The sequence below is a fragment of the Tinamus guttatus genome, unplaced genomic scaffold (assembly GCF_059628265.1).
Source record: "Tinamus guttatus ecotype Peru unplaced genomic scaffold, ASM5962826v1 Tinamus_guttatus_pri_ptg000368l, whole genome shotgun sequence".
Classification (NCBI taxonomy): domain Eukaryota; kingdom Metazoa; phylum Chordata; class Aves; order Tinamiformes; family Tinamidae; genus Tinamus; species Tinamus guttatus.
In genome coordinates this window covers 292135-580492 of record NW_028288902.1, presented here as the reverse complement: position 1 = coordinate 580492, position 288358 = coordinate 292135, and the positions used below count along the sequence as shown (strand labels likewise).

The window sequence follows — 288358 nt, the reverse complement described above, 5'->3', positions numbered from 1 at the left end:
TGCAAAACAACTTCAGGTTGCTGGACACAGCTCTTATTAATTTTTCCGTTAAAAGATGGCAGATAGTCATTAAGAACATTTTTACTAGCTTTTCTCACCGACTAACAGAAGGTGATTTAAAAATTGCTTTTGCACATCTAGGAGCAAGCCCAATATTGCCAAATTTTATCAACTGAAACTCAACTCATCTAAATCTATAAAGAATATGGGATTGGGAAGGTCAGGTTTCTGCAGCACTACAGTAGGCATTAGTGATTCACAAAGTGGTGGACAAAAAAGAAGGTAAGAACCTAAAGATAAAGCTTCTTGAAACTCAATAACCTAAAACCCTTTCCACTTACCCACTAAGTGCAGTGCTCCCCTGCAGTGCTGAAGCTCTGGACTCTACAGGCACCAACCCAGGGCAAGCCAATGAGCAGGTAGCTCCTCCAGGAAAGTTGGTCTCCTGTGGCTGCTCCTGCCTACCTCACCTCTAATGCTTACCAGTGTGGAACTTCTCAAATTGCACAGACACATGAAGCAGCAGCAAAATAGCCCTACAAAAACAAGAACAAAAGGAAAAGAAGGAACACATAACCAAGGGAAGGCAAACTAGTTGCTGCCTTGTTTTTTTTTTTTTTTTTTTTTTTTCCTCCATAAAACCACAGTCTGAGCAAGAAGCAAATTTTGAGATTTGGAGTCAAAAGGATAAGGAGCTGAATTTTGTGTTAAATCATTTAAACATGAGCACATTGGGAATTAATATCTAGATCATGACCCCAGAGTTGTAATACAATGTAACACATACAGCTATATCTATCCGTATCTAGTTCATTAGAAAGTGTGCGCCAAACTTAAGTTTAATAGGTACTTGGAGAGGTAACTTTTTTCTTTTTATTCCTCTTTTATAGGACAATGTTTGAAAATGATTTTCAGTAGAACTCAAATGTGTATGCAAGCAACAGGAGAAGATTCAGTTGAAACTAGTTTCCCAGCAAAGACTTTTGAAAGGAATCGTGTGCTCAAGGACACCACATTCCTTATATTACTTAGATAAAATGTCAGGATGCTTGTAATGCAATCTGGTGCTATTCAACTGAGTATAGACTGTGACTTCTGCAGATTGTGAGGGGAGAACACAAGCAAAGCTGGCATTAACACAAAGAAAGTGAGAAGTCCACTGAAGGGATAAAAATAAAGGAAAGTTGAGAGGAGGCAGGGAGACACAGGAGATAGATTAGGATTGTTTTGAAGACTTTTTTTTTTTAAGACTTGTTTCTTAGTCCTATGAACATAAAGGTGAAATTATCAAACAAAACCCTTACAATAATAAAATCTATAGATTTATGCTCCTAAAGACACTGAGGTGAAAGGAATCTAGTAAATAAGCAAGGAAAGGGCTAAAAAGTCAGGATCATGTCCTGAGAGAGTGGCAGAAAAAGAACAGGAGCAAATTAGAGACCAATATTAGGGCCACTTGCTTGTCTGAAAGGCTCTGGGAAAGCAGCAGGTTTGCTGCAAGGGAGGTTGGCTGGGATTGCAAGCTTCTCATGAAGATGAGAGCTCAAAGGCATTTTTCAGCAAAACAAGATAACTTGCACAGAGTGAAGGGTGGTTCATGGCAGCTATTGACAGCTGGGAACTTAAATTTGCAAGTTGTTTCCTGGAAGGTCCTGACTGATAAGGAGAGAACTTAACTCCAAAGTCTTTTAAGGGAACTAGTAGATAAAGCTGCAGCAGAGAGGACCATGCTAGGTTTATACTGAACAGCTGACTGTGTTGATGAGGGAATGCAAGTAAATGTAGCCAGAAACAGCATGAGAGCATCATGCTCTGCCTTCCTTCCCAATGCTTGCCAAATTCTATTCAGAACTGGACAACACAAGAAAGAATATAAAATTTTAATAACTGTTGCATGTAGAAATTTCCATTTTCTTTCTTGTTGTTTACAACTGTTTTCTGTTAACAACTCTCCTCAGTTTGCTTTATAGAAAATGAATATCCTGATCAATGTTCTAAGAACTAAGGAGGAACATGTACAATTAGAAAGCACTGTGATTTTTATTAGCAAAAGACAATACATGTACTTTCTGATAGGTATAGAATTTATAACTGAACATTTTAATATCTTGAAGATAGAAAAATAATTAAATGCATAAAGTGGAAAAATAACAGAAGACCTATGTAGTACTTCCGAAATTAATGGGCAATGAGAAAGTGAAAAGAGTGGAAATTCCCACAGCATGTCAGCAAGTGGACACAGAGTTACATCATATGACAAATAAATAAAAAAAATCTTATTTTGACTGACAGTAGGTTCATTATTCAACATATCAAGGAATTCAAGCAATTTAAAGAAAAGAAAAAGCTATTGTACAGTGAAAGCTGCCAAATGAAATGAAACTGGAAACATATATAGATACAGAGAAGATAAAATATTTTTCTTGCCAACTTCAGTACAAAAAAAAAAGCAAAAACAAAAAAAAACTCTTCTATGGTTTCTGAGCTTAATTTTATTTTATCTGATCCCTTCCCTCAGGTTACTCAAAGGATTAATTTCAATAAAGTTTTTAAAGTTATGAGAATTAAATAATACTGCAGAATCTCTTAAGAATAAGCATAAACCCAAATAGCCAGTATTTTCTAAAGTTCTTGTTTGGGCTATGCAAGTCTTGTAAACCATGCCAGATACTAACTTACAAGCATAGAAAGCAAATCATCGAACCAGGAAATACTTGTGAAAATCCAGGGGCTTAGGACTTAGGTTGTATAGTTTTGAGCAATATATTTTGTAGTCTTCCAACTATAAGTCTCCTTACCTTCTATTAGGATGTCTCTAGTGCAAGATCCAAGAAGATAGTCTTGTACAAGGATATCCTCATGACAGAGCTGATGTGGTTGGTTTTGCTGTTTTACAGACACAGTTTAAATTATGTCATGAAATAAACAACAAAGGCAGACTGTAATTACAGGTCTACCAAAACTTTTCTTTGTTTTATGGTGATGAATTACTGTGTGAGGTAAATTATTCCTATCATCTTTTCAGATGAGAGAAGGAAGCCTTGTTATACCTACCAAGAAAAGTAGACAGGGAATGGAGGGAACTTGCTCATGGCCTAAGAGAAGGTAGGACTGAAACTTGCCACCCCTACTACCTCTTGCCTTGAGTTTGAATCACACTCTCCAGCAGAGAACCTAGAAGCTAGAAAATAACTCTTCACCATGAGAGTCAATCCTGACGGACTTCAAAAATATTCAGTTCAGAGTTAGATTCAGTTTGTAAAAGATGCAGAACCTCTTATTTAAATACTTTATTCAATTATATTTTTTATGCAGTGCTTTCTTTGTCATCATCAAATATGTTTTTAAAACTGTACTGTCCCATCCTATGTAGAGATTCATAAGATAAATTCCTGTTCAAACAATAAACTTAGTTCTGATCTTGCAGTCCTTTCTTAGCCTATATTTAAATACAGCCTATATTTAAATACCCCCTGATATCAGAAGTAGATTTTATAGCTGTATGGCTATTTTAAAGTGGAAGAATTATGAAGGCCATAAACAAAAATATTGAAACCAAAGATAATTACATTCACTGTGTTAATAAGTTTTAATTTGGAAGGAAGACAATAATATCTCAAATTACAAGCTATATAGCATAATCAAAAAAGAAATGCATCAAATTTTAAATGATTAGTAAAATTTCCAGCTAAATACCTCTATTAGCTATAAGCAGAGAGGATTACTTACATCATTGCAATAAGTTCTATAGTCTATCATTCCCCAATGATATATAGACCTAATCAAGTGAGAGTTTTGTAAGTCTGATTGCACAAACTGATTGATTCTGTGGGAGTTTTTTAGATTTGTCAGTTGCATGGACAAACATGACTGAGCCTGGAATGCCTGTACTGAGAGGGGAAGCACCACAACCCTTCTGGTTTGTGCAGCAACCATTTTAGCAACACAAAGCAAAATTTTCTTCAAGTGAGCAAGACCTTATTAACACTCAAGATAGCTTCTGTAACCAAAACAAAAGTCCAGAGCCTAATAGTCAGCCCTTGGCCTTGAAAGTGAATGATGCATTCAAGTATAGCAACAGTTATCAGAAAAAGAGAAGATGAAGGGATCCTACTCTAACCTCAAAGTCATATCTTCTATTTAAGGTTTTCCCATAGGAGTAAAGATCCTTTCTCATGGATGCATAACCCATTAGTTTTCTATGAAAATGAAATGAGAAGGACATGCTGCCACCACAATCCTCTTTTAGGAACCTGACCTTCCTGTTATAAACCTTTCTTCTAGACGACTAAATCCTTACTATATGCAAACATCTATAATTCCCATTGTTTTCTTACAACAACAAAAAAAAAGTGCATAACAGCTCATCTTGAAATTGTAGCTATGTGTCCTAGTCATTCAGTAAATGCCTGAGATGGACCTCTTGTGATTTTCAGAGGCACCTATTTCTTTCAAAGAACTACTGAAACCACAGGTACTTGATTTGTGTAGGACGAGGGCATCTCTCCTCTCTGAGAGCGAGGTGATTAAAATGAAGGCAGAATAATACCTACATCAGGGACATGAGTTGCCAAACTTTTTTTTTTTTTTTTTTTTTTCAATTGCTCTCAAGTTAGAGAGGCTACAGATTTCAAAACCCTCCCTGGTTGCCTTTGGAGTGTGAGTAAATAAACTGCCCCATGAGTTGTTTAAGAATTACTAGAAAACTTTTCCTAAAATACTGAAGAGTGAGCACAGAGGTTTGTCTTGAAACATTTCTCACAAGAGTAACCCCAGTTAAAAGCAATGAGACCATTCACTTGAGCAAGCACAAAGATCAACCAGTGCTGAATTGGATAGAAGAGCAAATAAAATGTTGTATTTTAGACAAGTGTTCTCTTCAGTATGTTTTCTTTAGCAGGGAAGCATTGTTCCCCTTGACCTAAGAGGTATGTGAAAATAAATCAATGTTTCATCAAATGCTTTTTATTTGACAATAAGCTTTTTGTTTGCATGCTTTTTTGTTAGGCTTGCAAAGCTCACTCCACCGTTTTGGTCCAGATGCAGCTTTTGTCAATTTAAACTGTTCTTAACATCTATTCCCTTTGCTAGGGTTTGATGTTGAAATGGAATTTGCAGAGAAACCTGAAAAAGAGCAAACCATTTTGGCAGCTTATTGATAACTGTAATGAGAAGACTGCTGTCAGAAGCTGGGCTTCTTGTGATCCTTAATATGTAATGCATGTTCTAAAGGATGACTCTCAGCATAAATAATGCATATTTTAATAGACAAAAAGTAGTCCCACTTGTTTTCAATATGGGGAGTTTTGAGAATATTGTAGGATAGATTTCCTTAAAGCAGACTTGGTAGCAGTAGATAGGCAGTTTTATTTTTTGATTTTGCCGGAGTTCTCTCTCCTTTGGGGAAAAAACATGCACAGACAAAGACTTATTACAGCAGACATTATCATTTCTAAATCTAATAGAAACGATTTGCTCAGACACAAAATTCAGAGAAAAAAAATGTTTCATTCTCAAAAGCACTGACATTCAGTTGATAGGGATTTCAATAAACAAACAAATATTGCTTTTTGATAACCCTCTTTCTATACAGTAGTATTTCACTGCAAAGGCAGAGTTCTTTACAAGATCACTGCTATGAATGAAAAAAGAGGACAATCAGGTTAAGGCTTTGAAGCTAAGCTTGAGTTTAATGTCAAGATAAAAGCTGTTGAGTTTTTTATTTATTTACAGTTCCAGGTCCTCATTCAGTGCATTCATATTAACATGGATCTGCTGCAGAAGTAAAATCGTCCCTTTCAAATCTTGGCATAACCCTAGACTACATAGTTCCTGGAATCTAAGTATCAAAGAAAGTAGTACAATTAATTCTACTGAAATCTTGGGGGGAGAAAGGAGTTCTTTTTGTTTTCTCTTCTCCACCTCCTGAACCCACCCACCCCCCCCCCACTCCATGAAGCAGTTCTGTATCCCAAACAGAACAAATTTGTCTAAATTTTCAGCTGTTTAAAAAGCTCTAAAACATTAAAACCACGTCTTATCAAGTCTCCATCCTATTGCTTTAATTTATAAATGTCTTCAGATACATGGGGACTCATCCAAATTGTCTAAATGAGTCACATTATGATCAAATACCTATTGATTTTATACCAGTGAATTCTTGGAAGTCTGATATATCTTCCTTTTCCATAAAGCTTTCCTTACAATCTTTATCTTCTAGTCTAATTCTGTTTATTCATAGGCAGTGTCATACAATCCTTTATGAGCAAAAATGCACTGGTATACTTTGCAGGTAATTACAGATAATTCTCAGAACATAACGGGCCTTGTCATTTATTTCAGCTAATGGGCTGCTGGAAGACTTTCCCACCAGGACTTCTCAAATTCCATTTCAAGCATTGCTTTGAAGCTCTTTTTAAAGTATAGTACCAAGGATCCCAACAGGATCAAGACCTCATGGTTATAGTTAAACACAGATAAGCCACTGCTAGAGTATAATATTGCAAAAAACGCAACAGGTAAATAAATATAAAAAACAGTTGAATGAGGCAAAAATAAAAGTAAATACACAGCATGACATATATCTTGCAATCACTGATAACTTGCTCCTATTGCTACTACAATAATATTTTGAAATATATATATATAATACATACATATATGATAGTTTTAGTAGGGACAAAATTCTGTTTTGGCCCAATTATGTAAAAGAATAAAAATTGTAACTGAATTATCTATTTTAATAAATACTCCTATATTTGCTCTATTTTACATGTTCTAGAAGCAATAAACACAAACTTGTCAATGCTGAAAACTACTATAGTACACACTACTCAAGTGGAGGGTTAAAATGGGACTAATGCTATGTATTAATCATATTATGTCAATGATTGGTAACATATGGTATTATAATTATACCAAATATGTTTATAAAAGATGTGAACAGGTGCTAATGGTTGTGTTCCAAATCTTGACAGGCTTTAACAAAATGCTTCCTTTTTTTCCAAATTTTGTCCCACAGACATGAGAAATAAAAAGACTAGGGCAAAGAAAGTTTTCAAGTAACTTGAATTTCTTCACAAAACTTTTTTGAAATTTGTTGTTTCAAAGCTAATTTGATATTTGATACAGAGAGTAGTCAGGGTTCCAACATATTCATAAAATACCAAAGGTCTTTCCAAACAGCATTGTCCTTTCCTATTATCAAGTGAAGATAGAATACATTTACTAATATTGCTAGCATAACTTATATTATTATTAATCTCATACTAGAAACTAGAGCCCCTGCTAAAGGTGACAACCACAGTAGACCTATAATATGCTGACTTAAATAAAAATCCATCTATCTCCAGAGAAATTAAAATTTCTTTAACAGTGTAGATACTCAAAATATCTATTAAATTAAAATGGGCATAGTTTCCAGTAAAATTCATAGAGATTTAGTGCAGAAGAGCATATGGACAATTACTAGACAACAGGCGCTTTGTATATTGAGTGTGCTCTCATTTCTGTTTAACCTAGAAGAGTCAGTAACAGATATTTACAGCTCAATTACAAATAATTTTTGGTAGTAGGTAACAAAACTTGTAATTCTTCCTAAGAAGCATCTCTCTACACCATTTCAGGCTGTTAGGTAATTGTAAGCCTATCTGGTTAGGTATAATAACAAAGACAATGGAATGGCCTGTCTTTGATTCCTTTCAAGTATGACTTTAAGGACATGGCTGTAGAGTTTAAATCATTTCCATGATTTAATTCTGCAGTCCTTGTGCTGCCATTACCTCTTAAAGGTTCTGCGTGAGTCTCCTTTACTCAAGGTTGTGGCTCACATTAAGAAAAAAAGAATTCAGTCCTTCTTGTAATTAACAGGACATTTAAATTCATAATTTACATAGGTCAAAATTAGAATTTTCTAAGAATGTTGCTCTTTTTAAGGGGCTTAGGATAGTTAACAGCAACTGTTTCCATCAGTGAAAACCTCCCCAGTGTGGCACTGAAATAGATCAACATTAGGTTAGTGCAAGGCGTTGTAAGGTAGTGCTGGAAGGGTTTCTCGGGTATAATGACGCCAAGATGTGGAAATCTATTTTGTATGATTTAGTTGATATAAGTCATTATTTCCATTAGTATCTAGTCATGTTTGTAGTATGGAGAAAATCTGAAGCTCAGTTCAAATATAGCCTGAAGTAAAACAGACAGAAAATACCCTATAAGTACTACCAGGACCACCGGCTGAGAAAGTTTGTTTGTCAATTCATGACATATTTTCTCTGTTATAACATTCTGGCTACAGTGCTGTCACATTTCTTTTTAAATCTGGATAGTAGCACTGTTTCCTACAAATTGTTCATCTCAGGATTAAGATCTTGCAAAATAGTCAATACAGTCTTAAAATTGTTCATCTACCTCTTAATTACTCAGCTAATAATGAACTCACAACACCAGGAACACAGAAACTATATTCCAAAACAGCAAATTGAGACAGCAAATACAATATGGACCACTCCCCATGGTGTGAAACTATAATTGACTGACAGCATGCTTGTATGGCATTTCTTTTATTATAATAAGAAAACCTTCATCACTTTCTCTGAAAGTATCTTCACTTCAAGTTAGTCTAAACTTTTCCTATTATTTTTTCCTGGCTGTCCACATTCACAAGATGTGACCTAAATTTAATGGTGCTTTATACTGCAATTGCAAATGTAGCCTTCAAACTTAATTTTAACCTCAGTAATCTGGCTAAAAGCCAGGAGGTATGAGTCTGGAAGGTGCTTCTGTTATCTTGATCCAAAACACATTTCTAAACATCAAGACAATAGCCCGTCTGTCAAGACAGTAAAAAGAACAGATTTTAATTTAATTCCACCTACATTCCACGTGTAAGAACTTAGATCAAATCATTGATGATGGATTCTGTTTGGTCCCAGAAGCAGGGGAAGTGCTAGTGCCAGATGAAGTGGCTATTTTACACAACTAAGATAGCAGCAGTAGCGAAAGAGCTGTGAGAAAAGTTACTGGCCCGTGTACCTTTGGGGTAGCACCTATTCTGGGGCGACCTAGCAGAGTCCAGTATCAACAATTTGATCTAAGTTGTGCCCTTCCTTTGTTGTCTAAAACCTAGAAATATTTCATACAATAACACTGAAAAGTAGCATGATGCATACAAAAGCATTTGAATTCTTCCGAGGAATGAGAAAGGCTTCTTGAGCCTCCAGCCAAAGTGTCAAATTTTAAATTTGAGATTGGTTTTATCCAAACCTGGTGAAATAAAAAATAGTTTTAACATTCTGTAACATAAAAGATTTCAAATACTTCACTAAGTGCAAAATGCTTTACTATGACAAATGCATTCTTAAACTAAAAGAGAATTCAAGCACCACAAATAATGTGAAAGCATTGCATCATCACTGACATGCACTCATTTCTTCTTAATTTGGAAAAATATCCTTTTTTTTCTGACTGCAAATCAAGAAGAGGGGAAGCAACCTATTACCTACCAACCAGAAGTTACAAGGAAAGTTAAAAAAAATAGAATGTAGAGAGAAAAAAATAGCTTTTCTCTATAAAATTTGCAATATTTAATTTCTCCTTTTAGCCAGACTATTTAAGTATTAATGTTAAACTAAAGAACAATAAGAGTAGTAAAATTCAGTAGTAAAAGCTTATTTATTTAACATTTATTTAACATATTTTTCATCCGAACAAATTCATGAGTAGAAGTAGCAAGACATTCTACACTTCCCACAAAGATTTATTTCTTAAGAACAGAATGGATTATAGAATTATACACAAAGCAGTTCTTTATTACATAAAGATTATTTAAATAATTACTTGAAGATTACTTCAATTAGTTAAAAATATCTATACTATTAAAAAAAATCTATGCCCTAAAAATGTAGAAGGAAATGTGTAAGAAAAAATGTTATCTAAAAGCATGGGACATGCATGGGACATGACCAAACACATTACTAGTTTTCCTCTCAACATCATTAGATAATCTTAACAGAAGACAATATTTTAATGAGGAAAATACTAAGAGTATAAAAAAAGGGAAAAAGGAAAACAGAAGAGATGAAATTGCAGAAGGAGGAGCAGATGATAACCAGGACTTCCTTGCTTGAGATAGCATAGTGGAGCTGTGAGTATGTTTAAGCAACTAGGCAATTATATTCTCTGGATAGTCCCAAATCAAATACTGTTAGTTAACATTATTTTTAGCACAAGTGAAAAATTAAATCCAAGGCATAAGCAGATTCATATCCACCCTAGAAGCCTGCAGAACTAGTCCTGGTTCAGATCTGAATTTTATGCAAGAGAGATAAAAGCCTCTTCTCTGACATTTTTTTTTCACACAAACTGCCTTTAGTTTTTTAAGCCTCTTCTTTCATACACAAGTACTCTTTGTCTCTCCCTCTCTTTTTTTTTCTCTCTTTCTCTTTCTCTTTTTACATGTTCTTAGCATATTTCACCTCTGAGAATGGTGCATTAGGAACTGTCAGAAAGGCCAAGTCACAAAGCTTTCTCATATTCTTGATTGGCTCGGCCTAACACATATGATCTGGAGGTTCACCCCGCCTCTTCAGAAGCCATTTTTAGAGATGATTTCTCAGACAGGCAAGACTGCATTTAAACTGATCCTTCTGGTCAATTAGAAAAGAAATGGCTCTGGCAAGCCAGCTGCCTACCACACATTACTTTCTGTAATTCCTTTGAGACCTGTCTTATTTTATTTTTCATTTGGCTCATGATGAGAATTTCACATTTTTACAGAGACAACCATTTTTTCTCCACTGATATCCAAGCTTCCTCATGCCAACAACTTATTTTTGTATCATATTATCCTGGTAAATCCTGTATATATGTCCCTCCATATGTCTCCAAAAAGAAGCTATTATTGCCATTTAATGTCTTGCATGAGATCCTGCTTCTGTAAGAGGAAAAGGTATCTTTTCTCTTGCTGCCTAAAACCTATTCTATGCTACAGAAGTTCTGCTCTACACAACAAAAGATTACAGCTGATTAAAGGTCTCTCAGACCTTAACAGGCAATACTGATATTAAAAAACATGCACATAATGCATTATCAGTCTATTATTCCCTCCTTACCCTTCCCTGCCTCCCCAACAGCTGGCAGCAAATTGTCCTAATGTTAAGAATTAGCACTTTGCAACAAATAATTGTCTCTTGCTTTCACTGGAGAAATTCTCCTTATTAGTTCAGTTCAATTATATCATCGGGATAGGAGGTTTGACTAAGGGGAAAGAGAAGCAGAGTACAATAACTTAGCAGTAAATACAAGAAACTTATTTGCCAGTTAGTTTCATTTGTTTGCCCCTTTCAGTCCTTTGGGAATGGCCAAATATATCCCATGCTTCCTTGCTTTCATATTGTGACCATTTTCACCTGCTTTTCCTTACATAAAAATAATTTTCAGATTGAGCTGGTGGAAGTCAAAGGCTGACTGCAAACGTAGAAAATTAGACTTGTGCAAATCAAAGATTTTCATCTGTATGAACATAAAAAATTTACAAATGTACAGCTCACAATCCAGGTAAGAATCAGGCTGATGGGAATCTTTCCAAAAGTTTCAATCAAGGGTGAGCCAATTCAAGAGGTTGGCACATCTGCAGAATACAGAATGAACGAACTCTAACAACATATCTAGCTTCTTCCTTCTCCTTTCACTTGCATTTCTCTCCTTTTGACACTTTGCAATATTGATGAAACTTTTAAAAGCAAGTACACCCCTCAGGATAGGAAGTACCTTATCTTCAATTCAAAAGTTGCAGCTTCACTGGGATATTCAGGCAACAGCAATTACACAGCAACATCCTCAAGTTATATCCTTCCAGAGTCAGACTTTCACTCACAACCCTTTGCACTTTTAAAGGACTATTCTCTGGAGAGTCTTGTCACAAACGGTTAATCCTCATAGACCTTGCAAGTATGTAATTACCTCATTTTACAGATGTGTAAATTGAAGGACATGCCTTGTCTGACATCAAATAATGCAACTTAATCAGATATTGAACACCACAGAGCTGGTTTTCATAACCTTTCCCAGCCGTTAGTTTGTTTCCTCCCACAAGTAGTCATACTTACCCAATTTGCTTCTTGTATTGCAAATTGTCCAGGTCTTCAAACAACTGGTGTATCCAGCTAAGGCGTTTTACTAGGATGGCTGACCCAAGATATATTTCTTTATGATTTACAGTTATTTTTAAGCTTCTAAAAAGTCAAGGATTTCTGAGTTTCTTTGTTTTCAAAGAGAAAAAGCATATTACTGTCTTGTGTGTATGTCTTTCTTCTATATCCCTTTTATATATTCATTTGCTTAAACAAGTATTTAGGTACTTTGAATGTTTTTCTTTCTAAGAATCTGTGGTATTTTATAGCATTATCTCTCTACTATAATTCTTTTTTCTTCCTGTGTTTTTCTACTCACTGCCAATCTAGCTATTTTCAGCAAAAGCTTTTAATTCAGAAATGCTGATATTTCAAAACAGATTTCTGCATAGGAAAGGACATGTTTGATTAGATTAACCTGGAAGTAGTTCAGGAATAATGTTTTAATTCAAACAAAATATCTTGTTTTCCTAAGTTACTGGGTATACATTGGACTAAAAAGAAGATTTTTTTTTTCTGGATAATTCAAATCTCATTTCAAAATATAAGTAAATGATCTTTACAGACATTGACATTCAATTTTTGGATGGTCAAATAGAAGAAGCCTTAATACAAATAAAATTATTTAGTACTTTTTTGTGGTTTTAAAATTGTAAACATTTGTATCAGTACAACTTTAAAAAATCAGAAAGTTCTGTTCAGAAAATTTTGAGCTAAAGCATTTTGTCTTCTCCAATTATTTACTCTTTTTTATTATTATTATTTGATACAATTATCTGAATTCTGCATTGATGCCTGAAGCATCTTTCAGACATCTAGAACCATCATCCAGACACAAAACACTCAGTTCTAGTAAGAGTGAAATATTATTTATAATTGGTCAAAGCTTGAATGAATGTTCCATGTTATAGAGATTCTTTTCTCAGTTCTCTTTCACACAGATAATTCTGAAGGTTTAAAATGCTTTTGGATGATAAAGAACTTTTTACTTCAACTTCTCTTACTGGATAGTCTATACCAGTTTGTTGTTTATCTTCTTTGGCATCACCCATGAGTGTATATAGAATTATCTGAGGCAACACAGGAGCACCCAGCTTCATGTCCTGCAAAGAGATCACAGCTTAAGTCTTAAGATATTTTTGTCATATGCTTAGTGTATTTTCAGTGAAAAGGTTAATTTAAACTATGGTTACAGTCTCATATGCTCCCTGCAACACTTACCATGGTTCAGTTTTGCAGTCTCTGGCAATTAGCAGCTGGGAATTCGGACTCAAAGTTCAAGATGGACTATCCAATTTATAAGCTACTGAGAGATCTGTTCTCCATGAAATTTCTCCATTCCTTATGCAGCTCTTTACAGACGTGGCATGTGGACAACTCTGTGACAGGAAGTTCCACATGCAAAAAAATTTTTTTTATTTAGTTTAAACCAGATAGCTCATGATTTAAGTATGTTTCCCCCCTCATTCTTTTCTGTCAATATTGCTAATTCATTTTCTGTATACCATTTATGATTTCCATCATATTTGCTTTCACCATTTTTTTTTAGTTCTGGTCTGTGTGGTCTTTCTTTGGATAAGAGCCATGCTCTCTAACTTTTCTGTTTCTGCTCTATCAAAATTCAAAATGATGTGACCAGCACAGCACACAGTATTCCACATCTGGATGCATCACTGTGTTGGACAGTCATTTGCATAACTACTCTCTCCATTTAATTCCTAATGCTTTTTCTAGCACTCCAGCAGATTTTGGGAGGCACACATAAGTCTTGTCCACACATTTTCAAAGAATCTTCAAGAGTTCTGCTAAAGCTGGCTTAAACAGTAGGAGACACACAGCCTTACCAGTTCATTGCTGACATATTTAGTTCCTTTTAGCTTTCTAGAAGTATGTCATCCACTCTTAGTGATTTCTTACCAATTATTGTATTGATTTTTTTTCTGAAATCTCTTATAGGAGCTTAATTTGAAATAGTTCTTGATATGCATTCTCTGTAAAGAATGGCTTTAGTGCAGCAGTCTCTTAATTTATAGATATCAGCTTCCCATTATTTTTTTATTTAAAATCATTAAAATTGGTTTTTTTAATTACCTTTTATGACTTTTTCAGAGGCAACTCAAAGTATTTCTTGATTCAGATGAATATGATTTTATTTTCAACTTACCAAAGTTTAAGCTCTTTTAAATTATTTTTCATTTGAACAAGGCTTCCAACCCTAAAAAGGAAAAACATTTTTGCTTCTAATGGCTTCTTTTGCTCTGCCATTAAATGCAGTCAATGCTGTTGTTTCTGTGAAGTCTATTGTTTAGTTTATATTTAAAATATGCCTATAAAATGGAATATTTAAGCAAGTGTTATGCTGCCTAAAAAGATTTTACCCTTTTAGCTTTCTCTTTAATTTGAAATTATATTATATTTTCATGTAAATTGTGTAAATATTTTCATGTATTTCTCCTTTTTCATATTAAATTCGCAGCCTTAGAAATCTGCTTTTCCCTTCCTACAAGGATGTCAAATTGGAGATGTTACAACCAGGATTCCCCAAAAGCTGTTTGAAGTGATTCTAGAAACAGGTCCTGTGCACGACAAACACATAAATCAAGGCTCATGTCCCTTCTTGCCCGCTAACTGAACCTTTTTTTTTTCCCAAGGAGTAAACATTCAAGGATCTAAAATGTAGACTCGGTATCATACAGTTTTGTTACAGTGGGTATCAGAATAATCAAAATCTCACAATACAATTAATTTTCTGCCTTAAGCACCCTCTAAATCTCCCTTAGTATGTCATGGTTACTGTCACTGTCAAACAGCAGGGCAGCTAATACCCTACTCTTATTGCTTTGGCATGGCATTTCAATCCACTGAAATTGCATGTTATATTTTGAAAAAGTCTTATTTTTCACTTTCTATATGCCATAATTACTTTAGATGCTCCATATGTGTTATTGGAACACATTATCATCTTGCATTTAGGCTCCACGAACATATAGAGCTGTCTGGCCCAAATAAATGCACTATAAGCTTCTGCAGCAGAGCATTTTACCCTCACAAGGATTTGGACAAGCTCTGTAAGCCTTTTATTTATATATATATATATATACACATATATACACACATATATATATATTTCTTTTTTGCCTGACCACTCTGAAAATATCTGTAATCACATGGCCTTAGATTTTTGTACTCATCAAAAACTATCAGTTTACCTTGTTTACTCCCTTTCTTTAACTCTCAATAAATGTGACTGGAAAAGCCAGGATGTAACTGGACTTACAGAGCAACAGCACACTAGATAAAGTAGTAGGTCAAGATCTAGGAAAGAAATTAAAATTGAAAAAGAATATATGTGAGGCATGCTTAAATTCAAACAAGGATTGAAGGGTTGTCTTCTTGTTTCTGTATAGCATCTTTATCACTGCCTATGTTGATATAAATGGACTGTAACAGTGTGAGGAGCTGATCTTATCAATGCATCAGGCATAGTCAAAGTCCTAAATAGGATCTTTATGAAAGTAGTTTCTATTTTGCTAATTTTCTAGGTACTGTCAAGTATTAGGTATTGGATGAGTATTTGGTTATTGCTTCTATAGCAATTCTAGAAGGACAGCTGCAAAGAAGCAACTATATAAGGATGTACTATTCACCACTTTGGTCTTAGAAGACAAAAATCCCCCAAATCCTAAATCTACTTTTTTTTTTTTCTTTTTTCCACCTAGCCCCACCACTGTGTCCAGACATTTTTTTTCCCTTTTGCTAAAAAGTTAGCATGAATATCTCAATGCTTAGAGTAGCTCCTACACTTAAGAAAAATAATCCCAGACACCATGATTCCAAACAAATAGAAGACTTTGGACAATAATCATAAATGGATCCCAATCCTGAGACACATTATCAGTTCCTCAGTGGATATATATATATTTTTATATGAACAAAAATGCAGAATTATATAAAATATGTTCCACAAAAAGGTCAGGTTCAACATATGCCTTACATGTGTATACAATATTCAAAATAATTAGTATATAAACACCATTATTTCTTTAAGTAGCTCTTTCAACTTCTGCTTTCATATTATGTAAATGTTCAGTCAATTCTCAAGAATTTGCAACTCCTTGAAAAAATAGTTGTTAAAACTAAGAAAAAATATATACTCTGCATGAGTCCGGCAAAGAGAAAGTAATTTAGAAAATGATGCATTGTGCAGTCCTTCTTTCTATTGCAGTTTCTGGTTGAACTTTAAAATGTAACAAAAAAAAATATGTATTCCAAGTTTCTTCTTTCTATTTGACATTAAAAAAGATTATTACCTTTTCAAATTGATTTGCTTTTAATCAGAAAAAGACCTTTCCACACAAAGGTTACAATAAGACTCATATTAGTCAAGCATGCACATGTTTCATACCCAGTTCTTATTCTGCCAAAGACATAAAAAGATTTTTAAAAAAGATCCTCACAAGCAACCTTTGACAGTCTTTCTTTTCAGATTTTTTTCAAACAGCAAAAGAATGAAAAATGGAAATCAGAATTTATTGGCATAATCTTATTGAAATGGTGGCAAGTAAATATAAATAACTGAATATTTTTAATAAAGATACTAGCCAAATAAAAGAAAATCAAGGTATCTGCAAAACACACTCTGAGTGGATTCTTAAATAACCACAAAGTATGGCCACATCTGCTGTAAGCTTTATTGTAAGGGGTCTCTAAATCCATGCAACATAAGTCTCCACAATGAGGAATGTACCTAGTAGAGGACAATCTTGCCTATCTCTTATGAGTTATCATTTTGCAAGACAATTTGCAACACACTTGCTTGCCAAGACTTCTTTCAACCCCTAACTGCTGAATTGCAAACAGTTAGCAGAGTTCACATCTTCAATTCACATTTACGATCACCCCAGTTCCCATGCAGGATTTTTGAATATTTTAACAAGACAAATAAATTTACTATTTCACATCCAGTCTATGGTGAACAGAGTTAGCTCATAGCACTTCTCATGAGCTACAATAAAATATGTGGCAAGATCTCAGGCACATTTCTCATTTCCCTGCCTAATTTTACCTGAAAATCTTTTTATATAAAAATGTGCTAATCACAATGCCTCTTTCTAATCATTGCTCTTTTTATGAAGTAATTGCATTTCTGTGGTGAAAAAATGTATTATTCTGTATAACCTGTAGGACTAGGATTACATTGTTAACAACATAAAAATGTTTGTGAATCAATGGAAGATTTATATCCTTGTAGCAGTATGATAGAGACACTATTTTCTGAAGTGGGGAATCTGTCAAGACAAAATTAATTATGTAAGATTTGTTTGTTTAGGTGCTTGAGCATTTGAAGTGGATTAACCTTTCTGTCAGCTTCAGAGTTTAAAGTGGTATTATTCAGCTTCATGAGCCCAGTTGATTGAATAGTGAAAAGTTAAATATCCTGAATAATTCCAATACTCTGGCTAATTAGCAAATGCTCCTTATTGGGATAGGAGATGACTGCTGTGCTTTAAGCATTGCTATTAATTATAATGTTAACTGAATATTTGTAATCACTTCAAAATTAACCTTTGTATCCTCAGGAGATTTTTCTTTGTAAGAGTCACTCAGAACCTTAGAGAGAAAGTAATTAGTCAATGAGTGATAAGTGCAGAAGGAACACAAATTAGTTTTTTGTTTACCGCTTCATGGCTGAACCATATAATTTGTATTGTAATTAAAATTTGTTGTATATTATAAAAAGTGTATCAGTAAGGGATAATAATAGTCTTTTAGAGCAATGTGGAGACATGTGGTGATGGTTTTATTAGTGCTCTTGTCTGTTCCCTGTCCCAGAAGGTGAGAGACAGCCTGCAGGCAGACCTTTGTCACATAAAGGACTTTACTGCTTCTCTAGGCTCAGTCTAAGTTTTCAACTCACACATCATGAAGCACAGAGAGAAACAGGTAAGACGAAATAGCTGAGTGTCAGCATGGCAGCATTCTTCATCCAACTCCACTTGCAAAAAAAAAAAAAAAAGTAAATTTAACATCAACTTCCTTTCTCTTAATGAACAGGGCATTAATTAACAATGGAAGTCATCCCCTTCAAAAACACCCAAAGGCACCTCATTAATCTAACCATAAAGTCATTTAAAGTCAGTTAAAAAATATATGAAATTCTTACCATGTGTTACTCAGTAAGTATATTTATTATGCTTTTATTACCCAAAAAGCATTTTAATGAAGGTTTAAGAGATTATGATCTCACTATATTAAAAACAAAAGAAATAAATTTGTACTATAAAGACTTAAGACCCCAGCAAAAAGTTGCAATTTCCTGCCAGCCAGCCTGACCCATGATGTATGCAACAAGAGGTAACCCTGCTTGAAAAAAGGGTGTACATTGAAAAATTTCTATAAGCACATTGTCCAAAACTAAATGTAGGATTGCTATCTTTGCAGAGCTTGGGTCCAAGCATAGCAGCAGAGCCAAGGCAGGATGGGCTTCAAAGACAGCCGCCACGGGGCATCACTTTGAGTCTGACACTTTTCACATTGCACACTTCCAAAAGCTTTTACTTCCTCAGCTTTTATTTCCTTGCCTATATTTTCTGAATAAAAAAATCAATATTTTATTTTAAAATAAAGTATTTTAAAATACAAATCAGTGTGTGGCGTTCATTATTTTTAGGCATGGTCAAAAACTGAATTTTTAGAATTGGTCAGTCCTCCCAATTTAATCACAGAATCATAGAATCATAGAATGCTTAATGTTGAAAGGGACCTCTAGTCCAAGCCCCCTGCACACACAGGGTCACCTAGAAATCAGTCACAACTAAAACCATAAATCTTTACTTATGAAACTTTAATGTTTCTTGTAAAGAAAAGTTACAAAACACAATCAGACTTCTTAGATAAGTTCCCTTAACAGTAATTGAAAAGCAATAGGCTTTTGCAGGGGACAATTTGTTTCCCTCTTTATTAGATTCTTTCCCAGAGAAGTGAGATAATTTATTTTCCACCTATATGTCTTTCCTGTCTGTTAAGGGATCTTAGATAATTAACAGGTTAGATGGCCGAATTTTAGCTTTTGATCCTTGCCAATTATTTAAATATTATGAAACATTTTGACATTTTCCTTCTTCCTGAAGGAGAAAGCTTAAAGAATTTTTTTGTTTGTCATGTCTTTGAAATCTACCCGACCTCATAAAATATTTGATTTCCGAAGTTTTAGAATATCTGGTACGTGGAAAATTTTAACATCTTTTGCTCAGCATGGGAATAGGTATCATGTTGATTTTATTCTCAATTTAGTGGATTATTGTTCCCTTGCAAGTACTTCCTTAAAATAACTCTTTCTGTAGTCTTCATTGTGCTTCCATCCAGCTGGAGCAACTTATGTGTATTCTCTTCTAGTCAAAGAAGCTTTCACAATATTTTGATTATTCTTTCTTCCTCCACATATTTGATGTTTCTAATTTAGCTACTTAAACCAGAAATGAAACTAATTAGTTGGTAGAATCAACTGATGTAATGTACAGCAATTTATGATTCTGTTTTAAAGATATCTTTTGATATATCTCCTGAACCTTAATTGGGCCACTGGAGAGGTTAATTAAAACTTTGTAGATTAATTACGCACAATTTCTGTAATTTAGTAATGCCTGGTTAGTTTCATTCTATCAGTTGCAGTAATATGTCTGTAATGTTTCTTTTTAAAAAGTATTCAAGAACTTAAGCAGATATGAAAAATATGATCTTTACTCTAAAGAGTATAGGATAAATAACTTGTCTCAGTTTAGATTTCAACATGGTAAGTGTTGTTTCCTCTGTCTTTTTTTTTTTTTTCTATACACAGTACGTATAAACTTTCTGAATAGTTTTCAAGCTCATGGTGGTCATAGAAACTACTTTAAGGAAAAAAGCTCATTGCCAGACCATCTAAGTAAGAGAAACTGATAGGTATTTCTAACCTCCTATCTGGAACAAGCTTTGGGAAGCTGGAAAAAAATGCCTCCTGTGTTCTGTCTTTGGCAGGAGAGATCTGTAGAGAGATTTCCATAAATGATGAAACTCTTTCTTAAAACTTTATGAAACACGAAAATTGTACCCAGTATTGAATACAGTCTTATCAGTGCAATTCACAAATGTATTAATTTTCCTATACTTTTTTTCTCTACTGGAAATATCCTACCTAATATTATCATACTTAGAATCACATTTATTTGTTCATGGGTACGTTCTATTGGTGGTTCAACAGCATTTGTACTGATTGTTAAGATCCAGATATTCTTTTGTGCCATTCTGCAATCCTGTTCATACTGTAGTTAATCTATGAGCCCTAGACACAACAAAAGCTTGAGGCACCCAAGGTTTTTCAGAATACCACACAACGAGCCAGAAATTGCTAGGCTAGGATCTCTAGTTAACCTTAGGCAGAGATAAAAAGATCAAAATGAGATCCAAAGTGGTCAGTAAAATAAACAATAATCTAGGTAAGAACTGCTAAGAACAGAGTGATTTTTTTAAATCCAGCAACCCTCACACAGTCACTGGGATGTGACTGCATTCAGCTCCGATATAGACTTGGAATCTCCTCTTAGAGCTGATGCCTCTTAAAAAGCGGTTAAGAAGCAGTCAGGCTGTCTCTCCTGAAGCACAGCTCTGTGAATTTAGTATAATGTGCTTCCCCCTCCCAGAGTAACAAAGTGTTTGCAACATGCAGGTAGGAACTGGGAGTCCCAGGCACATTTCCCTGTTCCAGATGAACAGACTCCGGCACCCAGTGATCCTCTCTCAGCAGAACAGTCTTGCCACAGCATCAGGTGTTAACTAGTCTCCTTCAGCTTTGCAGTTCCTCCTACCTGTATGGCTTCTATATTTTATATAAAAAACAGAAAAGTATTCCACTGTTCATGGTGAGTGTTAGGATATGTGAGATGAACGTGTTTCAGTGAAGGAACTACTGGATATTTACTTCCTAGTTCCTGATTTTTCACAAAGTATACAAAAAGTTTCTCAGTATTACCAAAACTAAGATCCCTAGGGAATGCTAAGATATTAAAATGAAATAATTATATAGTTTTGGCACTTCTATGGTTAGGTATGAAGATTACAGCCATTTGAAGGTTAGATTAGTGTGTATGCATTGCATTCCACTTGACTCCCACGAGTGCTTAAACCCTTGTGGAAAGATCAGACCCTCAGAGACCACTTTTTACTTTTTGAGATATTTCTTTATTTCTGTTTAGAATTTCTCTTATGTCAACAGTGAGCCAAAATATATTATTATCAGGCAATTTCAGAGCACTGTGTTAGAGCAATTGTGACAATATTGATCAAGCCTGATCTCAAGACCAATCCTTGAAATACTACGCTGGTGTCTTCTCTCCTGTCTGTGATTTCGCCTTTCATAATAGCCTGTGCTGCATTTTCTTCTGCACTACATAATATTATACTCTCTATTCTAAGTTAACTAGCAATTTCTAGTGAGGACTCAGTTCAAACATTTCAGTGACATGCAGAAGAATTAGATTTACCCACCCCCTCATTATGCAGAACACTATTTTAATGAAAGAAAGATGTCTTATTATTCAGACATGAGCTGCCTTTTATGAAGTATGCTGAATTTTAGCATACTTTTTGTTTGTTTCTTTGTTTTTTAACTTCCATGTCTTTGAATTTCTTTCCTCAAAGAGTGTCCATAACAGAAGTGTGTTCCCTGAACACACTTAGGAGACAAGAAAAATACCCTTACGAATGCAAGGTTTTCATTTCATTATATCTAATCCTGCAGATTTCAGTCCTTGATGAAATAAATCTTGTTAGCATGTACATATTTCTGACATAAGTATCCAGGATTAGTCCAATATTATTACCCGACCTCTTAAGGAGAGCTGTTATTGTAGTACTCTATTAACTAAAGCATCACACATTCAGTTTTTCATAGGGTAAGCCATCAGCCCTTTGGAGCTGTATAATACCATACAGCTGCCCATAACTTTGTCATGGGAGCCCATTAGCGACAACTGGCTTTTTGTTTTTCTTTTCAAGAAGTAGACATAGTATAATTTAACACTGCATTGAGCCACAGGTCTACAAGCCAAATATTTCTCTGGAACCATCAAAAACAACACCCCAGGCTCCTCTATACTCATAGTAAGGAAAAGTTTTGCTAAGTCCATTGTAAGGTCAAAATTGTTATTTTCCATAAGCCAATATAAGTATAGTCTTTAAGAAATTGTTTGGATTAATTTCTGGATTCTTTAGTGCTACTGCTTCAAACAGATATTAGTGACATAACAGAACAAAGAAAAAAAAAGATTTTGAGTTTTTGTGTAATCATCAATGATACAGAAAATGTATAAGAAATTAGAAGAAAAAATGTAATTATCAAAGGAGTGAGACTTTCTGGTTGTAGGAACAAGAAAAACAATTGTAACATTTTTTAAGAAAGACCTTAATAAGATTCTGAGCAGCCTGGGGACCGTCACAAGCATAAGTGATTTTTCTCCCAGCGCAGTTCTTCCGACTGTCCATGAGAAGACGGCCTCACAGGGAAGGCAGCGATTTCCAGATCCTGCCACCCTAACAGATGTTACCGCTTCACTGTAACTACAGTAACTCTTGCCGTGGAGCACAGCCTCACCAGATCTTCAGAAATCTTGGCCAAATTTTTCCTTTTTTTTGTCCTGTCTTTACAGTGAGTTGCAGCAGGAGGGTAATCCAACAGTGATTTATGTTCAGTGTGCAACACAGGCAACTGCAAACCTCATATAAACTTATTAGTTATTTAAAGAGTTAAAAGTTAAAAATTATAAAGTTATTTAAAGTTTTAACATTCAACCGTCTTTCATAGGGATTAGGGAGGGGAGTAGAGTTTGGTTTCCTTTTAGTCAGGTCCTAAAATACAATGGAGTTCAGGCATTCATGCACCTGGGGGAATTAGTGGACTATTCCTAAGCTAAGAGAGACAAGCACTGGATAACCTGTGCTCAGCATAATAGGGGACAAATAACAAAACGTTATAGGGTCCCTTAAAATATAACAGCTTTTTTTTTCCACTACCACCAATGTTTTCCAATTAAGTATTCTCAATTTGTTAGTATTATCTTTGATTGAATATTGTCTTATCTTGAACAAGCCATTCCTGTTCTTATAGTATTATTCTATTGTGCCATATATGTGGGTACAGAAACGTAGTGAAAATCTATTAGCTGGTGAGTCCCTTACTACCTAAAAAGCATCCGAGCCACCACTGAGAGCAGGGCTCAGCTGAAAGAGCACAAGAGCAGCAGCACTTCTGAGCTGCTACAGTTTGCTACTCAGCACACTGCGAAACTGCACTCAGAGGATGTTGTTTATTCAGCAGAAAAAAACACAGGGAGGAAGAAAGGGTTAAACCCCAAACCCATGGTCTGGGGGCTTGCCTGCAGTTCACCACAGCTCTTTCAAACCTCACTGTTATGGGATCTAATATTCACATTGGGATAACTGTATCTTTGTCTGTTCCTTTTCCTTCTGTCGTTGCCTCAAACAGCCATATTGATATCATTCCCTGAATTCAGGCTGAATAACAGTAAGCAGGCAAAATGAGTCAAACCAAATATACATATTGCACCTATCACTATTGCCTTGACCTTTGATTTGACTCAATTCAGAAAAAAAATAGTTAAAACTTGCATTTCAGCTCTATTAATATGTTTCATTGAGAAATGTTTTGAATCAATTGCAATTTTGAGCACAGAAAAGGTCAAAAATAAAAAAAGGAGAGAGAGAAAAGTTAATCCTGAAAATAGGATGTGCAATGTTTTAGTATACTTTTTAAGGAAAGTAATTTTAAGAAATAGAAGAGGGGAAAAAAGGAGAAAGAAAAGAGGCTGCAATTGTGCTGCAAATAATGTTTTTGAAGCCACCATAAAAATGTATTATGAGATAAAGTATATACAAATGGGCTTTTAGAAGATAGTCTTCATGACCGCATGATCCTGTTTTGATTTGTTAGTATTTATTAGCTGAAAGATCTTTGCACTTCTTTCAAAAAATGCACTGGCATAAGTATGTGAAACCTCCTGGGTATTAAAAATCAATATGAAAGAAAAGAAAGAGTGGTAAATTCTCATTTAAAAACTGTGTGCTTGACCAGTGGAGAAACCTAACAAAGCCTCTCAGCAAAACAAGATCTCTTCAATATCTGCTGTTCTGAGCATGTCTTTTCCTGATTTTAGAAGATTTCAACATAGTATTTGACCTTTGATATTCAGTATAACCTTGTCTTCTTGGAAGTGCAGATTTTGCTGATATAATTAGATAATGCTGAAGAAACCAAATCTACACAGGATAGTCATGTATTTATAGCTTTCTAAAGCACAGAAGGAACTAAGGAGATATTTCTTGGAGGTATCTTTTCATACACTCTGACATGCAAAACATGGCTTGACCATTCAAAAATCCCATGGCTAGTAACACAGGTTTTGCCTCTTTGAAGTTAGGTCAGTTTACAGAATTGCTTATTCATTGTCTTCAAAATATCTGACAGTATGCCCCTCTATTTTGATTCTTGATTTTTTCTGTCTATGCTTATGTGTGGCAGTTCTGCTCACATATTGTATTTTTTAAGTATTTTTAATCCATTTAGGATATTCATTGTCAAGACATGTTCATCTGTATGCCTTATTAGTCTTAGCATGAAGCCCCAGTCACACAAATGCATCAACTATCATAATCATATCATATTTACCAATCATAATTGGTAAAAATACCAATTATAGGATAAAGCAGGAGTTATTGTCTATGCATAGCAGGCATATCAGGACAGTCTGGACATACAAAGCCAATTATTCTATTTTTTTTTTCTTACCATCAGTTCCAGGACCAAAATCTGAACCTTTAAATCACATAGGTATTTCAATTAGTGGATTTTGAATTCATTCAAATTAGGCAACATTTTCAAGCCACAGAGCCCAACAGATGGTCTTCAAATAACAGAAAAAGTAAAAGCACATATCTTAGAGATATGAGAGACAGCTATATAAAAATTACATGGACATAACATGGGTGAGGAAAAAAGGGAAGAAAAGGAGAAGTATGGTTTGCTAGAAAGCTGTTTTCAGGAGAATCAAAGCTATTTAGTAATTTGAATTGTGTCTCTAATGGTTTTGACTAAAAGCAAGTGACAAAATATGAATGGGGATGAAAAAGTTTAAAAACATACTTTGTTGATATTTCTTAGGCAAAATATCTTCATTTTAGCAAGAAATTGCTTAAAGAAAAAGTAAAGAAAAAGATTTTATGCTTTTTAAAAAAGGGAACAAATCAAAAAAGCTTAACAAAAGCTTAATCGTGAATTAAACAAAGTATCTATAGAAAGAAAACGAAAAATTTTCCACTGCATTGTTGATGATGTCTAGATAATTTTAAGTAAAAAATATTTCTAACTAACTCAAATGTACGTAATATTGTTGCTCAATAAAATAAAACAGTTGGAAAGCATGGTTTTAATAAAACTAAATGTCTGAAAATAGGTTTTGAAGGAAGTCCAATCTGTATGGTGTGCCAGACAGTGTAATCTAGAGCTTCCACCTATTAATATTTTATTATCTATCAATATAATGGTCATGATTGTTTTTGAACAGTTTCAGGCATTAGCTTTCTCAATGTTACAGGTTCTTTAACAATCTGTAGAGTATATGACAATTTGACCAAGTAACATGTTTTTGTTAAAAAATCATTAAAAACCCCACAGTATCAAAAGAGCAATGATTTTAGACTGTGCAATTTTAATTACATGGTTCATAGTACTGAAGATTCAAAAAACTGCAAGTGTAGCTTTGGTTCAAGATGATTATAAACCCCAGAGGTATAGTTCACAAGTATTCTGTAAATTCTATGAATTCTGTAAATCAATTAAGCCCACTTATATATATATATTTTTATAGAAACTACCTCTGAACGAGTATAGACACTAACATATGTAAACGGACTTTTAGTTCAAGGATGTCCTTGCAGGATCATTATACAATTTGTAAACAAAACTGGAATATTTTTAACTTAAAAAATCAATCTACTAATTTCATCAGTTATAGAGAGACAACTGAGGTTACCCTAAAGAGCAGCACAATGTTGTAATACAGCAGAACAAGCTATAATCAGTTTTGGATTTTCCTTCTTTTGATTCAGGGTTTATTCAAGAGATTGAATAGTACCCACTGAAGGAATACCTATTTTTCTATGGCAAGAAATCAAAAGCATTATTGCTAACTATATCATGCTGTTAGGAATCTCCTGTAGAACTTGCAGAAGATACAGAAGAATACAGAAGAATAAAATTCAGTTATTCAGATTGCCTTTATTTAAATGACTTTTAAAAATAGTTATTATTGACTCAGTTAACAAGCCCAGTTTCAGAGGTGCTTTGGTCAGCTATGTACCTGTGCAGTAGAGAATTTTTAAGAAGCCATAAGGGGATCAAAGGAATTATTCAGATCAATTGTGTAAATGTTTAATGTACATAATATTGACTTGGGACATGTCACCTCCCCGGTGTCTTGTGGCCCATATGGTATTGCATTTGTGAAATCATTTCATTGTAGAAATCAGCAAACAGCTGCTACACATGAATACCTTTCAGCAAAATTGAGTGCGCTGAATAAAATATTTACAAAACATACAGTTTTGTAATTTGAGACAGCACAGTTGAAATTATAAAGAAAAATACCTGTAACTATGTGATATAAATTATGTGCTGGAAAAATAATACAGAAACCTATTAATTTTTTTGGTAAAAAAAGTAGGAAGTCAATGTTGCAAAATATTTTTCTATTCCATCCAAATTAAACTGTATTCTTTTATATTTGATCTTATCCATGTGTCAATTGTCCACTGGAGATTCTTTTCCTCCTCATCATCCTTTATGCTCTTGATTTTCTTTATTTATGAATCCCACATATTTTATCCTTAGCATCAGAGCTAAGAATAAGTACTGGCATAGGTACTATCTTTTAGTACTATGCAGCATGTTTTGCTCTCTAAAAACTGTAAGCAAAATGCAGTAGATACCTCACATGAGGACCAAAGTACATGGTGTGATTTTACACTTAAGAGTCTTTGTGGAATAGCACTGTTTTTCAGAAGGAATGTACTTTGTGTTTCTTCCACTTTACAGTCCATTACCCTGTTATGAAAATACATATTTTCCTCTGAGATGAAAGAAGAAATGAAATACACAAAACAAAGGAGGGAAAATAGTAGCTTGATTTGCTAAAGTGCAGTTCTAAAAAGTGCTGATTTTAGAGGACCAGACAAAATACCCTGTTCTGTAACATAGCTAAGCATGGCCAATTTTGAAATCAAATCATTGGAATTTTGAATCTGAAGTTCCCAGTACTTTTCAGAGATCCATGATTCCAGTGTTGACCAGTACTGTGAGCCCCAGTGAACACTGGTATGGATTGCCCTTGAAAATACAACAAGTGTATCTCTACAAATATTCAGAATGCCAAGCCTTTTGAGGGAAAGAAAACTTAACCTAAGACTCCCGTGACTTACATAAACCTAAATGAAGGTCCTGATTATTCTTCAATGAGTTACAATCCTCTACTCTGCCAGCCTTCTGTCAGCCTAAGAAAATGAATAGTAATTTTTTTACTCAGAAATGATGGAACAGTAGTTCTTTTTGCGGCCTTCAAAGCCTTCATTTGGTGAAAGCTCAGTGGTCTCAGTGTCCATGTCTTCACTGATCATTTCCTATGACAGTTGCCCATAACAAGAAAGAACAAATTGGCTTGCACAACCCAGAAATAATGACTGATATTCGTTGATAGAGATTCTGCTCTAACATCAGTCTCTGCCTATAACCCTGAAGAGAATGAGCTTAATATATGACTTTTAACTACCATTCTAATGAAAAAATATGCAACTAGAATTATCTATTAAATAGTAGATAAATCTTATGGTTCCTTTCATATTTAGATTTCAGTGTACTCACTAAACACATTATCATTACTTCCAGCATTATAAAGTAAACATTAATTGAAGTCAAATGACAAATATTAATCGTTCTCAAGTCCCGTATTATACAGATCTTACTTACCTAGTAAGCATTGAGGCTCTTCACTGCAAGGAAATATAGATAAGAGATAGGCTAGTGAGAGAAAAAAAAAAGAAAAGAAAAGTGGAAGATGAAGGCAAAACATGTGATTGAACTTGATATAAAAGAAAATTGGAAGCCAATGAAGGGCTGGAAACAAGGAAAGATATGGTCAGTGGTATATCTGAAAAATATAAAAAGGAAAGTAACTGGGGTATTAGAGCAAAGGATAGCTGTGAATAAAAATGATTTCTGTAAACTCACCTATGGAAATTAGGGTACTGAGACAGATACAAATTTGGCTTCCAAGTCCTGCAACTTGACTAGAAGTGGAAGCCAATGTTGGCATTTTTTTTTTCAGGGTGAAAAATATACACATGACAAAGGACATTGAAAGAAATTTGATTCAAATGTGGGACCTGAGACCTCCAGACCAACCTTAGTTAGGAAACGCTATGAAAAATTAAGGATCAGAAGTAAAATTTGTTGTGCGTTGTCACCCTATCCCTCTAGAATTGGGTCAGAAAATCGTTTAATAATAAAGAGAAGCTATTCTTAGTACGGCTTTGTAGAAGAGGAAAATATACCAGTTAGGATAATCTCTATAAATGGAAGCATATAGTGGAAATGCTGATTCAGGGTTCAATGTAAATAAAATAAAATAAAATGCAATACTATTATGTTTCCCAATGAGGAAATTAGGAATTAATTCCTAACTTCTATATTGTTTATTTAAAGAAAAAGATTTTTTTTTCTTTTGCAATAGCAGAAGGTCACTAACTGTGAATGGAAGCCTTCTTCATTGGAATTTCAGTGGATTAATTTTCCAACATTTAAACTGAAAAAATATTTTTATTGACCAAACAAAATAACTTATTTTATGGGAACTCAAGTCTTTAAGAACTCTACTTTTTAAAAGGCTCTTTCTGTATTTCATCAGAACTATATCTGAACAGCTCCAAGGGCAGTATTTGTGCTTCCCAGCCCACAGCAGTCAGAAGGAAGAACTGCTGATAAAGCTCAGGAAACACCTTTTCCCACCATGCCTGGTCCCTAAGGAAGGTGAATGAGAAAATGAGCTCATGGTCTTTCTTCCTAGAACTTCATGACAAGAGTAATGCCAAAGAACTCTGAGATAGCCAGTCAGTGGGGGCTGAAGGATGGGAATCAGATTGGCGGGAGGTTAAAAGAGGGTCCTGTAGAAGATAAATAATTTTGTCAAAATCAGCTTTTTGAGGCACTATTGTAGCCTTCTATACCAAACCACACAGACTTCCTCCTCCTCCTTCAGGCCCTACCACCTTCTTTTCCCAATACCATGTCCAGCCATCACCCCTCAACTAACCTGGAATCACTGACTGACCCTGTCCTTTTCACTCTGCTTATGAGCCACTGGGCAGACAAAAGCAGCAAAGACCTTCCCAAAAGCTGTCAGACGTCACATTCTCATGAAAAAATATCTGAGTGCTCTTTGTTTTATGCTCACCTTCCAGTCAGGGGAGAAACTGTGATATTTATCATCAAAAAATGTGGAAGCAGAAGGCAATGGTAGCCAAACTTGTTCCTGCTGTTTACATTAGCTGAAAGCACTCAGCACTTCACAGGATCAATAAGTACATGTACTACCTAACTAATCAGTTTTACCTACCAAAAAGCAGTTTTTGACCAGAAGAGAAAGCTATCTAAAAGGCCTGAATTCACTAGGCACTAGAGCTAATGCTCATGTACCACCTAACCTGCCTTTTCTCAGACACATTAGAGGGTGATATAAGTTTTCAGCTCATATCTACTTCTCATATGTGTGGAGACATCTATTGTGTGCTCTGACATCTCCAGTCTGTAAGTATCAATTTATGGGTATAGACTATCATTATCCATGGCTACAAGAAAGCTGAAAGGTTTTGTAAGAGGAATGGAAGAAATAATTTCACCAAGTATAGTCTGCAAATTAGGGGCTCAGGTACAATTCTGATAAAATCAACATTTCCTTCATTGTCGCTCCCTATTTTTTTAAATGATTGTATTGATATGTTCGGTTTATTTCAGTGCTAGTGCAAAAAAGAACACAACATATCTTGCACAAAATTGTCACTGAGTACAATAGGGCTTGGCATGAATAAAATCTGCTGAATACCATGCATAAATGAGGAGGCCAGTAAATGTGAGAAACAAACAGAAACCTACAAGAAAAGAAAATGGCTAAAATACAGGAAGATAGGATGTGAAGTATAAAGATGGGAAAAGGATTAAGACAGAAAATTAAAGCAAAAACAGACATCTCAAGTAAAGGTCATGAGAAAGAGAGAAAGAATAAATGAGTGTGAACAGAAACAACTACTTTAACAAATAAAAATCTGAAAAGGGCAGTGGAATTTCAACTTTTACTTTGCAAGACTGTTGTATGTTGCGTTAAGTATGCCATATATAAATGTAACCTCTTAATGAGACTTATACATTATCAAGTTTTTAAAATATTTTTAAAGCCTTTTTAAAGCTTTAAAGCTCTCTCTATACAAACATTAAAGAGCTGTCCATGCAAGCAATAGCAATTCCAGGTTCCAGGTAGGACTTTTAAATGCTATTTACTCAGATACAAATCTGATATTTTCTGATACAAGTCTGATTTTTGTCTGATACAAATTGGATATAAATATGGTATTTTCTGCCTAGGTATATCCTAATTTCTTAGGAAGGAAGAAGAAGAATGTTTCATAATAACCTCCAACAACCAATTATAAGGAGACTAGTTTGGGGATTATCATCTGACAAAAGAAGATCTTCACTTTTCAATTTTGTATGAGATAGTAAATCTGTTGCTTGAAAAGCTAAACAACAGCAGTAGTGAAAATGGTCATTCTTCGTGTTAAATATCACTATTATTTCCTATGCTATCCTTTTATTCTGAATTTTATACATGAATATCTGCATTAATTTCTACAGAGTCTGCAACCCTACATCAGTTAAAACATGAAATTGTCAATTCGGTTATAAATAAGGATGTGATGACTTAAACCTCAGAGCTCTGTATAGGTGTCTATGTACAACATGAGATTACTGGTTTAGATTAGACAGCTAGCTAAAGTTAGACACAAGAAGATTGCAACCTCAAATCCTCCTGTCACTGTCAAAAGATGACCCTGTAGATCCTGTTCATCAGTTAGTATGGTTAGCACAAATAACACCACGGAGAGGTCAGTACCAGTGCAATGTGTAATGACTATGATGTTGAAGCAAAGGAGTAGGAATAGCAGTTTGTGCTTTAGATATTTGTGACTTTTACAAATGTCAGGAAGATTTAACTTACTGTTGGTAACGTGCTTGAAAAGACTTATTTCCTGCAAACCATTTTTATTTCACATATACTAGAAAGAAGAGTGCTCTCTTAAAAGCTTAAAGCTCTCAAACAAGAAATTTTATTTTAAAATTTCAACTTTATATTTTGTACTATCCGTAAGAAATATTACAAAATTATACAAATGAAGAAAAAGAGGATTTCAGATTATATTACTTTTTTCAAGTAAAATTCTATTTTAAGTGAAAGCATTTAAAACAGGCATTTTTTAATTTTTATATCTAATTTGTGTTAAAAATTAGCAGAAATTTAAAATAAATATGTTTTCAGTTGGAAATATATATAATAATATAAAAGTTTTCAACTTTTATCATAAACCTTCACAAGTATTTAGCAAAAGTCCATTAATGACTAAGATTTTGCTTTAAAAAACACCTGCACTTCGAAATCTTCAAAATGAAACCTACCAAGAAAAGGCAAAGCAAATGCCCTTCATTCAATTTAGTAGTGAGTTCCTTCCCATTACATATTTGGATCTGAAATATTTATTCCAGCAAGAATCCCTATGAATGCTGTCACAAAATAAAATGGGTAATTTGAAGTGGCATCACAGTTTTTCATTTTACAGAGGATTCCTTATACCAAAGGAATATAATTAATTGTAAAGCTCTTTGGATCAACTCTACAATGCATTACAAACTATCTCCACATCAACAAGCTTTCAGGAGAAGCATATTTCTGCTCTGTTTCTGCTCTGCAATGCAAATCAAGGAACAGAAAAGGGGGCAATTGTGTCAAACTCCTGAACTGAATTACAACATTATTTTTTAAACCCATTGTATATCAGAAAATATTCAGGAATAATCACATTTACTGGGCTTGATTCTCCAGTATTCTATTCCCAGTGTATGAAGGAGGGTGTTTTGGATGCTGCTTTTAAAAACAAAAGTCACTTGTAAAATGCAAGGCAGCAGGATCTCTTGTCACTGTGAATGTAAACTCTTATGTTCAAATTCAACCAAGAAATGGTTGTGATTGATAAACTGAAATGGCATGTGGTAACAATTGCTTTCTGAGGACCCAAAAGCACCAACATACAAATGTTGCAGCATACCAACATTTATAGTCCAACAGCAAGTATAATGTCTAAAAGTTTTTGAGGGGGGAAAATAAGGTTTTGCTTAGAACACCTCAAGCTTTAATTCAGTGAATGAAAAAAAGATCCTGGAAAAAAAAAATACATATATACATATATATATATAACTTATAATATAAGCTAGTGTAGGAAGACAAGGTTCAAGCTGCCATACAAATAGCTTCCAAAGACTAGTTTTGAACACTGCTTGGGGGGTTCAGTGTCCAGAGATCCATACAGCTAGACTTTCCACAGAGAAAGAATTGATTAGACGTTTGGTAACTCACAACTGTGCTTATGACAATATTTTCTTTGCAGTAAAGTATTAAAAAAAACTGACTATTTTCCAATCAGATTAACTAAGGAGGCACCCAAAAGCACAACAATTAACAGTCCTTTAACTGAAGAGCTTGATATGAGGTCTTCTCCGATCTCGGGGATTTTATAATTTTAAGCTTTTCTTTCACAAAGAGTAGGAGTTCTGTAACTTCCACAGTACGAACATACAGCTTTTTCATCAGATACGTAGGTTCTCAGCTCCAGAGGTATTTTTGACCATCCCTGGCTCTGAGGCATTTGCCATGAATTTGAGGCAACTTGAAGAGTGTTTGGGAATTCAGTAGAATTTTATTCCCTAAGATATTAATGTATCCTCTCCAGTGTTTTTCTGCACTGGACCAAAAGACTGGAATAAATCATTTTTCAAAGTCTAATTTTCCTGCAACATGAACATTCTGAGTTTGAAACTCTTCACACCATTTCAATGGTAATTGTCAGCCAGTGGCATAGGTCTCAGCATCATTCATCATAGTAGCAGCTCTATATGCACTTACCTACATCACACACATTTAAAAAGAGTAATGAATACTTAAATTATCTGATATCTTCAAAACATTCTTCACAGAGAATGTGCGAGGACAGAATAAGCACAGTTAGAAAGGAGCATGAGGAAAATTAAGATTTACCTGTTTTCTATAAAAAATAAAATTTACAGGAAAAGAGGGAAATAGCAGCCGATAAGAAAATTAAGTTTGAGAAGAAATAATATCATAGCTGTTATTTTAATCTCAGCAAGGAATAGATGAGAATGTATTAAATAGGAGTGATGTGTTTCAATTAATCTCAACCTATTTCCTATAAACAAAAAAAAAACAACCAAAGTTTGTCAGAAATCAAGGGTTCCCTAGATGAATCCATTTATTAAAATAATATTTCATATAACTAAGTTCTGCCTCATGGACTGATTTATCAACATTACATTTTGAGTATCTCAATTTCCACAGAGAAGGCTTAATTGGATATATCAGTCATTTGGTACATTCTTCTTCCCCGTCTGGATTATTCTGGTTTTTCAGCTGACAGGTTTATGGTGAATGTGAATAAATTCAGAGAAGAGTTAAAATCAAAGTCAATGGTGAGAATGAATGAGGAGAGAAGGTAATATGCTGTACAGAGAAAGAAGGGGAGATACACATACATTGATAATAATGATGCCAAATGTAGCCTTATTGCTGGCACAGGCTTCCCCTTTCCTCTGCCTCCTAAAGGACCTGTAGATGTTCTAAGGGCAGCTGCACAAACAGAGTTCACTTCTAGCCCCTGTCCCCAGTCCTAGCTAAGCAGTCTGACTGTCAACAACTATAGACCATTAATTTTATTCAACACTAGCCTCTTGGACTGACTTTTTCAGATAGTCAATCTAGTGGTAATTATGACAAGGTAGACCACTCATCAGACAGCACACAGAAGCATCATTCTGGAGCTAGAAACATAATCAGATAGGATCCAGGTATTTGCTAATTTTCTAACTATTTAATTGCTTAAGTACACGTCGGGGAAAATATCTGAATTCCAGGCTTAACTGTGTACTTAACAAACTAAAGCAAAGGCTGATTTGCTCCACACAGTCTTTCATCCTTTCCCTGTGGCCAGGCAAACAACTTGTCGTTTCTGACACTTGGAGAGTTGCGTTTCTTCTGTTCTCCTAGCAGGTCTCTGCCTAGCAAAGAGGCTCCTCTCATGGGGCAAGAGGAAATAATGTTCATTTCCAGCATTCTTTGTAAATACTTTTTATTCATCCTGTTGGTTTTATAGCACTCTGGTGGAATGGAAATGACTAGTTAATTAAGCTTCTGGGGACTGCAGGCATATACATCTTCCTAAACATTCATTTGTCTGGCAGCATGGAAAATGCCAGCATCCCAATTAATATTTAGTCTGTAATTGGGGTTTTGAGGTAAAGTTATAAGAATGATGTAAGACAGCTATGTCCAATAATCAAGTTGTGCCAAGCTAAGTATGTGCTTGTTGCTCCAAGACTCATATATCTGAACTTTGATATTCAGGTACCTTATGTGCAGACTTCCTAAGGGAAATAGAATATTGGACTTGTGTGACAGTTTGAAAAGAGAATTCAGCCAATGTTTTGCATGAAGCATAAACAAATCACCAGTAATGATGGTCACAATGAAATAAATCATAATTATGTTAGACACTACTAATGAGGGCCCTGGGGATTAGAAGCTGCTATGGTAAACCTAAATCGCGTTTTAAATCTGAGCTTAGCTGTTGAGTGTCATCATCAAGCTTGTCATACAGGTGAATTCCTGATTCTGCTGTTGACTGTGGACCAGAATTTCACCTAAAATATAAAATTTCTAAATTTTTTATTTAGGTTGACATTGATCCTATTTCTTCGGAACAGCTCTCATGGAAAGTGGAAAACTTCCCTGATAACTTAAAAGCTCAGTTGATTCATTCAAGTTTTCCTGTTTTATGAAGCACTCTAGAGGCTTTGATCCCATTCCAATCAATCCTGGCTTTCCAGGAAGATAGGAAGACTGCAACAAATAATCTTAAAACCTCAGCATAGCCCCATGTAAGGTACTTACGCCAAGCACACACAGCCACCAAAAAACATCTAAGCCTATGATTAACATTTTGTTTAAAATAAAAGCAACTAGCTTCCTACATGAATTTTGAAGTGTGATCAACCACAGGATAAACAGGAAGCTACTCTACAGTTAATTACTTTGTATTTTATAATAAGTTAAGAGAAATGGAAACATTTAATGATCCCCCATAGTATCTGACTGCATGAACCCACCCTCCTTGTGCAAAATTAAAGTGAGGGCACAGAATTAGAGTTCTCTACTTGCTTGGATATCAATTTTCAAGTCATAGAGTCTCAACAGAGTCATTCCGTCATTTTTAACACTGACGGTGAAGCAGAAGTTTTCTTGGCCACAGTCACTGTGGTCAAAGATATTTTTCTTTCCCCACTAATCCACTGCATTCCCTTTCATCAAACAGCTCTCCCAAACCTGCTGTGATTTGGAACTCAGCTTCATCCTGCCAAGGGACTGAAGAGTCCAGTCTTCTACTTAAAAGCTGCTGAAGGTCTTTAATAGGCTCTGAAGTGACCTTAAGTATAGGGCTTTCCATAAAGCCTATTGACAACCACTGTTTTCCAATTTGTAGCAGATTGAGAAGAAAATGCTATTCATTCTGAAGAAAACGTGTACTTATCTTCACATGAGTAAAATCAAGTACACAAAAACCATAGTCCTCTTTTATTCAAGTTTGTTTGCAAGTGTACTGATTTAGCATACTGTGTTTGTATGATTTAGTAAAAAGCATATGGAACTATATAAAAACATGATGGGCTATATAAAATGCCTGAAAAGTCCCTGTTCAGTTTCAGATATGTGAAAATATTCTTAAGCTCTTTAGTCTCTTGCAAGGCTATTTAAACAACTAACAACTTTTTGAACTTCTTCATGAAAGAGAACACAAAAAAGCACTTTTTATCACTGATTAATTGATGAATTGTTTTGGGGAATCCTAGATAAAAACTTACGGATTTGAACTGCTCAAGTATATATTTTGAGAACTGGTCTGTACAGCCAAGGTTTGGGACAAATTCTTAGAGGAAAGCCGAGAAATCAAGCACGCTAAGCAACCCATGGCTATTTAGAGCATTTCAAAGATGACAATCTATCTGCTTTATTTCATAAACAGGATCTTTGTGTGCATACAAAGCAGTGTGTGAACACAAGCTCATGGTTTACCCAGTGTGTCAAAAAAGCAACCTCTTGATTGCCCTCCATGTACAAGACATAGGATGTATCACTACACAATCAGTGAATGTGATGTTAAATGTAACACAGCCCCAGAAATACGGATTAATCAAATTCTTTACCAGCAGACCTATTTCAGCTAATTCAGAGGCTTCTTTCCAAAGAAATAACAAGGATTATCTAGATGGCTACTATTTGTCAACATCACAGACAAACAGGATCAGTGTATAACATTTATCAGGCTGAACAAAATATGGAGTTAATGAGAAAAAGAGTTTTGTCTGGAAAGGACTGATTTAAAAAAACTATCAGGACTCCTTTTAGTGTTCTAATATATATAGTGCCAATTACATACACTGCACAGCATAAACACACACACATACAGCAACTTAAAGCTTGAGGATACCTCTTCTGTTGGGGGGATCCTCTAAGTATTAAGGATTGGGAAGCTTAACAACTGGTTTTGTTCAGGGAGAGACAGCCCGAAGTCTATTCAGCCTATGAGAGCCAATGAAATTGGACACTAAAACAGTCCTAAGGTTGCTTTAAAAATATCACCATTCACACAGGGAGCTTCAGAGAGCTAAGGACCTGTGATCTCCTTAACAGAGATCTAAAAAATATGTTTTTACTCATAATTTTACTACTTACTCTGTCATCAGATGAGTTGAAATCGTGTCAAGGAAACTGAGTATCTGGAATATTGAGTATATTCTTTTTTTTTTCTTTTTTTGGCTGTTGTGCGGTTGTGTTCATTGTCTTTCTCCTTCTCTTTTGCTTCCTATCTTTCCCCCTCCCTTCCACTCCCTCTCTCTCTCTCCTTCATTCTCCATTCCCACTTCTCTCTCATATTACAGCTGAAAGAAGCTGCATAAAAGCATTCAATTGTCAGCTTGGCTTAATGTCTCTTTTTCAACCTTTAAGCCAGCTCATCAGAGCCCATATTATGAACTTTATTTCCACCACAGCACTTAATACATGCACCCACACTACCTCTTTTAATGCCTTGTTTGAAATGGCATCTTGCTAAAGGGTACTTTTTAGACTGCAGATGCTCTCTTCATCTCACCCTTTTCCATATTGCACTGCTACCTGTTCCCATAAGTGACTGCTTAAACCAATTTTGATTAGCAATACCTGATTACCACTGCACCCAGGTAATCATAATTGAAGAATGTTATAATTTGTCAAAAAACTAAGCACATAATACAAGACAAAATGTCAAAGATCTGTCTTTGCCTTTTGTCCACAGTTATTATTTTATAGGTCAACAGGGGTGTCTAAGGTGGAAGCAATGTTTATATGCATTCTAATAGAGTGAGAAATCTATTTGGAAACTTGCCACTATTTCACTGTAAAGTAAGGCCTATCTAACAGACCTTTTTCAGCATTTCTCAGACATTTGAATTTCTTGTTAAATTGCTATATACATTTAATTTTCTCAATTGAAACTCCAGTATAATAACATATAGCATAGAGCAGAACATATAACAACAGAGAAAGTAATAACACTGTGCTGGTACAGTTCCACTGCAATGCTCAGAGAGGTATTGACAGATGAGATAGACTCTTCTTCTCTTAAATGGTCAGACTTCAGAGAGCTGTGATCAGACTGACTACAACATATTAGTCATCTTTGGGAAGGGAGGGGAGGGAGAGAGAGCTGGGAAACCTTGATTGCATCTACATCCTTCTGATGTAGATGGCATATCTGAAATAAAAGGAATTGGTTTTGTTAAATATTTCAGTCTGAAAAAAAGTCTGAGTAAAGAAAATTCAAATGCAAAAGTGCTCAGATTGTGTAGGCAAGGTAGTATCTGCATAGTACCAGAGTTCATAATAATATTCATTCATGACAGAAAAAAATCAGAATATTGGAATTTAGTATCAGTCCTGGAAGCACCACATCATTAAAGGTCTATGGAGGCTTAACTCCAGCTAGTTTTTTTGATACTTCTTTCTTCTCTGTCTAAAAAAACTAATAAATAGACCTATTGTCATCTTTTCATGGGCAACATGCTAATAGAGCTGAATAATCAAACAGTACTTCTTCTTAAGACCAAGACCAGTTCTGTTCCTGTGATTCTTCAGGTGCAATTGCAGAAGATACAATTTACTGCATGTCACATGTCAAACGCATTTTTTCCTAATGTGTTAATAGCTACTTCATAGACAATGTTTTCTTACAATAAGAGGCTACATTTCAGTTGGATGGGTCCTGGGAATTATTTAACATCTACTTATTCTCAGTGCAACTCTAGCCTAGCAGAGTGCATTTCTGAGGAAGATTTGGAGACACAGTCTGATTCTTGTTCCTAACACATAGAGCAGCAAACCAAATGCTCACCAGGTCTTTATGCACAAAGAGCTACTAACCTAAAGGGACAACCCAGTGATGTGTGCAGGAACAAAATATTCTGAGAACATTTCACAATTTAATAACCCACTGGAGTATAGCTATCTGAAGTCATTTATGTCCTCCAGCATGATGTTAGTAATGCATTGTTAAGTCCAGGTGCTGGTTGAAGTTAGCACAATTTTCTTATTAAAGAAAACACTGGAGTTTGAACAAAGAATGCATGATATCCTGGATCAGAACATGCAGGGAGAAAAGACAGTATTTTAAATTTAAACTCCCCTTTCAGTATTGAAGATTCCAAAATCTGTTATAAATCACATGACTGCATCACCACATAAAAATCAGTACCTTACTTTTAATAATTCTGATTTATTTCCTGAGAGCTTGGGGAAATCTTATCCCTGAACCAGGATCCTACTCTGTTACAAACCGTGAAAGAGAGAACAGCAAGACAGTTACTACACTTGCATCAATCTTGCATCAATAAGCGATAAAAATGAATATAGGCAAACATGAATGGCACAGGAAAAAAAAAAGACAACATTTGCCAGAACAATAGGGAACAATCTCAGTGTAGTGTCCTAAATTGTTATATTTTTAAAGGTGTTGCTAGGGATTTGGGGCAAGAGCATTTTCAGGGTCAGTGGCCAATCTGAAAAAGGTCAAGAAGGGAAACTGAGAGGAAAAATATATACATAATCTTACAAAACAGAATGTTAGAAGAGTTTAAGAGTGAAAGGCAGAAGGGAAATGGGGAGTCAGATACAGTAAATGATGGGTGTTTTGTTGTCTTGTTTTTTAACATGAAAGAGCTTTAAAAAAATCTATTTGCATGGTGAGTGAAAAAAAAGAAACAGAGGAGGGAAACAGAGAGGAAGGGAGGGAGGGAAGGAAAGAAGGGAGGGAGGGAGGGAGGGAGGAAGGAAGGAAGGAAGGAAGGAAGGAAGGAAGGAAGGAAGGAAGGAAGGAAGGAAGGAAGGAAGGAAGGAAGGAAGGAAGGAAGGAAGGAAGGAAGGAAGGAAGGAAGGAAGGAAGGAAGGAAGGAAGGAAGGAAGGAAGGAAGGAAGGAAGGAAGGAAGGAAGGAAGGAAGGAAGGAAGGAAGGAAGGAAGGAAGGAAGGAAGGAAGGAGGGAAGGAAGGAAGGAAGGAGGGAAGGAAGGAAGGAAGGAGGGAAGGAAGGAAGGAAGGAAGGAAGGAAGGAAGGAAGGAAGGAAGGAAGGAAGGAAGGAAGGAAGGAAGGAAGGAAGGAAGGAAGGAAGGAAGGAAGGAAGGAAGGAAGGAAGGAAGGAAGGAAGGAAGGAAGGAAGGAAGGAAGGAAGGAAGGAAGGGAGACCTTGTTTTGTCTGCTTTGATATCCCAGAAAGAGCAGAAGCAACCCTGCTGGTAGGCATGCCATGATTCTGATAAAAACAATGAGAATTGATTTCAATCAGAAACAAAGTTAGTGCTGAACACTTTGGAAAGCCTTAGTTCCAGAATTTAATTCATATAGGAAAAGATCATTAAATTAGGAACAGGTTCAAATAGTGTCGCTGAATCCTCTCTGGAGGAGCTTCAGCTAAGGATTTCTGAGGAGCTGATGGCTGAGCACATTGCTTGGCGTTCAGTAGAAGTCAGTCCTGGAATTCAGCAGGTTATGGTTGGTCACCAGAACCCCACAAAATAGTTTCCTTTTTGTTTTACTTAGAGCTTCCTAATGAGGAAACCCTAGGACTTCTATTTTTTTTTATTCATAAGCGTAAAAAGCTATAATAGTAGGTCTTGTGAATGTAAATAGACACGGTAAACCTTTCCTCCTTTTGCTTTAATCAAAGATAAATTTTGGTGAGGTATATGGACCCCAGATCTAAAATCAGACTCCGCCTTCTAGCATGAGTAAAAATAAAAATGTATGCACTCACCATAAACTAATTCTATTGACTCTGTGCAGTGCATAATATTCAACTTTCTTTTGTCACATTCATGAAAAGTAATTGCATTTTCATGTACTGGCAGAATCCTTTTCACCACATTTGAGTTCCATTTATTCTGCCTATACACCATAGATTTCTGAAAAATAGTACACTCATAGAGCACTTCATCAAGTGAGGATATAGGCCCTTATGCAGCTGAACAGACTTGCCTATACAGCGTTATACAATTCAGCCAATGTTATCTCATCCCACTGCTTCAGCTCTCTCATCTATTTTATCCACTACCTAAAATTATCATCATGGGCAGGGAGGCGGGGGAAAGCAGAGTTTACACATGGCAGTTTTTCAAACAAGACAGTACAGGTTTGGGGAGTACTGTTCATCATTATCTTCTAGGCACTTTAACTGATGTAAGCACTAATGGAATCAGGAGTCTAAATAACAGCTTTTGAATTGGCCTAGAAAGTCTTAATGGGCAATCTCCTTCCTACAATAAATAACAGAGAGGGTAAAGGTTAAGAAACACTAGAAAAAATACACATAGAGCAAAGAAGGAAAGGAAACATCCACTCCTGTAAAGGAGGCTTAAATGTGGCTTTATAAATGCAAAATGCAAAAAATGCACAAAAAAAGCAAACAAAAAAAAACACAGATAAAGTGATGAAATCAAATATATATGAGCACATAGTGCATGAAAAACATTCTTCAAGAGCATGCAAGCTCTTGATAGAAGATATGAACCTGAATCATCAGTGTGCTCATTCAGCTGAAGTGTAGCTCTTCCCCCTGCTCCTTGATTTCATTACACCTTCTCTCATTTCTGGACACCTCTTGCCAACACAGAGCCAGCACACTCCGATGGGGTGTGCTCTGAATGGGATTTATTATGTTGAGGAGAAAGTGCAATGGGAACAGCGCTAAGCGGAACAGTGGATGGTGATATAGACACCATTGCAATTCAGTCCATGTCTAATTAAGTCTGAAGGACTGTGCAGAGAACTAGACCGTGTCATTTTATAGAAACTGGTTGATACTTGTATTGATTTCTAAGGCTCTGACTCAGCACTTCAGCAGTTGCTAGAGTTTTAGCTCAAACAATGTACTCCAGCATATGTACCGTTACAGTAGAGCCTTTTTTCCTTACACTTATATCCTGTACATAATTAATTGTACTGAACTTCCACATAAATTTACATTTTGTTGATGTGCCTGAAAAAACTGATGCTATTATGCACAGTTCTGGTAAAGGAAAATATTAGTTTAGTAATAGTTCTCGATTGCAGATGTATTCACTGTATAGCTGGACTAAATTTTTAAAGAGTATAGCCTCCCACCGATCTCGTTAATCTAACAGAGTTTGATTATAGAGCAGGTGAGGTGGTACAAGATCTGACCAAATTAATCACAACTGTCTTTCATAGTCTCTTGCTTTAATTTCAAGTATAGACAGCAGTTCCTCAATTCTCCTTATCTCTTTAATGTCAGATATATTTGTAGGGTAGTTTATTTGATTTTGAGAAGCCAGATATACTTAAGTATTTCTGTTATGAGCGTAACCTAATATCAAAGGAGAATGTTGTGCAGGATCAGTTTGTAAGGAAGATGAAGACATAAGGAAATGAACAGTAAATGCACTGTGCTACACAATTCGTTCCTTTAGTATAATGCAAAGTATCGCAGATCTGCTCTAATGACTGAATACATTACAGTATATTACAATGTTCACATGCATGCTCCCAGTTTACGGCAAAAGCAATGTAATTCAACTAAGCCTTCTTTCAGTGCAGACTCTTGCGTTGACTGTAGTTTGCAATATATGCTGACACTCACTGCTACTAAGTTCAGTAGACTAGTCAGTAGACTAGTCAGTAGATTAGTTTGTACTGTTACCCCTAATAGAAAATAACGAAACACATGGCACCGGGAAGTACCATCTTTGGAGTAACCAGGAAAGAAATTCTGTCTGTGAAAGCCACATATTTTCTCCTACCACCTACTGTGACCACACTAATACAAATAACTTCCTTAGAAGGCAGTGTTCTTTGGGGATTCAGTAATGCAGATTTTATGGGAGTATATTTAGGATTACTCTATTCCATATTTGAAACCGCTTGCAGGATGCTATACAAATCAATAGAAGTATTTAAATATGACTCATCAACAAGAATATAGATCAGTCATAATAGTCATTTTCAGTACTTGAGGTTAGGGATAAAATTCAGTTTGAAAAATCAGATTTCTAATAAAATCACTGGCTGCAATTCTTCAATAAGGATTTATGTCACCCTTGATATTAACCATTTTCATGAAATGATCACAGCAGAGAGGAATAAGGAAGAAGGAATGTAAAAGAAAGGAAGAGAACAAAATAGAAGAAGATAGTTTGAACCATGATATATAGAGAACCAGAGCCTCATCTGACAAAAATCAGTGGAAATTGCCAGTGATTTTACCCTGTCCTAAACCAGAGAAATCAAACCCTTTCAGGTTCTATTGCCTAGTGGCCTTAAGAGGCTGAAAGCTCCTAAACATCAGTTCTTCAGATGGAGTTCAGAAGGATTTCGAAATAGCAGCAGAAATTGTCTAGGGCTGAAAAAGCAAGACTCGAAAAATTCCAAATCAGCACTTGTAAATTCAAATGGTATCTATTCCGCTTTTAAAACCTCAAAACCACTAAAAGACAGAAGAACCTAAAGCAACATCTTTCATGTAGATGTTTATTTTTAAGCATACCAGAGAGGGCTCCAGGGGAGAAAGCTTAATCAGCACTTTTAGGATTAAGTGCTAAGTGTTAGCCAGTAAGGGAATTGGCTTGGATTCTTCCTCTTCCTCCTTTCGATATCATATGATTGAGATTGATCAGGGAAAAATACAAGAGAATGCCTTGTATTCACATGTGGTTCGAAGTTCAGTATGCACAAGAGGATCTCATTCCTATTAAAACGAAAATAACAAAATATACCCACATATGCACGGCTTTTATGAGCAGTCTTTATCCCCCAGTATTTGCAGATTTTAATACTAAGAAAAAATGGTGCAAGCAGGATGCAAAAAAAAAACATCTCTGCAGCTGTTCACCTCCTTTATATGGCCAGTCACTGAAGAGCTATCAAGGAAATTAATTATGAAACAATAGTCTTTCTGGATGTCAGCTAAAAATATGTACTAATGTTAGAGAACAGTACTAATAGTTTGTTACCGATATGCCTCCATGAGGGAGCACACCTCTTGGAAGGACCTTACTGGGAATCTCATGAAGACGCACGCATGAAGAACCAGCACGCATTCTGGTATACAATTCCCAAGTGACAGCAATTGAATCATACAGTTTCTCCCAGTCAAGCACAATTTTTAAAAATATTTTTTAAAATAATTTAAAAACACATTTGTTTTTCATTTTAGTTCTCCTTTTCATGCCTGTTCCAGAACCTCAGTGAACTTTTGGTTAAATATCTTGCCATTTTCAGCCCCAAAGTTAAACTCCTTTGAACCTGGTAGAGAAAATTTTGTACACAAGTGCAATGGAAGGGAGAAGAACCATTTAACTCCCTTGATGATTTTATGCTTTTAATAGCTATATTCCTTTCAAGTCTTCTTCTTGCTTTGCTAAGGAATGGAAAAAAAAAAGGAGGAAAAAACACTCTCACCTTCTCACATATCTCTCCTCTGTTTCCTTGTCATCCTAGCTGTCCTTCCCTGAAACACTTCCATCTTATAGACACTGATCAGATCCCCTCTCAACCTTCTCTTCTCCAGGCTGAACAGGCCCAGCTCCCTCAGCCTCTCCTCATAGGGCAGATGTTCCAGGCCCCTGATCATCCTTGTGGCCCTGCGCTGGACTCTCTCCAGCAGCTCCACATCCCTCTTGTCCAGTGGAGCCCAGAACTGGACATAGTACTCCAGATGTGGCCTCACCAGGGCTGAGTAAGTGTGTAGCACCTGAGTAGCAGTATCACCTCCCTCGACCTGCTGGAGATGCTCTTCTTAATGCACCCCCAGGATCCCATTGGCCTTCTTGGCCACGAGGGCACACTGCTGCCTCATGGTCAACTTGTCGTCCACCATGACGCCCAGGTCCTTCTCTGCAGAGCTGCTCTCCAGAAGAGAAGATGCTAAGAGGGGTGAATACATTACGTAGAACAGAAAATACATTACAGTGGAAAGATTCCTCAGTACAACATATTTATTAATCCAAGAACAAGTATGCTTTGGTGACTGAATTGATTTGATCATCATGTAATTTCACAAGCTACCAATCACCTAGCTATAGACAGAATAAACTCCCTCTCTAAATTAATATAAAATTAGGCATTTTATTATGATTGTCTTACCTAGTTCAGAAAAGAACAATTTGTGACAACCGAAAGAAGGAAACAAGGTCCTAAAATACTTCAAAGCTGTGGCAAACTCAAAAAACACAAAGTAGCAGACTGCATTTCTACCACTGTTTTCTTCATATTCTCATATCTGTATCCATGCCACATGTTAGCATGCAATAAAAAGAATTTGTACACCTTCACCACACTCCTGCTATCAAGGATGTACATTTGATATGCAAAGACACTCTCAATAGCATCTATTTTTTCCTCTTCTACAACTTTGCAGAAATAATTTTTCCTTCTCTTTTGCATGCCTATTTAACATATAAACAAGGCTATAGTATTTTTCTTTTTTTTTTAAATTCTGTCATGTCAAAATATGATTAATATAAACTAAATTGCAAAACAAAACATTGCACTTAAGAACTTATCAAACATCTATGACAACTTTGAAAAACACTGTTGCATAGACATGAGCACGTGATTTAATCCACTAAATCAGCAGTCTGAGCAGTCTGCAGAATAGACTCCTGCTTCAGTCCAGTCTAAGCGTGAGCAGTCCATGATTTAATTGTTTTTGACAGAGCCCTGAAATACAAGTTTTGACACTTCAGATATTACATCACATGGAAAAAGAACATAATCTTCTTTGACTATTAATTTAAAGATATACTTCAATTAAAATTCATTTGTAAAGAATTTTTACTGCACTTAGATTATTCATTTTAGGTTATGAAAACTGAAATATTAAAAACTTTTTGTTTCTACATTTTGGTACACCAGTGCTTTGCAGAATAAGAACTGCTGGGACATTTCCAGTTTGTAATCTCTGTAAATTGTGTTAGGCTTGTCTTTGGTTTTAAATTTTCATCCCTTGAAAGAGGAATCTTTTAATAGAAAATAAACCACTTCTACTGACTAAAAATTGTGTACTATTCATAAGTTCTCATATCTTTTGCCTTTTTTTCCCCTATGTTACTAAAACATTACCAAAATAAGCCTGAATCTTTACAGATGAATCAGAAGCTCAGTAGTTCAGTAGTTTCAACTTTTGGAAATTGGAATGACAGAGATTAATTTTGAATATCACTGATTTTTATAGTAAAAGACTACATAAGATGGCAATATGCCTTTAAGAATGAAGAGTATGCCAAAGCATATTATGTAATTTGATAGGCTTTTCTAAATCAATGTCTAAGCATAATAAATTGCAAGTTAATTTTAATATCATTCTGTAGTTCCAAGCTTTTAGCAAAATATTAAGTTTAGGTAATATTCTACATGCCTGCAATTGTAATTGCATATAAACAGATGTTAGTAGTTTTTCTGAGAAAAGGAAATTACTTACAGATGGTTGGAGAGTAAAATGTAGCTATGTAATATTAAAATGGTAATTTGAAAAATCATAACATCAAAAATATTGATCTTCAAAATCTGACTGAAGAGATGAAAGGTCATGCTTTTGGATTCTCTCTTCCACAAGTAAAATTCATACTACCAGCCTCTTCATTCCACCAGCATGGAAACCTACCTAGAAAAAAGTAGGATAGACATAGCTGTTAAAAGAAAAAAAAGTCAAACACATAAAAAAAACCCTCTATAATTTTTTTTGGAGATTTTCTACCAAGCTGTTCCAAAATTGGATGAACTCAGCTCTCAGTATTCTTTTATATAAAGAATTTTTAAATAAACCTTTGTACTGAGAAGCTGTAAGTATTCCTCCTACTCAATGAAGAGTTACCTGCCATATCAGAAATGAGCAGGACAGCTGACAACTTAATACTATTTTTGTTAGCATTAAGGAACATGGTAGTAACCTTGGCCATTCTGAGTACTTAGTTTCACCATTAGAGAAACTGGTCTAAAGAAAAGTATTTCAAAGTGGTGCTTAGAAACAAGAAAAGGGAAACTGAATGAATACGTAATGAATACACAATGCATTGCACATCTAATCAGCACAACACAAATGAAACTTAATTTGAAACTTCTCATTTCATAATCACGAATAAAATGTGTGAAAAAAATAATGTCAGGAATTAACTATAATACATTTCCCAGACCACTCTGGAGTCAATACTGAATCCACTGTTCAGAAAGGAAGAAGAAGAAAAGAAGATTGTTTCTTAATGCTTAATACTCTCTACAAGAGAAAGGGAAGAGGAAGACCAGACAAAACTAATTATATTTCTCATACTCAAGTGATTCTCAAAAGTCCAAAGCCACCAGGCATAGGTATTATATCACTTAGACAAGCCTTGCAACTCTGCTGCTTCCTACTGGTTGTGATAATTTCTTTGAGTATGTTAATTCTCAAACTCATCAGTCATTTGTGTATAAAACTTACTTGTCGCAAAAATAAACAAAAATGCTTCTTCATGCTTTTGTAAGGCAATTGTTACTCTTTTTTTCAGTAAGATGCATTTTCAGCTTTCCAGCACAAATTCTCATCTCTCATTAGCGAACTTCACATCAACCACTTCAGTGTTACTAACATCTTTTCACCAGTGTTACCACCGTAACACTCTTGCTACTTGAGCTCTGTGAATAGTCATAAAGACAGAATAAAAGAGAGGCTCAAGTGAATCTTCAAAGTGTTAATAATAATAGTTTAAAAAATAAAAGATCTTATTTCAAAACACTGCTCCATCAAGGAAATTTATTTGTGTTTTGGAAGTCCTAGCTAAATTTAGTGCACCGTGGGAAGGGCTTGTACTGTTACGGGTTTATGCTGATATGACAAGTGCCAACAGGATTACAGAAGTGAAATTTTTCCTTATTTAGAAAATCTATTATTATGAGAGAGCCTCTAATTCTCTACCGTGCCCTTGGATAGTGGAGACAGTCCAAGCTGGAGGCTTTGCAGGATATTTATTGTTTATAACAAGAATGGCGAGATATATTTTATATCATGTCTAAGTTTAGTCATCTTGGAATTTGAAAAGGAATTACATTAGCTGGTGATCACTCTTCTTGCAAGTCCAGTGAGGAAAATCTGCACTTGTACTAGTAGTATATTGTAGATGGTCTTCTATATAATTTTTGTGAAAAATAAAATTAACCATTATGCAGTATGTAACTCTTTTGAAGAATTTGCTAAGTATCACTCAAGATTATGTACCCATCTATCATCAGGATAAAGTGCTATTCATTCCCCCTCTTTACAGAATATGATGAAATTAGTAGTGTTTTCTTGAGTACAGGAAATTGTAACTTTGCACTACCTTTTCAAAATGCCATACTAGCTTTGCAGAATAGTCTGAGATAGACTGGATCATCATCATCAACATTATCCTCTTAGAAGAGCTTACAGAAATAGTGCTCAGTTACTGCACATTTATGTGGTGAGACATCAGTAAGCACTAGCCAATATTTGTTCAATATCCAACAATTCTCTACTGTCCTAACTACAGATTTCTTGGATATAAAAGGCAGTACTTTTACCTCCTTACTTTTTATATAAATATCTTTCATACATTCATGTCCATTGATTCGATTTCTGTTAAAGTTTTCTTGAAAAGAATTCTTTCCAGGTTTTAGTTTTTTGAGAGGATAAAAAATAAAATAAAATAAATACTTAAAAATCTACTTCCACACAAACTTTTTTTTTTTTTGGTCTATTGTGGTTGTCCTTGATACAGTCACCTTTGTGAACCACTTTCAAATGTGTGCCTTTGCATGCCTGAAAAGCAACCCTTTCAGAGCCCTAGCAAAAAAGCAAGCAACTATCCTCCCTGCTAGCACACAATTTATAACCTAAGACAGTGTCAACATCAACAATAAAAGGTACAAGAGTAGTACAGAAGAAAAGAGGGAACAGTGAGCTACTAGCAAGGAAGATGGTGTAGGGTGAATTTCAACAAGGACAGGTCTTAATTAAAAAGAGATTTGAAGAGAGAGAGAGAGAGAGAGAAAGTGCCTTGTAATAAGATAATTAGTGGCACTGGATTACATCAGTACAAAAGTAGGACAGGCGATTAGCAATTAAGAAATGTGTTTCCTTGATGGTGTCACTCAAACAGCACAGAGTAGTAAACATTTCTAAACACAATAAAATGCCAGGTATCATCTCAAACCATAGCTTTTTCCTGTCTTGTCAGTATAGTTTTGAAACCCTGTAGTACCCTTTTTTTTTTCTCTAAGTGGTTTGAAAGTGAAAAGGATGATTTCAAAACCGAATAACAGATATTCCCTAAAAATGCGACAAAGGCAGGAGGTAGAAAGAGGCAGCATGGATAAACAGGATGGAGGATAAAGAGAAGCTGTCAGATTTTCAGTTTGGACATGCATCATATGCAGTGCACAGTAGGCTCAGATAATAACTGTAGGTATGATCAGGAAGGAGTTAAAACAAAGAAAAGCATGTAGAAAACAGGTGAGTTATATTATGCATAAAAGGCTTTCTGTCTTTCATCTTAGAAAAGCTCAGGCAGCTCCTGCATGTCTGCTCACTTGAGACTTAGCTACCATTTGTCAAGAAAATGAAAATATAATTCACAACCAACTAAGCATACCCTGTGTATCCTCTGACTCCCTTTCGATAGTCAGAGTCCTGGAAATTAAAACAAAATATCCTCTTGACTAATCTCCTGTCTAATCCAATCCGCTTGTCTTGTCAGTGGTAGTGGGAATATTCACTATGGACTGCACAATTCATTCACCATCCCTGGCTCTGGAAGAATGCTACATTTTTCCTCCCCTGCGTCTGTGGTTTGTCTCTTCCCTGATACAGGGATTTTGGCCCAGTGGGTGACCTTTAGCATGGGAGCTCTGAGTGCCTTTAGGTGCACGACGACTAAAACACAGCATTTTGCCAAGTCCTTTCAGAAGCTGCTGCACCAGCCCTTCCAGCGCTACATTCTGCAGCAGCTCTGGAAGGGCTGCTACAACCATCATGCTTATCTGAGGAAGGAAATTACGAAAGAAGCACTTAAAACTTCCTGCTTTTCAGGCAAATCATATATTAGTCTTAAGCTGGTCAAGGTATTCGCCAAATGCAATAGTTAAATCAAAAATTTCAGTTGTTTCTGTCCCCGGTTACGTTATTGCCATCCTCGTCTTCTTCCTGCTTACTCTTTATTACTTTCCAAGCTGTTCTCCCAGCACAGCTCCCTATACAGAAAATCCTCAACTAAAGTGGAAAGTGTGGAACTAAAGTGACTGTAACTACTATCACACAGATACCACAAATTCTGTCTAAGCAAAAAGCTCTATGGAGCTGGAACATATACAGCTAGTTATGCATCTACACGGACCCTGCCAGCAAGGATCCTCTCCTGAAGGAGATCAGCTATATCTTTTGGACCTAAGGAGTAGGTGGAATAAACACTCTCAGTATCAGCCCTATACCCCCAGCCAAGCATCTGCAATGCATGCACATGCAGAGTGTGAATTAGTATTTTGTAGTGGCTGGTATTACATCACTTAGGTGAGTACTCAAATGCTGGTACCTTGCAGCTGTTGGGGCTGAAGTAGGACCAGAAATGATACAACAAGTATATCTACATGTGCAATAATGAGCTAGTATGGAAAAGAAAACATTGACAGTTCAGTTGCTGATGGGATGGTTCCATGGGAAATGGGGATAACCACGGATTATAAAAATCAGGGCATTTATTTAGTGCCGTGTACTGTCCAGCAGAGATTTTGTATCTTCAGTTGTTTCTGTTGTCACATAGACCTCCTAGGATAAAAGGCATTTTAAAAAAGAAAGGTAGCTAAAACTCTTGTTCCAGAAGACTTTAAGCCCCAAAAGTTAGAGACTTGTTAGAAACTGCTGATGTTATGTCACACATATGGAGAAGACATATATCCTTTGGAAACAGAGGTAGGGCACTGTGAAAGTATGCTACCAAGTTATTAATCATTTTTAAAATTTAGGCTAGGGTCTTTAATTTAGTCTTTTGGGAGCAGTCAAAGATTACAGAAGAAGCAAAACATGGATAACAAAAAATTCATTTTAATCTGAAAACAGCATGAGGGTTTTATCTTAATACAATTTCCATTTTCTGTTGCTATTCACAAGGGGGATCTGCTTTAGTGTTTAGCATATTTGATACCAATGGCACTGATGCTTCCAGGAGCTGAGTCAACTAACACTGTGAACTGCCACAGCAGCATTTTGCTGGAATGAGGAAAGCATCTGGGACTCGCATATCTGATGGGCTTTACTTATGGCAACAGTAAGACTTTACTATGCATTAATGTTTCAATATTCAGTCTATTAAGCTATTGAAAGATAACAGCAGAGAGAAAATGTTTGTTCTGATGTTCAGGACAATCTTTAAGACACATTCTCTTCCTCCCTCTCTTTTGCTTTTCTCTTGAGCTCGTATTTAGGTTCTGCCAGGAAAAGAAATATATATATCTAAAATGTGTTTACAGTTATTATTTGTATCAGAGAGGAAGCAGCAGCTTGCAGCTGCAAAGACTGTCTGGGAACATGAAAATCATTTAAAACAAATGTGATGTTATGTTTCTGTTAAGATTTCCTTCCACTGTAATAACTAAGAATTTCCACTGTAATAACTAAGAGGTAGGCTCTTGCTCGCAACAACAGTGGAAACAGAATTAGAATTGAGAACACCTATAAAGCTCTGGGAATAGAGATGCTGGAAAATTTTAAAGCAGAAAAACTTTAATAAAAAATATTAGGTTCACCAAGCCCGAAGTGTTTTTATCTAAATGTTTTGGCATCAAGTAATTTTCAATACACTAAAAATAATGTTCAAAGGCAACATCATCCAGGTTTCTCATATGTGTGCTACAAAGCCAAGTCATCTGGGAGTGGTGGATTTCTGACTCTGTAGTCTGCCAGCTTCCAAATTTTAGGTTGGTGAGGACATGACCTGTCCAATACAACCCAGCTAAAAGGCTCTAGTACCTACACTCTGTTCCGGCACAAACAGAACAAACACTTTTCAAAATATGCGGAGATCCCCATAAGCTCCTCAGACCACAAAGACTCCCTGTTAAATAGCATAACCCTGGCCTTGATACTCAGAAGATCACAAATTCCCCACATAAAGGAAAGGACTTCCAAAGTTTTATATAGAGTTTGAAAATATTTCCTTTTGCTCCAATCCAGCATGAATCCAAAACAGAGACAGACTGAAAAAAAAAGAAATTCCCTTTGAAAAATAAATATTGCCTTCTGGCCAACACTCTAGGAAAACAGACCCACGATGCATGGTGAATTTAACTAAAATTCCCATGTGAGATCTCAAGAAGCAGTGAGGGAAAATTCGCAGGGAAACTTCTACCTCTGTCTTTATTTGTCCAATTTCTGTTGACTACAGTGGGAAATGGCAATATGTCCATTTCTCTGCACTATATCATATAGATCAAAGCAACGAACACCGTTGCAGTTCCAAACAAGCATAACTTAAAATCAGTAGAGCACTCACCACACTACCTATCAGGCCATGGACCTCCCTAGAATACCTGCCCTATTACCAATTAAGGGTACCCAATCCTTCACCTCAGAACCATTCTCTGCTTTGAAGACTGCACTCTCTGTAATGTCTCCCTACTGCATATTTGTACTGAATGCAATACATACCCCACTTTTTTACAGTGGCAGCAGGAAGACTTGCCACTTATGCCATTTGGTTTTCGATAGGCAAACATAAAGAGTACAATTCAATTGCCTAAATATAGACATCCAGTGGCATTTAAGATGCCCCAGCTGCGAATGCAGAGGGCAGGTTTCCTCTTTAGATCCAACATCGTATCTGACAGACCTCTGTCGTATTTACCATAACACTAAGACATCTCTAATTGAAACACATCCAAATGTTGAGATGACTTCAGATTAAAACATAAATGTTTACATATAAGATGGATGTCTAAAGTTCCACTATAATCAATACTGACAGTGGAACAATTCAGCTCACCATAAAGTTCATATTCATCATCTGTCTTTTCCCTAGGCTCTGCCTGACTACATTGACTGGGTCTCCCTTTACCATAATAGAAATTTAGACCTTCCTGACCTATAGACATATACATTTAAATGTTTTAATTTCTAATCTTAATTCTACCCAAGTAGTTACTCTATTCCCTATGCTTAAAAGCAATTTGGTTCATCATTCTGCCGTTTGGAGGTGTCTTTCCTTGCAGGCACAATTTTTTCCTGCATCTTCCACTGTTAGGAACCTACATAATTTTTGCCTAAAATTAACCAGAAGCTGGTATGTTCCCCAATCCAATTAGAAGCAAATTGACTGCACGTCTTTTGTTTACCAGAGCTGTACTTAAAACAGGGTAGGCTACAGGAGATGAAGGGACTCTGCATGAAACACAGATGAAAGGATTAAGAGCCCCAGCAATACCGCACCCCAGAAGCATGAACTCAAGCAACTCACTTTAAGGTGAATCAGGCAAAAGGATTCGGTCTATCCCAGAAGATATAACAATATCATGGTGACAGAGAGTCATGTGGAGTGTCTACTAGTTCTGGAGCAGCTGGATTTATATGGCACATTAAACAAGCAGAGTCCATGCAAATATCCCCCTGCCAGTCATCGGTCATGTGATATGTACACAGCCTCTGAGAAAGGAGAGAAAAATTATTTTATCGTTTTGTATATATAGAAGATATCTGTTGGCCTATAAAAGAAATCTGCCCCTAAAACATTTCCTTACAAACATGCCTAGACTGTTCACAGCACAGGCATGTGCCCTAAACAGGCTAATGAATGTCAAGTTGAGAGCAAAGCATTGTCTGACGTGAGCAAAAAAACAGAATCTGAGCCACAAAGGCAGGAGCAGAACAGGAAAAGAGAGAGAGAGAAAGGTAAAAATCAAGATAAAACAAATGAATATACTTTACTTGCTTCTGTTGCAGTTTCTAATGCACCTGTACAGCTATTCTCAGCTTTTGGAAACACTGAAATAAATCCTCACACAAGAAACAGCTGAGAATAATAAATCCACATTTAAATGGGATATATGAGTGACTCTGCTAATGAAAACTAGTGCTAAATAAAAAAAAAAAAAAAGACTTTCTGGTATGCACTACTTGACATGAAAAATCCATCTTCTGAAGTCTGCATATGAATCCCCAAAGGAGTACAAAATAAACAAGCAAAACCCTCATGTAAAAAGTCTATAAATAACTCCTCAGGCAGTCTCTGGACAAGGTAACATCACACTTGGGCATGTGCTTTATGATCAGATCAAAAAAAAAAGTTACCCAGAAGTATAATCTATGACTGTTTTATCTCTTCTTTCTCTGCAGTTCCTTTAACACAAAGTGATAACATATGCAGTTGGTTAGGTGATATAGTATTCTTTCATGGGTAAGAGTGCCTTAGTGCAGCAAAAAATCCTTGACTGGAATCGCCCTTTGAAAAAGTGGTACTTTTTCCTGATCTTTGCCACTTTTAAAAGATGACATTTTTACCACTCTGGAGAGATCATCTTCAATTTTGTCCGTGATACAGAGAATGAGCAGCTAAAGAGTAGGAATTGTGCCATTTTCAGCCTTAAAATCTTGTGTTGCAATATATCACTCTGCTGTTTATGTCAACAAATATAGTTTAGTTTCTTCAAACTCATAGGGATGAAATAAGAGGTTCCATCTGGGTGAGCTACCTCTTGACCATGCCTGTAACCATGGTGAGCTGATATCCAGTTTCTGCTCGATTTTCTTCGACAGCCACCTGTGGAATTCATTATGGTGATAAACCATGATCCAATCATGACAGCTTTAGGGTTTACTGATTATCTTTTTGTCTCTTTGAGCTTTCAGTCTACTAGATTTGCAAAGCTGTCACAGAGTTACCTAGCCTTATTCTACACTTCCCAGAATTTTGCTGATATAGATATAATTTAAAGGCTGCTGCAGCATATATTGGCATAGAATCAGTGGTCCCCAACCTGGGATCATGGAAATTGCCCATAAACTAGTTCACAAACTATCTTAGACAATGACATTTGAAAATACATCACCTTAATATTGGAAGCTGCAAGTGTAGGGTTGCTAAGGGGAAAGGAAAATAAATTGATTGACTTATCCACTGACCAACAAATATTCTGTAATTCACTAAAGCTTTTTTTTTTTTTTTTTCAGAAGAGTAAGCTGGAAGAATCATGTTTGCCTATAATACTGGGCCTCTCTGGGCAGTTTCCATCATAGTCACTCAGTCATAAGTCTGCTAATTATGTCAGCATAAGCACCGACATAAAGTGCTGACAAAGCTACAAGGTGGCTACAACCACACTATTCATTAAGGTTCAGTCCCAGGCTCCTCTTGAAATGGACCCAGCCCCAAGGCCAGTAGGTTTCATTCAGCTGCCATCAGGCAGCCTGAATGCCCCATCAGACGTGTGGCAGCTCCCAGTTCCATGGCAAGGAAGAGCATCCATGTGCCTGTCCAACACTGCCACTGCGGGGCAGATGGGGCCAGCACAGTCCTCTGAGGACTTTGTCCCCTGTCAGGGCTGTGCTCACAGCAGACATGCTCACAGCACATTGGGGGACTCAGGTTTTCATTCTCAGAAGACAAGCAGGAATAGCCCCTCACAGATCTCTAGACCGATGCTGTCAGCATATGATTTGCTATTTTGCCTCGAGGCCAAATTGAGGATGCTCTAAACAGGAGTGTAAATGCAGGCAATCAATCCAGAGAGACCTGACCAAGCGTGAAAGTGATTTGCTAGTAATGTAGCCTGAATACAGAGTCCTGCACTGCATGGCTTCCCCAAGGGTTACTGTAGCCGAGAAAAGCGTGGCTGGAATAAGAGGGGCTTTTTAAAGAAGCCACAGGAGATTCATGAGGGTCAAATAACCATATTGCTAACTAGATACAAGACTTAGCTACTACTGCTCTGTCAAGGATCAGATTACTTCTGAAACAGAACAGAAGATTCTTTTATAAAAGAAAGTTGAGATTATTTTTTCCCTTCGTTGCATATGAGATCCTGCTGTTGTGGCCATTATTGACACACCAAAGGCCATCTGTGCCTTGTCCTGAGAATTGCCTGAGTTCATAAAGCTACTGCATGCATGCTCTAAGAAATAAATAAAACTACTTTAATTTTTTAGCTCTTAAATAAGTTTTTGAGTCTTTTGAGTCATCAACAGCTAGAGATTGCTGCCCCAGTGCTCCTAACTATCCAGATCACCTCTTCTCAGCTCCTTTTCCATTACTGCCTCTCATCACTACCAGCTCTTCTCCCTAAAAAGCACAATTCAGCAACCCCAGACTATGCATCCAGGTAATATTTTCTCAGCCCATGCAAAATAATATTCTTTTAAATCTTGAAGTTGCCACAGGAGTTGATATCTGGGCTGAAAATATGTTACACTTGGTCAGTGTAGACTAGTGACAGCCTGAGAATGAAAGTCATATTTTATAGTGCCGAGCCCAGTCAGGACTGTTCACTCTCATGGTTTTGTCTGCTCTTTACCAAGGGCATATGAACCGTATGAAAATATCTGCTTTCTAGATCAGTATTCTCATGCAGATTGATTTTAACAGAGCTCAAACAACTGAAAGGAATCGATTGCAGTTTTCAGAACTAGAACTGTGCTGTGTTATTGAAAAGAGTGAAGGCAAAGAGCGTGAGAAGGTGGAGTGGTTTCAGACCTACTGCTGGGGCTCAGGGGACCCCACCACAATTCTGTAGCCACTTCCCATTTCACTAACAGCCTTACATGGGCTAAAGAAGTGACATTTTCAATATTACTACAGCCTGCTACCTGTGGGCATTAGGGACAAAAGGGGAAAATGCCTATATCTATTTTCTCTCATCTCATTCTCTTTATTGTATTACTTTATCATCTGAAAATTTTGCACCTGTACCTCTGATTCCAATACTGGAATAGGAGTATTTATTTTACAGTCAACTGTGATGCTGTCTTTTTAAGCTACCTTACATCAGGGGAACACTAACAGTTAAACTGGCACCACTTTTCCATGGCTTTTAACATTACGGCAGACATCTAGTCTATTATATTTGCTTATTGAAGCACACATTTCTCCTCTCATACTCCCTTAATGTTCCAGTTCAGTTATAGCATCTGTGATCAACTGGGAAAGTTCTAGAAGTATAAATTAAATGACTAAAGACCTTTGCAAATCTTAGTATGATCACCCTATACACAGATGAATGTGAAGTAGTTAAAACTCACTCTAAAAAATCCTGTACAAAGAACAGTAGGAAACAGTATGAACAACATTTTTCTCTTCCTTTTTTAAATAAATAGTTTGACTATATAGAGAGAGGATTTATATTTTTTCCATACAGTTTGAAATGACCGAACATAGGATTTGATGAAAGAATCACATCCTAGGTTTTTGTTTAACCCAATGCACAGAAACGGGCAAATTATAAAGTTTTCATCTGCAGATAATAGTAAAATTTTTCAAAATCTGAGGTATTGCTCCAGTTCCCTGCTAAAAGTAAATGTGGGTTTACTCTATTGTAGTACCCAATACTTCGGGGTAAACTCTGCCTAAAAATGCAGTACTGAATATCTTTAACCTCTTAGATTTTCTAATTACATCACATTTCTAGAATTCTATGAAGTACACATGACCTCAAATATATTTGAAGCAAATGAAGCTCTTCAAGTTTACAGCAGCTGAGGACGTGGTTCATTACACTGGACACTTTCTGTTGCAGAATCCACTGTAACTGCTTCTATGGAAAGAAACACTCAACAGAAATTAATTTGAAATCCTCTCACCTCATTCTATTTATTGTATTGCTTTATCATCTGAAATTTGAACTAAGCTACCACACACTGTGTGGTGTGATCCTTTATGAAAAAGCCTTGTGACGGATGTTCCCAAGCAAACTGCTAAACCTTAGGACAGCAATTTGAATGAGAAGTTAAACTGTGGATATTTTAAAACTGCTGACAAACACTTTCAAGCTGAAATGCTTATTAGCATATCTGAATCAGTTCAAAAGGCATATCTTATGAGCTGACTGAAGGGGAAGCTTTAAGAGAACAGTCAGGCATGTAGTCAGACAAGTAATACTTGATGGTTCCTTAAAATGACCTAATTTATTTTAAATGACTATCAGATTGTGTCTTTAGTCCCACTTCAGCATTTATGAAAATCTGCTATTAATCCTTACCTACTATTCCAAACAGAAGTGTAATTGACATTTTTCACATATGTGGGTAATCCCTGCTTTTCATACTCTATTAAATGATACTAATTCTTGCAGAAGCTGCTGCTGTGGCTGCTTTTTGAAAATAGACAATGCTTCTGTTAAGACATCTAAATAGAGACACACTTTTTGAAAATTAAAGCCGCCATAACATTACACACTAATCCTCACAAGATCATAAGTAAAGAGACATGACTTTAAAATTTATGGCATGCTCCTACCACAGAATGGTGATTTCCTGCTTATTTTGAATGCTCAGTTACCAGACAGCTATCCTTAGGTTGGTCTTAGGTGCTAATAGGCAGGCCACTTCAAAGATCTAATGAGTCATCAGCCTCAGACAGCAGATATTGATATCCCTAGTGGCACCAATTAACTTCCCATAGTCTATATAAAACCGTTCATCAGAGGTAACGTACCAATATGAGTGGAAATGCTCATGAACAAGCAGCAGAGACAATCCTCTCTTAACATTTCATTCCATCGATCTTCCAGAACTTTTCTCCTCACAGACAAAGTTTTGCAAGGCGTTTCAACAACAAGCTTTATTGCCAGCATCAATGTGACATTTGATTAAATCAGTCTTTCTGGGCTTATCTTTAAAAGTACTGGATTTTTCTGTGTTAAGAACTTAATCCCTTTGTTTCTTATGTGATTAAATCTGTAGCTTCAACTAACATTCTCTGTTCTCTGTATCATTTTTTTCCCCAAGGCCTTCCCGCAGCTGGTAAGTGCTTATGCCTTTTCATAAACTGAATCAACTCAAGACACTGTGGCTGATATTTGATCTTATATTGTGTTTTTAAATCCCATGAATTCATTGTAGTTCTCAAAACACTATAAAACTTGAGGTTTGCTAGAGACATAGAGGGATATCTGCACCACCTAGTGCAGCCGCTAGTCTCCATAGGCTTCATGTACACTCTCATACAAACTAGGCTTTTCCGAAGAGGACCGATAAGTTAGGCTCCAGCTTTGGATATCACGTGGAAAAAGCTTTATTTTTCTCCACACACTACAAGAGGTGCCTAAGGTAGACAGGCCAGCTATTTCATCTGGCTAAAGACAGATGCACAAACCTAGATGTCATTATTTAATGACTTAAATCCATTTGCAGATAAACAACAACAACATCAACAAAAAGCAGTCAGTTTAGGACCCTTGATTGATGGAATAATCTGCTGGAAATGGGCAACATCAGAAATCCCAGCATGGGCGAGGTCAATTCAGAGAACAACTTTGCCACCTCGATGCATTTTTGAGTAACTTTTGTTACATCTAATTCCCACATCTAGAACTGAAAACTGTTTCCATCAGATCTTTCTCTCTAGGTTCACAACATACACCTGGCAGCTACAGAGCCGAGTCCTCTCATCTATCAGAACATAGGCCCAACAGAGAATTTAGGCTAGATGTTTTTCTATTTACCCAGCACATATAATTAGTGCATTGCAATTTCCTTGGAAAAGAGGCCTGCAAGGGGCAAGCTGTACAGGGGAGAGGAAACATCCCAGAGCAGTGGTTTATTACTATAAGAAGAACGGCAGTCCTGCAAACTGACATCATCAAAACACTCAGGAGAGCACTGTCAGAAAGGGGAACGAAAAAAAAACCCTTCACCGTAGAGAGGCTAAACTAACCTCTAAGTATCCTTCTTGACCTAATAAGTAAGAGAAAACTGGCAATTAGGAAATAAGCATATCTGTGAATGAAGAGCAGGAACAGGAATACAAGGAAATGGAAAGGCAGTTAAACTAGCAAATCCTTCAGATATACACAGTTAGCACATGAACCCCATATACGACTAGCAGATGTAAGAAGATACATGCAGAAATGTGGAAGTGCTGTGTGTGCTGAAACAACTAATCTGGAACCAATATTCAAAAAATAAAATGTGATTCAAGTAAGTCCTTCAAGTAAACTTCACTTCAGCTCTAGAAAACGAACCCAACAATCTAATCTAATCATAATTACAATTGAGCTATTCATTGAACTTTAAGAAAGAAATACTCTGGCTTGTTTATAAACTTATTATGTTGGGCAAAATTTAAACGTTAATGGAAACAAGCATGTAGAGGAAATTCTGATATTTGTAAAAGTTTTGGTATTTCTTCTGGCTATCTGGTGACATTCATTCAGTCTAGCCTGGAAATAAGCAAAATTTTGTGGGAAAACCATCTGAAGAAACCACAAGTGGAAAGGTAATAATAAATATCAATGGACTTAGCTCAGAGGATTTTCAAAGTCCATAAGTGTTATATTTGTACTCTTTTAATATTCAGTTGATCATCAGAGTTAGAGATGGAAAAGATCTAAGAGATTCATCTCAACATCTCATCATTAACGATCAGGAAGCGATTAAATGGACAATAATTAAATAGCAGATTATAATAAATCAAGAAGTGTAATAAATGACCCTTTATAGCAAAGGCAAAGAAATACAATATTAAATTTCCTTAAATTCAGCTGTATGAGTGCAAGTAAAGGAAGAAAGTCAAGTTGTTTTTCAAAACATGAGCAAAGAAACCAAAACACCAATATATCTATTGGGACAGAAAACTAGTAAAATAGAATTACAGAACATTATATTACACAAAAGGACAATGTGACTTTGTCCATCATACGCAGGCACATCTTGACTTATAGCAAAGAAGCAATAATCCATGGCCGATAGAATATAGACTAATGTATTCACTTTTAAGAAGCATAGCCCAACAGACATAGGAAAACTGAGAGGAGTTTGGTCAAAAGCATGAAAGCGATCTGAAGGTGCGGAGAGAATAATTTAAGAAGAAAGACTTAGCGCATCCATAGACTGATTAAGAGAAAATGCCTGAAGTAAGTTACAGGGGCAAAGGAATAATATTAAGGTCAAATTAAGCAGAATATGAGATTGGGCTGTAAATTTTTAGAAGAAATGAGATTTATCAGTTTGCATTTTGCTGGAAGCCCTTTTTAAAAGTGTATCAAACAAATTATTGGAAACCATCTTAATTTTGCCCAGAAAAAGATGTTGTTTGCTTGTTAGCTCATATTTAAATCTATTCCAATCAAGCAATTTCCCCAACCTCTTCAATGACAAACCAAGGAAAAGGCAGGCAGGCAGAAAACCCTCTGGAAAAGAAGGGGAAGAAAATGAATGTCTAATAAAGGTTTGCAAATACGTGTAACTCCCTTTGAGCTTAGTAGGCCTCTGTTACCTAGTGCTTAAGTACCTCTGAAAATCTAAGGGACCTATACGCATCTTTAACCACTTATATGTGCCTTCATGTATCTTTTACAACAAAAAGCGGCATCGGTCTTCCTTGTGAATAAATTTTCACCTCTTCAGTTTCTTGCTCCCATCTTGCTCTCTCACTCATTCCCATCTTGGTGCAGAGATGTGTGCTGGAGACTGGTCAGAAAGGTGATCCCACACTCATCATGGCGATCCAAGACTGCTTGCAAAAAATATTTTTTTTATTTTTTTTAATTATCCATAGGAACATGCTATGTTATGAAACATGTATTTGTTACATGGCTTTCTATTCTCATATCATCTCTGAAGTGATATATTGTGTAATAAAACTTGCTGTTCTTTTGTCATAAGCAAGACTTTACGGAAAGAAGCTACAGCTTTGGTACAATAAAACTATAAAATATGAATTTTATTATGAGTCCCTAGGGAATTATTATTATTGTCTAATTATTACATAGATATTTCAAGGTAAATTAAAAAGTTTCACATTTAAATACTAACAACATTACATTATGTTGAAAACTTTTCAATAAAGTTAAGACATTTATACCAAATACATTTCATGATTGAATCCCTCAGAGTTTTCACTGCAGGTTAAGATTATAATAGAGTTAGCAGGAGTTTTTTATACTTCTGTAACAATTAAATACTCATATTCTAAATGAAATAAGGAAGCATTCAAAGAAAATACACATGTGGAATTACCAAAGGGAAATTATACTTTTTAAAGATACATATATTTTGAAGCTTCCTTTCTCCTGCACTACTAATCATGCCAACCAAGAAGGTGGATAAAGCTGGCAGATTTTACCTTATAGGCACAACAAAACGACAGCAGGCTACCAAGGTTTATCTGACTCATTAAGCCATGCTAATTCACTTTGAATCATGGTTGACTGCTGTCTAAATCGGACAAGGTCTCTGATGCAAGCTAATCATCTCTTGTGTTCCTGCCAAGGGACAATGTAATATTTTTTTAATATGATGAGGAAAAGGGGATAAAAAAGGGGGGATAAAGGGGATAAATAATTTTTGCAAGATATGGTTCCTGTTTGAATACCTCATTCCCTTCATTTAAAAGGGAATGGAGTTGGAGGACCCATGAGAACAGTCCTGTTTCTCAGGTTTCGTATGCCAAACCATTGGCATGCAAAACACAAGCCGAGGCCTGTGCTGCACTATTTTACTTAAATGCAGTAATTGACTTGATAGGTGCAGGGACCAGTGAAGAATCCAGTAATTCTATATGGACCATTTGCAAGACTGACTAAAGCACATTAGTTTCTGAATCAACGCCCTACAAGATGATGTGTTAGACAGATTTCTCCTGGCTCCCTTTACCTTGTAACATCTTTACAACTAGGTTGACTGGAATTACTTTATCTCAAATTCATGTATTTCTTTTTCCCAAAATACATCAGAAGTCAGGAAGTTACTATCCAGTGCCATATATTCACTTTGAGTATCAGCCTCCTATTTACACAATGCCCAGTTCAGGGCTGCCCTCCACCATATATGCTCTGCCAAGTTGCTACAAAACTCTAATGAGCTAAAGATAGACCATACCATTGACTTTAGCATACAATGACCTTTATACAGCTAGAAAACTGTGATCCCCTTATAAAAAAGTCTCCCTCCACAAAATAGGATAGTTTTTTGCATGATGTTGGACTTAGAAATATCGGGGTAAGAATTCCTCCTCCTTCAGCACAAGACCCTCTTGCTAAATGAGAGATTTTATATTTGAAAAGTTTCTGACCTTCATGCTTGCAAAAAAAACCAGCAAACACAGAGATGAACTGCCCCATTTTTTCCAGTTCTGAAATCTGAAGAGCACAATTTAAAATGTCAGCATTGTTAGCTACTTCACTGCACAAAGTTCTATAGATTCAAGGATATTAAAGCCAACAGGCACTAAGAGGTTACTGTAATCTGACCTGCATAATATATGTCACAGAATTCCACCCAGCCTTTCCTGCATCAAATCAATAACTTCAGGCAAGCTAGTGCCTGTATCTTTAGAAAATGTTGTATCTTGATCTGAAAATTTTACATGATGAACAATTCACCACATTCCAAAATAAGATATTCCAGCAGTAATTAGAAATGAGTGACACTATCTCCATGAATGTCTGCCTTCATCTACTAATTACTAGCTAATTTTCTGCTCAGTTTAAAAGAATTCTACCATAAAGATCTTCACAACCCAGAAAGTTACCAGTTTTGCCAGCATGCATTAGAGTTCAGTGGAAATATCCCCAAGTTAATATCCCCACATTCAGCAAAACTATTCGTTTCCACTTCTCAGTAAGGCTTTTAAATGAAGATCTAAGGTTTATAAATTCATATCCATGTGAACACAGCATAAAGGCTAGAAGCCTTCCCCTGCCTTGTGTGTATTTCCAGAGCTTTCGGATCCGTGAAGTCACCTTGCAGCTACAGACTTCCAGTGACGAATGCCTGTGTTCTTCCTTACCGCATCAATATCCTCTGTTCTTCATAAGTTAGCTGCAATACTGAGAGATAAAGAGGTTCCATAATCCTGGAAATATTGTTATAACCTTGGCATTGATCTTTCTCCCTGTCATGAGCAGCTGCCATAAGAATAAAAGTTTTGCTGTCTGTCCCTGTCCCAAACACAAAGTGTCTATCAGATACAGGGATCTCCTCTGCTGGCTACCATGATCAAAATTCTCCTCTTGCACAGTTCTGACACCTTGCTATTTGGAGTCAGTTCCAATCTGAACTCTTCCTCTGAATAGCTTTCTTGCACACTCAGGAATCAAGATTCCCAAAGTCAAGCCTCTCTCTAATTAGAGGATTACAGAGTGGGAGGTTTCAAAGCAGAAGCTAGGTATGCCAGAATGCTCAGTTTTGTAATGCTGCATTAATTCATTATTCTACTTTCTGGTTTTAGATAAAAAGAAAAATCAAAGCAGCAAGTATCTTTCTGCAATCTCATTCTAGCGATGACCCAATACTCACGTACTGGAAGCAACTGTTCCTGAAAATGAGAAATGATGTACTATATTCATAGCAAGAACAACTAGGGGTTTCATTTTTTTGTTTTGTTTCATTTTGTTTTGTTTTTCCATCTTCATTTTCTATGATCACTTTTGCATTCTGGTATGTTTCTGCTTCCACTGCTTTAAAATCTTCTGCAGGGCTTTTTGTCAAGAAAACTTCGTTTTTCCCAAGGTTTGAATTCCTTCAATGAGACTTGCTCTATTTCTAACTAACTGCTGTTCCCTTTCATATCTCTCCTCCCTACCGTGTTTCTCACCTGACTGACTGTCACTGTATTTCCTATACATGCAGCCTAATAAAGGAAAATGAAACTTAAAACTATTCGCCCCTCTGAGAATGATCTGCTATAATTACAGACAGCATTCAACCCATGCACACATACATTGGCTTGCTCTTCCTGTTCCAAAATCCTCCTTGCAAAGAGATTTGTTCCACTTTACTTCTATAGAATTCGTTGCTTGCTACTGAAGAGGTGTTCCTCTCCTCTTCTGCTTCCATCCTTGACACACATTAAGAAAGTGAAGAAGAAACCAGTGTAATTCCAAATATCCTTGTTATGCTGGAATATATTTACAAAGCTGAAGTAAATTATATTATGCCAACACCAAAAGCTTGTCATTCATAGTTTAACTCCAATACAGTTTAAATATTCAGTTACCTCAGAAGGGTATGGCTACAGATAAAGCCCAAACCAACTAAAGGGAAAATTAACTCAAGCAAAATCAGATTCCATAAATATTAGGTTGGCCTTTTTTTCATCAAATCCTTCGCTATAGCGACCAAATTTTATTGGTCAATGTGGCAGAACTCTATTTCAGCCAAAGCTTTGAAATGTGTTTCCTCCACCTTATTCCTAGAGGAAGCACTGGTAATCCCCACACCAAATCTGAATTTCAGAAGTGCATTTTATTGCAACTTAGGTTAGAATAACCAATATTTTAAATGGCAAAACTCCAATCTGTTGAGTGAAAAAAAATACCTAGTTTGAACTACTGCATAGAACAGCTTTGTTATCAGTCCTGCAACTTATAGTGGATTTCTACAATATGATAAGTCTCTGATCCATGGAGAAAAAGAACTACTCTTTCCACCACCTTTGACCTTTGGCTGTGTTTTTGTCCGTGTCTCTTAGCAATGTTCCAGCCTCACTCCCACTGAAGGAACCCTACACAGTATGCCAATCTCTGCCTAAACTTCTTCTAAACCTTCTCTTCTCCTGAAGAACACCTTCTCATCTCCTAAACTTCAGCCTTTAAAGGCTCTTTTTCAGCACTAAGATGCAGTAAATGTTGAATAAACAAGTTAAAACATAGGTTTTCAAGAACCAGGTAAACATTATTCCCTGTTAAAAGACTTAGGGAGGTACATCTGTTCTCAATTTGGAAGAAATGTATCTGAGGTTCTTCTACCAACACTCAAGGAGACTTGACTGCCAGCTATCTCAGGCCTCGGTAATACTAGAGCATAAAAATTGCTGGACTGGATCAGCCTTGCTTTCTATAGTAGGTAGATAATGGCTGGATTATATCAGCAAGAGTAGAGATAGTGCTCTCCAAGCATAGCCTCCCAGCTCCAGCAGCAAGTACATAGGGATTGCATTAGTTGGACATTGCATCTATGCTATTTTAATAGCATAATCCCATTTAATAGCTAACAAGGGAGCCTCCTTCCACAAATTGTCTAACCTGTCTTTGGCAGTTTTACTTCTGGCTTTCATGACATTTGTTTATACTGAGTGCAATAATTATTACAAAATATTTAAAAGAAGAGTCTGTCTTCACCAGACCAGTTTTTTGCCCCCTAGTTGTATGATGAGAAAGAGTTAAGCAATCAGTGCCTATATTGATTTTCAAATTACTCATGCTTCTATAATCCTCCACTATATCCCTCTTCGATGCTGGAATCCTTCTCCTTTTTTCTTTCTTTTTCTTTTCTTTTTTTTTTTTTCTCCTTGTTATTTAAAAGTCTTTTTTTCATGTTTCTCATTCTGTTTTTCTCCTATTTATCATTTCTCCTAGGACCGGTGTTCCATGTTTGAGTCCCCACCGCCCAACCTGCTATAAGACAGTGTCATGAAAATGTCTTCTATTTGATTCCCTTTTTCTATTTTATTTTTAATTCATTTCTATATAATCTGTGAAACTCTATTAGATATTTAATTTTTATGAAGCTCACCCCTTAATGTTTTTGGAGAACTTTCTGATGCAATTCTAAGATAATTGTTATGACAGTGATACTTTACATATTTATGTATCACAGTGTTGCACCACGATTGCACAAAATATTATTCTATATCTACTATGGTATTTTGCTTTCTGCAATTGCAATTGCAAAATACCAAAGTAATAAATATGTTCTTTTATATAATTCCTAAGAAGTAGGTCCTGATATTAATGATTAATTTACTATGTGGCCCTTGTGCTTAGAAAAGGTAAAACATTTGTTTTCATAAATAAAATGCTTACTTCAAATGTTATTATTTTCGGAGTCTATGGCTGCTTAAATTAGCCAACTTTGTTATATTTCTCATGACACTATTCCTATGATTCACTTCGTTTTAATTTAACTAATTATGGGTTAGCCAAGAAACTAAACTTTTTGTTACTTCAGAACAGCCATCTGTTATTGATGAATGAGATAATGAGGAATTTCAGTCACATGAGCTTTTAATGGCACATATAAAATTTCAGGAAACTGGGAGAAACACACCATGCTGCAGTACTAAGATTTGTTCTTTCTTTTTTCCACTCTTTGCAACTTTAAAACAGTAAAATACCATGATAATTATTTAAATAGCATGTTGACAACTAATAAGGTAACAACAATACCAGTAAGTAAGTATTTATATCTTACTTATATTTATACCTGTAAGTATTTTTCTCCACGTGTGCTGGAATTATGAAACAAAGCATTATGAGGTAAATTGAGGCCAGTCAGAAACTTTCCTTCATGAACTTGTTTCATTCATGAACTAAATTATACCGTCAATAGCAATGAAAACACCGTGAAGGATGCGGTCGGCACAAGGATTTTACAAGCACAGATAGAGTTCCTGTCCTCAAAGATTTTTCAGGTTTGGCAAAACACATTAGTTCAGAGAGTGGAAGCAGTAGAAAGCAATACAAGCAGGGTGACAGTTTTGTAGATTTGCACACATTCCATGTTGTCTGCCTTAGTTTTTTGGTGTGTTAAGAATGTATCAATTCTCACGCTTTAGGCGACGAGTCCACACTGAAGCCCTCTAACCACACACTGAAACTCCACATTTGGTAGCAAGGCACAATGATCTTTTATCAACCAACTGTACCTTGAGCAGAGGATCACTGAGCAGGAGGGAAGTTGCAGCGCTGAGATGCATCTTGGAAGCCTGTCCTAGAAGGCTTTGTAATCCAAGAAGATGCATTAGGATTCCACTAAAAAACACATTAGTGTTCTGCAGCTTTTTGTGCTTGAGAAATGACCAGCACAGGCTAGTGCCTGTAGAATTTGATAAGCAGGATTTTCCTCAGGGGAGTTGAGAAGAAAGATGAGGAAAAAAATAAAAAAAATAGGAGAAAATGAACATCGACACAGCAGATGACCCCAAGCAATTCCACCTCAACCTGGAGAGCCAAAGATAACATTTCACAGATTTCATCATCTTGCATCATTATAAATACGGTCACTTTTTTTGGAATCAATATAAAATACTACCTAATTTTAAAAATCAAGATGTGCAAGCACAAATTATTTGTCCAGATGGCAGAGATTTTTCTATAGTGCTGCTTTAATATAAAAACTATAGTGAAAAAAGTAGATTACTCTGAAAGAAAATGACTAGAAGATGCATAATAACACAGTAATCCTTAAATAAAGTTTTCAGATTTTCATTAAACTTTATGTGAAAACTGGAATTCAGGTTTACGTAACATATATTTATCAGGTCATTACGAATGTACCTGAAAAATCAGCAATCTGGAAAAGATGACATTAAGATCATCTCTAAAACTTTTGTTTTCCTTCTAGAAAAATATCTCATTTGTAATCTGCTTCCCTGACATCAATATTTGCACAAGTGTATGGCTATAAAATTGTAGTAACAATGATATTTGTTTTGTTCTTGTGAAACTCACAGAAAAAAAATAAGAAAGAAAATATCTAGTAATGTATCATCAAAGAAAAATACTTGCAGTTACCACATTAGTGTTTTCTAACTATCTTCTCTATTCTGGGAACACAGGAACATTAATATATAAGGTACATAATTTTATTCTCTTATAACTTAGGCAAGTTACTCTGCACTGTTAGAATGGTACAGGAGAGTGACAGTACAATATCTTTCTTATTATGCTTTTGAAGATGGGAATGTATAATATTGGACTGTTCACTTACCTACACAGACTGACAAAGCTTAAGCTTCATTCAAACAAGAACGTTCTCTTGTAGGTAGATGCAGCAAAAAGCGTAAATGTGGCTGACGTGGATTAAAGTGGCAAAAGACTACTGCTTGATTTTGTAATTAAGTGATAAAATAAAATTTTGGCAGGCTCAGAGGAACTCCTTCAAAGAAATCATAGGCATATACTGAACAATCACTACGTTGCTTTCCTTTGGAGAACTGCTTTAATAGTTTATTAATATGTCAGTTATCCAAAGGCAACAGACTGCTCCAGAACGGCAGCAGAGGGAACTCAGGTTTACAGCTTCTGAGAGAGGATGTAGTACATGGAATTTTCCTGGAACACATGAAAAGGCATTTTCAAACAAGTTCAATTTTTTAAAAAATGTTAGCCAAAACAGAGTTTAAGAATGTATGCTTATGATCTTGCTATATTGTGGGAAAATATCTTTACTTTCTTGCTGTGCAGAAAGAATTTCTATATGGCTGCACTCCCATATGTTGCTCTTATCCGGGAGGATGTGGTAGACCCGTGATTGAGAAACTGCACTTGCAGCAAGTATTTGCTCTGGTTTACCCCATGTTCACTATATAATTACAACAACTGTGGTGAGTACTGCTGCTCAAGCTCGAGGTCTTCCAAATTTGGCCCCCTTTCTTCATAGATAGCCACATCTTCCACAACAGAGCTCTAGAAAAACAGGTTCCCACTTTTAAATATATTTCTGTTCTTCATCCTGGCTCCAAAGCATATTTGTAACACATTTTGCTTCCTCTGTTTTATAAAATTGAGGAGGAAAGAGGAATGAAACAGAATTTCCATTACATTAACAATAATGTAATTACATTAGGTATGTAGGGTGAATTTTATACAGTAACCTAACTTATGGCCTAACAAGAGATGCCAGCAATCCCTAGCGAAGAAAACAGAATTTACAATAAATACTAATTAAATAATAGTCTGTGTTTGTTTTACCATAAATTTATACGGAGAAGAATGGGACATCTCAGAGCTCAGGGCTACAGCTATGCCTAGAAATTGGCTATAACCGTATCATGTTCCCAGGAAACATATCTTCACTTTCCTCAATTCAAATGTGGGACTCCAAAATCCATTCCTTGCCCACAACTAATTCTTATTTTTCCCAATTAGCACAACATGAACATTCACCCTTCCCCCCAGTCAGGCGGATCATGTCATGACTGCTGCTGTGCCAGCACCAATGATGCTGCTTGTCTCACTGATGAAGAACAGAGCCCAAGAACCATTTGGTGTACAGGAGAAAGTGTTATTTCACCCAAGAGTACAAAGGAGCAGGATTGAGTAGCATACAACCACATTCTCCCAACTGTGAAGTGCTCCCAAGTATTGGGCCCATGGTCAGACAACATGCATGTTTTGGGCCAAAGACATTCTCATTTATGTAATGTGCTAGTTCAGCTCCCTGATTTCCTTATTCTGACATGGGCCTCCTCTGACACAGCCAGGGTTTTAAATGTGTGAACGTCTGCAGAACAGGAGTTAAATGTTCATCTTACCACTCAGCTACCTCCCATGTTGCAGTAAAATTAGTCAAGTTGAATAACTGATAAAATATTTTTTTTCAGATCAGAAAAAAAAGTTAAATGCTTTACTGAAATGGGAATTAGATTTTCTGCAAAAATTTACATTTCCAAGTTCCAATTTGTGATACTATCGCCAAACTAAATATTCCATTATTCATCCAAGAGATAATATATACAAAAATAATCAAGTTATTAAATAACTATAAATATATCAATTGCATCAAATATCTCAGAGTATCAGGAACTCACAGTTCTTCAGAGACCTTGAGTACTGACACATTTTAGACGAAAGAGGAAATTCCTGGAACTTTCAGAGGAATAGAACTTGAAGATTTGTTTCTTAGTTTAGATTATACAAATTTTGATGTCCTGTAAATGACTGCCATGCAGAAATTAGATCAATGGAGCCAGAAAAGTTTTAAGTAAGAAAACTAAATTAAAATGAGAAATCTGGATTCTGAGTATAAAATCAGTCATGCTTAAAAAAAGACTTATTCAACTTTGAATCGTTTCAGAGCATGGTCACTAGGAAGATCAGGGAAAAGGAAATTGTTTAGCCTAGCCTGATGGAGATTATAATAATTTGTATTACTAGAACAGAGGGGATAACAAATGAGTATGAAGTGGTAATGAATAAATTCAGGTTGGAAAATGTGTATTTTGAAAAGGAATCTATCGCAAAGTAGTGTAACACAAAAATGTAGAGTTAATTGAATCTATCATATAGTAGACTGCAGTGGCAGGAACTGCTGAATTAACTGGCCCATGTCCAAACAATATTTCCTTTTTTTATTCTTCCTAAAGGTTATATAGACCTGCACTCAAAAGCAAAATTATAGCAAGAGGAGATTATTTTCAATAATCTTACTCCTAAATCTGCAAATCTTCATCAACTAGATGATCTCTAGAGGTCTCTTCCAACTTTAAGCATACTGTGATTCTGTGATTCTGTGATTCTGTGCTTGGAAGGAAGTACTGAGTCTTAATTCATCTTTAATGAAGTGATTTAAATCAGGGCTCTCAAGGAAGCTCTGGAAACAGTCTCTAATGCAGTAGTTAAGAAACTCAATTGCAAAAACTAAATAACTTGCACATCTAGGCTTCATGGCCTGAGAACTGTAACATTTTCTCCTGAGCACTGCGTGGCAATGTGGGCCTCAACTGTCCAGGGGATGTTTCTACTCTAGCAGGAGCTTACAACTTGCTTAATTCTTAACAGATTTGAATTAACATCAGAAGCTTTTTGGATAAGGAAAGACAGAAACCTTCTACCACCAATTTCTTCTACTAGTGACCACTTCGGAGCTTCCAAGCAAGAGGATGCCGAGGCTGGCCTTTTGGACAATCTCGTATGGCAATCTGTCCATTCCAGTGGACAACTTCCTCAAATTGTCATAGGGGAGGTTCAGGAAAAACATTCCGGATAGAAAGAGTGGTGAAGCATTGGAACAGGCTGCCCAGGGAAGTGGTGGAGTTACCATGCCTGGCAGTGTTCAAGAAACATGTAGATGAGGTAGTCAGGACATGTTTTAGAAGGCATGGTGGTGATGTATTTCTGGTTGGACTTCATGTTCTTGAAGGTCTTTTCCAAACGTAACAATTCTATGATTCGAAGAATTGAAGGAACTGTCATTATCATTGGCTCAGCCAAGCAGGAACTTTTCAGGTTTTGGAGGCCAAAGATAGGGCAGATGAGTAGAAAGGGAAATTCTTGTTGATTGGGTGGCTGGACAGAAAGACAGAGGAGTCTATTTACAATAATCAGTATCGTGTTTTTTTCCCTCCTCCCCTTATCTACATCAGATTCAGTTTCACTTGGTGCAAAACCCATCTGTACTGAAAGCAAAAGGCTAATTCTTGTTAGCCTTTTTCATTCTTTTTCTTTAAAGAGCAGAGAAACTTCAATTTCAGCATGTAGCTACCTTTACTTTTCAGTCTGTTGGAGCCTGAGCTAAGCCTCTCTTACACTGCAAGTCGAGACATACTGTCAGAAGATGGAAAAGATGGGGTTTTAAGTACAAAGAGCAATTCTTCCCTCAGGGAAAGGCAAAAGATGCAATTTAATAGACCTAATTACTATGTGAAAATAACTTGATTACACAGGTAGCACTTTTAAGTCTTATACATTCTGATTTTTAATATGTTCGCAAGACTAGGAATGAATTCAAAATAGTTATTTGCCAAGTGATGTTATATAATTCCAGAGCTGTCACTTAGAAGATTTTTCTTAAATAAAAGAGAATTTTTCCCTCACAGCCTCTCTCTGTGATCTGATACAATCCTGAGATTGAGATAAATTCTTTGTACAAGAGAAGCAGCCATGGGGAGTCATATAAAAATCATAGGAGAAGATAATTGAGTTAAGCCTAATTTAGTTTTTGCTTGAAAACTCCTATGTCTGTGCTTGTTTTATGATGCCTCTGCTATATAAATGTATGGCATGTTACTATAAACATGACAGCCGTTCAAAAAACACTTGTTTATGGCTGACTGCTTTAGTGGCTTAGTCAAAGTCAAGTGGATTATTTTTCCAATATGTTCCCCGCTATTGAGCCTTTTGTCCCAGCCTGACAAGAACCAAGAGTGTCCCAGAAGACAGCATTCGAAACTGTAGCCTGGGGAAGCTACTAAAGTTGCTGTGCTGGCTTTTATGAGCCATATTCACTAGCTCACAGCGTTGGCAAAGAACTTGATTTTTGATCTTGGCTGCAATTCTGCGACAAATATTTCCAATCTAAAATATTAATTTTGACTACTTAAAATGATTCCCCTAGCAGTAAAAAGACAAATTCAGCTGGACATGTATGAAGCTTCATTGACTTCTGCTCTAAATGTTCTTCAAAGAGGAGGTAGGAAGATCAAAAGAAGTCCAAAAACCTCAGAAGTGCCATCTTTTCTTGATTAAAATTTATATGGTGAGTTTAAGGGGAGACAGACTGCATCCCACTGCATGCTGTTTTGATTATGGAATGCTGGTGCTTCTATTTGCAGAGATGCCCTGGAGAAAAACCAGTTGCTTACACAGGGTATCACTTGTGGTCTCTGCTCCAGGCTTCTAGGGATTATAGATGAAGATAGTGGTAACAAATAGGTTTGACAGATGCTTTTTAATTAGCTAGCTCCCTTGCATATACAACTATCATGAAGCTTGCTAAGATATCACAGACCCATGTGCAGCTTGACCTATTACCACAGTTTAGCAGCTTCTTTGTTTCACAGAATCATAATGGTTGGAAAAGACCTTCAAGATCATTGAGTCCAACCACAAACCCTTCAACAACATCCCTGTGAAACCATGTGCCTAAGTGCCTGTGAAAAGCTGGTAGCAAAACTTCTGAAATCAGTCCAGCTAACAGGCTCAAAGAATTGATTCAGCATCTAGGCAGGGAGAAACCATCAGAAATCAGTCTCCACGAGAGACTTCTGCTAGCCAGTCCCCCTTCCCAAGATTTAGGGACTGCTTTCTTATCTTGTCCCTTTCCAGCTGTGTAATGTTTTCACGTTTTAGTGTTTCCCTCTCAGTTTGATGCCGCTCACTGTTACAATGAGTTAGTGCTTCTTATTAACTCTGTCTTGATTGCTATGAGTTTTGCATAACCCATCACAGGATACAATTTATTGCTGTAAGAATTATGGTGGAAATATATGAAGTAGTAAACCGAAGAGTAGCCATCTTATTCCAGAATGATTTTCATGGCCAAAAGGAAGATGAAAAGTGGTAACAAAATCCATAACAAAGAGGATTTAGGAATATTTACTAAATATTTTAGGAATGCATTTTGCAGTTGCCAGAAACTGCAGTGTGTATAACAATTTGCAGTTCTATTCTCCACAGGAAAAAAAAAAAAAAAAGAGAGAGAATAAAATAGAAAATATCCTTAAAATTTGCCCATGACATGACATGAAGCTTCTGTCAAATCTGGACTCAACACATGCAGTCCACTAAAAACAGTTTTTGTGATCTTATTATTGGGGAGTTTCTATATCCGTGCATATGGCTGCTATTGGCTTTTAACCTCCGACTTCTTAATTACTACCTTCTACTTGCATCATTCACTAACTCGCTATTAAGACTGTTAACACATTTTAAGACATTAATGGATCTTTATTACCAACTATATTTCAAAATCACTTTTCATACAAACGCACTATTGCTAAGTGTAAGTCATCCCATTGATTCTACTCCTGACTGAATACAGTATTTTGAAATAGCTAACAACTCACTCACGTAGCATTATGGGTACGTTTGCTACCTTTCTGTGCTCTGATTATAGACATATCAGCTCATTAAACACTAGTGTAAGAACACTAGCTGAGCCCTTCCTTTTAGCAAACTACCAGTGTGAAACTAGAGGCTAAGCCTTTCTCTTTTAATGAATCAGTAGCACTGCTTTCATAATCAGAGGAGGCCAAAGAGATGGAAGGAGAGCACACAGTGTTTCAAACGACATCTATAGCTACAGAGGTGGTGTTTTTTAATGTCTGATTTCAAGCTTTTTTTTTTTTATGTCCTTATGTGCCCTTTCCTGGTTGCCTCTTTTATTCAAGATGTTGATATTAGTTCTTATAAGGGTTGCTTGTACAAATGCTGCATTGAACAGAATTCATGCAATCATTTAGAAGTTGTACAGTGCTATAGATATAATGGCAAGATAATATATCTAGCAAATATGCATATAGTAGATAATATAATGTATAAATATGTACAATTACATATCTTACAAGTCAGAATCTAACAACCATTAGAGATCAGAGAGATGTTTACTTCTACAAAGATGATGGCATTTTCTGTGGTTGCCTTAATGAATAAAATCAGACTTTTTTTTTGTTCCTAGTCCAACTGCATGCTGACTGTAAATTATTTCACAGCTCTAATGTGTTTCCTCTCTTGAAACTTTAAAAGCATAAAAATGCTTCATATCTTCACCCAGAATTTAGCCAGCATCCTCTGTAAGGTCCTTTACACCTATTGTAAGAAAAACAATCGCTCCAGCTATGAAAATGAAAGTCCTTCCTCTCCAGGTTTATTAGTTACCAGAAAGAAAAACAGACGCAGAATGAAACATAGAGGTGAAGTCCTGCTTTTCAGAGATTTGCTGGTGGGACTCAGCTGTAGTTCCACTAAAACACCCAAACCACCAAGTCAGCTAGCACAGAGTTTGCTCAGCAAAAGTGCAAAGCAGCCTCACAGAGATTTGTGTCCTAACTCACCCTCCCCAGGGCACTCAGGACTGCCCACAAGTCTATGTTCTTCCTTGTACCACTGGCTCATGGTTTATCTTTTTTTTTCCACCATTCAAACCCGATTATCTTACTGATATATTGAGGTAGAACTGCTAGATCTTGCTACAACTCAATAACCCTGTGTTGACTGTACAATGTCTGTATAACCATTTATATGGCACCATTCAAATACGCAAGAAACATTTCAACAGAAATATGTCATCATAGCAAAATAGATGCAGTAGCAGTATAATAGTGTCCATCTGAATTTTGGCTGATTTTCATGGCCAAAGGCAAGATGAGAAGCAATAACTAATTCTACAGTAGAAGAGGATTTCAGGTTTCTCATCTTTTCTTTGCTGAATATTTAGATAAAATGCATTTTACAGCTGCCAGAAAAATTACAGCACATACCACAATTTGCAGTTCCATTACCCAAGATAAATTAATACAGTATGACAAAGTGATTCAACAGACTTACTCTGTTGTTATTACCTGTTTCAGAACTCCCAAATAAAATCAGTCAGCCGCAATGCAGGTTGTGTCTCCCAGAGCCGCATTAGTTTTCTTAAATGCAAATGGCTGTTAGAAAGAGAAAGGTTATGTTAACGCCTATAAATATAACACCACATAATTAAGTGGTCTGAAAAAGAGGTAGATTTTAGCATCATGTCTGTGGTAGCACTGTGGTAATACTACTACTTAATAAGACACATATCCTCCAGGGCTATTGAATTTCTTTAAAAATGAGAGTCCAAGAAGCAGCATTATTTGCATTTTAACCTGATGAAGCTGAAGTGTACATATGCTCTTAGTCCAAACTTAAATGGTGAATCAGATAGAAGACAGCATAGAAATGTTGGAACAGATGAATTTCACAGCACTTACTGTATACCAACCTTCCTCTTGGAGATAGAAAGTGGCCAGCAAATAAGATTTTGCAAAAGGCCTCAGTCTTGGTGTTGACCTCAAGACTCAACAGGGCTTGTCGTGGTATGAGGTGACTTTCTCTTGCTACAATATCAGTTCTCTAGCAGTGAGATAAATATTGTTTATATTTGTTTCAGGTAAGCTTTGCTTTATAGTAACAACAAGCAAATATTCCATATGGAGTGAACAGTCTAGGACTTGGGCAAAAAAAAGGTGTGGCTGGGTGTAATGGGTACAAGTTGAAACACAGGAAGTTCCACCTCCATGTGAGGAAGAACTTCTGTACTGTGGGGGTGACAGAGCACTGGAACAGGCTGCCCAGAGAGGTTGTGGAGTCTCTTTCTCTGGAGATCTTCAAAACCCGCCTGGATGCCACCCTGTGCCACATGCTCTAGGTGTCCCTGCTGGAGCAGGGGGGTTGGACTAGATGACCTCTAGAGGCCCTTCCAACCTTAACCATTCTGGGGTTCTGGGATTCTGTAATATTGGAAATCCAGACTACAAGTACCAATTACCATGGTCAGTCATTAGCCACTATATCAGAGCTGCCTTGTGAGTCAGATGACACCAGTTTAGTTTAGTTTAGTTTAGTAGCGGGAGGAGGGAATCAGTGGAAACCGAGAGCATATAAACAAGCCATGTGAATAGAATGTATAAAAACAGCTCCAAGCAAATGCAAGACTGAGCTGGAAGAAACCGACAACAACACCCACACTCTTCGTAACACAGATCTCAGGAGTCTGACAACTTATTATGGTGCCCCCTTCCCTGTTCTTCTTCAGCGTGACTTAAGTATCAACCTGGTATCCAGAGAGACAATGAAAAGGTGTGAACAACATCAAACTACAGGGAGAGATACTAACAAGTATAATTAATGAGGATTTTCTGCATTAGTTTGGACTACTAGACTGTTAAAACATTAACTAGGCTAATAATAAGTTCTTAGCCCTGCATAGATGATATATTACCTTTTGCCCATAAAAGAACTTTGAGCAATGAGATAGAAAAACTGTATCAGATTCTAGGTAGGTGGACAGCTATGTGCTACGTGGTCATCTCTTAATGTAGGAATTTCAATTCCATTCCCAGAGTTAAGCAGGATATGTTCTGTGTCAGTTTATGCACTCCCTGACAGATCTAATAACCTTCTTTAATACACAGACTCAGGAATTCTTACTCTGATTTCAGAGGAAATTAAACTTCTTTCAATATAGAGTAATTGTGAAAAATTTGAATGCAAAATTCATTTTATAGCACGAGGTATTGTTAAAAAAATACATTTTCAGAAGTGGCAGCTGAACTCCTGGTCAGTTCATTTCAAAGATAATAGTCTGTGAACTGTAAATAACACTTTTCCAGAAAAGGTCTTTCATGTCTCATAATAATGGTTCTACCAGTTTTAATCTTAAGATATATGGTATTGTTGCTTTCTGTCCACTCTGGGATGGTTGTGTTTCAGTGAGAAGTGAAATTATGTTCTCTTTAATACAACTACAAAAAAAAATCATGTATATTGAATGCCACTTTTATTATTGGTCACTTTGCAGACCATTCTTCATAATGCAGAGTTAGAACTTTTCATCTGACTACGGTATTGCAGTATATCCTTTTTCTCTCTTATGCTCAGTATCACATTATCTACGAGGGTAGATTAGTCCTGTTCAGTAGTATGAAGGCCCAGCAGGAAAATCACCCCAGGTTTTACAAAGCCTCCTACAACTGGAACTTTCATTTCTATAGAACTTCATAATTTCTCAGAAAGAAAGAGTGATAGCAGGAGAATGCTGACACTGACAAAAACAGACTTAAACTCAGGATTCAGTTGATAAGGTCTTGGGCAAGAGAATACTTAGGGAAAATATGATTGGGAAAGAAAGCAGTGAAAAATCAAACAAAGTGCAGTAGGACTATCACCAGTTCAGAAGGTGTTCCCTGAGTACTTCAGAAACAAAAGAGATTGTCCAAAAACTAGAAATGGGGACAAATTTCTTAGGGTGATTAAAAGAGAAGTACGGGAGCCCACATAAGCAAAACAAGGAATGGATAGAAGCAAAAGTGTATAATCTGGCAATGGGTTAAAAAAAATCCTGCATAGATACATTAGAGGGCATGGAAAGGCAAAGCAAAATGTCTTGAGCTTTATGAAGAAGGTGAGCTATTAACAGATGACATAGTAAAAGCAGAAGTGTCTCAAGCTTTTTTGTTTCAGTTTCCACAAAAAGGTTAATAGTGATCAGATACTTCACAAGATTGCTGTTAACAACAAAGGGATGTGAGCATAGGCCAGACTAGAAAAAGAATACAGCAGAGAATATTTAGGTATTCAGGAAAGTTATATATATTCAAGTCACAAGGCCTGAGGAAATTTGTCTTAGAGTAAAGCAATCTTTGAATCATTAGTGATTATCTTCTAGACTTCATGGAGAATAGATGAAATCTGAAAGGGATGGAGAAGGATAAATATTGATTTTGCCTTTAAGAAAAGTAAAAATAAACACCTGGGGAATTGGAGATCAGTAAACATAACTTTGTTATGCAGAGTGATGTTGAAGCAAATGATTAAATAATCAATTTGTAAGCACCTAAGAACAATAGAGCAACATTAGGCATCCACAATCCATTTCTTGAGACAAAACCATGTCAGTGACTAACTTATGTGCCTTTTTTTGGCTCTCTCTCTCTCAGTGAAGGAGAGGAAGCATTAGTGGAGCTGCATTTGGAACTAGAGAATATTTTTGACATAGTCACTCTCTCAGGAGAAAAAGTAGGGCAAAATGGTTTGCCATGACATCACACCGGGAGCTGAAAGAAGTATTCGGAATGAAAACTGTCTAGCATTTTTGTTTTGCCTGGACACAGATATGCAAGAATGATTTTTAAGGCAGATATCAATCAGTTGCCTCACATCAGGCAATGGGGAATCATATTAGGTGAGAACTGCCTAATTCTGTCCCGAGTTCAATTCTAGTCCGTGTTCTCTGAACTGAGGAAAAGAAAGGCTGCTTGCAACATTTGTGTATAATTGAGCCAAGAGATGTTGCAAGCACTTTGGAGTGCAGGTTTAAAATCCAAAATAATCATGATAAATTGGTGAAATGGACTGAGATCAATATGGTGAAATTCAATAAAGACATCTGTGAAGTACTACAGGAAACTCAAATGTGCAAATACAACACAGGGAATAAGTGAATAGGCATCTATAATGCAAGAATGGATTTGGGGGATATAAAGAAGCCCAGACCGAATACAAGTCAATAGTGTGCTGCTGCTGCAAAGAAGCTAAATATAATTTGGGGGTATATTACCATGAGTGTGACATGTAAGAAGCAGGGCCATCTGCCTTCTCTCCAGTCCTGCCCAGGTTTAAGTAGCACACTTTCAGGGAATGCAGATAAGCCAGAGAAAGTGCAGAAAACGGTAATGACAGTGAAATGGTTTAAAAAATGTAAAATGTAAGGGGAGACCGAACAGAGTATATTTAGACTAGAAAAGTCAGAAGGGAAGACAAGATCATAATCCATCATTGTCTCTCCAGGGTCAGTCTTGTTTTCAGGGCTAAGATGACTCCTGCTTACGCCTCTTCCCCTCCTCATTTGGGGAAAGAGAGAGGAAAAAAGTTTCTAGACAGACTTATTCCTTATTGGCAAAAAATGGCTGGGAGAATTAAAACTGAAACATCCCATTTATTTTTACAAGTCTGTTGTCCCATCTTTAGAGTACTCCTGCTAAATTGCGATTTTTTCCCCAACCCTTCTTAATGACCCTATGCTTCCAGCATATAAATTAATCTGTTTTTGAAACAGTGCAGCTAGACATCACCATCTAGATTTAGTTCAGTGCATGATTTATTAACTGGGACATTTATGAGCATAAGTTGGTCTGTCATTTTTAGGACCAGATATTTAATAATATGCATAATCCTTATGAGATTTATTAATGATATGCAAGATAAAGATAAAAATACAGCCTGTTATCTGCAAGCCACTCTAAATCAGCTCCAAAATCATATCAATTGGAATGGTTCCCATAGTGCCATAAAAAATTGAGCATTTTCACAGAAGAAACTGAGCTCATTAGTGACATGAGTACATTAAAGCTCCTTGCAAGACTTGAGGTACATGGTAACCCCCTCACTTCTTACTGACTTGCTCAGTGAGTTAATACTTCAGCTGGACAGACATCTACCTGTGTTTATACTGTTAGATATAGCTGCAGAAATCATATCACTGCTGTCCTCTATGCCTTGACCTAGACTTGTACTGCAGTCTTTCTATGGTATAGGGAAAATGTCAAAAGGAGTTGTGAAATCAAACATCGCTTTGATGCTTAGGTAAAAATCAGATATATGTGGATTATTTGCAAATCAGACCGCAGCCACTAGAATGAGCAACCTGCAGAACTGACTATTTAGTCAGTGTTTCTCTTTCAAGACTATAGGGCAAGAGTGTTTATTTTCCCTTTAGTTTTGGTTTTCTGTTTCTGGAGAGAGCCTCTCCAGACTTCCCAGTACATATTCCTTGTAAACTTCTTCTTACGTTATGACACGTAGCTAGTGACCAAAAGCTGTAAATAAGAACTGCAGAGTAGTTTTGGAAGTGAAATTTATTTTTCTTGTATTTTTGTTTTCCTTTTTTGGTCTGCTGTCTGATACTATAGCATAGAGTCCTCATTATCTGTGAATGGATCAAATACAGGCAGACAAATAGAAAGCACCAAGCAATAAAGTGAGTGCTTCTAATTGAACACAGGGTAAAGCAGACAGAGATTATAAATCACATTTCTTTCCAGTTCAAGGATTCTCCTACTTACAATTAGCAATGCAGTTGCTAGATTTTATGAGAATTTGAACCATATGGTAATTCTGAAAGAATAAGAAAGCCCTTAAAACAATGCACTATTATCAGCTCACAACCGAAAAGTGAAAGAGAGAGAAGAAGAATCAATGACCAGGAATCATGTTCAGGAACAGGAAGGAGACAAGGGGATTAGATAGTAAAAGAAAACATGTTCAAGACTGTAAAGGAAAGAAAGGAAAGCTGTAGAAAAAGTGAGGCTATCTCTGAACAGACGGTACAATTCTTAAATAAAAGGCAGAAGAAAACAGGATAGGGATTTATGGCCTCTGGTCTTCAAATAGCAAAAGCACCTCTCCCACAGAGAACACACATGGATTGAGTAGATACTTGCTCTCCACTTCTCTGTGAGGAAGCTGTCAGATTACAAATGCAACAGGACACAGTGCTGCAGGCACTTTTTTTTTTTTTAAAGTAGATTGCTAAAATACACACTGGGCAGTATAACAAGACTAGTCTTTTGGAGTGTTACTTACTCATCACAGTTACTTAACCCCAAATTTGATTGAGATTTACAGAGTAACATAGATTTGACTGTGATATTTCTATAGCATGGGAGGTTCCCTATAGCTCATACCACAAAAAGCTTGGAAGATGTTTGCCAAATTTATGCATATCTCATGTCATGGCCCTTTACAACATTTTGCATGTAATGGAAGAAAAGTTTGCACAAGAGGAAGGCAAACAAAAGGAAAGAGTAATAGAAATGGACATCTGGAGCTGTAGGAGAGGGAAAAGATGTCAAGTCCATTTCGTCAGAAACCTTTTCTCTACACTAAGCTTTCCTGCATAAAAATACAGAAATATCAATGTTCTCTAATTAGACTTCCTATGAAAATAACAGTGAAAGTTTTCTTTTAAAATCTGTACAGTCTCCAAACCCTTGAAGGTTTTCAAAATCAGTTTGGACGAAACCCTGAGCAACTTGGTCTGACCTCAGACTTGACCTTGCTTTGAACAGGAGATTGCACTAGAGACATCCTGAGGTTTCTCCCAGCCTGAATTATCCTATGATCCTGTGATGCGAAAAAACTTTACATCAGAATCATCATTTGTACATCTGAAAGCCACTAAAGCAGCAGGCAGGTTCTCAGAAGTTTGCAAATATGTCATAGAAGTGAACACAATTATGTCCGTGGATATGTCTGCAGGGCAAAGGGGTTTAGGATGCTTTTCAGAACTCTTGAATTCAAACCAGAAAAGTATATTGAGCTTGGATCCAAACTATTTTATGGTGAGATATCATTTGTGTGATACTTGTCACTGTATCAATGTCATCAAATTATGATTCTGGCTCACAAGAGAAGGGTGGGCTTTGGAGAGGACAAGCTATCCAAAGGAGATGTCACCTTCTCTATCCTGCATGGATGAGGCCTTGTGCAACAAATCTTGGACCACAGCTCCTATCTTGTCAATTACTCTATATGAGCAGGCTGTTGTATTTGTTTTTCTAGGTTATCGTAATAGTGTTCATCTTTGCATTATTTTTTTTCCATTTCATTGTGACCTTCTGAGATAGTGGATTCTTCTGTCAGTTAAGCCTACTTTCCACCATGTGAACAGCATCAAGAATATAATGGTGAGTATTATGCCTGTGACAAGTGCTTCCTCACTGACAAAACAACTGTGGAGGTTGAATTGTCTCCTGCCATACTGCTCAATTAATGAATAGGAAGGCAAAGTGATGATGTGATCATGAAACAGTGCAAAAAGTCAGCTGAGAAAGATGTACCTCAGACGTAACTGGAGATGCTCCTCAGGAACTGTTTCACCAGCAGTGGGAGGCACAAATAAAATGCTGTAAGTAATTTCCTCAGTGCACCTGAGTAAATATCACATGTGGATAAAACTTTTCTCCTGGTGTCTCTGTTCAATTTCATTAGTTCATACCATGCTGCTTTGGAGTAGTTCGTATTTTTATTGCAATTTCTTTCAGTGCTACCTTAAAATTTCCTCCAAATGTGAAAGGGAATGTGAGAGATCGTAAAACAATGAAGGAATTGGGAGCACTAGGCAAAATTACTGACAAAATGATGTGCTTTTTTTGAATATTACAGCATTATGAGTATTGACAGGAAAACAAGAAAACTTACTGTGTACAAGATTCCAATTTCCATTCAGGCAAGAAATTGTTGCCCTTTAAAATCAACCATTCATAGCACTAGATCATGCTGAACATGCAGAAGCTGGTGGGATGCTCAAATGTCATGCATTCGCTGTGAGAACAAGACATTTTTGAAGAGAAACTACATGAAAAATAGGAGGAGTTTGTGGTGTGAAAGGTTTACACCTCTTAAAGCTGTTTAGGGAACAAGGCTGTTCTTTTCATTTAAATTACAGCTTTGGCAATTAAAAGCTATAAAGAATTTGACAATATATTGGGGTAAACAATGGTGAAAGAAGTATAATGCCTTCTGTGGAAAGACATATAGGTTGTATACAGACTTTGTTTTCTACTCCTTGCCAGCTCATGACAATGGTATAGAATTTTTTTACAGTGGAATATTTTATGGTTGTCTGCAAATATGTGACTCCTTCCAAAAAGTATATTGTAACATATGACATATAGAAGAGTTTTAGAAAGACACATACAGGGTAGGGAGATAAAAATGTTTCAAATTGCACATATGGAATACTAAATACAGATGGATGTTGATCACAAATCTGCCTTCTACACTGTTTTCCAGACTTTATATATAAACTTCCTAGAGTCTCTTGTATGTACATTTTCAGTTTCCTGGAGACTATTTTTTTTCTCTAGCTAATCTAAAAATTATGTTAAATGTGAGTGTATCAAATAATGGCATGTGTTTTGTTTGTTGTTCAGCTATGATAATTATTAATATCTTTAGCTAGTATTTTCCATTAACATAGATTAGATTACATCAGTTAGTTAACTTCATCTTGTGGGTTGTGGAGATTAAACATTGCTGGCACAAATGAACCTTAATTGGAATCGCTTTGAACCTCATGCTTTCATGGAGGAAAACAGGGTAAATTGTAGTGCTGATAAAAGAATAATCCTCCTTTATTTGCTGAGCATTTAAGAAATTCAGTTTTTTTTTTCTCAATAATTAACAGGAAATCTGCCGTAATGCTTTTGGTTAAACAGATGATTAATGATAGTTCTGAAATCTAAAAGGCTTTATCAATCCACTGAAGAGCTAAGTGACACTTAGTGCGAGCAAACAGTTCACAGGATATGCTTCTGTCCTACAGTAAAGTCTATGTGAAGACTTAAGTCTTCATGCTTGTGATGTATAAAACAGACAGCAAAAGATGTTAACAATGGTGGTTTTGACATATGAACCCTCATTCAAAAGAAATAAGTGAAACAGTGAACAGATTTGCAAGATCTGACCAAAAAAAAAAAGTCACTATGAGCTGGAAATCAGCTTCTGATACAGAACCAGACGTGAGGTGGCAGTTAACTTTTTAGTAATTCTTAGCCCAATAGTAGACTTTTCTTCAGCCCAGGGAAGGTTTGCTAGAACATTTGGCACACTTCAGATTATATCCCTCAATATCCCTCTTCTCCTACTCGCAATACTTTGTCCACAAATTGCCACAGCCTCACTTACCCACACCTAAATCTGCTTGCTGATTATCAACTCTAACACATGCTTTGAGGACTTTCCCATGCTTCCTCGCAGTGTGCAAAGCATTATATAAAGAATAGGGGGCTACAAAGATGATTAAGGGACTGAAGCATCTCTCTTGGATAGGAATAGAAGATAGAGGAATGTCTGTGAGATCTGGGCCTGTTCCACCTAGAGAGAAAAAGACTGAGAGGGGATCTTATCTGTGTATACAAATATATTAAGGGAGAATGTAAAAGGTCAGACTATTTTCAGTAGTGGCCAGAGATAGCACAAGAATAAATGGCCACAAACTGAAGCACCGGAAGTTCTGTGGTGTTTGAGGAAAAACTTCTCGACTGTGAGGCTGATGGAGCACTGGAACAGGCTGCCCAGAGAGATTGTGGAGTCTACTTCTCTGGAGAGAATATTCTAAACTCGCCTGGACACAATCATGTGCAGCATGCTCTAGATGACCCTGCTTTTGCTGTGTATTGGATTAGATGATCTCCAGAAATCCCTTCCAACCTCAAGAGAGGCTGGACAAGCTTCCAGGCGTCCAAGAAGCATCTCTACCATTAAGTATAGGAATCTTTTCTGTTGGGTTGGCTGCACACTACGGAAGTGTACTCCACAGAAATATGACATCTCCTGAAGAGCACCCTCTTTAGGCCAGCGATCCAAAGTGAATCAGGGTAAGGGAACTTCAGCACTAGGGCATGTTTTCATCTATGGTGTGCATATAGGCATATAGAACAATCATTGATTGCAATTTTTTAACACAAATTCTCAAAGCCTGCTGTATTGATACATTTTAACATTTTTAGGTAACTGTGTGTTTATTTTATTTCAGTTCCTAGGATGAGAAGACTGCTAATCTGCACTTGCTATATTGTGCCTGATAAATTTTATGGATCTGATTGGGTAAGGTTTTATTTCTTTCTCAAAGAATATCAATTTAAATAAAGGCTTTTGTGCTTTCAGGGAAGAGTTTAATTGGCTTGTGTAGATCGCTTGCTGATTTTTGATAATTTAATAAAACCCTTTGGCGTTACCATGCCTTCCTCTTTCCTAGCAATTAAGCAGAAAACAAAAGCTTAATATAAAAGTAGAATTTTATTAAACGCAAATACACATGCAGTAAAAACTCCAGAACACTGTAGTCCAATCTGCTAATTGCTAGCAAGATGTAAAGATGCTTTTTTAGATGCTGGTCGTTGTCTCCAGGCACATGGAGGACAAGAAGGTGCTCAAGAGTAGTCAGCATGGATTCACCAAGGGGAAATCTTGCTTGACTAACCTGATAGCCTTCTATGATGGAATGACCAGCTGGATAGACGAGGGGAGAGCGGTGGATGTCGTCTATCTCGACTTCACCAAGGCTTTTGACACTGTCCCTCAGAACATCCTCCTGGGCAAGCTCCAGAAGTGTGGGATAGATGAGTGGACAGTGAGGTGGATTAGGAACTGGCTGGATGGCAGGGCCCAGAGAGTGGTGATCAGCGGTGCAGAGTCTAGTTGGAGGCCTGTCGCTAGTGGGGTCCCCCAGGGGTCAGTCCTTGGTCCAGTCCTGTTCAATTTATTCATCAGTGACCTGGATGAAGGCACAGAGTGCTCCCTCAGCAAGTTTGCTGATGATATGAAACTGGGAGGAGTAGCCGATACCCCAGAGGGCTGCACTGCCATCCAGAGGGACCTGGACAGACTGGACAACTGGGCGGTGAAAAGTCTCATGCAATTCAACAAGGCCAAGTGCAAGGTTCTGCACCTGGGAAGGAACAACCCTAGACACCAGTACAGGCTGGAGACTGACCTTCTGGAGAGCAGCTCTGCGGAGAAAGACCTGGGTGTCATGGTGGATGATAAGTTGACCATGAGGCAGCAGTGTGCTCTTGTGGCCAAGAAGGCCAATGGGATCCTGGGGTGCATTAAGAAGAGCGTCTCCAGCAGGTCGAGGGAGGTGATCCTGCCCCTCTACTCAGCCCTAGTGAGCCTCATCTGGAGTATTGTGTCCAGTTCTGGGCTCCACAGTACAAGAGGGATGTGGAGCTGCTGGAGAGAGTCCAGCGCAGGGCTACAAGGATGATCAGGGGCCTGGAACATCTGCCCTATGAGGAGAGGCTGAGAGAGCTGGGCCTGTTCAGCCTGGAGAAGAGAAGGCTGAGAGGGGATCTAATCAGTGTCTGTAAGTACCTCAAGGGAGGCAGTGAGGAGGATGGTGCTGACCTCTTTTCACTGGTGGCCACCGACAGAACTAGAGGAAACGGCCACAAGCTGAAGCATCAAAAGTTCCACAGGAACTAAAGGAAAAATTTCTTAACAGTGAGGGTGACAGAGCACTGGAACAGGCTGCCCAGAGAGGTTGTGGAGTCTCCTTCTCTGGAGATCTTCAAAACCCGCTTGGACGCAGTCCTGTGCCACGTGCTTGTCTGTGCCACGTGCTTTAGGTGACCCTGTATATGCAGGGGGGTTGGACTAGATCATCTCTAGAGGTCCCTTCCAACCTTAAGCATTCTATGATTCTATTCTATGATTTAGATTATCAAACATGTTTAATCTAAAAAGAGAGGCCAGGGGGTGGGGGGTGGAGAAGAAAGAAAATCCAAAGTGCAAATTAAAACTATACAGTCTGTAAATAACATTTTAAAATTCTCTAAATGTAAAAGGATTTCTGTTTTCTTCTCTGTACCTACCACTTCCTTTCTTGCACTGGGTGAAGCCATATCAAAGCTCAGTACGCAGGGAGTATTTTTGTCCCATTCCTCCTGTAGTTGCTTAGGCTATGCCTGCCCTAAAAAGTGTGAATGTGACCAGTGAAGCACTTCTCTGGATTCTTGCTTGTACTCCAGCTGATGGATTACTCACCCTGCACAGCAGCTTCCCTGATTCTCTTTGCTCATATTTTGAAACTCTGAAGAATCTAGAGCCAGAGAAAAATCCCCTCCATCTATGTAAGCTGGCATTTTGTGATATGGTATGGATAGACTGTCTGTAACAAAGTCTTGGGCAGAGGTGGAAATTAACAGCATTTTATAGCATCTTTCAGCTGCAGCTGTCTATATAGGTACATTTAGTCAGCTACAATGCAAAGACACCCTCCAGCTTGAGTTGGCTTGGTTGCCTCCCTAGTGAAGCAATGCAGAGGTGCTGGCACAGGTATGGTAGTAACCATGTGTTGGTTGAACCTGACTACTAGCTTTGTTTCCAGAAGCCAGAGCAAAGGCTGGTTTACATGGACAGGCTTGACTTTGCTCTGGCACAAGGAAGCAACTTTTTTGTACTATCTCTGTGAAGATTTCAAACATCTCGACTATTTACCTGGACTTCTTGACACTATGTGTGACCCGTATGATCTCAAAGTGTCTGGAAAGGAAAAGAAGAATCCTGTCTTTTTCTTTTAAAGGAATGAAGTATTCTTCCCACATTGTCAAACTGCACATACTACAATGAAGAGATAAGACATCTCCGCAAGGGAATTGCGGAAATGTGTGAAACTTATGGAATGTTTAGAGGAAGGAAAAAAGGCAGGGAAAAGGAGACACTAAGGTAGAAGTGGAAAAAAAGTTCTGCTGGTGCATAAGCTGACTGCTGATCACTATGCTTGTGCTGATCACTAACTGCCTGTCCTCTCTTCTTATTTCTGAGTGAGTTTGCCCTCTGTTCTGTGTGGGTGTGGATGATTCACTGGCAAACTTCAATCAAACTGGGTTACTCAGTGAGTAGGAGGAGACCTGCATCAGGAATAACCTCAGGTCCGGCTGGGTAAGGGGCCCAGTATCCAAACATAACTGACAGTCTTAGTCCACCTTAGTATTCAAGGGAGCTGCAGATGTGGCAGTGCTCGACAATCGGAAATTGGGAGGACCAAGGTGTATATGCCCCACTAATAACTTAAGATCCTGGATTGGTCAAAGAAAAACATTGGACTATCTGTGTCGTTCATGTTTATATGCATATTTGTGTAGATGCTGGCAAAGGCGTTGGTCTCTTGCCTGTAGAGCATGTGTATTTACATCTTCAGAATACATCTTCAGTAGCAAGGCTACTGGCTGCTCCTGGACCTGGAAATGGGAATGGCAACAGCGTTATCTAGGAGAGAGGAGAAACCTTAAAGCCTTCACACACCTTGGTCTTAAAGCTTTCTGCAACATTACTGGAAGCTCAGCTTTGAAATGCAAGTTCTTCTGAGCTTTCGGTAACATTACGGGAAGCTCAGCTTTGAAATGCAAGTTCTTCTGGAGGCCAGCTTTGCATGCATACACAATGTGGCATCATGACAAGGATAAACCTGGCATCCCTGCAGATACTTAAATATGAATGTGAGTCACCATGAGAATAATTCACGATCTGCAGGCAGCCTACCTTGCAGGGCGACAAATATTTCTTACAGATGACAAAGAAAGGCATCTCTCCCTGTAGTTATTAGCTGATAGTAAAGATCTTCAATAGAAGTCCTTCCAGCTCTGCCGAAAGTGTCAGGTCTCCTTCCCTTGCCCCATGGTAAAAAAAGCAGTACAGTCTAGTGTAGTTAAAACTCCAAAGTATAAGGAGCTGATATAAGGATTATTGAAAAGAATCCTTTCTCTATTACAAAACAGAAGACAGATGTGAGCACATCACAGAGAGATCCCAAGGTTGATTTTCAAAAAGCAGGGTTGCACAGTGCCATATTACTGATGAGAGTAGAATATAGCATGGCACAGCTCTCAGGACATGGTCTCAGTCACAAACTCCATCACACCTATTGCTGCTCAGATCTCTGAAAAGAAAATCAACTCATTCTGCTGAGTATGAGATTACTTCTCACACTCATGTTAGTTCATTCAAAGCCATCTCAGGCATCTTTGTGCACAGTCTGCTGTGTACATGCCCCAGAGTATGCACAGATCAGCACACTCTGCAATATTAAACTCATTAGCTTGTGCTCTTTAAGTACTCTTAGGCATTTGCACAGCATTTTTTTGTTGTAAGTGTGAATGAAACATTGAAATTCGAGGCCTACAAGCACCAATATTTCAAACAAACTCATTTGTGCACTTAGCGCTTGATCCACAGCCCACTAGAGACAACGGGAAGACTGCCATTAACTTCACATCAGGCTCATAAAAAATGAGGCAGATAACTCCCATTAATGTTAATGAGAGTCATGTATATAAATCACCTAACCACTGATGGAGAAAGGAACCTTTCTCAGTTTTGCTTTATACATAGCTTTTGCAGTCTGTGATGTTCACACACCTCTTGTAGTACTGTAAAGACAAAAGATTTTTCAACCACCACGTCTTTCTATTGATCTTTCCTGCTGTCAACCCAATTCAAGCGTCATGTAGACAGAAAAATATATTTAATCAGACAGTCATGAAATAATTATGTTTTAACATGGTAATAAGCAAACTCAAAAGTATAGTGAAAGCATTCCTTAGAAGGCAAATGATTACCTACTGAGAAAGCACACTAACAGTTCTTTTCAATTCTTTTTTTAAAATGAACAATTTTCTTAAAATTGCATTTTACCTAATAAAAAGAATTATTTCCATTTTTTCACCTCTTTCCCTATAAAAAGATAGATTCGATTTTTTGCTTCCATCTATGATTGCTTCATGTAGCCTCAACATCAAACAAAATCCCCTGCCCTACCATTAAGACATACATCTGCAGAATTATAAGGCTGTATACAATTAGTCCTATTTGCTTTAGCTTCACTGTAGATGTGTCCTGGGTAGGCTAGGCAAGATTAAACAACATGGATAGTCTAACATGTCTATGCTTAAGGAATTTCTGTGGCTTAGAACATTTTTCACATTCATTATTTGTACCAAAAAAAGACGCTTCATAGGTTCAGTGTTGTCTAACTCTGCCTTTCCCTTTGTATAGGTAAAAATATGTAAACATTTTAAAGCAAATAGAAATTATTTTTTTTAAAGTAGGCAAAAATACAGTGTGGCATTAACTCTCTATTACATTAACTTTCTATCACTAATATTTAATTTTAAGAGGAATTTTAATAACATTCCAGAGGCTACATTTTCCTGTATATTTCAGTAATGATGGATGGTATAGACACAGGGCAGGAAAAATGAGCTATCATTAGTGATTTGTCACCACCAGGAGATATTGAGATTCCAGGAAGCATTGCAAATGGATTTTTAGTTTTCATGACTAGGCTGCAGCTGCTTTGCTCCACCAGGTTTAGTCTTTCTTTGGCTGCTTATCCTTAACTCCTTAATGTGACACATTAATTATAGCCCCTCGTATGCTCATTCTTTCAGGTCCCCCTCTCTGGAAATGTTGCCACTCATACAGCAAAGTGCAAGCTTTCCATCATTCTAATAGTTAAATAATGGCAAGACTGTGCAATTGAAACAGCATGAAAGGTCACCTTGACAATTCTCTGACTGGTAAAAAGTAGCTAAAGGCATCACAGCTCTTTATGGTGAATGAGCTGACTGAGTTTATGACTATGCAGGATATTTTAATATTCCTCAAGTTTGGCACAAAAGAAGGAAAGGCATTCTGGAATTGCTGCAGTTGATCAAATATACCAAAAGTAAAGACAAGGTTTACAAAGCATGTTTTTGACCATATTGAACAACAGCATGCTGTCTGGAGTTTGAGCCAATGACAAAGCTTTGGGAATGACTGGTCCGGGTAGTAAGTATAAAATTTAAAACTGAACAGAAGTCCATAAGGAGCCTAAGGCACTAGTGAGGTTCTAAGAAATCTCTATTGTCAGGATTTAAGTAGCAGAGAAAAATAATAGAAACTTGCACAGGATTTTTTTTTTCGGAAAATTTGGAAAATCTGTGTTCCAAATACCTTATTGCCTTTTCTATGTGTTTTACGGTAGAAGTAAGGGCAGGACAGGATTTCACATGTTCTCCTGGAGGTGGGGCCAAAGGCCATATAATTAATTCTGCATCTCAGCACAGTAATATTGTGTCCAGAGAAACTGAAGAGATTCTTTTTTTTTTTTTTTTTTTTTTTTTTTTTGCTGTTATCTGAGTTCATGCATTTTCATATATGCTTTCATCCGGGTGTTCAATGAACTGCAGCTGAGTTTTTTGAATTACATAGCTTATACAGTATATAATTTATATGCTTAAGGACACAGTCACCTAGAGGAGAGCTTCACTAATGATACTAGGGCTATCCCAAACACAAACTGCATTTTATTTCCTTTTATGTTTCCTTTCAAAATTGCTAAATACCTTTGATCAGCTTAACATTAGATGCTTTAAGAAAATGCAAGATAAGGTGCAAGCTATATGGACGAGGACAATAAGCACTTTAACCATCATTAACTCAAGTCTAGTTAAATCATTTCTTGGGTTCCTGGTCTCATGATTTATCCATATATCCTTCCAAAGACATAAAAATGAGGAACTAACCAAATCAGCAGGAACATTAAGTAAAGTCCTGAATTTCAGAAATCATTGCATACATCAGTACTTACGGACCTATCTTTCAAGTAGCTATTAATCTTTTATATTAATATAGATATTGACCACACAAATAATCATAATAATCACAAAGAATCCATATAATCAAATGTGAATCAAAGCATATTATGAATGAGGGAACACAATCTTATGCACTTGAGCTGTAATTTCCTTCACTGAGCAAGGTTTAGCTGCTTTTCTGAGAATAAGTAAATCACACTACATCTTCAAGAGCATTTTACTGCTTTATCTGTTACCCTGGTATTGATGGAATGGAAAACAACCACATGCTAATGAAAGGTTTACAACCCAAACAACATTTTCCTGCAGTGACTAAAAAGTCACCAGCTGATGACATGACTTTAACAGATGCAACCAGCAGCTGACAGACTAATACATACATAGCACAAATGAATAAAGTGCAATAGGATGAACAAATAAGAAGTTAGAAAATGTGTCTTTTAAGTGCATTGTTTGTACTAGTGCAAAGTAGCAGTGTTAAACTTTCATTTAATAGTAACTATTATTTACACTGCAACTGTCAGAAACAAAGCCTACATAAAAACTAGGCATCAGTATAAGATGAGAACATGTATAGTAATGCATGTATTGCTTCCTGATGAAGCTTGAAAGAGCAATTGTTCTGGTCTGAAAGGTGTAGAGCAAAGGGTGCTGCTTGCCAGCAGCAAACAGTGCAATCCTAATCTAGGAGAAGACTAAGTATAAAAACACAGTCCAATTTCAATACTAATGGAGGGTGATCAGTTCTGAATCTTTGGACCCTCTCTCCCAATAAAATGTTGGCTGTAGACAGGGATATTTGGCGTAACATACACACTCCTTTTGGAAAGGCAATGATCCTGGGGCTCAGAGACAAACATGCTGAAGAAGCATTCAGTATTTTTAATGCCCCACTGTGAGACATGCCCACTTCCTCTCCACTGCTCTCTGTGTGCTCACAGTATTAATTTCCACAAATTCACTTCCATGAGCCAAGAAGTCTCTTGATAATATTTTGCTTTAGGATTTGGACAACAGTAGAATCTGCAGAAGGGTTTCTACAGGTGATGGACCATCCTCCACCAATCAGAGGGGTAAATTCCTGGTGTTCCTATATATGAGTCTATCTACCTCCCATCCATCTACTGGATAATTTTTGCCACTGCCAACAATCAGCTTTTGTATCTTTTATGGCATCCTATTTGCACCCCCCTAAAACCAGTTGTATGTTCAGAATTGAGACAAGAATAAGAACAGGAAAAGTTTAACATAAAACAGGAGAGAATTGTAAGTATAATTTTAAAAATTTCAGAGCCTAGAGTATATACTATTTTGAATCCATGTTGGATTATCTTCTTTTTCTTTTGCAGACCTATAAGAAAGGGTAAACAATTATTTATTAATAATCTATAGTCACAGAAATACTTTGAGCTGTGCACTAGATGTCAATCCCAATCCATCATTCTGCTGAGCTGAATGAAAGGAATTTTATAACTTTTTGTGAAACAACAAGCCATAAGGCAGTCCAAATGGTCATTGATTTGACACTAAACTTATAAACACATAGTCAAAGGCCTGATCCTGTCAACAGATCTGCAGGGATGGAGCTCTGACTTCTAGACATGCTTATTAGTGAAAAGACATAGCTACGTTTTAACTATTTAGACAAATAATGCAGGAAAGACAAATTGTCCTCAAATTAGAAGTAAAATTCCCAATAATATTCCTAAGGTTAGGATTTTATCTATCGTCTTTCAATATCTTTCCCCATAGCAAAGCACAGGCCCATAAATGTTGATTTTCTTAGGAAATTCTTAGGAAGTGGGACAAAATTATTTGAACTTTCTCCACCAAGTTTGCCTGTGTACAGAGGTCTTTTATAATATAAATTTAAATACACAATCTTTTTTACAATGTTTTCCATCATCTCTCCTCTCCATATGTTCTCCCACTAGGAATTTAATGAGTTCTGCGTATGAGGGATGACAAGGGGATATGTCTGAGAAATAATTTGAGCAATTATGGCATATGGAGGCATTGTTTTTGAGTCGCTTTTGCCACGAACATTATGCAGAGCATCTGGGACCAAATTCTGTCTACCTGCCCATGGACATTAGCAAAATCATCATCTTCCATTTGTAAATTCTGCTGAGATAATCTGCTATACAGAGAAGACCATTCCATCAGCTTTATGATCACGGAGCATATTGAAATACAGACCATTTATAGTCAGGAAAAAATGCTTATATTCACACAGAATAGTGTGAATTGGAAAGCATTTTAAGAACTAATGATAGAGACGCATCATCTCTCCATCTCCTCAAGATGTACCACACAGAGTCTGTGTTCAGTTCCAGGCCACTATTTACAGAAGAAACTTATGTTTTCCTGTTACTACGGAAGTTTGGTAAAAACTGACTGGATCCCAGCTCAAGAGAAAATGATCAAAAAAAAAGAAATGGAACATGAAAGGTAAAGAGTGTAAAATTCTAAATCAGTAATATGAAGGGTTGGTTATATTTTTTACATACAAATATTGGCAAGGCATCCAGAATTAATCCTAAAGAGAGGAACAGGGGGAGAAAATCTATTATATGAAGACATAGTGGCTAAAACAACTGTTGTGTATGGGAATTCTCGTCGTAAGTTCTAAACACCAGGACATAAGACTGAGTAATATCATTTCATTTCATTTTTTGTCATGTTTCCTTTAGGAGTGAGGAGAAAAAGATCGAAAGATGCAAGTGATACATTGATATTAGAGTGCAACTTCACTTCCTTAACTTATTCATTAAACATGCCTCAGTAAAACAAGTGACATCAGTGTTTTTAAATTTGTTTTTCCCAACTGCTTTCCCAGTTGCAACAGCATAGGTAGAGTATAAGTCACAGACTACAGAGACTTTGGGGTGTCTCAGTGCTGAAGGGAAAAAAATGGCAAATGGTATTGCTTGTACATTGGACTTAAATAGAATTTTATAGTTATGGCTATAAACATAATTTACTTTTATAGTTAGGACTACATATAGGAAATAATATTTCTATTGCACAAACTATTTCCCAAAGTTTGTTTATCAGGCAATAAACTGGCTTTCAGCTATTTTCAAATCCCTCAGTCATGGCTAATATTGATCTGATAGGGATATTTAATCAAGAAAATCTATTATCAAGGAATAACTGGATTTCATTTCTCTCTACATTACCACATATGTATGGTAGTAAGGAGGAACTGTAAATAAAAGGAAGGTTCTTTCGCCATTAATCCAAATAGTGACAGACACTTGTGCTTTAGTGATCTTACTCCTTCAGGACTTTCCTTGAAAAATCACCAGAGCACTTTGCTGTTTCTGCCACATGGCTTTGAAGGAAATCCTAGAGATATGAGACAGACCTTTCCACCAATATCCCTAGAGAAAAGATCTTAGGACCTGCTGTCATCGCCACACAGATCCCGGTCTTAGATTTCTGTGCTGTATCCTAGCAGTCCTACCTTTTTCATAACCACATAAAAAAACTCAGGTAAACACAGAAGATGCATAGCAAACAGCCAAGGAGGATTTTTTTTTCTAAAACATTTGGCATGATAAAGCATTTGGCAGGATAAAGTTTTGTACATCTTATACACACATTATCAAGGATGCAATTTGAGAATATTTTCAAAGACTATAAAAGAAAAAAACAGAAAACTTCTTATCCTAGGATAAGAACTGCCTTGCAAAGACTAATAGAGAGCTTAAGCAATGTCTATTGCAACATTTAATATCACTGAAATCATGAGAAACCATTTAATGCAATCAGATTGTTCAGTTGTGACATGTTTGATGCAGAGTTTTCTTGGCAAGAAGAAACTAGAGATTAAGGCAAGCCATCTTTTACAAATAAAAACTGGGCTCCTTTTCCTTGCTAGAATCCTGGTTAACAACAAATGTGTCAAAACTCCAGGCAGAAAGGAAGGGGCAATAAATTAAGAGAAAAAATTAATGAAGTCTTAAAGCAAAGAGAACTGCAGACTGAGACCTTGTTATCGCCTGTAATTCAGAGCTTCTGAAGATTAGTGATTTCAAAAGGTAATGTGATTTCCCTCTGATCATAATGCCTGGCCATCTTTGTAATCAGATGAAGCAGGGTGCATCAGCAGATATGAGAATGAGCATATAAGGAATGAAGAAGCAGTTGAAGCAGTATTCATCTCCACACGGCTACAACATAAATGTCCATAACTGACCTAGTCATCTGTACTCCACTTTCAAAAACAGTAGCAAAAAGGGCACTATGGAGAGAGCTGAACTATGGTTTCCATCTATATCCCTTATAGAAATTTAGCAAATTAAACTGAAATGTCATCATTTCAGGAATGTCCACAGCATTCAGTAAAAAGATCTAAATCAGTTATTTTCAGGACTCCTCTTCTGTGAAGCACAGCAACATTTTCATTCAACCTCATCTAAGAACACAATGAACGTCCACCAAATTTTCCAAGGCAATGCTAGAAGAGTTGTGCTAAACATCATTTCCCCCCCCCTTTTTTTTTTGGAAAAAGAAACTCTCAAAACACCCAAAGATATAACCAGTTCTACTAAAGAAATGAAAAATTATTATAACCTTTGTGATTCTTGTTCGTTGAAGAAAAATCCTTTTTTTCTACTTAACATAGGTAAGTAGAATAAAAATTTTCAAAGCACACACCCATGCAGGGGACTCTCTTTTATATCACAATTTTATTCACTTGTTATGAATATTCACAACATTAATCTACTGCTGATAATCTATTCGGTATATTTGAAAATCCATTTATTTTCACTTATTGATATGCATGTGTTACACTTGTGTATAATACAGTTTTCTTAGTGATGATTTAAGAACAAAGAAGAAAGAAAAACAAAAAAAAATGAGAAGCATGATGCAAATTTTTGACCACCGAAGGGCCATATTCAGATTTTACAAAATAGCACATTTATACGTCGCACTACCCCAAAGAAAGAACCTCTTTAAGATGCTGCCATCTCTCCCACCTGTTAGCATAAATCCGTACGATATTGTTCCATCTTAAAATACTGAGATACCTTGCAGCTGCTACTAACAGTTTATCTTAATGAAATTTTAATCAGAAAAGAATATCTTTGCCAACATCTTTGATTATTCCTCAGCAGAATGATAAAATATACATCTCAATTTTATTTCCAACAATCATTTATTTTAAACTCTCCTGTGCAAGAATACAGCAGAGGCAATGAAATGGTTTTGGAACAGCAGGGAACACTGACTGACAGAGCACTCCAGGGTGTTCATCCTTCATGGAGCTTAATTTATAACTACCCAGCCATGTCAATGGCTTGTAATGATAAAAGGGTTTCCCTCTTTCACTGAGAGTCTGGTATCCATACAGGACATTTAAATGTTTACCCCAATATAGTTTTTGACTGTCCTCAAGTATGTGTGGTTTTCATTTCAATGCACCAAAGCAAACAGTCAGAACTCTCTCACCCTCTCCAGTCAGCATGCTTATGCAGTGTCACTAAAAGGAATTGCCAGCTCTCTGTTGTATCAATATTACAGATGGTACAATATACATTAAATGGACTATAAAATTATACATTCTGTAATAACTTAGAAAAAAGCTCATAGATGCTTAAGGCCTTTAAATATTGAGGATTTTTTCATGGAACAGCACATCACGAAGTTCAAAAAATTGCTACTGAAATAGAAAACAGAAAGTAAATGTTGTCATGAGATAATGATTTTGGCAAGGATCAGAAGATCTGAATTGAATGACTGTAAGTGCTTTTCTTTTATAGCAAACAAAGTGAGCATCTACATAAGCATCCAACAATACTTGAGTTCAAGCAAGAGTTTTTATTTTTAATAAAAAAAATCTGAATGAGTACCATCCAATTTCAGAATTGCAAAACTTATATACATCCCTGCCTACCTTTTTAAAAAGAGATAAAATAGTGTCATTGACTGCTTACCATGAATTTCAAAGAATTAAAGGTCAGGAGAATAAAGTACATAGCAGGAACACCCTCTCCTTCAAACTAAATGCAAATGTATATCTTAAAGGTATAAATGCCTTATAATGAAAGTGGTAATTGAGTTTTGACCACTACTTTTTAAACTGCCAAAAAGCTGCAGCAGTCAGTTAGCCTTAGGGAAACATGTCAACCTGACTATACATTCTAACATGAATGATGTATTCAGATAACTATTACTCGTCAACAATAATTATTAACAATGGATATATATTTCCATTCCTATAACAAAAGTATCTTCAAGATGTTGAAATATGTACCTTTCAGAGCTCCAAGATTAGAATACAAATAAAAATGTCTAGAACTGTGCCATGCCAGAGGACAATTTCTGTAACGGAAAGTTAATTAATGTGCAGTCCACCAGCATTCTAAATGCTGGAACAGGGTTCATTTTAGAGAGAAGGAACCAGTACATTTTGGAGGCTGGCGTCATGAAGATGAAAAGCCATCAGTCTGGAATGGAGAATCTGAGAGACTGCTGCTTTTTTGCACCTCTTCCAATTACAGCTGCAAATTCCTCCGCAAGTGCAATTTTACAAGTGTACACATTTCAATCAGTTGAAATCTTTGTGACACAGTTCTAAGTAGTGTTTTTGATCTTGAGGCTGTTGCTGATCACATGCCAGGTTCACACTGAAACAATTGATTCTGAAGGATACACCCCAGCAGTATAAAATTTCACTTCAAAGATTTCATGGAGAAATGAAATTCCTGGGCGATGTGTTTAATGTTACCAGCCTCAAGGTGGACTTGATTTGTCTTTAGCTATCGGGTTACCTGTAAAGAAAAAGAAAAGCCAAAAATCAAAACTTTACATAGAGGACCTGTTTTTGAAGTACTGGAAATTGAGATTGAAATCTAAGAGCTCTGTCCAGCAAAGCTCTTTCCTGTGTTTTTAAATAAAATAAGAATACCTAGCGGTATTAAATGGGGTTGCTCCCCGGCTTAGATGATTGTGTGTTGAAGTGCTTTGTTGGAATCAGATCTGACAAGAAAAAACTGAAATATGACCATGCTTAAAAAATTCATGAGAAAACTCTAAAGGTCACAGGTTACCAGTCAATAAAAGCTAAAAATACTGGATTCAAGAAAGCAGTTTGTATTATGTTCATTTTTCAGTGTTGAAACATCTGTATCTTAAAAACTATGCTTTTAAAATGTTAGCAATTGAGTTTTAATATTGACTGTAACTAGAGATGTATTCTTCTTTTCTTTGCATGCTGCTTTAAAATGCAATGTCCTGTTAAGGGCTAAATACATTTCAGCAAGCAATAATCACTTAGTGAGGAAACAGGACAAAAAGCATGCATACATAAACAGGAGGTAGATACATCCCGCTATTCGCCAGGGATAAAATAACTGTCAAGAAGTTAATCTGGAGTGGTTTCACCCAGGCTAACATGAAACATGAGTGGAACAGAAGGACCACAGAGAAAGAGCGAGAGACAAAGTATTTCACAGTAATTGGACCTTTCCTGTGTCTGATTTGGATTTTAAACATGAAAAGAAAAAAAAAAAAAGGAAAGAAAAACTGTCATATCAAAGAAATATAACTTTAAGGAATATTTCTGCTGTGTCAGTGCATACAATTAATGATCATGTAACATTTTAACATCAAATTGTATCAGGGGACACCATCCCAGCTCTTGAGGAACAACCCATTGGATCGGTCACAATAACACTTTCTGGCATCAAGGGGCATATGTGTTTCATTTTGATTGAAAAGAGAAGGGTCATGCTCCTTAATGATCAAACATTCTTTTGCCCTCAGCAAAACTATTTGCATACAGCTCTTGTCAGCTCTGCAGAACAGGAACACTGAGTGGAATATTAAAAGGTCTGTTCTAGGAGTTCATTACAGTTTGCCTTCTCCAGCAAGTAGTTTCTAGGAATTGTACTTAAGAAGGCAATAATAAAATTGTGCTTTGTGATTTTTATGATACATGGGTTTATTTATCACACTGCTCTTATTTTATTTTGTTCTTGCCTCATGTGGCCCCTTCTGTACTGTAAGAATGCCTGAAAAAATAATGAAGAATTAATTTAAAAGTCAGGCAACATATTTCTATGCCAGGCACCAAAGCTCAGAAGGCTGACACAGCACCTTATTGTTATTTATTCTTTGTGTTATTATAACATGCTGGAATTCTGCTCATGGACCCAGGTGCTACTGCACTGCATATTGTAAAACACCCATCTCCTGATCCTATCCACAGATGTACTTTTATTAGCTCCACTTGATATATACATATAAAACTGCGGTAAATCAATGGATGCAAAGCACACTGATGAAATTATGTGGGACTCCCAAAGAGGCCATGAGGCCTGTGCAGGGTCAAAGCATCTTACATTTCTGCACCACAGAGCAGAGTAGAACCAAAGCAGAATCAGAAGAAGGCTTCTCAGAGGCACAATTAACAAGCACAGCCTCAGTAACTCACACGAAGCACCTGCTCTGCCTACAGACACACTGAGCAAACACTGGCTTTTGAAAAGACAGTCATATAAAACAAGGGCAATGTATAAGGGAGTGTTTTAGCCCTCAGAGTTCACAACACAGATATTCTTTAAGCTAGGGCTGAGCAGAGCTAAATCAAGCTGCTTGGCACAGCAGGCCAGCGCACCCTGGGAGAAGGGAAACATCCTTGAAGCATCATTTTCTAACCTGCTGGTCACCATTTAGAGTTGCAAAAATGTCAGAAAATATTTATGAGTGACAGATTTTCCAGCAAAATTCAAGTGAGACGGTCTGTGATAATATTCAGTTTACCAATATGACACTGCAACTTCTCACATGCATTAAATGAAGCCCAAGGTAGCATGTAAGGTGGTTTTATACTGTTAAACCTCCAATCAAAATCTTTTGAAGATAGAAATGCAACATGAAGGTCTATTTATTATTTTTATAATGTCCAGTTCACCCACCGCAATGTTTTGGCTACAGTGATAAACTGGAGCCAGCATTTTCACACATACATGAGCACTCAGTTACACGGCTGCTTGCAAGTGCAAATGTGTTCTTCTCAGTCAGTGAAGTCGCAAAGAAACTCAGTGAAATCACGATCTGCAGGCCTAAACTGCCCCAGTCTAACTCTACAATTGCATGGCGAAAACATCTATTTACAAGCAAAATGCACTGCTACATGGAATAAACAGGTGATATGAAGGAAAACAGTTTCAGTGAGCTATTCAAATCCTTGCTGTGTAGTGGGTGTTCTATCATACACACAGCTCATCATGATTATACAGACTGTGTAGGAAAGTAACCTGCACATGCCTAGTAGATTACATGACTGGAGTTTTTAACTAGTTTCCCTTGCCTGAAGTTATATTATTCCCCCTGCTGTCTTTTTCTTTCGTTTTAACTCACAGGTCACATGCACTGACTCTGAGGAGTTCGCACAGTGGTCCACATTTGCCTCTATGTAAAAAGGTAATCCTTGTTAAGCAAGCACACACCAGCCATTAGCATTAATGGAAGTTATATATCCACACACATTAAGGACAGAATGGACCCTCAGCTGAAAAGGTAATTTCATAAAGAAGCAGTGAAATTTTAGCTAATATCTAGTGAAGCTATTTTCAGAAATACTTAATTCTGGCTATATTAAAGCTGTGCATTTTGAGCAGCTCGGAAGCAAAGTATTATGCCAATGGTCTTAACAGGAGACCACCGCTAATTGATAGCAGTGTGTTCTGATCTTTAAAATCCTAAGAGAACAGTAACGCTGAATAGGAGCAAATCAAATCTAATCAAATTTTCAGTTAATAATTAACATGTATGAAAAGTAACTTTTCTGCTGCTGAATGCAAATGAAAAAAAAAAAAGGACATAACACCTTAAGCATTTTTGGTATTTATTTGAATTAATTTGTTCGTACTTGGAGCATAATTACTTTATGCTAATATATTTTTTCACATGGTTGTTATATCATAAATACAATGCATTAGACTCTCCTCACTTTCTTCTACCAAATGTGCAATTAAAGCATAATTACTCTGTAGTTTGAGATTTTTAATTTAAATTGGTGAGTGGCTGCTGTAAATTGACCATAATTGTACAGTAATTTGTTTTATTTTAAAACAATACATAATTAAATACAACTGTAGTTTTCCACATTTTTTTTTCTCATTAAACAGGTTTAGCTTTTGGGTAGAACACATTTGCCAGGGTAAAACAGAGTGAACCAGAGATGAGGGGTCAATTAGAAAAGCTAGAAGTTCAAGATTTTTCTGGACTGCCCACCCTTCAAGTGGTGCTGACAAAGGGTGAAAAACGTCCTCACTTGTAAAACCACCCCCAGCCAAGGCACACTGCAAACAAAACCCAGCCAGATACTTTTCCTGAAACTTCTTTCCACATAAGCAGAGGAAGGGGGCAAAATCAAGTCTATAAGGAATGTCTGCATGAATCTTCTCTAAACAGTAATGCACCTTTTCTTGTTGTCACGTACCCAAGCATCAGAGTTGCAGTGTATAATACATATCTTCTATTTCTTCAGAATGACAAATATACCACTATATATTTGCTAACTACAAACTAGTTTATATTTGCAAATGAGGTATCTAATTACCTTAATTACTATTTAATGATGTTAGAAGAAAACAGATAACAACATACAATACATTGAAATCAGTGTGCATTGGAATATTTTGTGATGCAACTTTTACATTACTAATTTTTTGGCTGGCAGGTTTACAGATTTTTTTTCCATGTTTATGACAGACCATACACAATATCCGTATTAAACCACATTCTTTAGTTTGTAAAGTCCAGTACTTGAAAGTTAGGAACTTGCCAATTAAACAGGGGATCTTGTACAGTAAGCAACAGAACTTAGTGGAGGGAGTAGTGGGGAGAAGGCCACTATAGTACCAGTGGGATCATGTATTAATGCAAAGGCAGGTTGCAGGAATTTTTTAACAAATGTTTCTTCCCCCTGTATTTGAGATATGGTGGACCTTCTGTTCCAGGCATTCACCAAATATAAATAAATACAAGAAGAACTTAATGCTGGTCTTTTCTGTTAAATTAGAACTGTTCTGTCAAGCCTACAGGGTTGTGTGCATGATCAAAGCCTGAGTATTAACTAAGAAATTCTCACAATACTCAAGAACCTTCAAATCTATATTTTAATTATTTTTTTCTGGAGATAAACAGGAGAGAAAGGATTTTAAAATAATTCAAAAATTCACTGAAATTCCTGAAACAAACAAAAAAAAGGCTGTTACATGCATAGCTTTCTTCTGCCATTCAAAATGCCTTGATGCCTATCAAAAATAATAATGATGTGAGGATTTCTTGAAAAATAAGATTGATGCTACAGATCTTTTTAACGGATAACCTCAGAGAAGCTAAATACAAGGAATGCTGTAAGATTCCCTTACATAAATGCTTTATGAAAAAGATATATTATGAAAACTCTTAGCTGTGGGATGCTTTTGTCCTCCAAGATACATAGCCAGAGATCTTGAATCAACACAACCCTGTTTGTACATATTTGTACACAGCACCTTCAATTTTCTATCTGTATTTTTATAGTCTCATACCATGCATCAACAGAGCACCACCAAGTTATTAAAAACCAGGTAAGCAAAGTATTTCTTTAGCAAACCTCTCCTAATAGGGAAGGAAACAGCCACTGAAGAGGACTATACCAGTCATACATTGTTTTGGTGCTGAAAGCCTACTGTAAGCATCACAACACAGAACTAGCATGGCCCACATAATCAGAAAAAAACATCTGTCAGTGGTTTATACCTCTCATGCCTTCTGCAAATGAAGGTCTAGACTGCAAATGAATATTCTGAACAGATGGAAGAGCACTATTTTTTTGGAATTTCAAAATCTGTACAGTGTACTTGCCAGACACTATCATCATATGTGATTTATGAATGCAAGTGACAGTTTGTATTGCCACTTGTACATGTTTATGCACCAAAACAGATCAACTTATAAGCTTGGAAGGTATTTGCTCATAAAATATGACTACTTCATACTTCTCTAATACTATCCACCTGTGATTCTCAAAAGTGCTTAGCAAATGTTAGCAAAGGCAGGCTCACAACATCCTCAAAACTTGAGAATTTGTTTTCTAAAGAAGTGGAGATGCTGTAATAAAGAACTTTTAAGGACATTTTTGTAATAGGATTCATATGTACTTTATAGTAGCAGGTGTGTATTTGGGTGCTTGTGGTTGATAATTAAGTTTCTGAATGCACAGAAATCCTTGCAGAGTTCTGGGAAAGATTAGAAGCATTCAAACATATTTCAAGGGTAAGCATGATGCAACACCTACACTAGAGAACAGACTGCTGTTTCAGTATCACAGACTGCTATTTGACTTTGGCTAGTGATAGAAGGCAAAATGGAGTGAGTGATTTGTGAGTAGTTTTGAAAAGGATATTAATGATAATTATACAGAGTTGCTTACCTTCAGTGACAGGTATGTACTGCTGGACAAGTTTTTCAAAAGTCTTTAAATATTTCATTCCTGACTCTAAATCTTTGGCCTTACCTAACTTCTGAAATAAAAAAGGCTCAAGAGCTATATTTACAAAGTGTTAGTTTAAAAAGTTTCCCAAGCTGACAGCAGAGAAATATAGAATTCTAGATCCTCGAGTCTGTCCTTTAGTTGTTATTTCTAGCTCATTTTATTAATTAAATGAAACATTTCCCAATACAGTCCAATGATTCAGAAGTTTCTGGTGCCTTCAATAAAATCAGACTCTAAAGCTTCTAATTCTTCAATACTTTTATCACACTCTGATTTACCAGAATTATATTTGTGTTAATTCTTGTGCTTATGAATTTCCAATAAGGAAGAAATAAACATATTGAAAACTCAGTTCACGCAATGCTATTTGAGGTATAACTCCGTATGTCAAGTTTACCCATCATTCTTAATGTTGCCAGTAGGAGATTTTTCATGTTAAAGAATGCAGGCCACTGTTAAAAAGCATAAGTAAAAAACAAAAGGGTATGGAAACTTTCAACATGTAAATTTAGCTTTCCATTTGCTCTGTTTCTGTCAAGCATCTGCGAAATGGTCTTAAATATGGGATTAGAAAAATAGAAAGAAAAATATATTGACAGCATGGCATAACATTCTCTATGTTAAACATGGTCTTAAGATAAACAGCATCGACGATATACCTTTTTTCCAACTGTTTCCTGAGTTCTGAGAAATCTATTATAGGATGCTGAGCTATCAGCTATGACTACAAACATCACCTAAGCAGATATACCAAGACATACTTCCTTCTTAAGGTCATTTCTTCTCTGCAGAGCACCTGATTGCTTTCCTACAATAGAGGGTATATTTAAGGTCAAGAATTGGGTCTGTCTTTTAAAGGAGAGTGAGTGATTAGTGACCTTTAAAGGCTTCCAGAAACATCTGATTGACATATGGAGGCTGCTTAGCTCTGCCCAAATAAGCCACGATTCATGGACATCTGTAGCAAACTAAGTAACTACAATGAAGAGTTAAGTACAACAATTCCTGTTAATACTGTGGAAACCTGTATTTGTACACACCTGCAGCTCTGTGAGTAATAAACCAGGGCTGGAACACATTTTCTGGAGTGGTTTGACTCTTTGTTCCTCAACGAACGTCTGGCCCTTCCTTAGAATCCGACCAAGACTAGGATTCATCACAACTAGTGCTCCAACGTGGAGCCAGAATATTTTGTATGTGTGGAAAAATCAAAAATTGTCATCAGGCACAGCAGAAACCTCCTTTTTCTACTTCTCCATTCGGACTTGAAGAGTTTTACACGTTTGCCTAAGAAACAAACATATGTCAAGTACTACACTGTTACGGAATTAGTTACAGAAAACAAAATGGGGATTGATGGAATTTTCTTTTACTTACAAGGAAAAATACAGAACAATAGGAAAAACATATTTTAGAATCAGAGTAACTTCTCTATCCAAAAGATCATGGTTTCAAAGAAAAAAATATCAATAACAGTAAACTCAAGGGAAAAAATTAAACGTATTCAACTTTAACAAACTCATTGATTTGTCACCAGAAAGTCATTGACCTGTCACCAATAACAAATATGATAGAGAATACTCATTTTGTCAAAGAATATCAGCAATTTTTAATTATGATAAAACATTCTTAGAAAAGCCCTTTGAAAATAAGTCCATCGATAGACCTGTGGTACAGAAAAAAAGATATAAAGTCAGAATTTGACACATTTCAAAAGGCAATACTGAACTTAGGCCACTCATTCCTTATTAAGACATATGATATGGTATCTGGTGTTGCTGATAATGATCCTTTTCAAAAGGGGTACACAGCATATTAAAAGCTTGCCTATTTTCTTTTAAATAATGCCTGCAAAAGATTATTTTTTTTTACTTTTCTTTAGACTTTTTAATTCAGATGTCACACTGTAGACCATTAGAAGCATCTATTACAAGATTAATCCCTGGCTCATAAATTCAAGAAATTGTGTTTAAAAAGTCTCTGCACATGTAAATACTATAAAACAAATAAATATAGATTTATATTCATATTTCCTTAAACTCATTTATAAAGTGAACTTAATTGACATAACTCACTGGAACAATTATCACAGTCTATCTTGATGAAGACATATGAATGATGTCAAGCATAAATCTAATTCATTAAGCTTTCCAATGTACCTCATTATTATTCTTTTCCAAAGGGCAATGTCACTAGAATGCACATTGTTCAGGACAATGCCTAGACTGTCTCAGTGCTTCCATGCCTTAGCAGAGAAATAGTTTATGGTAGAATTGTTTTAATATCAAAAAAATTTAACATTTTCAGACAAGAAAATTTTAATCAAAAAAAAAGATGTTACCATAAACCTTATTTTACTTTCTGTAACAGATAATAACTGTAGAAATTCAGACAAGAATATCCTCTTGTAGTGTTTATGGTGACCACAACTCCATACTGGGACTGCAGCAACACGCCATAAAAGACTGCAAGACAATTAATTAAATAACTGTAACTTCCTTCACAGCACTTCTTCCACCTAGGCACTTCAAATGGAAGATAAAAGCAGCCTCTTTCCTTTTAACAGATGAAGAAATGAAAACCTTATAAAGAAGTCTGTACTACCATTTCAACTGTGAGAAAGTAAAAGGAGAGTAGATATGGGAGCACAGTCCTTACCTTAAGTCCTTAAGCTAAAAAAGCTTAATCCTACCTCACTTATCTAAAGAAAAGCCTATAGTTATTCTCATTGTAAAGGGAAAGTTCTAACAAGCAATTTCCTATTTCTGAATATTCTAAAAACAAGCAAAACAATGAAACAAAAACCTAACCTTGTTTTAAAATTAGGTTAAGTCTCTAAATTGTCTAATAATTACAACGTATTTTCACCTTTTAATGTATTTTTTACATAGACAAGGATAAGACTGAGCTTCCAATTATTCCCAGTAAAGAATAATTACATTTTAGATCTACTTTCTTCATATGTTTGTAGTGTGGTATTTTTCTGGAGATTTTGAACAGTGATAAACCATTTGAAAGAGACTGAAATACAAACATAAGTTATTTCCTTACCTGTAATTTTATCATCTTCTCTATGAAGGTACCTGCTGCCTTGTTAGTGCAGTACTGATGTGTTTTCTGCCTTTGTCCCAAGCTTCAGAGATTCCTCTGATGATTTTTCCCCATTTGCTTACCAACTCCTATTGCTGGCATTTTGAGGTAGTGCACTCACACTTGGTTCCAGGAATACTGTCACAGCTGAGGGAATATAAGAGAACTAAAAAACAAGTTAGAAAACAGCAGAGCAATATCCAGGCAGGAAAAAAATGTTTAAAAACAGTGAATCAGTCATCAACTTGAAATGTTTCAATCTCTTTCCGCTCTTTTGATCGATTTAACATCTCCAAATGAAGAAAAGTTTTCCTCATGCTTGGAAAAATCCTAGGCAAAGAAGTGGGAGCTGATGGAGTGCTGGATACTCACTTAAAAACACAAAATTAGTTTAAGATGTCTCATTTTAATTTTCTCCAGTATGAATACCCATTCATGACTCTAATACACAGAGGAAACAGATGAAAGGTGGCAGATTTGAAAGATTACAGAAAAAAAAATCCCTGTCAGCCCGACTCAAGTTTTAATAGAAGCAAGAAAAGTTAAGATAGAAGAACTTTTCACCTAACAGTTGATTGAGATAAGCAATTAGGAGGATTCCTCATTGCCTAAGGAAAAAATGCATAAAGTCTGACTCACTATAAAATAGTCAAGATTATGCTTGTTCATTCCCAACTAATAGTTCTTGTCATCTCAGTCACAGAAAAAGAAGGAAAGAGAAAAACTGATACTGTTTGCTTAAAAAGCAAAGCAGAAAATAAATCAGACGGCAAATCCAACATCTGTGTTTGAAGTTGTAACAGACATGAAATTTCACTGTCATTCTTTTGTGTTTTTGTGAAATACAGTCATTACTTCCTGCAGCATTCTTGGAAATAGTTGTCGTGACATACCGCTATTTGCTTAACTCCTGAAAATGACAGTGTGGTGCTGTTTCCTGGTGTCTGTCCTGAACTGTTTCCAACCATGATAAACTGATGCAAGACATCATCATCAGTGTTGAACTAAGTATAAATGTCTTCTTGCTTGAGTATTAGAGATTTTCATATGGAATTTAGAACTTCCTATCACTCTTATTCACTGGGAATAATCTTGATACTATTTTGGATTTGGCAGTATACAGAAAAGACATATATTTTCTGAAAGAAAAATAGAAATTCTAGAAAGTGTATTGATTTGGTATTTAATTTGTGTCTTTTAAAGAATTTTGTCATTCCTCCTCATATCTGCTTCTTCTTGTTGTCCTCTGACCAATATGCAACCCAAAACAAAGTATGACCAAATCAGAGTAGCTAATCATAAGTAAACTCCGTGTTTCAAAATACGGGTAAATGAAGGAAAGGCTAAAGGGCTCTGAAGGCCTTTAAATTTCAGGGCTGTAAGTATCAATGACGTTGTCATTTAAGGTGAAGAGAGAAAAAAAAGAACTCTTGGATGGGAATCTCTTGAACGATTCTCCAAAAGCAAACAGTCTTTGAAAATGGTCTGTTTCAAATATGACAAGTTGCAGTCCTCTGTTCCTTTACTGTACTTTGAAAATGTTGAACAAAAACTATTGATTACTGAAATTAGAATTATGCCTTGAAAATGATAAATTTGCTCTGCTCTCCTTTTCCAAGGTCACTCCAAAAAGATATTCAGTGATACATATGGCTAAAATTGTAACAGCACAAAAAAGCTTCAATTCAGGATATTTCAGGAACAAGCTGTTGTTGTTTTGGCTGGCAGCAGTAAGATATATTATGGCATTCTAAAACTGGAAGAAGCAGAGATGTTTTGGACCTCAAAAATTGCAGCTTCATTACAATACTTGAATCTGCTATTCATACTGAGCTTGTAGATACAGGTTGGTTAGACACAGTCCATTGTCCCTTTGAGATCACATGCAGCAGGTCCTATCATTCAAGCTTCAGGTCACATCATACAGAGAAATCACAGTGATATTCTGTAGTTTTAACTAGAATCTCCACGCTAAAGCTATATGAGATTCCTCATTGTAGACACAGAAGGGCCTACAATGGGACTGTCACATCATGGAAGATGTCACCTTTAGATGTTAATCAGCTGAAGAAAGTTCACAATCCATTTTTTAGAACATATAAAGTCTTTTGGAATCTACTTTTTCTATCTACAGCAGCAGTGTTTTTCCCTAAGACAAACTTGGTCTTCACCAAGGTGTAAACTACAACTTATGGAAGAATGAGGAAGAATGAACAATTTTAGAAGTTTTATGCAAATGGATTTCATCTTGGTCTTTAATGCATAGTTTGTGATACACGTGGAAAATGGATACTTATGGAAAGAGGCTACTGTTTAGGTAGGTCCCAGATAATGTGAGATTCCACAATGCCTAAGACTCTGAGATGAAATGCATCGTTTGTGTCTTGCAGAAGTGATCCAAAAAAGGCCTCAGAGTGCACAAAGGAAGAAGTACTAGTTCTAGAGTAATTCTAGCATTATTTGGGCATACAAATGTATGTCATCTTCCAATATGGTATATGAGGTAGTAGAAGTTCACTAGGGTTTTCTAGGCAAACTAAAAAGGACTGCTGGATAGTCAAAGAACTGTCCTATTACAGCAAGAGACTGGTAGAAAAGGGAGCTTCAAGTAAGAGTAGAAATCTCTTTGATTTCAGTGTTGGGTCTTTTTCACTTAGTGGGGAAATGGAGGAGCCTTCAGAACTCATTTTTGTTTTCCATCACAGAAGCAGAAAATATTCTCCAGAAATTAGGATAGTACCTCAAACATGCCAGAAAAGGGAAAACTCAAAAATAAATAAATAAAAAGGAAAATCACAAGTGGAATCTTTTGGGACAAAGGCAGAAAACCTCTTCGCTGGACTGAAGGAGTGGACGAGTCTCATGTGGAAGAAAGTCATGCTTGATTAGTTAATTAATGATAGGCTGAACCTGAAATCCAAATATCAAATATTACAGTTTTTTTTTTCTTTTAATTTTGGAGTAATCCCATCAGTTTTCAGGTTGTACAGACGCTAACATAATGCTTTACAATGGATGCACTCTTACCTTAAGAAAAACTATCCAGTCATAAAAATATATCAACATTTCATTTCTCATGATTTTTACGTTGTGTCTTCTCACACAGAAAAATAAGGTGGGACCCTTCTGAATAGATAGAGACAGGAGCTACTGTAATCATAAGGGATGAAACTAGGGATGAAAATGAGTCAGGACAAACTTCTAGGCAAAAGCTTCAAATTAAAAAAAAAAAACCTATTCCTATATTTATAAATAATTTTGTTTCAAGTAATGTATTAACAAGCCCCTTGTTTCCAAAGGAAATATACCCCTTGACATTGCCCTTATCCCACTCTCTCTTGATGTTCTTTCATTCTTTAAATAATTGTCCATAGGACTCTGAAAGTCAGAAAGGAATGCAAAAGTTGATATTGAAAATTTCTTGGGTGTTAAATGTTTATCTTGACCTTCCTATAAAATTTTACTGCACTTTGCATTGTGTGATTTTGCCTATAACATTTCACAGTTAAAAGTCAACATGCCCCAAATTTTCAATATTCAGACTTTTATGGGCTTATTTAAAAAGCTTCTAGAACACACGAGATTTCTTTTTTTTTTTTTTCCAGAATTCAAAGGATTTGGAATGACACTCTTGTTCCACTTTATGATCAGGTCAAAAATGACTAAAACCAATCCATATTCATGCTATAGAAATGATGAATACGAAATGAAAGAACAAAGATCAGGCTGGAAAACAGGTCCAGCTAGACAGTAAATCAAGATAATAATTTCTAACTAATATAAGAAGCTAACTTGACCCCAGGAAATTTCATCCTATTTCCATTCCCAACTTCCCAGCTACGTTGTCCTCTGAAATGAGTATATATTTTTATGAAAATCTGCACATACTGTGAAAATGTGTAAGTACTGTTTACACATGTATAATATTGCAATTTTGATGACAAATTAGATACAGTGGGTCTCTGAGGTATCAATGAGAAACATGTTGAGACAGCTGCAAATTTCTTCTAGTGACAGATTAACCATAGGTTTGAGAAAGAGATTGCAAGACAACAAAGAGACTATCATACAGCGCAATCTGTCTTTTCCATGGCTAATATTTTGCTCAGTCTGTACAGTCTGTACTTCCTTGTATTGTGATCATGTTCTTTTTATGAATCACAAAGATGCTGCAGACATACACTAGATATGCTTGACAGTGTACACATATGTATATTGTTGCTAAAAATCTTCACCAGAAATCAAGGTACAAGGTGAAGAATCTACAGACAGAGGCGCTGAAGTAGTTTTACAGTGAAGCAGCTCACTCTACAGTTCCCTAAGTGGCTACAGTACAGCCCCTCAAAGAATAGCAGGAGAAGCTATTTCTGTAATGATTTACTACTGACACCTGGCAGGTCAGCGTTTTGCACTGAGAGTGTTAGGTTTCAGAATAGTCAAAGCAAAAGGCAATTCACGTGACGGAGGTAGGTAGCTTTACACTGAAAAAACACCCTGTGAGAAATGCATTTCTATATTAACACGGACTGTCCACAACTACCTATGAGAAGGTACTTGTGGTCCATCAGAAACATTTTAGAAAGTACTATATATAATACTTAAATTATGAATTTTTAATTATTCTAATCATACATCATCACTACTGTTGTTTCTTAAAAGTCTGGAGGAAGGAAGAGAAATAAAGAAGTGGGAGAAGAGGATACCAAAACATCAATATTTCTTTTCAGTTGTGGCAGACCGAACGTCAATACATTTTCACTTTTTCCTTCTCTGCTGGTTAAAGTGGCCCTACATCTGCTGCTGATGCAAAGGAGCAGAGAACAACACGTAACATTGTTGATATTAACATTAGGCTTACTTTCAAGACCAGTTTCCTTTTCTTTTCATATTTTATCCCCCTTCATCGTGATGTCTTATTCAAGTGGTGATTGTGACAGACACGTAGCAGTCGGTTCATCATTCATGCTGATGCTGGGAATCTAAGTAATTACCATCTTGCCTTTAGCCCTCTTTGGCCTCCTTAGCAAAGTGTTGCTATAAGATGTCTAATGGAAGCACCTGCATTCTTTTGTGCTGAAGGTGTTATGAACATATTTTATACTCTGAAGCATAAATGAAAGCATTGCCTCTGCTAACAGCAGATGTAATTAATTTAGAAACAATCCAGCATCTACTAATGAGAAAGAGGAAGAAAGGATAAAACTACAAGCAGTAGCAACAGCAGCAGGACTGCATTGATTCAGAGTAGTGGAATTCATGTGCTGAGCACATTTGGCTTCACACAGAGCCAGCTGGTGTGTATAGATGGTATACCTTATCCTTTTCCAATAATGTTATTCAGTTGTTTCCTTCTTTAAGCTCTGGATGCCATAATTCAAAATTAGATTAAACAGAATATTACAAATATCTGACTTCAGGCGCTCTTCAATATTGTTTTGGAATGTAGATAAACACACTGAGTATGGATTTCTCTCCATCCTGGCAATATTCCTGTTATTTTTCACACTATTAGTCTACCTCTGGTATTGATTTGGAAAGCAGATTTGGATTTGGAATGTAGATAAACATACTCAATATGGATTTATTTCTGGCCCTGTAATATTTCTCTTTTATATCTCACTGTTCCTGAAATATTTATTTTGTATTTTTTTACAGTACTCTATTTCTAATATTGGTTTGGAATATAGTTACATAGTAATATATTAAATATTGATTTCTTTCTCTACGGGAGTGTCTTTTCACCATACATTAAAAAATAATAGCCAGTTTTCAGAATGACAATTCCAGTTCTTTCTGTCCCTCATAAAAGTGTAGATGCTCAGCACTTTCAGAAGTTGGACATTCATTTCCAAAATTTTATAACCTGTATAAAAATACTATTAGTACTTGCTAATTAGAGAATATTTTGTTCACTTGCACCATTTTGAAATTGTCCAAGATTAATAATCTGTTCCAAATATGCAACACTTCTATTTCATCATTATTATTATTATACCAACAAGTCCAATTCTAAAAGGCATGCACTGATTTACAGTTTCTGCTGAAAGTTAGATTGTTGGGCATGTTGCTTATCACATGATTAACATAGTTTGCTGTTATATATCTTCAGAACATGAACACTATTGAAACTTCTCTTATATTGCATTTGTTAATAGTCTAAGTTAAAAATTTCCCAAACTGACAAAGAATGAGGGGTCTTTTTTAAGTCCCTGTTAAAGAGTACCACTATCTTCCCTTTCCATATTAAGCATCTAGATGTTAGATGCTAAGATAGTCATTGCAGATTTCCTTTTGTGTTCTGGGGAGAAATAAGCACCTCCTTTGGGCCTCTGGAAGTGAACAATTAATTGTCCTCTGGAAGTGAACAATTCCCTCCAAAACTACAAAGACAGCCTAGAGCATCGTCTCAGTCATCTTCCTCTAGAGAATACAAACTCAGGCAGTCAGATGAATTCCAATTTTTAACCAGACATTAGTACTGATTAGTTAGTCCTGGTGCAAGCCATTCTACCTAAGTCAAACTAAAAGCTTAAAAACAAGATACTATTTCACATGAAAAATATCATCTTACATCTTGATGTAATATCAAGTCACCTTCTCTGAACAGACCTCAGCCCGTGTCTAACCTCTGCAGCCCATGAGCACTTTCAATTCATCCTTGGCCTGGCTGAACACTATTTCCATTATATTGCAGCTCCAAGATCTCAAGATAAGACTCAGCACACATCATTTCCCATATTTCCGTGCACTCATGACAAGAAATCCAGGTCTACAAGCAGCCAAAGGACCATGGCATGCTCCAAACTGTTTGCAGGGTAGATGTCTGGAGAACCAGCATCCCAGGAGCTGCTACACTATGCGCCTACACAAGCTATATGTAACTCCTGGCACTCTTACTTAAAGCACGCCTGTACTATAAAGATAATGGGCAATGAACTTATACAAGTAAAGCCTGAGCTCTGTGAGTTTGCTTTTGAAACTCTGCTCTCCAGAGATCTCTATTCCTAAAGTGCTCCTCTACTAAATATGTTCAATTCTTCTAAATTTGCCAAGACATAACAGAAGATACCCAAACAGTCTCCCCTTTGAAAATTATAAATGTGCAGTCATTTTGCATCTCTTCTTATTTTTCTCCTTAACTATGAAGGAAAAAAAAAAAAAATGCATAATTTGCAATCAGATACACTTTTTATAAGCATTGAAGGTCACGGGTTTTGGAAATCTGTAAATACAATAGTTTTTAATTCAGTCTTCATGAATTTATGAGCATTTATCTCAAAGCCTTTAGTTTTGGCAAAGTCTTAATGAAATACACAAAAATTTGCAACAATATAAACCATGACATCTCTAAGGATATTAAAGAAAGATCCTTCATTTACCAGTCTGCATTTTCATTACTTGTATATTTTTCCCTAATTTTTTAAAAAGAATTGACACAGAAGGTATTACACAAAACAAGATCTGTTACACACACTACTATAATCGAAGGAAGAAAGATTACATTAAACTGTATAATATATATTCTTCTCACCAAAAGCTAAGCAATAGAGCTAACAGCCATTGGCACAATCATACCATATCATTATGTCTCAGCTTAGCTATTTCCCCAGCCATGCTATGCTTATTTGTATTTTGATGGAGTAGTTTCATATCAATACTCTTTGCCCCTTCTTGAAACATCTTTTTGAATGCAACAGTTGGTATTCCAGCATACTGTTTTTGATAAGAAAATAATCTTGTCTCTGTCTTTTCTATCACATTTTACAGTTTTAATTTATATATACATATTTGTATGTGAATCTATTGAAAAACAGATTATGGATGTCAATTGCATTCATAATATTAACCATATTTGGGTGTCTCTAAATAGGGTAAAAATCGTCTTGTTTTTAAAATACATTTTCCTTGTTTTACAAAAAGGAAAGGAAACACCGTCAAGAGAAAATTTTGAATGAAAGCAACTGTATTGGAAGTTGTAGGGGAAAAAATCAAAAGTAAACAATTCTTTTCCCCTCCTTTTTTGCATCTTTTTTTAAATTATGTAAAGGGGGTAACACAACAACAACAAAAAAGTCTTTATTAAAGCATTGAGACTAGACATACAGAAAAAAATCAATCACTTCCATTCACAAGAGTGTCTCAGTCTAGAAGGGAATGCCAAAGCCTTCCTAGTAAATCTTAACTCTATATTTAACCATTTCATAATACTACTAAAGTGTTTCTGAACATCCTCTTTTGTATTAGTGTAATACTTAAGAAAGCAAATATAAATTTTTATAGGAAGTCAAAAAATACTACTTATCTAAAATGTCATTCCTACTCTCCTATCCCTCCTGCAATATACATAGATGTAAAATAACCAGTTCAAAGTCAATACCTGAGTTTATTCAGGTAAACTGAATTTTCCTCCACCTTTCCATTATTAATTCTTAATGTCAGACCTGTCCCACTATAAACTATATGCAGGCAAATCAGGAAATGTGGTTCCACTGTAAAATCTTTCCAAAATACCTGTGTTTCCATTCCTTGGGTAAATAATTTCAATCTCACTGCACTGTGCAACATCCACACTCTTTCTAATTCATTATTCATGCCTAACCTTATTATATCCCAACTTCTGAACAAAATGCAAAATCCCAAGTGGATCACGTTTTAAAAAATCAATTAGTTTCCTCTCATTACTCACGTGTCCTTTTTCCTTAGTGACTGATATCATAAGTATCAAGAAGTTGGTATCATCAGTCTCTATAGCAGTGTGATTAAATATGCTAAAATACTTCCTTCCTATTGCTGGTTTTCTCTCTAGTATAATATGAACAGTCTGAGATATAGAAATGGAGAGGCTACTTTTAAATTTGCTATCCTGTACAACAGGAGTTAGTTAGGTTACTTTTGCTACATGTGAAGAAGGTAAACTTACAGAAAATATTTAGAGGAGAATATAGATCTAATATTTTTTAGGCCTTCCAGGAAAACTTTCACAAGCATTTTCCATGATATACTGAAGTCACCCAAACTGTTCAGTTCACTTTGTTCCTTTATACTTTTACATTATCCATGATAATCACATGCAGGTTATTTAATTTGACAATCAGAAACTTATTATTCATGATTTCTTAATACTGACTCTCTGTACAGTTCTTTATCATTTGTCTCAAAAGGGTGTTTGAAACTAGAGAGCTTTAGAATTCTTCCTTTTATTTCTAACCTTTGGTGAACAGAAAAGGAGATACAAAAACAATGTAGTCATTACACACTAGGGAAAAATACTCGCTTTTTGTAAACAAGCTACTCTCTTAACACAAAGAAACACTCGTCTTCCTAGTAGCAATGTATATTTTTCTGAGTATCAGAAGGATTTCTATTAAATCCTCAGCCTCCTGCATCTGGAATGACAGATCTTCATTCTCTTAACTACCTAATCCTAGTGACTGACACCCACTGCCAGTCAGAAATTTGAACTTAAGTTTAGGGTTTCCTCAAACAGGCTCTGAAGAGGTGTGGGAAATGAGGGAAGAAGAGGACAACAGGTACAAGCTGAACAAAATGGAGGAATAAATCGAGAAAAATTCAGGAGATGGAGTATTCTTCTTCTAATGTGAGTATGGTGACCACTGTGCAAGCAGTGCACATGATGTAAAACAGAGCAAAGGACTGGCTTTTCCACAGCATCTCTTCCAAAGCGCCATGAAATCAACCCTGAGGGGCTACCATGGGTAGTCATAACAGAAGGCTGAAACCCATAAAGAATGAGTGCTGCAGCAGAGGCACAAGTCCATGAGGAGGAGACCTCTGAGTTTCTGCCTGTTCCTAAAGACAGAATTTCCTCATCTCAACCAATGGAGAAACGCCTTTCTTTCAGCAAAGGTATTGACGATAAAGCCTCTTTAAGGAGACTCTTACTGAGATCTCTCCTTTTGTGATCTATTTTGCTGCACAGACCCTGATTATTAGTACTGTTTTTTAAGTATTCACATTAAATATAAAATGGACTGTGTGTTTTAAAGCACTATGTGTAAATGCATCAGAAACCAGGACAAATGTGTGTAGCACTATAAATATATCTCTATGTATCCCACCCCTGAGATCACAGGATCTAAACAAGAGAATTTGCACTTAAGTAGAAGATAGGAATTTATCAGGAAGAAATAGAAAAGACAATTAAAAGAAAGGAAGAAAAAGACTCAATAACATTTCCAAACACTCACTCACAGTTCCTTTTCTTTCTGCTCCAACACTACTAAATTTTATCTAACATATTTTACATGCATATAATGCAATCTGCATTGGCATGTTCAAAGTTAGGTGTGGGCAGCATTCATTGAGGTTAGCTTCACAAGAAACAGATTCAAGAGAAGATTCAGGAGTGGAATGGTCCATCAAACACTGAAGAAGTACTCTTCCTTGAAAGAATAGCAAAATGTTTTAAACACTCATACATAAAGAAGGAACAGACATGCAGAGCTCTGTGTGAAACAGAAGAAGTATAATTCAATCTGTACACAGTACAGTGCACTACAGTCAGGGTGTACCACACATTTAGGTTCTACACAACAATTTCATTCAAATGACATAAATGTGCAAACACATCTACACAGAGTAAATACCACACTGGCCAGTTATGGTCTGATACCACAAGCAATTATTAAAAATCCACAAACAAAACTGTCATTGTGTACACCTGGTGATGTGCAGGGGTGAAAGGGTTCATGCTTGCACATATGCATGTGTTTGTTTAGGGCAAATTTTTAATCTGCTCTATATAGAGTAAGAACTATATTGACCCTGAAAAGGTTCCAAAGCTTTAGTTTTAGGATGTCTGAACAATTAACGAGTGGCATTAGCTGAGGAATTTGTTATTCTTTTGTTTCTGGTAGCCACTAGAAAGCTGAGATAAAAATAAGTTTACTTTGTTTTCAGACACTGTATTTGGTGAATGTTAGATGTAATCCTGCTAATCTAATTTTGAACCAATATTACAAAAAGTGTCAAATGGACAAAAGGAACATACTGAAACTCAATCAAAATGTTATAGTAATTCCCAGTTATACAAACAGAAAGAACCAGATCATTTAGTAATGACACATTAAGTGCTTACTTACCATGTTCAGCAGTTTCAGTGTAGAAACATTATAATTCCATGTTGCTGACAAAAATTCATTTGTCTTCTCTCCTGTAAGTGAACGTCTTCTGCATTTGGAATATTACACAGAGCCTAGGAGGGCTTATAGGCTTTGTGCAAGTGGTTACAGAGTGAAATATATACTAAAATGTAATACATGTGATTATTATTGGTAGCTGAAAAAGGGGTCAACTCTACTGTCTCTGTTGCTCACCTGAGAATGTCTGGCGCACTGCTTACCATGACCAAACAATTGCAAAGAAAGACAAGAAAAATTTTGCTAGACCAAAAAGTCCAATCTCAGTATGACACTTTTCCCTCATTCTTTATTCTTCTCAGCTGTTGTCTTCTGAGTGCACAGAGTTTCCTGCACACTTTTTGTACCTGTTGGTAACACGTCAGGTTGGTATCATACCTACCCTAGTTGTTTTCACTTTATTCCCAGAGGAACAGCTCCATCCCTTCCGATCTGGAAGAACTTTACATTCTTCCCCTTCAAGACATGGTTGCATGTGGCACCACCATTTCTGCTCCACTATTGAAGCTATAAGAGAAAACAAACACATCTGCTTGTTCTTGAAATGGATACTTCAGTATGTCATTATGTTGCATCATCTGTTTTAGTTTCCAGGAGAATCTTAGAAATATATTGACTGACAGCTATGCTGTGATTTGCAGCCAGTGTAGAATCTGCATAACAAAATAAGTCTCAGTGGTGCTGTTTGCCTGCAAGTCAATCTCTTTACTATTTTTCCCTTTTTAGCTGTACTTCTGGAATTAATGTCATAGCATTTCTTTACAGTCCTCATTTTTTCTTGTGCCAACAGATCTAAAAGTTTTAAGCAAAGATTCTTCTTTTCAGTTGTATGTTTTGCAGTGTAGTATAGGCTGATTAATTTTTTTCCTCAAAGTTGACATATTTACAGCTTTTTTGATGGTGAACAACATACCAACAGTAAACATTATGTAAAGGGTGAATCAGTCCTGCTCCTCTTTCAGAAAAAGACATATAAAAAATGAGCCAGTATTTTCCCAAATAAAACCCAAGAACCTATGCCATGTTTGTAAGGAAAACATTAATATCTTAGTGTGAATAGAAAGTTCTCTAAACAGTGCTGGTATAAAAAGACCATAAATAAGCCAGCATTATGTTATCTGTTATATATTTGTTTGTTTCTTTCTCTGTGTTAAAAATAAAGTGTAAGTCTACAGTATATGAAAATTATGTAGATTTTGCATAAAAACTTTTAATTCACTTTAATTAAGTGAATTTGATACAACACTGAGGGCACTCTGTAAGTTAGATCAAATTTAGCTTCTCAAGAGGTCTCCTTCACTGGCATCTAATAAATTTACTTAGCTTTTCTACAGAGTAATATCAAATAATTATTTTTCCTTTCTTCCTCATATTCACCTTGGGCATGCCCTTCAAAATGAGCCTTCCTACTCGTATTTTAAGTATTGCTAATAGCAATGGAGTGGTTCTCCTTAATGATAATCCCCTCCCCTCCACCACCTTAGGAAGATACAGCAAAAGGAAGCAATAGAAGGAGTCGCACCATCAACACAAGAAGGAGCTGCTCGAGTGGTACCTGCTACCTGCCCAGGGAAGCAGGAGCACTTCACCGTCTGCGACCTTTCTTCTATCTTGTTCTTATTACAACATCTGTGGAGCGCCACCACTTCACAGGTCCCAGTTTTAACATGGTGAGCTGTGCAAATAAGAAGATGCATAATTGGATCACATTGCTAGGCAGCATCATACTGTTTGTGACATTTTTAATTTGAGATATGTTAAACATATCTATAAGGCAATCTGCTATGCGTGAAAGTAATATTACAATGGTACTAACACTAAAACGTAAAGCTGACCTCTATGTTTAGTTTGTTTGTTTATTGAGGCAGAAACCTTGAAATAAAAGTGTTATAAACTTTAAACACACTCCTGTGTTTTCAGAATCTTGGTCTCAAAACTTTTTGTCCAGGACAGATGCAGATTTTGATATCCTACAATATCTGTCCATCCATCCTGGGATGGACAGATTGGAAAAGATCCAGTGACAGTCCTCAAATGAAAAGCAGAAAAAAATATTACTAAGGAATCACATTTAAACCTGGCACTGTAAATAAAGTCTGGGAACATGGGGAATGTACTTTTCAAACACAAGGGGCAACAGGACAATTTGCATTATCCATTATCCAATATCCAAGATAAGGCAAGAAGAGTATCCAATATCCGAGATAAGGTAAGAGGAGAAAAAAAATGCAAACTACCCTTATATTCAGCAGTTAGTTAACAACAGTTCTGCAATTTAGAAAAAAATCATTTTGAAAGAACTTTCAGTGGTCACTAAATACATACATAAATAAAGAAAAATAAATCAAAAAAAAAAAAAAAACAGTCCAGATATCTCTGGGGACAGTTCATTTCCTGTCTATTTGGAGGAGGAGAAAAAGAAATATCAGCTTTTAGCTGACATTGACATACAAACTAGTAAAGGAAGAAATCTGAATTATGGGAAGCAAAAGACTTTTTAAGATGATATCTAAGTCCTTTTCTTCCTTCAGCTGCATAATATTTTGAAATCTTTTTGCAAAGCCTGTGTATTACATGTTTCTGCTACTTATATAACCCTAGAGGCAAAGCATACATGAGAGCTTCCTCAGGGAGGAGGCACTACTGAAGGGCTTACAAGGACCCAACACTGATCATTTCACCCACACAGATCTAACTGCACCCTGTCACCTCTCGAAAGGGCCAGCATGAAAAATAATATTTGAGGTAGGATGTGTCTAGGGACAAAGGCCACAGGCATCGGTACAGTCACTTAGATGAAAATCATGATCTCAGTCCTCATCCAAAAACAGAAACTACTAAAATTTTCATTCAAGCACTTATGCAATTTTCACGAGAACAAAGTCTGCGATCTCTGTAATCACTTGCTGCAGCGCACTATGCCAGGTTAGATTATGCTCTTCGGTATCATGTCATTCTACAGCTGGAATGATATAATGCAAAGCAACTACTTAAACCACAACATGTCGCATTGTGATACACTGAAATGTGATACATAAATCAGAAACCTAAAAGAAAAAAATCTCCTTCTGCATATTTTTTTTAATGATTAAGCTTTTTAATTCAATAGGTGAAGAGGAAAGCATTATCTGTATGAACTTTGCAGTATCTGGTATCTTCATACCTTTGAGAGAGGCTAGATAAACATTTTTACAGCTAAGAGTGTTTTCTGCTATAAAAATTATTTTTATTTATATTTCAAACAGTTACACAGGTGGATCTTCCAAGGGAACAATTTTAATAATTGCATTCATTTTTCTCAATATAACTTTTAGAATTTTTTAAATTACCTTTATTAGTTAATATGGTAAAAAATGATTCTACATTATAATTCTGTATAACATATACTAGAAGAAACAGATTCTGCTTTTGTAAATTTGCATTAATCCTTATTTTGATAGGCAGATATGCATTTTATACCCACATATGCTGGCACAAATTCACCAATTTGCTATTTATGAGGTATATAACAAAACAGACATAGAATCTACAGAAAAGGAAGTAACTCTAGTGAGTGGTAGGGTGTGATCTTGTTCTCAGTTTTTCTCTATATTAATTTTCAGTCCTTATTTGTATTCTGTTCTGTTCCCCTGATTCTGAAATTTTGTCTCCTTGGGTCTCTTATTAAACAGCTTTACACAACTCCACTAAGTCTCCAGAAATGCCATAATATACCTGCTAAGAGAAAATAAAGTACTAATTATGTGCTCCTTTAGCCATCTGGAATGGAAGTTGGTTAAAAGAGTTGCTGTAAAATGCTGTAAGGGAAAAGTTCATACTGAAACAAAACTTCTGAAAGTCTCGCTTCATGCTAATTAGGGAGAGAAAATCAAGCATTTTAAGACTTCTATGGGAAAGCAGTCTAATTAAATGAAATGGTCACTTACACTCACATACAGTAGGGCATAGCATTTCTAAGGGTGAAGACATAAAAATGGAATGGAACTAAAAAAAGGCATGGGATAGATAGTATTTTAGGGAATCTTTAATAAACGTACTTTGAAGTTTTCTAGATATAATAATAAAATAACCTGGAAAAGTATACTAAGATATTTCAAATATTGAAAATCTAGCCCAGCTCTCGTCTAGTTTCAATTCACCATTTGGAGTATGCTAAGAATATTCCTAGAGAACAAATGTAGGGATTTCAGCTCCCTAGCTATCAAATAATTAAGTTCCAGTGCAGTAAATACAATATCTGTCACACTTACGTGAAATGAAAGCCTCTATACATTAGATAAAATATTTTCCACAATCTAATACAAATTAACTTCGTTAAACCACTAAACCATTCCTTCATGAGATTCACATTCGGGGTTTGCTTCTTATTCTCCTATCACAGACTTCAAAGTATGCTGCTTGTTACGCAGAAAATATTTGAGGAATTGAATGTCATTCTGGAATCCTGAAAAAATTCATTATTCAAAACCACTGCAAACACTCAATCCTGCAATCACTACTAATGCACATAATACTTCCAGAAATCAATGTGAAAAAATACTGAAGAGACGCAGAGAGGTATTATACTATAAGTGTTTTAATATAGATATGTACAGACTGCGCAGTTTATCCAATAGTTACTTATACCAATTCCAGAAGATATAGCTCTGTAATACTATAATGACTTGGAAAACAGAAATAATAATATTTTTCCTGTTAATAGTATAGCCTATAATTAACCTGTCACTGTTATAATATTTTTCAGGTACTGAAATGGTCAGTGGCTCTCACAGAAATCAGTATGATATTGATATATTGAAGATGTGTTTGCAACTATACACAAATACACAAATCTAATATTAAATCAAGGAAATGTAGTCTTCTGAATTCCATTGTTCATAAGATTTGATAACCTTTTTTTAGCAGCCGCTTACAAAACTATAGCAGCAGTCATAACACTATATTCATAGTCTAACTATATTCATAGTTCTGATACCTATCTGCTAGGCCACTTGAATCTATTCTTGGCTGAAAGTTGAGTAGGTCACACACTAACATATACACTGACCATTAACATCAAGGAAAAGATTGTGTTGCCTTGGACTACAGGAAATTGTCATAGCTTCTACCTGTCCTTGGGCCCAGGGCTCCTCACCATCGTAGTAGCCACTGTACAAACACAGAATGAGAAAAAAAATCTCCAAAATGAAGCTCTTTATTTATATGCCCTGTGAAGATGCAGGTACAGTAGTTGGTGATACCGCCAAATCAGTAGGAGCTACTCAAAAAGGAGAATGCCTGGCTATTTTCTCACACTTTTTCATCCCTTGCTTGCATTGACACTGCCCTTGGATGGTCCCTATGGTAAGCCAGGGATTTAGACTGGCAAAAGGACATCCACATTTTCTTGTATGATTAATTCTCGGAAGAGTAAGCTCCTACAACAGTCTGGATGCAGTGACTGCAGAGTAGTCTCTGCTGGAGAGCAGCAGCAGGAGCTTGCAGCCTTGAGCACACAGACAGGGAGCTCCATCACCTCCTTCTGTGGAAACCAGCTTCTAGAACATCTTAAAAGTGCTGCAGGTCTGCAGTCTTGCCTGCAATTTATTTGCTTCATTTTATTACATTCCAGGTTCTTACTCTGTGATCAGATAATATGTGATGAGGTTATTTCAAGTGTGCAAAGCTTTGCTTGCATGTGTCTGCATGGTTTTCTTAAGCTCTTCACAAAATTAGAGACCTGGTTGAAACAAGAAGCAACAGATCAGCAGCAAGGAGATGAGTGAAAATGTCTTTTAGCAATGAATTTCAATCCAAATTACATTTCATATCATGTACACTTGGGCATCTTTGCCATCTTGGGTATAATCAGTAAGATGTCCCATACGAAATATTATAGTGATCTAGTCTTTCAAATATTCACATAAGTACTCTTTATTCATGTAAACCTTAACCACATTAACCACATGAGTAATTACTTTAAGGCTATAACGGAAATATGCAATTTTTTAGTAACCATCTGCAAGGGAAAGCACATAATATTTCAGCAGATTATCAACCTGCTTCATCCTTTTGGCGGAGTGATTAGACAATATTCTGTACCATGGATTTTAAACAAGTGTGTGGGGGTGGGGGCAGGGAGAAATAAATAAAATCAGTGGTTTGAGTGTACCATTTCCCAAATTTGGCCACTGTACTACTGTTAAACGGTCTGGAAAAAAAGTGAGCTTTTCTGCGCAGGCTATTTGCTTTGTTCATGCAGATTGACATGGAAAACAACTGTACAATATCCCTCTATACTTCAGCAATTTCAATATGTCACATCAGTCTTAGTGTCACTGCAGATAGGAAGCATACAAATTAACTTGCAAAATCTCAGTCTCTCTCACACATACAGTATTGCATTTTTTCAATAGTTTAATAAGTATTAGCTGCCACATCTAAGCAATCAAAATCTTATGAAACTACAGCTAAGCCAAGATTTAAAAGCTTTCCCTTTAAAGGCCAGATAAAGACATACAAAAAGAAATATATTGACTAGCTCCTTCACTCGATTAATTTCAATTTCCTTCTTTTATATATCCACCCTACAGCAAGTAAGGAAGAAACAGAATTTAATTTAATCAAACTCTACAACCGCCAGTGTTGATATGGCTGCAGTTGTGATAATCTAAGAATATAAGAAATATGAAGTTTTTGTTAGTTTTGTCAATTTTTTTGCTAGACCATCCATTACTGCAAGTGGAAAAAAGCAGAAAAGCTTTTGGGCATACAGGCTGCAGGTCAGATGCATGAACAGAAAACATAGGACGCCTTCAATTTTGCTTCACAGGACAGACAGAGAACTGGCACCATAGAAGTCAGAAAAAGCAGAGGTGTCTCCTCATGCTAGTCATAATCTCATTGCCTCTGGCATGCAATGAGCCACTGAATCCCCAAAAAACATCGGTATGAACTTTACTTCTTGGCATGAAGTTTGCATTGGTATGAACTTCACTGAAGATAACCTTTAAATAGCTGATACAAAACCCCTTGAATCCCATGACTTTGAGTTGATCAACAGTTTTACTTTATCAATCACAGTTGCATCTGGATTTGCATCTTAGATATGTATTCTGATGACTGTATATATTGCATCTGTTACAGTGATGGATTGAATGATGACATATATTCCAGCTATCTGACTGAAAAATATGATTAAATATGATTAGTAAATCATGTTTTAAGCTGTCATTAGAACTGTCATTTTAATGAGTGGCCCTTTTCTAAGCAACCAGTACTGAAGAAATGTAAATATATGTAGATTCCAGTCAAATCTGGTTACATTAAAACAAAAACTTAGCATCCTGGGAAGGGACAAGAAATAATTGTTTCCACTTTTTTTTGTCTTAACAATATATCTGAAAATTTTAAAGCATATTTAAAGGATTTTTTTTTCAAAACAAAACAGAATATTTAAATTAATCTGGGGAAAAAAAAACACACACACACCTTTTGCCTTTTTTTCCTGTTTGGCTAGTGAACTGAAAAATCAATTACAGCCACAGCAGTAATTTCTGTGTCCTCAATGGTGACAATGAGGCATGTTATGGCTGTGGTACACCTCAGGAAGGGCACTCATGCTGCTTTATTTTCCAGATGACATGTGGAGAATCTCTGTAGAATCAGCAGGAAAAAAAATGATAATCTTGTCTTGTCTTACTCCATGCTAATACTACATTTCACATGACTACTTAAGTATTTGCTTGGTTATTTATTCCACTCATGTCATGTGCATTCAAAACATTTACATAATTCAAACCTAGAGTAATGTTCAAGTCAAATATCAAATTTTCCTTTTGAAAGGAAAATTTTGTCCATAGACAAAAGCTGTTCTTTAAGTCTCTTGATCATTACTTTTCCACATGCCTAAAACTGAGCGTGTAACAAGTACCCTCTCCTTAGCATGGCAATGTTATAGAAGGAAAGATATCCATTCTTCCACTGAAAGGCAGGAATATCTGCTCTAAATTGGGGTTAGCTTTGGCCAGGCCCATACTGAGTGGGCCTCAGGTAAAGGCCTAGCAATAGGCAGCAATTAGCCTCTGAACATGGTGGAAATCCACCAAGATGAGACATCCCACAAAACTCTCTCCCCAGAACACCTTGTAAATTGGGTATTGGACCCTATTTGCATCCCTGTTGCCCACAAGGCTATAGGACCTATGGAATGTAGGCAGAGTAGCACTTGGAGATTGTGTAAAATGTATTCTTGGTAGTTTAAGGGAGTTGTGGGAATGTGCAAGATTCTTTATGGGATGTTTACTGGAAGCATAAAGCGTTGGGAAAGGGAGGACAGCTTAGGGAGCAAAAAGTGTCAGAAAATAAAAGTGAAAAGATAAAAGGGACTGGTCAAATGTAAACTGGGACTGCTCAGTACACCTGCCTGGCTAAGCCCTGTGCTTGATCACTGGAAGATATATTCTCATTAGATCCTATTTCTAGCTGATTTTTGTGTGTGTGTGTTTACTCTCTATTCTGAGAGGGTTTGCATGAATACAAAGCTGGACTAGTTAGCGTAAACTAACAGATCTGATTGCCAGCATCTGGAGAGGAACCACAAACCTAAGGCTGAATGATTCAATGAATACAGCTGGGAGGCTGCACATCTGGGACCAGCTGCCAGTTAAGGTGAGAATTTAAGACCAGCTACTGGAGTGATATACACTGCACATATGTACATATATATGCATCTCTCTCCACTAGCAAACTTTAGCCCTGGAGAGAAGGCACTGGATTGTGCCATAGTGCTGCTTCCCACGTCTGTGTGATCACTGGGAATGTTAATGCTAAGAAAGGCTCTGTGTGCTGTCTGCAATGACCTGTGTGAACTGCCGCTTGGGTACTAGGTCAATGAGTGTCTGTGTCTATGTGTTTGTTCATTTATACATGTTTATAAAGCACAAGTGCTCAGCATCACTGTTGGCAGGACCTGGGGATAGGGAACCACAGCTGCCTCACATCTACTCAGTTACTGGATTCTGCAGCATCTAGCAGCATTAGAAACCTTCTGGAAAGTAGAAAAAAGCAAGGAAGAGAGACATTTGGCAAAATAACCTTCAGCCTTTGCTCCTAAGAAATGTACACAGACTGTCAGGAAAATCCTCTCCTATTAGGAGGGTTACCTGCTAGATCAGCAGATCAATACATGAAGAGAGGGAACACACTGAAGCACAGCAGCAGATCAGGCAGGTGAGCTACACTGCTTTATCAGAAAGCTTTTCCCATGCCATAGACTGTGCAGACCTTATTTTTGCTTGATTTGGAGAGTGCAGTGATGTGGACAATTCCCTCGGGCTTTGACATCTTATTCATTTCATTCACATTACCATACCTTGCATAGCTGCTAGACCTATTAAAAGTTGCTTGGTCACCTTGAGCAGTTAAAAAGTCAAAACAGACAGAAGGCACACGATAGTCTGCCTATACCTGTGGAGAATGAGTTCCATTAATTTTATTTAAAAGTACAGCATTGCTATTCAGTTCTCCTCTCTTCTATTGGGACTTGTATCCTAGGAGAAGTTCTCAGGTGAATTGTTAAATAACAGAGCTGATTGCTTGGATAGGTTATTTTTGTACTGCCACCTGTAGGTAATACATGCACAAAAGATCCTGCTAAATGCAGCCTCTACCAGCCTTCTTGGATTCAGTGTGGTGTTTTCTCTCCTGAGAGACCCATTCTAAAATTACAAGAGTAATTCTTGATAAGTATTTATCCTGCAGATGTTACCCTAGCTCCTCTCCTAGGGCTGCCTCTACCATGCAATTAACCCACTTAGTCCCGTCAGATGGAGAATGGTAGCCAGAGTTCAAATGACAACACTTTGGTGACAGCATCTCTGGTAGCCTTTAAAAACAGAGCTAATGAATGGCTTGCCACAGTCACATTGCCAAGCATACTTTTCTGCACAGTGCCAAAGAAAAACCTCATCCATCAGTTTGTCTGCCAGCCACCAGTTATAGCCATCTGTGTGGGAAGTCTTTCTCCCTTTCGGAAAAAAATCAAGGAAAACTACAATGTAAGCATTCCCCTTGAGAAAGCTCACTAATGACCCAGTGTGATCAAGTCTTAGATATCCCCATGGCACCATGTGTGCACTGAAATGGACTGAAGGATTGAGTTATCTCCACTGAATGAGAAAAAACCTTACCGAGTAGCACAAGAAGCTGGCGTGGCCCCAGCTGGGCACACAACCTTTACAAACATAAAGTCACAGATGGAGTACTTCATGTAGGATCTCTTGGACCTGGAGAGCTTGGAGCCATCTGACTATCCTCATGGCCTTGCTGAGGCTAATTTTATTCAATCAGTCTTTTGGCAGGAGTAAGCCAGTTACACAGAAAAGCTTATCTCCTCTCTAACTAAAATCAGAGTCTTGTAGTCTACAAATGACAAATTTGTGGTGAAGTTTTAACTAAAGGTATATGAGCTCAAAAGAGAATTAATTTTCAGGTAGTCTGAAGTGCAAGTTCCTCTTTCTCAAATGATCCCCTCTTGGCCAGCAAAGTTTCCCTTCCTGGGTCACACTTCCAATTTTGAAAGCTGCCAGTTGCCCGCTTAGACAACCACAAAAGAGCCAGAGGTGAGATTTAGGAGGAAGAAAGGCAGCAGTCACCTGGGACCCTGCAGATTGTATGTCCACCCAGAGACCAACAGCACAGAAAAGGCACTTGCACATTTCCCCAGCCCTCTCACTGTGCTCCATGCTCCCGTATGGGCCAGAAATGACCCACTGTGTTTTTTGGAGGCTTCCTTTGTTTTTTTCTGAGCTGCTGTAGACTGACAACACATATCAGGCAAGCCCATGCAGAAGTGGCTTCAATACTCGGGGTAAGTCACAACTTATAAACACTACATGAATTCAAAAGCCCCAATATCTCCAAGGTTGTTATCAAACATGTTAAGGAAACGATACGGTAAAATGTGCAGGCATTTTGCAAATTAACAGTCTGAGGTTTGAGATTGCTAATTATATGATTTTACAGAGCAAAAAAGACCAATCCAGCTCTCAGGCACTCAAAAGAACATTTGGCACAAAGACTTTTTATTCTCTCTTATTCTCTCTACGGGCCTTCTGCCAAATATTTCAACTCAGCAAGAAGCAGTAGCACATGTCTCTGAGCAGTCTTCAGCATGAGACAGACTACTAAAAAATCCACATTTTTTCCCTCTGTTCCAGTGCTTCAGAAGCTTGTAGTTTACACAGTTTACAGGGAATATGTTTCCTCTGTTTCCTTACATGATTCTCATAATCAATCTCCTTTTCCTTCCAGGTGACCCAAATTGTTTCAGGGCACATTTTACTAGATGACAAATTAACATGATTTCAGCTATGCACCAGAAATTAAAAAAAAAAAAAAAACTTTTCTCCACCCTCAAGTAACTGGCACATAGTCTTCACCTAAAGTAAGAAAAGAAAAGATCTTTAGATCTTAAGAAAAAATGCTGTGTATGGTAGTCTATATAAAATACCTTTTGTATAATAAGGTGGCGAGCTAAATGCAACAGTCCTTTTGATCAGCTTCCAGGCTTCTCATGCTTATCAGAAAGAAGCCCAAGCACCTCAGTAGATTAAGGGAGTCTAGCAAGCAACTAGGGAAGGGCAACTGTGGTTTTCCCAAGGAAAGACACAATAGGGACCCTGCGCTTTTTTTTTTTTTTTTTCATTTCAACACACAACTAGTTGCTTACTTGTTATCTTTTTTTCCACAATTAAGGAATTAAACTCCTCAGCATTTGAAGTTTAATTCATATTTAAGGAGCTGAGTTACCAGGAATTTGAGTACCATTTTAATCCCCTTTCCTTTTATAAAAGATGTTTTTGTTACCTGCCTACCTCTAAGATTCTCCAAGGTTGGAAGATCAATAGTCCCTCAAATTTATTTTGCACCTCTTTAGTAAATTCCAGAAAAAAAAAAAAAGAAGAATAAAAAGAAAGTAGCATCTTTCAAAGTCATCAGCACAAAGACTTTTTTTTCTAAGGATGCACCTGAACATCATCTGTTTAAGCAGGCGACATCTGTATTGAAGAACAATTAAGCTCATTAAATGTAGAATACAATCTGTGTCAGAGGCACTTTGGGACTTTAGTGATGACCTTATACAATCCACTCAGTGAGGTCAAGCTGGACATCTGAAAATCCTACTAACTTCATGATTCCTATTCTGTAGAATTCTTCAAAGCATAAAATTCACAATACAGACTCACAGAACATGTCTTTTATACAGAAAAGCAGAAATATTCTTTTTTTGTTGCTGTTGTTGCTTGCTTTCTTGCTTGTTTTGCATAGGCAGAGCTTTAGTCAATGCACAATTTTTTTTTTCTTTTAGAGTTTGTTTTGGCTTTGTTTTGCTTTGCCTTACCTATTTTCATAGCTAAGTAGAATGATATATCTGAACTAATTTAAAGCTTCTTTAATGCATTTTCCAGTACATCACATACCTTTTTGCAGCTTTCTAATGCATTTCCACTTAGTCTGTCAATTAAACCAAAATATCAAATATCTGCCTCGAAATAGTCCTCCCATGAACTGCAAGTGCATATATGCATACCTGCCTTGATAAAAACTATATTAACACTTTCTTTTTCTTGTCCTTTCCCACCCCTAATCTCTAGGACTTCCCCACAGCTCTTCAGACTTTCCCAAATGTGTTAAGAGAAACTTTGTAGGACATCCCAGTGCACAGTTCACCATCTGAAAGAAAGATCTTAATTTTAAGTTTCAGCTTCTTTCTGTCAAGCCTCAGGCAAGCTCTTTGAAGTGCAGAGTCAGGGGAGGAACTTAACTCAGGCCTTAAAAAAAAAAACTGCTAACAAGGCATATGTCTAGTCCTGTGAAATCCCCTCTTTTAGAATGAGCTCCCCTGCCACCACCTTCCCTCTACATTATTGATTCCATATAAATAGCAAGTCTCTAAGCCATAGGCATGATGAATCAATAAGTATCTGTAGACAGAGTCTATGAACTGGATGGCCTGGGAAGAAACTGGCTATTCTTCAAGAAGGAGAAAAAGCAAGCACTTTTCAACAGGCAAAATAAAAGTCGAGAAACTGTCAGGAGAACCATTCAGGGATGTGCAATGAAGAGTATTTTTGCTCAAGGATCTGTAGTATATAGTATTTTCAGATATCTCTGCTTGCTCAACTAGTATATTTTAGGGATTGGTGTATTTTAAGGCTCCTAGCAGACTCCTTGGCGCTTGTTTCTGAAGGAAACCTGGTTAATAAAAGCTGTTGATAGAAAAAAGTAAGTAACACTCTCATTGCTATTCAAAGTCAGAAACTGCAAAAAAAAATCACAAGGACCCCATAAGCCCACTTTACAAAAATTATCAGGTAGTGAAAGCATCTTAAGTAATCCACACCTTCAAGAGAAACCTATTAAAAACAAAGACATAAAGAAATTATATTGTACAGTTTTGTTTTGGTTTTTTTTCTCAGAATGATGACATTGTTTCATACATGTTATTTTACTCTCTATTTCTACAGCATCTTGTACATTGCACCTAGAGACCCTGTCAAGCTGAGACAGATGCAAAAGGCCAGCCTGTACCTCCCTCTGGTTGCTGCTCTTCCAAAGAATAAGCTGGGTATCACGTGTGTCCAGGCAGCTGCTGTGGTGCCAATACCGAAAGCGGAGGATCTACTCGCATGCTGAAGGCACCACCTTCAGGTCAGGCAAACCTCAACCCCTCTCACCAGATCCAGGTCCTGCAGACCCTCCTCTGCCACATTACCCACCACCCTGGATGCACGGGGTCTCACAAGACCCAGTGCAATGCAAAGACTGGAAAGGAGGAAACCTCCAAGCTGTCAGTCACAGAGAATATTGGTGGCAAAGGGAGAGACTAAAAAAGGTGCCTGTAATCCTGTCATATATTTTTACCACTATAAAGAGATGAAGAGAAAAATGAGAGGGGAGGACCCTAGGGTAGTATTTTTTAAAATTTTAAGGAAAACAAAATGGTCTAATTTTGATTCAAAGATTGCTAATTGGAACTTGCAAGGGAGCACTTAATGCAATACTAACTCTCCCCATTTATATAGTTCCGTATCTTTGATTTTTTTGGTATTTTAATATGAGATTTTCACGATAAAGGTCAATATTAGAAACACAAAACTTCAAGTCTCAGATCACTTTTTGAAAAGTTTGAAGTCGATTTAAATAACTGGAAGCGCAGTAGTTCAGTAATCAATTATCATCTGTGAGCTAGTTAACATAGTCTTTCAAAGGCCCAAGTACAAAGCTGGAAGTCATGTATGGTACACATAGTAACTGCATATGCCTTACAATGGCTAATAACGTCTTAAATGACAACAGAAGAATTGGTCATTTATAAATATTCATAGTCTTTTTTCAAGGTTAGATCAAGCTGCTGTGGAGAACTAACTGATTATCCATAGTTTCTTAGGCATACCCATGCTGACTCACAGCCAATATTTTCACTGCTTTAGTTCTTATATCCCCATCAGAAAGGAAAAATAGATGAGTGCTAAACAATTGTTCTGGGTATAGCATTGATGTATGTTCTGAAAGGACCCAAGCGCAATCTTCCAGAGTGTGGGGAAGACTGCCACTAAACAAGAACTGCCTTCCCCTCTGACTCATCACCTTAAGAAGCTGAGCAGTAGGATTTGACAGAACACTATCCATGAGATACCTTGTCTGATCGCATGCACAAATCTAGTGGGAGTTTTATCTTCGCTGGGGTCACAAGTCAATGAAATCTTGAGAATAATCTCAGCACATATCCTCCAGGTGCATCTGCAGTTAGCAGAGCATTGTAGAACAAAATAAAAAGATGGGGAGATCAGAAACTGCATATGCAGCCAGAGAGAGCTAACCTTTCCAGGCTCCAGTGGGACAGCCTTGCTACAGCAGCTATTCCTTTATGTCAACGTATGCACTGCCTACAAGTTCAATTACACCTGGGAACTCCTTCTGAGGAGCAAAACCCACAACACTGAAGAAAATATGGGCACTGTCCCTCATCTGTTATTTCACATGGAATTACTGCGATATTTTTGATTAGTGACTGCTCTCCATTTGGATGATTAGTTTTGTAAATATGCTGCGTAATACGGAAATTAGCCAATTACTTCTGATATTCCGTATCACCTCTTCAAGGGAGAGGTATGCTCAGTTACAGTTCCTTCCAACACGGGCATTTTTAGGGTCTAATACACATATATTACATGAACATGAATGAACAGACACTAAATTTGTCAATAGCACGAGTCAGGTTCAGACCCTCAAAAACAATGTACAGCAGCCTCTGCAAACCTGCAAAAACACTATTAGAGTTTAATCCCTGCTTATTTTTATCAGGTATTATATATATGCATACATACCTATGTATACAATCACAGGCATGTAAGAAAGTGTGGAAGGAGTCAAAGCTTAAACACATCAATACGGTTTATTTTATTCACTTTCTTAATCCTTAAACTGTCATTTATTATTTTGCTACAGCATCTACAAGAAAACAATGTTTCCTCCGTGCATTACAAAAGCACAGAGAAAAGCTTTCGTGCTTGTCACCACAGCTAGGATATCTGCAGCTTTGACATCTAATCTCATCAGCCGCTCCAGAGGCAGAGAGAGAAGCACTCCCAGAAATTAATACAGCCCACCAATGTTGGTGACCTGCTTCAGGACAGGCAGAATTATCCTCAGCTCACAGTCTTCTCTTGAGTTTATAGGCAGAACAGATGACTCGTTACAGCTAACTTTGGGCAAGGAAGACTGGATCTCTTGAAGGCTGGATCTCTTCCTGAGAGACCTGGGTTTGATCTGTGGTAAAGCAAACCCCTAAAAGGCAAGGCTGCATAAGCAGAGACATGAATTTGCTTTTCACTTCTTAGTCTCTAGTTAGTCATTTTTGGGGGGAGCTTGGCCCCATGGGAACGCAGTGTTGTAACAATACTGAACCATGCCTAAGACGTCACTGCTATCTATATGACCTTGTATGTTCCAGCGGTATATGCCACTTAGAGGACTCAGGTTAATGGATTTAAATACAACACTATTTAGTAGACAATTCATTTAAGAGACACAGAAAGGGTCCCAAATGTTTTCTGAAGGTTTTCTGTAAGAAAGAAATCTCATATTTCCCATCTCAACTCTTTAATTATCATTCTTTCTAAGCACAAAACTATTTTTTTTTCATAAAATGAAGTACAAAAGAAATAGCAAATATAAAAACTTAATTAAAAACTGTTGAGATTTCTGCCTGCAGATAATCGCAGTTATGAGAAAATAAATGATATTTTATAATTTAAAACTACTCTTCTACAGGATACAATGACTATATTTAGGATGAGTAATAATTTGGCCATTTCTCATTATTTTTTGGTGCAGGTCATAATACAGCTTAAGTGGAGACTATTGTATTCCTAGCACCAAACAGGAGAGCAAATTACATTAAAATCACTCCCACAGATCTGTTCAGGCAATAGAACAGAATTTTTTGGAAAGCTTCTCTCGGTAGCTAAAATCAGGCTGAAAAGTGAGTCTATTTTTACTTTTTTTTTGTCTGTTTGTTTGTTTTACATTCTACTGATGTATAACTCAGGAGTAAATTCTCATGGTAATTTTAAATGTGAGTTATTCACAGGAGTTATTGTATATACAGGTTTAATAACAATAATTAGATTGAGTTATGTCTGAAGGGAGAGATGAGAACTAAAACTTGAGAAAGGAATTTGTTTAAGCAAATTCATTATTTTTAGAAGCACTTTCAGCATTTACTGTCAATAGTACCCAACGGATTACTATTGCATACTTCAAAAAGATGAAACACTAATAAAGAGGATAAAATTTGGCCTATGATGACATAAAACACATGAACTAGGAATGAGTATGATTTAAAAAAGATCATTTGCACATTCCCTCCAGACTATTGTGATTGAGTTTTCCTCTAACTTTCTTCTATAAACTCAAAATTTAAACAGACATAAATCACTGATATTCTATTAAAGGCAATCTTAAACTCAAAATAATCCAAAAAAAAAAAGTGTTTTGCTATGTCCAAAAATAGCTGACTGACTCTGAACATTTCTTTGGCACTTATATAACTAAAGAGCAGCTGTTCTAGAATATGGCATTTTTACAGGCAATAATATGCACTGGTCCTTCTGGTATTTATTTTTAAAAGAAAATTAAAAATGACATCAGTTCATTTTTTTTCCTTTTCTCTAAAATCTACAGTTTATGTTAGGTTTGTAAAGTACAGTGTACCTATTTAACATGTGATAGATGAATGCATCGGTATTTTTCCTTTGCCTAAACTGTTTTCAGAATAAGCCCAGGGAAAAAAATAAAATAAATTTTAAAAAAGAGAATGACAGTAATGCAATGGAAAGAGGGTAGGAAATATGACCTTACATCACTTAGCAGAAAACTGAATATCCAAGGTTTATGATGTAAAACAAAAGCTGGATAGTCAAGAAAGACATGAGATAAGTCTGGTTAGCACTGTCTTAATGCACTGGCTTAATAGGGATGCCCCTAGCTCCTCAATAAGAGCTTGTTAGCAGTCTACATCCCATCCCATCTTCTGCTCTAACATTGGGCACATTGCTACAGGTATGGCCATGAGGCTGGATTGTCTGGATTTCCCCATGCTGTAGATATCTGAAAAAGTCAATATAGGCATGGACACTGTCCTTTTATTTCCTTAAAGTGTTTTTGAACCAAAAAGAGAGAAAGAAGAGAGATTTACACAGCCTTCATATGCACATATGCAAGGTGACAAGATGGCACAGTATTACCCTTCCCTCTTCCTTCTAAGCTTATATATTATCTCAGATATAGATATATTTGCTTTTAATATCTCTGGCAGATGTTTTGGGGTGAATGATGCAATTAAGAATCCAAATTTCCAATTTCCTCTAGATGTCTTATTTTCTCAATATTCACTCATTCAAAATATATTTACTTTTCACTCTATGGTGCCTAGCATTTAGCACACCTTCTGGGTTCCGTTTCACAAAGCTGCCGCAATTAATTTGACGCATGTCACTGCATCTGAGATAGAAGTTTTGCCCTCGTAGTCTATTGGTAGTAAATGTACATAGTGTGAGCAAATCAAGCAACGGCTTAAATAAAAATGTAACCTTAAAATCCTTACATTTTGTTCCTCAGAACTACAATACCATCTGGCTTTTTGTTTGTTTTGTTTGGCTTTCCTTAGCTGGACAGCTCACTGAATGAATCTGATGCTGTTTTCAGTCTTTCCTACAAGTCACTCTTTTCACTGAGATTGTATCACAGGCTTAGCTGATCTGTCCTTGCTCCCCTCTCTTATAAAAAGACCTATAGACCTGGGTTCAAATTCAGGATCCAGGATAATTCTGAAGCCCCAGGCAACTCAGCCAGCCTCCTGTGAGTCCCAGATCTCATCTTGCATCTATTCCTAAAGCACATCCTCAGCTGAACCAGAAAACCTGAAAAAACTGGACCTGAAAAATCCCTTGGAACAATGCACACAAGATCAGTGTTGGTCTTAAGGGAAACTTTTTCAGGTATAGCCTTTCCGCAGCTCTGCATCTCCCCGCATATCCCACGCATTCAGCTTTATGCTTCAGTCATTCAAGGACACTTGATATTGAAACCAGAAGCACTTTGCAAAAGGAATCCTAAGTCTATTGCATTTACTCGAGAACAATTTGAGTACAAGAGTTATACAAATCTATGGGGAAAAAAAGAACAAGACAGATTTGGCAGCTCCTGCCTCAGCCTCCTCATTGCTACAGAGAGAATTCTTGCTCTGCCTTCTGTAAAAGAGGGCTACACAAAGCAGGCTGCTTTTTTTATAAGTTTGCTTCCTTCTGTCGCAACTCCGAAACTAGTCTATCTTCTCCACTAGTTACTCCATAGCTTTGTTCCTGTCTCTGTGAAGAAGTGAGCTTTTCTTGGTCACGGTCACTTCTTTTTCAAAGAGTATTTCCACACTTTAATTGGAAGGTTAAAATTGCAGCACTACTGCTCTCTAAATTTCAAGAATTCTTCTTGACAGTTTCTATGTATTTTAGTTCAACACAGAGAGAAGGAATGAAAGTATCAAATCCAGATTTGATAACAAAACTTTTTTTTCCCACAAAACAAAATGACATTTGCAAAAATTCTATACAGATATAGATAAATCTATCACAGACCAAATTCCACTGACTTCTGAAATGCAACATTAGATTCCATTTGAACAGCAACGGTTAGACAAGAACTTTACAATTTTACTTGGGCATTATGACTCTGGAACAGAAGGAAATTCCAAAAGATTTTCAATAGTTCGCAGGCACTTTGGTATATAAATTCAGGGAAGAATCCACATTACATACTTTGGGGAATCTGAGATGTAGTTCAGATCTGAGGTGTCTTAATTCCCATTCAGTGAAATAAAGGAGTTCTGGAGGGCACCCAAGTGAGATGCCTAAGCCAGATGTTGTGAAAAATCCCTTGAGCCTTCAGTCATGCTTGAAAAGCACCCAGTATTTTGTAAAGCTTCCATAAATAACAAATAAGCATTTTAAAATGCTGAAAAGATTCACAACAAGCTATTTCATCAATGATGACTTTACATTTCTCTCTTTCCTCCAAGTCCCCCATATCTTTGCATGCATATGCATGCATTTGTGCATACATACAGGCAGGCACTGCTGTTTTGGGACTGTTGGCTTGTTCGGCTTGGACTCAGACCTAACTCCCTGATTTTCAGAAAAGATACAACCTACTAATGAATCTCCACTACAACGATGACTGTCTCAGGGAGCATTAAAATGCTGAAAGTGCCCTCCCCCTGCACCCACAAAGGTAATTAAAAGCTTTGATTCAGGAAGAAACCTTATAAATCATAACCCAAAAGCACCTAAAGGACTATTCCTCTTTCTACTATTCCCCAAAAGGGTGTCTTTTCCAGAACATCTTTGGCACTTCAGAGTGTGGCAAGGGGCTAGGGAAGGTGCACGGGCACTTGTAGCAACCCCATCAGCATGAGGGAGAGGTATCCAAGTCATTAAAGATGCTCCTCTTCCTTCTTTTCTTTGGTTCTGATCACAGCTGCATCTAACACTGATCTCTTTCCTTTCCTACTTTAAGGAAAGGCTGATCTGAGACATTATCAGTGACATCATATCTATTTATATGATATAGTATGTATATGCTATAACCATCAGCCTAGAGAAATAATATTTACAGTCTGGAAATGCAAACAACATGAATTCCAATAATAATTAATATTGATTCAATTTAACATTCCATATAAATTTAGCATGTAACAGGATAAGAAAACAATAGGAACAATACCAATCATCAGTTTCAAGAAAGTGGTGCCATTAAAATAGGACTAATTAAATGAGGACAACTACCTAGGGGTCTGAAAATCTTTTCATATTATTTTTATGGTGTTTTTCAAAGTTGTGTCATCCTAACATAAGCACCCTCTTTTCTAAGGTTTAAGAATGAAGGAATCCAATTGAATGTATTATTCAGAACATATAACAAATCAACATCAGTAATTTTAAACCAAAAATTATGAAATTGGAAAAGTAGATCTTATTCCAAAATCAGGGACCTGCCAATATGTTTAGTCATGCTGAGAAGAAGCGATGACAGGACAAACATAGCACCATGCTTTATCAGGCCTAACATCTTATAAATAGTTTTTTTTAACACAAAGCAAGGGAAAGATCAATCTTCCAAAATGGATATCAGCTAAAGAATTTAATATTACTGACTGGTGAGCTAATTCATTAAGGGAAAATAACATTACTAATAATTGAAAGCACTGAAAAATGTTAAAAAGTCTGGCATTTCTACCTATAAACTAAGAATATAGCTTTTACAAGATTATAATCTTTTACGTCATCACTATGTTCACTGCAAAACAAATTCTGAATGTCTAAGGAAGAGGTCCTTTTATGAATACATTTCGATTACAGGATCAGGCCCAAAATAAAGAATATTTATGCATTTCTTTTTTATTTGTCCCAGTAAAGCCTCAAGAAACTTTAATTCTTGACAAACAAATATTTTAAATTGATCAATATACAGGAAAATGCATGGTGTCCTATTGCAACTCTCCACTTTTCTCTCCATGGCTGCCTTCCAGACAGCAAGTGGTGGCAATGGCGATAGGTGTGCAAAATATCAAGGCAGTCATTTACTCTGACGGAGCCAGCAAGGCAGAGGATAGGCAGAACTCTGCTATCTCCTGGTTTTACCCATGTCCCACTGAACCATCATGGCTACTGGCATCTTGGCAATAGGAGATTATATATATTTTTTATAGCCTGGCAGCCGCTCAAAAAGAGTTATCTACTGAATGCTAACAGATACTGTATTAACATTTTAGATTGCAGTGACAGATACTGATATGAAAGTGTTTGGCTGTTTCAAATTATCTTCAAGCAAACGGCAATTTTGGGATCAGGTTCTGATCCTGATATAACTAAAGCTTTCAATTAATGCTGAAGCTAGATAACAACTTCTAATAGCTTCCTTACCCATGCCTGGTAAAACGACTATCGTATTCCTTTGTTTCTATATTTAAACATTAATTACACCCAGAATTAAGCTTGTGGAAGCTGCAGACAAAGCCTTCTCATTTAAGAGAATCTATCTCTGGGACGAACTTTCACAAGAAATAAGATTACTCATGTTTGAGCACATGCAGCAAATATGACAGAAGATTTTGAAGAAACAGAATTGGCAGGCCAACAGGAGAAAAATGGATCTAATATTTTGACAGACCCAATAGAGTTCTGCCAGCCTCACCTGGTATCTCCTAAAGTATCCACACAACTTTCTCTGCTTGTTTGCAACTTCCTTCATCTCAGTGTTAGATGATTTTCTCCTACCAGCCAAGAACTTGGAAATGGGCAGAGCGACTTGTACACACTTTGAGCATCCAACAGACACACGCTGGATAGATAAAATTTACTCATGGGATTTTACATAATGTTATGGAAAAGACACTTTAAAAAAACCTCAAACTGATGAAGAAGTAGTACTGGTGCTGCAAAATATTAGAGCATATTTGAAAGTGGAAGATTCATTTTTGATGCCTGCTTCAGCTCAGAGAGGTTCGAACTGCAATTCTTTGTCCCCAAAGGATACCATTTTCCCCAGGAGGACTCCTTCAAGGATGAAGAGAAATCAGAGGGAGTCTGTGGTTATCTAATGGTTAAATCACTTGTTTGAAAGGAGGGATTTCCTTGATTTGGTTTCTGTTCTCTGCACAAATAATCAATTATTGGTTTTAACATTCTAAAAAAAATTTCTAAAAAAAAAAAAAAAAAGACAAAGGTACAGGCAAAACTTCAGCAGGACTTGGAATCCAAAGTCATCATTATATAAGCTATACAAAAGCATATCTTAAAACAGAGAAAACTCAGTAGCTCAGAACAAAGCTGAACAGAAATAGAAAAGCTTGTAAACAAATCTGCCCTCTGTGAGCATATGGGATGGTCTCTTCCAGGCAAGGCTGCCCTCACCCCAGAAACCCCACTCACTTCACCTCTGCCTCTTTAAGAACCCCTTTTTTTCCATCACTTCCTAAGCTCAGTTTTTCCTCTGATCATTGATCTTCACAGCAGTCTCTCCGTCTTTGCTCTTGCTGTAGGCTCCTTGCAAGCTGGTCTCTCTCCCTTTCTACCTGAGCAAACATGCCCTCAGGAGGCTTTCTCCCAGCCCATTCAAGATGGTTTCATTTGGACTGCAATAGCAGTCAGCATGAGGCAAACAATCATTCTTCCACTCTGCTGCTTCAGATTTAAAATATACAGCAAACAGCAAATCAGGAAGACAAATAATCAGAACTATTCATCAGCACTGAGAAGCTTCTCCACCTAGGTATCATCTTTATTAAACTTCTAAGGTACATTTATCCATGCTTGTAAGGTACAAGAGATACTTCTGATGATAAGGTTTTGCCCAGGGAGTACAAACTGGCACTAGAAGTTAAAAAATATCTGTGTTGAACATGGAAGCACATGCATCATAATAGGGCTATCCATAAGTGGCTAGATGAATGTCAGTCAGAGGGTAACCATAATAAGTTAAGTTTGACTAGGAGAAAATGCAAAGGATCAACTAACTATTTTAAAGCCCAGTTCACACCACTGACAGTTTTCAAAGCATTCCACAAGATTCACTAGCACGCCTCCAGTCTCTCGTGCTGCTCTAGTGTTGCAAAAGAGCAATAGGGATGGCAAAACTAAGGCATTAAGCCACCTAAGCAGCTCTTCTAACTCACCAGTGAGTCTTGCCCCTTGTGCATGAAGCACGTAGGAGGGCTCTAAGGGAATGCACACAGGCCATTACCATTTCTTTTAACAAAGTGCTGTATTAACTGTTCTCAGAACAAATCAATTCCACAGTCCAGAGGGTCAGATAGAGCTGACCTTATATCTTATGGGTTTCTTGAAATCATGAGTCCTTCAAAGACACTTGTAAAATAGGTATTATTTTAACTATACATAGACAAAAATCAGATGCCTAGAGTTGGTAATTATAATTAAACTGCAATTCTAACTCAATTCCTTGAAGATTTAATTTTTTGGGCTAGTTCATTAGGCCTTCCAGGACTGTCCTGCACATCTTATGTGTACTCTTTTCACAAAACAAAATAAATCTTGTGATGAGAGAGAAAAAAATCAACCAGCAGTGAAGGTCCAACCAAGTCAAAACACTCATCATAGCCACTTTAAAAGAGGAGCATATTGCAGCTACAAGGGGGTTTCTAGGCTCATATGTCTATCTCCACCCCCAAATTACAGGTGCATGTGCCATACTGGCTACGTCCCAGGACTCAGCACTCATATCAGCCGTGTTCCTGCCCCAGCAAGGCAGCTGAGAAAGGCAGGTGTACGAAGCGAGGGTTAGGTAACTGGAAAGAGTAATCTTCTGGCTCTGACCTGTTCTGCTCTTATTTTAGTATGTCTGGAGGGAAAGGCACAAACTGGTCTTATATATTTCAATGGGGTGGTAATATCAAATACTGTCTTTTAAATAGCAGCTTCTAATAAATATCTCACTAGGGCCGAAAGTAGAAATTTGAGTAGAATTTGAGTGAAATTTCACCACTGTTCATCTGTTTCTTATTCAGATCCTCTTCCTGCAGCAGAGCCTTAGTTGCTCTTTTTTTCTTCTGGGCTTCAGAACAGCTGCTCCTCTGTAAGGAGGAACTGAGATTCATTTTCTCCTTATGAATAGTATGACATTTCCACAAATTTCTATCTAATTTAGTGCAAATGCACTATGCAGATATAGAGAAGTAGTAATTCCCCACCAATAAAAGCAAACAGAGTTTTTCAAGACTAAATCTTACATTCAGGCCTCCTAGCAGCCATACTCTTGCGGTCTGACATTTGTTATAAAACCTTACACATTAACTGCAATTTCATGAAAATTTTTGTACAACATAGCAAGTTAATAAGGCGGGTGATTATACTTAAAGAAAGTTTTAACTATGTGATCAGTACCAGCTGAATAATTTCATCTCCTGAGTCTCTGCATGTTAAAAAAAAAAAAAAAAAAAAAAAAGATTATCAGGTTTTGCCAATTGCTTTATTTATCTACCTGGAGCAACTTCTGGTTGAGTAATAATTTTTGTGTGGAAAGCAGACATCCATGATTAGCAGTATTTTTGTAAAACTGTCTACGGATTTAAAATTCAACAATATATTTGTTGTTTTGCATTTTGAGGTTTAGCAGACTATATTCAAATTCAAAACTGTCCTTAATTATATTATTTGGATCACTGGCATTATGAAAGCCAAGAAAGAAAAAAAAGGCAAAACCAAAAAATTGACAACAACAACAAAAAAATTAATCACAAAAAGCTCAAAGAAATCCTAATTCTGGGAGAGTGTTTAGTTGTAGGGTAAGAACTGCATCTCACGCTAGCCCCTTGTCTAAAAAAGATTGCCTATACCTGACTGTCGGTGCACTTCTTTCTCCATTCTTTATATCTGAAACCTAAAAATTGCTTGTGATACAATGTACACCAAATCAATTCATGTTTCCTATGATAGAAATAGCAAACAAGCAGTGATGCTGAACTGATGCCTGCCTGCCATCTCTTTCAGTGAACGCTATGTATTTGCAGAGGCTTATTTGTTTTCCAAGGACTAGTGAGGAGGCGCAAGATCAGTCTGATAATAAAATGCCCTTATGGATTTCTTGAAATAAAAATCTTTCGGTTAGAGCCACCCTTGAGGTAGATCAGTTTTTAGATGCATAACCTTGCAACATCCTTTTGGAGACTGATATTTCATTCTTTACTTGCCTCCTTGTACACAGCTACTGTAGCACTACTGTATCTACTTCTGCAGGCTGATTCATAGACACACACACCTAGGTAAGACACCATCACTGTCATAAAAAAAAAAAAAAAAGCTGGAAAAGCAAAATTTCCTTTTTAGATGACAGGATAAAGGGAACACGAGGGGGCACACACACACGAACAACACAAGCCAACTCAAAAGGGAGAAAAAGTGAACTCTGCATTTTGTTTTATGCATTGCAAGTGTCTAATCACTTTTAGTAATTAGACTTTCACTTGAGACTGATGAATCTGTAACAACCAGCCAAGGAAACAGAAGTGCCTCCTCCTTAACAGAAAGAAGGATGGACTTGCTGAGCACTCATCTGACAGTAAAAACGGTTAATCTAAAATTCCAGATGGCAACCTTTGTGGCTGCAGCTTCAACCTGGACCCCAGAGTCTGGTCCCACGTGCCTTGCCTAGACCTTTGCTTTTCTTGTCACACATGAGAAATTCCAGGTCAGCGGCATATCCCTGAAATAACTGCAGCAAACCTAGAGATGGTCCAGTCAAAATCAGATGTTTATAGCACTGTTCAAGTCTGTCTGAAGAGCAGCATGCTCATTAAGCAATTTTTCACACATTAATGATTTTTTTTTTCTTTTACCATAGCCTTCAGGAAAAAAAAATTAAAGAAAGAGATAGAAAAGGCGTGGGTTTAAGAACTGGCGCAACTGATGCATAGTATGACTAAATCAATAGGAAAGTAAAGATTTTTTTTAAAATGTGGATTATTGATCTATGAAATTGTAAGGGCTCCTTCAAAGTCATTAGAATTTATCATGTCAATATGCTGATAGAAATTTCTGTAAATGAAGATTAATGATTCAAGGGATAATTATCACTGAAGAAACTCTCACTTTTCTCAGTACCTGGAACTGTATTCAAAGGTGAAGAGTGTCACATTCTTGACCACACCTTAACTCCTTTTAGTAGAGTAGGGGAGAGATTCATCACCAGAGAGGTTCATCTCCCAGTTTGATTTGTGCCTTTAAAATCCTCTCATATATGATGAGTGCTCTGCAGATCTGCTAAAACCACAAATCAAAATCCTCCTGCATATTTTTTATTTCTAAAAGAACTTGACCATGTTCAATAGCTACTTTTCTAAATTAAACACCCAAGTCATGCTTCTTCTTTTTATTGTTCCCTGCAAGGCTTCTTCATATATTTTTGCTAAAGGCCAGAAAAGTTATAACTTAAAGCAAAAGAAGAACCAAAGCTTTTGTTAACCTGTAGGAACATAAAGCAGTCCCTAGAGCTAGAAAACTGGTTTTACAGTGGGGCTTGTGTGCATATTTTTAATCTATCAAATTTAATACTTTTCAAGTTATTTCTGCTCTAAGGCTGGGGCTCAAAATGGGAAGTAATGTCCAGATAATAAATAATATAGTTCTGCTGGGGTTTCCTCTGCATGAATACATCTAGAAAGCTAAAATTGGTGGGGATCATTTGATTCTCAATTATGAAGCATTAATTCCCTCAAAAGTTCTTGAGATTATCATTTTTCATGAAATATAAGGAGGCAGGTTTTAGTCATCAGCCTTTCAAAAAAAGGGGCAAGCAGCTTAGCCAAACTGAAATTGGACTGAGGCACACACAGCTTGGCCAGCTTCTCTGGGTGAGATCAAAATGATATAGATATGATCTTTTTGATTTTTAAAGAAAGATAATTAAAGACAAAAGAATTCTGAATCCCTGCAGATATAACTCAGAGGATGACCAAAGTGGCAAGCCACAGTACAAAGCTGTACTCCGGTTCCGAGGAGTAACAGGCTGAGCAAAGGGTGTCAGCACGGTTCCTACCTGGCAGGATGCCAACCTTTGGTGGCTTGCAGTATCCCATCAGAACCTGTTTTGTCTTCAGCCAAACTGCAACTCACAAGAGATTTTGTGGAAAGAGCCTCTGCATCCTGAAGTCTTTAATCAGTGAGGTATCTCAAAGAAAAATATCTCTGCACAGCAGAAAAAATATCTAGCAGATAGACATACAAAATAGCTGCTTAGAAAATCCTATCATCAGAGTGAACATTATAAAATGTAAATTAACATAAAGAGATGGACTGACTTGTTTTATTAGGATCATTCTCTAATATTTAACTCCTTAGCTCTCAATAATGTTTATGTTCTGCACCTAGTTTATTCAATCAATACTGCTTATTTTGATCTGAAAGAGAAGAATGAACAGTCATCAGACACCAGATGAAGATGAGGAGTGAATTTCAAAATGAAATTATACTGTACATCACATTTTAAGTTATATTTGCCTATGAGAAGTCATTAATTCAAAAATCTGGGGAACTTGTTCCTTGCATTAGAAGCCCACAGTCACACATACACACATACACACACAAAAAAAAATAAAAAAGAAGAGCTTTCTACAAGCTTCTAGAAACTGTCAAGCCTCATGTGTATGCATTTTAGGGGCTGGAACAGCCAGCAGGAAACAAATCCCACCTTGTCAAATTTACTAGAGCTGCTGGTCCAGTGCTAAGAATAAAGCACTGGCATGAACAGAGTGACAGAAACACCAGAAAGCAAGGGTCTTTTTTTTTTCAGTGGTGAAACAGCAACCATATTCAGCACACATTCCCCACAAAGGCACCCTTGGCAGATCTGTACATAAAGTAGCAGCATTCATGATATTAAGGATTGTTCCCTTTCAAGATTAATTCCAGGAATGCATCTACAGCACATATATGCACCATTTGATGCATCTCTTTTTACGAGAGGCATTTTTTTATTATTTGCTTTCTTCAACCTTACCATCCTCTTTTACTGTCATCTTTGCCATCATTTCAACTGCACAAGCATTAAAAAATTACTGAGAAAATGCTGAAATCAGACAGTGCCGAAAACTGGACCAAAATACTTAAATTCTCAGGAAATTTTAAAAATAACATTCACTGAAAACTTTCCTTCTTTGACTCTGATTTGTGAACAAGCAGCAGGAATCACAAATAAACATAAGGAAAAATTGGTCCCATAAATTGGTTACTTCTGAATTTGGTGATGTGACATACATATACAACAATATAGCAAAACAGAGCAGAATCCTTACCTTTGTGGTGATTCGCACCAGATGCTAATTTCCCCCACAGTGTTACAACAAATATTATTATTAGCAGTTTTTCTTTTGTTGCTTTCTGTAAATATCTCTTATTCATCCTGAAAATAAAAATATAGAAAAATAAGTATTTCTTTTAAAATCTTTTTTTCTTAATTTTAAGGGAATACAGTATTTTTGAAAACTACCTGCTGACACCCCCTAAACCTTGATTTCTGCTTAGCTCCAAGTAATGTGTGTCACGTACAGCACCAGTTTCACCCCTTTCCCTGAACTATCTACATTCCTCCGCACTCTAAATCAGTACCTAGAGTATTTAATATCTCCATGCATCAAGTTTCTACTAGGGTGCAAGCAATGTCCATACCCACAGCAGTCTGCAAAGAAACACAGCAATAAAAAAGGTTGTCAGAGAGGAAGCATCTGTACAGGTATATAGCAGGGTTTGCTGCTCCACTAGTGTATCCAGCACCAGCCATGGTCACTGTGGTCCTCCTTTATTCCATGCAGTAGAGTTTTTAGCTTTGGGGATTGCAACTCTTTTTTCGGATTCTAGCCACATGACAGAATGAGATGATGGATTTGAATAGACCTCTAGCACATGTACCAACCAATCCACAAGCAAGATCCTGCTAGGGAGATATGAGTCGTGTGGAAATGACCTCAAACAGAACAGATTCGCAAGTCCCTCTCCTACCTATCCAAAAGGTGATGAAAAGATTTGATTTACTGCATCAAGGGAAATTGCACTCAGCTCTCATCTTGCTCAGTGATGTTTTCACTGTGTCACCAAACCACCATGAAGGTAACATGGATTATTTCTCAGTAACCTCCTTCAAAGACAAAATGCCTCTCTACTTGCCAAAAAGATAAGTTCAGGAACAGAGGCTCTAGTGCTTAAGGATTACAGTTCTGCAGAGGGTGACAAGAGGTAATACATATAATTCTCTATAGAAGTGCCCTAGGGAGCTGGCTAAGAAACCGTTCTGCACGATGGTCACATTTCTGCTGATAGGTCAATAGGATAGTGATGACTATTCCACATCACTTACACTAAAAAAGCTGTAAACTTGATCATTTGAACAAAATTATTGCTATTTTACAATGCCTGAAGCTATGCTGCCTTCTCCTGAGCAGAAAAAAAAAAAAAAAAAAAAAAGTTGGGAAAATTACACATTTTGCTCCTATTATATTCATAAGAAGCCAGAAATAATTAAAAGAGTACCTCTTTTTCTCTCTTTTGCTCCATTCATGTATGACACTATCTGGGACAACCACAAACTCTGTGTAAAGGCAGCCTATGCTATAAATGCAGAATAAACCCCAAGTCTGTCTCAAATCTCTTTTCATTCCTTCAAAGCAATTCCTTTCCTTTGAGCAAAATAATTTCTAAGGCACCCTGGTGAAGCCCCATCCAAGACTCATGATCAGCCCGCTTGCCCCAAAATCAGCCATTTCTCTGTGCAGGAGATGGATGTGAGCTTGTTAAACACTGGTGAGATTCCACTCCAGGCTGTGTGCAATGAAACACTGTGACTCAAATTAGCAGCTTACTGAGGAGTGTACCAAATCACGTAACATTTGACTTTAGAGCAAACAGAATTCAGTGTACTTTGACAGAAGTGTTTTCCAGAGGTTCATATATCACAGTTATCAAGGAAAAAATAGAGAGGAGTAAGCAAGTGCTATACGCGGGTTTGTGGATGTGTCCCTGAAAGTCTGACTGATTAATAATCACCGCAGAGGTCACAGTGCTCTATGAACCATATCGAGTCATGCCTTCTTGCACTATGATTCTAGTTCCTTTAGTGTAAACTGTATATTCATCACCAACCCCAGGGTTATGAAGTACTCAAAGCTAAAAGGAAGTATGTTATTTGTCATTGCAAATAAGAACAACAACAACAAAAAAATGAAGTGCACATTCAACATATGTTGTTTCACTGCCATCTCTGTGAATAGGATATGACTTAACTCTTTCACTCCCAGATTCTTTTAATACACCTGTTTTGATGCTGTTGCCAAGTCATTTCTCATTAAAATCCAGTCCAGTTCCTCATGTACCCATCGCTACTCAAATCCAGGGGGACCTGCACCATTAAGCAAAGCGGGCTCTAACACATTTCCTTGCTGCACTCTCTGCTGTTGCCAGATTCATTTGTCCTGCCACGAGACTGGCTGCAAAGCCAAAGCAGAAAATGCAAACATGCAAGGAAAAAACAGTCGCAGCAGGAGCAAAGAGGAAAAGGCAGCCTATCTGCGTGTGAACAGCAGCCCCTCTGTGAAGAGGCAGAGGAAGGAGAGACCTCTGCCCACAGCCCGGCACCAAGTAGCAGCGAGCCTCTACAGCCAGTCCTCTACAGCGCTGTGCAGGAAAGGATGGGTTTCAGCTTCAACACAGCAAATCCAGGACCATTGCTGCTGCCAGGTTTTCCAGCCCTGAAAAAAAACTCATCTCTTTTTCTTCACTGCAAGCCCATTGCAGTATTCTGCATTCCTTATTCATTCAATTTACCTTTAGAAGAACATAAATCATAACTTTGTCTCCTAGGTGTCCCCTAATAGGCACAATCGGGCAGGCTAACAGAAAAGTCAGTGCAGGCAGCAGTTCTAGGCTGGGCCTGAGAGGCCATCAGCAGAAGTACAAAAACGACCTCTCTGCGGTTAGACCGCTCACAGCATGCAGCAGCAAGAACTAGAGGAAAATGGGAGATGATGGCAAAATTTCAAGGCCAGCACAGCACCAGCCTCGAGGTGGTGCATGTTGGCCATTCACAACGCTTGCTCCAGGCTCAGGTGGGCACTACAGGAGCACAGAGCAGGTATGAAGCTCCTCAAAAAAGGCGGATTGCTTCTGGCAGTGCTGGTACATGACGAGAAGCCACAGTGCAGCATCACAGACATGGAAATAAAAAATGACAGATCTGTGGTCTGAGAGACTTAAGGGGGTGAAGCAGATTCGTGTCAAAAGCAAAGCAGGCAACAAGGTAGATTGAGAACCACAGACCCAATAAGAAGTGCCAGAAAAACACTGAAGTTTTGAGATACCAGTATCCAAGTGTGTGCATTACCATCCAGACTTCCAGAGTGTGCTGCTGATAATTTTCTGTGAATTTCCAAAACAGCCCAAGAGATAGCATGCAGAAGGCACTGAAACTCCAAAGCATTTGACCTCAGCTTTGAAATGTAACTATTAGCCTACTGCAACCCTGACCCATGCCAGGTAAGTGGATCCAGAAAATTTAGTTCATTACCAGTGCTCCTCTGTGTCAGACTGTTATTACACTAACATAACAGGGTAGGTTAAATAGAAGAAATGAGGTCTGAAATGAGGTCTGCTTTCCCTAGAGGTGATGCAGAGCAGCACAGACTGACTATGGCTACTAACCTGAATGGCTTTCCCTGTGAGACATCTTCCTGCCCTACCTTTCTTCAAAACCTTCCCATCACTATGATCCTTAAGGCCTTAAATAATGCCACATAAGACCAAAGCTGAGAACGGCCGTGCTATAGGACGTTTACATCTGAAAATGGATCTTAAATTTTATGTGTCTGTTTCTAACCCACAAATATTGGAAATAAACTAAGCAAATTCTCAGCATTTTCACTCAAACAAGTGAATGAGAGACAGTCATGTCTGTGTGGAGAGGCAAGGAAAAAGAAAGGTAGCTTCTTTTGTGGGTTTGGGCACACATTCAAAATGAAACCAAAGACATGACACCAGCATAATCGAAGCAGCCAGCAGCTGAGTGAGATGACTGCACTGCGACTGGCGCTTCACTTCTACCATCACACAGGGAATCGCTCCAGAATATTCCTTTCTGCTAATGTGTACTCCACAAGCCCATCACAGGCTACACTGCTTTAGAGATTAAAGACAAAAATAGCTTAAAAAAAAAAAAAACCTGCAGGATTTGTTCTCAGGGTGAAAATGCATGTGACGCTGCAGAGAAGCTTCGCAGATGGGAGCGTCAGCAGGAATGCTTCTCCCTGTCCCCAGTGGCTCGTGGAAAGCCTTGCTTTCCTGTTGGAAGTGGAGCACAAGCACACATAATCTTTACTGCTGAGGAAAAGAAAAGAATGTACAAAAATAATAGCTTTCAGTCTTCTTTTTGAAGGCTTAAATATAAATAAAATTCTCATTGATTTCCAAAGGTCTACAGAGTTATTTTTCTCACTTTCTCCTTTTCTTTCTTTTTTTTCCTTTTAACAAACATCAGCCTCAGGGAAGCTTTTTAGAATTCATTCATTCCTGCTTTACATATTTACAAAGTTTAGAAACTTGTCTTCTGCAAACGTCTATCTGTTCATGCGCATATTCACAATGAGAAGTATATGCCTATTTCTTTGCTGAATCCTTATTAAATGTTTAGGAAACAGAAATATTTCTGATACAAAATTAGCTTCAGATACTTTCTTTTCTTTCTACAACTGATATTTTACTTTCTACTTCAGAGAAACCTTAAATGAGTAGGAGCAATTGCTTCTGACCCCAAGTCTCTTGTACAGAAATAATGCAACTATTTAAATTATATTCTGTGCTGTGTTGTATCTTACATTATGTATTAGTTGTCTTAGTTTTTACATCCCAGGCATTGCAGGTATTTGCAGTTTTATTTAGCCTTTCCTGTTTAAGCTAATGCAGATTTAGAAGTGCCGCTGTGGTGGATAAGGTCACTTTGTAAAAGTAACACCTATGTGACCCTTATGTGTTTGCATATATATAAATTCCCTCTATGACATTCCTGTCATGTTTGCTCAGTGAACAAGTAATTTGCCACTCTCATTACTTCAGGTACGAGGTAGCTTGTGAAAATCAATCTTCTTTCTGCTTCATACATCACAGGCTGTAACAGACACAAAGTGCCTTCTGGTTCTGAAACGAAGATAGGGGAATACAGCCCCTTTCTCAGGAGCTGCTTTGTTCCATCTAGATTGGTAAGAAAAGAAAGAAAATAGGCATTTAGCCTGGTAGGGGAAAATCTTTAGAAAATCTTTATATAGGAAAGCAAAAGTGGTAGGTTATTTTTTCACAAAAATTGTCATTTGCCCGTTTGGATTCTCTAATAGCAGAAAAAGTATCATTAGGAAACTGAGATGTGCTATTAATAAATAGTCAGAAATAAAACAGATTGTTGACAGATCGATACAAGCAATATTTTCAGTGCTAGTGGGCATGGGATGCAGAATTATACGTTATTATTATGAAGACCTGTAAAAGACTACTGTATGAAGACTCAAGACATTGAGACAAATGAATTCTTCCTTAAGACTGTACCTAAGCATATGATTAACATGCAAAACTCATCTTTTACTGGAATCAGTGTGGCATCAGCGTATACTTGAAAGTTAAGCACATACTTTCCTAAGGATGTAATATGAGTTTTCTCAAAAAAACTATTACAAAGTGAGCTTTTTTAAGACAAGGCAGTTTCAAAAAAGGAAAATATCTCAAGTACCTAAAAAAAAAATTAAGGAACACAATGTATGAAAATATGCAGGATATAAGACCCTTTCTCGTTATATACTGCAGACAGAAGCACATGCAGGTAATTGCATATGCCTGCAGTATCTCACACGGCTGGATACAAAATCTACATATACATTATTTTTCCAAAAATCTGATAAGCAGGGCTTTGAAATTACCAACAGTGTAAAATGCTTTCAGCACCTGCCTGCATAAGGCCTCACAGCTAAAACCTAAAGTGTTTTACTGAGTTTCTAGGGAAAAGTTTTTTTTCTTCCAAAGGGGCATTTATGGTTGTTCTGATATTGCCTTGAAAACTCAGAGGATACTGATGAATGGCTTTCCCTCTAAACCACTATCAATGTTAATCTCCCTTGCTTCCAGATTAACATCAATTCTTTGTAGATACAATTGACTGCAATTTTCACCTTCATTAATTTTCAGATACAACACCTAACTGAAAGCTATAAAAAAAAAAAAACACACAGAGTACACACAGAAAGAGTAAACAAGTGCACCATCCTCCTAGTGAGCTTCAGCTCAAACAATACAGATGCATTTAACAGTGTTTATATAAAATTTCAGTTCATCAGGACTGGCAAAAAATGTGTTCACCTCATGAATATTGATGCTGATACATCATCAAATGTATAGAAAGAAAATGTAATGAATTTTTATGTGGGACTATATTCTGTACTTTTATGAATTTATGAAAGCTTAAGTATAAAATTAATAGTGATCATTTAGTATCAACATGAACATATTTTTTCTGTGTGCCTAACATACAGCATTATAAAATATTTTAACATATAAAATACTCTAACATCTTTAATTTGCTCAGTGATTTTGTAAACACTTGTAATTTTACAATAAAGAATTCAATGTCAGAAGGAACTTAGGTTCCAATTCGTATAAATTTCTCTGATATTCTTATGCCACTTTAAACTCTCTTTCTCCATTCCTGTGCTTAACGGGCTTTTGGGGGTACTATCTATTCACTTAATCACTTAATCAATGCAGCAGTAGTATTTGCTCATACTTTACAAGTAATCCTTTTGCAGATGATTATTTGAATTTCTTCATTCACATCTTACTAACCTACCAAAAGTTTAATAGAAATACAAAAAAAGGGTAACAGTTCAATGGGCTCTGAACAAAATGTCTCTATGAGACCTGAATCACTAAGTAGACTGTAATTTCATAAATGCCATTACAGTGGTAGAGATAAGCTTCCTAATCTATCAAGGAAGAGGGAATATCAAATATTAGTGGTGAGTCGCAAGTGAAGTGCCCATATTTAAAGCAAGGGCAAAAATGATCTGGGAAAGCTTAAGCCCCTTAGTGTGACCTCTTTGGTTTGTAAGACTTTAAAGCAATCTTTGAAGAAAAAGATGAATTAAAGACAGAGAAGTAAATAGAACATGGGATAAAATGTAGCACACTTTTTCCAATGACAGATTGTGCGAGACTAAGTTGACAGCTTTTTTTGGTAAGAAAATTGATTTTCTAGACAAGGAAATGAAGTAGATATAATTTGTCTGGATTTAGATAAAGCTTTTCCTACAGTGCCACTCCAGAATTTATACATTAAACTGGAGACTCTGCGGATTACTACAAGACTGAAAGGTGGATCTGGGTGTGTTAACAGCAAGTAATACTGAAAAGGTGTATCAGAGATTAATAACATTTCTGCAACAAGTTGGGAATTCATCATTTGAAATGACTGTGGTAAAGAGCAGCCTGCTTATACTATTTGATCACCAGGGACACATCAGTATGAATGCGATATGAGGTAGCTGTGAAAAAGGCAAATCCTGAAATGAGTAGACGCTGTACTTCTAATAAAGACAGGAAAGAACTATTGTTCAGTTTCTTAAGCTATCACCCATAATTATCTCTACAGTTCTGGTCAATCCTATTCATGAATGAACCTAGAAAGCATGGGGATAGTCTTCTGTGAGGAGGAGAGGAATGGACCCTATCACAGAAGCAGAGCAAAAGAACTTGGCTTGTGGAGCAAAACTAATGTCAATGTTGGGGTCCATTTTTCATAAATTACTATAGGAAGTGCTGCTTTTTTTCAAGAAGAAAGCAGTAAAGCATTCCTTTTCTAATACATTAGCGTTTTTTTTTTTTCCCAAGCTATGTCATTTGCCTTAAAAAGACAAAAGTGCCACCATTTGTGTCTTTGACATCCAAAGTACAACATCCCCAAAACTTCGCATTAATAGTCTGAGTTCATCATGTTGTGTTTCACAAAAAAAAAAAAAAAAAAAAAAAAAAACCCTAAAATGCCACATATGGATCTTAACCCAGAACTTCCTGTGAGCCCAGTTAGCTGTTCTGTGCTGGCTGCCATTTTCCTTTGGAATTATATTTAATGCTTGCCTTCTATCTACAGCCATACCAGCTCTGTAGCTGAATTCACTGAATCAGGACTATGCTGATGAACGTCTAATTAAGATGAATATTCTTCCCCTTGGTCTTCAGTGTCTTCGAAACATACTGCACTCCTAACATAATGACCCCAGCATCCCAGTCCTCATGCTGGTGGACCATTCAAGACTAAAATTGTTCTGTAACAAACTTCAATGAATTACAGCCATGCTGGTAAACACAAGCTATGGTACTGTGATTGACACTCCTTTGCTTTGTTTTGAGCTCACTCCTTTTTCCATCAGTCTTACTTTAAATTGAAAATCTTCCTATTGTGATAATGGATTGATTTTAACATTGACATCAGGGAGACATGGAAACTAGCAAACAGCAAAATTATTAAGATATAAAGAAGTCTTTTTTTCCTCAGGGAGGGAAAACAGAAAAAAAAAACAAAACCTATGTGCCTCAAGGATTTAATTAAGCCTTTTTGTATGTTTAAAAGAAACAGAAGGAATTCAGTCCAAAATTCAAAGTGTTTTTAAGTATGCAAATTGATAGACTTTAATTTTTTGTTATTTGAATCATTTTAAAGTTACTATCATCCTAAGTAGAATGTCTTTCAAGCAATATGTGTGAACTAATTCAAGGAATCTCACACATATGTGAGACTGTAGATGTATTGCTCCAGTTATATTACATGTTCTTGCCAGATTGAATAGCATGTCCATATGAACTGCTTGGATTACTACTATTACAGTCTTAGTATTGAATATCCCAACTGAAGATTAAATTTTGTTATTCCAAAGAATTTTTCTGATAAGAAACACTGTGACAGATCTCCGTGGATGGTCAGTTCCCCTCTGCTTTTTTCATGACAATTATATCTGGCAGTAGACAGAGTTGCACTCCTGGCAAATAATAGGCATGTCTGAACCAAACTATGCTTTATGCCTGACTCCTACACATTTTAGGCCACACTTTAAGGTAAGGTTTCAGTCGTAAATGAAAAATAGCAGGTTGCTCAAATCACAAAAAAATATAAAGTCAGCATGTGCAGTGACCAGAATAGCCCTACAAGCACCCATAATCAGCTAGGAAGACACCAGAGTTGCTCAGCAGGATCAAACCTAGTTGATACACTTGGAACACCTTCTGCCTTTTAGTGTCAAAACCCAACAACCTAGCTTCACCATAGCTACCACAGGCATCGCTTTTAGAGAAAACAGAGCTGGGCAAAGGTGGACGAAGTTCCTCCCAGACATTACATGGTGAATTTAATACATGATGAAAATATCCATTCTGGGGTCAATACACAGGGAAAGAGCTGTTTAAGCCTGAGAGATTATACAAAGCAAGCCAGGCTGCACAAAAAAACCTACTAATTAAAAAGCAGAACATGAACTCTGGTAGTTTATGCAGATACGGAGCCTTTTACTCAACAGACCCACATGGGCCACAAGGAAAATCTGAATTGTTAACTTACTGATACATAAGTGTTCTGTCTGTACGCAGCATCTTACCAAACACTGGATTTTCTGGCCCTGATATGCTACCTAAACTGTGACATAATATATAAGAACCAATGCTGCCTTGAGGATCATGCAACATGCCACACAATTTTACAGTCTCCTCTCTCTCAATCACTGTTTGCTGATCAGTGTTGTGAAACAATTGCAAATACTAATTAACAGATAATATTGGAAAAGCTTGCTAGAAGCAAATTCAAGTCAGATCAGGATTATGCTCAAGATGGCTGTAATATCCAAATGGCAGTCTTCCCAGAAAGAAAAAAAAAAACATTTTCCTGTCTCTTTTCAAATAATTTCTTCTGAAGACTACCAGCAACTATACAGGAGATGTACTAAATTTCACAAAGGAATTGTATCACCAGAAACAGTGTACTCACTTTGGCAGATATCACGACACCCTTGCAATGACTTTCTAATTACAGTCGGGAGCTTGCGCTTCATAGCTTGTGCTTCCTTAAAGTCTCTACCCATCTTCCTGCTGCATGATACATATCTTAGGGTTTGTGAGTGTAACACAACAGCAGAAGGTATGTGAATGATAACACAAATCAATAAGTATAATAATGTGTTTCTCTGGCTCCCTGAATCACAGACTCTTAGGAGCATATCTATGTCAGCATTTAAGCTTGGATGCAGACTACGCTTTTGAAACCAGGTTCCAGTTGTGTCCAGGTACTAAGCTTTGGTTCTCATCATGGGACAAATTCCGGAGCACATGAATTAAATTCCTTTTGGATGAAAATAAACCTGAAGATGAGTTCCCAACACAACCCAGCCACTCAAGGGTGTTCGGTTCTGAGAGCGAGCCTGGAGCTAGTCCAAAGCTAGTCCATACTTCTTCTCCACCAAATGAATATACTCCGCACGAACAGTTTGGATCCCTAGAACCACTTCTGTAGGGACAAACTATTTACTAATGCAGACACTACTTTGTAGTCTCATGAGGAAGGAGATAATTATTTTCAATATTTTATAGCTGGAAAGCTGCCCTTTAGATAGCAATTAAACTCAAAAGCATTTTCAGCACACATTAAAGGCAAATGAAAAGGACTTGTGTGTCCTCCAATGAGTTAAAAGTGAAACCTAAATCTTCTGATCTTCGTTTTAGGGTCACCATCCCTAACATGACACCTCAGCAAAGGGAAAGGCAACTTGCTTGCCAAAATCAAGGAGCAGCTACTTGCAGCACATCCCCCTAATTTAGAACATGAAGTACAGAATAAATAACTTCAAATTACTCAGTGAATTGTTCCTTTTTGTAGTACAGCAAATCCCTTGTCTCTCAATACAGAAAATTAAAGACAAGAGCTTTGCTGTCCTTTTTCACACTGAGTACTGCCTAATCTACAAGCAATTCCATTGTCAAGGGAAGGTACAATTCATTGTAAAACTGGCAGAAAGTGGATACCTCACTGGCTCTGTGCCTGCTGTTCCTGGAAATTGCATTACTGACAGTTTTTCCCTGAGTGTGGTATCTACCAAAAGTCAGGTTTCAGGTGGTGAGGGTGGAGACATTTTGCTGAACAATAGAGAACCACAAGCCAGGAGTTGCCATGCAGGCAACTTCTCCCTTTATAAATGTAGGGAGAAAAGATGTAGAGGCTCTGGAGATGTCCCAGTGCAGGGGTTGGTTGCAGGGCTCAGGTCCAGCATTCTACAGGCAGGACTTGAGGTGGGGGCTGAGCCCAAGTGCATTTCATACTTTTTTCCAAAAAGAAAAAAGACGCTTTTATTCGTAATTATATTTTTTTATTCCAATCTAGCAATGCAACCTTTAATTGGAAATTTATTAAATTAAACCTGACCCTAGATTTTTGTTGCGGTTGTTTCTTAAAACAGCTTTGGCTGAGAAAATCCTCATTTACACCAGAATTAACTAGTTCTAACAATCTCTTTATTTGCATTCTTATTCAGGCTCAGCTAAACAAAATATTATTTACTTTCACTTGTATTTTGTTATCAGAGGGTTATGTCATTACATTTTCATAATGATTGTATTAATACGGCTAATTTAGACACAAAGACTTTGCGCATTTAGTTTCAAAAGAAGGGAGCTATATCCAGCATTTGTAGTATTTATAATTAAATAGAGCTATTTTTGATTTTTTCGATCTTCATTGTATAATAATTAATTGATACTGTCTAGGAACTAAGCCAAGTGAAGCCTATTTTGCTATCAGTAACACTCTAAATTTAGTACCACACAACTGTCCTAGAGACTATTACAATTCTTTCACTGCCGTCTACATAAAGGATTTCCGGTTTCTCCTATACAAAGAGAGAACATTATTCTCCAAATGCACAAGATTTGAAGAGTGTCTTTTAATAAGAATGGTAATTAGCTAATATGACACAGGAAGAGCCATAAACGAAAAATAGCAGCAAATTACCTGAATTTCTAAAGGTAAAGGTAAGATAGAAAGACTTAGAAGGGTGCTGTTGTGAAATCAAGTTTTAATTTTAATAAGGGAGGATATTAACTTATTAGAACACAGACAGGGATAATATTTATATATATTATGTAGAAAGAACAGAAATGATGTAATAATATTTTCATACCATTTCAGTCACGGCAGTTATAGATATTGCACTGCTTTCACTGCCAAAGAAAATTATTATATGTTTTCCAGGCTTGTAGGAAACTATATGCATGATATTAGCATCAGCAGTTCATTATATGTTATAATTCTAAGAAATTACTGCAGTTTTCATAACTTCATGAGAACCAAAGCACCATCTAAGTCAATCTATGCTATTTCCTTTTGTGACAATTAATCCTTTCTGTTTCATTACAACATCTATGCACCTTCCATTTTTCACTGTCCATGTCAGTAAAACGTAAAAAAATGTTCTTACAACACTTATGCAAGAAAGGATGCTTGCTTTTTGCATATTTTCTTGCATAATTTCCAGTTGTGATTGATAATAACAGGCCTCCATTTCAGTAATCTATTGCACAGGGAAGCAAATGCAGCATCCCTCAGTGATTTCTAGATTCCTCTGATGTTTTGTGTTTCCTCTGAAAGCTCTAAGAACCCAGTAACTAGATAAGAGTTGCAATTTTAATAATCCCTTGTAGCTTCAGACAAAAACATGATTTGTAAAGGCTGCAAAACTACAGGATTTATTTTCATAAATTATTTTAAATTATTGAGATTTGAGAAACATGAACCTAAATATCTGGAGTCATATTTGGCAACGACTGCCAAATTTTTGGTTTGTAAATAATCAGTGGAGGTTATATTTTTATGTTATGCTCCTTTATTCAAATTATCTACAGATGCTGCATGGAAATTTATTCTGAATTGCTATATTAATTATGATAAATTCACTTACATCATTGTCATTCATGTCTAATTAACCTGAATGCCCAGTTGGGAATAGAGAGAAATTGTATAAAACAAGTCACAAATGCTGGAAAGGGGAATTTTTCCTTCATTTCCTTGCATACACTTTGAAATTTCACAGAGAACCATGAAATTGATATTTCAAGGTCAAGACATGTTAGCCCACAAGTGATTTGAAAATTGCAGCACGAACTGAAAAAAAAACCACTAACCACAGAAATACATACCTTAAATGAAAATCCATTAGGATAAGTTGAATAATCAAAATAAAATAAATGTATCTTTATAAATCAGGACTATGAGTCATTTTGAAAATAACAAGCAAGATGATTTATTTACTAGAAAGATTTTACACCTTTCTAGCAGGCAATTTCACAAACCTGTTGACTGCAATGTGAGTGCTGTAACCACTTGAAATATAATTGTGAATGTTTGTTATCTGAAACAGCATTTTGACTAAGCTTCCTTTTCTAATTTGAATAAAACTGTTTCTTCCACTTTCTTCTGTTTCTTCTTTTTAGTAAGAATAATAAAAGAAGAAGGAAGTTGTATCTTCCACTTTGGTTGGAATCACAGAAATGAAAATATTTCAAACTCAAATGCTAATGCTCAGTGTCCTGTGAATGGTACAACTAATGATGAATTTGTGTGAATCTATTTCTGTAATTTAAACTTGAATATGAAGAACCATGAAATTGTAACATTATAGTCTTCTAATACTTTCAAGTGGTAGCTGGGCTCTTTTTGTACACGCAGTTTAGTACATTATTTTTGAGGATGGCAATTCAAGTTTCTTCATCAGAACAGGCAGGAACATAATCCAGCTGAAAGAAATAAAGCGTTTTAAGGATGCTTCTTTAAATGACTAAATGAGACTGGTATCATTTTTAAATCCTGTATTTTCATTGGATTTCACCTAAAAAATAATGGAGCTGGTGAAGTTGTGCACCATCTGCATGTGCAGGGGGGTTGGAATAGCTGATCTCTAGAGATCCCTTCCAACCTTAAGGATTCAATGATTCTATGATCATCTGATTACCAGTCATCTCAAACCATTCATCATCTCATTAACTCCAAGATGTACAAAAATATATGTGAACAAACAATGTCCTGAAGTGAGAAAGCAACTCACCAAAAAAGTATTGCTCCCATAAATACAAACTACGTATTTGCAATGTTCTCTCAGGCAGATTAAGCTCATCAAATACCAATTCTTTGTCCAGCTATAATGAACACCTTTTATGTGAGACAAAAGATATACAGAAGATTTCTGATGATTGCTGCAGTTCAGAAATACTCACCTGTAAGCAGTATGGAAAGATGCCTGCACATCAAAAAAAGTTATTTTCTAGGTCTCAGTATATATTTTTTCTATTTTGCCATGTTCCTCTAAATGTGATCGTTATTAAGCACTATTAAAAAAAAATTAAAATGTCATATAAATGTTATGTTTTATTAGTGTTGTCTTCTACCTTGAATGATGCCTATAACTATATATATGCATTAATGATCTGAAAAGTAGGGAATAAAAATCAAAATGAGTCCAAAAACTTGAAATCAAAGAATCACAACATTCTGGCAAAGTTCAAATTCAGAAAGGAACTTTAGCCCAGACCCACTAAAAAAAGACTAACTCTTATTTTCAGCTCCTGAACTGTATTAAAAGAGAGAGTTTGGGGTTTTTTTGTTTGTTTGTTTTGTTTTTTGTCTTTTGTAGAAGTACAAAGGCTTCAATAGTTTACTTTCTGAGAAAATATAACTTTGGTGATTATAAGTATGCAGAAATCTGGGGAGCAGTCATCCAACAGGTGTGAGCAGGAATAAAATAAATCAAACTAAATGCACAAAAAGAAGGGCATGACAACAGAATTTTAATTTAAGGACAATGTTTAAGTTATTCAACCAGAACATGAAAAATTCAGGTTTGTCATCTACCAGAAGGAGTATGAACCTTCATCTCCCCAAAGAATATCCCAATCATCATGCAGTATATTTGGATAAAAGATACGCCCATTTTTTTCTGGTAAATGCTATTCCTGGAATTCCTTGAAATTTCTGGAATTCTTTTTGAAGTTATTCTTTGCAGCATTTCAAAAATATATATTCTATCTCCTACTTCAATCCCCCAGCTGCCAAACTGAGGTCAGTCTTTCTCTGAGTGGTTTGATACAAAACGGAATCATAGAATGCTTGAGGTTGGAAGGGACCTCTAGAGGTCATCTAGTCCAACCCCCCTGCACACGCAGGGTCACCTAGAGCACGTGGCACAGGACTGCGTCCCAGTGGGTTTTGAAGATCTCCAGAGAAGGAGACTCCACAACCTCTCTGGGCAGCCTGTTCCAGTGCTCTGTCACCCTCACTGTTAAAAAAATTTTCCTTAAGTTCCTGTGGAACTAAAGATGCTTCAGTTTCTGGCCATTTCCCCTAGTTCTATCAGTGGCTGCCACTGAAAAGAGGCCAGCACCATCCTCCTCACTGCCTCCCTTGAGGTGTTTATGGACACTGATTAGATCCCCTCTCAGCCTTCTCTTCTCCAGGCTGAACAGGCCCAGCTCCCTCAGCCTCTCCTCGTAGGGCAGATGTTCCAGGCCCCTGATCATCCTCATAGCCCTGCGCTGGACTCTCTCCAGCAGCTCCGCATCCCTCTTGTACTTTATCAAGTGAAAAATCTTTGGAGAACAGCTTCATAACATGCACAAATTCCTACAGGTAAAAGAGAAATCTAAATTCAAGTGACCTGTGTCATGAAGGATTTATGTATCAGAAAGCTGCTGCTTCTCTTTTTTTTCTGAGAATGAAGATCAGGCTTTTGATTTGCTATTTTATATTCTTTGCCAAAAAAAAAAAAAAAAAAAAGTTTGTTTTGGGTCAAAGGTTTATTCTCACTGAAACAATAATGTTTTTCATCAACAACAAAAAAAAAGAAACATTTTTATTTATGTTCTATCAAATGAAAATTATTTTTTAGCAAAAGGATATTTCAGGATGATTTCTTGAGCTTACACAGACCCTTCCCTTTTTAGCCTTTTCCTCAATATACATCTACATCTGCATCTTCCTCAGCATTTGGTAGTAGCATGGCAGTGTACCAGTACGTCTGTGCCAATGAATTACCTTAGAGACTCCAGCAATCAGACATGGAGTCCCAAATGGCATCGGGATCACTTATTCCCATGGAAACACTGTGAAGTCTATTGGGAGAAAAAGTCCTCAAGAAATGGCTAATGGGAGCACGAGGAACAGACTCTAGGAGTTGAGGCTGATACAGACTGATAACAACATGAAACCACTTCAGCATTCCAACGTTTAAGTATTTTGGTACAACCAAATACTTGAATTTATATATTATTACAGAATGATTTAAGTATTATATCCAACTGTAGTAACAAGAAAAAATAAGATTCAAGAAGTGCCCATAGGACAAAGATTCTGCATAGCCCAACTCAATTTAGTGTAACAGTTTAATGAATAAAGCCTGAATCTCTCTTGTTTGGCAGGTTCTGTGCTCTACTTATGTCACTCTATTCACAGGGTTTACATGATCAACAGCCTGGTAGTACGCTGCCAGTCACAAAAATCAAACAGCTAAAAATATATTTAGAATATCACCTAAATGTCAAACTCAGCATTATTTTTCAAATTGCATCATTCCTTAAAAAGGCTATCATGTCTCTGATCTCTGGTGCATCCTTGATAGAAGCCCACTGATTTAGTCTTTAGGTAACTTACTTTATTTTGTCATCAATTTTATTTTATTCCTGAAAACATTTTTCATTTTAAATATTATATTCAAATCTTTGATTCTGAAAATTACCTGAACAGAAAACATGATATTTCTTATTAGCCTAAACTTTTCATGACCATTTATGAAAAATGCACTATTTGAGAAATACATCACTTAAAGTGATTATAAAATATTGTCACAGAAGCTGTGCTTTAGTTTCAGCTAGCTTGGAATCATGTGAATGGCTAGCCATACTGTTGTGAAACAGATGAGTTTTAGAAATAAAATACTTTTTTTTTTTGTCATGTTCAGCTATTGGTCACAATCTGTTGTGTAGTTAGAGCAGTTTTATAACTTCTCTGGTTGAAGATTTTTGGGTTGAAGAGATTATTAAATATTCATCAGAATTAATATTTAATTCTGGAAAAGGTTTGTATCCAAGTGCAAGCTGACTGATGCAGCCATCGGACTAAAGCATCATTCCCTGATACAGAGACTATTTAATATATATGAAGTTCCATTAGAAGGTACTGTGGGAGCATCATCTCAGAAGACCCTCTGTTCTAGTGGTTAGGACACTGACTTCAGCTCAACTCTGCCTTCCACAAGAGAGAAGTAAAAACTGTATGCTGCAGCCATTAGTGATGACATAGTCCTACCAGGAATCTTCATGATTAATCTGTCTTGGAGGCTCCTTTTATCTATCCTTTTATTTATTTTTTTTTCCAGCACTTATGGGTTCCAACCTACTGTCTACAGAACACTGGAAGTATGTCCAGTGTAGCTGAGAATGGAACAGGTGGGACATACCTATTCCATGAATGCATTAGATGCTGTAGAAAGAAGCCAGTGGAAGAACTCAAACACTTAGAAGGAGATCCAACGACTTGGATCTAGCTGTTAATTTTTGACCAGCCTGCTATAATCTGTGGATAACCAAATCTATATTTTATCCTTCTGAATCTAGCTGCTGTAAAGGTGATTTCTCCTTACAATATTTTATGGTACCTTTAGAAATAGAAATCATTTGACAATAGCTAAAGCAACTTAAAAGCACACAGAATACCTAAGTTATTGAAAAGGGTACTGGATTTCTACTATAAAAATAGTATGAAAAAATAGTATGAAAACCTAATTACACGTTCAATAATGCAAATCAAGAAATCAAAGTTTCAGAATGATTACAAATGTTTCAAACTGACATTCCCAGAAGTACTATTTTGCTATAAATAGAGACATCAGTAGAAAGCAACTGCCTACCTCATAATTCATCAGCAAAAGAATCATCTAGCTATATTTCATCAAAAAAGCACACCAGACCAAAATGCCATTATAATCCCAGAATCAAGGAGATAATTCATCTATTTACAAAACTTATGATGTAGCTGACGTGGTGTGCTGATTTTATAATCAACTCAATATGCCTGAAAACTCTGATTCTTGAAAAATACTCAGGGTGATTACAGAAAGTACTTAAGCTCATAAAGCCCACTATATTAAAAAAGAGAAACAATTTTAAAACTTACTATATTTCTTATGTGAGAGGAAAGAGCCACAGTTAAGCTTTTCTTTTTGATAAAGATTTACAGAAGTGATTCAGGTAAGCTAAGTCAAGTGATTAGCCTTACTTAAGGAATCTGAGGCATGCATATCTACCTAACCTCTTAAATATATCCACTGCTTCAGTGCAAATCAGAGTGGCTCAGAACTTATGAATTGTAACCAGAAGAGTGTGGAATGTTTGATCCTCCTTTCCCCATAGATACTGAGCAGGACGGTGGACCTACAGTGTGCAGGAAGCAAAGGAGATGGAGCAAATCAAATGTTTTCACAGGCCTGCATAGTCCTCATGAACCAAATATTCTGTTTGGACCAAGTCAAGGTCAGGGATTTGCTCTCAGTGGCACAACAAAATTTGTCAAGACAGAAGGAAGTAAAAACTGTAACTGTGGCCCTCTCTGGTACTGTAGAAACTGCCAAAGAATATTTCCAGGACTAAGCATCCAAAAGAAAAGCTGAGTTTAACAACAGCTTTCTCCACCTCCTGCCGCAAGGGACATAAGACTACAGCTACAAGGGTCAAGACACTCAAAAGGATCAGCAGCTTAGAAGTGGCAAGAACACCTTGAGGCAAACTGGTTCAGAACGTTTAAGGACATGTCATTGAGATGAGCTCTGTACAAGTAACCTTTGGCCTATCAAATCACAGCAATGAAACATTATCCAGGAAGGAAAAAATTGGAAAAGGCGCTCTGCATGCACACAGCTAAAAAGGCAACAGCAGCCTCAGCCACTCTTTACACTGTACGTAGACAGTCAGCTTGACTTCAGCAACGTAAAGTAGGATTCACCTCCTCCAACTCCAAACTTTGAAGATTAGATAACTAAGCCCTGCATTTCACTTATAGTTGATGAAGGGAACCTGACAGCTTCAGGAGCCGGTTCACTGCAGCTAGAGACAGGGATCTACCTAAGGGCTGCTGAATCATCCCTGTGGAGGCTAGTTTTTCTCCATTGACTCTAAAGGGATTTAGATACTAGCATCAACAGACATATCTGCTTTATAGTTTTCTAAAGCTGAAAAGAGATGAAAACCATTCACAGAATCCTTTCTTTACCCATCTTTACCCATCAAGACTGTATTAACCAATTACGATCTTCTCCTTTCACACAGTTATGTACTCCTGGTCAGTGCAGCAGCAATGAATTACACACCTCTCCCAGCTACCACAGTATTTTTGCCCGAGAGTATTATGTTTACTGGATTCTTCTTCTGCCATACCCAGAGTTTTCCACAGAAATATTCTTGATGGTACCACCTCTGGATAATTGAATATGTCATTGAGGCTGAGCACCATTTGCCAGAACATCTCAGGGTCTAAAGACTACTGCCATACCCTCAAAATATATTCTGTATTTGCCATTTTTTCCGTACTACTTTAAGGAGCAGAAATTATATTTGTCCCAGTGAAAGCTGTGATTTCATTATTCCAAAAGCTGGAGCATTTGGTCTCTTTTGCCTCTGTGGTGATCACAGAACATAGAACAGCCAAAGTTCTTACAGCTTTTGCTGTCCTCTCTTTAAAAACAGAAAAACGGTCTTTATAAAAGGGAAGACTATTTTCTGTCTTAATGATTTACAGCACTTTAAAGATGGGGCAAAAACTTGCTTTTCTAATCAGAACTTAAGTCCTGTTGTTTTAATTTTCCTCACTAAAAGCCTACTTCAATTAGAGTGTTTAAGGACTATCCAGAGTTTTATTTTTAACTGATAACCAGATGGCAGCTTTATGTATGAGTTTTGTTATATAGCTAGATTTTCCGATTTTGTTCCTAACAGGTATGGCAGGCATTTTATCATGGTACTACTCTATTTTAGGATATTTAATTGCCAAGTTCACACAAAACCAACCCACTGCTTTTCTGAAGCATATGGTGGAAGTTGTTTCTAAAACAGTAGTGAGACTACTTTTCCAAAATGCTTGCATAGCTTTATGAGGTCTATTCTCTTTTCAGAAAACACCCATTATAGATCAGCTCATGAGCATGTATCTTCCATGCAGTTAGGGTCTAAATATGCAAAGTGTCAGGCACAGTAGCCCATATCTATGCACTAGAAAACTTTTTCTATCTAAAACCGAGGACACATTCCTGTATCTGTGAAACGGAGACTACATCTTCAGTACGTGGCAGAGGTGAGGTGCTAATAAACAGAAGTCTATTTTGTGCCTTATTATTTATCCTTTCACTATACATACATATCCTACTTTTAAGTAGAGGTAATTTACAGCAGGGAAAATATACCAGGGAATATACACTCAGAAAAGCATAGAACAAAAACTCACTTTTGGAGGAATCTTTTCTGGCTGCTAAACTAAACGTAGAGGTTAAGATAAAGCTCATAAGTCATTGGCCTTTAAAAGGAGCATGAATTATACATTTACATTTTATATTATATTTGCATATATTTCTATTTGCAGCCTCATTGTATAAAAGAACACTCAACAGTCTCTATTTTGGGAAAAAGGCCATTTCAATAGACTGTTTCTTGCATATTCTTCAACATATCAGTTACTTCCCAGTTCATAAGCTTCCATCTCAGTGCAAGATTTAACAACATAGGCAGTATACGCAGTATCTCATCTGTATATGATGCCATCTTCTTATGAAGAGTCTTCCTGTGCATATACAAATTCACACATAACTGGTCTCACTAAAATTTCTGAGATTTCAGCATCTGTTTAAGTTATACATAGGCTTAAATTCTGGAAGTTCAAACATGTCATCAGATTTGTTTAATTGTGTGCTTTCCAGTAATGAATATACAATTAGTATATACAACATTCATCAGAAAAAGAGAAAAAGGCTGAATAACAAACATCCCAAACATAAAAATCTGAATACTGAAATGCAAATTATTGCTTTTCAAGATTTTCTTTTCTATTTTTAAATATATTCAAATCAAAACCTAAAATGTTTTCTTTAAAAAACATTCTTTTTTTTTGCCATTATTACTTTGAGTTAAAAATGTTATTCAGGTACCTACAGAAATGATTTTTTTTACTGTACAAATGGCCAGAAAAAACCTACAAGAAATAAGTTCTGAAAACGAGTCCTACTGCAAAATGAAGATTTACCTAAAACAGTTGCCTAAAATAAAGAATTTACACAAATTAATTTTTATAGTTTGGCAAATGGAAAGTATGAATAAAAGCAGTCATTTATTATCAGAAATACAGATGCGAATATCTCCAAGCATTGTGTGAAGTTCAAATATAGATTCAAATATAGTTCAAATATAGATTTGAACACAATCCTAGTGCCTTGCCAACAATTAAGCGCAAACCAATATTTTAGAGTAACTTTTAGGTTAAAACAAACAGTCTAACAAACCCTTGCCAGCACGTACACCTAGGGATGTGACTTGTAGCATCCCATCTGCCTCAATGTGATCACAGAGCTCAGCCCCTGCCACCCACCTGCGCATGGGGAGCCCTGACCTTGGCTAGTCTACCTTCTACATCTACCTCCAAAACTCTGCTTACCTCAAAGGACTTGACTCATATATTTTAAAAGAGAAAGTGTTAAACACACTAGTTTCACATAAACGCACCTTAATGTCCACTGGTATAAACATGTCACTCATTTTTGATGAGTTTGCAATATTTTTAATGCTTCCAGTCAATGGCTTTTGCACTGCACCTGGCACAATAGTATACTCTAATCAATTGATGCTCAGACCAATAAACAAGAACTTTAACAAATATTGTCCAAGTGACATGAAAACCTACTATCAATTGAACAATCTAATTAATGGGTCACTGATATTATTTGGGATCTCTGAGTATTCAGAAAATGTTCTTCATTTGTATAGTAAAAGCATTATTCCTTACACAGTCATGCATAGACGAAGAGGGAGCACAAATAATATATATTATGTTATGGAAAGATAATGATGTGCCATTAAAGAGATCAGCTATTATGTTTCCTAATTCAATAACGTATTTAAAAGCGGGGGGGAGGGAGGGCAAAAGCAAGACTGAAAGAAATGTAACATTGTTATTAAAATGTGTGCATAAGGTATAGTATGTACACTCCTTCACAATTTAATCTGATTAACAAAAAGCAATAATTTTCTGCTCAGTGCTACTTGTGAAAGAACAAGTTTTTGTCTTATATGGGATTTTGTATAATATGCAATTTAGTCTGAAGACAGCTAACCAGTTAGTTATTAAAGGCTTGCATAATTTTATGGTCTTATCACATATTTCACATCTAGATTGTATTGTAAAAAAAAAAAGAAAGAAAGAAAGAAAAAAAAGAAAAGCTTGTATCCAGTCATAGCTGATTTTGACTGACTGGAACTAAACACTATGGAAATAAAATGCACATTCTGTCTCAAATGGAAGAAAAAGAACTATCTCTTTAAAATGATTTGCTGATATGACTTAAAACAATATATTTAATCTTCACCTTTTTTTATGTAAATATCTTTCAACCAAGAATTTAAAAAATACAATTTAAAAAAGATTTTGTAAAGTATAATGAGACACTCTGTCAGATGGGAAGCCAAATTAAAAGTACAATTCACACTGTTATAGCAGCATTGCCACCATGGAGCTACTAATCTTTTGCACAATACTCACAGTAAAAAGTACTCCAGGCTCTGTAGGGCACGGGATTATAGACTTGCAGGGAGACTGGGATTTAAATTATTCATCAATGTGGATTTCCTTTTGCAGAAAAATTACTGTGACACATAAATAACAAAACTGTTAATTCTTGCCCTTTTGCAAATGAACAGCCTGGTAATAGCATCAGTTATAGTTTTACTAGAAGTTACAATAGCAAGATACTGTCAAACAAAAAGCTGTATATTAAAAAGTAACGCTAAAGACAAAAGATCCGTGCAGCCAATTAAATGTTCAGAATGCATTAAATTTTATAAATGTAAATGGCTGTGCGTAAGCCTGTCAGAGGAGTTGATCAATGACAGATGGTGGCCACTGCTTACATGTCAAGAGAAGAATGCCATCCTAGCCACAGCAAGGCTTTACATACCAACATCCAGAAGGAACAGAATATCAAAATAATTTGCCAGAAAGAAAAGACCGGCAATCTTAAAAACTGTCAGGTATGCATTTCAAGTGAAATGATATGTGCTTTCATCTGCCTGTTAACCAGAGAACACGACGAGCTCATTATTTACAAAGTCAAACTCCACTGTCATCTAAGCGGTATCATTAAACCTTCACGCAAGCGGTGCCTCGTGCTGTGGGGCAGAGGAGCATGGCAGTGCTTCCAGCAGCAGCGGTGCTGGACACCGGTTTCTTCCACATCGGTGGAAGCTGGCCCGGAATTTCCAAGCCATGGAATGGATTTTAATACCTATTTAAAAATACAGAAGGTTTTGGTATCTAGGAGGGGTTCATTTGATCAATAAACTTATTTGTTTTTTCAGTAACAGCACTCATCTAATTCACCCTCCCTTTTACTCAGAGCCAGAATTAATGCAAAATAGCACCTACATAGAAATCAGTCCTGTTTTCTAGACATTTTATCACAAGTTATAGCACTATTATATGCAGTTTCAGTGCTTATTTCACTTGGGCCTCAGGTGTGAAGTTGAGCATCTTCATTCATCGGTATGTTTGAACTGGAAATTTGGATTCTGAAGTTAGGAAAGTATCAATTCTAAATAAGATCTATGGAAATCAGTTTCACCTGATCAGTGTTATAGGATTCCTACTCAAATTAATCTAACTGCATACTTCTCATTATTTCAGCAATTTACATGCATAAAGCAAACACATTTGGCTTCTGATGGACAAAACCCCAAATGGTGATGGTGACCAGAACTATTCCTTCTGTATGGTCCCATCCTTTCAGCCTTCCTTGCCTTGTTTGCTTGGTTTTCGCAAGCTCCCAGGGGAGCTCCATAGTTTCAAAGCTAGGGAAACATGCAAGGATGAAAGCATAGAACATTTTATCTCCATAAGGTTGATTCTAAACATATTCTTTCTCTTTTAAATGGGACATATTTCCAAATAGATATGTGTGTATGGTTCACATAATTTAAGAACAATACAGCTGAAGCAGTATTGAAAGAAAGATAATTACCCTTCCCACAGCCTCACTTGTCTTTCTGGAATTAGCATCCCAGTCCTTAGGAAAGACTTATACTTTTCATGTAACGGAGTAGACAGCCTAAACATAGCTCCATGGCCCTGCAGCTGCGCTGCTTCTGTTACTCGAGCTACTTCATTTAACAGGAGATTAAATATCTCTGCATTGCATAGAGGAGACTAAAGGCCATGTCCCTTGGTAACTTTCAAAGAGAGTCCAAGAACTGAGGAAATTCTTTGCAGATAAAATACAGCTGTCACATTATAAACTTTCCAGTTTTTCTATTCCCTTCCTTTCCTCAAAGGGAGGAGAGGCCTGGGCCTGGATAATTGCATTGTCCTCTCAGCATAATTACACAGCTTTGTCACTGTTTCACACATAATTAAGTATTAAGCTATTATCCCATAAGTAAACAATACGTACATGGTATCTCTGCAATGTGCAAGAAAGCATTGTCTTATACACACTCTATTAGCTCTAGTAAAATTTCTAAATGAATGCTGAACCTGAACTTACAATATGCTGACAGATATTATTGGATAAATGAATTTGTTTGCTCTTCAGTACAATGAGCCATTAAAAACATTATTTGCACCATGCTAAAAGCATTCATTATCGAATGGATTCATATGCAGTGAACAGATGTGTCTAAATACTTTAATCATCACAGAAAACAAAATCCTGGACTCAAGTCTCTGCTGTTTGGAAACTTGTGTCACCACAACATGTCTGTCAGTCACCCTAAAACTGCTAAGTAAGCGTGGCAACATAGTTGATGTATTTTCCATTAGTGCTACATAGCAGAGCAAGGCTCTTGACAAGGATGTCCTCTATTTTCTTCTGTAAATTTTGGGATAATTTAACTTTAGAACAGTCTGGTCTAGCCCACTATCCTGTATTGAAAAATCAGCAGCAGAAGACAGAATGTTTCCCTCATACAGCAAACCTGCAATGTAGGATCACTAGCTGTGATGTTATACCAAAGTCTTTGAGTAAAATAAATAGAAATGTCCTATTTTGTAGGAAGAAGCTTAATCCCTTTTGAAAACTGTACTTGTCCTTCACAATATCTTATAGATGCGAATTATGTAATTTAACCATGAACTACATTTCCATTTGTTTGCCTTAATCTGTCAAATGGCGATCCCCAGTTGCAGTACTAAGAAAGAGTCGTCATTTATGAGTCATTGATAATTATCATACTACTACTCATCTGTTTCTTTTCTGAATTAAAGAGTTCTAATTTCCATAGTCTTTTTTAAAAGGGCAGTTGCTTCATGCCTCTTGTCCATATTTTAATAAATTCTGCACACACTTTCTTGTTCTCCTACATCTTTTCTGAGATAGAAAGAATGAAATACTCAAAACAGCTTGTGTCAACATGTAATTATACTAGTGTAATGAAGTTTGAGAATGAGAGTTTGTTCTCAAAATCTTACCACTAAATTTCCAACATCTAATTCTCATTTTCTATGTTCAGCATTGAGGTGTCATTTAGTACAAAGTATCTATTGTGCCTCTAATATTGCTAACCCAAATAGTAACAGTAATGGTAATTTTGAGGTCATTATTCCGTTTGTGTATTTGAGACCATTTCCTCTACCTGCGTCACTTGATATTTATTGACATTGAATTTCATTTGCTGCTTTATTACCCAGTTACTCAGTATTGTACCTTCAGCATCTCATCACAGTCTGTTTTAAAAACTGGGCACTATTTGTTCTGTCTGCAAGCTCTGACACAACAATGCTCATCTCTTTTTTTGTACAATGTATAAGTTTATGAAATTGAAATTTATGAATATGCTGAATGATACTCTTTCAGCCCACACTTTTGCAGGACTTCGTGTGTAACCACACTCCATTATAAAAACACACCATTGATTTCTACTTAATAATCTTTTAATAAGATGGCAATGAATGGAGCTTTATAGAGGAACTTGTCAAAAACTCTTTGGCAGTCCTAATTATTAACATATGATCTGGATCAACTTTACCTTTATGCTTGTTGACATATTTGAAAGACTCTAGTAGCTTTTGAGGCATGACTTCCTTCCAGTTTCCAAGCCATTCTCATGTTTAGTGCACATGTTTATCTACTCACTATCATAATGGGCACCAAATAGCTTATGCAAATGTCAGATTTCCTGGTGTGCAATTCAGAAGATTATCCCTGGACCCCATTTTAAAAGTTAGCATTCCATTTTCCACCTTCTATTCATTCAAAATTGTAGGTTACATACTGCAATTAGTAGCTCAGGAACTTCAAATTTAAGTTCCTTAGAATACTTGGATGAAAGCCATTGGATCATGGTGTTTTGTTAATGTTCATTTTATTGACTTGCTCCAAAACCTGTCTTATTGATGCTTTAATTTGAGACAGTTCCTCAGACCTATCATCCATAAACAATGGAGCAGGAATCTTCCTGACCTTCTCTGTAGTGAACATAAATGCATATAATTAATTCAGACTTTCTGCAAAGGCCTTATTACACTCAATGACTTTGATTATCTATCTATCTCAGAGATTTTCTGGCAGACTCCCTGCTTCTGATATGTTATCTGCCTTTAGGAATTGGTTCCCCAAAATGTTTTGTGGCTTGGTTTATTGCAATTTTATATTTAATCTGTCAAGATTACATTTTTTTTTCCCCATTTCCTCCATTCAGGTATGACATGCATGACTATAAATTCTAACAATTTCCCTATGCTGCCATCTAACATCCAACTTTCAAAATACATTAGTAATACCAATACTAATGTATTTTGAAAGTATTCTCTAATTAGTACGTAAGCCTATTATTTCTTTAAAAGTATCAGTAAGCATAAAAGTACCTGAAATCACTCTGCATTAAGGGACAGATTTCAGTCTGTAATCGCAGCAAATCTGACCTATTTTTTTTAAGCGTGCTTCATGTGACTTACTACTCCTATCAATCATATCATGACTTACTGTCATTTATAAATATTTTCTACTCCAGTACTACATGTCTCTCATTATCCTCTTTTCATTTTACTTTAGAGGTGCCTTTTATATCAATACCTTCATTTAGAACTTGCCATTTTCATTAATGCATTTTGAGGTTTCAAGCTGAAATGTAGAGATGGAGCTCAAACTGGAAGACATATACACAAAGATATATGGCATTGTACTTCTGCTTGCTCAAGGTAAGTGCAAGGTATTCTAAAGGCAATACATAAATAACAGGGAAAAGAACTGCCCAGAGAGGTGTGGAGTCTCCTTTTCTAGAGATCTTCCAAACCCGTCTGGATGCGACCCTGTGCCACGTGCTCTAGGTCTCCCTGCTTGAGCAGAAGGGCTGGACTAGATGATCTCTAGAGGTCCCTCCCAACCTCAACCATTCTGTGATATATCGGATTAACTCCATGTGCAGCTCTTCTTATTCTAAAATAAGAACATCTAATTAAAAAATAAATTAATCCAAAGAAGCATCCATATACAGCTTTCATCAGCAGGACTACATTGAAAAGTTTTTCAAAAGTACTTCTCATGAACCAAATTATTCACTTACTTGGGTCAAAAATATACTAGTTTTAACTTTCTGTAAAAATTTATACAAAATAAACACAGCGTAAGTCACTTCATATAACTTTAAACACTCTACTGTGACACTAAAACAAGCTTTGCATAGACTGTTATGTGCTTGAAAAGAGTTACAGATGTATGAATATCTCCTTTCTCCTCTTTAATTCAAAGATGTATAATATTAATTTATGTTGAACCTTCTAATTAAATGGAAATCTCAAATGGTAATCTCAATTATAACAGTAAACTGGTCAAACTGCAACTAATCACACAACAGCAAAGAGGATAAAAAGAAAAGTATAGATTTATAGTACGGATACGACACTTTAAAATATGTTCCCAAAGCTCAGTTAAAGATAAAATCATATATTCACTTCACTGAGTCTAAGTATGTGCTATTGCCATGTCATGCTTGGAGGAGAAATGTCTCCACGTCTCCTCTGCACAAGAGACTATATTGGTTACACAGATGATACTAACAAGGTCAAGATAGTTATTGTGCAGATCAATAGACAGGTAGACAGGCAGATAGACATATAACTTCTCACAGTTCAGAAACACCAGTCAGTTCTTATTTCACAAGTGACCACTGAATCCCAAGAAAAAGTTTCATCTTGTTTCTCCTACAATAACATGACATGACCAAGGGAGAAGGAGAGCCATGTATGTCAGATTAAACTCTCATCTTACTCAATAGCCTGTCTCTGGCAAAGGCTAATAATCATGCTTAAGAAGCAGTACATGAGAGCACGCATAACTACTTCTCTGGTAAATTCTCCTTCCTAAAGAAATCTTCAGCACAGCACTTCCTCTACATGCTTGTCAGGAGAAGGACACTAGAAGTGTACAAATTGTTAAAGTTGAAGACAGACTAGAGATCTGCACAATGTCATAATGATGTTGCTCATTTTGTTCTATACACCTTTCCTTAAAAAAATCTATTAATTTGTTATCTTTACACACTGTTGAATCAGTGGCCATTTCTAAACACTGAGGGGGCTTTTTTTTCATAGAATGACCTATTATAATTCCAATGTCTTCCTTGGGTAGAAATAACATTCAGAGACCATCATTATGTATGTAAAGTTAGCTTTTCTCCCAGTAGGCATCACTATACATCTATCAACACTGAACTTCTGTCACTATCACCCAGTCACCCTGCACTGCGAAATCTTTTGCAGTTCTCTCCAGTTAATTTCCAGTTGCACTTCACAGAATAGATTAGTATCAGCAAACTCTGTCACCTCACTGCTCATCTCTTTTTCCCATCATTGATGAACCTCTTGAACAAACAGGCACAGATTCTGCTGAACTCCACCAGTGATCTTTCCCCACAGATGAAGCTACTAATGTCTTACCTTTTGTTTTCTACCATGTAACCATATATTAGCCCATGAGAGGACTTTCCATCTTACCTCATAGCAGCTTAATTTTTCACTAGCTATGATGAACAACCTTCCTAGAAGTCTGTCTTTTATGAACATAGTTGAGGAAAAAATGGTAAGTATTTTCTGCGACTTTGGAAACCAATTCTATGCATGAATTTGAAGTCTGTCTTCTGAATTTTTTGACCGAATTCATTTTTCCATAGAATTACAAAAGTTAATCACATATTTTAAATGCTAGTTATGGTTCCCTTCCTTCTTGCTTACTTTGGTGCCTCTGGTACATTATTTGAGCAAAGGTCAAGAACTAAGCTGGATGAATAGAGCTAGGAAATTATTTGCGCGTGTTTTCATAAGCCAACACCTCACTTCACTAGTAACATGCCACTTCCATTTTCCTGTTCATGAGGACTTGGGTAAGTAGAGCTGTAATATTCAAGTGCAATAGTCAAGGAAAGCAGAACCTACATTATGAATCTGTGGATAAAGACAGATTCCTGAAAGCATTTGCTCTGAAAGTACTCCAGAGGCCTCTTTGAAAGCTGTCTAGTCTCCATTTGCCAAGAAGCTTAACTCTAAATGTATGAATAGTTACATTCAAAAAAGTACTTCCAAAAAAGTCCTCCACAAGATTGAACTTTTCCTTAATTGGGTCAAACAGTGAGGTAATAAAAAATAAAACAGAGGGCTTGTCTACATGGTAGGATATGCAATTTCTCCCTGATTTTGGTTTCAATGAGGTCCACATTATCTGAATAGCTTTCTTTCTTCAACACCTACCCAAAAGACCATTTACCTAAACCATTATCTAAACCTAAAAGACCATTTATCAAAACATTTTGGCTTCTCAAGGCAGTAGCAAACTTTTTTCTTTTCAAAAGGCTGAGAGGAAGAGAAATATTTTGATTTTCTGGTATAAACATAAGCAACAAATAAATTGTTTCTGAAATGCAGGAAACTATACAGGTAATAATCCATCAAAAGACCAGAAGCACAGGACAACGTTAGCTGAGGACAACATTAGCTGCTATAATTCAAATGTTAGCTAAGACTATAGCTTTAGATAGTTCATGCTAATTTTTATTTTATTTACATACAATTCAAATGCCGCAACACTAAAGGATCTATATCAAAAGATTTAACTAAACCTTATATGACCATTAGTCTTCCAGAGTTTTAAAAAACTTGATTATTTTTCCTATTTTGAACTAGGCAGATAATGTGTACACCATGTGCTTTCATATTTACTGATTTAAGATTGCCAAACAGATACCAAACATGGATGATCTGTGAATGTAGCACTTCTTGATGCTTTGTTTTTTCAGATAAGCAGTTGAAGAAGACTGGAAACTGTAGTGCTGTATTTTATAAACAAGTTATAAATAGAATGTGCAAAACTGCATGCAGAGATTTCCCTGCTTCAGCCACTGAAGCATCACAAAGGAACACGGAATTGGTAATACAGCTTTATGTCTCTGCTTGTTCACAGCCTTTACAGCCGAAATCAACAAACAAATTGAGCTCAGTCAGCTTGCTCTCTTGAACTCTTCTTAACGAGGCAAATATCTAACTTCAACAGTTGCTACAGAACAGCACTTTTAAAGTAAATTTAGGCCTTATAACTATAGAAATGACTCTATTATTGCTGAAATACTATAGGGCAAATTAACCTTGTCACTCAGTCAGCACAGATAGTCTTTCCCTATGATGTCTATCCAACAAAGGGGAGTTAGAAGAACTATTCTGGTTAATGACACCAGGGTCCGAATTTCCCTTGCTTTCCTACATAGGCATCTTCTTTTCTTTCTGACCACAGGGATCAGCTACACATTATCCAAAATACAAACAATTCAACCTGGTTCAAATGCAATTATTTGTGTGTTCCTCTCAAACCACCAGCGACTCGTAACTGCTCATTTTTCTCAGCATACAAATTAACCATGGATCTCATGGTACTTCAGTTCAACAAACACAGCAGTAACTCACATGAACAAGGTTCAAAAGGGCATTAAGAGTGGAAAGTGAGCCTGTATACTTAAGAAAAAAAAAAAGAGAGAAGGAATAATATTTTTAGTTACATGGAAATACAGCAAAGAGTAAACTTGCTTGCTATTTCTCTCGCTTCCCACAATAAATGGATCTGCGTAGTCCAGAAGTCCAAAATATATGACACACAAACTCCTAAGATCAGGCAGATTTTAGGGGGAGGAAGAGAAAAATGTGATATGAAATAGAAAGTGGTGAACTCTAAAATACTCAGAGAAATAGGGCTAGACAAATGAATCATGGAGAGGTGAAAACAGAAGGGCAGAATCTCTGGAATGGGACAGTATAAGGAGGTAACACAATAGGGAAAATACAAGCAGATTTGTCATGAGCACAAGGCTCACAAAACTTCACTCTTCTGCTGTGTGACAGCATGGCTTTCAGGTCCTGCGCTCCTGAACACAAAGAACTGTCCAAAATACACGCAGTAACCCCTACAGACCCTTCTATATAACACGCCTCTGCATCAGCTGCTGCCCAACCTAGATACATTTCGACTTTCAGTTTCTCCGAGGGCACTCAAGCACAGAGCATATGGCAAGGCCTCACTGTGAGCTGGAAGTCTCGAGCCCTGCAATTTATATTCTGCTTCTGAGTGTCTGGCTGCTAGTTTCAAACTGTTTCAGTTGTCGTTTGTTGTTTAAATTGTAGCACTGTTGTCACAGTTGGGTTTTGTTTTCTGTTCTAATTCAGTGCATTTGCATAAGCTCCTAGGGTGATAAAAGTATTTTCATTTTTGCTTTTGTTTTTAATTTTATTTTTTTAACCTAATAAAAGTTCCATTAAAAAAATCCCTAAGTTGGAAAATATAATCCTATATGAAGATTATTCATTTTAAACAATATTGAAAAGCACATTAAATGTCCTTGATTTCTTTTATGAAATATTTACGAGTAAAGAAAAAAAAATATAAAACTTTTTAAAAATAAATTAATTTTTAAGTGGAGAAATGAGTTCTTATTCCACATGGTGCAGTATCTCATGACCATCTTTCTTTTTCAAGTCCAATATCCAAGTGTAGCAAGACTGGTATAAATACAGCCATGAAGAAGAAGCTATGCTGTTTCCCATTCAGTAAGAATGTTCATACTTAAAATATTTCAGTGACAACTGAACAATTTATAAAATAATTTATGAAGCCTTCATTCTTAACTAATTCATGGAAACTTGGCTAATTGTTTGGGGTATTTTTTAATCAAATTATTTTATCCAAAAAGGAATACAAAATATCCCTTATATCCCTGCACAGATGTCTCACTGGCTGGTCGCGAATCTCCACATATTACCTCTCGAATTGCAGTAAGGCTTTGTTTACACTCACAGATGTTTTGCAACACACATCAGACAGTCATAATTTCAGGAACTGTTGCTGAGGAAACCCCAACTCTGTCAGGAAGGGGCATCTTTTCCATTACAGTCTCCCAAATACATAGCTGCTCAGGCTACAAGTAGCAGTTAAACAACCTTTCTCTTCAATTCAGCTGTGCAGCAAGAGATTCATTCCCCTCAACATAGCAAAAGATAAACTGGGTCTCCCAAGACAGTAAATAAAATCACACTACTTCAATATACACCAAATAAAGAACTGAGTTCCTTTAAAATAATAATAATAATCGGCCCACTCCGTCTTCTGTTGTGATCAGCTAGACCTTGCAGCTCAACAAAAAATTACATCCTTCTGTTAACATACTCAGATGTCTGGAGCAAAGGCAGAAAGAAATATGGGTGATGAGCTCCTGTAATTCCACAATGCCACATACTCAAACCCACAAATGCCTGAGTCTCAGAACTGTGTTCTCTCTCAGCACATATATCTATCCAGGGAGCTTAGTCAGTCTGCCTACGCTTTAATTGCTATCTACTGCCTAATGCTAAAGCTAGCAATTCTCAACAGTGTTACACACATACTACTTAGTAAGAACTCTCATTGTGGGGTGTCTTCATGCTGAGCTCCATATCAAAGAAAATTCCTTTGTTATTCTGAAATTTGGAAAACTCCGTTGGTACTTCCAGATGAGCACATTTTTACTCACCTACCAGTCCATGACTGTGTCATGGGCCCTTATTTTACCTTGAATGATACTCATCTAAGACATGGTCCTTCAGTCACAGTTGTTCTGTGTTCTCTGCCAGACACTGTCCTTGCTCTCTGTCACTCTACTGCTGCTCCAGCCACCACAAGCAGCACAGCTGTTGCCAATCCTGCCACAGCTACCAGAAAAGCTGTTCTCTGTTGGTAGCAAGAAGCATGACTTAAAAAGCAAAAGTCATCTGCAGATGAACAGCAAATTTATCACATAGATGGCTTTGCAGTTGCAATAAGCTTTAATCCATGCTGATAGCTATAAGTTTAAAGTGATGTTTGCTAGCAAAAATAAGAATGTGGACTATTAAGAAATCTATGTAAATTGTAAATTTGGCTCCAGATTCCAGAATTCCTATCGATTCTTGCTGTTTTCCACAGTATTTTTTTTGTTCAGCCTCTGCCTAAGGACAATCCCAAATGATCCAACAGCAGGGGAAAAAGTCTGAGATAATCCAGACAGGTATCTTGCTTCCGATATACATATTTATATATTTACAGAAACTTGAATAACTCATTAGGAATAACCTGTAGAATTAAAATTGTTCATCTTAAACCTGTGCCACAGATAATGAATGCAGTTAGGGAAAAAAGTAATTTTAAATGATATGTTATTGGCCAAATTAAATATTCACTGTGAATTGTTCACTCCCCTAGCAATCAAGTGATAACCTGATGTTTCTTCAAAGATCAAGTCAGTAGAAGAAAGTAGATTTAACCTGTAGATTGATTCTTACGAGACGAGCATTTATGATGATGCAACTTGATACTGTTTTCTGTTTATTTGCAGAGAATTCATTTGAGAAACACCAAATCTAAAAAGCGGAAATGTTCAAAATCATATAAAATAGCAGAAAAAAAGTAGTTAATCTCTCGCAACAAATAGCAATATTCTGACTAAGCAGAACTCATTTTAAAAAGGATATGCTTTTGCTTTTGTTGTAGTGTTATAATCGTCTTTGTACTGTCAGTAATTCACTCAGATCATTTATGCAGCTTTAATTCTCTAGGTATTATACAGAATAAGTATTCTTTCTCAAGATTTTTTAGGGAAGAAATTTGATATTTGTTTATTTTAATTTCACCTTCACTTGGGGAAATAATTTGGAGGCTAATACAGAACAAGTTAAAAAAAGTAACTAAAATTATTTAGATACTCAGTATTCATATATGCATATATTCTCATCCACAGGTCCTCTGTGCCTCTCTGAGGAGAAAGACCTCTTACTTGTTAAAATGATGCTTTTCATGAAATCATACCAGAAATATGCTAGCATAAATGATATACATAGTCATGGTTAAGTCTTGCAACCTCACTCTGAAGCAGCTATATGGATTAGCAGACTTCTTTTGGTTCCTGTTTTCTATTACTCTGTATTAAAACTGAAACCAAGTGGATCTTTAGGGACTTCTACCCCAGCTGTAATACCTCTACTCCCTATTTCTCCTCTTTCTTCCCTACTGCAGTGACCCATGCTTTCATTTCACTTACTTTCTTTGTGTTCCAATATGCCTGTCTCCTGGCATATTCTCTATCTTTTCCCACTGGGAGATTCCTAACTCTCTACAACTCTCTCTCTCTACATTTCTCTCTCTCTCTTTCAGCCTCAGAAACTGCACTGATTCCTACTCTTCAGTAGGAAATGAAGTTCCTACTCTTATCCCTCTACCAAAAGAGTACTTCCAACTCCCTAAGAGGGCCAGCCCCTGGGCATACCAGAACATTAGTGACACAATCTTTCCAAAATAGTGGGCACAGGCATGTTGTTTGTGGCATGGTTCCAACTGCCCAAACCACTATATGTTCACTGGAGAAAGGGAGACCCTGGTACACACAAACCCTAAGTGATCCAGGCCACCATCCCCCTTCCAGCGCCTCCAGATCCTCTTGCAAAGGCTCTGGCTGCACTTCTCCCCTCAGTCCTCTTCTTACTCCTCTCTGGATAAAGCCCTCATTGCACCTCTCCATTCACCACGCTCTGCTCCACATCTGCTCCCTCAGCTCACATGGTCCATTTTTGAGACCACAACTCAGATTTTTTTTTCAGTGGTTGTTTCCCTGCATTGGTTACATACTCTTCTTATTTCTTTCTCTTCTAGCACTTTCTAATCTCAGAATATATATATTAGAACATGCTGTAAATCTTATACTATGCATCTTAATTGCACAGTTTCCTCAAAATACGGCAGTCTTCAAAGGAATCCAAAACTTTTCTAAACTTTACCTCTAACACTGAAGGCAGTGAGTTCTCATAACAAAATAGGGAGAAACAATAAAAGATTCATGCCTTGCTACCCTTCACTTCCTATCTCTGTTCAGAGCCTAACAGGTAATAATAGCGCTCTGGAGAAATGGACTATAAATTAAAGCTTAGAGCTATAGTAAATGTTTACCTGAAAATCAGATCCTACAAAGGGATCAACTCTAGATACAGATAATTCAGGAAGTTAGCACCATAAGCAAGTGGCAATTCCAACCAAACATTTCATTGTTGAGATTTAATTTACAGAAAAATAGAATTTTTGTTGAGAGGGTAGTACACCATTGCTGTAGTACACTATATATAACAAAAAAAAGCTTTCCCCCAAATAAATTGAGTTGTCTTTAACTGAGGGGACAGATTAAAAATTTACCTACACAGATAACAATAAAACGACACATTTTTTTCATAAAAACAGAATTAATTTAAATGAAAGAAAAAAATGTTAGTGTGCAGTGACACAATGTGTCTTGAAAAAGAAATACTTTTTGAGATGGAGTTGATTTCCAAAATGGCATGAAAGTAATCTAAAGGAAACAACACAACAGTTCATGCTTACATGAGTGTCCGAGTGGACCCATTTTACATTTCAAAAACAGTCCTCTTCTCTCTCAGGCTGTTGTTTTGCAATCCTGGCTTTTTGTGATGGCAGCTGAGGCTTCATGAGGACACAAGAGCCAAAACTTTGTATTCACCTTTCCCTACATAAAGAGCTGAAGTCCTTCACATAGTGTGTAGCACTCGTGGCACAGCTGCAGGCTCTCTCCCATTCCCTAATGACTGATCCAAGTGCCCTGCTGATTTCTTTGAGCAGCAAAAACACAGTGCCCACTGCGCTGTATTGCTCTGCTTCTTTTATGACAGTGATAAGTGAGGCCTTGCAGCAGCAGGACCATTCGTTCTGTGCTATGAGAGACAGCCCTTACTTGGTGCCTAATGTTCCATGGCCCATAAACATTAAAGGAACTGCTAAGAAATATTTGATCAGGTAAAAAGTATATTTCTGAACTACAGGCATGCAAAATGCAATACTTCAGAACAAAAATATTTCATATAATGAATAGAGCACAGTGCCATCAGGCAATCAAACAAAGCAAAACAAAACAAAATAGCATAGCCAGACTTATAGGCAAATGTTAAAAAACACACCCTCTTTGGCTAATCCATGGAGCCAGGCAGTCCCAGTCAGGAGATCAGCTGCCAGGCCAGGAAATGCTGATGGTTGCAACACCGATGCAGGATATAAGGATATAACCTCCTTTGAGCAGGAGGTTGCGCTAGAGACCTCCCAACTTCCCCATAGGTCCTTGTGGGCTGCTGTGAGGTCCCCAAACTGTCTCTTTTCCGGGGTGAACCAACTGCAGTTCCTCAGCCTCTCCTCACAGCATAAGTGCTCCAGCCCATAACCAATGTGGTGACACTGTGGTGTGCTCCAGTTTGTTGGTGTTTTTCTTTGGACTGGGGGTCCAAAACTGCATTCAGTATCTAGCTGCAGTCTAATGAGTGCTGAATAAAGGATGATGATTACATCTCTTGATAAGTTTGCTGTGCCCCTGCTGATGCAGATCAGGATGCTGTGGGCCTTCAAAATCACCAGGTCACATTCTTCATCTCACTGTCCGTTAGGGCCTTTTCCGCAGAGTTGCTGCCCAGCTGGCCCTTCCCAGGCTCTGCTGCTGCAGGAACTCTTCCTTCCCTGGGGCAGCGCAGTGCATTTGCCCTAGTTGAGGTAACATGGATCTAAACAGCTTGCTAAAATGTGTAATCAAGATCATCGGCAACAGGAGGAGCTGAAGACCCTGGGACTGGCTGCCCAACTGAGCAATCTGTTTGCACAACTGGGTCAGAGCTGCCATGCTGAGACATAAGTAGTGGCCCAGCTGCAGGCTCAGGGGCAGGACCCTGAGAGCCAGCTCCATGTGTGGTCACTACACCAGCCAACCCAGACTGAACGTGGATACAGACATCATCAACTCTAGGGTTTTCTTAAGACTATTTCATGGAATGGCAATGGAAATCTCAATGAGAACTCAGTGCAACCAATAGCTCAGGGAAAGAGGTCTCATCTTGTTATCCCCTAATCTGCCGAGAACGGCACAGAGCCCACCCTGAAAGCTGAACATGATTAACATTACCTCCGTGCAATGAGAAATACTTTGACAAGTATTGACAACAGCTCCAGGAGGGAATTAGGGTCTTTTCTTTGCCTGCAAAGTCATAAAGTCCTCCTTCAGTAAGCTCAATCACGGAAACACCTAGACAAGAGCTGGCCCTACTCACACTCTTAAGAGCATTCTCTAGAAAGAAGCTGTGGACAGAGTTTGCTTGATGCCGAATCTAGTTAATCGGCTCCCTGGAGAAAGGGGACACGTTGTCTGAAGTCTAGTGCTATGTTCTTCACACACATGCACAAAGCAAGCATGTGTCTGCTCACGGAGCAGGGAGTAAACAGTGAATGGACCTTCCATCTCCTTCATTACATGATGTCCCAAAAAGAGGCTTCTCTGTTGTGGTGAGGTTCATTGAAAAGAGGAAATCCACAAAGCAGAATCCTTTTAGATTTATACAAAATGTACAGACAAAGAGCTCCTAAAACCATATTAAAAAAAAAAAAATCAACATTGAACCTGGCAGAATCCATAAAGGAAAAGAGCACCTTGAACACAAGACACGGTTTATTTCGCTTTGAGCATTGTTTTCTCCGAAGGGAAATGCCACCTACTTTATCACCTGCACTATTCTAACAGAATTACAGCATCTCTTTTTCCCAGTATATTGCTATGCTAGCTGATGAAGCTAGTAACAGATTTCACTAGCAACATTTGCAAATGTGGTTTTATTTACCAGAGGTTGAAACTACACTATATAACTCCCAGCAACTGCAGTAATCATTTAATGTCTTTTACTTAATGATACCAACAAAACAGCCAATGTTAAAAGCCGACTTCATAAAAGTGTAGCAATTTGCTAATATGCAGCAAGTAAGAAAAGGCAAGAAAGAATACCCAAATGTGGTAATAAACAATTAATTTCAAAGAACCAATTATCAGTTTAGTAGGTTATGCAATAAAAAGATATGGTGATGCATTTACAGTGTAGCTGCATCTACAAGATGTGATTTAATTAGTCAATGAATCAGCTAAAGAAACAAGGGTAACAAGTCTGCATTTTTCAAGTTTAGGGAGAGGGTCTCCTTTCTGGTTTGTAATGGGAAATACTGTTGCATACTCTGCTTCCATTCTACCAAAAAATGTCCCTAATGTCCACTGGAAGTCTGTCAGGTTCCAAATATCCAACTAATTAATTTGCAGTACATTGATGCTTGACACTATTATTGTTCACAGAGTTTAAAAATCCTCTTCCACATATCACAAACACACACAGAATTTAAAGTTAGATCTCTCAAGAGATTACATTCTCCCGTCCTTTCCTCTGTTTCACTCTCTTGCCCAGTAAAAAAAAAAAAAAAAATGTGCCCTGGACTATACCTGTGGTTTGTAATGGAAATATTAAATTGGAATCAAGCAGGGATGGAAATAGGCCTGTGAAAACACCAGAGGAAATAGGGTTAAATGGAGATTTAAAAAAGACTAGTCAGTACTTACAACCAAGGACACAAATGGCAGCATGAAACACTCAGGTAGGTGTTGTTCTCATCAAGAACAGAGCACTCCAGTAAAACCACAGTACAAATGATTCAACAGTGGAAGATCCGGCACTTTGACAACAGGAGGAGGACAGCAAGGTTACAGCACATCACATGCACTGTTCCTCTTCCTGATGGCCCATCAGGAAGATATATTACAATTCTGAGATACCCAAAATGAGGAAACATAAACAATGTCCAACAAACTTGCCTAAAATTTATGGAAGCTGAAGTAAACAAAATTCTGAGACAAAAGGATCACAGAATAGCAAGTGCTGACTCCTAAAGGATATCAAAGACTTGTCCAAAACCCACTTTGTCATTGACAGCCAAGAGAACCTGAAGGGTATGGTGAGGATTCAGTAGCAAGCAACCTTTGTCCTCTGAGTAGTTCTGGCCAAAATACTTAGCTACGCACATCTCAGTGCCTGTGAGTATGTGTGTGTGAGAATAGGAATGAGTGAAATCTATGAGAGAATGACTGTCAATTAAGTCATTTTTGTTTAAAATAAAGTCATCTTATTTTACACGATCTACCACTGAATTCTTCTACATTAAATCTGCTACTATAGCTAGATAGGCTGACATGTGGTTTACCGGCAAGGATTAAAGAGAGCTGCCATTAGCTTGAAAATACCTGGATTAGCTTTCAATTACCTTCTGTCTTTGACAGATGATGCTTTGGGACACCAAGATCCAGGGGACTTCTCCCTTACTTATGTGTTCCAAAGAATCTTCCTGGTTACTGTTTCTCCTTGGAAGCCACTTTTGCCCCTCCAAATCCCTTATACGCAAATTCTGGTATTGAATGACGTAGCTCACAGGGAGTCATAGACAATTCCCTTTCAGATTCCCTGAAGCTGCACACACTGGGAAGTTCAGTGTTTCTTATTCTTGCAGCAGTTGAGCTTTAAGGACCACTGTCCTTTGGTTTTGGAAAATCCTGATGATTAAACAGATCCTGATGCTGTTCATCCTTGGGGGAAAAAAATCCACATACCTAACCTCAGTTTTCCACAATGTGTCTTGCATCCATTGCACCTCATCCTACCATTGTACATCTAGAAAAGCCTGGCTCTGTCTTCAGTATATGTACACACTAGTAAACCTTTCTCACACAGTGCTCAGGCCATATTCATGTTATCCACCCCTGAGACTTATTCACCTTTAGCAAGTTCAGAACAAAGCTTTTATGTTCCCCCAAGTTACAAACTATCCAGTACATAGAGCAAAACATTCCTTAGCGAACCAGAAACTAGGTGTGCATTAAATACACATCTGGACCACTTGGAGTAAAACTTTGTCCGTATTTCAGCATCAGCTGCTTCTGTTCAGTGAAGTTTCTATTTTATATCATCTTGTAATCCAGGAAATACAAACATATAGATGAGAATCATGTATACCCCATGTTGTTCTTCATTGAAATCGGACACTTGCTGATTTTTAGGATGATTGTGAGTTTGAGGTGATGACCCCCATTACATCCTTGAGGGGTACATAATAGTTTTTTATGCAGTTGAGTTAAAAATTCCAGTCCTGAACTATTACCATGTCTTTTAAGTTAGTGCTCTGGTCATTCAATTTTTGAAGATGTTTTCATTCATTTCAAACAGGGATTTGGTGCAGTGATGGCAGTACTTACCTCTCAAGTATATCCTTGCAAAGTGCCTTAACAAAGAAGATCTTGCGCTGGGGATAAGAGGGAAGTGAAATTTAAATGTCTGTTTAAGCCTTTGCCTATTTATTAAAGCTGCAAAGGCCATAATTAGTGCCAAATGTGATGGTAGTTTTATAACTTGAACAGCTATCTGCTAAAAAATTTAAGACTTTCAATGTCACATAGGCCAAACAAAACTCTCAAGTGGTAACTCCTTTCAGATGATGCCAACCTAGCCTGATACATAAATCAATGTCCTAGAGGTGAAAGTCTTCAAATCCTGTTACTATTTCACTAAACAGTCCATTCTCCCATCCTAAAGGATCCTTGGCAGTTGCAAGTACCACAGATTGGAAGAACACATTTTCACACATTTTAGTAGCCTTCTCTTGTCAGCGTATTAAGAGTATCTGCATGTGTCAGTACAGAAATCCAGCTGCAAGACTGGTCATCCAACTGCAAAAAGAGTTCACAAAAATTAATGGTAGCTATAAAAAACTCATCACTTTATTTAGACTGAGCCTTTTCTTACCATGAGCTCAGGAATGTGACAGCTCTGTGCACTGTACACAAGATGAAAAATGCACTGTAGCATAGCCACAGCTGCATGAAGCTTGTCAGAGTGTTTTTTTTTTTTTTGGCAGAAAATTGCATAAGTAGTTCAACCAATTTATTGATTCATATTGAGGCAATCAAAATATTTTAAAGAAGGATGTGCTTCATAATGAATATTTCATTGTTAAATTATTCTAAAAATTTGTTTTAGGTCTAAAAGACTCAAAAATCAAAATATTTCATTCTAATTCAAAACACAATAGTTTTTTTTTCTCCTTCCAAAACTCTGTATTTTTCCAGTAGCTCAAACAGAAAAAAGAGCATACTTGTGGCCATGTATTTCCCATTCCTCTGCATAGTCCAAATTACCAACCACCTCATTTCTTTTTGCTAAAAGAACTTTGACTCCACAGACTCAAGGAACAACAGTCATTAACCAAATAAAATAAAGCTAATAAAGAGCTGGTAACTTGTGAGTCTTGTAAAAAATAGAATCCTTGCTTATATTCATATCATTTGCATAATATTTAACGAAATTATTAATATTCTTTAGTGAAAAAAGAAAGGAAAATTGAAATGCTGCAAATTAATTCCAGAAATAGAATGTCAAATAAAATCGACTGCATGACAGAAGTTAGCCTTATGCCATTATGCAGTGCAGCATTTTTATTTATCAACCGAAGTTAGCAGCACCAGTCTGCTTTTAAAAGCATTGACATTTTCAGAACTCAAATGTACTGTCACTTGTGTGCTGCTGGCACACAAGAGTGCAGAGAAGCTAACAACAGACTTGCTAGCTTCCTGGCCATTCCTCTCCATTTTTCTGGACCACACAAAGAGATAAACATGGCATGGGACCATGGGCAGTGACTTTGCCAGGCCCCTAGCAAGCACCATGCCTGCTTGCAGTGCTCCGAGGCTGAACACTAGCGCTTTGTTCCACAACTTTAAATACTGCTTGGAGACATGGCAGTATTCCCAGACCTATGGACTGCTTAAAATGTATATACAAATGACTCCTTTTTATATATAAATACCTGCCATGCATATTGATAGATTATCTGTTAGGGCAATGTTCTAACAGACCTTCGAATAGATAAAATAGGATAAATCTTCAGAAAACATTCTAAAATGGCAGTACTTTCTAAAACAATACTATTACACAGAAGTCCTGGGGAGGATATGTGGATCTCAATTGTACCAATGCGTTATGAATATGGTAATATATTTTTAACAACCATTGACTTTCCAGTTATCAAGTTGTTAAAGAGGGAAAATAGGCATAACAAAAGAAAGAAAAGAAAGAAAGCTGCAAAAATTCTCAGACTTTAAATACTCATCTTTGAATTTCATATATTCTTCTGAAACTCTCTCAAACCACTCAAGAATTTTATAAACAAATCAGGGACATTCATAACATTTCAGTTTAATCCAAACCAAGTCCCTTAAGATTAAAAAAGGATAAGAAAAAGTTGCTGACTCTCTTGACTTTTGTTGAGAATTGTCTTTAATCTACAGATTAAGTGGTCCAGAAGACAAGAATTTTGGAAAATCTACAGAAAAAAATATACGTTTGGGGAAATATGCTTCTGAAATAATCCTACAGCTGATGTTATCTTTGTTTCATTGTATATATTTGCCTTATTAGCTGTTTTTCCCACATAATGCACTATCACAAAATTTTGCTGAATTTGCATATTAGGGAAGTTTTAATAATGCTGGGTGTTAAAAGGTTGGTCATTTGTTACTATGGATTAGCATATTGCTATCAGCTCACTTATTCCAGCTATGGAGGTGATCTTATGCTTTCACTATTTGAGTCAAACAAAAATATTAAAAGACTGAAAGAATGGGGAAAAAATGGAGAATATATTTTAAATGAATTAGTTGCACTGAGCTCATCTTCATCAGTGCATTTACATGTTCTATTAACATGAATCATAACACAAGCAGATGGATCAAACAGCAATCACCACACTATCAAATTCTTATGCACGGCATAATGAAGCTGACTAATGGAAGTTGCCTTTTATTCGCTAAATTTGGAAATGCTTTGTCAGCATTAATATGTTCTTTTTCATGGAAGAAAAAATGCAGTAAAAGGTCATCTAAACTGAGCCATCATTATTTTGGGATCATGTTTTGGGGCTAGGCTCCTCTGGCATGGATTGGCAGACCTCCACTCTTCAGAATGATGCAACATTAGTCTGTTATCTAGAATTCTGTTCAAAAATAAACCTGTTAATTATCTATTTTGGGTATATTTGTGTGTGTGTGTGTCTATACATATATATATGTGTGTTTGTATTCTCTATTCTATTCATATAGGCATCTCAAAATCCCTTTGCATTCCATCAGTTAACATATTGTTTCCAAACAACAAATACATAGACAAGCTAATAGAATAGAATTTCCTTAAATGTACCCTTTGCTCTTTAAATTGCTTGCCTGTATAGAATCATCTGGATACCTCTCAAACTAATGACTACAAATTTCCTTATATCAAATTCAATCTCATTTTTGAATTTTCCTTTCCAAAACACTACCAGAATAATCTAATCTCAATAGTGAAGTAGCAAAAAACTCAATGACATGGAATTCTGATCCAAATCCCACTGGAAAATGTACCATTTTTCACAAAATCACAGAGCTAGAAAAGACTTCAGGAAGAATATACAGATGCTCTGCCTGCCAAGAGAGGGAAGAAGCTATATGTCATTCTTCAGTGGCTCTATCTCAGTCCCTTCTTCAGTCTGTCTTACATAAGACTTATTGAAAATTATGAGAGAGTCCCCAACAAGTGCAAAATGTTCTTGAGAGCATGAAAAGATCCTTTAAGACTCTGCTCTGAATAAAGAGGATTGCAGCTTCACTGCAGAGTAGATTTGCAAGTATCCTCCTGCTGCAGGCAAACACTGCAGTAAATTTTTCCCAGTCAACAAAAGAGCTGCATACCCTTGACACAGGCACCCTTTTTTTTTTTTTATTAAAGTGTTGAAAATGAACTCCTCACCCAGGAGGTTGTTATGGCCCTATGATTAAAGATATGCATGTTCTGAAAGGAAATCTTTAGATTTTCTAAAGATGCTGTCAAGCACATTAAGCTTACTCTTGAATCTTTACATTTCACTGCCAGACATCTACCAGTTTCACTGAAACTAGGTGCTACAGATAGCAATGGAAACACAAAATAGTAAATTAAGGAAGATTACAATTTGTAAGGAAAAAAAAATCAAACTTTAAAAATTTTGAGGAAGATACATTCATCTCTAGGTACACAAAAGAAAATAAGATTCATATTCCCATCTATCTTTTATAAGATCCTCAAAATTCACCTTAAATAGTGGAACAAGAATTTTTCATGGTAAAGCATTTTTTTAAAGTTAATTCGTATGATAAATATAAAAAGACGAAATTAAAAAGGAGTTTCCATTGTCAAAAATGTACCATTCCACTCTAACATACATGAATAGGCAAAGAAATAGAGAAAAGTCAGATCTCTAATTTCTCTGGCAAAGACTGTAGTTTGATATCAATTCTACATAGGACTCTTCCTGAAATGATCACACAGTTTGTTACACTTTACAATTTTAAACAATATTATGAGCTTCAGTTTTATCTCAGCCCTGATAAGACCAGCTCCTTTCACACCATCAATTTTCAAACAGAATAGTACAAAGAAATCAATGGGGAGCTCTACTTACTAATTAATAAGAGCTATCAAAATTAAAGCACTAAATGTCATCAGATTCACTAAGATACGCAATAAATGGCTTATCCTTATGTTGAGTATTACAAAAGGCCCAATTTGCTATATTTATTATTATTTGTTTTAGATAATTTTCATGTCACAACCATTCCAAGCATAATGAGACAAAGCTTCTGCTATTTGTTTTCATCAATACTGATCTGCAACAGAAGAATTATTTCATTCCTTCATGCAAAATAACTACACGCATAATTAAATGTATGAAGATGAAAGATAGTTGATTGATATTACTTGAGTAGCTACAAGTTCAGAAATTGTTTCAGCATGAAATAGAATTAAATTAGCTATCATATATTTAATGCAGAACACTTGTTCACAAGATGCTACGTGGCTTGGAGGGTTAAATGCAAAAGCTCTTTTGTAGTGAGCTCAAATCAGAAATGAAAATGAGCTTTACTGTTCTCATCCAGCTAATCCAAAGGAAGTCCATGAGCTTCAGAAAAAAAAAAATCAGTTTAGCCTGTTCAATAGATATATTTTACTGAAATAGAAGAAGGTTACTTCAGGCCAAAATCATTGTACTTATGTAGGAGACTCCCACACTAAGGAAACACCTCAAAATTGTCCACAGACTACCTAATGAGGCAAAAAAAAAAAAAAAAAGAAAATTAAAACTGTGGTAAGGAATCTAAGATCAAATGAATGCATCTAACATTCTTTACACTTTTATATCTATATTGGGTCATTATGAAAAAATAAGGTTTATTGCCATGGATATTCAAAAATTTATAATTCAAGGGGGAAGTCTTGATTACTTTGCAACAGCCAATTTCCTGATAAAGAACAGTAAAAGTATGTATTTTTTAATTTAGATGAGAATTTGAATTGAGCAGAACTGGTTACTAATTAAATTAAAGATATTGTTTGATCAGGCAATAGAAACAAGGTACAACTTAGACTAACAATAGCAATGCATGCTGTAGTGAGGGAGATTCTCATGTATGCTTCTGCGCAGCATACTGTAAGTGACAGAGCTCTGATATTAAAAATAAAACTATTATATGTGCTCAACATTTACTGAAGCTAGCTGATCTCCTCTTATTCATCTGGATCTTTTGAAAGCTTTGCCCCTCAGCTTTGCAAGCCTGAAGCAACACAACACTGAGACTGTGCCAGTGCCACACAGGGTATGGCCAAGAAGCTGGAGAATGACTGTAGGCTTCCTCCCCTTCAAAAACCTCTGTTGAGATATTATTTTCTAACTGTTTTGATCCGGGATTCATCTATATTTTTTTCAGCAGCTAAAACATAGTTTTGAGCTTGTTTGGTCTATGGAAACTAAGGACTCATCTGCTGTGCCCATGTCTTCCTCATGAGCAGCAGCATTGTTTTGTGTTTTACACATACCTTCATGCAGAAACATACACATCAGCCTGAGGTAAACACCCAAGACAGTTAACATTTGTCACAGCTACAAGCAGCTGAAAATGGGGTCTTATTTATTAGAGCTTCTTAAAATAGGCAGAACTAGCAATCCGAGTTATAACATATATACACAATGTGTGATACATTCAGTACTTACTACGACTAAAACGTGTTTGTGGCAGCAGAGAGTCAAGCTTTTTAACTTGAAAACTTCTTTTCTGTTTTCCTTTCGTAGCTCTCCTAGAAATATTTAACTCTGCATGAGATGTGACATGTGAAATTTCACAGGGAATGGCTTGTTGATGGGAATTGTAGATCAGGCCTGTAATGCAGGCTAGCTTCAGCCTTAACTGTGAAATAGCTGTAACTGTTTCATAACAAGAAAAAGATTAAGCCTTGGCATATTGTTTTGTCACTTAGGCAACCTGGAGTTGGCAAGAATCATTTGCACAACCTAGCTGGGATGAGGCATGCTAAGAAAATTGAAAGAATACACGTTTCTAACCTTTCCAGGGCAAGGATTTGTCAGATGATTCTTTATTCTGGTTTTATTTTGGGAGAGGTACTTTAAACAAATGGGGAAAAATGCAATACACAGTGCCACAAAGTTGGCTTACACAAAGCCATCTCCATAAACACAGGGGAGACATTTGTAGCTTATGTAGAGATCATAGTGCATGGTCACAGAGAAGCAATACCAAAGATTGACTTCCATTGCATATTCTGCAAATGGCATATGGCATGTTTGTCTTAGTTATACTTCACCAGTGATTAAAGACTATTTTCTTAAATCTTTGACATCTTGAAAACAGCCAATGGGAGAATTCTGATTTGAGTTTGCTGCTGTGTAAATGAAAATAAAATGAAGAAAAAAGAAAAAGAAAAAAGGAACAGAATTAAAACAGCACAAGAGAGACCAGAGACATTCTCTGCAACACTGTGTTTTCTTAAGTGTTCGACAACCAGCAGTTTCCATTGTTCCTAAGAATGACCGAGAACAAGAAAACACTTCTGGAAACACGTAAGTATCAAGCTACAGCATTACAGGGTTGAGCTCTTTTGATAACATCTTTGACTAAAATGTACGCTGTTAATAAGAAGTCTGCATATATTCAAAACTGTGTAGGAAGACATGTATTAATATACAGTAATTATTACTTTACTGACAAAATCCTATTATTGATAGTAGTCTCTTAGTCTCTTAAGTATTTTGGCCATATAAATTTTATATGCGCAACACATGTTTTCCCGCTTCAGATCTCCTGTTAAGTCATACTGAATGCCCTATCCAAAAACAACTTCAAAATGGTCAAACAAGTGGGATATAGTCTTACAATAATCATAAAAATATTCTTAGGAGTATTTTCTTCTATGATTATTTTTAGGTGATGTGGAATGAACAAATACATCAGAAATGTAAGAGGCTATTTGTATTTATTACTAGCAAATAAGCTGCTGCTATTTCTTCAGACAACTTATGAAAGGTCTGTTTTCTGTACCATTACAATCAGTGTTTGGGAAATATGACCATTTTCTTTTTGTTGCAGACAGAAATGTGAATACAAACGATCAGGTCCTTATGTCTCCAATTGGTAAGTGTAACTTTTTTTTTTTCTTCTGAATGATATTTTTGCTCCATAAAATCAAGAGACAAGATAATTTATTTTCTCCTTCAAGAAACTGTGTGTGTCAAAATGCTTAAAAACAACATTCTTAAAAACTGCACTAAAAAGTAAAACTGAAGAGAAATCTGGTTTTACTAAATAAATTACTTTACATAAAAGCTGTGATTAAGCTTCATTCTTAAAACATAATGTTTATAGAGGTTCTTTCAAAACATTTTTTCCAGGAGCTATGATTTTTAGAATGCATTTTGCTTGCAGTACTTGGAAGGACTCACCCCCAAGATTTCATCTTTCTCATCTGTGTATTTAAACTGGGGTCAAAATAATGTGTAATTGTAGGCTTATACAGGAGGTCTAAGAGAAATAAATTTTGTTTTACTGTCAGGAGTTACCATACTAAAATGCACACCAAATCTGTACAGGCACCCTGTGTCCTTTAGAGGATAGATAGACTCCTTCTGTGAGCACCATATACTTTACTAACTGGCTGATCTTGAGATGTTACTTCTAGACCCTCAGTGCTTTTGCTGGAAGTGCAAGTCAATGTTTTTATTGGATTAGTCAGAAAGTATTGCAGAAAATACATATTTGTAGGAAAATACTTTTATAGAAGATGTCTTTTGAGTATAATGTTTCACACACACATGCAACTGGATCACAAAGGGTTCCATGTACTAACTCCCTTAGGAGCTGTCATGCATCCACATGAGATTTTAAGCAGGTTATGAACCTAAAAAATGCTTCAGTCTTCCAAAAGGACTGGTGACCATGTTAACAATAGGGCTTAGGCACCATTTAATCAGCTTAGTCAAAATGAGTCATCCCCAAAATCCCTGTTTCCAGGTTCCTGCCCATAATATATCCTTCAGTGAGTACATAATCTAGGAGTTCAAATTAAAATTCAAGTAACCAATAACCAATAAACAATAGCTCAATGAGGAGAGTCTTGGACTCCAACAAGTAGATCCAAAGACCCTAAGGTTTCCTCCAATTCAAGTACTTTGGGAATACGACTTTACATCACCTGACAAATACGAATGACTTCTGAGCAATATGATATGAAGTCGTATTCCCAAAGTACTTCAGATGTATTTTGTCCATTACCAAGACAGTGGATGTTTGCGTAATCTCCAAGATGCTCACTTTTCACCAAATTTCAAATGGTTTCCCAGCACTTTGTGGAAGACAGATATTTGATACGACAGTACAGCAGTATATAGCAATTGGACAAACTTTTATCTTTGATGGCGATAGGATTAGCAGTCATGGTGCCACTGGATGCAGAATTAAGGAGCACCCAGGTGTACAAAGCAATTGACAAAGACACTAATAGAGGGAGGCTTTGTCAACTCTGCCATGATAAGGGAAGGGAAACGGAGCATTACAAATACTAATAAGATACTATATTCATTGCACAGTGTAGAAATTACTCAGCAGGCATTTCACTGTGCATTTTTCCCTGCCTCTAGTTCAGATAATGCTTCTGGTATAGAAATGGGTAGCTCAAAGTCAGTTCAAGACTCACCTAGAGAAACAGAAGGAATGAAAGAGAAGGGATAGATGGAGAGGGGAGGACAAAGCAGAGCAGGGAAGGGAGTGCAAAGGTGAAATATTCTAACTTCAGAAGTAAAAGAGTAGAAGAAATTGAAAGGACAAGTTAGGGGAGGTTAACATGTTCCAGGAGAACTGGGACACAGATATTGTCTCAAAATGCCCTCTTTTTTTTATTATTATTTTTCAGATGTTTATCCTGTGTTTCATGGCACAATTGTGGAGAAGGCAATGTGGATTGCACTGTTTTCTCTCCTTGCAAATACTTTGGAAAGCACTTTTTAAATTATGGCAGAAGTTAAGGCAAGAGTCAGTAAGTTTGTATTTTTAGAACACAGCAACGAAAAATTGTAAACAAAAACCTTTGCTTAGTTCTTATGTATGCAGCACTAGTAGGTTCATGGTTTAACTTTCTGTCTAACAAGTGGAAGAGCAAGGAAAGAATCAATATTACTCTGGTAGCTAACCAAGCAGTAAGACAACAGCAAAACATTTATATTAGAAAATGTATGAATGTACCAAAGTGTTTTTTTAGTTTTCTTTACATTTCCTACAGCAACCACATTCTTTCAGGTTCCATAAATGAAAACAATATGCCTATATATAACCCTATTTTATATGATAGGTTTTTTTCCAGTTGTAATGAGAAGATTATTTTACCTCTCCATCTGTTAAAAGACTTTACCTCAACCTATAGAGAAGAGAAAAAATATACAGAAAACTCTAGAAAGAAGAGAAGCTCCCAGGCTTCTCTTAGAGCACAGTGTCTTCTTATTTCTGCGCTGGCCAGAGAGACTTTAAGAATATCAGCCCTGAAAGAACAAAGAATTTAATCAAATAATTAATAATCAAATAATGAGTAAAATAATATTTTACAGATTATTTGTCAATAGTGCAAAGAGGTCCCAAACAGCAAGAGGCTCTACTGAACCCTTTCCCACCAAATCTCACAGGCAAATGTAAGCAAATTTAAGCAATTTTTTTTTAAAAAAAAAAAGAGACAGAAAGAGAAAACGCAAGGAGGAGGTGACAAGTTGAAGCTCTGTGTCAGGATTTGAATTAGATACTTGCAGAAAGAAGTATGAAGTCAACTATACAGACAGATGTACAAAAGCTTTTAGATATCTAAATCTAACCTAGCTTCCTTCAGCTCCCTTCTAGCCAACACAGAAAAACAAACAACCCAGGAGAATAAATATTTCAAAAATAGGCCAGATGAATCATTCTCTGGAGCTGCCTGTTTATTTACCATTGATTAAGGAGAGGCTGGAATTACTTCTTTATCTCACTTTGACTGCAGTTAGGTGAGGTGAACCCCACCTTCTGAGTGCTGAGGCATTACTATAGTCACTACAACCAAGCTGCCTCCAGACTTTTTACACTTAATTATATATATCTCTTCAGATAATGTATCACTAGGCCACATGTTTTTCTACGCTTGCATCTCTGTTTTCACTCATACTTTACAACTCATCACAAAAAGATTTGCATAATTTTGTAATGTGCACTAATATCTTACTTCTGAGTCAAGAGAGTCTGGCTTGTCTGGGGGTAAAAAGAGGGAAGGAAAGATCTTGTATCTGTAATGCCTAAAATAATAGAAATACTAGTACAGTCGATATGTATGTGGTGGTTTGAAGCCTGAGGTTAGAATAAAGCTCCTTTCTGAGTGTTCCAGGTAGACAGAGGCCCACAGCACTGTGCTTTGTCACCAACTTCATAGCATTTTTAACAGATGACCATAAAGGGTCAATGTGCCAGCCCAAAAAGGCTGCTTGAGAGATGCATTGCCAACGGGGCCAATGCTCTCAAGTACAGCTGAAGATAAGTGCAAAATAATATTTATTATCATTGCTACAGATGATAGCAGAGACTAGCAGAGAAATGGGAGTATCTTCACAAAAGCACAATTAGTGGGATTCATGGTCTATAAACCCAGCCAGCAAGAACACCTACGAGAACCTAGCTCTTACGAAGCCACCAGCTGTGGCATCGCACCCTAAACAGCAGGAGGGAACAGTTATTTTACCCAGTGGTAACAAGCTGTAGAAAATTCAACACACTTATTCAACCGAGAAGATTTATGTGACCATTAGGTGGATTCATTTGCACCTAGGACAGCAGATGTCACTTAGGGACATGGCTTAGCAGGCATGGTGTTGAAGGGTTTACAGTTGGACTTGATGACCTTGAAGGTCTTTTCCAACCATAATGATTCTATGATTCTATGTCTGTAGGGTAGTGGGATCCTCACTCGGTAAGTCAGCAGCCACCTATACCTATGGAGGAGGAGAAGGCAGAATTATTGGCGGATGGAGAAGGAGAAGCAATTAGATTCAGTTTATCTTTTGGGACATTCCCAGGGAATATGATGTTAGGTTTTCTTTTTCTCTCTAACCAATAACATGCTGACTGTATACGCCTGTTTAATTGGATGAGAGAGGAAGTATGTCTCACCAAGCACCTGAGGTAGAGTTATTCCCAAGTCACACCATAGCACAATGTTCTAGAGCTCACTGCAGTTCAGTGATTTAATAATCCCTAGAATCTGGTCTTTGCTATGGCCAAGCAGTACTGGCAGAACAGATATATAAGTAATTTCAATAATGATGTTGATAATTAATTTTTAATTATGCCGTAAATTTCATGTTGTCAGTTTTCTTACCACTTCTGGGACTAGAAGAGAAACCACACTAAAATACCATTGCATTTTAACATTATCACAATCTTTTTTTTGTTTTTTTCTTAATACGACTGGCAACACAGGACTTCCAGCTATGACATGCCTTCCATAGCAATGGTAAGATATATCTTTAAGGGAGGAAATTGTTCCAGCCATGCATAGTGTAAGACTGAGCTCTTTTGCATTAGTCTCCCAGTTAAAACTCCTTACAGAAAAGGCAAATTATAGGATATAGTGATATCAGCAACTACTATAATGATATGAAATTTCAGAAATATCTTAACGTCAGTAAAGTAAAAATATTATTTCTAGAATATACTCATTTTTGAAGATTTTACAGCTCTGGTGACAAAAATTTATTTGGTAAAATTTTTAAAATGAAGGGAAGCAAAACCTACTAGAGTCATCTGCCTACTCTCCTTTTCCAGAATCAAACAGAAATGAAGTTATTTAGCTAAACCTCTCCATATAGTCTATTGATCAGAATATGGTAAAAAGCCAAAGTACTTCAGTTACAAAACAGCAGAAGACTAAGAACACTGTAAATAGACAGACAGAAAAATCAATTTCCCATTGCTAAAGATAAGCAGTTATTTATTGAGTTTGCTCTTCAGAGAACAAGCTATCTGCACTTTTTAAATGCATTTATTTTACTTTATTTGATAGATAATTGATAGATAGCTGATCTTATTAATGTATTTTGTTCCTTGAAACCATTTTTATACTTCATCATTTTATCTCTAATATATTAAAAACTTACTTTGTGGGACATACAGCATACAAGTTTATCCTTGTGTGACTCTCCTTTCAACACATATCACTAAAACTGCCCTCAGCAAAATCCCGAATGACCTCCTCAAAGTCTGTACTTCAAACCCAGTCAATCCCCATCCTCCTTGATTTATCAAATGACTTCAAAGTATATACATCCTTTTATTCTTCTTAAAACAATCAGTGGGAAAATCTTAATTGATGGAAGGATTGAAATTTGTGTCGGAGGAATTAAAGACAAAAAGTTATGTTTAAAAAAAAATTATTTCTTGACAGAACCCAGACACCATCTAGCTCAAGCAGAATGTATATAGTCTTTTTGCAGAAAGGAAAATCCAATAAATAAATAAATAAATAAAAGATTTAAGCTATTCTGACCCAGCTAATAAAAACAGATTTGACTGAGAAAAATTATAGCCCTTTGAGAAACACAGGAGGGAAAAAATGGCAAAACTCCACAGACCTATGAACTTGCTTTCTCCCAAAGGACGTATTGCCTGGAGGGGCAGATATTAGCAAATAAAAGACCATTGAAGTGACAGTATTGAGACAGTGCTTGTGAAGTCCCTCCAAAAGGAGAGCCCTGCAGTGCCCTTCATTAGAGTCTTCTCTCTAAAGCCCAAGAGCCTGAACTGAATGTGACAGAAGCACCTCTATGCTAAAAGGACAAGGACAAGTTGACATTTGTGCCTCTTATATATGCTTTTAACCATTAGCTTACTCAAGTTGGGAATCCAGAGCCTTTTCTTAAATTCTTAAACTAATAAGCATTATGTTTTTTAAACAGGGTTGTCCTAGAAGGCTTTAAGGGCATGTCAAGTCTGTGCTGAGAACACAGATTTTTCTTTCTTTCTTTGGAGATTGAGAGAAGCAAGGAAATACTACACTGTGATTCAAATAGGAAGGAAACAGGACTTCAGAAATTAAACTGGAAGATACTGCAGCATGATAGGGAAAAACTCAAATAAAGTACCTCTGTATTTTGTGCCTGGTCACTTTTTTTTTCCTGTTTTTTTCCAAGAGCTACCATTTTTATCAGTCAAATCTGTTTTTATTAATTGCAGAGCAGAAAGCACTGGAGTTGGGTTTATTTAACTCTCTCCACCAGCTATATAAGGAACCTGAGGTGTGAGAAGTCCAATGAGATAAGTAACTTGCCAGAGGTTTTAACCTCGTTCAATCCAATCTCCTTCTCGCAGCCAGGTACACAAAGCAGAGGTCTATGAACACCATTTTCTTTATTGATCAAGCTGCTATTTCAGCTATTATCACAGTATGAACAGTTCATTTCAGCCAACTTCTCATATATAGAGATTCTTTAGTATTTCCTTATGAGCTGACGACCAAAATTGATAAATGATAGTGCTATCTAATAATACTAAGGAGTCATTAGATCAGTCATCTTCTGCTGAACAATGTTCCTTGCATGTGTCTGTTCTCTAAATGTCAGGCTGATGTGGGACTTCTATGCTTTTTTTCTATGCGTATTACCTTGAAAGGGACAATAATGTTTAACAGACAGAAGCTCTTCTCTGATCCTGTGAGAATCAAGAACTCCTCCAAAAAGAAGACGGCAAACAGCTTTCCCTTTCCTGATATCAAGTATAAATGTTACCAAAAATACCCCTCAGCAGACTGAAAAAAGAAACACTTTAAGTGTTTAAAAAGTATTTAATATGGACATTTAAAAAATATTTCTTGTTTTTTTTTCCATCAAAGACCAATGAGGCCAATGCTACTACCAGTAGTCAAAAACCTACAAAAAACTGTGACTATAAAAACTGAAAAACAACGAAGAGTCTTTATAAAATTAAAGAAACAAAAAAATGATACATTATTGCCATAATTTTTAATCTGGAAGAACCAACCCAGTTAACGGAAAGGTAAAACACTGGAATGTTTTTGCTTCCTGGATCCAACAACCACACACAAAAAAACCCATAATAACTTCACAAGATTTTTCTCTTATTTATAAAGGAAGACTCTCAGCTCTTACAACAGCCCTACACAGAGACATTGTCATAAAGAAGAACGCTTGTTTCATACACAAAATTACACATTACAAGGCAGAATTATTTGTTTGGGGGTTTTACACTGATTATCTATGTTACGAAAATATTCATACAAAAATATTTTCAGCAAATAACCTTGAAAGCTCTAAGTTATTTTGTGTTTTATAACCAAATGTATGGAAACTACATGTATGTACTACATTAAATGTACATGGACTAATGAAAATGTATGGAAAAACACACCTCTGAAGAAAAAAAAAATCATACTTAAAAAATCTGAATTTAAATGCTAGACTACAGGGGTTTCAGTTATGAGGCAACCTCTAGCAGCAGGAGATAAATCAGAGCACAGCAAGAAATTATAGTCTTAAATCATCTGATTACATAATTTTAGTCTCTCTCTTTCTTCCTCTCCCTCTCTCTCTCTCTCTTTAAATCAGAGCTTGAAGGAATGAATTTACTGCAGAGACTTCTCTTCCTGTTCTGAATGATGGATTTCACATTATTCTTGGAATATCATATAAACAGAATTCAGCACTCAACAACAATTATTCATTGTTTTATAATTTAGCAAAAAATTATCTATCGTATTTATTACTGAAATATTAGAAAGTCATTGAACTGAAAGAATAACATAAAATATGCAAATGTTACCTTTTTTTGATTAAAAGATCTCATTTATTGAACAAAGCTTCTGTAAAAAAAATGTGATGCGAGAATCTGAAAGTAAACAGCAATACCGTACTCAGTTGCTTGATTATAATGAGACTGTAGTTTTCAGCCAAACCCCAATGTTTAGACTAAAACTACAGAGAGTTCAGACCCCCCAGGTAACAGAAGGAGTCCAGAGCTAAGGGCACTGGCACGAGACTGAATCACTGCAGACACAACTTAATTTTGCCATTAGTGCGAAGCAGGTAAATGCAAAAATGCTGAGAAGTGGATGCAGCTCAGAGAGGGAGGCAGGCGGATGCCTTGGTGGGAATATCCTTCCTTTTGCTCCTTTTAGAAAAGGGTAGCAAGAGGCATTTTGAGCCCTGCCCCTCCCAGGGCAGATGTAGTTGGAAAGGCTATAAGCCATCTTTCCCTCCAGCCCTTCTTTCCTTCCACAGGCATTTTAAACCCCCTCCTGCTGGACACTTTATTTTGCTCTAGCCATGACCTTTAGCTCTATAATACCCATCCTTCTCTCTCTCTCTCTCTCTTCAGCTTACTCCCCACAAAACATCTATCAGAAAGGAAAGATATATATATGCGTGTGTGTGTGTATGTGTGTGTATGTGTGTATATAATATACAATGTTGTAGCTTTGAGAGCCAATTCTTGTTTAAGAGTCTAGTGAGGAAGGTGCCAAGTCTTTTTAAACATTTGCCATTTGGCCTTACAGTTTATGTGCTAGGAGGGACTGCAGTATTTTGAGTAATAACTATCTCAATATTTTTGCCTCAAGCTGTTGGTTCATTCAGTTTTCTCCCTTGCTTCAATACAGTAGTTTTGCTACTGAACTTGCTGTTCCTTAAACTCCATCTGTGCTTTCAAACTATTACCCATCTGTGCAGCATGAACTTCAAAGTACTAAGTGCTGAGTGAGCAAATTGCATTGAGCAAAAAAAAAAAAAAAGAAATACTTGAAATATTTTTGTGTTTAATATATATTGGTGGGTTTTACTGCTAAAATGGGACTTCTTCATAAAGTGATTAAAACATTTCAGTTTGTACTTGTGCTTATGTATTTGACCTATAGTATATAGTAAGAGCTTTTCCATTTACTAAGTTTTAGCTAAAGACACAGCGAACGTCACTTTTAAAGAGGCACTCTAATAGTTTGGTCATATGTCAGCCCAGGCTTCATAGAGTGATAGACAACAAGACTACAAAGTAAAATGTTCCCTGGATCACAGAGTATGTAAAATATGTTTTGCAAGATTACTCAGGATCCCATTTCTACTGGTACCTAGCGGGCCTATTCTTGAAAATCTGCAGTGATGATTCCTCAGGAAAATGAGATACGATTATTTGCAAATGCAATGCTATTAATAAAGCAAATGGGTTGTAATACTAATTAAGGAATCACTAAGCAACCATGCATGACCTATTCCTGATTTGTGCCATGAGACTCTGCAAATAGAAAGCAAATGAGAAAACTCAGAAAAGAGAATGGTGATGATGAGTTAAATGAATCCATCATTCCTTATTAAATTAGCATTTATATTCTAAGTTTTGTTGTTAATAACATTTGGTTCACTTAATACTGAATCTGAATTAAAGTTAGTCATTACTGCAAAGCTGAGTTGTGCAAATCCATAGCATGAATTCTACGAAATTCTACAGAAAAATGTAATATCATATTACATTAATCACTCCTATTATGATATTCATAATTTGGGGAAAAAAAAACTACTTATCATTGTTTCAAGGCAAAACCATTTTGGTGCAATTACAGATCCATTTGTTCTGAATTTTTATGATAATAAAGAAAAGACTTGCTTGTGTTCCAAAAGCTGCAATATTTTTTTTCCTTAATTTATACCTTTTTGAGATAGAATGTAGAATATTTCAACACAAGATAAAAAATTGCTAAAGCTTTGAGAGGCAATTCTCTAGGTGCAGACTGGAGACTTTTGCTCAGTCATAGTATAAGTAAGACATTTCATATATTTCGGCTCGTATATGTGCACAGGGACTGAATCTACACTTTTTGCCCCCAGAATTTTGTCTTATAATGATGGAAAGTGGGAAGCTGACCATCTCCAAATGAGATGCCAGACATCTCTAAATTAACTTAGAAACAGTTAACAATAAAGGCAGCAAAAGTATACATATAGGCTACTAAAAGTGCCACAATAGCCAAAATGTACAATATACAAAAAAAAAAGCTGGCTACACCATAAAAACAAATAATATAAAGCAAGTTCTACATAACAAATCCCTTTCGAGAATGCAAAGAAAAAATGCAGACACATTGCTTGAGGTGTTTTCAGAAAGCTGAAAAATTATTTCTTTAAATAAAGATGAAAAATTTGGTTAAAAAGTAAATGTTTGGAAAATAATTGTACACCTCCCATTGAAAGCAAAAGGGCTCCTTGGGAACTCTCATGTTGTCAAAGTCTGGCTGTGAGGAAGGTTTATTAACAACAAAGCAGCTTTGGTTTCACTGGGACTCTAGGAGATGACCGTACTGAGAATTATAGTAGTTCTTTTGGAATTTATAAATAAAAAGAGAAAAAAATCTACTGACATTTTAACGGCACTTGCATTAACTTAAAACCTGCCATATCAATGCAAATGTATGTAACCTTTCAACTAAAAAGAAACAAATGCTTCACGGGTGAGATTTTCAGTTTATATATTCTCTGAACTTGATGCACTGACCTGGCACTACCAGGAATTTTACACGGGCTGCTGGAATTTAATTTTGCTGTATATTATACTCTTTAAAAGTTAAGAAGAAATAAACACTGAGAGCAATAATTTTCATCTGTTCTCAGGTCAAAGTAAATCAGTGGCCATTCTGGATTTCTGAGCAATACCTGCACACAAGATAGCTCTCTAAATATCTAGATACACAGGGGCAAAGCAAAGTGCTACAGATTGGGCTGTCAACCTTTCAATGTAAATTTAATTTGATGTAAAAGCTGTCCTTGAGTTTGATATCTCAAGATCAAGCTTCTAGGAAGATGGCTATGTTCTGCATTATACTCGGATTCGAACTCATTCTCAAGAATAAGTCCCACTGCCAAGCAAAGAAACCCACTCAGAACAATGTGTAGACAGCAAGAACCTAAATACAGCTAGAATGGATTTGGGTTCTCTGCAGAGATCAGAAAGGGTCATGACCAAGGGTTCGAAGCTTCAACCCAAGAGAAGAGGGTAGACCCTCTGAGGCCAAGACACAGATCTGCAGCATGCACACAACGCAGGAGGCCAGCCAAGGTTAACAGCTCTTTCAAATGCAGTCTTCACTTCTCAGCAAAGATGTGTCCCAAAAGGCTACCTCACAGCAAGCCAAAGCTGAATAACAAAAATGACCTTCAAGACTAATCAATTTGTGATTAGTTTTAAATAATTTTTCTCATCAGAACTGCCACAGGATTGCCTGGGATACGTTCAACCAACATGTCCATTTCCTGGCCAGAGATAGCCCACCTTATGGCTGTCTTTTGCCTCTGATTTGAGTAAAAATACTAAAAACTTAGAATGATTGCAGGTCTACAATGGACACCTTTTTCCACTGTGGAAACCTTCCCTGCTAACTGTGTCAGCTTTCAACCAGGCAAGGAGGTTTCATAACATTTTTACTACACCTGTAGTCTATGTAATGTATAAAAATGTAATATTTTTCAAGTATTATTAGCTATTGATAGCAAATCAATAGCTTATATGTCAAACAGAGTACACCCATATGAGTTCTTTGTTGGCAAAGAATGAAATAGAATGTCAAATATGTGAAATCTACTGTTCTAACAGTAATAGTCAGAGTAACCTGTTTAAATATTTCTCAAATACATTGGTCTGACCATAGAATAAATTTGTCATGTTACACTTAGATGAAGTGGTAAAAAAAAAACAACAGGAGATACAATGAACTGTATTGACTGCTGATGGTCCAGCATTTTGTATAATTGTGAGAAAAATAATATTGAAATACTAAAAGCATGATGATAAAATATTTTAGAATGTAGTAGGAAAATGTGAAATATAGAAGAGGTCTTTTTCTGTGGAACAATGCTACTACAGCCATTTTTTAACCTAACATTATAGCAGCACAAAATTCTACTGATTAATATGTGACTGATGTAAAATACCATGCAAATGATATGCAAATCACAATGATTGATAGCAGGTCAAAACCAGGCTCCATTAATATTCCACTAGTGGTACTAGAATTACTGTAAAATACTGTCTGCACACCACCAAGACAATGACACTCTCCCCACACATACTAACTCATATTACATTTTTCTTAATCTCCTTTATTTCAGACACAGTGAAAAGAAACCTAGTCACTATTTCAGCCTTTTAGCTTTCATCGGGACATACAGAACACTCTAGCTGATATGCACTAGCCCTTCTAGCATAAAAGAGTTTCCAAATACCGGCCTCACACATTACCCAAGGGATGTACATTTTAATTTCACTCTTAACACATTTGTGTTACAATGAGAAGGAATTTTACGGCAGGATGATTAAGCAAAAAGTATAATTTTTGTTTCATTTTCCCTTTCAAAGCATATTATCTGTACTAAAATTAAGACATCAGTACACTAGCAATACATAGTCACCTGTGAAGCGAGATCCAGGTATTTAGTGAGCTCCAAGCATACCAGCACTTCTTTAACAATCATCTCATATGGGCTTGCTAGTGCCATTTATACAGAATGAAATCTGATGTGTTGGATGGAAAACTGTTGTTTTGTTGTAACAAAATTTGTTGTTAAACCAACAAATTAACATCTCTAATTCTATAACTAAAACAGCTCCATGAAAATAAAGATACTCAAAAAATAATAGAAGAGTCTACCTAAATTTGAATCTTTTCAATAGCTAGGTAAATCTCAAGTATTTTCCCTGAATTACATAAAATGACAAGGAACTGACACCAAAGTAACAGTGCTGGTCACAAAGCATGGGCACCACAATGGTTCACCACAGCCTTTTTATTGATTCACATTTCCCATCTTATCCCAGTTCTTGCAAACATCTTCCTCTTCTCCCCATCAGATAGGTATGTAAAAGGAAAAATCATCCTTCGATTCTTTCAGGCACAAGCTAGGCCCTTGCTGAAAAGAGCAGGCCAAATCTCTTTATTCAGATCCCCATTATTAATAATCTTATAGCTATTTTTAAGAGTCTGCCTAAGCTAAATATCATGGGCCTTCGTGTCAGATTTGTGCATTTTTAATAGATTCTATTTTGGGAGAGTTTAACATTTTGGGAAGTCTTTAGGGATTTACCTTTTCTGAAAAAAAAAATGTTTGACATGGAACCAAAGCATGTTTTGAGATCCCAAAATATTGCCACACAGACATTTCCTTACATGATGACTACTTTTCCCTTTAAGAGTAACAAATCTCCATGTTTTTAGTCATTAATATAATAATCCAGGAAAGCTTTTGTTTTTCCCTTGCTCTTAAACTTTCATTTTTTTGATCCGGGGTTTACTATTACAAGTCATCTTCTCAAGTATGTGCCAGAAGAAGTGATGTGAAATCAATTCTCACTCAAAGATCCCACTGGCTATAAACAAGGTAATCAATTCCATGAGTGCCAGTTAATCCTGCCACAACTCCAGTAGTTTTTTAGCTTGATTCACAACATGATATTTGTAGAACAGCTGCCAAGTCTTCTATACATGCATGCATAAAATGTGGTATTGTGAGGCCAGATTCTAACATTGGAATTGCCTTCAGGAAGCCAAAAAGATGGATCAGAAGGATAGGTTAATGTTTGCAGAACTCTTTATAGCATTTAAGCATGTATAAAGTGAAATGTTATTATCCATGTGAGCTTTCTCTGGCTGAACTAAAACAGCAAGGCAGCAGAACTGGCTTAGTTTATTGGCAAAAGTAGCTGGCCCTTGATATATACTCATTGCTTCTGTCATCTGTCTGTCCAGATTTGTGCATCTCCCTTGTTGTTTTGTTTTCTGTTTTAAGTATTAGAAAGAACAAGGTTAAAAAATTACTACATTTGTGGAAAGGGAAGGACAGTGGACATAATTTACATCAACTTCAGCAAGGGTCTCAACACTTCCTCTCAAAAATTCTCCTGGATCCTTACTAAGACATTACACTCTGGAGGGATGGACAACCAGATTGGTAAAATGCTAGTGGGATGACTGGTCTCAAAGGATAGTGGTTAATGGGTGATACTCTACCGTAAGGCCAGTAAGAACTGAAGAACTCTAGAGGTCTGTCCTGACACCTATCCTGCTTAACATCTGTATCGCTCATCTGGTGGAGGAGGCAATGGACACTCACTTAGAATCATAGAATCATAGAATCATAGAATGCTTAGGGTTGGAAGGGACCTCTAGAGATCATCTAGTCCAACCCCCCTGCATATGCAGGGACACCTAGAGCACGTGGCACAGGACTGCATCCAAGCGGGTTTTGAAGATCTCCAGAGAAGGAGACTCTACAACCTCTCTGGGCAGCCTGTTCCAGTGCTCTGTCACCCTCACTGTTAAGAAATTTTTCCTTAAGTTCCTATGGAATTTTTGATGCTTCAGTTTCCGGCCATTTCCTCTAGTCCTATCAGTGGCCACCACTGAAAAGAGACCATGACCGTCCTCTGCACTCCCTCCCTTGAGGTATTTATATACACTGATTAGATCCCCTCTCAGCCTTCTCTTCTCCAGGCTGAACAGGCCCAGCTCCCTCAGCCTCTCCTCATAGGGCAGATGTTCCAGGCCCCTGATCATCCTTGTAGCCCTGCGCTGGACTCTCTCCATCAGCTCCACATCCCTCTTGTACTGTGGAGCCCAGAACTGGACACAGTACTCCAGATGCGGCCTCACCAGGGCTGAGTAGAGGGGCAGGATCACCTCCCTCGACCTGCTGGAGACGCTCTTCTTAATGCACCCCAGGATCCCATTGGCCTTTTTGGCCACAAGGGCACACTGCTGCCTCATGGTCAACTTGTCGTCCACCATGACACCCAGGTCTTTCTCCGCAGAGCTGCTCTCCACAAGCTCGGTCCCCAGCCTGTACTGGTGTCTGGGGTTATTCCTCCCCAGGTGCAGGACCTTGCACTTGGCCTTGTTGAATTGCATGAGGTTTTTCACCGCCCAGTTGTCCAGTCTGTCCAGGTCCCTCTGGATGGCAGCGCAGCCCTCTGGGGTATCGGCTACTCCTCCCAGTTTGGTATCATCAGCAAACTTGCTGAGGGAGCACTCTGTGCCTTCATCCAGGTCATTGATGAATAAATTGAACAGGACTGGACCAAGGACTGACCCCTGGGGGACCCCACTAGCCACAGGCCTCCAACTAGACTCTGCACCGCTGATCACCACCCTCTGAGCTCTGCCATCCAGCCAGTTCCTAATCCATCTCACTGTCCACTCATCTATCCCACACTTCCGGAGCTTGCTCAGGAGGATGTTGTGAGGGACGGTGTCAAAAGCCTTGGTGAAGTCGAGATAGACGACATCCACCGCTCTCCCCTCGTCTATCCAGCCGGTCATTTCATCATAGAAGGCTATCAGGTTAGTCAGGCAAGATTTTCCCTTGGTGAATCCATGCTGACTACTCTTGAGCACCTTCTTGTCCTCCATGTGCCTGGAGACAACAGCCAGTATGAGCCGTTCCATCACTTTTCCGGGGACGGAGGTGAGGCTGACTGGCCTGTAGTTGCCTGGGTCCTCCTTCTTGCCTTTTTTGAAGACTGGCGTGACATTGGCCTTCTTCCAGTCTTCCGGCACCTCCCCCGTTCTCCAGGATCTTTCAAAGATGATGGAGAGCGGCTTAGCTATGGCATCTGCCAGCTCCCGCAGCACTCTGGGGTGCATCCCATCAGGGCCCATGGATTTATGGGTATCGAGGTTCCTTAGGTGCTCTCTGACCCAATCTTCCTCTACCCAGGGCAAGTCTTCCTCTCCACCCGCTTCTTCTCTTGCCTCTAGGGCCTGGGGCTCTAAAGGGCTGCCCTTGGTAAACACCGAAGCAAAGAAGGCATTGAGCAACTCTGCTTTTTCTGTGTTATTTGTAACCAAGGTGCCCATCCCGTCCTCCAGCGGACCCACGTTCTCCCTGATCTTCCTTTTGCTGTTAATGTATTTGAAGAATTTTTTGTTGTTGTTTTAACGTCCCTTGCCAGCTTGCCTTCCAGTCGTGCCTTAGCTTTCCTTGTCGCATCTCTGCACTCCCTGACTATGTTCCTGTATTTCTCCCAGGGGGCCTGTCCTTTTTTCCACATTCTGTATACCGCTGCCTTCTGCTTGAGCATTGCCACAAGCTCCCGGCTCATCCACGCAGGTCGCCTGCCCCCTCTGCCTCCCTTCCTACACACAGGGATGCACTGTTGCTGGACGTGGAGGAAGTGTCGCTTGAAAACTAACCAGCTCTCTTGGGCCCCCCTGCCTTCTAGAGCACTAGCCCATGGGATTCTTCCGAGGAGGTCTCTGAAGAGGCTAAAGTTGGCCCTCCTGAAGTCCATCGTCGCAAGGCTACTTACAGCCCTGCCTCCTCCTCGTTGAATCCTGAACTCCACCAACTCATGGTCACTGCAGCCGAGTGAATCACTTCATGATTCTAAGGGATGTGATTATATCCCATTTCTCAGCACTCATTAGATTGACCTCAATATTGCATGCAGTCTTGGTCCCCAAGTACAAGGAAAACATGAACAAACTGGAGTGAGTTCAGCAGACGGCCACCATAATGATTGGGTGTAGGAGCACCAGACTTGCAAGGAGAAGTTAAGGGATGAGGGCTTGTTCAGCTTGTTCTCCGGGGGGAACCTGTCAGCAGCCTTCCAGTACATATGGCGGGAGGAAGGAGGGAAGGAGGGAAGGAGGGAAGGAGGGAAGGAGGGAAGGAGGGAAGGAGGGAAGGAGGGAAGGAAGGAAGGAAGGAAGGAAGGAAGGAAGGAAGGAAGGAAGGAAGGAAGGAAGGAAGGAAGGAAGGAAGGAAGGAAGGAAGGAAGGAAGGAAGGAAGGAAGGAAGGAAGGAAGGAAGGAAGGAAGGAAGGAAGGAAGGAAGGAAGGAAGGAAGGAAAAGACGGAGACAGACTCTTCACAGCAGGACAGGGCAGAGAGCACAACAGGAATGCACATAAATGCAAGTATATAAGGAAAAGGATATCTGTATATAAGGAATTACTTTTTCCCCATGAGGACAGTCGTGCAGTGGTGTAGATTGCCAGGGAGGCTGTACAGTCTCCATCTTTGGAGGTTTTCAACATCCAACTGGGGAAAGCCTAGGGCAATCTGGCTTGACCTCAGAGCTCACCTCACTTTGAGCAGGGAGTTGCACTAATAGACCTCCTGAGGTCCCTTCCAACGTGAATTATGCCAAGATCCAGTGATCCTGACAGCAACATGATTCTTTTCAATACGTATTCTACAACGCTGTCTTATCTGAAGGTGAAACAATAACAGAACAACTGCAATGTTTTAATTAAGTGTATCACTGCACCTAACAATTTAATTTTCTCCTTCTCATATATCCATACATACATCTCATGTCACCCATACATATACACAAACCCCTTTCCAAGTCACTATACCTTTGCAGTCTATATCAAGGACATTATTCCCCCCAAAATCACTAATTTTGACTGAAATTCAGATCTTTGATAGAATTCTCTTTTACTCTATTTGAAGACTGAAGATTGCTCAGGACTTTTCAGCAAGATATTTTGCAAATTCCAGCCACCTCATTTCTCATCTTGGGAAACGTCCTTTTCCTTCACATAGAGAAGAGTTCACTATTCATGCATTTTCAGAGGTACTGGATGCCTGATGTGTTCTTGCATGCCTGAAAGGAAATTCCTTATTTGTATTTCAGCAGTCTTTAATCAAAGGTAAGAATACTTTTTATCCTTGTGAACGTGAGGTGTAGATAAAGCAAGAATTAGATTCACATATCATGCATCATCTCCTGTGAATTAATTTCAGTAAAACACAGTGGTGGTTTGTAACAGCTATGTCATTTCACAGTTTCCTTTATTCTGAGCAACAAACATAATTTCGGATAAAAAGAAAAGATCGTCCAGGCCATAACTAGATTATCTGTAAATTTAGAGAAATCTGCCTAAGTTCTCTGAACTATTACAGGTTTTCTAGGGACCAGACAGAACTCAGTTGATCTCATTATAATAAGGCTAACTGTTATGGAGACATAATAAGATAAATAATCTTCTTATAGAATAAGGAAAAACTGTGAAACACTCAGATACTGTGTTAACAAAGGTGAGTCATATAAGTACCATTAACTTATAAACTTCTAATGAAGTTATGATGTGACTGTGACACACTGCACTGCAGACTCATGAATCAGACTCTTGCAGAGATCAGGAAAAAAAAACAACACTGTTGTTATTGGGGAATTGAGTCTGCTGCAAAGCAAGTCTCAAATAAGTACAAATGCAGCAAAGCTCCTGAAGCCAAACAGAAATAGCTTCTTAGTATTGCAGAACATGGCTCATTTTTTTCCCTGCCTATTTGTTTTATGTGTTTTCCTGACATTCAAAATATCAGGGGCTGCGTTCCCTGTGGTGCTTGTGTTTGTTCCGAGATGTTTGCCGAAGGACTAGTGTTGTTTAAAGAACTCATGTGAATAAGGACATCATGGCTTGAGCAAGATATCTAGTTTAGGGTTTGTCTGTGTCTGATGCCGTTCAAAAATATATCCCCCTTTTCATCAGAAAGATCCTAATACTGCTGAGCAACACTTAGGATTGGAAAACCAGGCAGAGGCTAATTAAAGAAATCCTTAATAAATATGTAACAGAAAGGATACTTCCAAGCAGTGAATTCTGGGGCTCCCAGTGAATTCTGTAGGAGTGAGTGCTGCTGTTACTTTGGAGAGACCACCAATCAGACATAACATGCTCCCATTCCTACATACTCCTGATGGTCCCTACTTGAAAGCACAAGAAAAGCAGCTCTGTTCCTTTGAGAGGCCCATCTTAACAGCCATTAATGGGGCAGTTAGTGCTTTGCAGTTGGAGGTGCTGGGGGATGACAGTTTTGGCTGCTGGTCTTGTATGCAATCGTATTTTAAAGAGGCTTGTCCCAAGTTCCAGCCAAAACCTCAAAGTTTCTAAGGAAATTGACCCCTATGTCTTACTTTTATCTTTCCAAGTGCATTTCTGGAAGGTTAGAAAGCTCTCCCAGCTTAGTTCTACCACTAGGGATTTCAGCTATAAATATAAGCTCAAGTTAAAGACCATCTCATAGTTATTTCCATAACAAGTATTTTTTTTCACAAAAGCACTTTCAACTATCACTATCTATTTAACCACCGAAGAGCTCTAAGAAACAGAGTACAGCTGTCTGCCTGTTAAGAGCAATCTGATTGCATTGCTCCGTGACCCGCCAGCAACAGGACTTTTGAGGAGTCTCTTCATAGTAAGCAGTTGCTCATGGTAATAAATGACACTGTTGCTCGCTTTCTGATCAGCTGCACAATGGCAAGGTAGGAAGCAACACGTCTTTCCCTCCAAAGCCTGCAAGGGAGGTATCTCACAGTCCAAAGACCCTGCAGGGCTGGAGGATCTCATTGGGGCCTCAGGGAAGAACAGGCAGGTGGCAGCACCTCCGTTCCTTCCTCGGGAATTGAAGAATTGTGGCTTAGCCACGTTTCCGAGGCAGTTGCTTTCCGATGCTCCTGCAAGCCATAGTGCAGCATTACCAATGTAAAAGTGTGTCTGTTAGACGAGAACTTTCATTGCTTAACTGAGTCTGAGGTGGGCATAAATAGTTGCTTCCTGTTGCTTCCACTGGGGTACTTACTCCGCAAATTACATATTCTTTAGTGGTATATAAGAATAGTGTGTAAACCTTTCTCTATAGCTGACAAATGTCATGCAACTGTTTAAATTGTCAATTTTGTCAGTCCTATCTCCTGAATGGTATTCCTTTCTTCTGAAAATCCATCCTTCTATGAATTTATTTTAATTTCCTACAAAAAGCAAATCAGCAAAAATCAGACTCACTAGCATCTGCACAACCTCTATCATATTTCTTTGCACTACAGGATGTTTATTGGGTATCATCTTCAGGATGATTTCAGCTGAGAAGCTATCCTAAAGCCAAAGAACTAAAGTTTCTGACATGATCTTTTCACTCTGGGTGTTTATAAGGGGAGGTTACTTTTGCATTCCTGAAAAATCACTTTATTTTATGAAGCAATCCACATCAGAGATTTTATGCATTGTCAACACATTCTCATCATTGTTTGCTTATACTCTTTGAACTATCTCATTTTAGCTCTTGAAATATTAAAACTGCACTTGACTATGTTGTGCCAAAAAATAAGCAGTTTAACTGGACAGTGTCCTGCTGTTCCTGAATGTTTGCTTCTCTCTAGTGAAAATGAAAATGGATATTAAATGTTTAATTTTCCGAAAATAATAGTAAAATATAACATAGACAGACATACAGTGGCATGGACAAATACATAGGGCTTTATCATCCATTGTTTTTTCAGAATAAATTATAAATACTAATTAAGAAATATCAGATGAAATTATTAGACAGCAAGTTAAAAGCAAATATAAACAACTGCTTTTGGAAAGAGCATGTAGTTACAGAAAACATTGCCACAAGATACATAGATACTTCATATGGGAGGAAGTCATGAAGGAAAACTTCCATCAGAGTCTATTAAACACAAAGATGCAGCTTTGGTCATCAGAAAGCCCCTAAATGTAGTCTGTTGCAAGAGTGTAGCAGCAGGAAGGCTCTCTCAAAGCCTGCCCAATTTCTCCAGTCCCTGCAGGAGACAAGAAAGAGGAAGCTTTGATGGGCAGACACAGTGAAGCTGTCCTTATTCTCCCATTGCATAGCATTGCGGATGGATTTAAAATTACCAGTGTTTCAGTGGTAAGCATAGAAAATAGCAGTGCGACAGTCAGTCATGCCATGCCAGGCATTTAAATTGTTTAAACTTAGTTCTTATGGCCAACAGGTCTTACTAATTTGCTTATTGGATTGAGTTTCATCATTTTTCTACTGAGCATTCCTATAAGGTAAGAGAATGTTAGTCTCATTTGCAGCTGAGCAGCTAAAGTAAAGGAAAATTAGTGAAAGGAGTTAATTTATGGAAATTGTGTTATAATATAAAGCTTGTCTGATGATCCAGTAGGTACCCTCATGTACTGTTTTCCTACTGTATGGACTGTACAATAAATTAATAGGAGAGGCAGGGGATTTGAGCTTGGTTCCTGAGTCCCAGTCCAGTGCTTTAGCCAAAGAGTATCTTATGCACTCAACTAAAAGAGGTTACTTCATCACAAAAATCAACTTACTGTCATTTTATTCGTGATTTCTTCCCTTCTTTCCTAAGACACTCTGCAGTAAATCACAGTATGATTTTAGCTTATTTGGCCAAAGCAAAGACTTTGTCATATAAGATACTTGCCTTCACACTTTTGACAGCAATGGAGTAAATAATAACGACTTAAAAATCGTAACACAAACTTTCTGTAGTCTCTTGAACATTCACTGATATGTATGATGGCAAAAGATTACTGAGCTATAAAAATAGATTATTCTTCTGCCCTTCCGTCTCTCTCACACAGATTCAGAGGCATTGTCTTAGTATAAGATTCATTTGGTGAAAGATTTGAGTGTGCTGAAAGAATAATTAAGGAACTGTAAATTACTGAAGATATCTGAACTGAATTTGAAACATGATTATTATTCTAAAAATTGACTAAAAATCTTTTTAGAAAGCTAAGTATAAGCTGATCACTGGGCATGAGAAACTGCACCTTTAAAAACGTAATTGTTGTTATATCACCCGTTCAGATGGCAACTCCTCTAACAAGTCAGAAGTTCTTCCAGGGATGATCCAAATGAAGGATTTCATGTGAGATAAACAAAATTAAACTCCAACCATAAAGTTAAAATCAGATTTACAAACGAATTCCTTAGAAAAGATAGACTCATACTCATCATAGACTCTCATACTATGCATGTTCTTTGTTTGGTCATATTTTCAGCATATGCTTTGAAATCATATCCTACCCATTGAATTATAGTTATTAGCTTCACAGAGTCAAACTGTAGGAAGTATTTAGAAGATAATTTTTAGAAGACAATTTTTTAATGGATTCCTCCCACCAAATTCTTTGAACAGCTTTTATTTTTGATAGCATAGCTTTTCTAATCATTTGATCTCCAGGCGCTCATAAAGCAACAGATGTTTAATGAGGTATATTAATTTTAAGAATTATATAGCAGTTATATTTGTGATCCTAAAAATATTTCGAAAGAAAATAAAGTCTATGAATGCTGCTGACCAGAAGGAGGCAAATTAAAACATTCAGGGTGATTTCTACAGAAGCAGTTGGGAGCTCCTATTGGGCTTGGTCCAGTGTCAAGTGACATGAAGTTAGTGGCAAGACTTATATGCCCTGTGATTTGTTGCCTGTGATTTGTCCTCCATTCAAAGAGCAATACATTATATTGATCTAAACCTGTTTCTCTTAATTGCTCTCATTCATTTATAGGATATTTATATAAAGTTTATAAGTTACTGTATATTTTTAGTAGCGGGTCCAGTTAACTCTGAAGCTTGACGTCTTTGTCTACTCCCAATTTTTTCCATGCCATAGCTTTCATCACTGTCATTATCTGAGTAATAAATCAATGTATTATATCTCTGCTTCCTGAAAAGTCAAAGGAACTTTGATACATCAGCTATTTTTGTTAGTACTTACTTCACAATAGACAGTGCTAGTGAATCCAATATGATCAATAAAAGAATTAACTACTGTGTTTTCCCAGGCTGCTTTATATAAGATATATAAACTGAAATATGAATATTCAAATAAGTGGTTCAGTAATTCCCGCTCAAAAATGGTGGTTCAGTAACACCCCCTCAAAAACAAAACCGATAGGATATTATGCTGCTCTGTTTTGGGGGATCTATATCCCCCCAAATTAGCACCCTTTTTCTCAAAGAACATCCCCAGGGATACCCACTTTTACAAATTCTAAAACAAACCTGGAATGTCATTAAATAAAGACCAGTCTGATGATATAAAGATCATCTTCAAAGAGGAAAGTGAGAAACTTTTGGAGTTCTGGCCCTAGCAAAAATCCATGTTACTCATGGTTTACCCCATAGCACCAGGACATTTAACATTAGCAAGTATTTTATACCCAGTTTCATTTAATAGTTTACAATCACAATCCTAGTCACACAACATGTCAATGTCATTTTTTTTCATTGTGAGCAAAAATTAAAACCCATTACAATTCTAAGCTTCATAACTCCATTGTCTCATCTACGGTGCTTGATTACAGCCCAAGCCCTCAAGCTGCCAAGGTTCAACTATAGATCCTTGTATGTAATAAATGGCAGAAATGAATGATGGAAAAACTTCTTTCTTCAAGGAAGTTAGAATACAAACAATTCTCCCATGTATTAGAAAACACTATAAAGTTTTTAAATATTGTTAGCATTTTAGCAGATTCCATTTCATAATTCTATAACAATAGTGACACTTAATTCCTGTGGCATGTAATTCACTTTGAGGATAGAAAAAGGGATATTTCAAAGCTGTATTTACTCGATGGGAATATTCAGAGGGCATTAGAGACACATGGTAATTTTAAACCCTGTTTATTATAAAATAAGGTGCCTTATTGTAAATATCAGAATAGAAAGACATCCGTCCTGTTAGCCTCTATCCATGACAAAATAAATAAAACCCATACTGTCATGGAAACATGGTTTGCTCCTGTCCTCTCCTTTCCATACTGATACAAGCAGCTAGACTTCCCTGAATACCCTGAAATTCAACAATTTCAGATGACTAGAAAACATATGATAACCACATTCAAGATACCTGGACACCTTTGCTGAGGAAAGTCCTTCCAACAGCACTGTGCCATCTAAACACAGGAGGATCCAGCTTCTCTGCAATAGCCAGTCCCAAAGAGGTGACTTTTTCATAATGATTAAAAAGTATTATTTTGAATATACCTATCCCAGACCATACAATCTCATGCAACAAAACCAATAGCTGACAAATGTTAAATTGTCTCATATGATATATGCTGAAAGCGGCGCTGTGTTAAAGAAGGGTTTTGCTGCACGCAATGCTTTCCAACCTGAGGCTTTCCAACTTGAGGATAGTGATTATCCTCAACTAATCACTAAGTATTGACTGAACCATAGCAGCCTCCTAACAAACAGATTTACAAAGGCCCAGGTGGCTCCTGAAAAAATCACTGTATGACCAGAAGTAAAAACAATCTTTTGATGAGTAAGAGAACTGTGGAAACAGTTCAGGCACTGGTTGCTCCCCAGTATATAGAATTAGCTCCTGGTTTAGCCAGTCTTCCCAAGCCATCATCTCCATAAAAAGTAGCTGAGCATCATAGGCCACCCTGACTCTCCTCAGTACCTCTCCAACCAGGAATCATCCCCTCTGTCAATAAGCAACCACTTTCTCCGTTATTACTGACACACCGTTGGTGCTGTATAAACTAGAGAGGGATTTTAGTTGGCTGCCTTGCAGCTCCAGACATACCTTTTCTGTGATTATCATGCTTTACCCAATTTTCTACTATTCAGAGCAGTGAGATCCAGCTTAGCAGAGCAGAGTCTTATCTCCTCCATTCAGTGCTATAAGCTACAATACAGAAGGAGAGTCCTGTCAAGACTAAGACAATAAAAAAGCTGGACGTGCTGAAGAAAAGTTAACAGCCTCAATCCTCTGCTCTTTCTTCGGCTGCCTCGTTCAGTTACATGAGGAGCTTCACTGGCACATATAGATCCAGTGCTACCATGGACAGGAAACAAGGCCCTGCTTTCGGCACTGAAAGCACCCGCTACTGTCTAAAGAACTGAAACCCAGATTAAGCAGCTTAGTAGGGAGAGCTGTTATCTCCAAGAAGAGTTTATTTGAACAGACCTACAAATTGTCTGTTTAAAAAGACATGTTTCAGCTAGCTCTAAAACTACTATCTTGCTAAATTTTCATTCCAAGTCAAAGAAATAACTATTAGCTACAGTACAACTATTTTATACCTGCTATTTGACAAAGTGTAAAAACAAATGAAACCATTGAAGCTCTAGCTGCTACACAGATTGCTACACACCCATCCAGAAATTTGTAATAAACTTTGAACAGGTCATACATTTTTGTCAGACATGTTCATACATGTCTGGACTTTTGATGGAAAAAAAAATTCTCATTTGGCATATTCAAATCCCTTAAGCTAAAATGCTATCTTTTCTTAGATTACATTTATAGAATAAAAGAATAAGCAGTTTGCAATAATGATGTCAGATATTTTATATAAATATTTCCCAGAATTTTGATGAAACATCAAAACAGAGTTTAACAAGTCTATTAAATTAATTGTAATAAATATCTTGAAATCTGACAGGTCTGTTGAGGACTTGTAGACATTGGTTTTCAAGTTTATAACTTAGAAAAATGAATGCTATAATGCATAAACTCTTTAAATTTTTAAACCTGTTCTTTTAAGCAGTAGTTAAAATTAAAAAAAAAAAAAAAGAAAAAAACAAGAGTTGTGCAAGAGGCTGGAGACAAGGGACCTGTTTCAACCCTGTTTCAACCCCTTCTGATGGTATCAGGAAAGCTATTAACTGAGCAAACACATTAAAATAAAACATCCAAAGATATTGACTTCCCAAAATAGCTAATGATCAAGGAGGATATGAGATCAATAATTTATATCACTAAGCTATAATAATAATAAATCTTGATGTTCGCTAAAGTGAGTCAGCAAATCAAATCCCGCAGCTGGAAAACATGCCTCCCTAGTGAACAGAGGACTCCTTAAAAATATCACAAGCAAACTCTAGAAAAAGCACAAAGCACTCTACAAAATGTAAATTAGGGCGATCTCTCTCCTAAAGAACTTACAGAGGCAAAATATAAAGGCAGGCGGGCAGGCATCAAAGCCCCAGCCACCCCATCAAAGCCTGCCACAGCCCCACAAAAAGTCTCTTTATCATCCTCAGTAAGTTTTAAGTTTGATAAAAGAGAAGAAAATCCCTCTATTGTGCTTGGAGGATTATGTGTTTTGAAGTAAGTTATTTTGCCTTTCCTCCCTGTGATGGCTAAGGATTTGTTGCCTGCTGCCTGCTTCTTACAGGACACATATTAGCAAGAGCTGCTCCTGCCCCACAGCTCCTGGGCCTGGGGGTGCCCCTAGTTGCTGCCTGTTTGATCCTGTGGGTCCACTGGGACAGATTTCTGAAGCTTTTCCAAAGTTTTTTAGAGACCTTTATTTTTTAAGTGACCAAAAAAAAAAGGTACACTAGAATCCCCTTGAAATAGAAAGCTTTTGTTTAATTGTTTTATTTCGGAGGTTCAACAATTTCTTTTTTAAATCAATTATTTAAAATGACCTTGTAGAAGTTCAGGTTTTCTCTTAAAGAGAAAAGGCTTCATAACGTTAGCTTGTTAATTAGGCAGTGTTGGTTGGCATATATAAACTGGTTAACATTATTACCCATGCTGATCATACTAAAACCACTCTGATGATTTTTCTTAGGATAGATAAAATCCAGAGCTGTCTCACTCATAGAGTAATGAAAAAGGGATTTACTCAGAAAAAGAATTATTTGTCCTTTTTCTGTCAAAATTTGAAATGGCTGAAGTTTCAACTAAAAATGTAAAAATAACACTTCTTATGTCTTTCATTAAATTTTAATATTCAAAAAATATCATCCAGTCTGTAGCGTGTAATCTGAACTGTCATGTGGTGAACTGCAATATCTATTTTGTCATAAGCAGAGTTCAGGAAGACTCATCCAAGCCCGTAATTATACACGCACAAATTAAAACCAGGAATAGGTAAACCTGTAATTCAGACATTCGGATAAACACAAAGCATTTCCATGTTGATTAAAAAACACCACAGATTCAGAGTCTATCAGTAGAAAATCTGCTCTACTGGTGATGCACAAATCTGAATAGAATTCATTAAGACAACTCAGTAATTTCCATGATCCATATGAAAGATGAGAGTATCAAAATGATTACCCATGTCATGGGCTCCTACTAGAAATATTCTAATGATTGCCCAAATAGATGTTATTATAAGTTACGTGTTATTAATATGAAATTTCTCTACTTACTAAACAAATTCTGATTTTTTTTGAAATGTTATAACTAAGGCAACACATTCAAATAATCTCATTTTGAAGAGAACTCTTGTGGCAGCACAGTATGTCTGTTGCAATATCCTAATAGCATGGGCTGGAAGTTCCTAAAAGAGTGAATTACAGTAATCAGCCTTTGTGATAACAAAAGCATTAATCAGTATCACTGTATCGTTACTGATGATCAAGGTCTCAATCTGGCAACATTACAAAGACAGTAAGAAGGAGCCTTTGTAACAGATGCAAATACTTATCAAATGGTAAATCTAAAAACGATATGACACTGTGACCAAATGTATCAAATGATGCTAAAAGAACCACAGAGAGTAATAGCAAAGGAGAAAGAAGAGAAAATAATACAAAAAAAAATTTCTGAGACATAATTTGTGCTCTGTGAAGCATACCATTAGAACTGGTATTTTTTCAAATAGATTAAACTTCAACAAATGAGAACATAATTAAGAATAAATGTAATAAGTTCTAAAATGACTTAAATACTTGGTCACCAAAAATGGATTATTGTTGTTGGCAGATTTCACTGTTCCTCTAATTAAAGTCAACCATTTAAAACACTTTCTTCCTATTAATCTGACAGATTTGATGAAGGAACTATAAAATTTAACATCCTCTGATGAAATTATTTCCACACTGTACTCCTTCGTAAATGGAGACATTCTGTTTCCCAAGCAAATCAAACAGTCCCAAGGATTTCTTGGGTGCTGAGGCCATAAGCAATGTTTGGCAAGTCAAAATGCAAATTAAACACTGACTGCCCTTCAGCAACTTCACAGACATCACCTTTGCTGTGGATGCAAAAATATTGTATATTTTTTGGGAGAAGGTCCTTCCTGGTCAAATCACCAATATTAAGAAAATGTGAGCTAACCATAGATCACTTTTGATCACCATAAATAACAGGGAAGAGAAAATTCAAAATTTAAATAGGAAAAAAAAAAAAAAAGAACAGTAGAACGTTCATACTGACAGCATTCTTGCTCCTATCATCTGAGGCGTGATCTGGGAAATGCCAATAGCAAGCCTAGTACACAATTACTGGACAAAATTTAGAAGCAAAAAAAAAAATCGTAACTATTTTTATCTAAAAGTTGCAGTCTGGATGGGGAAAGACTCATAATGCCTCATTTATTTGGACAGGAAGAGTGTGTTTCCACGTGTGCTCATACGTGTGAGAATAAATGGTCAACAGCTAAAAGTCAGAAGCGGCATTAGAAAAACTGGTCCCACTAGTCTGGAACCCAGACCTAGACCAATACAGACCATTTCTGCAAAATCAATTCACTATGAACCAACCTGTCTTGCTTTTTCTCTGACTCAAGGACTTTGGGTTCTTGACTGCACAGTTACACAGTAACTTCAAGAAGAGAGAAGGTCCATGGTACACCCAGATTATGACCTGGAAGTTAAGGGTGCTCTGCTGGGAGGATGGAAGGATTTGAACCTCCTCAAGCTTGCTCTTCAGTCCCTAATCTTTTCCAGCATTGTACATGGATATTCCTAAAATAGCATAGTTAATTGCTATGTATGGATGTCTGTGTTATCTTTTGTCAGTTTTGAAATGACATTATCACAGCATTGAACTCTGGATAATAAACTCCATTCAGTGGTCATGGTCAGCTCAGAGTACGGCGCCATAGGCACACCCAGGCATTAACATAGACGATGGCAGCATATTTGGGCTGACCAGATATTTGTCTGAAAAAAAGAGGGGTATGTTGCACCACATGACAAGTGACATGATCCCCAGTATTGCAACAAATTAAAAGGGACACAACTTTGTATCAACTTGTGTGACCTGGCACAAAGACAGGAGACCAGGGGCATTTCTCTGACATGTCAAGAGATACAACAGTGACACTTGGAGCCCTCTTTCACATATAAGCATTGAAAACGCAACTAATGGGTTAACTACCCATGCTTGAGGAAGAAGAGGCAAAGAAAATCTCACATCTTTCCTGCAACTCTGGGACAAAACAGCATCCCAAAGCTTTATTGAATACACTAGGCAACCTAAATTCACTGAAGCATGTAGCTTGTCTGTCCACTTGGAACTGGAGAATAAAAAGCCCTTTCTGAATTTGGCCTTAACAGTCTTGTTGTTCAAGTTTTGTATACTGCCTCCTACACTTTATATCAGACTTTTAAGAACATCACAATTAATTATTTATGGGGACTTTTAATATTTAGCATCGGCTGAGATGAGGACAAAAACCTGCCATATAAACAATGCATTTCTGGGAAATCCCAAAAACAACTCCTGATAAAATCCTCTGTTAAAATTTATGAATTCCCCAAGACTCTGCTTTTCCTCCTGTAAATTATGCACTAATTAATGTTTGCTTACTACTATGGAGTGGCATTAACATAGCGAGAAGGAAGAACACAAACAGTATAAAAAATACATACAAAACATCACCAAAAAGAAATCCAATGCATAATTAGTTATTTTTACTATTTTTAGATATTCCTACATCTTATGGGAGGCCTTGCATTACTGCAGTTTCTATTTTTATGCTAGAATATAATCTGAGGACCTGGACAAAGCATTGTATTACATTTTTAACCAGAATTGTCATTTCTAAATCCAGTCCAGAAAGAGGTAGCCATATTACCTGAATCTCATTTCATTTATTATGTCGGCAGCCTGAAAACTCTTCCTTTTGCTGACTTGTCAAACAGAAATGAATCCCAGATTTTGAAAACAAACTTAGAATCTCTTCACTTCTCTTAAGAGAACGCAATAAGATCCAGCCACTGAATTATAATTTTAATTATCTACTTGAGTGTATACATTATAAGAAATCCTCCTCATTTTTTTTTAAACTTTCAGAAGACCTTAATGAACAAAATCAGACACAATTCTTTTAATATGCTATTTAGTTTCTATGGAAAAGAAGAACTCCCTGGACACAGAACCAAGCATTATGTTAAATGACATGCAGCATATGGAATTATGTATATGCAGCAGTCTCCTAGTTCATCGAGGAAAAAAAAGGGGGGGCGGGGTGGTTACATATGAGTATTTCCTACATTTCTTCTAAATTGTTTTCTTAAAATACCTTTCTATGAGTGGAATTTTGTGTATGTAGCTATTCAATTTTATAGGAAAAACATAAACAAGGAATAAACAAATGAGAGTGCTGACATTATCGGCAAATTTTTCTCATTTCATTAACAAGGATCTGGAATTGGAACAACAGTATAAAAAGAAAAGCTGGTATTAGTGATTTCTCAAATGAAATTGTGCTGCCAGGTAATTTTGACAGCTTTCAACCACAGGTAGTTCACACTAATGAAGATGGATGGTCTATTAGGAGATAGAAGGTGGGAAGTTAAAACATTGTGCACCGAGGGGGCTGGGTCCTACTCTTGTATGACTTTGGACTCATTCTGAGGGAGAACTTCTTCCCCAGTGCTACCAGAAAGCAGCCAAAATAAAGTAAATTTCTGTATTCTCTTCTTTTCTGTACGGCACCAGACACAGGCAATACATGGGAAACAAAAATAATAATTAATAAATAAGAGCAACTGGTAGAGCTTTGGGAATTTTATCACACCATCATTCACTTGCATCATACCCTATTCCTGGAGCCCCAGATAAGAATGAAATGGTAATAATGGATTTATAGCAAGACTTAAAAGTAGGAAGGTAGATCTGAGTCTGTTTTTCACATTAGTATCTAGAGTCAAACAGAACTGAAGTAGAGACTTTCACCTCACCACTAGATCATTAGAGCTACATCCACTGCAATCCATTCCCAAATGTGGACAAAAACTAACAGCCCCCAGCCTGTGGCAAACGGGTTGGGAGGCTGAGCCCTCAGCAAGCCCATAGCTGTCTCCGGCAGCACTGACGCTGGAACATCAGCATAAGGATATATTGTAATTTTCCCCATCTGCAGTACTCATTACTTAAGTAAGACAAATTCATTTGCCAGGCAGTATGTTTTTTCTATGTTTCCCCCTGACCACCCATTTATTTGTTTTTGCATGAATAATGCAATTCATTTCAAAGCATGAGGAAATGGTTTGTCGATGCTGACTGCATCAAAGTAATGAAATCATACGCTCAATGCTACCGTAACAACTTCGCTGCAGAAAGCAAACCAGATCACCGCAATGGTCAGGAGGTGGTTTTGTTTAGTTGGTGGTTTGGGACTTTTGTTTTGCAGGGAGCAGCTGTTCCTTTTGCAAGTCAAACTCTTTACTGTTGAAGGAGGGCTGGATGAGCAACACTTTGGAAAGCAGCAGTGCAAAGACCCTCACATTTAAAGCAAACAATATTTGAGAGTGGGGAGGTTTGCTCTGATGTTCTGCATACTTGCACCAAGATAAAGCAAAGTCTCCTTTCCACACATGAAAATGGATCTTCTAGGGCAAAGGTAAGTCCTTGTCACAGGTCAAACTCCTCCATTAACTTCTTTCACTGTGCTGGAGGACAAACATCCAGAGGGAATGTAAAAGAGAGAAATAAAACAAAAGATTCTCCTGGGGACAACACAGAATTCAGCCAGTGCCCCAGGGACTTCCTCGCAGAATCCGCAGGTAATGCTTTTTCTTTGTAACTAAAAGCACTAATGTTTAAAATTATTCTGTATGATTAACTTCATTATATATGGAATCATGATGGAATCTTGAGAATATATGTTACAGCTTTTTTTTTTTCTCATGAAACCTTTGTCTAGCAGGTAGATCACAATAAGAGACAGAAAAAAATGTCTTTACTGTATCTGGGATGAAATGGAAATATGCAGTTTCTCAGTGTTACACAAAACCCTGCATTATCAGCAAATTCTGTTTCATTCTTAAATTTGATCTGTACTTAGTATCACTTGAAGGATTTAGAAGACTGAGAGGAGATCTGATCAATATGTATAAGTACCTGAGAGGTGAATGTAGGGAGGATGGGGCCCAACTCCTCTCAGTGGCGGCCAGTGATAGGACAAGGGGTAATGGATACAAATTGAAACACAGAAAGTTCCATCTCCATGTGAGGAAGAGCTTCTTTACAGTGAGGGTGGCAGAGCCCTGGAACAGGCTGCCCAGAGAGGTTGTGGAGATCTTCAAAATGCACCTGGACGTGACCCTGTGCCATGTGCTCTAGGCGTCCCTGCTGGGGCAGCGGGGTTGGATCTCTAGAGGTCCCTTCCAACCTCAATCATTCTGTGATTCTGTGATTCTATATAACTGTTAATACAGGCCTTTGAGGAAAATACTCTTACTGTCACCAAAAGGAGTATCTATTTTAAGAATGTTGGTCCATCCCAGGTGTAATCTATAGATAGTATCAATCATGAAAAAGGTACTGTCGGAGGTAGCACTCTGTGCCATCTGAAAACATCTCGGACCCCTGTCAAACAGTAGTAGCAATGCTCCCTACTCGTAGTCCTGACCCTAATCTCTTTGCCATAAATATTACGTTCAAATGTCTTCCCCGTAGATTTAGAAAACTCCTTGTGTATCCTAGATCCTGAAGGAAAATGAAGTAGGATGAAAAAGTTTGGTCACATTTACCAGTACTAGGGAAAAAAATCTTGCATAAAATGTCAGAGAAACTACACTACGCATTCTGCAGTGACCTAATTCCAGTTGTTACTACAGAATGACTCCAAAGGAAAGGACTCAGCTAGTGCTACCCACCAGGAAAGACATCAAAGAGAAAGCTGAATTCTCAGAATACTGATGATGTTCTAGTACTTAAAAGGAAATGTGATTGATGTATGGCTCGGTACTGTCAAAACCTAAATTCTGCGAAGACAAAAAGACAGAGGAGAAGATTAGTTTTGTTAAAAAATGAATTAGCTGGGGAGCACCAGCCATGGTAAGAAACAAATGAGAACACACTCTTGCCCTGTCCACTGCTAAACCTTGACCTGGTTGTTGTCAGAACTATCTTTAGACTGAACTGTCAAAGTATTTTTTTCTCTACTTTTAATATGTGGCCAGGATGGCCCGCATGACCACAGAATGGCTGCATGCAGAGAGACTCCAGGGCACCAGCAATGCTTTAGAAATATAATATTTCTACAGGAGGAGTAGTTGTTCCTGCCATTGTACAAGAAGCTTATTTTAAGAATTACCTAGCTCTGTTTTGCAGTCTGAAAAAATATGTATTCATTTCAGATAACTCTTCAGTGCTCTGCGGCTGATCCTGACCAAACCTTTTTGCAGTTAATCAGTCTTCTAGATATAACATAACCTCATTGGTCATCCAGACTACTAATTACCTGACCTACATAACCACAAGAAATGTCATTATTTCTGATTAGACATTTAGAGGCAACATATTCTCTTCCCTTGCTCCTCTTACTTTTATTTAACATTATTTCTGAGGAAGCACACTGACACTGTAAGTCTTACATATTCAGCATCAGATTGACATTGTGGTATTTCACCTCACATTCTTCCACCATGAGAGAAACACCTCACACACTTATGTAGTGCAACAGCAGCATCTCCCCTTCGACAGCATGAAGATGCCTTCTTGGCAAATACCACTGACTAGTTGCAAGTTCCACCAGAATGCTAGAAAGAGGTCATGATACTCAGCTTCGATTCCCAGCAGGTCTGTTTCCTAGGAGAATTTCTTGCTCAAAGAAACGTAGCATCGTTCCTTCTGCTTTTCTGTGATTTAATACAGAATTGTCTTATGTGGTAGAGAAGAAAGAACTACCGAGGTTACAGAAATCTGTAAGATCACACCTAATTTTTCAAGGTGCTATATAAACATGCAGCACTGTCCTGTGTTAGAAAGAAAGAGATAAGAGAAATGTGAAGACAAATAAAGAATCCCTTCTCTTGCTGAAAAGTTTTAAGTCTGCAATTTCAGAGCTGTAGATCAGCCAGCCACAAGAAAATTCTGAAAAATAGAATGACTCAGGTTTATTTCACTTTTGGGTCTGTGAATCCTTTTGACATGGAATATTCCTATATGAATGCAGTTAGCAAAATCATATAATTAAGCTTTGAAAGGCTAAAAAAATCAGCCAATAAATACAATAAAGCCATACCATTTTGGTAAATATGATGTGCTACCAGCATTATGATAAATAGCAGCTAATTACAAATTGAATTTGTCTTACTTTCATACAGAATTCCTATTTACCATAATGGTTATTTTGCCTTCTTTACAGTAGAAAAGATTATAAGGTCTTTATCTGAGGAACTCTTAGTGTGTCACAGAGATACTTTTTTTTTCTTGTCTTTTTTTTGCACTTTTTAGCATTTTGTGCCAGAGATGTGATAAACATGTTCTGTAAGGCTCCATTCCTTCACTGAGAGGCACACAGAAATCCAGGCTTCCCGTGAAGCCACCAAAACTAATAGGTAGATTGTCTTCACAGAATGATTTGCAAAAGCAATGCTTGAATGTTTACCATAACTCCCTTTTGGCTATCTTTATATTTTCCTAAGGTATCATCCTTCTCCTGTGCCCTGACAAGTGATGAGGAAAAGTACGCATCTGAAAAAACAAGCTGAGTGAAATTAAGAGGAGTAAACAGTGTGCTCACTAGGAAGTAATTAAAATCCATGAAGCAGGAAGAAAGCTGGAGGATCCTAAAAGGCATTATAATTAAAACCTAATACACGTTAACTGTGGGTGAAGGATTGAAGTCATTGACATAAGTGACAAAACTCCCACTGAATTCAATAGCGACAGGATTTTATTCCATAAATGCTCAGCAAGAAGGCCAGCTCAGCTTCACAGAGATTGATTGGAGGTTTGAGGATAAAACTGATGGGAACTGGTGATTTATCTTGATAATGATATACACAATTGTGAAATATCCACAAGAGAATTGAGAGAATTGAAAGCAAATGAGTTAATCCTTGAGGAAGAAGAAGAAAATAAAATATGATTAGAAAAAAAAGAAAGACTAATAAAAGGAGATAGAATCAAGACAAATCCTAGAGGTGGAACAATGGAGCAACTTTATACCAACCAATAACTAGAAAGAAAGTGATGAAGCAGCTAAAAAGCAGTGTTAACTTTGTAGAGCGCAGCTATTGAAAAAAAGCATATTGGGAATACTTGGAAACCTGAACTGGTTCAGATAGCAGGTAGGCTCTTTGAAAGTGAATCAGAAATGAACAAAGGAACAGAAAAAGAATTTGCCATTCAGTATATCCAATCTCCAGGGGCCAGTTAAGTAACGGAACCATTCGTAAGAAACAGTCAACACAATTCCAGTGACTTTAACACCATGCTGTCAAAAATGGACGACATAATTTAAGCTGGCCCAGACGCACTTAATGGATTTAGATAAATGCCCAGAAATTTAAAACTCAATTGGATATCACTACAAATCCTACAACGAACATACCACCAAAACTCATTCCTTTATAGGAAGACTAGTGGGCTAACAAAGTGGAAAACTCAGTGATTAATTTTTCAAGGGGAAGGAATTTTTATACTAGAAATATGACATGTGAGTAGCAAGAAAAAAACATGCAGAAAAATTTAGATGTGTCTTTTAAATACTTGGAATTCAATTCTTGAAAGCAGGGTGGTCTGCTAACTAGGCTACTATATCCAAGACTGAGACCAACGGTGGTTGGCTATCAAGGGGCAGAAAGCAAATGCTGGTAGCATATTAGCCCACTGGGGAATGATCTTCTCCCTGTCTGGAGACAATGTCATTTCTAACCAGATTGTTCTTCCCAGCAGAACAGTCTTTACGTTCAGTATTAATTCGCAAAAAATATATATGATCTGGCATTTTGAACATGTAACTTGTAGAAAGGATATAAGAAGATCCTGGAAAACTTCAGAAACTTGCATATTTTTAACAATGGCAGAAAAGAGGTTTAGGATCTTCTAAAACACTTTGCAACTTTTCATTTTCTGATCCTGCAAATCAGTAACTAAAAATATAAATTTAATTACTCATGTCCTTTCTATGTGAAAGAAAAAAAAAGGGCACAGAGCCAACTGAATAACTGGACAGATCTGTGCTCTGAGGTGATGACTCAGAAGAGTCCCAGGTGGACCTTCAGCTCTGATGAGAACTAAACAGCAAAAGGGAGGAGCTTCTGAAGCAGAGAGAGGGCTCTCTCTGTGCATCCTTCATTCAATCAAGATGCCCCAGAAAAAATAGGGCTTAGGTAGACTGTTCCTGGTGTTGTTCTATTTCAAGTATAACTTCTCTATCTTCTCTCAAAGGGCTCTTTACCCTGGCACTTTGAGAAAAGACATTCCCAGCTGCTCACTTCTGGAGACCTTGTCATGCAGTATCCCCATGAGACACATTTGGCGCTTCAGCAGCGCAATGCAAAGACCTGGTAAGAATATGTTCTCCTGAGACATCATTCCTAGATTTTCCCCAAACTATGTAGCTTATTCCTACAGTACTCCCTGGAGACCTGCTTCATATTCTCACAAATATGCTGCAGGAGGCTCTCTCCCCTCCTTTGCATGCCCATACACAGAATATAAAGTGCAAAGCCTCCAAAAAGCGCATGCTGCCTGTTTATTCATGATTGTAGCTCCACAAAGATGTAAGAAAAAGACAGCCCCCGCAGCAACTGTCCTTCATCTTAATTTGTCCTACATCTTCTACCCACTGATTCACGTTTAAAAGTGGCAATCATTTTTAGCCCAGTTATTTCTGCATACTAGGTCACTCTAGATATGTCACTGAGACTCTTATTTGCAAATATCAGGGGAAAAGATCTCTTTAAACATTATAATTTCATATGTCCCTGAGAAAGAGCAATCTACTAATAAAAAAAAAAAAGTAATAATTTTGCATTTCCACTAATAGTGGAGAAGTAAAACAGAAATAACAGTCTTCCTTTTAAGAAGGCACTTGGTCCCTGTTCCTGTGCAGAGGAGATAGCTTAAGGTATGACTAGAATGACGCTTACTCCTCTTCGGGTTTGCTCAGAAGTTTTATCACATACAGTGTCTAACGTTGCACACTGTTTTAGATCTGTGAAAATCAGACATCATTCTTGTTTCACAAGGATGTTTTAATGCATTTAAGGCCCTTTTACTCTGCTGTAACTACATAATTGAAAACTAAGTGCTAAAAGTGTTTAAACATGAGGCTCAATGGCTTAAAATGAATGCTACTGAACCCAAAATAGATTCCTTGAGAGAATTAACTAAACATTAATAACTAAAATTGACAAAGGCAGCTCTAATCAAGTTCTGGCTTCGTAATAATTCTTATAAGAATTAGTAGGAGGGGAGAGACAGCTAATGAAATGAAAATAATTTCTACAAAAATAGTAATGATTCTACAGCACATTAATTCATTACAGAATTATATTTTAACTTCAACATTTCTTTTCCAGGTCAAGAATAATACAGGCCACTTAGGACAGGCTGATCAGGGAAAAGCTAATGCTTTTTATTACTGTCACCACCTACATCATATGAGACAATATCAGAAAAAGATGACTTTTATGTTAAAAATCAAGCACCTGAAAGGTGCTGACCAGAAAAAAAGTGATCCAGTTAAAGAAATAAATGTGTGCGCTGTGTTGAATACTATGTCTCTGAAAACAATATTTGTAAGCTGAGTGTCCAGCATTGGACTGGGCACTGGATTGTAGCATTGGACTGCCATGCCACTCAAATTAAAGACCAACCTAAAAAATGCATTTCTGTCCAGGAAAGGTACCATACTTTCAACATGATCCTCAAAGTTGACAACAATATATAAAGATTTTGATAGGAACATCTACAGACTTTCACAGGCTGAAAAGTGTATGTGCTATAAAGTACATGCACATTAAGCCTCAGGCTTCAGAGCTGCATCAAAATTACTGCACGTCCAAAAACCAGCAGGATAGCATGGGCCCAGCAGACCTTCCACAAGTGTCAAACTTAAGATGCATGGCTATGCAACACACAGTCAGAGGTTCTACTTTAGAGTGTTTCCTTATCTAGGGTCCCAGATGTGGTACTGTGAAATACTGATACACACACAGCACCTGGATCAGGAGCATCTGGGCAACGGATACCAGGTGCCCCTAAATCCCAGCCACATTTATAAATGTGCTCAGACAAGATTTCTGGAGAATACATCCAAGAAAATCCAGACATATGTATGCCCTAGCTCTCCATGAGAGCATGTCTGAACAAATTTTGCAAACATCCACAATTCCCAGTGGTTCTTTTGCTGAGGTGATAATGGGTAAAATACTGCTACCTATGTACTGCACATGCACACACTGAGAGTTCAAATTACTTCATGAACCTCCTAGCCAGCTTCAATTTAAAATGTTCACCTAAAAACTTCGTTTAGCTTCTGCAGATGCTTCAGTCAGTGGGAGTCTGACTGGCTCTGAGCTCAGGTCAGGCGAGAAAGCAAGCAAAAGCAGTTTGTAGAAACTTTGTTCTTTAAATTTTTACTTCTGCGTGAGTAAAGACAGCTGCATTTATTTTCCTTGAAATAAATCTTATTTGACACAGTTATTCTTTCTGACTCTCTACAAGACAGTATTTTTTTGCCTGGAATAAAGACTGTGATCACTGTAAAATTCTGAAAAAATCAATGTTCTATAAAATAAATGGTTACTGTATATATAGGCACAAACACCACACACTCACATAGTGTGGAACCTGATCCTCTGATCATGCAAATGGGCAAAGCATCATGGACTTGGTGATAAATTTGTTACACTTGGTAGGATGTCTTCCTACTATCTAATGCCACTGCTGGGTATTTTTTAGAGGTAGGGATGAAAGGAAGAACCAACACAAGTTAATCGGAACTTGCTTTCTTCTCAATATAAACAAAACTAGGTTTTTGTGATCCTCCTGCTAATTTGAAAATCCACTGTAGCACAAAATCTGCTAATGGTTTTCCACTTACACTTTAGCAGATCAGGATGTGTCCTTTCAATTTGCTAATCATAAGTCTGCTTCACCCAATGCTAATTTTAATTTAAAGCTACTTTCTCCTTCGTACTTTTTTAAAAATGAAATATTTTCTTTTTATACATAAATGATAAATTTTGGTTCTCCTAACTAATATGCTGGACTTCTCTGTATTCAGTTTTTTACTTTTCTTACTTAGGGTTTCTTTAAGTTGACAATGTACTGCCTTCTGTTAGTGCAATTCTCTCCACAGAACTAGAAATAAACATCAAAAGAAAAAGTCATAATTTTTCAGTGCCTTTAGAAACAAAATATTGCTGTACCATGCCATCCTACTTTAGGCTTTAGGCACCTAATGCCCACATGGTACAAGGGTTTTTCAGCCAACTAGAAAAGACAGTAGCTAAAGAGAGGAGCGAGAGACTGGTTGCTGTTATGTTTTCCTCTCTAAACTGACACATTGGTTCCGTGCATGAGCAAACTGGAGGATTTGACTATTTATCTCCCACTCTCTCCCTCCAGAAAAAAGAAAAAGAAAAAAAAGAAAAAGAAAAAGAAAAAAAAAAAAAGCAAAGGATCATTGAGATCCTCCTCAGCGTGGACGGAACTATCCATGGAGGAGCAAGATGAAGAGACACGACGCTCATTTAAAGAAAAGTCTCAGAAGGAGTAGCTTTACATTGAATAGCTTTTATTTGGACAGACTACTGAGTTCTGCCCTCACTATATACAGTCACATAAGGTTGACACTAGAATAAATCTCAGCTCTATAAAAATTTACTGACAATGCAGACCGTAAGAGAAGAGCTCACTTACCCTCCTCCAACAGCTCTCCCTTCCTGCAAAGCTTGACAGTTTAGGGCTGCATAAATTTGTTTAACATTGCCCGTGTTTTCATCAGCCAGCTGACTTCTTTGGAGAGCTAGAGACCACTGGCCTTTCCAGGAAAGCTGGGCAATTGCTCCCTTGCTGTGTCAAAGAAGCCATCAGGAGAAATCCAGGCCAGCAGGGCAGCAGCAACCACATTCTGTTCCAGTGCACCACTCATGGCAGTGACATGCAGACATCGCATTAATCCTGCTGGCTTTTTAATTCTCAGTAGCAGGAAGCTCTCATTGTGACTCGACTAAGGTCACAATGGGTGCTACTCTGGACTTCTGCTCACATGTTAAGGGGATGCTTTTATTTGTACAAATAACTCAGTGCCCATCAAAATGTTTCGGATCTAAGGCCAGATGGTGGAAGTTTTTAAGATCAAACAGGCTATACAAACATAGTCCCAGATTAGGATAACCCTGTCTTGGGTCAGGAAGGTCTTCTCAAGATCTCTTGAGAAAACCTTTTCTCTTGAAATCTCTGATGGTGCCATTTGCTACTAAGCTATCAACCATCTTGTCTCCTTTGCCATACACTGCATATCACAGTAATCTTCAAATCTATTTCAAAATAGAGGTTAAGCCCATAACCTCAAAAGGTCAGGAGCAAGTGTATTTTTATGACAAAGGAAATTCAGAAATAAGACGTGTTAGATTAGCCATGCTGAATGGATCCTATGGAAAAATGCCACACACTGGACTAACACTGACACTAGCCAGAACAACCAGATTCATAACAGACTTGGTGGCACTGCTCCCTCTGTTCACTGCCACAATCCCCACAGCCCTATTCATGAGGTCCCATCACACCACAGAGTGACAGGCATGAGATTAAAGTGGACAGTGGCGGAATAAGCAGGAAGAACAACGTCTATTCCATGCCCAGCAGGAACTGGCTGCAATTAGTGAGAAATGCTAATGCCGCCTTGGGCACTGCTCACGCACTGCTCATCCCTACTGAAACAGCTCTCTGAAACAGGTGATTTGGTAGATGATCTACAGTGAAAAATGAGACTCATGGAAAGGGCAAGATAAACATGTGGAAGAGGCCAAAACTTGTGACAGATCCTCTACCAAATGTCCACGACGGTCATGTGAAATGCCATTTGAGGGCAGGGCCCCTGGTCCTAGCGCAAACCTGGGAAATCTCAGGAGTGGATGGAGGAAATCTCCACACCGTCTTCCCAGAAAAGGGCATTCTGGGCCATGCCAAAAATACTAGCAGGGTGTGTTTCCATGCTGCTGCCTTGATGGTCTGATCATTGTTCACTGTTCTGACTGTTCTGACAGGGCGAAAAAGAGTCAGTGAAAAAAATGTCAGTTACATTTTATTTGGAGACTTATTTGACAAAAGTTTCATGAAACTGTGTGAAGTTTTCCCTGGTGTGGGACTAAGACATTCACTGAACTGGAAGGAGGCCAAAGGGCAGAAATCAGAAGGACTGTAAAAGATTCAAGTGGAAATATCTCTGAGCAAAAGACCTTTCACAGTTTATATCCATTCTTGTTCTCAGGTGTTTAAAATACCTTCCTAGAAATGAAGGATAAGTATCATCATGCCTGCGGTGTGGAGCATTTCATTCAGCAAACCTCTTTTTAACCCTCTGTGTTAAGAAAGATAACACTTCTAAGCAGCTAGAAATTACCATGAGTTTTTTGCATTTCTAACTAGCATGGCTCTGGCAAAAGGCGCTGCATCAGCATTAAAGAGCAAGCACGGATTTATCTTTGTAAACCAAAAACCAAAAGAGCATCTTAGCTCCTACCTTTTCATCTTCTGCCTCCCATGCTGCTATATATCCCTCAGAATCTCACTGTCTGGCAGAAGAAAGAGATTTTTTTCTCTGGAAGAGGTTGGTGCCAAGGCTGAGAGAGCCCAGGACCTCTTGCCCTGACTGCAGCATCCCCATGAACAGGAGGGCTCAGTGGGGCCTTTCTGGGCCTTTGTCAGGACTGGATCTGTCCAATTCCCTGCTGCTAGAGCAGCTCCAGCACAGGAATTAACACCCTTGGGGCACAGCTTTGGGTTACACCAACTAACAGTGTGCGAGACAGTGTCCCTGCATGGCACCTGGGGATGGCAGAAGCCAGTCAATGTCCAGGCCAGTGTGCCCAACAGGAAGGAAAATAAGAAAATCCTGTTTAAGAGGAAAGGATGAGTTTAACCATGCCACGTGTCTTCTGGCCCACAAAATGGACTCCAGTCCATTCTACCTATTAGTGAAAATACAGCATGGGCAACACACTGCCTGGGATCCTGTTTGGGCTGCTGCTCTGCCACACTGGGCCATCTCGGAGCCTCTTGTCCCAAAAGGTGATGTGGCACGGGCAGGATGGCCTGAGATATCCACATCTGTCCCCACCATGGCTGCATGCTGCCTCCTTTTAACAGGCCTCAGATAAGGCACCACAAGGATCCATCCTTAGGCAAATGTTCACCTTTTTTAACCAAGTGCATGTATTCTATGGAATTCAAGAAATGTTAAACACTTATAAGCATTTTAGTTCATTAGGATCCTCAATGTTCTGTTGAATTAGGATGTAAAAAAACCCCATAAGACTTGTTCCAATAAAGGAAATCATCTTTAAAGTGAAGGACAAGAGGCATAAAAATAAATAGTAGATGATCTAGTGAACTATGAGAATCAGGAAGATTTGCTTAACAAGAACATAACAATTTTAAGATTTGGTCAAAGTTTGGACATAAACATGCAAACAAAGGAATACAGCAAAAAAATGCTAAAAAGTTCAGTGATGTGTCCCCAAAACACCTTATTTTTTCCTCCCTTTTTTTTTTTTATTTTTCTCTTGTGTTAAAAGACCTGAACAACTGTGTTAAATGGAAGATTTCGAAGCCTGTAAGTGTTACTAGATGAGGAGCCCCAGCATATCTTACAGAAACTGGAACTGAAGAGTAAAAGATTTGTATCATTTAAGACCCTGGTCTTGCCAAAAGCAAATGTAGACAAAGGCAGACTGACAAGCCCTGGAACAAAGAACCAAACTGACAGACTACCACCAGCTAAAAAGAAAGATTCTGCAGCATAAAGAAAGATTGGAAGTTATTACATAAAAATCCTTTAAAGCTTTTAACCAAGTATCCAGTTGTAGTAAAGAAAGCAAACAAGAAGTTAGGTGGTATTGCTGAAGGAATATAAATCAAAGCTTTTGATATTATCACTATAATAGCACAGTAGCTAAACTTGCAGAGGGAATAGATGGTATAGTTTAAGTGCACATGCACTTGGGAAAATACAACTTGCTTTTTGGCAGGTCGAGCAAAGAGAGTTACGAAATACTAAAAATATAAGCTAGTTTGGAATTAAACTGCAAGTCAGAGGCACTATTTGAGGTCCTTCATCCAGTCTGATTATTCAGATGATGGATTATTTGAATTACTAATAATAGTTCTAAAATCAGTTTAACTCTTGGTTGTGCACAGCTTAGCACCAACAATGATAAAACAGAAAGCGGTGGTGACCTGAAAATGAATTGAAAAATTGTTATACCTTTTATAGTGAGCATCCTCCAAGGCTCTGGACAAGTGGGGTCATAACGATTTCTTCTAAGGTTCAGGCTAAATGAACTACGTCCAAAAACTCTGCTGGTTACAAAACACCCATCAGAAAACGTATCTGTAGAATAGACTAGATATGGCTAGATAGGAGTTTTCCTTTCCTCTGAATAGTATTTTTTAACAATTGCTGTCCTTCTTCATCATTGTCTCCATCACTTTCTAGGAAATTGCAGAATATTGAGGTAAATATGCCTCTCATATTTCAGTCTTAATTAAGCCAGCAAAAAATTGCTGGATTTTTCCTTACTGCCTTTGATAATGTCACTGCAGGTCATTGAAGACCAAATTCACAACTACCAGGACTACCCCTGTCTGGGATATATCTGTTGAAAAAAAATATTGGTTATATACAAGTTATATTGTTTATTTTAGTATTTTCTTAACATAAAAATATTGCACTTGTGAATTAATATAAGCCAATGCTGTGTGTTGTTATATCATTTTTTTATAAGTTTCATGCTTGACATGTGCAACTGCCATGACTGTCTAACTTAGTTAAGGAGAAGAGATTGAAAAAATAACTTTTTTTCTGTCAATATATTTAAAATAATAATTTTCTTGAAAGTCTTTTGGTAAAACTGAATTGTTCTATTAATCATAAGTGCAATCATTCAGTGTTTTCACTATTACAATTTCTTATCACAAACAAAGTTAAAAGTCAAGAATCTGTCAAACCAAAAATTGCTCATTTGAAACACAAACACATTACTCTCCAACCCCGGTCTAGCTCTTACACGAAATAGTGGAAGAAAATCTGGAAAAAGTGAGTTTCCTCGCTGAAAACAAAACAGCTCTGCCAGTTTCCAGGGGTTCAGGCCTGGGAACTGTTAGAGAAATTACATGCCAGCTAGTATAAGAATCTGGTAAAAAGAGAAAAGATGTGGATTTCACAGTTGCTCTCAAGCATTTAGAAAGCTTATCAGGAAGATAACTGGAACAAGAAGCAAAATGAAGTCCTGCAGAAGGGAGGAAATAACGCCCGGTCTGTGGAAAACTATATAATGAGGAAAATGCAGGAAGATGAAACTGATGTAGGAAACAAATAGGATGATATTTCACATCCCCAGTAGACTTCATGTTCTTTTAAAATATTCATAATGACTTTTTGTAGGAAAGATATTTTGGTGTTACGGGTTAGTTGGCAGCATTTTGTGATGCAGCAGTTTTATTTAGTTCTTTGCTATCTGTAAGTGATCTGAGCCTTGTAATTTTTCTGAGCTTGACATCACATTGCCTGGGCCAGGTCCTGCAGCAGGATAGGAGCTAGGGTTACTCCAACTTGCTGGGAATCATGTTTTGATGCATGTATGATATATGAGGCATCTACGCTACTTCTAAGAGCTTTACATAGATCATAAAATACCAAATGTCTGTTTAAAACTGAGAAGCAAGTATCAAGAGTTTCATTTTCTCCCTGTGACAGTGCAAGTCCTGCACATGTATCTTGCCTAAGATTACAGTGAGCTGACGATGGTTTGGGAAGACACTGGGAGCAGTGAGCACGGTTAAAAAATTGTCATTTGACTGCTACTACTCTGTACCAAAACCTGCTTCTGAATACAGGGGCAAATATGTCTGGGAGGTAGCTTATTTTGTGCTGAGTTTGTACAGTGCACAGGAAACGGCTTGGTCTGGGGCTGCGGCACTGTAGCAGTACCCCAGCAACAACATGGGAAAACTCAAATGTCAATCACTGCAGAGATCCCACCATGCATCTGCCTGTGCCTCCAACAGGAAAGCAGCAGATTTTCAAACAAAGCCTGACATGAAAATATGAGTTAAGCGCTGAATCAGCTGTAGTAAAATGCTTTTTCTCAGTATTTTTAAGAATGCAAAACTGTGAGAGAGTGTCAAAATCATTACCAGAAACACAAAATGTTTCTCCCCTTTTTTTTTTTTTTTTTTTTAAGTTTTTCCAACAAAGGCAGCATTCAGTTTTGCTGCTTCTGAATTGCAAGCTAAGACATTAATATCGACCTACAGTTTTTGTGCTTGGTACTTCACAGAATGGAGCATCCTAAGAGCCCAAACAATTAAGCACTGGTAATTCTAACTATCTTTTTCTCCAAAAAATAGCATGCAAATTGCCCAATGAGTGCAATATGTCACACATTGCTGATTCATTGAGATGTTAAGAAGTTGCAATGCCGTGGCAGAAGTACAGCCTGTGAGTATCACTGCCTAGCATGGGGTGAGAGGCACTCACACAGGTATCTGCCCTCTCCGACCTTTCCTGAAGGAATAAATATTCTCACTGTGCTCCAGCAGAGGAGACGTGTTTGCTGAATCAAATCATGCATGGAGCTGAGTGTATATAATTTTGTGAAATATAGTGATAGCATTTGAAGAAATTTCCCACTTTATTTTGTCAGCAGATGCACTGAGTTTAGTCACTTGCAAGGATGTATGTTATTCAAGGAATCTTCCAAATTAAAAAAGAAAAAAGAAAAGAAAAAGAAAAAGACAAGAAAAAGAAAGAAAGAAAAAGGAAAAAAATAAACAGTTATGGTTAATTAATGCTAAACACTGTTTCCCATGGCACCTGTGGAGGACTCAGGCAGCAGCCAGGGGCACCTTCTCGCTTGACTCACAGCCATGACGTGTCCACCTCCTTGTCACGCTGTCCTACAAAGCGAACACTTAATCTCATATAACATCACCATCTCGTGGCCAATCGTGCCCATTACACTGAGATTTTCCCTCCCGCTCGCTCTTTTCCCCTAAGAGCCCCGCGCACGAGCAGCAAGGACGGGGCTGACAGAAAGCATCTCTTCAAGCAGCCTGAACACACACATCGCAGCCCAAATTCTTACATTTAAGCACATTCACAGCCCGAAGCCCATGAACGGCTGAAATGCAACCGATGAGGCTGTACGCCCTAAAGGACTTTGGGCGTAGATGCCATGAGGAGGCTGCTGGAGCGAAGGCAAAGCACCAGGCTGGGAGACATCGCAAAGGGCAACACCAGCGCTCACTGCGCACGGGCCGGGCACACGTCTGGCACGAACGGGTGCTGGCAGTGCCAGGGTGCCGTGCCGTCCTGGCCTAAATAGAGCTAACGGGGGGAAATAATAATAATAATTTTAAAAATATTGCTTACTCTTCTCTGTCTAAAGACAAAAGCAGTAGGCAGGTGGTATTCTGAATCAGCCCTCTCTGCATAACTCCATATATGCAGTGTTACTAAAAAAAAAATGGGAAAAAAAGTGATAATTGAACATAAAGGTAAATGGCTACATTTAGCTGCAACCCCTTTAGGAGAGTGTGAGTGATTTGAGACGCGAGACGCAAGACTACAGTGAGTCAGCAAGGCAGAAAGATGGCAAAAGGGAAACAGCGATGACTTGTTCTACGAAACAATAAATACAAGTTATATTGATGATGCAGAGCTAAAAAGCTATTTGACATGAAATAAAATTATTCAAAGTTAGAACCCTGTACTAATGAAATGGGACAATTTGCTCTACTTCAGTGGGCTTTGTGGGAACATTAGTACCTTGTAAACAACACATTAACAGAGAGTGCATGTTTGTGAAGGGTGAATTAAGTCAACACTCAAGCTGTAGGAACAATTTAGCACAAAAAAAGAGATGCCATGTGCAATTCTGGCTTTTCATCTGCTTGGCCTATGCAATTTTTCTCTCAGCCAAGAACCAGCTTTGTCCCAAAACACCTTTATACCCTAGAAAAACATAAAAGAGTAAACACAAAATAAACATAAAAAATAAGTCATTAAAGATATTAACATTAAATAATAAACATGCCAACTTGCATAGAAATCAGCTTGCAGCAAGTTTATAGGAAAACAAGAGATTGTACAAAAAACTATGAATTTAAATACGTTCTTGCAAAATCAGCTAAATTACTCCCACAAAACATAACACTCTAGAGAGACCCTCAAACTTTCACTGGGGCTGTTGCTATTCTTCCATCATCTAAGAATCCTGAAAACTACTTGCTTTCCTCCCACTCAAAAATCCTTATATAATTAATTAGGCAACCATCATCCTGTGAAAAACTCATGTTCATCAGAACCACCTTTAAGTAGCCACTGAACCTGGTGAAAAAATCAGCAAAAAAAAGCAAATTTTTGAGCATGAAATATTTATTAGCCAGCAATTATAACTCCCTATTAACAAATGTCAAATTAGCAACAACAATGAAACCAACTATTGTTTATAAAGGTATCATACATAATGATATTATGAGTTAGGATGTTAACAGGGAAAAACAGTGACAATCTCTTGAATAAAAAAGGACGGACAATACTACATTTTAAGAGATTATGAAGGGAAATGCCATTTGCCTTGGCTATTCATGCAGCTCATCTACGATGTGTATTTCTGCAATGTTCATTTTCTCAAATATACAATTCTACTATCATGAGCTTCCACTTATTATTCTAGATGCTACTGATCAGTCCTAACAGATTCTGTTTTTTAATGCTGTTCATAAAACTCTTCATATGTACAACTGAAATTAATTTGAAACTTGGCCTTAACAGAATCAATATTTGGTTGGTATCAGTAATATATTCAAGTCTGTTTACATAGTGAAAACATTATTTTCACTCCTGAATTTGCGGCAAGAATTGACATACTCTTTTCCCCAAGGTTTTTTAAAAATGAGAGACTTAGGACAGAATATTTGCTAACACAAGAATCCTGGAGTACACACATAGCTGCTCTGCTGAATCCGCATATACTCCATTCCTCATACAAACAAATCATACTCAATTCTCCAGAAAGTTTCAATACTTCAGTAATAATTACTGACTAATATAATTTCATTCAATGAAAGCAAAATCTATGGGCAGACTTAAGAGCTATTCTGTACCACTGAATGAAATCCTTTTTCATTTTATATTTTCTGAAAAAAGTTACATTCATAGAAAAATGATCTATCATTGATTCTTTGTTATTCTTTGTTGTTATTCACATTTAAATGAATGCATTATGGCATAAACTTCAGCTGACACAGGATCAGACTGCTACAGTTGTTTTAGCTTTAAAAAGTGTTCACATGTTGTAGGAAGACTATAATTAGCATTCAATCATAGAAAGTAGCTTTCCATCACCCACAGCTTCATAATTCTTAAGGGAAAAATTACAAATGGCCAATTATCTCCTAGCATCCAAAAGTAAATATTAAACAGCAAAGCATTTGTCACTATATTTCCCCATCTGTAGTTTATAAAGATAACTAACCTTGAAGTGCAATGCCTCAAAATGCTCATGTTTTAAAGATTTCATTTAAAAAAAAATGAAATATTTTATGAAAATCTGAATCTCTGCGTAGATAAAGAAAAGTGGTTTAAAATTTGTGCTATGCAATTTTCAAGCATCTAGGACATCTGCTGGCATATGAGCAGACAAGAAGACTTCTGAGGGGTACAAGGGATAACCTCTTGATACAGGTACCAGATGAGGCAACAAAGGTTGCAAACATCTCGATGCGCTATTCACTAGCAAGGGAGAATTGCCTGGGGACCTGACAGTGACACTAACCTCCTGGGGGCTGCCGACACACTGAGGACAGGGCTGCCATTCAGAGAGACCCAGACAGGCTGGAGAAATGGGCCCTGGGGGCAGCAAGCTGAGCACTGACCAGCAGTGCCCCCTGGCAGAAAAGAAGGCCCACTATGTCCTTGGATAGTTTTCCCTGGAGGTTTTCAAGGTAAGACAAGATCAAATCCGTGGAAATCAAGTCTTTCTTCAGATCTAACCTTTTTTTAAGAGTTTGGTCTAAAGATCTCCTGAGGTCCCTTCCAACCTGAATTATCCTTTAATTCTACGATGCTTAGATGAAATGGTAACCCAACTTTCTCGTATATTCCCTTTGGATTCAGTATGTGAGCTCATCAAATATCTAAATAACTGCCATTACTTTGAAACAGAAAATTGTTCCCATGTTAAAATCAGCATTAACAAATACACATAAGTATACCCTGTCAGTGTTCAAATACTTCAGTTAGGCATTTTATGTATTTCTAAATATTCCTAATAAAAAATTTGTTGTTATCTTGAAGACAGTCATACAGATTACCAACTCTCTTAGAGTATAATCAACTCTAAGAAATATCTTGATATTCCAAAATTTGAGGAAATATTAACCACAGAAAAACTGCTCCCCTTTTCAACTAATTCACTGGTTATTTTCTCACAAAAATAGGAGAAGGAATACATATGAACTTTTGCCCTACCAAGCTGCATCAGTTTGTCATGTTTCAAGATAAGACTAATACTACTTTTAATTTTGTTATACTCAGAAAGGTTGGTGGCTGCAGATTTTATATGACCTTCATGAATCACCTTTGGTGAGTTTTTCTGTTTGTTTGTTTGTTTCTGATTTCCACATTTATTAGCAAGCCAAAACTTTCTAGAAATATTAGAAAACACGCTAGAAGTGTTTTTAATGATAAATACTGTCTTATATATGAGTAATTTAGAAACTTCTTCCACATAAACTACAATAAGCTTTATGAGGATCTTCATTGATTCCTGCAATATACGTTTTCCACTTATTTTGCAAATCTCTTGTAAAGCTACTTCCCTCTGTGGGGAACATTTCCACTTCTTAAAGATCATTAGGCTACAATCACCACCTTAGTCACAATCTAGAAATAGGCTCAAATAGTTACCGAGCATAACTAAGTAATTCAACATTACTTAGTACATAGTTAATCCAATTAGCAGCACTTTTAGCACTATACATATTCGGGAAATGCAGAATTTCAAAACTCATCTTTTTTGCATTTCCATAGTGGCTGAAGACTGTTTAAATGTAAGATCCTTTTACTGGAAGGGTGATACTGGAAGGGTAGATAGGAGCTGCTATGGTTTGAGATCAGGTACACAGGACTGTTCTGATACTTAGAGGTCCCCTATGACAGAATGAGTATTCATGATATTTCTCCAAGTGCTCAGCAATTTGCTGATGAGGTTCATTAGCCTCAGCACAGGATCTGAGAGGTCTTCCAGTTCTCTAATCCTTGCCCTTAGTGTAAAAAATCCAACTTATCCTTCCAGTTCTATTACATGCCTTTGAAGCCCTCCTGTAACAATGATTTCAGCAATTCTAAATGCAAAAAACACATTGCAGTGTGGATGAATTAGGGATGACATCAGCTTATTTTTAAAGGCTGCAGGATTCAGACAGATATGTCCTGGGCTCTGTTAAGACCACTTAGACTTAAGACTTCGTTAAACACGGAATTCTATGCCTCACTAGAAAAAGATGGTTCGCTATTATGTTTCAGCATCTCATCCTGCACAGAATATTCACTGAATACTTGAAATGAAGCTTACTAGTACCCGTCTACGGCAAGAATTTGATTTTTAAATTCTCAAAAAACTTTTCCAGAAGTTTTACAATTTTATCCCTGCATGTCACTTCCTTATCTTGGTTCTTCCCTATCTTGGTTGCAAATGAAAAACAAAACAAAACAAAAAACAAACAAACAAATAAAAAACAACAAAGAAAAAGGTTGCTGTAATGCCACGTTTTAACAGGAATGAACAGCAATGATCTGCAATATAATATGAAGCTTCTACCATAACTCTCCTTTCATGTGTCCAGCTCAGTGTATCTTAAGACACAGAGAGAAGCTTTAATTTGATTTATTTTAAAAAGGTGTAACAACAACATGCAAAGGTTGAGTTCAGGTTGAATTCCTAAGTAAACTAAAAAAAAAGGATCAATGGTTTTCTGAAAGCGTATGTGGATGAAACAGATCAGTTGCATGATGAAAATAAAGGATGGCTCAAAGCACCTATCGCAAATGCTTTGAATTGGCATCTGAAAGTGCCCTATGGTCATCACTGTCTGTAGGAAAAGGCAGGGAACAGCTAAGTGTCTGAAACAATAAAATAGTGATAAATTTAAGAAAAGTAATAATAAGTTTTGGTTTTCTGACGTAATATGTGACAATTTTTCCTCTCCCATATTGAGATACTAACTCACAGTATTTCTATATAACTTTCGCTGAATTTTTGTTTCTCTGAAAGAGCATTTCAGGCGACTCAACACTTGTAAAGGTGTCCAAGTGTGCAGGAGCTTAGATTTGCCACATGCTCCTCTGTGGAAAACTGTGCTGTAAATCAGTTCGCTCAGATTTAGCTTTACCTTTATATAGTAACTAAGAAAAATGAGCATGCGCTCAAAGAAGCAGACATGTAGCAAAATTACAAAATAAACAAAAATACTATTAAAAATATATTTAAGAATAAATATTCAATTTATTCTTAAATTCTTAAATATTCATTTTATTCTTAAATATTCAATTTATTCTTAAATTCTTATTCAATTCAACAAGACTCTCCCTCCCCCAGAGAAGATTTTAATAAATTTTAGAGGCAAAAGCTTTATGCTGCCCATAATCTCTGTACAAGTCCCCCTGATATTACAGGCAATAGTGGAGTTTGGCCTTGCCTGGATCTGCACTCCAACCTATCGACACTAAACTAAACACAGACTCTGGCCTTTTCCTCTTCGTGAGCTTGCCATGTCACATCGAAGAAGTGGGAATTCGGGACCAGTGCAATACTGACGCAGCTGACAAAGTTGTTTCTTTGAGAGGCTAAATTCAACCTTCGCTTGGTCGAATAACTTAATTGTGCTTACTGGGAGCTTGCTTTTTAAAAGGTTCAATTTTTTCGCTGCCAAGAATCAGAGTTTGCTTTCAGCATGTTGGAATTATCTCAGGGGAAGCCCTTTGTGAGTCAAACCATTCCAAAAGTGTTCTTAATTGCTTTCCACACTCTTGTGAAACAGGAGATTATGTGAGGAATTTACATTATAAAATAGGAAAATTTTGGAGACAGAAAAGTGAAAATAAAAACAACCTGACAAAAAAAATACTTTTAGCCAGATATTTTAAATAATAAAGCATAACTTAATATGATAAGAATTGTTAACAATTCTTTTGCTAAACTATAATCAAGTTATGTTAGCAACAGAACATATACTTTGCATAAGACCTACTGAAACAACAAATTGTTGTTATATACTATGTTAAAACTATTTGACAGGTTTGTATAGCTGCATATTATCTTTATTTGCAAATTGTCCCTGAAATTAAACACAATAAATAAGATAGAGTCTTCTGAAGAGTAAATTATGATTTCTTTCTTGTGGTTTGCTTTTATTAGTATGCCAGATGTTTCGAGAAGGATGAAATTATCTTTCATGCTAGAATAGCATAGCAATATCAGAGTTATCATTGGAAAATATTAATTTGTAGACACTTTTAATCTATTGTACTGAACTACAGACATGTTTCTTCGGGTTTTAGCAATACCTCAGTTTGAAGGTAGACAAAAGGAGTATTTGAATCCAGGCTCTGTAATCAGCAGCTTTATACTCTTCAAAATGCCTAGGATTATGTGAGGAAACCCCAAAAGTTCTCAAGTTTAGAGAACAAGGAACTAGAAAGCTTTGAAGACAGATTAGTTAAAAACAAAATGTCTATAAGTGCTATGAATCATTTAATACAGATATGAGTGTAGATGGGTCAGATAGATATTACTCTAAATTCATATAAGATATGACAGTTTTTGTCTCATCAGTGAATCTTCTGTCAGCTTGAATAATTTGCAGGGGAATATATCTGCTTTCTTCCCTCTACAGAAGCATCTCATTCTGTCATTTGGCAAATATAAATATTTGAGCAGACGCCTTCTCTAAATGCATTCACAAACAGACACATAAACATTGGAAAATAACTGCATGGAAATCTCTGAGTATTTAGGTGATGATAAAAGTATATTTTTAAGTGTACCTTAAACATCTTTCTGTAAATAAAGTACAGAAAGCACAATCTATAATTAAAGGCTCCTTAAAGTCAAGTCATAGTGGCATATGAGGAAATCTTGGGTTTGAAATAGCAGCATGCAGTCTCAAAGAAATCTTGGGTGAATCACTTGTTTAAACAGGCAGCTAACAGGTAACACACAGCAAAGACCAGTGGGCACATACTGTCTGGAATATCTCAGCTTAAAAACATGTTTTAAATTGTCGCGCTACTCACAAAAAAATAATAGCAGTTTTTCATTAGGGAATACTCTTTCTGATTAAGGTGGCATGAGTTAGCTTGAAGCAATGCATGTGGAAAGGAAACAGGTCTGTAATCACTACTACCTCTATATAAAAGAGAAATATCTGTAACAGTTATAAACTTGCTATCATGGCAAGATATGTTTGCTTGAAAGTGATTTAGAGATATTTGACCAAGTCCTCAATCACAAAGCAGATTTTATTGGATTCAATTTTATTTAATACCTCTAAATTCAATTTCTCATAGATATATCCTCAGAAGCAGGGTAGTTTCAACTTTAGTTGACATAGCATAGTTAGACATCTATGAGCCCTTTGACACAGCACTGTCTGACATTCTAATGAAAATGTGCTACCTAAAATCAATTTAGCACATCTTAAATGCATTAAAAACTGATTAAGTGATAGATCTTAAAAAATAATTCTTCCCCAGTGGTGCTATTTCTAGTGGAATCCCACAGGATCCATTTTTGATCACTGATAAGAATACTAATAGGTAACATTATTGTTCATAGGACTTTCTCAACTCATCTTAGTCATAAATAATAGTAAGAAAAATCCAGATTATACACAGTGCCTTGATGGTTTGGTAACTTTCCCTTATTGGAATTTCTGATATTTTAACAGAAAACTACAGAATAGAGTTGAATTATCCACACCATACTTACTCTGTAAGAAACTTTACCTCGAAGAATTTAGGTGTTCAGATAATTAACAAACTAATCATAGGTGTGCAAGCTGGCACAGTGCACGGCATGCATTTATTTTTAGTAGATATTGATTGGGACACTGATGGAAAAGATGTACTGCACACTGCATAATTTTATGTATTACAAGCCAATCTGCAGAGTGAATGAAAAATAAGAGAAGACTCTTTAAAGTCTGATCAGAGGCTGATTGCACGTCATCCAGAAATAAAGTAGCAGAAAGACTGTTGAACTACAGAACTCATTAAAAAGGTATTATAAAGGCATTACATCAGCAAGACCCAATGCAATTGCACCACTACCCGCAGGTATAAAAAAAAAATCATATGCATTCTTCACATATATGGGGAAAAATTGCATTATATCCCATTGTTATAAAATAGGATAAGTAGACAGGTCCAGGTCCCATGTACTGGGTCAAATAGTACCCTTTTATAGACTTGGAGAAACAATGGATTTTCAAGTTTTGCAGCTAAATTAATAAAAAGAAGAGGAAAAAAAAAATAAACAAAGGAAAACATTTCTGCTCAGTGACCAGAAAGGACAACAAAAAATCAGTTTAAATTGACTGAATCAAATGTTTTTGTTTTCTGTAATTTTCCTGACAGGTTATTCAATCTTTTAAGAATTCAGATATGTAACTTCGATGTAAAAATCAAATTATTTCATTTCTAAACATTATAAAGTATTATAAGTATGTCCTTAGGAGGAAAAAAATCATAATTTGGCTTAGAATTTAAGGGCATTTTTATGTTTTCAAAATTCCCTTTTCATTCCCACCCAAACTAACTTCTCAGATTTCATCCCATTTCACAATTACTTACAACATCCCTGAACTTGTAAATCAGCAGAAAATACATTTCAGGATGTGTAAAATAAAAAGGTAAACCATAGTCTCTAAATATTGGCAACACTTTGGTCAAATGATCATTCCTTTTTTGAAGGACTGCATGTAAAGGATAAAGAAGAGCTAAGGCGAACATTTGTACTCAGTGGTATATTTCTCTTATACAATGCTTACATGGAAAGAAAATTAAAACAAGTGTAATGAGCATAAAGAAATATCCAAATGCAACATACAAGTAGTATTCTTAGGATAACATGCATAGAGGAACCTGCTAATCCTATGCTTGACAAAGCAAACCCATGACATGGAAAACAGTAAAAGACTGTAGTAAAATCTCTGCTATATGTAGCTATATGCGGGTTGAGATGGAACAAATTCTTCCATTCCAGTGATATTATCCTGGAACACATAAATGAGAAATGCACATTTGTACACCTGCACGCCTCAGTAACTCTGGCACTTCTACGTTCTAAAGTTCATTAAAAGATTTCCATAAGAGCATGGCCAAATCCCAGATCTAGCAGTGGAAATCTAAAAAGTTTATTTTAAGTATTTAAAGACAGTTTCCTTTTTAGTCTTATTACATAGGTACAGTGAGAGCTCCAATTTACATTTAGACAAACTGTATGTAAGTTAAAAAAAGAGCTTCTCCCAAAGAGTATAGCAACTTAAACCAATTTAAAACCACTCACTAAAAACAAATATTGTGAAAAGTTTACATCATCCACTTTTGGTTGAGAACAGCATTAATTTTTCTGAAGACTTCTGTTCTATTTCATAATCTGCAGAAAGCAGACATCAGACAGTCCTTCCACTTAAGCAGAGGGCAATCTCCTCTTCACGGGTTTCTCACTTTTGAAACACAGCTTTCCTTCCCATGAAAAAACGCATATGGGGTCAGACTGAATGCCAATCTCCTCTCCTATAGAATCATAGAATCACAATGGTTGGAAAAGACCTTTCAGAGGATCAGCGAGTCCAACCATAAGCCCTTCAACACCAAGTCTGCTAATCAATGTCCCTAAGTCCCTCATCTACACATTTCTTGAACACTGCCAGGGACGGTGGCTCCAACACTTCCCTGGGCAGTTTGATTACTCTTTCCATGTAGAATTTTTTTCTAATATCTAACCCGAACCTCTCCTGGCACAACTTGAGGCCATTTCCTCTTGTCTGCTACATGATTTCTAGCAGTCGTCAATAGCAGATGTCTTGTAAGGAGTTTATATGGAGCTTGTAACAGGGTAAGAATGCAGGGATATCTTCACAGAATCTTCTAAAATTTGTATCTCAGGAAATTCCTCAGATAGGGATGGCATTTTTGTATTTAATAAGACATGGTGGAGTTTTCTTCATGAAAGTATCCAGTCATTTTTTAAACCATGTAAAACTCCATAATATTCTGCAGCAAGGACTTTTGCAGCTCAGTCTCAAAGTGTGAGAAGAACAGCCCCCCACCTCTCTGCAAAACCCAATTTGATTCCAGAAGCTTCTTTCTCTCCTTTCTTCTCTTCTCTGATGTACCCCAGGGTTTCTTTCATCCTTTTTCAGCATTCTGTCCATCCAGGACAGAAAATCTCCTGATTCCTTGGCTTACCAGTCCTGGATGGAAGATAGCTGTGATCAAGTACAAGGCTTGATTGCACCAAATATTATCAATAACAGAAGTCTTTTGTTTGTTACATTGTTCTGGAGATCAAAACAATTCAGGGCTCTTGCTGACAAACCATCAAGGTTAGTCCCTTTATAATAAACATCCTTATTTTCTAGCTTTGTTATGTAAAAGTAGCATCCCCTTGCCTGGGTGACATGTTTATATATCTAGAGTACCTATAACTCGACTGGTTTCTCAGTTAGCTGAGATACAAGTTCTGGTACAAAGAGGTCAGTAGCATCACTCTGAATTATAACCTCAAGGCTAAAAGCACCACTCTGAATTATAACCCCAAGACTCCTCTATCTTGGGAGTATGCTGTAATATATTCCCTACAACTGGCATTGCTAGGCATATCAGACAAATAGCTAGGAGTCATAACATATAATTTTCAGTTATTGAAGTTTGAGTGAGGTCCCCAGCTAAAAGCACATGCTGTTCTTGCTGAGTGCCTGAAGGAAACCGTAACCTCCACAAGACATCACTTTGGAAGTTACAGAAGCTATTGTGAGCCTGAAGGAATAATTAACCAGAGAGAGTTGCCAACACTACGCAGCCAGGTGGCAAGGAACTAACCCCAGAATGAAGAAGATCTTCCGCAAAAGTGCCTTTTCCACACTTTTCTGTGGGGACTCTCCACAATAATCTCTTAAAGTTACTGAGTCTGAGTATTTCCCATGACCAAAAGGGTACTTTAGTACCACATCTGTTCTTCATTCAGAAAGCTCGTGCTAAAGTCCAAAAGAGATTTCTGTCCTTCGGGACAACCTTAAAGGAAAAGGTTTTTATTCAGCTCCCAAACAGAACAGTAACAAATTTCAAAAACTTGAAAGTTAAATAGAGTTAATAATCTATAACAGTACTAAAGACTTCTTTTTTTTTTTCACTTTGAACTTTCATTGGAAATCTCAGGCAAGTTACACTGCAAGGGGAATCTGGTTTCTACTTAGACTAGGGTGTTTTCAACCGTTGTTCAGTTCTTATTTCAAAAATTTCCTCAAATATACATCCTTGCACAGGGAGAACAAGAACAAGAACACCTACATATGGAGCATTCCTCTGCCCTGACACCTTCTTATGAGCACTAAAGAAAACATGCAAAAGGCCTAGTAAAACCATGTACTCATCCAAGGAAAAAAAAAAAAAAAAGAGCCAGTACTATATCATGTACATCATGCCATTATGTTTATTTCTCACTTCATAAAGATATTTCTTTCTCAAAAGTGTTGAAATACCAAAAGACTGCCCCATGAAACTTTGTCAAGATTCCTGCTAAGCTTAACAAATTTTAAAAATTTTGATTTGAGAAGAATCTCAAGTCTCAGCAAGACTGGTCCAGCTTTGTGCTTGAACAAAGATGTCAGCCTTATAGTTTAGAAAGGCCTTGATGACAACTCTGAATCCTGCTAACATAGTCTGAGGTCTTTTAGAAGTGCACAAGTGGCCACAAAATAAAATATAAATTGTAAGAGGTACCGAGCTTTGCTGAGACTGCTGTTTTCACTATCACATTACAGGGCAAGTTTCCCAGTGTCTCTTGGAGGATAAAAACCCTTATGAAATCTCACATATGCACTGGCACAGGCAAGATGTACTAAAAGAGGTATGGCAGCTGCTTTGGTGTGAATCTAGCCTGTCTTCTACTAGATCAGAAAGAATCCTTTTTTATATTGCATAGGATGTGCAAGTTGGAACCACAGCAAGTACACACTATCAAATGTTTTTACCAAAGCTGACAGACAGAGATAGAGACATCCTTTGCTGCATCCCCTTGCCAATGCTATTATTTGACCTGTCAGCATATCTCAGCATGTCTTGCAGATGATACCATCTCCCAGCCTGTCTTCAGACTTCCTTGCACGCTGAATGAAGAATGTCCTTCTGGCTGCTAGTATATTGCTATAAACTGTGTGAAAACTTTTGCAAAAGTTATGCTACTTGAAAGCATGGCTTATGTGCAAGTTTCTATGAGATAACCTCCTTGTGAAACCACACTATTCACCAGGATACATTCGAGTCCTGAAATAAAAGGTTATAATGTCTTATGTAAATCAGGGGGTGAGTGAAGAAAGGGCAATGATTTGGAGGTCATAAATATTCTAGCCATGCTCACTCCATATGCTCTGTAGTCCAGCTATAAATAGTCTTCAAATTGCTAACATATTTTGAGAAAGTTGAGTGACCCAGCTTTTACTTTGTAATGTGAGGATAAAGCCTAATGATGCCACAGAAGGGCAAGGGAAAAGAACTGCTGAGGCCATGTAGACATCTGCTGAAAAGGTCCTAGCTGTGAACTTCTATAGAGAGAACCAGCTGGTTTTAAAACAGACAAAGAAATGGGAAAGTACAAGGCCAGTCAGCACAAGGTCAGCTCTGTGTAGGAAGAGAGCAAAGCAGCTAACACTGCTGTGAATGGTCTCCGGGAGTGAGAAGTGAATTCATCTCTACACACCTTTACTTTAGCAGCTCCAATTCCCAGAAAATTCTACAGCCAATGATGACTTTAAACTAATTTCCCTTTATATGTAAATATAATCTTGCACATTTACATGTTCAGGGAAAAAAAAAAAAAAAAAAAAGGACTGCAAACAGAATTTGGATAACCTGAAAGCCACTTCTAATCTATCTAATAATAAACTTTGCTGACTTTGAAAAACACTTGATGATTCCAGGCAAAAACTACTGCACCAACTACTCTATCCTCCTAACTCCCTCCATTTCCCTTGGATTCTTCTCAACCTTGCTGCAGGCAGTACTGCCCAGTGACCATTACTCTAGTCCTGGGTATCCCACATCCCAAGTGGCAGCGAACTGAACTTGGGCACAGCTGCCAGCATTTCTGATGCCAGAGTTGTTGTTCTGCCACTCCGCCATTGTAACAGCTTTCAGTGATTTCTCAATGTGACAGTGAAGGGGACACTATCGTCTGTTTGGCTTCGCACACAAATGTCATCCATCAGTTTCGAAATCACTTTTCCCACATCCCAAATAAGTCTGGAGAGATGATAAATTGTAAATAAATATCCCAAGAACATTCAAAAGACAGGCGGGCTCCTTTTCTCTTCTGTAACAACCAAAGCAGGTGAAACACACAGCAATAAGCAAGAAAAAAAACATGTACCTGTAACTTATTATAGATCATTTGTATTGGCATGCTATTTTTCCTTTGACAGTTACATTTAGAAGAGCTCAGAATATCTAAACATGGAAAAAGTTACATACTAAACTTTCTCAAGGCATAACCAAAACAATCACAGTACAAATAATAACCTGTAAACACAGCCCAAATCTAATTTATTTTTTAAAATGTAAACAAAATTGTTATGAACAGCCTTCTATTCCAGGCAATCAAAAAAGGCAGATCATGAAATCTAGTATCATCTGATCCATTTTTCACGAGCACGGTTCAGAGTTCACAAGCATGGCTCAGAGAAGATCTATGCTTAGGCCATGGATCTGTACACACGGCACTTTCTTTTAGAAGTCTCTAGATGAGCTAAGCTCATTGATCTAAGATTTTGTGGATTTGAAGTTTTTGAAGGGCAGCCAAAATTTTACTTCATTTTTCAGCTCCTTCCAGAACTTGCGCCTTGCTTCTTGTTCCTAAAATACTTAAATATATTTACATTGTAAACAACATTATGCTGAGGTGGATGTAGCAGGAAAGGTCAGAAAAAGAAGAGCAAGTTTAATGTTCTTGTCTATTTCAAGTTAACCATTTGAAGGCAGATTTTATTCTAAATACAAGTCTTGAGTTCTGGATGAAAAAAATGCACATAATTAGAGAATACTCAGGCAGGTATCCAGTTCAAATAAACATGAATATTTTCAACATTGTCACAGTGTTCTGTCTAGCTTTCCACCCCCCTTAGAGATGCCTCAGTTCAATTGCTTGGCCTCTATGTTCTTTACTAAACACTTTCTGATAATGTGGGGTCACCCCTTCTCCTCAGAACTCCAGTCCCAAGGACATTGTCTCTCAGATAGCCCTTTGAAGGACACATCATAATAGAGGTAGGCAGTTTTAATTGACTATGCAAAGATCTGAAAGCAGTTACTCTGTGCTTCACGGAGAGCACAATATTCAGTGATACATGACCTGCATACAGCACTGTGTTATTCATCAGTAAGGAGTATTTATTCAGCGTTTCAAGTCCTTTTCACAAGAGCCTGCTGCAGTGGAGGACTGTCTCCCATAGGGTCTGTGTTCTCTTGACCTACATTGGTCCCTAGTCAAACAACAAGTTTCATATCTAACTTCTCAGTTCTGTTTCTGGAGAAATTTCAGTCCTTCAGTCCAAACAAAACAGTCCAAACAAAAACAAACAAACAAACAACAACAACAAGGATTCATCCTCATCCAATCTTCCTACAACATGAAGAGATCATTAAGGCTCAACGCTTGACTGTGATAGGTTCTTGGACAGTAAATGGAAACATCAACAGTACAACAATGCACATAAAAAATGTGCAACTAAGGCAAGACTTGTAAAAGTCTTGTTTTCTTCTTAAAATGAAAATAGGTCAGTACAAATTCTCCAGGACATCATAGATATCTACATAGCTATTCATATTCAGATTCTTATTTTCCACAATTTTTAAAATTCCCTAAAACTGTCATGTGCAAAAACTATATTTTCAAGAATTATAAGCAAGGTCATTAAAGTATTACTTCTCACTGTACAACTATGAACTAGTCATCACATATCAATAGCCAAATTTACTAGCCCCTAACTATAGGAAAACGGGCCAGTTTGATCAGATGAATTTTTTTACACCTGCAACACAAGGTTTGGCATATTTATGGACGAAGCAATTTTCCCTGCAGAAAACCCAGCTTGGTTTTCAGAACAAAATGCATAGTATGTCAGTTCTTGAGCTAACGCTGCAATGGCTCTCCCAGCCACCCAAAGTCCACAGTAATTGTGGATGAGATCCTTGGATGAGTCTCTACTGGTTGGACAGCATCTCTTGGCTAACAGGAGACTGAATTAAGAACTAAACTTTCTAAACTACAGCTCAAAGGTTAAGGTCCTTTCTTATAACCTGTAGAGGATACTAGCTAGAATCACTGAAATAAATAACCTGACCTAGAAATACCAACTCACCTGTGCAAGAGGGACACAGCTCTTACAACAACCTGCTCTGTGGCTGAGACCTAGAAATGTTTTAAATCACATTTGGCTTTCAGCCACAATTTTCAATTAAATGTTAGAGAAAGCAAGGGGAAAAAAAAAGAAATTCAGCACACAACAAACTACTTTCTTCAATAAGAGAACTTTCTCTTGGGAACATTTTGCAGAAGGCTCTGGAAATAAAACCCATTGCAATTATTATTAAAAGTATGCAAAACACATTACCTAAGAGAAGATTTTGAGGATGGTGGAGATTAGTTTCTTTCAGTAGATTACTTGAATACAAAGCTTATTAAGCTTCCTCTCCCTTTTCCATGACTTCCTGATCATCAGCTCTATCTCAAATAATTTTTCAACATTTTGACATGGTAATGTCTGCTTCTCTATGAGGAGTTTCATAAAGAAAACCCCTCTCTTTCATAGTCATAAAGATCTGAATTGGGACTCCTCAGGGTGTACAAACTTACAAGTAGTTTATATGAGATTTCATAAGGGGAATTTGATCAAAATACAGAACTGTTTTTTTTCAGGATATGTGTCCTCACTGTATGCACATACTTTTTTCCCATGCACAAAGTCACATTATACATGCTGCCTTAATTTACACCCACCATCTTAATTTGTGTTGCAGAAAGTTTCCAGCTGGGAGCTGTAGAATTCCAAATTATATCAGAGATCAATAGACGCTACAGAGACTTAGAATTGCTAACATTAGGGGCCTGTGTTACCTTCAAATGCAGTCCTGTTCTCCAAAAAGCAACCAATGCTTTCAATAGAGAGGTAGTAGGGGTTTATAGTCTCACAGGCTCTGAGAAACACATCTGCATCACCGAGTGCACAAAACTATTGCCTTCTTGTGTTGAAGCTTCATTTCCATTCACATTGAGCAGTACTGCTGATGTAGCTCAACATTAGCAGGTTAATCAGACCCCATAAAAAACATCTACTTGTCCAGAAAGCAAACTTCCTGGTCTAGGTTTAGACTGAAAATGGGATGAAATTCAAGATTATAGTGACAGTCTTTCTGAGATTCTCTTCTATATTGGTATGAAAGAAAATCTAACATTTATCAAAAGTAAGAGTAGCAAAATTTCTTCTGGAAAATGGTGCTAGTGAACTCATTTGGGAAAGTTCTTGAGCAACAGAAAGTGGGAACAATTCAGAACAGTTTCCACATTTCCGTCATCTCCCTCTTTTTTATTACAAAATGTCAACTGATTATAAATACATCTATGTAGCTATTGAAATAAAAACTGCCAAAAGCTACAAAGTTAATGCCTCAGATTTAATGGATATAGTAAATCCAAGTTAATAGCAAAATCTGTTTAATATGGAGAAGAAACTTTATGACTCTTGACAGATACTTACTCTGAGCACAGCATATATGTATCCTGATTAATGTTGGTCCTACAGAAGCCACGATGTAGATAATTAAAAAGTAGAAAAATCATTTTTATTTTCCGTTTTGTTCCAAAGTCGGTGGTTGTTTGCAGCAGGTATATATGCATGTGTATAGCATGTGACCTGCACCCTCAGGACTATGCTGTTTTACAGCTTTCAAGTACTTGCACCCCATCAAAGGGTGGCTCATAGAGCAGACTGAAAAGGGTTCAGCAGACATCTTTCACTTTGTACAAATACAGTTGGGCAGTATCTTGCATAAGCTTTGTAGAAGCTCATCCAGAACATGGCCCAAAGCAGACACAGCATTGCCCTATTGCTATGCATTAGATGTCTTGTTGGAAGTTTTCTCACTTGTCATGAGCATTCCAGACATCTGCACCCTCATGACTTGGTCAGAAACCCTGGTCAGATACTTAATGGTTATTTTGAACTAGGGATGATCCCTAGTTGATCCTTCATACATTTTTACCTAAATGGCATTCAGCATCAATTCAGCTGTACAAATTGCTGACACTAATTCTTTCTATCATAATCAGACCCTAGGGTTTTAAACTGTATCCATCAATCTAAGCATATCTATGCACTCTAACATTTAAAGACAGATTAGGTCATTAGTTATGAAACCTCCAACAGTTATTGTAAGTTATCATAGATAATGTAATAAGAATTTTAAAATGTTTTCTAAATTTATAAGCATCTTAAAAACTTATTTAAAACCACTTGGTATTTTCGCTAAACAGACAGCTAAGATAGACAGCTATCTACCTAAGATAGATGACATTTATTTACTGAGAGAAGTACAATTCTCAAATTCCTGCAGGAGCTTACAATCAGACCTGCCATAGAGTATTTTCTGTCTGTGACACATGCCATTAGGATTTTTTTTCCAAATATTGTATCTTTGGTTATTTACATCATTTGTTGTAATTAAAGTTAAAAGAACTCTTCACAAAGCGATACGTAGAATCTTCACAGTCATAATTAGGGTTTTCATGTGTTTTGCCATTAACTAGAAATCTAGAAAATGGAATTATTCAATACTCATTGAGTGATTAGACTCCAATTAGTCACATATTGATGCTCTACTAACAGAGGAGTCCTGCAACACCTGCTCACACAGAGGTTCAGGGAGGACCAAGGCAATTTCTTGACAGTCCAGAAATAGTCATGACCCTCAGCAAATTACACTACAGTGAAAAACTATTTTGCAGATACTGAGGAGTGAAGAATTCTGGGGAAGATACAGAGAATGGGATATGGGCTGAGGAGATATGACATTCTGCCCAATCATGTCAGGGTTGGGACTCAAGTATTTTGCTTTCCTCAGTACCTTCAACTATTGTTGTATCAAACACATTTTTTATACCATAAGAATCATTTCACAGGGCAAATGATAAGCCTTATAGGTAAAATTCTCTCAAATTCTCTGGTAAGGGGTTTAATAATCCAAGAAGTACAAAGGAAGATGAACTTCTTATATTGTTTCTTCCCATTAGGCAATGAAATGGAGGAGTTGCTTCATTTTGTTTTCTGTATTTTTCTTTCAAATTCTGGTTCTGTAGCTTGATTCTATCGAGCTCCACTGAGGACAGCAGGAGTTTGAGGGCTGATGCCAGCAGATCTATACTCTACATAGCAGTCAAGACTAATCACTGAAGATGCTTAATGAATCACAGGCTAATCACTCACAAGAAAATCAAAACAACAAAGGAAACCTTTATAACATTCTTATGGTTTGTTCTGATAAAATACTAGTACACATTAGAAAAAGTGTACTTCTCACTCTTATATGTCAAGGCAAATGGATCACTGCCCCAGCCAGAAAGATGTTCTCATTTACAGCTATAGTCCTAGAGGCAGATAGTTAAGGTAAGGGCTAAAGACTGAAAGAACCAAAATAAAGAACAGCAAATTCTTTTGCTTTATCTATGTATAATATCCCACTCAATAGGATTGCGATCCTGACTGGATATGGTAAGTGCCACTGTCACAAAAATAATGAACATAAAATATACCTCTCATGTCTGTACATTTGGTTTATTGCCCTGAAACAAGATTTGTACGCTGATTCAGTATAAATCCATTAATTTACATGGAAGCTCTTTGCCCTCGCTCCCCGTATTACACCACAGACCAATAAATACTTGTGCTGAAGTGAACTATCCTTCTGGATGATACTCTCAGCAACAAAGTTGATCTGAGAAATAAAATTTAGTTAATGTCATGCTCTTTATGATTTAAAATGAAAGCTGAAATCAACCTTTCCAGACGCACTTTAAGCAAAATTATTCTCTGATCATTTATTCCTCTTAGAATTACCAGGAACATTAAATCTAACTTACTCAGTTTTGCCAATGGGCTCATAATTTTCTCGTGAGCTTTTTCAGACAGCTGAAGATCTAGCCTTTGAACTAGGAACAGAGATACTTTCTATGTGAAGTCTTTTCTATTTGTGAGATATTTTCTCACACAGTCTGGATTTTGCATTACATTACATCACTAATTAGCACACATACAAAGAGCTGAAAGCAGTTTTAGCAGAAAATGCTCCCAAGCTTAATTAATTTCATAATTGTTCTATGTATTGTCATTCTTCCTGTTATCTACTGGGTCCTGGGACGGGACTTAATTCAAAATCAAGAGACCTAAATATAAGTACTCAATTCAGCAGACTGGATATGGTCATCTGGTGCCATCTGTCATGGCTATGAGTCTATGATAGACCTACGTCATAGATCTAATACAGACCTGTAAGTCCCATGCAGATACCTTAGTTACTTTGGCACATTTGAGGTATTTGCTACTGATGATTACACCACAAGTTTGGGGAAGTTACTCAACTTTGCTAACTTGCCATGATCTGAAATACAGTTGATCCAAAGTAGGTACATGTCTTAAGGCAAGCAGAATCACTCTATAGACCTACTGACAGACATTGGACTCGGATAGCTAAACACAATCACCTAGTGCTCTCCAAGATGCCCCAGAGCAAGGGATAGGTGGATATTGTACCAGGCATATAGGATTTTGCCCCCATCTGGAGTAGTACTTGGAGGCCAAACAAGATACTCCCATGTCTAAAATTATCTGAGGTGCTGAATCCTACACAAGATCTCCATTGACTGTGACGTTAAAGCATGTATCTTGCACATAAACAGTTATAGTTCGACATCTGTTTTAGGTGTCAGTCTCAACCTACCTTTAAAGTCCTCGTAATCTGCTACTGAATTTTCAGTAGCAGAAAACAAGAAGCACTTCCTTAAAACAGAAAGCATCAATGAGACAAGTTTTTATATCCTTTGCATATCACCTAAGTCTCTGAAGAAGTTTCCATAAACATTACATTAGAACATTGTATCTTTGAGTGCATCTTTGTAAGGATTTGTTATCTGACAATGAAATGATTGAATTACAGCTAAAGACATACTACTTTTAGTCTTATGTAGCTCATTTTTTGAAGAAAGATGGAGATGTCTACAAAGGTTTTCTTTTCATATTCTTTATGCTGGCTCAGGGATTTTACCTGATGATACACCATTATTGCTCTTCTCAAAACCTGGGGGATTTAATATGCTTTTCAGCAGAGGCTTCAAGATTTAAAATAATAACTTTAAAAAAATAAAATAGCTATCATACTTTTGAACAGGCAAGAACCACAATACTTCGAGACTACTGCTGCATCCAGCTGTATCACTTCAAATCATAAATTTTAATCACTGGAAAAAAAGATTTTCAAGACAGTCAAATAAAAAGAGTTGATGGTATTGTTCTATTGTTCTCCAGCTTCCAGACTCGCTAATAACAGTAAAAAGGTAAATTTTAACTACAAGTTCTATTAGTGCTGAAGATGCTGAAAGGTGGCTCCGCCTTCACCTTTTCAATGAAATCAGCCACCCAAAGAGCTTTTATTGTGTTAGGAGTCATAGAAAGAATTTGCAGAATATCTGCAATGGTTGTGTGAAAGGCTCCACTCTCTTTTCTTTGACAGATTTAGGCCATCTGAGCAGGTTTTAAATTTCTTTCATCTCCTCAGAGACCAAAATTAAAGAGGAGCTATTTGGTACTCAGTCTGAAAGCTTTACCAAAGCTTCTCCAAAGCTACTGAAGGCTAGTAGAAAAACTGAGCACATGGAGTTAACCACGAAGGGCTATTTTAACAGTCAACATTAAAGACAGGACTGTTAGCGGTTACAAAATTCACTGCATCTCTGTATTGCTTGTAGTGCCTCTTGGTGAAGCTATTTAACTTTTTCCCCAAAACTGCTCTGTCCTACACAGAGCTCTGTTTTATCCTTGCTTAGATCAACAGCAGAGCCCAAGTCTACCTGAGCAACCCACAGGAAGGGACCTCCTCCTGTTTTTAAATCCATTTTATATTGCTCTACTTAATTCCTAGTATTAACATGAAAAATAACTTTGGATTTTTTTTCTGCCTGTTTTATACACCAGCTCTTGCAGAACAATTTGACTTGCTGAGTAACCTAGTCCGTCAGCGGAAGGTCAGTGTTGACTAGAGAGTGGCAAGGCAAAAGGAAAAGCAGAAAGGCTGAAATCATTCAGGGATATGAGCCATTCAGGGATATGGACTTAGTTCCAAGTTCATTGGAAATTTAACTAGTAAATTAAAAACACTGAAAATTACTACTAAAAATTATTACACTGGAGAGCCTGGAAAGAGAAAGTTCTCTTATTACCCCAGCAGGAAAGTAATTCAGCATTATCACTCACTGTGGTAAAGGACATTTAACTTAGAAGTCCAGTTTTTGTAGAACCACTTACTTACAAGCATACAAAAGCTCTTAATTATTGGCATGTAGGTATTGATCAGGGATGCTCTTTCATCCAACCACAATCAAAAGTAAATCTAATGGAATGATAGATTCAGTTTCATTTTTCAAAGAAAGAGATTCTCGGACAGACGCCTGCTTTAAAGATTGTTTAAATTAAAAAAGGAAGGGCATACATGATCTCTTCATCATTCCCCATCTTCCCCAGTTATGGCCCTGTCTTCTTCAATGTTCAAATGTATTTACAATAGTTAAGAACAAAAAAGCCTTGAAAAATTAGGCTACCCTAGAAAAGTCTGAGGTCGGCATATCTTTCTTCAATGTATGGTTAGAGATTTCTGGTAATTGCAAATCAGCAGAAATTTGAAATAGCTTCAGTAAATGAGAGAAGAGCTCCAACTAAAAATAAAAAAATAAAAAATGCAAAGGCTTCTTTCCTCCCAAATGGAAATGACGAAATATTTGTAAGAATTAGTGTTATATAAGCCTTCCAATAGCAGTGTTATGGGAAAAAAATAGTTACTACTAAACAGAAGAAGTATGAGAAAGTATTTGTCCAGCTAAGAAGCAGTATTTCTTCGCATTCTCCACTCCTCCTTCTGTGAGAATCTATTCCCACTTGTTCTCTGGGATCCGGTGTGCACAAAACAGAGCAACTCCCATTCTACTTCTCCAAAGAGATCTACTGGATAAAAACTAAAGATCAAGACTATAGTCAGCGGAGAACCTTAACAATTCTTGATAAAAATAAAACAGAGAAAAGGTTTGTCCATTATGCTATTCCTTTTCCAGTTGACTTCAGTCATAGACTTTTCATACCATGGACAGTTACATGGACGTAAATTCAAGAATTCTTGTGACATGAGGGCCAAGAACACACAAGAGACAACGAGGATTTAAAAATAATAATAGTATCTATTAAAAATAATTATACTGTGGGAGCCAATGTTATCATTGCCCATTGTGCTCCAACATTGATTCTACCTCCAAAATTACAATAATCTAAAACCTGAAACTCTTGTTGAAAGCTTGATCCATCCTGTAGCAAAGATTGATTGTGAAAATGTAGTTACCCAGCAAACAACAATGTAGAAAATGGTATAAAAAAGAAACGTGTATCCTGATAAACCTTTACACTCTGCCATTACTGTGATATGAGCTCAACAGTTCACTAACGAATCTGAAAGGCAAATGTGTGTAGATCAAAACTATGCACGTTTGTCTCTAAATTTCTGTTGGTGATGTAAGACTGATAAATATTAATCCTATAAACGCCATATACAAGTAGTTCATAACTTCTTTAGGACAGCTATACTGTATTTTATAGGCAAGTGGAAGTGCAAGCTAAAAACAAAACAAAGAACAGATATATCTGTAGAGAGATAATAACTTTAAAGTAACAGTAGCCGGGCTATTTGCTGGAAAGATCACCTTTCCAGGTGCCAGACAAATCCTGTGCAGATCTTCTGTTGAGACTAGAATATACACAGCAATTGAAAGCACTGGATGGCTACAAGCTGTCTCCGTAGGAAGGAGCCCATGAATTGCCAACAATTACTTGAGTTAAGTTATTGAGAAAGGTGCAGACAGCCTGAAATATGCCACTGTGGCATATGCTGTGGGTGAAATAAGAACTTCCTGCTTTCTCCCATAAAATAGCAAAGTTTAGGTAGGATGGGGTAGACACAGATATTTGTTATATCCCTTTGTTTAATGGCTAACATGTTTGGGGAAATAAATGATATTTTGCTTTAAAAATGTTACATTGAATCAGCTTAATCACTGACTACTGAGACACATTTTATTTCAGGTGACTGTGAGAGTTAGGCCAAGAAACTAGAAAGATTGCAATCCTACTTAAACAGTGCTTCACGGGAAAGAGGGAAGTGCAGCTTTCACCTTAACTATGTGCTCAAAAGAAAGTGCAAAGGAGTCTAAGGCACAGGTTAGTTTTGAACTTACATTATCCAACAAAATCATATCACTGAGCTGTGGAGGTGACAAGAATATCAGGTAGCTAGAAAACCAGCTTTCTTCCTCATATTTGTATTGCACTCATTTTACTCCAGCATTTAACACACATTCGTTCAAAGAAAAGAAAATGCCCCCCTTATAACACTGTCAGTATTGCTCTTACAAAACAACTGTGAGAACCAGGAACAAACTGATATGCAACAAAGAAAGGAAGTCAATTAGAGGATTGCTTTCACTCCAGCTTGATTACAGGGTTCAAAGCTGAAAGACAAAGACTTTCAGAACATGCACTTTCCACCTGCTGCTATAACCAGGTCATGGGCAAAAATTCCCTGTAATAATCATTTCTATATTCTGTCGAAGCGCAAACTCTGAGTAGGAGTCAAAAGAAAAAAAAAAAAGATTGGAATTCATGGAAGTTTGGAGGATTTAACATAAGCCCTGCTATTAGCACAATGCATATATATTTATAGGTTTTAGTTTCATTAGTATTCATTAACTAGATATAATTTACCGCAATGATAGAATTGTATAGCCCCACTACTAGATTATTGATTGAGTACACACACTGGCATAATCGAAGCTATGAGAACAGAATTTGCTTACTGTTACTTAGCCATCTGTAAATTTTGCAAGTTTTTCATTAGATGATTACTTAGCTTATAATATTATTGTAATAAATTGAATATTAGCATTAATGAAGGAATATATGAGAATTACATTCCAATGCCAAAATGACCTCATCTATACAAAACATATGGAATATTACTTGTGTCTGTGTTTAAATTTTAAGTGTTACTCAAAATGTTCTCCAGGGTTGGAGGAAAAACAAAACTGATTTCTATAACTGGTTCAAAGCAAAAAAAAAAGGGGGGGAAAAAATCCATCCATTTTGAATTTTGATTTTGTATGCTGTTAAAATAGCACTTGCAGTAGTCTTGTCTATATCATTGATGACAACATGGTGGCTGTTGGACTGACATAAAGATCTTCAGAGTTTCTAAATATATATATATATATTCTAATGAGATAACCCCTAGAGCATGGATAGAAGGAATGCTATCCAAATAATGTCACTTCTATTGCAGAATTGGTTTCCAATTAATTGTTTCTTTCTACAGCTATAATTATCAGGAGGAATGTTGTTAGTCAGAAAAGATGAAGTTAAAAAGTGCATAATGTTTAATAGCTCATTAAATAGAAAATACACTGCAAATTTGGGACTCAGAATGACTTGCAGCTAACTGTGAGATGATGGGTCATGGCATATGAAAAGAGACTTTTTTGGCAGGAAAGCAATTTGGGAATGCTGACTGCAGACTGCATTTACTTGACATTCGGAAAGATCATATAACACCAATGCAGATGAGGTGAACTTCGACAGTGAGAAGAAAAGGAAGGGCAAGGAGAGCTAGAGGAGACAAAGTTGAAGTATGAGTGGCTGGTGTGTGATGAGGAAGAGGAGGATACAAGTGTCATTATCATGAGTTTAGTCTTTATAGGGGCAGTGAGGACAAGAGGTTATATTAAAGAGATTCAGGGCATTCACACAATTATAGTGATAGCTATGTCAGCACTTTTCTTGCAGAGGAGTTTTATTTACAACACCTATAATTGAAGAACAAGTAATTTTATAATTTCTCTGAGAAAGTATAGTAGCTGTTAGGTAGCATTGCTCTGAATATGATTTTAAAAGCATGCTTCATTTTTAAGAATCTGAGGTACGGGTTTACCAGATGACAACTACATATTTGTAACAGACACAACAAATTAGAGCAACTCTAAAGAAATTCCAAAACATTTAGGAATTATCATACTGTTAAAAAAAAGAAAATCCCCAAACACTACATTGCAGCCTTGAAAGTCCAACTATGATAAGACTTTCTCCTAGCATATTTTCACACAGGCATCAACCCGAGCAATTAGAGGAGAGCGTAAATGAAATGGGAGAAGGTGGCTGTGCACTTGCCTGGCCACCACTGGATCCAGGCACTGGCCTGCGGGACTGGGAAGGTTAATGCTTCTCACAGTCCTCTAAAAGTGATGTCTGAAGTACTGCGGGCTCAGGCTTGCAGATGAAGCCCAAGCAGCTTATAGCAGGAAGAAAGCCACACACTGTTGCATTCCTCCCTTGATATTTTTTGACAAGTTGATCCGTGTGCTAAAGCACAAAACTCCAGTGCAATCACCAAATTTTTTTCTATCAAATTACAATGTCTAAAAATAGAAAATAACAAAATAATACTGACATAAAGAAGAATGGATCTGTGTGGAAACTTAAAAAGTATTTCCCAAGACTGGAATTCAACTGGCCTCTATTTTTAAGACCTTTTTTTTGGGGGGGGGCGGGGAGGGGAGAAGGACACAAGGAGAAGAGAACATCCAAGATATAAATATCAGTACAAAGTCTCGATTATAAAGGTCTGAATACTGTAGTATTCACTACTACTACACTATTATACAGTAGTGTATTTTAAATATTATCTTAATTCCAGTGCAAGTGACATCCTCATGATTCTAGCCAGAACAGAAAAAAAAGCAGGATCATATAATGAAAAGTGTCAAGCAACACTAACCGTATTGGTTGATGATATCATATCTGAATTTATAGCATGTTATGTTAGCATACAAATACAATATTTCTTCTGTCTTCATTCCAGCAAGCTTAGAAACCAGAGCTTATCTCACTTTATTTCTTGCTTTTACCAGGCCTCAAGATAAAAATTCTCATCTTATTTAAGCATAGCTTACTTGTTATAGATAAATAATTTTCAAAGCTAAATAAACATAGGTAACAATACAGAGATGGTATTCTCCTGTCATGCTGCTGAAACATCTTTTTTTTTTTTTTTTCCAATTACGCTTTAAATATGACATAACTTCTTACGGGAATACCTTAGGCTGATATACTTTTTCAGAAAGTGTTATTTTGTTCTAGGCTCTAAGCTAGCAATATTGCACTGAAGAATAACATGCTTGTAATTGCATTTTCTAATACCATAATTCCAGATAGCTACTTGTATCATCTTTCTGAAAACTACCTACCAATGTATAGTCTCTGTTCTAAATGTAAGAGGATTGAATATCTCTAAAAGACGCAAGGCTGACAATCTATTGAAACTAAACTCAAGTCTTGCATTTATACACAGAGCACAGATATGAATGCAGTCTTCTGAGCAGCACCCCATGCATGAGCCTTCACCATGGATCACCATAAAGCCATAAAAGTGCAGTTGGCTATGCTTACCCTGTCTTGCTCCAGAAAAGTCTTGGAGCATGTAATTATTACGACTGGTCCCATTGGAGCCACACACTTACACCTCAAGTGCCTTGCTTGATCAGACCTCTCATTTTGCTTCTCTGGGCACGCAGCAAGAGCATGTCCACATTTTTGCTAGTGGTGACTTTTATGACTCAGACAACTCTGCAGTAGCAACTGAAGTGAGACTACTAGCTCATTTTAGATAAACCATGAGACAAGCTTCAGATGGTACTGACTTTTGTCCCTTACTGGAAAAGATCCAAATTCCAAATGACTTCCTATATAGAAATGACACAAAAACCCATTACCCATCCTCTGAGCCATCGAGCCATTCTACTGTACTTTACAGTGTAATTAAGTGTAATGATACCACAGCTAAATATGAATTACAGTTTAGCTTAGAACTCTAAAGGCCAAAGAGATATCTTACACAGGAGCAAACACCAAAGAAGTCTCATCTCAAAGAGGAACTGGAACACATAGTTTTAACCCAGTGCCCACAGACCTCTATACTTGCCTTTCTGCCAATGTGTATGATCCCACTTGCATTTCTGCCAAGGTGTGTTGGCATGCGTGTGATCCCATGTGTGTGGTGGCATGGCAGAAGAAGACATCTATCTTAAGCTCACACTTGGGATGCCCTGGGGTAGCCTCTCTCTTGCAAATGGTTTCTCATGATAAGCCATAGGGAGAAAATGCAACCAGGGAGGTCCTCCATACAAAGATGCTCCTTTGAGCATGAAAAACCATTTGGTGACCCAGGAACAGCACTCTGCCGCCTGCCCCCTTCCATGACATGTCATGTCAGACACGAGCGGAGGGCCACACGTCACTACAGTCTGTTACAATGCCCGGCCATATCAGTATAAGTGATGCAGGAACAGCGGTGGGGCAGCATGAGGACAAAAATCCAATATAAAAGTATCACTGTGAACATAAGAGACTTGTAAGGTCTGTGTTCCTGTCTCCAAAAGAGCTAGTGTGAAACTACACATTGCTAAGAGATTTATTTTTAAAATGCATTATAGCATGTTTTTAAAATAGAAAAAAATAAAAGCAAAAACATTACACCAGGCAAATGCAGTTTGGTTCTAATAAGCCAGTTAAAACATACAATACTGCAAAACTGTGTCTCTGCATTTCAAGAAGGAAATTACTTTATTGAATTAGGCCAGTTGTAGGCCAGGAGGCCCTACCAGAGTCCAGTACCTCAGCGGCAGATAGTTGATGTTAACACTGCAGCAGATGAAAGAAATCTTCCACACAGGGAAAGGCTGGTGTCCACCCAAAAGTAAAATTTGTGTATTTGTTTCAAAAACATTTTATAATTACAATTCCACTTCAAAATCAACTTGCTATTTAAACAATTGAATAGGGTTTTTGTGCTGTGCTTGTGCATTTGTTAAGAAGTTTCACAATTTAAAGCACCTCACATAGCCCTAATTCCAATTCACGCTTGGAGCCTAGAAGATTACCAAACCTCAACAAGTCCAAAAAAAGTTCTATGTGCTTTTATGTGTGTGCTACCCTATATTATGGCCCTCTCCTTGGCATTGCTGAAGGGATATTCAGAGTAAAGGAGGCTGTGTACAATGCTGTCCGGGTGTTAAGAGACTCATGTTCAAGTTTTATATTACAAGATCAACATGAAGATATGAGATGAGGTTGCTGGAAAATGTCAGCTATTAACACGGCACTGATTATGAGGTTTGATAGGCTTTAAACAAGGGATTAACCCAATTTCCCACTCTTCAGGAATGCAATTATACAAGCGACTGCTTCTATACTGCAAAAGATATGGGCACTAATCTTGCAAATGCTTACTCATGAAAGAACCTGCTAGGGGGACCAAAGATCAAATCTATATAGAGCATTTTCTAATGCTACATCAAGCAATGGCCACAGCTACAAACCATTCTGCAAATAAGCATTCTGAATAGCAGAATTGAAGAAAAAGCTAAGAAAGCTTTTTGGGGTAACTTCCTCCCAATTTGTCTATGTAGTGTCCTGCCATAGCTACTGCTGTAAAGCACAATCTCATTTTTCCTCTTCTATTTCTAAAGTGTTTTTCAGAAAATGCTGCATGGTAGAAGTTCTATAAGAATATCTTGAAATTTGTTCTTGAAAATGTGGCTCTTTCACGGGAGCATTATGAAAAAGTACATCAGACAGACATCATTATTTTGTGTTCTCTTCTAATAAATAGTGGCCTATATATGGTGAGCAAGAGTAGCTGGTGAGGGTGTAAAAAGAATCAAAGCATAATCACATAATAATCACTCTTCCGTGTTCTCCCAAGAGCAAAAGGAGAGAGCTCTGTGGGCTGCCACTGGGAGAAGAAGTGACATTATTGTCAAGGTTGTCACATTCATTCTAAAGGCTCAAGTCTGGCCACTTTTATAAGTCTGAAACGAGACACGGGAAGGACTGTTCTTAAGCAAAAGTGCATATTAGTGGCTTACCAAACCAAATAACTCCACCAAACTTTCTGTTGAAATAAACTGCATAGTTCGCACAGTGGGTCTCTGTCTTTAAAAAGTATTTCAAATGAGAAGAATCCTAAAATGGATTCTGTGAAACTCAGTATTTTCTCATCATAAAAAAATAATAATTAGGCAAAATCCATTTTAAATCCAAACGTAGTCCAGTGATCTAAAGACAATAGAGCTAGTGGGTTAAAAATGTCAGAGCTTCAGCCACTTTAATGGAGCTACAACAGTCTACATCAGTTGAATGTCCCCCTTAACTCATATAAATGGTGGGGAACATGGAGAGTGGAGCATTCAGTTCCACTGACATAGAACCTTTCTATTATACCCACACAAGCACAACTTCTGATTCTACCCTTTTAAAATTCCGCATTTCAAAAGGAAAATGGAAAATGTATTTGAGAATGAAAAGCTCTCGCTACCTGAATTATCTGGAGCTGTAGTAAAAAAATCAATGTAAGACAACAAGCACGTCATTTAAATCAGATGCTTAAATATAGACTGTAAATATGAGACTGAACATTAATTAATTAGATTTGTAGAGTCTTCACTTGCTTTGGCCTTTGTTTTATCATTCAGTCTTTATTTACTTTCATTTATTTTCTTTGTTTGATGACGTTTGACTAATAAATGCATTGATGAATTGCATCAGTAAATGCCATCCATATATCACAAAAATAGAATGTGCTCAGTGCTTCTAGCACGGTGATGCTAAAGGATTTCTCTGGTCCGAACTTTTGGTCTTTAACAAAGGAACTAATACTACTTTGCTGGATAAACTTCCTGATTTTAATTTTAATTTTCAATGAACAAACAGCTGCTGAATAATGTGACTTAATGAAGCATTTCTAATAAAATACTGCAGAACTTAAAAAAGAGGCTTGGTCAATGACAGTTGTACCATTCAGAATAATTTCCGAAGATGGTGATCACAGTTTTGTGTAGATGAGTATTACGTAATGTGATTTTCTCTCTTCCGAAGTCAGTGATTTATTTTAGTGTGAAAACTGGTCAGCATTTTTCTATTACTTATTTATAGTATATAAAACATACAACATAATTAAGGCAAGATATTTTTCTACCGCACAATTTATGCTTTACACAGGTTGGTAAGTAGTAATCGAGTCAGCAATAAATGTAAAAAAGGTGATGCTCAGATCTGAAAATTTCCATATGCTTTGCTCATTTGAAAACATACAGTTTAAATTCGTAAAGATGTCTTTTATCAAGAGTCTGTCGTCACCTGTGAGGAAATTATAAAATTTCTTGGCTACTAAATGCTTTTCTACCACTACAATCAGTGTAAAGTGTTACATGCTTTAAGTAAATCGAGGTAAGATTCAATGAATCATCACTTTGCAACTTGCTCATAAAACAGTCCCCAATATCCATCTGTACACACACCTATTTACCTCCACACGGAGGTAGTTTTTTATGCATTCTCTTCCAGAATCATCAAGTTTATTACCTGTATCTGCATGAAAGGTTATGTCACTGGTTTCACCAAAAGAGACAGGTAAAAAGGTTACCCCAATATGATAAAAGGCACTGCCAGATTAGTCTTCATTCTCTGATTAAAACAGTATGACAGGAATCAAGAATTTATCTCAAAGTCACCCACTATCAGCAGCATATCTACAATTAGTACCATATTTTTGAAATTTCCCCTATGTTCAAACAACATATGGAAACAGTGAATAGTAACCCCAGTCTACCCTCAACTAATTGAGCAATGCTTTCCACTAAAACGATGGCACTTAACACGCTTACAATTAAAATAGCGATAGTACTCTAGCTTTTGAAATTAGGACTACATGAAACCACAAAATACATAGTTTGGAATATTGCCTCAGCAACATCAGATCTTTGAAACAAATAAATTTTTCATTATGGAATTTATATGAATTACTACTGTTCATTGAACACTTACTTAATTTAGAGACATCAGTATGAAATGACTGCATAATTACTGGGGAAAAAAAGTATAACAGATGTAACCTTCGCTACCCGTGATAAAAATGCCTCAGAAGCACCATCTTTCCCAACTTCATCTAAGCTGTATTCCCAGAAGTATTGGACTATATCTTAAGGATTTTTTTTTTTACGTTATGCTTCAGAAAAGAATTTATCAATTTGGTTTCACTGAGATCAGTCCATAAAGTAGCTTTAAAGTGTTAAATACATAGCAGGCTGAATGCTGATGCCTGGAACTAGTTGGTAAGACAGAGAAAACAGATAACAATTATCATTTAGTCAATAGCAATTTAAATGTATCCAGTGCTGTGAGAAGACCCTAAGACCCTGGATGTTTATGGGGCTTTCAAGGATAGGGGTTGAGTTTGTTTATTATTAAAATTGACAGTTTTTTCCAAAGCCAAAGCACAATTCTTTAAACACAGAACCAGTATCTACCAGGGGTGCATGGCATGAGTGAGGAAGATGCTTAGTGGTTTAAAAAATTGGAGAATCTCAAAGCAAAAGCTGGAAAGAGACAACTGTAACTACACATATGATTCAAGATGCTTCAAGCACTGATTTTAACTTCTGGTAAGAATGAAGCCTACAGGAGAGATATAAATGATAACTGTGAGAGGGCTGTGGAAGCGAGTGTTCCATATGCTCTGCATAGACAGGCTGGTGTCCGATCTTACACTTCCACCAAGACAAAGCAGATTATGTTAAAAGTCTCTCTCATGAAGGCATAAGCAGGGCAGAAGAAAAAGAAAGAAATGCATTTTCACTCTGAACTACAGACCCTCTAATATTTTCAGGAGGCAAATAAGCTCACTAAAATGGTAAAGGAAGCAATCCAGAGAGACGAGCACTGTTTCAAATGACACACACCACAACTTGGGGAGCATCACAAGCCGAAATAAATGAAGTGGCAAGTCACTTCTTTATAGCTCTTTCTAAAATGCCTCGTAAAGGGACTCCTCGCTCCTAAGCTGTCCCCAAGCCAGGCAGGGAAGTGTCCTGTTCCCAAAAGGCAGGAACCCCCCGCCAAGCACCTGCCGGGGCCAGGACTGGTGGCCACCCTTCCCATGCAAGTAGCCGGGCTGCAAAACCGCTGGGCTGCCCTCGCCCCCCAATACACACAACACACAGCTCCGCAGAAAGGCTGTTGTAATCAAAATGAAATTTCCCGAGCCGCGGAAGGGAGGCAGGGCAGCTCGCGCCCGGCTCCCCGCAACTTTCGGGCCGCACGCACTCGCTCGCACACGCGCTCGCAGGGCCGGGCCGCCCCGCTCACCTACCTGCAGCCCCGCTCCCCGCTGCGGGCGCCTCCGGTGCGCCGCTCACGCCGGGGGCAGCCGCGGCCTCAGCGCCCCGGCACGGGCGGGCAACGCGCCCGGCGCCCGGCGCATGGAGCGGCTCGGGCGGCGGCGGGGCCCGGCTGCGCCCTCCTGCCCGGGAAGCGCGCAGGGATCCGGCGGGAGGGGAGCGCTGGCTCCGCGTGCCTCTCGCGCACGGTGTCACGGGATATGCGAATATAGATTAATAATAACAAAAAGGCTTTCAGGAGAGGAAGAAGTCCGGGTTAGCTGCTGGTGAGCAGGAGAGCGAGGAGGTCCCGCGGTGGCTCTGGCCGCTCTGGCAGGTCCCGGTTCTCGGCAGCAGACAGGAGGTACCACGGCAGTGCCCTCCGCCGGGGTGGCTGTGCCTCCCCGCACCGCCCCGCTCGTCCCCTCCCGCTGCCTCCGTCCCCTCTCGGGAAAAGGGAATTGGGAGCGAGAGCTTCGGCTCGGCGCGGGGCGCGGCGAGGCGGCAGCGGGGCTCGCAGCCCGCCCGCTGCCCCGCTCCGCCCGTGCCCGGCCCGTCGGCGAGGCGGCAGCTCCGCGGCTGCTGCTGCTGCTGCTGCCGGCTCCGGGCTGCGCCGCCTCCCCCGGCCCGCCCCTCGGTTCGGTTCGGCCAAGTTTCGGCACACGCACACGTGGCTCGAGGAGGTGGGGAACCCCTCCCCGGGCGGCCCCCGCGGGAGAGCCGCGACGGGTCGGGTCGGACCGGGCCGGGTGGGATCGGATCGAGTCGGGACGGGCGGGCGCAGGAGGGCGATCCCCGCGAGGGGCGACCGGGACCGCGGCGGCAGCGCGGGGGCCGCGGCGGCGCCGAGAGCCAAAAGGCGGCCTGTGTCTCCCCCCAGAGGGAGCAGGGAGCCCTGCCCGCGGCTCCGCCCGCCCGCGCAGCCCCCGCGCCCGCGGAGGGGCCGCTGCTCCCGCGGGCACCGCGGCTCCGCGCACGGCCGCGAGGCAGCCGCAGCCCTCGGGTGACAGGAAGAGCTGCTGGCGTGGGGGGATAAATCAGAGCGCGGCTTGCCGGGTTCTGCCGCCGTGCCTGGGAAAGCCCCTCGTTCACTGCAGTAATATCAAGCACACACACGGAGGGTCAACCTCTCACTTTTCCCCTCAAACTCTCAGCTCCACCTAGGCTAAAGTGGGAATAAATGCATGCAGGATTAAGAAGTACTCATGTAGCTCATGGTCTTCATCTTTTTTTTTTTTTTCCAATCTGTGCCAGCTACTCTAATCGTCTTGTAAAGAGCTTTTTCTTCAGGCCTTAGTCTCCATAATGCCATATGTGATGATGATGGTCAACTCTGAGGAATAGAAAAAGAAAGCCAGACAGCAAACCCTGCAATGTGCCTGCTCCTACTTGATTTCTATGTACTAAAAAAAAAGAAAGAAAAAGAAAGAAAAAGAAAAGAAAAGAAAAAAGAAAAAAAATGGTAGAAATGGTAGCGTGTTGGGACTTTTTTTTTCTTTTTCAAATTCCAGTCCAGACCTAAAGTTAAACCCAAAGCAAAATGAAGAAAAAGAAACTTTAATGTTGGCTGCCATCCGTGACACCGCTGTAGGATAATGCTGTGGAAAGCTCATGCTGAAAGTCACCTGGTGCCTGGTTAGCACCAAGCAGCGTTAGAGCAGGCACTGAAGCAGTGCCTGCCTGTGTGCAACCTGGAGCCAGTTCAAAGAAGGTGGGTTATAAAGACCAGGGTGATCTTGCCCTCATCCACTGGAAGAAAACTGATACAATAACACGATTTCTCTAGTTCGCAACTGTGCCGCTACATCCCTGGCAAGCTAAAAATAATGAAGTAACTAAGACCCTGTGCATGCTGCAGTCAGCAGCTTAATGCATAGAAGCAGATCCAAACTTGCATGAATACACATGGATTGGATGCTCCTGTCCTGGCAATACAAAGCGGCCAACGACCCCGGACACATAAGGGACTGGGTAGTCTTGACACAGATGCTACTTCTGGTTTAGAAGAAGCAAAGTACATCTAAAATGAAATTAGAACTGCTGTTGCTGTGTAGACATAGTCAACAGCTTACAACCCTAAGAACATATATGCTCGTTAGAGTTAGGGCATACTGAGAGACCAGAGGATACTAATTTTGTATCACTGTCTAGCTATAAAGGAATCAGACAAATACATCAGAAGACATGGAACTGTTATAACCTAGTTAAAGCAATACAAACAAGTAAACCACAAACAATAGAAGAAAAAAAATTAGATAAGACATGTCTTCTTATTTAAGCCCAGGAATTTTGTCTGGATAAACTTTGGAAAATGCGTTCATTCTTTTTGGTGCACTGCTGCACATGAGTGGTTGTTCTAGACCAGTTGGCCTGCACCTGAAAAGCTGAACGTTTCCACAGCAGTCACACACTGGTTAAGTGGCACTGTGCAAGAATCACAGAATGGTTGAGGTTGGAAGAGACCTCTAGAGATCTTCTAATCCAACCCCCTGCTCAGCAGGGACATCTAGAGCACGCGGCACAGGGTGGCATTCAGGTGGGTTTGGATGATCTCCAGAGAAGGAGACTCCACAACCTCTCTGGGCAGCCTGTTCCAGTGCTCTGTCACCCTCACAGGAAAGAAGTTCTTCCTCATATGGAGATGAAACATCCTGTGTTTCAATTTGTACCCGTTACCCCTTGTTCTGTCGCTGGCCGCCCCTGAGAAGAGTTTGGCCCCATCCTCTTTACACTGCCCCCTCAGGTATTTGTACATATTGATAAGATCCCCTTTCAATTTTCTCTTCTGTAGAAGACATACTTGCTGTGCACTTTAACTGTAGGATCAGCACTTCTTGGAAGAACTAGGATGATCCATTGCATCTACGTGGTGCAGCAGTTTTTACAGATGATTAATAAGCTCAACTCATCTCCAAAGGTGTATTTGTGCAGGCTACATATAAGCAATATGATCTATTTGTCATTTTCTGGAAATATCAACTCGGCAGCCTTTCTCCTACTCATGTATTTGCATGCATCTCTCCAGAAAATCCCCCCCAGAGCACTTAGAACATGTGACAGCTACAGCACAGCACATGTGACTTAGAACATGTGGCCTTAGAACATGTGACAGCTACAAAATCCAATTATTACATCTGTTCTCTTTCTCCCTCTTCATTTTGTCTCATCTTTGAGTTAGTATCACTATTTTCTACTTTTCATCCCTTCGTAATGTTCTTCTGCACACTGAGAGAAAACCATAAAACATGAAAATGGCCATAGGAACTCACAATAGGTACAGTATTCAGAATAACTTTATGTTTTGTGTGTTGTGGTTTGTTTATTTGTTTTGTTTGTTTGTTTTTATTGACTGCATTCAAAATTGAACACCTCAATGTAAATAAACAGAAAAAAATGAATATTTGCATGTTTCAGAGTGAAGATTTATGTCAATCTACTAAGTATCTTCCTTATGCACTGATTTTACTCAGGGGCTTGTACATTCTCTGTTAAACAAGAGAAAAGGAAAATTTTATTACGGTAGATTCATGTAGGTTTTGCCTCTAAGAGCTGTTGAGCTCAAAACTGTTTACCAACAATCTTGCTCCTTTAACTTTGCTAAGAGATGCCCCTTCTGTTCCTCACGGTATGACTAGCACTACAACAGCACTGTTTTTCAGTTTAGGGACTGAGGACTTGGTTTCTCATTTTATTCATAAAGACTAGGAATTTTCTTGGGTCTTTCATCCTTCTTAATGCAGAGTTTCAGATACTAGAATAAGCAGGGATGAAAAGCTCTCACCAGGAATACAAGGAGTCCTGTAGTGGCTTAGATCAAGATGTGCACAGTCCCACAATGTCCCTCTATGCCCACCCCTTAAACCTGGGGAAAAGAAAGCGCAGGCTCCAAACGCCATCTGACATCACTTATTTGTGTTTATCAACCTGACACTCTGTGTCCCTATAGATGGAACAGTACATCAGTACATAAAAGTCAGCTTTACAATACGTATATGCATATAAAGTTATACACTCATATTTTTATCTCACTCAAGCAAGAGTCAGGTCCGCTGATTTTAAAGTTCTTTAAAAGCTGTGAAACAATCCAAATATTCACATCTGAAAATAAAGCCAACCAGCACAAGAAGTGCTGAAAAGCTGGTGGAAGGTGAAATGGCAATGGAGCAAATTTTTCTGGGGTTATTAAATAAGTCTCCCACAGGCATTTATTAAAATCACGCTGGTTATTGGATTGTGAAGGAAATAAGGTGTTTAATTAGAATACCGGGGTCATTGCTGATTTTTCAAAGCTTCCATGCAATATGGAAAAAAGCTGATTGCAGAAAAATAACAGAAGTAACCAGTCTTCTTCTGCAATACCTAAGTGATACACTTTTTTTTTTTTTCATTTACAAGCATTCTCATAAAGTATAAAATGACATAGATCACTTGTGCTAACATTAATGTTTCTGCTGGGGTAAGGCCACTTCCAGGGGTAGAAAAACAGGCACAGGAACACATTCAGTGCCCGTTTGTCCACAAGACCATGTTGAGGCCCAGCTCTCGTATTTATCCAAAGTTTTGATCAGATACTGTTGCGAGTGGGAAAAACACTCTGGTTCAAACTGTCACTGCAGGAGACTCACAGGCCATTTTCACATTGCAAAGGCATGGTTCACAAGTGGACTCACTGAGCTTCTGCATTTAAAAAAAATGCTGCCAAGAGGAAAAAATTGTTCATACAGATCTGCCCTAAAATTGAGTTAGTAAGTAAATACTTGTTCACTGCCCTTACACAGTTCTTAATCTGACACAATATAGCAGTTACTATTTTCCTGTGAATTGAACAGGTCTTGGAGCTATGCTTATCAAGAACTTCAAAATCAACACATGTTTTATCCTTGGCTAAGCATACCTTAATTTTGTCTCAGCATTATACTGACAGTTGCATTATAGACAAAATAGGTAAAAAAAAAAAAAAAACCTTTTTAATTTGCAATTTTGTGGGACATTGATGAGATTGATGAAGATAAGATTTTTCCAAAATAGGAACTACACTTTTTAAAATAAATATAACAATTTAAAAAGTGATGCCTTAAATTATTTTTTAGTAAAATACTTCTTCCTTAAGTTGTACTAAAGAAAAGGATACTCGGCTGATGAAGTGTATAAAGGTAAGTAAAGATCAGGCTGGTTTCATAAAAGGAATCGTATTTAGTGGTTTCAGAAACCTCTTTACCAAGGAAAACCATCCATTGGCAGACTGAGAACTCATCTGCAAGAAGTATTAGATTTCACTGTAGAGATTCATGATGCCATTTATTATCTCATCATATACCATTTTCTAATCTGCGTAGTGTCATTTTAAAAACAGGCATCACAAAATTTTGGTATTCTGGTAAAAAAAAAAAAAAAAAAAAAAAAGGTGTCAGTGCTTATTAGCCTAGTAACTCAGTTCCCTCACAGCGGGAAATAGATTAGGGGCTTGTCTGATATATTGCTTGCTGAAAAAAAAAAAAAAAAAAAAAAGGTCAGTGTGAGCTTACCTGCATTTTTTTCTAAAGAAATAATACCTTTGTTTTATAACTACAGCATAGTCTTTCAAATAACACTATCCGAAGTTCAGTAAGTAGCTCAACTACAGAATACAGTGCATTAAATAGCAGTAAGTTGTTTTGTCTCTCAGGATTTCTTCCTAATTCTTTTTATTTTGAACTTTAACCACCTCTATTTTAATAAGGGAAGGAAAAATAAAAATGAATTACACTCTAGTATACAGTAAGCTTGTGTATGAGGATTAAAATGCATTAAAAGATGCCTTAAAGGTTGCAATAGACTTTGCATTTTATGGTGTTTTAGTAGTAAGGCAAAAAAAAGTGTATTTTGATATCATCTTTCTGCATATTGATTACAGGCAAAAGTAGAGCTTTCAAAGAGTTGAGAGCAAAGGCAGTGCTATTATTTAGGATACATGCTGCAATTATTCCAAAACAGCCTGAAACTGTAGGGAGGAGGGGAGGAGGGAAGAGAGGGGACCAAAACAAGAACAGAATATGATCAAGTTCAAATGTTCTGAACTGCAGATTTCAAGGCATTTTCAAAAGCCAGATAAATAAAAAGGAACACTTTTTTTTTTTTTTTTTCTTGAGGAAAGAGAACTGAAGAACATTTCCGTGTGGCTGAGGACAGGGGGCTTTTACTTCAGAATGAAAATAACATTTATTCATGCAGAATCAAAAAAGTCAACTTCAACTTACTGATGCTTAGCCCCTTACACACACACACGCACACACACACACGCACGCACACGCACACACACACACACAAAGTATTTTTTAGGATGGATCATTTCTGATCCACGCGCTTGCAGGTCAGAAGTTCAGTTTTCCCAGTGAGCAGAAGGAGCGTTTAGCTTGCAGCCTGCAGGGCACACGTACATGGCAGGTGCCGTGCAGGCAGGTATCCTGGAGCTTGGCAAGTGGAAACAGGCTGAGTGCTCAGAGCTCTATGTGGAAAAATAATCGCTTTTCTGAGCAGTTTGGAACTAAGGCATAGCCTTAGAGGGAGAGAAGTTTTTCTGTTGAGCTAAAGCAGTAAACCTTGTTTTCCTTTTCCCTTGTAAATCTTGTTTTCCTCCCACTTTAAGCTTCATGGTATATCTACTGTTGTTCCCTGCTTGAATCTGGAATTTACCTCATTATCCATGAGTGGTCTGTTTTTTATTGCCATTAAGCACCCACAAATGTCAGAGAAGCCTTCAGAGCTGCCAGTGTGGGGTGTTTTGGGAAAAATCAGACCAAATACTGATATTAAGAGATTTTGCCACTAGATGTCAGTAGATAGAAAGCTGGCTTTATAGTTAACACAGTGCGTTAAGAGGTCTTGCAAAAGGACATAAGCTCTTTTAAATTTTCCTTTCCTCATCTCTTTTTTCTTTCCTGTGACATATATGCATGTGTATACAGAAAGAATAGAACCTAGGGAAGGCTGCGATTTGTTGGGTTTGTTATCATTGTATCCCTATGGGGATAAAAAATAGAAGATCTTAACACTTTGCTAAGCTTAAGGTAACATACAAAAGACTAGGCATTATCCAAAGTTTGAAGTGAAAGAACAAACTGAATAACTGCAAGTTCTATGAGCTCTGGAACTAATGAAATCCAATTGCCTATGGGCTTCACCTCATGGTTGATTGAAACTTATCTGTTCTTTTTTTATTTTCTCTTTTATGTAAAGGGGACCTCAAGGAACAACTTTTCAGACTGAGACATTTGTGGCTTTTCTCTCTTCTGTCCAGGCACCTGTTCTTATTCTACCTGAATACTACTCATCTTTGAAATTTGGTTGAAATCAGCCGGAGTGTGAAGTCTTAAGAGCAACAGGGCGTATAGATTTTATGGTTGCACAAGACTTGCTTCCATAAGAAACTGAGCAAAGAAAATGCAAGGACAGTTTAATCTACTAAAGACTCAGATTAATGAGACCATTTACAGTATAGATCTGCTAGAATTACTTGAACACCTGAACTAGCACTGGCAATTTAAGTGTTCCATTAAGTATTCTGATGATTCCTTATTTTTCTACTGGATCATGAACTTAAAGAATATGCTGAAATGTGCCTAATGAAACCCTAGTTCTTATGATCACATATTAGTGGGTTATCTCACTCCCCTTTTTTTTTCTCCTTTCTTTACAAAGCAAAGATCTGGAGCTGGTAGATAGCATCCTTTACCAAGTTTGGTACAGCAAAAGAGGCAGTATTGATAACAGCAAGAGAAGAGCAGATTTGCCTACTTTGTGTATGATATAACTCCAGCTGATGTTGTTCAGAACTTCTACAATTATTTCAATGAGAATTATGTTAAACCCTCAGCATTATTCTCTTCTTATAAGCTTGTGCTTACTCCAGCTCTTTTTAATTATAGGTATTTTTACTATGTCAATTAGTTTTGCTTTATTATTCCATCACATTTTAAGCTTTGATTTGTTTAGCTCTTAAAATGTAAGCATAATGAGCTTTTTATTAGCTATTATTTAGATACTCACCTTAAATTGATCCCTTTGTATTGTGAGGCTGTGTTGCCTTGGTTGTGTTGCATTACAATGATTCCTTACGCTAACTGACTTCAGAGTATATACTATAACAAAATAGCAGCAGATTTTAAAAATCCTTCCATTTTATTCCTCTCCCATGTTGTCAACACTGCAGATATTGTTGGTTAAGGGCAGTTTGAACCCTAGTGCCCATTAATGTCTGCCTTTCTTCCAACATAACCCTCCCCTTACGCAACACCCATCTTTGGAGGTTAATGGACCCTCTTACTAAATGGAGGCATCTGGATTTGATCATAAACACTGATAAAGTCTATGAAATTTTAATGCAAAACAAAAAGTCAGACTGACCCCATTAGAATTGTCTGAACACATTAAAGTAGTTTCCCTGCCTGCCCTGTTACCATTTAAACAGACTAACAAGCAGACAAGAAGTGGAAGAAATAGATTTTCCAGCATATATCCAGCATAAGCTGAAAATAAACACTCTCGGGCTGTCACAGATCAGGGGAGAAGCATAAATGGCCAAGCAAAATGTTTTTGCTTCTATGCATATAATAAAATACATTATCTCATCTAGTCCAAACTAATGGAAAACACAACTAAACAGAACAAAAATACAGTAACTTTCTAATTTATGGATACCCAAACTCAATGCTAGCATGTAAGTATTTCAAGAAAATGGCCATAGTTCTTAGGCTGTTGGCTTATTGGTGAAGAATATAAATATACTAAATCCATACTCAGCCCTAGGTGAAGTTTGTGTATTTGCCACGAGTAGGCCATGGTAGATCAAAATTCCAGAGTTCCTGTTTGAAGAAATAGTAGGCACAAGTTGTAGAGATCTGAGTGGTAGCAGATCACCAGCTTCTCAGAAGCAACGCTGAACAAGATCCACCTAACGAGCCCGGTTGCAGAAATCTGGATGTCTAAAGGTGGAAGATGCATTTAATTCAGAGGAAGAACCACTGGTTCATCATCAATGTAGCTGTTACCAGTTCAAGCAGCTGTTTGCACTTCATAATTCTCTTCTGTATTCACACAGACCAGCCCAGATAAAAACCAGGAGGAGGGAAAAGGGGAGGTTGCAAGACCATTTTCTTTTTGTCAAAGATAGAAGATAATATAATCAAGGGAAATCCAGTAACATGGGAAACATGGCCCTTCATATGTAAATGTTATGTTCAAAATACTGAGTTATTTTTAAGTATGAGTTTGGTCATTATCAGGGCAATGATAACTGTCTATACTGTCTCTGGTTGCAGTCCACTTCAGCTGGTGCAGGGGCAAGACTTCTCCACTAAAACTGCCCTGTGTTTTGCTAGGTGACTATTTAGCTCTTCAATAAAGGGAAAGAGGGAGATGACCTACAAAAAGCTCTAAAATAGAGATGCAAGGCGTCCCTGAGACGTGCCGGCAGAAGCTCTGAATGCGCCCAGCTTTGTGCGATGGATGAGCTGTTGCTGCCCCCGTGTGTCTGCCAGCTCCAACTTGCTCCTCTGGCTTCATTTTTAGCCTCTCGCAGCAGGTTTTTGCCAGGCAGCTCTGTTGCAAAGATCTTTTAAATCACCCTTCCTTCTTCACCACCACCTTCCCGCAAAAAAACGTGAACTTTTCTATATTTACTTGAAGATCTTTGTGAATTCAAAAGGAAAGAATTTAATCCTACAGCGTTAGTTGTCAATCTGCAATCTTTGTCATTACATTCTTGGTTGAATGTCATACCAAATGCCAGTAGCAGAATAATCTTAGCTGTGTTTAAACAAGGTGTTTGACCTAAACTGACCAAGCATCTCTTGAAATACTCCACGCTGCTTTTCTCAAGGAAAGCCTTAAATAATCTAGAGCATTTACGTTAAATAAGGAACATAAGATCTGTTCATTGCTAATGTATTACATTTTTAAAATAATTTGCACTATTTTAGTATCAGATAACAAAAAAAGAGGTCACAGATCAGATCACTAAGTAACTAAGATCACTAAGATACTTGCAGTTAGAAGCAGAGAGCAGAACCAAGAGCATGTTTTACCTCAAATATAATGATAAAATGAAGATTTGGATTAAAGTGAGGCATCTAAAGAGGTAAAGAGATGCCTGAACACCTTTGGTGACCTATAAAGGCATCTGTCCACACTAGTACACACACTGTCAAAGCCTGACTTTCCCACGGCTTCCATGTAAATCTTGTGCTGATAAGATGTGCACCTCCTCAGTGGGAGAGTGCCTCAACTCTTAGCTGAGGCTTTTCAGCCCAGTGTTTGCTCCTGACTTGGTTTTTCTTGTGGCCTCACAGTGTTTTGGCCTCCAATAGCCACAATGGACTGAGGAAGAATTAGACTCATTTCCTGCAGCAAACATTTAAATCTAACTGCAATACGTGCTGCAGTCTGCAGTATTTTCACCATATGCTTCCCCTCATCGGTTATCAAATTTCCATCCTAACTCAATTATATGCACTTCTACTGTACCAGTTTCACATTTCACTTTTGTTGTTCATTTTACACCCAGGATATATTTCCTTTGCTAATTAGAGGTAATTTCTTTCCCAAATAATTTTCCACACATTTTTAAGACTCAAACTACTTGTTTTCTCTCTTTTTTTTTTTCTCTTAGAATGTGTTCTACTAAGCTCAGTGTGTATGGGAACAGGTCTAAAGTCATTTGTCAAAAAACATATTCTGCAGGTATTCCAGGACCTGTTAGTTTGTAATGAAGTATGATTTTACCCATGAAATAATTAATTTAAGGTGAAGAGCTGGTGTAAGAAAACCTTATTCAGAAAGTGAAGAATAATTAAAAAAAATAACAGCTCTATTATTTTATATATAAAAAGAAAAGATGGCCCCCTGAGTTCAATTTTGGTAGAGGCCACTCACAGAGGAAGACAGAGCTCTTGTCCTCAGTAGCTCGGTAGTGTCCCAAATAACAGACAAGACACGTAAAGTGATAGACAGGTAGGGAGAAAGCTATATGACAGATCAGTTACCTGGCTGAGAATGGAAACCAGTCTCCTGCCTTCCTTCCCAGTTCACTATTAACCTGACCATTAAATGGTTCAACCACCAGATCATTCACAAAGGCAGGTCTTGCAGCTATTTGAAGTGAACAATACTCTACTTATAAGAATTTCAAATGGCCATTTATGTCTATATTTAAGATACAGATATCTAGAAATGGAGATGACAGAGAGAGACATAGAGCTATAAATGTCACCACCTACCTAAGCTTCACAGAGTCCCCGAAAAGGAGCGGACTGATCATGAGGAAACTTACCCAGGCCTGCCCAACAGAATTGCACTGCAATTCTGTTACTACCTTACACTAAAGAAATTAAGGAAGTACTATAAGCACTTAAGTTTATTAATTGTTTGTAACTGTATACATCTTTGTGTTACTCTGCTACTCCTTTCATAATGAGCATGACTTTTGGCAAGACTAGAGAGAGCTCATTAAAAAAAAAGAAAGTGTAATCCTGACTTCTTCGTCCATCCAAGACGTCCATCCAATATTTATCTTATTTGCAATGAATACAGATCAGTTAATTACAGCAAGCTTTATAGATACTCTTTTAATATGACCTTATGAGGGACAGATAAGACCATTGTTGTAGGAAATACTTTTTAGAGCTGGAGTAACCGACACTAAATAACATTATTGACTGTAAAAGGCCTTGAAGGCCTTGTAAAAGGCTAGTCTTCCCCTCGCGTCGGAAGAGGCAATTCCAACAGTTTCTGTATTCCCCGCCCTAGCGTGCTGGAGGCCACAGCTCCAGCCGGCTCATTAGCTGCTCGCAGCTCCGCTCATGCCCGCTCACTGCCCGCCGCTTTGCGCAAGGTTGCAGTGGAAATTGCTTTCCTTCATACTACTGCAACAGAAATTTGGTCCCGATGCAAAAAGCAAAAAGTGTTTTTATGTCACGCGCACCAGCCAAATGTTACATCCCACAACTCCAAGTTAATGGTTTCCTCTTCTTAACTCCTATATGCACCGAGAAAGAGACAATGCTAATATTTGATAAAACCAATGTACTTCTTACACATTTTCTCTTAAAAAGTCTCTCATCGCCAAAATCCCCTAAAACAACTTCGGGAATTCAAGAATTTTATCTCCATGCCTGAAGTATTTCAGTCAAAATGTTTATTATTTTTTCCTTTTGTACATCCAAGGACATCCTGTCTTTCTCTATAGCTTGCTTTGCTAACACCCCGTTCAGATATTTTCACAGTTAGAATAAGTTTTCCCAGATTCTACAGTAACAGTAATCTTTTATTTAAAGGAGATTTACAACAAGAAAGCAGGAACCACATTTCTAAAATGTACAGTACCAGCATATTTCATCATCATGTAATTTTACACATGATGTATAAGAAAACACAGAAATAGAAATAAAGGTTATTTGAGGTATTGCTTTAATGGTTGCCATCCATATACATATGTGTTTGCACATGTAAAGTTTGAATTTGTTCTAATACATCCTACACTGGTGTTTTACTTCATGTTTTCTTGGTTTTCAATGATACTTAGCTAATAAAATGAATAGCAATTTATTCATTCTTCAGACAGCTGAAAAATAAACTTATGCCAGTGATATTCATTTCTTCAACTTGCCCATTTTCTATATTAGGCCTTGCTATAAATTTCACTATCTCCTTCCACTTAACTACAAACTATTTTCATAGAACGACAGCCTACTTTTAGCACACACAGGGCAAACCTTACCAAACCTAACTTTTACATTATGTTAAGATTTCATAAATCCTCAGCAGCTATGGCTTAAACCCTACATAATGAAGCATCCCTTTAAAACTAATTTCTTTTGAATTATATTAGCAGATGCATTTCGTGTATACTTAATATATTTAATTTTATTTCTTGCCCTGAAAAACAAACGGTTCATTTACCAAACATACAAGAGAAAATTTGGACCCACTATAGTGTGCAAATCAAATATAGAAACTGATAAAAGGTTAGATACATCTGCCAACCATAACTAAACCCTGCTCCCATAATATCTTTAAAAATATTTTCTATATTTACAATTCTCGAAGGAAAAAACTCTTCTAAGGATGATATGGTACTAGTGAAAATGAGAAGACAAAGGAAGACTGGACAATTCATGTTACATAAATTCAAAAAATAACAGCCACATCACCGGCAAGATAAACACTTGTCTGTCTTTGAAAGATTTAAAAATGTGTTAAAAGTGTAATAGTTTGATTGAATTAACTAACTTAATAACTACAACCTTTTCAAGTGCCAGGGATGTTTTCTTGTCTCAGTAAAATACAGTGTGATATTGTTAACAGTATCTAGAAATTGCAAATCCACATAACTCAATCACAGATTTAATATTGTTACATGCAGCCAACATGAGCTTTTTACAGATTATTTGCACATCTCTCTGTCTTTCTATCTCTATTTCACGTGTTCTGTCTCATTTCTTTCTCGTTACTCTATCTTTCCCTAAGTTTCAGAAGTACTGAATTTTTGTTCCCATGTTGAACTTTGCCTACACGTGCCCTGCTTTATCTTCTCAATATATAACTTGAGTCTATGGTGATTTCTGCTTTCTTGTTTCTATTATTGAGCTACTTCAATGAAACTTATAATTTTGTCATTATTTTCACACAAGTACCATACATTTGAGAAAAGCAGAATGTGAAAGGGAAACAGCAATGGTGAGTACTGGTGACTGACCTTTCATTCCCCTTTATGCACTTTAAAACACACTAAGCCAGTGAGATTGGCTTTAAAAGAGTTTCCATCTGA

The 288358-nt window shown here is 37.2% G+C and overlaps 1 protein-coding gene across 4 annotated transcripts; it reads right to left on the bottom strand.

Annotated features, from left to right (window-relative positions):
- Positions 1–98364: 98364 nt before the first annotated feature.
- On the bottom strand, positions 98365–274645 carry TAFA2 (TAFA chemokine like family member 2). Of its 4 annotated transcripts, XR_015913685.1 has the most exons (6): positions 274551–274645; positions 147832–147938; positions 120949–121101; positions 119809–119933; positions 106218–106464; positions 98365–99457 (listed from the first exon to the last, which is right to left on the bottom strand). XR_015913685.1 is itself a non-coding variant. In XM_088530382.1 (5 exons), exons 2-5 carry the CDS (start codon positions 147935–147937, stop codon positions 99446–99448), a joined length of 396 nt encoding a protein of 131 aa, XP_088386508.1. In that variant the 5' UTR covers position 147938; positions 274551–274645; the 3' UTR covers positions 98365–99445. The 4 variants fall into 4 exon arrangements, 3 of the variants coding, with proteins under 3 accessions (XP_088386508.1, XP_088386507.1, XP_088386509.1); XM_088530382.1 differs by lacking the exon at positions 106218–106464; XM_088530381.1 differs by lacking the exons at positions 98365–99457; positions 106218–106464 and adding an exon at positions 107560–107642.
- Positions 274646–288358: the final 13713 nt, after the last annotated feature.

What these genes read in the sequence shown, in the direction of transcription:
- TAFA2 (XM_088530383.1), bottom strand. Translation starts at nt 147,937, where the DNA reads ATGAATAAGAGATATTTACAGAAAGCAACAAAAGAAAAACTGCTAATA. An exon ending in AGCTCCTTCTTGTGTTGATG is followed by an intron (nt 119,934 to 120,948) that starts GTGCGACTCCTT and finishes TTTCTCTTATAG; the next exon opens with CTTCAATAGTGGAGCAGAAA. An exon ending in ATAAAGTGAAAACAACTAGG is followed by an intron (nt 108,434 to 119,808) that starts GTAGGTATGATA and finishes CTTGTTTTTTAG; the next exon opens with TTCTCTTATATTCCCTCAGC.